Source organism: Lepidochelys kempii, chromosome 1 (genome assembly GCF_965140285.1).
Source record: "Lepidochelys kempii isolate rLepKem1 chromosome 1, rLepKem1.hap1, whole genome shotgun sequence".
NCBI lineage: Eukaryota > Metazoa > Chordata > Testudines > Cheloniidae > Lepidochelys > Lepidochelys kempii.
The window spans coordinates 296,179,655-296,468,012 of NC_136380.1; the positions used below are offsets into that span (position 1 = coordinate 296,179,655).

Sequence of the window (288,358 nt, forward strand, 5' to 3'; positions counted from 1 at the left end):
TAGTAGATACAGTGTATCCTCCTAGTTAGCAGAACAAAGTGCCAGATTTAGTATGATGGCTATATTTGGTTTCAAATCAACATGTTTTAATGGTTGTACCAACCAATGAGAATGAGCCTTTAAAGGAGGATCCTGGGAACTACAGGCCGGTCAGCCTCACCTCAGTCCCTGGAAAAATCATGGAGCATGTTCTCAAGGAATCAATTCTGAAGCACTTAGTCGAGAGGAAAGTGATCAGGAACAGTTAGCATGGATTCACCAAGGGAAAGTCATGCCTGACTAATCTAATTGCCTTCTATGATGAGATAACTGGTTCTGTGGATGAAGGGAAAGCAGTGGACGTGTTATTCCTCGACTTTAGCAAAGCTTTTGACACGGTCTCCCACAGTATTCTTGTCAGCAAGTTAAAGAAGTATGGGCTGGATGGATGCATTACAAGGTGGGTAGAAAGTTGGCTAGATTGTCGGGCTCAACGGGTAGTGATCAATGGCTCCATGTCTAGTTGGCAGCCGGTATCAAGTGGAGTGCCCCAAGGGTCGGTCCTGGGGCCGGTTTTGTTCAATATCTTCATAAATGATCTGGAGGATGGTGTGGATTGCACCCTCAGCAAGTTTGCGGATGACACTAAACTGGGAGGAGTGGTAGATACGCTGGAGGGTAGGGATAGGATACAGAGGGACCTAGACAAATTGGAGGATTAGGCCAAAAGAAATCTGATGAGGTTCAACAAGGACAAGTGCAGAGTCCTGCACTTAGGACAGAAGAATCCAATGCACTGCTACAGACTAGGGACCGAATGGCTAGGCAGCAGTTCTGCAGAGAAGGACCTAGGGGTGACAGTGGACGAGAAGCTGGATATGAGTCAACAGTGTGTCCTTGTTGCCAAGAAGGCCAATGGCATTTTGGGATGTATAAGTAGGGGCATTGCCAGCAGATCGAGGGACATGATTGTTCCCATCTATTCGACACTGGTGAGGCCTCATCTGGAGTACTGTGTCCAGTTTTGGGCCCCACACTAAAAGAAGGATGTGGATAAATTGGAGAGAGTCCAGCGAAGGGCAACAAAAATGATTAGGGGTCTGGAACACATGACTTATGAGGAGAGGCTGAGTGAACTGGGATTGTTTAGTCTACGGAAGAGAAGAATGAGGGGGAATTTGATAGCTGCTTTTAACTACCTGAAAGGTGGATCCAAAGAGGATGGATCTAGACTATTCTCAGTGATAGCAGATGACAGGACAAGGAGTAATGGTCTCAAGTTGCAGTGGGGGAGATTTAGGTTGGATATTAGGAAAAACTTTTTCACTAGGAGGGTGGTGAAACACTGGAATGCATTACCTATGGAGGCGGTGGAATCCCCTTCCTTAGAAGTTTTTAAAGTCAGGCTTGACAAAGCCCTGGCTGGGATGATTTAGTTGGGATTGGTCCTGCTCTGGGCAGGGGGTTGGACTAGATGGCCTCCAGAGGTCCCTTCCAACTCTGTTATTCTATGATTAGGAAAATAACTAAAGTACAAATGCAACATAAGATTCAAATCATTGACTTAAATCAAGGTTTGCTATTTGCAGCTTTAAATCATGATTAAAATCAGTGGCTTAAATAAATTGACCCTGACCCAAGAGGCACAATTTTAACAAATGTTTTAGGCAATTGTATTATAAATCTGCATGACTTCCTGAGTTTAGAAAAAAACTGGGCTTTGGAAATGGTTTCAGTCATGCTAGGAAATATCTGACAGCAACTTTCAGAAGAGGTCAGCAGTTTTGGGTGCCCAACTTGGGATTCTCTGTACCTGTTTATTTCAGAAGTGCTGAAGGCCCAGAGCTCCCATTTGAGTCAGGGGGCTGGAGGTGCTCAGCACTTCTGGAAATCAGGGTTTGTCTATGTGGTGAGTTAGTGCCTGGCAAGCCAGGATGGGAATCTACAGAGTGCAGCAGGATGATGCACCAATTGGCCATGTTGACTCTACTGCTGTGCACTAAAAGTTCCAGAGGTTGCTTTGATCTACTGGCATAGTAATAACTGTTTAAAATATTATACAAAATAAAATAACTTTGAATGTGGATGTTATGTTACTATTTTTGTTGTATTTTTAGTCTTTTATGTAACTACTTGTGAAATAGTACCGGAATGCTGAAGATGAAGATTTTTGGGTTCTCTACCTGTCGCTAAGAACAAAATAGAGTCTCGTAGTTAGTCATAGCATAGCCAAGGGTTATGATACTCCCGTTTGGGTCATCTGCAGGAACTAAATATAGGACCCCAGGATCAAAACGTACAAGCCTTCATCATTTGAGCTAAAGGACCAAGTTCTATAGCATGGAGAGGAGGCAGGAGCAGAAGAGGACAAAGACGTATATGGTGTTAATGTGGGTACACAAGCATATAATTTGGTGTATTTCTTCTTAAGGGCTGTGCGGCAAAGTGAATGAGAGTTCTATTTGTAGCTCTGCCAAAAGTAATCTTGCAGACACACTTACATTTCTTATTTGTAAACGGGTGAAGGATAGTTGCCTTTCATAAGTGGGGATGTAGGCCTTGGTTAATAATAAAGATTGTAAAATATGCAGAAACCCTAATTACAATCAGTAGTTGAACTGGCATGAGTGCTGATGGGTTCTGACTTTCCATGTTAGCCAGTAGTCCAGAAGAATATGTTATCTTGTAGATGAGCCTGACACTTTCCAGTCTGTAGAAATGCATAACAGACACTAGGCAGGTCTGCAATGCCACTGGCCTACTTAAGGATCTACAGGGTTTGGAATTCTCTGGAGCTAGTTCATTTCCTTCTGCACTGAGGGAGGAAGGGCTGAGGGAACAGCAAAGAAACTCTTGCGTTATTAGGATAAGTTGTTTTGCAATCTCTGTGGAAGGGAAAGATCTGGGCCCACCAAAGGACGACCCAGACTCCCATGATTTAGTAGTTATTACAACCATGATGACCACACTGTGTTATTAAAGTGCCACATTACCAGTAGTATTGGCTGCTGATGATCCTCCTCACTAAACGTGACTTGTTACTGTCAGAGGCAAGAACTGACTCAAACTGAAAAAGAAATGATCTGCTAATTCTTAGACTGAACCAAACTCTGCGTGGTTAGTGTAATGAGATATTGAAGAGCTGCTTCACTTGTGTGTCTTCAATGGGATTTCAGCCGCTCCTTGCATTTGTGATTTCCTCTCTTGCTTTTTTCCTCACCTCCCTGACAGTGTTCTTTTCTCCCACTGAACCTGGCTTCCTATCAACTTTCTCTCACTGCCTGCTTCCCCATTCTCTTCTCCTCACAGGGATACAGCTGCTGCTGTCTGGTTATTCTCTACAGAACTCTCCTCTCTAATCTGAAGATCACTCAAGTCAACAGAGAGTCTCCCATTGACATTGGTGGACTTTAGATTGGGTCCTAAATGTCCAAATCCAAACTCCATGGAACCTTCTGACCTAACACTTTATCCCATACCTTTTTACAAAGGGATAGTGCAGAAAGAGTCTACCAGCTGTTTACATACCAGAAGAGAGGAAAAGAATTATTCCGTGTGTTTTGTCGTACACTGATTGATTAGTGTATTTTTCTGAGACCAAAATGAAAACTGACGTTCTTCCTGTTTTTTCCCCCTAGTTAATATTGGTATATGTCAATCTGCCTGCCTAGCTTAGCTCAGTCTGTTTTGCACCATAATCTACTTTGGGAAGAGTGTGCCTGACTAATTTTTATGTGCTCTCCATAGCCGTTCTATGGCATATACAAGGATATTGAAACATTAGGCCATTATTCACTTAGCTTCAAGAGTGTGATGCTAGTTAGCAAATATACCTGGGATCTTCTTTTCAATTGTTTACTCTTAATTGACATCTTTCTTTAGGACACAGAAAGGAAAAATGAATACAAGTAAAATTCAGACACTGTACAAATACTCTTTCCTCATTGCTAGTAAGGAACCATTTCAAAATCATTATCCTGTGTAAGAACCTTGGGCAGACAACCTGCTGGACTTCTTCCAAGAAACACTGAGACATCCATCATAACACCAGAGTATAATTACTTTAATTATGTATTCCAATTAATCTGAAAACAGTCCAGACATTAAAAAAGTTCTCATCTGGCTATTTTTTATTGACACAATCTTCAGTACTGCCTATAGAATTGGATGTCCTCAATTTACCTGATTAAACAATAGGCTAATCAAGTCTTGCCTTTCTAGAAATACTTCCTGAGTATTGTAATTTGGAGGTGATGAACTCCATCTCTTGAGGTTTTCTTATCCATGTTGTCCTCAGTTATTTCTTTACCTGGCCACAGTACTGGTACACAGTGTCTAATGTCAATATTTTACACATATCTTTCTTTAGACACTGATTTCTGCCGGAAAGTGTCCTAAAATGGAAGAGACCTTTCTTATTCAAGTGTACAGTACCTTGTTATGAACCTGGATCCAATCCAAATCCATCTTTGGACACTTGCAAGACATGTGTAAGACCATACCCTTCTCACTAAATACGAACAATTCTCTTTAGGATGATGGGGTCACTGAAAATCAAGTTATCCTTCTCTGAAATTCCCTCCATGAGAGAGAGAATGTATTGTAGTCACATGCATGTTGAGCATTATTTCTGACCGTCTCGCTTCCAGGGTTCTCATTAATTTTGATTTTCTTCTTTATCTTAGATAAATCATTAAATATTATATGCATTATTTGTTTCCATCTCTCCCAAAGGAATTTTTCATCCAAATCAAGTTATACATATCTAGGTTCCTTTGGAAAAGGAAAAGAAGAGGCGGGAATCTTAAAATGCTTCAGGACATGGAAAACCAAGGGAGGACTTCCTTTACCATGCTTAATCAAATACTACTATGTAGCACGTTTAAACAAATATTCATTGGATTTCACAAGCAAGAATTTGAAAATTAATTGAATAGAATGTGTTCTATCATCTATTCCTAAAGGCTCATCCATTTTGCGACTAGAACTATGGACAGGCTATTACTAAATCTGAACCAGGGAGCTTAAAATACCTTTATGTATTGTGTAGATAATGAAAGAAAGCAGTGCGGCAGCTACTGCTTGTCCAAACCCAAGGGTCTTCCGAGAAGCCACGAAGTGGCCTTACCTTTCTCTGACTTCTCTTTCTGCATGCAGTGGGCAGCAGGATATATATTACAGATAAAAAAGAAATATAGACTATATGATTGTACCACATATTCAGAGATTCCAGTTGCCTGCTCCAGACTCCTGCTGCTTACTTGGTCTGGGTTAGGGTTAGGTGAATTTTCCCACCCTGAATTTTCAGAGGGCATTACCCAATTGCTCCCTTTTGAGTGCAGGGCAGGTAAGACCATTCCCCTACCTTGATCCCAAGGGTATTCTGGGAGCCAGGAATTCCATTCTGTTTACGATCTTATATCGTGTCCATTACTGTGGTGTCTGAGCAACTACTAGAGTTAAAAAGTTTATAATGTCAGTCAAATGAAGTTTCTTCTTCACCTTCCCCCTATGTGTGAATCAGGGTCAAATCAGTGAATTTTGCATTTGGACCAGAAAGTGGCATGGCTTGCAATCATTCTGGGCCAGATTATCTGCTTTGTCAAATTTATGTTCAATGCAGTAAAGAGGATTGATTAGAGAGAGAGAGTCATGGTGAACTGATCATCTGTCTGCTCCTTGTGCATATTACAGCAGCAGTCTGAACTATCCTCTCACCCCAAGAGTATGTCCTTCTACATCAGGAACACTAGCTGTGTAGTATGCTACAGTGTCCACATTATGGTCCTGATCTTGCAGTTTTGGTCTACGTGGGCAGACCCATGTCCCTCTGCAGAGATCCACTGAAGACTATGAAGTTCTGCCTGTGTGGATCAGTTTGCAGGGCCCTATAACTCTTCTGTGGATAGAGAGAGGACATAGTTCTCTGCTTCTATTAATTTTGCACCTTCACAAACACTAAAGTCATTTTGATTTTAATCCCTTCTTTCTACTGCATTCTCACTCATATCTTTGCTTGACCCCTCTCCCCTGATACCATGGTCTATTCCAGTGCTTAATTACTTTAACTGTTACACTTTTCCTTCCTTAGTTTTAGGCCATTACTCTTTGTTTTATCATTTTTTGGTAATGTGAATTATCCTCTTCCTTTGAAAGTATTTATACAACATGATCTTTTCTCCCCTGAGTCTTCTCGTTGGAAGTCTGTAGAATTTGAGCTCCTTCAGTCTAACTTCCTATTTTATACATCATTCACTAAATAATTATTTTTTGCTGTGTGTATATTCTTTAGCTTTTCAATGCCCTTCTTAAACTATGGGTCCATCCTGGGTGGGGCAGAGTAACTTTCCCAGCAACAGTATTCTATAACCCAGTGTCACTTTTATGATGTTAGCTTAAATTCAGTCATCCCTCTTGAACTCTCTCTACATATCTCCACATGAGGAGAAGGAGGAAGGAAAAGGGAGCATCCATTAACCCATCTGCCATTAGCTAACGTAAAGTTTATATCAAATACACAATTGATTATGGCCATCATGCACCACTCAGATCCTCAATAATGTATTAAAATTGAGAAATGTAAATGTATTATATCTAAGTCTTTTTGACTGACCCTTATCTCACCTACATTGGCTAACTCTGTTGATTTAGGGGGATTTATGCCAGATATGCAGTAGTGTGACACAGAATTAAGCCCTTTGTTTCATACATAAAACTATTCTTCCAAAGTGTCATTAGATAAAAAGCTGACCTCATGTGGTAAGGATACAGTGAAATTCTGAAAAAATCAGAAGCACTGATATCCCCCCATGTACTGGATTTTTCCCAACAGGGAAATTTGTAATAACTTTCAAAATGTCTTAATTGATAATGACAATATGGATACTCAGTTATTCTGTCTCTTTGATAAGTTTGGATGGATGAACTCTGGCCAGAAGATGAACAATAATTTCTGATGTACAAGTGTATTGACAGCAAGTGCTAAACTAATGCCTCTGCTGGGTATCCTGGGACATTGTGTCTTATCTATATTTATTTTTAGATCCTGATCCTGAAATCGGCTCCATGTGGACACTGCAGGATCAGAACTTCAGACTGTAAGCTCCACAGGGCAGGGACTGTGGTCATGTGTGCTGTGTGCACTGTTGAGCATATCACCTGCCCTTAACAAAATAAACTTTCAATATTAGGTATCTTTAGTTACCTTGCATCAGTCAGGACTTTTAAAATCCCTGTTGGTCCAAGTGCAATTTACCTAGGTAATCAAGAAGCAGCCAATTACATTGCCAAAAGGCATGGATAAAGCTTGTTTAAAATTTTTTTTATATATACATATACACACACTCAATGAGCAATATTAGGTATCTCTGGAAGAAAAGAAAACTGGAAGCAATTATTTTTCTAGTATCCTTGTTTATCTCGGGACATTTGTACTGCATTACCTTCTTTTTAATATAGTAAGTGATAATTACACCCCTTGGGTACATCTTGGTGGCTGCCTAAAACAGATCTAGAGTTGTTTTCTTATTACTATGAAAAAATATTTGAAATGAGAGGCTATATATTCTTAATATCAGGAGCACAAAAAGACATATGAAGAAACCTCCATCTTTTAAAAATGCTAAATGCCTCTGAGATATGCTAAATACTAAACATGATTGGCTCACCACACCAACTAACTAAGGAAACAATGTAGGATTTCAACAAGAGAATATTAAAAGTAGGTCAAGTTCTCATCATCAAAACCTCCCTGTTTTGTTACTTTTAGTTTTAGTTTTTTCATCTCTGCTTTTTAATCAACTTTATGCACTAGGAAATCTAGTACAGATGAGAAATACCGTGTTGAACACCCAAAAGGTCTATTCTCTGGCATAGAGGTACAAGCATTGTAAAATTTCTCACCATCGTGTTCAGTGACTTCAGTGGAGCCAGGATTTCACCCTAAGAGAATAACTTGTCTTCAGAAATTACTCTGATAAAAGCCCCTGCCAAATAAAATAATATAATTAAAATTGTTTCCTAGCAAAATCTGGTTACATATATGCTTATGGGGTAAAATGTACCTCTGTGTGGTTGGCCAGCAGTAGGCTGAGATGGCTGCTTACACCCTATTTTCAATGGTACTTAAGTGGTGCATAGGCCTTTTGCTGGCATCTGCACAGGGGTGAATTTCATCCAGTGTGAATGTGCCATTTTAAGTCTATCTTAAATTACAGGAGAGCAATAGCCAGCTTAAGTCTCTCTCTCTCTAGAAAAGTGAGAGAGTTTTGTTACTGAACAGCAACTGAAGCTTTCTTTACTTATTTGTCAGTCTATTTAAATCCAGACTTGGAGAAATAGACAGTGGTTTTTAACTAAAGATCAAGGCCCCATGGACTCTGTGGCACAATGTGACCAAACTCTGCAGCAGCCACTTCTTAATTCTATGGTGACATTAATTTATTCTATCACCTTGAAGCAGCCTTCACGCACTCCTCTCCAGCCCTTACCCCCCCCCCCCACTATGATTCATAGTTAAAAATACTTATTGACATAACATTGGTTGATTTTTCCACCACGATTAATTTTGAAGATGGGTTTTTCGTTATAGTGTCCCGGCAGTCCAGCTGCACTTCTCTGGCTTTGGTTCCCATGATATTGTTCAGGAGACCACCAGCCCCTCAGAGCCTCTTTCTCTCCCTATGCACCTGGGAAGAGGGAAGCTTGTAGCCACCTTCACCAGCCCAGCTCCCAGGCATTGGCTGCTGCATTGTTCTTTAGGCTATCTAGCTTGCCAGCCTACACGTGTGTCTCCCCAACTCCCTGGCCGCAAGCTGGATTCCAGCTCTTACTCCTCATTAAAATGGAGCAGTGCAGGGAGCATAGCTAAATGGAACAGGGCCAGGAGCATTCACGGTAATCCAGTTAACTCCCCCTGGTGGGGATAGCTGTAGAGTAAGAGGCAGCTGCAGATTTGTCCTAGCAGAAAATGAGCCCAAACATAACATGGCAGATGCAGGGTGACAGCAAAACTGGGAAATCCATGGCAGAAATGCTGAATTCTATGGCATCTTGGGAAAATATAGAATTGTTTAGTCCACGGGACCCTAACTGAGATGAACAGGTTGGTCACACCCCTCAGAACTGTTTTTCAGTCCCTCTGCAGACATGGGCATATAACATCACATTGGTTTACACTCTATTCATGTTGGAGGTTTCCTCTGCTACTATAAGGGCTAAAAACATAACCTTTTAAAAATTAAAAGTCTGATTCTGGTGCACAGTTCTGCAGCAAGGGGGAAGGTGGGGGACGATTCTTTGGCAAATTGCATGGCCCTGGACGTGTAGAAGTCTTGTGGCCCTGCACGTGATTCATTAGATTATGGAGTCAAGATTTCCGTGAGGTTGCTCTCACTCTTTAACAGGTTGCATACATCTCCAGCCTATCAGGGAAAAATCACCTTATGTGCGCAAACCTTGAGAATTCAAAGAATAATGCTAACTATATGCACACATAATATGATAATCCATTATCTGCTTGCCACATAATTCTATATTTTAGAAACTTACCCCATGAACACAGCTTTCAGAGTCTGAAAGCAAAGAAAAAGCAGATGCAGTGCAAAACGCAACCTACTGTTAAGTGAAGAAAAAAAATCAAATGTGAAAATAAACATGTATGCTCAGTGAGCTGATGAACACAATTTTTAAAAGTTGGCTGAAGAAAGTATGTGCTGTTGACTTCAGTACATGGACATATTGAAATGGGAGAGCTGAAATAAGTGCAAATGAGCAACTGTCTAAAAGTTAATTGCCCCTGTTTCTATCAGGACCGCCTCTAGGCACCAACAAAGCAAGCACATGCTTGGGGTGGCACAATTCCAGGGACAGCATTCCGGCCACTCTTTTTTTTTTTGCTTGGGCAGTTGTGCTCTCGGATCTTGGGGCGGCAAAAAACCTAGAGCCGGTCCTGGTTTCCATATAATTCAAAGTGATAACATTCACAATGGTTACCTCATCTTAGTAATAGTCCAGAAAAGAGGAAGAGTTCTGTGAAAAAATGATTTTGCCCTAAGTCTCTCAAAAAGCTTGGGGCCTCCATGCTCCCCTATTAGGGAAAAACAATAGGGGATTGGAAATGCCACTTGTTTGCATTCACCATTTCCATAAAGGAGGGAATTTGCCCCATGAAACAGCAGGGCACTTGGCCCCCTAACTCTGTGGATCTTAGAGGAGCTACCAGAAGGAAAGGTCTATTCACAAAGACAGGTTTCAGAGTAACAGCCGTGTTAGTCTGTATTCGCAAAAAGAAAAGGAGTACTTGTGGCACCTTAGAGACTAACCAATTTATTAGAGCATAAGCTTTCGTGAGCTACAGCTCACTTCATCAGATGCATATCGTGGAAACTGCAGCAGACTTTATATATACACAGAGAATATGAAACAATACCTCCTCCCACCCCACTGTCCTGCTGGTAATAGCTTATCTAAAGTGATCATCAGGTGGGCCATTTCCAGCACAAATCCAGGTTTTCTCACCCTCCACCCCCCCACACAAATTCACTCTCCTGCTGGTGATAGCCCATCCAAAGTGACAACTCTTTACACAATGTGCATGACAATCAAGTTGGGCTATTTCCTGCACAAATCCAGGTTTTCTCACATCCCCCCCACCCCCATACACACACAAACTCACTCTCCTGCTGGTAATAGCTCATCCAAACTGACCACTCTTCAAGTTTAAATCCAAGTTAAACCAGAACATCTGGGGGGGGGGAGGAAAAAACAAGGGGAAATAGGCTACCTTGCATAATGACTTAGCCACTCCCAGTCTCTATTTAAGCCTAAATTAATAGTATCCAATTTGCAAATGAATTCCAATTCAGCAGTTTCTCGCTGGAGTCTGGATTTGAAGTTTTTTTGTTTTAAGATAGCGACCTTCATGTCTGTGATTGCGTGACCAGAGAGATTGAAGTGTTCTCCGACTGGTTTATGAATGTTATAATTCTTGACATCTGATTTGTGTCCATTTATTCTTTTACGTAGAGACTGTCCAGTTTGACCAATGTACATGGCAGAGGGGCATTGCTGGCACATGATGGCATATATCACATTGGTGGATGTGCAGGTGAACGAGCCTCTGATAGTGTGGCTGATGTTATTAGGCCCTGTGATGGTGTCCCCTGAATAGATATGTGGGCACAATTGGCAACGGGCTTTGTTGCAAGGATAAGTTCCTGGGTTAGTGGTTCTGTTGTGTGGTATGTGGTTGTTGGTGAGTATTTGCTTCAGGTTGCGGGGCTGTCTGTAGGCAAGGACTGGCCTGTCTCCCAAGATTTGTGAGAGTGTTGGGTCATCCTTTAGGATAGGTTGTAGATCCTTAATAATGCGTTGGAGGGGTTTTAGTTGGGGGCTGAAGGTGACGGCTAGTGGCGTTCTGTTATTTTCTTTGTTAGGCCTGTCCTGTAGTAGGTAACTTCTGGGAACTCTTCTGGCTCTATCAATCTGTTTCTTTACTTCTGCAGGTGGGTATTGTAGTTGTAAGAAAGCTTGACAGAGATCTTGTAGGTGTTTGTCTCTGTCTGAGGGGTTGGAGCAAATGCGGTTGTATCGCAGAGCTTGGCTGTAGACGATGGATCGTGTGGTGTGGTCAGGGTGAAAGCTGGAGGCATGCAGGTAGGAATAGCGGTCAGTAGGTTTCCGGTATAGGGTGGTGTTTATGTGACCATTGTTTATTAGCATTCCTACCTGCATGCCTCCAGCTTTCACCCTGACCACACCACACGATCCATCGTCTACAGCCAAGCTCTGCGATACAACCGCATTTGCTCCAACCCCTCAGACAGAGACAAACACCTACAAGCAAATACTCACCAACAACCACATACCACACAACAGAACCACTAACCCAGGAACTTATCCTTGCAACAAAGCCCGTTGCCAACTGTGCCCACATATCTATTCAGGAGACACCATCACAGGGCCTAATAACATCAGCCACACTATCAGAGGCTCGTTCACCTGCACATCCACCAATGTGATATATGCCATCATGTGCCAGCAATGCCCCTCTGCCATGTACATTGGTCAAACTGGACAGTCTCTACGTAAAAGAATAAATGGACACAAATCAGATGTCAAGAATTATAACATTCATAAACCAGTTGGAGAACACTTCAATCTCTCTGGTCACGCAATCACAGACATGAAGGTCGCTATCTTAAAACAAAAAAACTTCAAATCCAGACTCCAGCGAGAAACTGCTGAATTGGAATTCATTTGCAAATTGGATACTATTAATTTAGGCTTAAATAGAGACTGGGAGTGGCTAAGTCATTATGCAAGGTAGCCTGTTTCCTCTTGTTTTTTCCTACCCCCCCCCCCCCCAGATGTTCTGGTTTAACTTGGATTTAAACTTGAAGAGTGGTCAGTTTGGATGAGCTATTACCAGCAGGAGGGTGAGTTTGTGTGTGTATGGGGGTGGGGGGGATGTGAGAGAACCTGGATTTGTGCAGGAAATAGCCCAACTTGATTGTCATGCACATTGTGTAAAGAGTTGTCACTTTGGATGGGCTATCACCAGCAGGAGAGTGAATTTGTGTGGGGGGGTGGAGGGTGAGAAAACCTGGATTTGTGCTGGAAATGGCCCACCTGATGATCACTTTAGATAAGCTATTACCAGCAGGACAGTGGGGTGGGAGGAGGTATTGTCTCATATTCTCTGTGTATATATAAAGTCTGCTGCAGTTTCCACGATATGCATCTGATGAAGTGAGCTGTAGCTCACGAAAGCTTATGCTCTAATAAATTGGTTAGTCTCTAAGGTGCCACAAGTACTCCTTTTCTATTCACAAAGAGGTTCCTTGCCTCTTCATAGCCACTTGCCTACCCCAGTACCTGTAATTGGTACACAGCTACCTGGCTCCCTGCCTCCTCTTGACAGTACGGTTCCTGCAAGCCATGCTGCGAGGGGCTCCTATACTGCCTGCTGTCCCCAGAGTCCTCTTGGAGTGTGTGGGTGGCAGTCTTAGTGAGTTGGAAGGTGAAGGGAAGGGAAGAAAAAGCTGGCACCTGATGACACCCACAGCCACAGGCCTGGATCAATATGAAGCTCCAACACAGGGACTACACAGGAACAGGAGAACATGGTGTTGAGTAGGCACTGTCCCATCTCTGTCCCTTGAGCTTGGATTCTGGGTTTGAGGTTGCCTCCTCTCACATATGTGGAGGAGCATCTGGGTCTTTTGGGCTTAACAGTGGAATTAGATCACAAAGAACACTGTGGAAATCAAATACCTGATAAAAATGCAAGTGAGATTAGCAGATTGTCTGAAAAGACAGCAAAATGACTTTCTAAGATTAATAGACTCTAAAAATGACAGTGAAAATAATCATATTTAGTCAAAAGCATATATCAAAATATGTTTTCTTTAGAAATCAATAGCAATTAATCTATAATCACAGTGACAGGATAAACTTAATAAAATCCAGAGCACCAAAAACATGGAAAGAGTAAAGTGTTAAAATTAGTCAAGCAAATACAGCACAAACATTAAGAACAAGATTAAAAAAAGATAAAATCATGAAGACAGTATGCAGGCAAGGGTTCAAACAAAGCATTTTCCCTAGTTCAAACCACATTTTGTGGGATATAATTTTGACCACAATCCAATTTTATGCATTTGGAAGAAAAACTTTGAGTGTTTTTTCTTTAAAGAAGAAGCACAGTGCCAGAAAGGAACCAGTTCTGACCAGGGCTCACTGGAGGGGCCTTAAGAAATATTAAGGTCATAAGGGCCTGTGTGTCTGGTTCACGTGTTGTATCCCATCTCACACCTACACTAGAAGATGTGTAGGACAGGTACCATCCTCTTGGAGTCAGTGTGACCTAGGGCACTGGACTGTCACTCAGGAGACTTGGGTTCTGTTCCCAGCTCTGCCATAGGATTATGTTGGATAAGTTACTTTCTCTCTGTGTGCCTCAGTTTCCTGATTTGTAAAATGGGAATAATGATGTTGACCTCCTTGGTAAAGTGCTTTGAGATCTATGGATGAAAAACACTGTGTAAGAATTAAGTTTTATTACTATTGTTTGTTACTTGTTTGCCCAGTGCTCCCCTAATTCTAAGTACTACCATAATAGAAATAAGAAACAACAATGGAAGGAACCTTGATAATCATCTTGTCAGACCTCCTGAATACCACAGGCCATAAGATTTCGCCATTGAGTTTGGTCAGCAGAGCATTAGACCTATTCTTCATTTTTGTCTTTGTTTTAATGGTCTTAAGAACAAAGGTCCTGTAAGTGGATGTTGGGAAATTATTTCTTAGCTCTGAAGATAGAACCCAATATGTAGCAGGCGACGTGAGTGAGAGTAGCATGTCACATTTCAAGCTGACCACCCTTCTCACTGTATTTGCCAGTGGGGATGTAGGTTTTGATTCACAGCAAGGAAGCTCCATGTAAACGTATCTCCCTTTCATTTCTTCTTTCTCCAGCTAGTCAGCCACAGTCTACCTGTTCCTTCTTTTTATTTCTCAGCACAACCAGGACCACTACAAAGCTTTGACCCTTCGGGCAGTAACTCCTCCAGTCATTTGAATCATAAGTGTAATGAGATCTGAGGCCTTCTCTACCCCCTTCTGGACCTCCTTGCTTAAAAAAAAATCCGCTCAGCCTGGGCTACCAATGAGACTTAGTTTTTGAGGCCTAGAAGGGACTGGAGGAGATCCAGACTAGTAGGGAGCCAGCAGTATGGTTAAGAAGGCTTGCCTGCTTTCCTCTAGTGCTGGGATGAGAGAAGAGCTGCTCAGTGCTACCCTAGAGCCCTAGGGCCTTTGCTTAAGCACTGTGACTAAGCAGTCCCCTTTTGTGTTTGTTTATAGTTTAAAGGTGCAGACAGCCAAATCTTGTATCTGTTTATTGTTAACTGTTTAAGCCTGACACTGAACTCATGGCACAGGCTGATCTGCTCCAGCCTGGGTGCCACAAGGGGCAGGGAGGCTATCCTTTTTCTTTAACAAAACAAAAATAAAATAAAATAAAATAAAAGCCCAACCAAAAACCTTAGCCTCCTCATTTCATAAAAACACAATTTTAAGTATAACTAACAGGAAAGAAGGAATTTTGCCACCACCGCTTTCCCCCTCCAATAAACGGACCTCTTCAGGGTTATAGCAGCTGACTAGGGTTGGCAACTGTCTAATCGCACAAACCCAAACACCCTTGCCCTGTCCCTTCCTTGTGGCCATGCCTCTGCCATGCCCATGCCATGTCCCTTCTCCGAGGCCCCGATCCCTGCTCACTCCATTCCCCCTCCCTTCATTGCTCATTCTCCCCCACCCTCACTCACTTTCACTGGGCTGGGGCAGGGGGTTGGGGTGCAGGAGGGGGTGCAGGCTCTGGGCTGGGGGATGGGGCCAAGGGGTTTGAAGTGTGGGAGGGGGCTCTGGGCTGAGCCTGGGGCAGAGGGTTGGAATGCAGGAGGGGGTGAGGGGTGTGGGCTCTGGGAGGGAGTTTAGGTGCAGGAGGGGGCTCAGGGCTGGGTTGGAGGGTTGGGGTGCGGGCTCCAGCTGGGCGCCGCTTATCTCAGGAGGCTCCCGGAAGTGACTGACATGTCTGACTCCTAGGTTCCTAGAGGTGGCCAGGTGGCTCTGTGCACTGCCACTGCCTGCAGGCATCACCCCCATAGCTCCCATTGGCCACAGTTCCTGGCCTATGGGAGCTGCGGAACCGGGGCTCAGGGCAGGCAGCACGCAGAGACCACCTGACCGACCCTGTGTCTAGGAGCTGGAGGGATCTGCCGGTCACTTCCAGGAGCCACGCAGAGCCAGGGCAGGTAGGGAGCCTGCCTTAGCCCCGCTGTGCCACCGATGGGACTTTTAGCGGTCTATTAAAATCTCCCAGATTGCTTTCAGTAGCCACCAGGAGACCGAGGCTGATTCCAGGAGACTCCCGGCCAATCTGGGAGGGTTGGCAACTCTACAGCTGACTGAAGTTATAACTGGAACAAAAGGAAGTGTCTGTCTGTGCAAAGGCAAAACCCTGGCTGGAGAAAAGCAGACAGATGCAGTCTGTAGCTATTCAGCAATTGGAATCCTGCTTGGTACTTTATAAAGCAAACACTTGCGCTTATCAGAATGATTGATCATTGGTTAAGGTGTGAGTATGGGTGTTTCTTTTTTCTGGAGGGACAATGGGAGGGAAGAAGATTGTTAATAAATGGCTTTGGGCCTATTTGAAAAGCCATCTCTCTGCTTTGGTGCCACAAATATGGTGAGCAAATGCACGTGAGCTGAAATCCCTTTGATTTAAGAGGGAAGGAACTGTTGCCAGGAAATTTTTCCACAACAGCCCCAAGATTTTAGAATACACTCTCCCACCCTAGTCTGCAACAGCCAAATCTCTCGACCTCCAGGGTAAACCACTAAGTCTCATAACTTCTCCCAGGCTTTTGGAAGATGAGTTGAGGTTTGGGATGAGAGTATTGTGGCCTCCTGTAACCAATCTCCCCAATATTTTTGGGTTGCATGTGGAGAGGAGACAGTTTTTTGGCAAAGGTGTGTTTTGTTCCTGATTTTGGAAGATCCTAAAAAACCTCGTTGCATCCAGAGAACATTTTCCTCAACCTTGAGTTTGAGCAGGATTCACATCTTGGCTCCTAGGTATCTCATCTTGGGTTATGGCTTGGGAGGATAAATTTTATACTTCCTTAGCCTTAGCCTATGAATTTACAGTCCAAAAAAGCTTTACCGTCTTTAGGTTTAACTTATTTTTTTGGAGCACATTAGTAAGGTAAATCAAGTTCTGCTTGTTCTCAGATATTGCTCTATCCTATTATCCTATAAAAACCCATTTTGTTTTAGATTAGTTTATCACCCTTTTCTTTAATTATTTTCAGATCTGGGTAAAAGGAGTAAGCCTTTGAGTAACAAGACAGACTATTTCTTATACTTGATACTTGCATTTCCTCCAGCAGTGATGTCATAATTTGGGAGGTTATTTAACTTTTCTCTGATTTAAATCTTTGACACCTTTGTTTTCTTTATGACAGGGAGATCCAGTACATTATGCTTTCTTAGCTACCCAAGTTTCTCCAATAATAGCTGTAGGTCTTCAGGATTGTCACCCATAAAGTTCAAAAGGAGAAAATTATGTAGATGCCTAAGGTTCCTTTCTGTCAATGCAGCTAGCATATGAAAAATAATCACATTCCCCGAAATCCCCTTGAACAAATTTTCCCAGCATCTTTTACACAGCATACTTTAAACAAACAGCCACATTATCGGTGCCAGAATGGTAAGAGTTCATTTGTGGGTGTTTGGGGCCAGATTCTCAGCTAATATAAGTTGACTTATTTTTCACTGACTTAAATTGTTCTTATGCATTCATACCATTTTTATTTAATGGAATTACAGAAGTGGCCTGGCTCCTAATCTGTTAATTCAGAGGACATTTCTATCTGTGCAAAAAATTTTACTTTGTATTAGGGATGGAAATATTTCTGGAATGCATCACCTTTGAATATTTAATCATTTTAATAATGAATACCAAATGCACCAATTTCCTTTCTCTTCCTTTTTTTGGAGAGTAATTATTTTTGCAGTTAGTTAAGCTTGGGAAGCACTCACCTTTCTTTATATTTTGAAAGATTGATGATACAAAGACTCAAAAGAAGAGGAAAAGATTACAAGGAATGGTTCTGTTTAGAGTAAGGTTAATGAGGTCAATTGTGCCTGCTATAGACATGTTTTAAAAGCCCTAGCTCAGGTCTAATCAAAGTTTAAAGACTACCAAGGAAGATGAGCACTTCTAACCAAGTGTCCATTGATTTTTACCTGAGTAATACAACTGTCAAAGAGGGTTAAAACCACCATGCACTTAGAAGTACAATGCTGGAAACAGTTGGCAAGAGCTAAAAGTGTAAGTGTAGAAAGGGTCACAGGATATGTTCAGTAGTGCAGTTTTTTTGACATGCTGTGAACTTCTCCATTTACATATTCCTAAGCAGGAGCTGGGCACATTCCAGTTCTTACGTTTCGGGGGCACAGAATTATAGAACCTTAATACCAGCAGTGGCACCAGAAATCCTATAGGTCACAGAGACTCGAGTGGTGTGAACAAGGTTCCATGTACCTCCTCCTAGAGCTGGACTGCCATGGAGAGCACACGCTGCGCCATGTAGAAGCATGAATGAGAAAGCACTACTGAGTGCACATCCCTAGTGCTATGGAAGCTGCCCTATCTCCAGTTCAATGTGAGCTGTGGCTAAAACACACAATCTAGCCAGAAATGAGTGCAGGTCTGTTGGCAGTGTGGCCAGCTCCTTACCTTTCCTATGGCAGAGTGGAGTAAGGTGTTCTGCCTTTGCAAATGGTTAACAATAGTGTTTTAATTCTGGTGACTCTTTGATTTGCTTCTCTGTGCTAAACTATAGTATCTACATTTTGGGGACGGGGAAGAGACCTGTATAGTCTATACCTCTCCTTTTACCAGCAGGAGAGTGGGTTTGTGTGTGTGTGTGGGGGTGTGTGTGAGAAAACCTGGATTTGTGCTGGAAATGGCCCACCTTGATTATCATACACATTGTAAGGAGAGTGATCACTTTACATAAGCTATTACCAGCAGGAGAGTGGAGTGGGGGGAGGTATTTTTTCATGCTTTGTGTGTATAAAAAGATCTACACTTTCCACAGCATGCATCCGATGAAGTGAGCTGTAGCTCATGAAAGCTTATGCTCAAATAAATTGGTTAGTCTCTAAGGTCCACAGGTACTCCTTTTCTTTTTACCTCTCCTTTGTAATTGTTCATAATCTTATCAGATAAATGGGAAACTCTCCAACCCAGAAACTGCTCTTTTACCATTTTCTGTTTGGTGTTACATCTACAACTTGGCATGCTCAGAGAAAATTCTCAAGAATTGATCCATGATCAGCATGTTAGAGAATTCTTCCAAGCTTTTATTTTCAGACTGTTAAATAAATAAATTAATTAAATGGAAATTCAATCTTGCATATTCAATCTTTTCCTTAAGGGTATCCACTTGAGAAAACGTGAATTCATGGAAACCCTGCTGTTAGATCTCTTAATTTACATTAAAGTAAATGTACATCCCATACTCTCAAAACTTTTTATTTCACTCTTTATTATTATGAACCTTTTGAATTTTGCCAGTCCACCAGAGAGATTACTCATTAGCCCTGAGGCCAGAAAAATACTCTTGATAATCTGTCTAAAGTACATGCCTCTATGTGATCCACAACTGACACTAAAGTTAACATGTGGTCTTTCTAGGTGGAAGACTCCTCTATTAGAGGAATGAGAGAGGTCTAACAGACCAAACATTTGTTGGAACATCTACTGTTATTCACAGGATCTCACTTCCCCCTTTGCCTGTCGAATCCTCAGTCACATGACTCATCTGTTCATGTCTTAAGTCTTGTCTACGCTACAGAGTTTTGTCAACACAAGTTATACTGACAATAAAAAAACGGTATAATTATATCACTTGTGCATGTTCACACAATGCTCCTTCTGTTGGCAGAGTGCATCCACAGCTGGTGTTCTAGCGTTGACAGAGAGAGCAGTGCACTGTGGGTAACTATCCCACTGTGCTACTTGCCGCCTTCTGCCACTGGAAGTTGTGGGAAGGCGGAATGGATCGCAGTGCATCATGAGTGCAGGCTCAATGTCCCATGATGCAGTTTTCTCCCATCCCATCATTCCATGGGCTTCTGACTGCACTTCATGACATGGTTCAATGGCCCCTATTTACTGTGTGCCTGCCATCTCTGTCTAAAAGGATAGCTCCTGAACTGCTCTCCACTTTTGTGGTCACTGTTATGACCATACTGCAGCTGGGCATGCAGTATATCATGAACTCCCAAACTGGACAGGAATCAGAGGTGCCTGAGCTGCTGTGTGCCATGGAAAGAAACAACACCATATTACTTTCGGCATTAATGGAGCAGCTGCTCATGGTGGATCATTGCTTTTGGGCTCAGAAAACAAGCCCGGAGTGGATGGATGGCACTGTTATGCAGATCTGGGATGACGAGCAGTGGCTGCAGAAAACCACCTCCCTGGACCTGAGTGTAGAGCTTGCCCTAGCGCTGCAGCCCAAGGACACCAAAATGAAAGCTGCCCTCTCTGTGGAGAAGTGTGTGGTGATCGCTGTGTGGAAGCTGGCGACTCCAGTCTGCTACTGGTCAGTTGTGAATCAGTTTGGAGTTGAGAAGTCCATCATTGCGGCTGCCTTAACGCAAATGTGCAGGTCGGGGAGTGGAGTCGGCGCCTATGGTGCAGGGCAGCAGAATTCAAACTGCTGACCACAGTGGTCAGGATGGGCATTGTGGGACACCTCCTGGAGGCCATTTACAGTGACATAACCAAGCACAGTGTCTACACTGAAACTTTGTCAATATAACTTTGCCGCAAAAAGCTCTATGCTTTTTGTCGAGGTGGTTTTATTTTGTCAGCAAAGCAGGAGAGTTCTGGTGGCGGAATGAATATTGTAGCATGTACACCTTCACTATTTTGTCAACGAAAGCTGGCTTTTGTCGACAATACTCTATATGGAAACATCATAGACTTAATTTTTGCCCATTGCACATTCTCTCTCCTACTGTAACTCCTAAAAATTGTCCCCTTTTAAATAAAGCCAGTGCACCATCAGAATTCCAATAGTCTTTCTTCCTTCAATCCAGGCTGAAGTTGCTATGGGTGGTTGACAGAACATGCCAGTACTACTGCTTGGGTCTTCTCCAGTGGCATAGCCAGGTGGAAAAACCAGGGGGAGCAGAGATAAAAAAATGTGACACCCCCTGGTACTCACCCGGCGGTGCTCCGGGTCTTCAGCAGCACTTTGGCGACGGCTCCTTCACTCGCTCCGGTCTTTGGCACTGCAGGACACCCCCACACACACGCTCTCCGCCACCACAATGCCGCTGGGTGAGTAAAAGTTTGAAATGCGCCAAGTAATTAAAAAGGCACCACTTCTGCTCGGTGTGGGAGTGGCTGCTGCCCCCCTCCTCCCCCCACCCCACCAGCTATGCTACTGGTCTTCTCTTGCTTCCTCAGAAGTCAGCCGGAGCAGCTTCTTTATGCACTGAATTCTTCTGAGCTTTTTTCACAAGAACTGTGGAGCATCACAAATGTTAGACTGTCAATGCATCCCATTACAGCAACCATACATTGGGAGATCTAGCCTGCTAGTGACTGGTCCATGTATTGTTTGATTAATTATTCTTATATTTGTGTAACAGCAGAAAACATTCTTTTTATAAAACAGACCAAATCAGTGAGTCAGGCTACCTCCATAAAGTGTATGGAATGTTCTGGTACATGTATATAGCAGCAACCTCAGCCATTTCTGGAAATAATATCACTTGGTCTCAAGCCAAAGGAATACACCACAAACATTTGGGCCTTAATATAGTTTTTTATTATATCATTTTGAAAAATTCAGCTAATACCGTCCTCAAAAGAGACCTGCTTCCTCAAAGGAAGGTCAATACCAGAATTAGCAAACAATAGTTAAGAAAATGGTACTGCAAAACTCCAATAGAAGAAATGCATGTGAGGCCAAATTCTGCCCCCACTATCATTAGTGGGGTTGTACCATGTGATAGGATGCCCAGAGGGCCAGGTCTGATTGTTAGTGCACCTGACCTCCACTCTCTGCCTCTGTTGCAAAGGGGAGTAGTGGTGCCTGGTTCCTGACTCCAGGCCACAGCATTTGTGCTGCCCCTGTATCTGGGCCTTAAGTGGGGAATGTTAGGGGGACCCAGGCCATCCCTCTCTCCACCAGATTGCAGCTCAGCTACTTCCTACCAATGTGCTCCTTCAGTTTGGGGTGTGGCCCACTGGCCCCTGTAGTCCAAACAGGCAATAGCTTCACAAAAAATTCAAATGAGCAGGGCCCTGCAGGTGGTGGTTGGAGAAGGCACTGCCTGGAGGGGCCTTATCCGCTCTGTGGTTCTCTCTCAGTCTCCCCCTTCTGTCTCGTTTCCTGGAGAAGGATTCTTCTCTCCTGCAGCCTGTCCCACAGCCTGTGCCTGGATTTCTCAGCTGCTGTCAGCAGGCTCCTCCAGCTGATAGGATTGCCAACCCTTCAGGATTGTCCTGAAATCTCCAGGAATTAGAGATTAATCTTTAATTAAAGATTATGTCTTGTGAGGAAACCTCCAAGAATACATCCAACCAAAATTGGCAACTCTACCAGCTGGGGTGTGCTTGGCAGGCTCGGAGGGGTGGGGCTACTTGGGCCCAGTGTGCGGTTTGTATACCCCATCACAGATGGCTGTAAATGATGTGCAATTTTTTCTGACATCTAAACGCCAGATTCTGCCACTCTCGCAGAGTAAGGTACTCCTAAATAAGGGTGGCAGAATATGACCTTTAGATGGGATTACACAGGAGTCATTTAGGACAGATTGGCTAATAAGTCTTTAGTATTTAGTCTGAGTATTTGAAGTTTGAATTTGACAGCAAGCTTTGATTTGACACAACCCTTTTGTGTCCTTATTCTGTAAACATTTGAATGCTTGAGATTTCCTAGTACAAACGCTTAGCAAAAAGTATTTTTTATGCTCTCATATTTTCCAGTTTTTGCATTATATGTTCATCATATTAAAAATCTGCAGTTCACACTTTGCTTTTACTTATATACATGATCCCATCAAGTACTGTAAGGGAGATCACTCTCTGAAGACACCACTCAGTGGTCAGGCAGGGCTTGCAAAGTTCTCTTCTTCCCTGGCGCCCCCTGTTGGCAGCCACTCTGGTCCTGCAGCGCTCTGCCCCTTCCATGACTCATCCTGCCAGCTGGATCACATGTTTTATGTCCATCCTTTTCAGGGTGTATAAAGGGTCCAGCACTGGGGCAGCACTCTGTTCTTCTTCTGGGTTGAGGTCTCAGGATCTTGACCCTTCTGTTCTCAGGACCGTCCCTCCTCTAGACTCCCCATATAAGCAGTACACTTCTGCCTCCAGCACCCACTAGAGATCGGTAGGGAAACCCAGGCCCACCCTCTCCACCAGATTCTGATCCAGGGCCCAGTGTAAACAACTAAGACCTGCACCCTAAAGCTCTACACTGCTCCCTCCTTCATGGACCTCTGAACATGGGCGTGTATCTGACACGGTTCAGCCCCATCCCCGTCGCCTGTCCATTTTGAGGCATGAGGGAGAACCTGGCACATGCCTAGCTGGAATGCACCACGTTACAGCCCCTATTCTGGCTCCTCCAGAGCATCCTGTTGAGGTTCTGGCTGCACTTTCCCCCACACCTTTTTGTATATGCACACCTAATCGGTGGCCCCACGAAATCGCGAGACCTCCTCTTCAAGCTCTTCCTGGCACTGGCCAACGTAGCCATCTACAACACCAGGAGGAGGATGCTGGATGGGGAGGTGCTCTGCAACTGTGGGGCTTATTTCTGTTTCTCCCTTGTCTCATGTATCCGGGCAGAGTTCCTTTTGGGTGGTGTCTGCTGGCTCCCTATACAGCTTTGACGAGCAGTGGGTGCTGGCTGGGGTTCTCTGCTCAGTGTCCCTCTTTTTGATCCCTAGTTTTGAACCTATGACCTCACTCCTGACCCTATTCCTTAGTTGTCCCCAGTCATCGGTTGAATCCCAGGCCCAGTGGTTCTTTCCACAAGGCTCGGGGGAGGGACCTTTAGATGTGGGTGGGTTTGTGCCCACCCGCCTCCTGGAATTTCAGGAAGGCCTCTCTGGATCATTTCCTACCACTCTCCACATTCCCAGTGGGTCAAGTACTTACATTAAATAACTGGAATCAAAGATAATATCTCAGACCTGAGAATCACAAATTTCTTCCCTCTGGGCTTAGCAACAGCCAAACCTCAGAGAGCAGGCACACAGGGTATAGATCAGTTCCCCTCCACTGTCTGCTGGCCTATTCTCATTTGACACTCCTCCTCCAAGTCATGCATGCTTTGCAGGGGTGGCAGGGTGGAGGTGCCTGGGCTCAGAGCAGCTGCTTAACTCCTTTGTTATTGATGGGGATTAAGAGTGGAGGTCACAGAAACCAAAAGCAATGCCATGTGATATACATAACTCACCAACACAGCACAAATTTGCAAATTGCTAATCTTAATGAACTCTTTGTGCACAATCTCCAGAGCAAGAATTAGTCACAGTAGAAATTGTCGAATAAGAGATATATCTGAGAATTTTGCAGTTTGTTTGAGGACAGTTCACAAAAGAAAAAAGTGAATAGTTATCTAATAAATTATTGATTGTGAATTATTGGCCCAATTCTAGTAAATAACACAGGGACAGAAGAATTACAGTCTTGTGACAGACCAGTGGTCCTGTCTAGTCTGTATCCTGTCCATGACGGTGGCTAGCACCTGATGCTTTAAAGGGCGGGTGCAACAATTCCTATTATTAATATTATGTAGTAATCTGCCCACAGTAGTATTTCTTAACCTCAGGCAGGTTATGATTGGCTTATGCCCTGCATCATGATACCAAAAATCTGAAAAGGTTTTTATTTGCCTCCTCCCCTACTATGACCCTATTCAACAAAAAGGCAGAATAAAAACTAACTTCTAGAATTCACTTATATATTGGTCTTTTTTTCCTTTTTTTTTTTCTTTTTTAAGTGAATCAAGGTATTGACTTGGCAGGCGCGGAGAATGAAGGCCTGTATTTAACCATATGACTGATAGAGCATAGGCAGTGGCAAAATAAACCTTCCCCTACTGTAGGGTGACCAGACAGCAAGTGTGAAAAATTGGGACAGGAGGTGGGGGGTAATAGGCACCTACATAAGACAAAGCCCCAAATATCGGGACTGTCCCTGTAAAATCTTGACATCTGGTCACCCTACCCTACTGCCATGCTGTATATTTTGAAGTAGTTCTTAAAGGACCAGCTCTGGGAGGGGCGGTTGGTTTGGCTTCCATGATCACTTTTTCTTTGGTAGCTCAACCTGTTATATCCTCTGAGATTCATCACCAAATGTCATGGTAGATTTTTGTGATATAGCTCCTGTTTACTACTAGCTGTATTGAGACCAACAATTAATTTCACATACAGGTTCTCTGCCAAACACATACAGGTTGCCAAGCATTAACAACTTTCAGTCACTACTGTGCAGATTCATTTTTTCCTTGCTATTTGAAAAACTTTAACAACTTTTTATTATGTATGCATGTGACCTTTTCTCCTGATATAATTCAATTCTCACATTAGTATTTCATGATAATAAGTCTATAAACTCCATGAATTCTCTGAAACAGGACTTGTCACCAGATGTTTTGAACATTCTGAACATATTTTTCTTAATGATCAGGGATTATCATGTGACTAGAGTACTTTATTTTGTGGGTTTATGGTTGTTTCTATTAAAAAAAATGTTTGAGAACTGGTTAGCTATTCAACTGCTAACATGAGTTGACACTGTAGACTGATGGACCATTACAAATAACTGTTTACAGAGAAGATTAATCAGACAAATGTGCTCACTAACCTAATCCTGATACTTTCCCATTTTATTGAGTGCCTGACCGTTTTCATTTTCACTGCAAAGTTAAGGAATTAGTTGTCTTGCTGTAAAATATATATATATATATATATATATATAAAACTTAAAGATATTCTTTACTGTTGAGAACCTATTTTAATGACTGCAAAAAAAAAAAAAAAACCCAAAAAAACAACACACACACGCAAACCCCATATAAATGAACAGAACATAGCTTGTACATTTCAGTGATTTCTTTTATTATGAATGACCTTGATGACTTTTCTTATTTTCTCTAGTCCTTCTTTCTGTTTTCTGTCTCCTTTGGATTTTTGTGCCTTGTTCTCCTATTCTTCTGTTCTTTGAGTACTTTCACTCTTCTTGGGCTGTTTCCTTACTTCTTAAAGATGCCTGATTTTGAATTCTTTCCGTTGGTGTTCTTTCTTGTGTCTCTTGTAGCCTCTTTCCTGTCTCAGTGCAACAACCTTAATTAATGAGTAGGTTTTCTTTAATAGATGAAGCACTCATGTCTTTGGAATGTACATAATCTCGCTTTAGAACATTCTGCTCATCCTGAGCTTTGTTTCCCAACTCACTAGGTAAAGGTGTATTTACTTTCAGCTATTTTGTACAGCTAATGTATTCTGCCAGTATTTCATACTGAGTAATACATGAATGGCGGGCCAAGCCATTTCTTTTGTTTTCCTAAAATTAGATAGGAATTCACATAACTTGTGATTCATTAATAAGAATGGGCTAGATTGATACATGTACACGCCTCCATTTACGTGGGTGGAGCAAGCAAGATTGGAGCATCTGGGGTGAGAGCATGGAAGAAGGGCAGAGGTGAGTCTGGTGCATGCTGTCCACTTTGGAATCTATGGAAATCCCCCTGTAACTACTGGAGAGGGCATGTTGGGGGAGAGGTAGAGGCACCGATATCTGCAGCATGTTCCCTGGACACCTGGTAGATATCGACTGACGGTGAAATCCTGGTGCTTTTGAGGTCACTGGGAGTTTTGCCATTGACTTTAATGGGACCAGGATTTCACCCCAAGAATTCCTTTCAGAAGTTAATGTTGTTAATGTAGAAGTAATATTAATCCCCCTTCTCCCCCAACCCTTCAATATCTTCATAAATGATCTGGAGGATGGTGTGGATTGCACTCTCAGCAAATTTGCGGATGATACTAAACTGGGAGGAGTGGTAGATATGCTGGAGGGGAGGGATAGGATACAGAGGGACCTAGACAAATTGGAGGATTGGTCCAAAAGAAATCTGATGAGGTTCAATAAGGATAAGTGCAGGGTCCTGCACTTAGGACGGAAGAACCCAATGCACCGCTACAGACTAGGGACCGAATGGCTAGGCAGCAGTTCTGCAGAAAAGGACCTAGGGGTGACAATGGACGAGAAGCTGGATATGAGTCAGCAGTGTGCCCTTGTTGCTAAGAAGGCCAATGGCATTTTGGGATGTATAAGTAGGGGCATAGCGAGCAGATCGAGGGATGTGATCATTCCCCTCTCTTCGACATTGATGAGGCCTCATCTGGAGTACTGTGTCCAGTTTTGGGCCCCACACTAAAAGAAGGATGTGGATAAATTGGAGAGAGTCCAGCGAAGGGCAACAAAAATTATTAGGAGTCTGGAACACATGACTTATGAGGAGAGGCTGAGGGAACTGGGATTGTTTAGTCTGCAGAAGAATGAGAGGGGATTTGATAGCTGCTTTCAACTACCTGAGAGGTGGTTCCAGAGAGGATGGTTCTAGACTATCCTCAGTGGTAGAAGAGGACAGGACAAGGAGTAATGGTCTCAAGTTGCAGTGAGGGAGGTTTAGGTTGGATATTAGGAAAAACTTTTTCACTAGGAGGGTGGTGAAACACTGGAATGCGTTACCTAGGGAGGTGGTAGAATCTCCTTCCTTAGAAGTTTTTAAGGTCAGGCTTGACAAAGCCCTGGCTGGGATGATTTAATTGGGGATTGGTCCTGCTTTGAGCAGGGGGTTGGACTAGATGACCTCCTGAGGTCCCTTCCAACCCTGATATTCTATGATTCTAACCCACCGCCACTCCCAACAGCTTCTGCAGCCATGATGGATTAAAACTATTCCTGCTAGGCCTTACTGCAAGGGGAGAGGGACAGGATTTGTCTACACCTCCCCCCACCCCCCTTTTAAAGAGCAATCTGTAATTCCTCAGTTCTGTTCCTGCTAAAAGCTCTCCCTAGCCAATATATTACAATAGAGTTAAAAACTGTGTCCAAATATTCTCATTAAAATGTTCCCATTTATAAGTTTCAAAAATTGGCAGGTATGGAAGTACTGTAAAAAGTCTCAAAGGGATGAAATTTCTGAAAGAGAGTTGGATTTAAGGTGAGAATTCATAAAAATGCCTTTAGTTAGGCATACCTGAAAAACTTACAGCTATCCATGACATACATTTATATTGATTTGATTTTTTTATTACGATTTTTTTTTTCATTGTGAAAACCTCTTTGAGCAAAGCATTAATCAGTTGTTTTTGGTTCTAGACAACTACTTGACTGTATTGAATCTATAGAATTCTTCATAATACAATGCACCTTATCACAGAAAACATTTAGATGTTAAACTGGTAATCAGTATTAAATGCCAAATACATATCTGAGATAAGACCCTCCAGACTGGGGTCTGTCACTACGGATATGCCTATCTCAGTGCTCAAAGGTACTTATTTGAGAGAAATGGACGGCAACTGCTGATGGACAGTTCTGTTCCCTGCTCTGTCACTGGCCTGCTGTGTAACTTTGGTCAAGTCATTTCATTTTACTGTGCCTCAGTTTCCCCCTCGATAAAATGGGAATAATGATATTTGCCTTTCTTTCTAAAGTACTTTGAGATCTAAGGATGAAAAGTGCTAGGTAACCCGGTTGCAAAGCTTTTCAGGTGAATAGAAAGGTTCTTGTTGACATCAGTGGAAGATATTGTAAGATATTGGGACAAATTAATGCTTTCTAAAGCAACTAAAGCTAGTGGAGTTACACCAATGATGAGTTAGGTCCCTTATTTGAGAGGCAGGTTAACTGAATTGGCGAAGATTTCCTATATGTTGCAGAGCACATGGGCAAAGGGGAACAGACCACTCACCCAGCATGAACAGACATCTATTACAGGCAGAGACAGATTTCTTATGAAGAGGGTTTGAAAAGATGGGGCAGTTTTGTTTAGAAAGGAGATGAATAAAAGGATATGAGAGGTATACAAAATAATTAGTGTTATAGAAAATGTTAAATCGGGCCCCCCTATCTGCACTTTTGCCTAATACAAAAACAAGCGGACATTAAATGAAATTGAAAGTGTGATACAGCGTGGCCAGAAGGCAGCAGGAGAGTGATATAGGAGAGATATGTAAGTCCCAGGATGAGGAGAAGCCTTATTCCCTGTAGAGAGAAGAAAGGTTTCTATAGATTATTTAAAAGCACCTGAAGCCAATTAGAGCACCTGAAGCCAGTTACCTGATAAAAACCACCTGCTTCAATCAGCCAGGGGAAGGAGTTGGAGCAGAGTGGTTTGGAGTTGGAGCAGGAGTGCAGTTTGGAGGAGTTGAAGTAGAGGAGAATTTGGAGAAGTGCCTTGGCTGGCTAGAAGACCAAGACCCTAGGCAAAGAGACACCTGGCTTGTGCAGAGAGAGAGAGAGAGGGCAGGAAGCCCCACAAGCTGAAGAACAGGAGAGGGAAGTAGTCCAGGGGAAGGAAGCACTAGTTCAAGTGGTTTACCACTATCCCTAGGGCCCGGGGCCCTCCCTCTCCACTACTCTTCTCTGGGTTACTAGTGGGACAGTAGATAAAGAAACTGTGCCTTGACTCCTCCCTCCCCGCCCCCAAGAAGAGGAAGTGCGGGACTCATCATAATCGTACCGGCAATTTGCCTCAAAAGGTAAAACACTGCATAATTAACTTATGGTACAGATTGACACAAACATCACTGAAGCTAAGAGTTTAGAAGGATTCAAACAAAGAGAACATCTTTGTATGGATAATGAGAATATCCACAACTACATTAGATAGGACTTTATGGCATGAGCTGACCGCTAGCTGACAGGTTAGGGAAAAAGAACCCGTGTGTAGATTATTCCATAACTGTCCATTAGTGTGTTTCTTGCTCCTTCCTCTAAAACATCTGGCACGGGTCAGAATGGGATACTGAAGTAGATAGACCACAATTCTAAACAGGCACAGCAGTTCCTGTGTACCTGGTTTTAACCAGGGTTTCTGAAACAATGCTGACTACAGTTATCTGCATTTGCAATAAAACTGTGTTCAGCACCAGTTCAGTTTCACCCATTGCTGACACCTGTTGTCAGGAACAGGTAATTGTCAGTGTAGCTAATGCTAGAGAAACTGAACTCTGCCTGGGAACTTAACTGAAGAGGAGTAAATTCATCCTTGGGATAAGCCCATTGACTTCAGTGAAGTTACACCAGAGATTAATTTGGCCTTAACCTGTTTTGCTGTAGTTTTGTCAGTGGACCTGCATCTGCTGGGAGCATTGCTGCTGCTTGGCTGTTCTCTCTGTCTTTGTTCAAAGCAATAACAGAAATTAGATGGGGGTCAGAGAAGGGTGACAAAAATTATCAGAGCCACGGGAAAACTCTCTGTGAAGAGAGATTGGAGAGATTGGGATTGTTTACTTTAGGAAGCAGATTAATAAGAGGGGACATGATAAAAGCACATAAAATAATGAATGGTCTAAAGCCGGGATTCTCAAACTTCATTGCACCACGACTCACTTCTCACAACCAAAATTACTAAATGACCCCAGGACAGGGGGTGCAAAGCTGAAGCCCGAGCCCCACCACCCCGGGGGTGGGTGTGTGTGGGGGGGTGGGGAGGTGTCAAAACTGAAGGCCAAGGGCTTCAGCCCCAGGCAGGGGGGCTTGTAACCTGAACCTGGCCCCCCCAGGGCTGAAGCTAAAGCCTGAGCCCCTTTACCCAGGGCTGAAATCCCTTGGGCTTCGGCCCTGGGCAGTGGGGCTTGGGTATGGCTTCAGCCCCAGGCCCCAGCAAGTCTAACACCAGCCCTGGTGACCCCATTAAAATGGAGTTGAGACCCACTTTCAGGTCCCAACCCCACAGTTTGAGAACCCCTGGCCATGCTTTTCAACCTGTGGTCCTCAGACCCATGGCGGGCCGCAGACTATGTCCATGATTTCCAAAGGGGTCCACACCTCCATTCGAAATTGTTTAGGGTTCCACAAATGAAAAAGGGTTGAAAACCAGTGAGCTTGGGAGCTTCCGTTCTCAGTATCTCGGGACAGAAGAACACAGACTTTCAATGAAATTAAAAGGTGGCAAATTCAAAACCAGTAAAGCCAGAAATACTTTTTCAAATAATACATAAACAGAGAAGGAACCTCATTGCCACAGGATGTCATTGAGGCGAAAATTTTAGCAAAAAGGGATTGGGTATTTATATGGCTAATGAGGCTATCCAGAGGGGTCGTAATTCTAACTAATTTTGGAAGAACTATTGACTTCATGCTTCAGGATTTAAAACAACTTACAACTATTGGAGATTAGGAGGAGACTAAATGTGGGGTCAGATTACCCCACAGCTGCCTAATGCAAGGTTTCTTGCACCCTCTTCTGGAGCACCAGGTTCTGGCCACTGTCAGTGAGAGCATACTGGACTAGTTGGACTGCAGGACTGATCCAGTCTGGCAATTCCTGTTATATATTTCTATTATAACTTAAAATATATTAGGAAAGAGTATCCTGAGTCTGAATCCACCCTCCATTTCTGTCCTGGCATGGAAGTAACTCACTTTGAAGTCACATCTTTTCTCATCACACAGAAGCAGGGACAATTTATTCACTTATCAGAGATTTATATAGTTGTGAAGGGTTCTTTCCCATGTTCCCTTTGAATTCCCTCCTCTTCCACAGACATCACAAGGGGCAGACCCATGGCAAAGGAGGTTGAGACTGGGCTTTATGGGAAACCATTAAATACATTCCTGCGTCAGTTAGAGGGGTTGGCTTGGCTAGACAATAACTGAGGTGGTCAGTGTCTCTATTGTGCTCCCAGACCTTGCTAGCTCAGGCCCAGATCTTTAAAGGCATTTAGGCGCCTAACTCCCAGTGGGAGTTAGCTACCTAAATACCATTCAAGATCTGGGCCTCAGGGGATTGGCTTATGTTCTGAGCTCTGCTGCTATTTTTTTTCATTCATTTTAACTTCTCTCCTTTCTTCCTTAGAGATTCTTTGTATTTTCAAAGTTTATTCATGTACAGGGATTTACACAGATAACTCCTGTTAGCAGACACTAATGGGAACTTTGCACTTAAATCCGTTGTGTGTTGAGGCGATTACATACCCTTTAGTCTTTCAACGCAAACTCTAATTTATGAGCATTCAACGGAGGAGTAAATACAAAACTAGCTAGTGCTCTGCCTTCTTGTGGTTATATATACTTCTTCAGTGAACTAAAAGTATGCAGTGTAGACACCCAGCTATATTAGGTAGACACCCAGCTATATTATGCTCATCAATCACTAAAGTAAGTGACTAGGTAGAGAGCCTTTACAAAGGTGAATCTGTTGTTAACATTAAAGATATAACCTATAGACCTTATAAAAAAGATATTAACAACCTTCTTCAGAAAAAGCATAGATTGCAGGTGTGCAAGCTGCTCCTTGTGTCATTAAAACGCAGTCTGTACTTTCAAGATCAGAAGATTCAGTTGCAAACATTCCCAGGGTATTTTTCAGACAGACTGTGCTCACGTCTGAATCTTGCAGTTTGCAGGTGTGTGAGCTCCCTGTGGACACTGTATACAGTTACTGCATCTTTAAGGCCTGGCACCTTCTGGACACAGTGCAAAAAGACTTGTTAGGTGGAGAAACAATGTGGATGGGATGAGGTAATATCTTTTATTGGACCATCTTCTGCTGGTGAGAGAGACAAGCTTTCAAGCTACACAGAGCTCTTCCTCAGGTCTGGGAAAGGTACTCAGAGCATCCCAGCTAAAGGCAAGGTGGAACAGATAGTTTAGCATAAGTAGTGAGCACATATTGTAAGGGACCATTCAAGGTAGAGTGGCCTGTTAACACCCCTGCAGGCAGGGCTGGCTCTAGGATTTTTGCTGCCCCAAGCAAAACATTTTTTGGCTGCCCCTGCTTTTTTTTTTGTGCCCCCCCCCCCCCCGGCTCTGCCCCTTCCCAACCCCTTCCCCAAATCCCCAGCCCCGCCTCCTCCTCCCCTGGCATGCCACATGTCCCCCCCCATTGCTTCCTGCAGCTCCCCCCCACACAACCACCTGCACTAGCTCACCTCCGCTCCGCCTCCTCCCCTGATCACGCCACCGCTCAACTTCTCCCCCCTCCCTCTCAGGCAAGGGAGAGGCAGCGCGTTCAGGGGAGCGGGCAGAGCAGAGGTGAGCGAGGGTGTGGGGGGGAGCGCAGGAAGTAATGGGGGGTAGAGGAACCGCTCCCCGCCCCATCTCAGCTCCGCTCCACCACCGCCGCCTCCTCTGAGTGCACCGCCGCTCGGCTTCTTCTCCCTCCCTCCCTCCCAGGCTTGCTGCGCAAAACAGCTGTTTTGCGCGTGCCAGTCCTAGGAGGGAGAAGCAGAGCGGCGGCGGCGCGCTCAGGGGAGCAGGCGGAGCGGAGGCGAGCTGCGGCAGCGGGGCACATCTCTAGGGGCGGCATGGCTGGCACCGGAACGCCGGCCCTAGAAACGTGCTGCCCCAAGCACCTGCTTGTTTTGCTGGTGCCTAGAGCCGGCCCTCGGTGCAGTCATAGGCAGTGATGAGCTGTCAAAATCTTAACAACCAGTTCCCTCCTCGCCCCCACCCCTCGGGACTCCGGCCCCATCCGCCCCCCTCCCCTGTCCCCTGACTGCCCCCAGAACCGGGCAGGAGGGTCTCGTGGGCCACCGTAGTGGGTGCCCACTGCGCCCCGCCCCTAAGAGCCAGAGGGACCTGCTGGGGGGCGAGATGGGGAGTCCTGGCAGTGCTTACCTGGGGCGGCTCCCAGGAAGCATCCGGCAGGTTCCTCTGGCTCCCAGAGCTGGGGTAGCATAGCTGGGGGGGAGCAGGGGGAGCAGCTGCCTCCCGCACCGATCACATCAAAAGTGGCGCCTTAGGCACCGACTCTCTGGGTGCTCCGGGGCTGGAGCCCCCACGGGGAAAATTTGGTGGGTCCAGAGCACCCACCAGCAGCTCCCCGCCCCGTGCCCGGCCCCAGCTCACCTTCGGTCCACCTCCGCCTCCTCCCCTGAACATGCCGCCCCGCTCTGCTTCTCCGTGCCCTCCCCTGGCTTCCCATGAACCAGCTATTAGCGTGGGAAGCTGGGGAGGGCTGAGAAGCAAGCGGCGGCTTCCCACTCAGGCCCAGGGAGGCGGAGGTGAGCTGCGGCCGGGAGCAGTTCCCCTGCACCCCCCCTCCCCCGGTTACCTGCTGCGGCACAGGCGGCCCTCCTCGCGCCCCCTGCCCCAGCTCACCTCCGCTCCACCTCCGCCTCCCTGGGCCTGAGTGTGAAGCCGCCACTTGGTTCTCAGCCCTCCCAGGCTTCCCGCGCAAACAGCTGATTCGCGGGAAGCCGGGGCAGGGGGGCGGAGAAGCAGAGCGGGGCGGCGCCTTCAGGGGAGGAGGCAGAGGCAGAGCGGAGATGAGCTGGGGCCGGGCGCAGGGTGGGGAGCTGCCAGTGGGTGCTCTGAACCCACCAAATTTTCCCCGTGGGTGCCTGGAGCACCCACGGTGGTGGCACCTAAGGCGCCACTTTTGGCTTGTTGTTAAATTTAGAAGCCCTTTTAGAACCAGTTGTCCCTCTCAGGACAACCAGTTCTAAAATGGCTTCTAAATTTAACAACCGGCTCCAGCTCACCACTGGTCATAGGACATAAAGAAGAGGCTGGTGGGTTACAGAATGTAAATTCCGTGTTAGGTGGAAACAGTTGCAACTGGAATTATTTGGAGACTTAAATGGGTCTGGATGCAGCTTGCAAACAGGGACTCTCTCACCATGTTAACTTGATTTTGTTTTTACTCTATTATCTTGTTGCTCTCCTGATCCAATTAGTCATTTTATTTCAAATGAATTGCACAATTGGTTGATTGGATATTGGGAGACATAACAGCCCTACTGCTTTATTTTAATTGACTAGATACTTTTAATTTATTATAGAAGTAACTATTTGGACTGTGACCCCCTCAAATGTTTGTGCACACACTTCATTTAAAGCAAGGGAGTCCTTCCACTAACTTCATGGTGGTGTTTATAGTATCTTAGTTTATGTATATTCCTGTATTTGTTTGAGAAGCTTAATATGAAATTTAAAGTTGGTGTGTGTGTGTGGTGTATAGGAGTAGTTAATAGAGTCAAATATTACACAATGTGTTTAACATTTTAAACAAAAATACTGGGTATATAGTTCCTATATACTAAAGTATGATGGCATTTCAGACTAATTTAAGGATGCAGAAGCCTATTTGTAGCACTATATTATGAAAATGTTAATTCTGTAAATTTAATGTGCAGCAATAAGGGAAAGATCATTTGTAAACAAAATGTAGTTTAATCAAATGCACAAAGTTGTTTCATGCAATAATTTTAATGCAAAGCTTCTAAAATGTACAGTGTGTTTGGAGCAACCATTCTAGCTAAGGATGCATAAGCCTTTCCACACTAACCTCCTGGTCTCATTTGCTTGTAAAACCATCTTACACGTTTACCCTAATGGGCTGAAATTTTCAGTGTTGGGCCTGTACCTGTATGAATATTTTTTTCTTGGAAGTTTAAGCAAAAATGGTTCAAATGCTTTTGAGTAGAAGGCTAATAGAAAAGATACAAAGTTATAACCATCCTCATACCTGCTGGAATTTTCCTAAATTGAAAGGATTCTGGGCTGATGTTAGAAAATGGATGCAAGAGTCACGTTAGAGATACACATGGCAAATTCCTCTTATACTGGGGTCACGGCATGCTCTACTCACCACTGGGTGGCACCTCCTCTGCATATTAGCTCTGCCTAGTTCAGCGCCCCCTTTCTTCTCTTCCACCATTGCTGCTCTTCCCGCTCATGGAGTCGTAGTATGGCTGCTTTGTGACTTAGCCCTCTGGCCAGGTCACCAGGGTTGGATTAATTCAGGGGCTTTAAGGCTGCAGCCCAGGGCCTTGGGCTAAGGGGGACCCTGCAAAATAAATCCATATACAATTCAGTGGGAAAAGAGCACACGCTCTGCAAGGGTTGCAGTGCAGCCGACAAGGGAAAACTTTCTAAAATTCTCCCACATGTTTCAACTGGCAGGGCTCATTGTAGCAGATATCTCACTGCTGAGGGTAAGCAGTAAAGCAAGGGTACATCTACTACATGCTTGTGGCTTCCACCCTGGTCCCTATGCTGCTCGCCAGTGTGCCGCTTTGGTCCCTGCACAAGTGATTGCGGAATGGCATGGGAAAGTTTCTTACAATGGGGGAAGGAACAAAACAGTTCTGCCAAGGAACCTTCAGCAGAGGATTACCAAATACCTCTAGGAAACTTTCCTAGAGATCTCTCTGGAGGATTTCCATGAGATCTCGGTGTGCATCAACACCTTGTTCCACTGTACTGATTAGCTACATAGGGAAATGTCCAGCTCACAGAAACACAGCCAGCCTTCTACATTTCTATACCCTGAACCCGCCTCAGCACTACACAAACCACAGCCACTTACCAGGCATCTGTCCTGTTTCTTATTCGCTGGAGAGCAACTGCTGAGACTGGCTAGACACCTCTGGAGTAGAGAACAGTTCCTGGCTGCCTGCCCCACCAGGTAACCCCACCGGGAGCGCCACACTATTGTCTAACTCTACCTCTTCATCAGTGACTTTGTCCTCTGGGTTAGGCCCTCTTTCCACTGCCTCCAGGCCCACTGAAGTATCCACGGGACTCTTGGCGGTAGAGGTGGGTCCACTGTGGTTATAGCTCCATATAGAACCGGCAGCTCCTTATAGAACCGGCAGGTCTTAGGTGCAGCACTGGAGCGATGGTTTGCCTCCCTCGCCTTATGGTACGTCTGCCTCAGCTCCTTTATCTTCACTCTGCACTGCAGTGTGTCCTGATCACAGCCCTTTTTGCACCAGCCTCGAGAAATCTGCTAGTAGGTATCAAAATTCCTACGGCTCAAGCGCAGCTGGGACTGCACAGCCTCTTCTCCCCGTATACTTAGCAGATCCAGCAGCTCCACAGTGGTCCAAACGGGAGAGAGTTTGCTGTGATAACCTGCCATGGTCACCTGGGAAGATGTGATGAGACCTCTCCACCCGGAGCAAACAGGAAACGGAATTTCAAAAATTTCCGGGGCCTCAAAGTGGGAGGAGCAGATGGTTGTTTACTGGCTGCAGGGCAATGGAGTTCAAATTGCTGACCAGAGCGATCACACTGGGCATTGTGGGACACCTCCTGAATCTCAATTAAAGCGATAAAATCGAGCATGGTGTCTACACTAGCAATTTTGTTGACAAAAATTTTGCGCAAAAAGCCTTATCTCTCTCATTGGGGTGGTTTTATTTTGTCGCCAAAACAGGGCCTTTTTGCTGCCAAAAGTCACATCGCAGTGTGTATGCATCCACTGTTTTGTCAACAAAAGCTGCCTTTTGTCGACAAAACTTTGTAGCCTAGACAAGGCCTAAGTCTGTAGTTTCAGAGTAGCAGCCGTGTTAGTCTGTATTCGCAAAAAGAAAAGGAGGACTTGTGGCACCCTAGAGACTAACCAATTTATTTGAGCATAAGCTTTTGTGAGCTACAGCTCACTTCATCGGATGCATTCAGTGGAAAATACAGTGAGGAGATTTATATACACAGAGAACATAAAAAAATTAGTGTTATCATACACACTGTAAGGAGAGTGATCACTTAAGGTGAGCTATTACCAGCAGGAGAGTGTGTGTGTGTGTGTGTTACAGTTTGTATGGTAACACCCATTGTTTCATGTTCTCTTTGTATATAAGTCTCCCCACTGTATTTTCCACTGAATGCATCCGATGAGGTGAGCTGTAGCTCACGAAAGCTTATGCTCAAATAAATTTGTTAGTCTCTAAGGTGCCACAAGTACTCCTTTTCTTTAAGTCTGTAGTATAGACCTGGCCCAAAATCAGAATCAGGGCTGCTGTTTTCCCATTTTGTTATCCTAGAAGGTGTTAATTGCTACCAGTATGCATATCTTTGAACTATAGGCAATCATAGAAATTGTTAAAGTTGATGAGCACACTAACTATCCCCCATTCAGGCTAGATGGAAGGAGCAATTAAGCTCCTTTTTCAGAGTAAGCTGAAACAATAGCATTCACTATCCAAGGCACAGGGCCATATGGGAAGGCTTAAGCAAGAACTAACTCATAGAAAATAAGAGAGTGGTTGCCCTGGGGACTGACTGCAAATACAGGGAGCGGGTCATGGATTGTTGGAGCTATGTGTGTCAGCAGGGGAAAGCAACCTGAAAGCCAAAAGAAAGCAGCAGAGAGAGAAGCAAACATGAGTGTGGCCCTGAGAGGAGCAGAGACAGAGCTCCTTGAGGCACAGGACTAGCTGGAGTGTGAGGTTTGGAAATTGTGAGCAAGGAAACTGTCAACTGGTGTTTGTGCCTTCTGTGTTTAGGGAAACAGAACTCTGTGTACATGCTTTGTAAATAAACAGGATTGTATCAAAAAATATAACTGATTCTCATAATCAATTTCTTCTCCTAATGGAAACTACCGACAAGGCCCTGAAGATTGGCTAACTGTTCAGAAGTGTCTCTTTGCCTTATGGACCTGGTCTTCCCATATGTATAGGAGTATTCATTACTTGCATAAGTAATCATTTGTAGTACTGCAATGGCCCTGACTCTACAAACATTTGTGCTTAACTTTAAACATGTGAGCAGTTCCATTGGCTACTAGAGTTGCCAACTTTCTAACTGCACAAAATGGAAAACTCCTGCCCTACCTCCTGCCCCGAGACCCCATCCCTACCATGCCCCTTCTCTGAAGCCCTGCCCCCACTCGCTCCATCCCCCCTCCCTCCATCACTTGCTCTTCTCCACCCTCACTCACTTTCATCGGGCTGGGGCAGGGGGTTGGGGTTTGAGGGCTTGGCTGGGGGTGCGGGCTCTGGGGTGAGGCCAGGGATGAGGGGTTTGGGGTGCGAGAGAGGGCTCCTGGCTGCGGCTTGGGTGCAGGGGGGGTATGGGCTGTGGGTGTGGGCTCTGGGTGGGGCAAGAAATCAGAGGTTCAGGGGTGCAGGAGAGGGCTCTGGGCTGGGGCAGGGAGTTGGGGTGTGAGGAGGGGTGTGGTCTCCGGTAGGGAATTTGGGAGTGGGAGGGTCTCCAGGCTGGGGCAGGTGGGTGGGATGTGGGAAGGGTTGCACTGTCCTGGCGGCACTTACCGCAGCTCCCAGGAAGTGGCTGCCAGGTCCCTGTGACCCCTAGGCACATGGGCTGCCAGGGAGGCTCCACGCGCCGCCCTTGTGCCTGCAGGTGCCACCTCCCACAGCTCCCAGTGGTCGTGGTTCCTGGCCAATGGGAGCTGCGGAGTCTGCACTTGGGGCAGGGGGCAGTGCGTGGAGCTGCCCCGGCCTCCTGCCGCGCCACTGCCTGGACTTTTAACGGCCTGGTTGGCAGCCACCAGGGTCCCTTTGCGACTGAGCATTCTGATCGAAAGCCGGGCGCCTGGCAACCCTATTAACTACTGTGTTTGTAGGATCAGGGCCTAAATTTGTAAAAGTGTCTAAAGGGCACATTTGACTTTGGATGGTCAAGAGCTGTTGTAAAATGTTCTATATAAGAAATATGTAGCATTTAAAACATTCCCACTGTGCATTTCTTCATTTAAAATTTAGCTAGCTAGTTTCCTGGCTGACTGATTTACTAATATTTATTTCCATCACTTTGCATTTGGAATCTGATTGCTAAATGAAAGAGGCACTCCCTCTACAGGACATTGTATAAAGTGAAAAACCTTTTTTTAGGAATAAGCATTCCTGTTTCTTATTGGCAGGAAATTTGTGTCACCATGGTATTACTGCAGGTAGTAGGAAGCTCAATATATTCTTTTAATATTACTACAGTTTTTACTGTTACTAAAGGAGTTTTAAATGTAATCCAGTACTTTAAAAAGACATGGTATTGAACAGAAAGATGTTTTGCTTCAAACTACTTTACACTTTCCTCATTTTGTTTGTAATTTTAAAAACTGAAATACAGTAACAAAAATGTCAGATGTATAATTACATATTACGAAATATTTTGCTCCATTTCAAAATTATTTTATTCACATTTTTAGAAAAATAGCAAAATGTATTTTCCATTGTACTTATTTGTAATTGCTGAAAATGTGCTCTCACCTTGGGTAGGTAACTAAGCTCACATCTATACAGCTGCCCTGCTGCGGCACATCTGGTGACAATGCTCTATGCCAGGGGTTCTCAAACCTCAGGAGGTCGCAAGGTTATTACATGGGGGGTTGCAAGCTGTCAGCCTGCACCCCGAAACCCTGTTTTGCCTCCAGCATTTATAATAATGTTAAACATTGAAAAAGTGTTTTTAATTTATAAGGGGGTGGAGGGTCACACTCATAGGTTTGCTGTGTGAAAGGGGTCACAATACAAGGGGTTTGAGACCCACCGCTCTGTGCTGATGGGAGAGAGCTCACCCATCGGCATAACAAAACCACCTCCGTGAGCGGCAGAAGCTGTGTCGCTATGACATAGCGCTGTGCACACAAGCGCTTATGTCAGTGTAACTTATGTCGCTCGCGGGGGTGGTTCATTCAGTGTAGTGTAGACGGTAGCCTAAGTCTAGTCCAATCTCTCCCATTCCAGCACCACAGAGAAATGACACAACTCGTAGCTCATGATCACATGATCAACACCCATTCTCTAGCAAGCCTCATATTGCAGTGAGCAATAGACAGATTAGCCAAGATGAGGCAAAGAAGCACTGAGGATTTGGGAGCCGTGAAGGGCGTCAAAGACGAAAACAGAAGAGTGTTAATGGAAGATGGCAAAATCATTAGAAGATAGCAGCAGTTTTATGAGAACTGCTCAATGAAAAGAATCCAAGGAAACTGTTGAGGGAAGTGTGCGCAGGCAACAACCTCACAATTTATTAGCATGGCGAGTTGTCAGGCAGCACTAAAGATGATGAAACATGGCAGAGGGATTGGGTGGTGTACCAACTGAGGCATTTAAGGCATTAGGACGTAAGGGAGTCATGGTGATGATGATGAACTTCTTCCACTTAATCTTGAATTGGAAAAATGCCCAACAAATGGAGGAAGAGCACATTGGTCCCTATTTTCAAAAGTAAAGGGGATGTTCAAGAATGCAGTAATTACAGACCTCTCAAGTTAATGAGTCACACGATGAATGAAATGGTTGGAAAGAATTATGGAGGAAAGATTTCATGAGGAACTGGAACCACAAGTAAATGACAATCAATTCAGGTTTATGCCAGAAAGGTCAATCATAAATGCAGTATTTGCAACCTGAATGGTGCAGAAGTACAGGGAGAAACACAAGGAATTGTGTTTGGTGTTTGTGGACTTGAAGGAGGCTTACCACAGAGTTCCTAGAGGATTGATATGATGATGTCTGTGGTCATGCAATCTGCTGGAGATGATCATATACATTTACAAGCGTAGCACAACAGTAGTGAGAAGCAACTGCAGCGACAATGAGCCATTCATTATGCAGGTAGGCCTATGTCAAAGATCAGTCTTAAACCCATTGCTATTTGTGATTCTAATGGACACAGGTGAATAGAGGAGAGACTTCATGCAGCATGCTTTTCACTGATGACATTATATTGTGTCATGAAAACTGGAAAAGGATATAGAACAATGGAGGGCTGCATTAGAAGAAAATGGTTTACAAATCAGTCTACATAATGGATGACATGTAATGCTTCTTTGAGAGGGACAATGAGAAGCCAGTAAATCTAGATGGTATAGAGTTAAAGTCTGTGCAACAATTCAAATATCTCAGTGTCAAACTATAATGGGGATGTGGATGTTAGGAGTGCATGAAGAGCACTTGATGCAAATGCATGGAGCTGATGGGAATTCTCTGTGTTAAGGATATGCCAAGTAAACTGAAGAACAAAGTGTATAAAACCACGATTAGGTCAATCCTGGCATATGGGTCAGAATTCTGGCCAGTGAGCTACAGAGAACAATAACTACATCAGAGTGCCAAAATGAGAATACTCAGGTGGACGCTAGGTAAAACAAAAGTTGATATGCTGTGCAGTAAAATAGTATAAGACATGATGCACGTAGCTCTTACCATGGAAAGCTGTGGAAGCATCAACTGAGAAGATTGGATCATGTGAAATGACGAGGCGTGGGATGTGTTGGTCAGAGAGTACAAGAGCTAGTAGTCATGGGACAAAGACCACAAGGAAGACCCAGAAAAAGATGGTTTGAGATGCTGCAGGAGGACATGAAGAAGGTCAGTGTCTGCTTGGAGATGAAGAATAAGAGCTGATGACCCCGACTAATGGGGCAAGGTGAAGGCAAAGAAGATTATATTGCAGTGATCTCTCTGTCTCCAATCTGGTCCATTCTAAATTCTTTGATTCCTTTATCCTCCCTCAGAAAATGAAGGATACCACTAGCAGCTAGAAGTTCCCCATCATTCTGGAGGTCCAGGAAGCAATCCAGAAGACAATAGCTAGCTAAGCTCTTGGAAATGCTGGTTTCCCAGTAGACTTCTCCTAACACCTATCCAAACACTTGCCTCTCTGTGTGTATATTCATCTGTGTATGTCAATAAAATCCTAAAAGGAAATGTTCTACTTCCCATCCTGCAAACTGCCCATATTTCATTACTGCTAAAACCCAGGTTAACATGCCAGTTACTGCCCACTGTCTTTGATAAATACCAACAGTAAAATATTGGCAAAAATATCTGCACAGAAACTGGAGAAAGTTCTCCCAACCATTAAACATACCAATCAGATGGGCTTCATTAAACCACCTACAACATTTTATAACCTGATCTTAATCTCTCAGGCCTCCATTGTACCTGTCTCTGTAGATACAGAGGCTTTTGACAGTCCCAGTCTACGCTCCCCCTCCATAGCGTTGGATTTGTCCCAAAAACCTCTATATGCAGAATAGCTTAACCTATGGATACTTACTTGTATTTTGGACTCAAGACAGCAGATGCCCAGACCCCATTCTTATTGGGTAGCTCTCTATTCACTGATCATGAAAAAGGAGATGGTGCTTTTTTCCAGCCTCATACTCAAAAATGGCTGAGCAGATTTTCCTCAGTCTTCCCAAAAGAGATAAAAACAAACACATGTCAACTCTTCACCTGACACCAACTATGGAAAATTCAGCCAAAAGGAGATGAAAACAGTCTTACAATGGAAACTCTTTTTGCACCTATAATAGTCAATCCAGTCACATATTTAGACAATGAATGGTCTCATGAACTGCATAATGTTAATTAGCTTTGTTTGAGTGAGGTTAATATGAGAAAAATCATATTTTTAAGATTATGGGGCTCTAGTCAAAATGTGTGAAGTCAAATTATGGAAAGTTGGAAGTCTATTAGGCTACACTGCATAGATTATGAACTTGTCCAAAAGTCAAAGTTTTATTATTACAGTAACTATTTTGGCTTAAGAAATGTATTAACTTTACATTTCATTTCTTTTGCAGTACCTATAGATAAAAATTATTTTATATTTAGTTATTGCCTTTCACATGTTTCTATGGGAGTAAATGTTTTTGCTTTTTTCTTTGACTTTTAAAAAGTAACCGTCATAGTTAAGAAATTACTGTTTTACTCTGAAAGTTGCTTTTTTACAGTGTGCTTGATATATAGTGGTAGCAGATTGAACTTGCTGCTGCTGCTGCTTTGAAGAGAATTACACACGGGCATTTTAAATGGTTTAAAAAAACTTCTTGGAAATGGCTGCCACAAAGTTAATTATGTGTTTAAATAGGAGGAACAGATTTCTGGAAACCGAAGAGTGCTTTTGAAAACCAAAAGTGGTGCAGAGATTCAGTCCTCAAGTGTAGGAAATTGTGATGTGGCAAATAAGTAAAGAATTTGGGTGCAAGGGTGGGAAGAAAATATCCATTTTATAAATGCATAAAGAGAACATCACTCTAAGGTACTAATTGTACTGTAATAACCGCACTTGGGCCTATGTCTTGAAGCGTACCCAAGTTATATTGATATTATGGTGTAATAAATGTCCTGCCTTGTGTTACTGCGTACTTGAAATATCTAACAGGCTTGTCATTGGTGGTGTTTTAGTTCTTAACATTTGAAGACCATGGGTGAGATCTTCAGTTAGGGCTTGTCTTCACTATGGGGAGATTGACGCCAGGGTAAGTCAACCTAAGCTATGATGACTCCAGCTACATTATTCACGTAGCTGGAGTAGCGTAACTTAGGTTGACTTACCCCGGTAGTGAAGACAAGCCCTTAGTGTAATTAGGCATGGCTATTTGTAAGTCAATTTAGCTCCCTTATACCTGCTGAGGATCTGCCCTGTGGTGTATTTAAATGATACAAGATTTATAATCGAAGGTAACATACAAATTTAAGAGACTTCCCAATATATTTTTGTTGGCTGCAGTGACTGTTTCTCTTTTTCATTATTACTGTATATACTTCACTTGGGCTTTGCCTCTTAATGTAGTTGGTCTCCCCAAACTGCTCACTTGAGCACATTCTACTGCAGAAAGAGACATCTGCTTTTGCATTTATTAATAATATGCTGTTGTATAAATGATTAATATAAGACACCACAGGCCTTGAGTTACGATGTGGTAATTCACACTTAGCTCTTAGACAACTCTCAGCCTCCAACCTTTTGATTCACAATGTACTAGGCATAATTTATTATGTACTAGTACATAATATTGTACAGTATTGAATTATACTGTAATTCACACTGTTTCTAATTGCTAAAATTTAGTGTCTGGCATGTACAGAACGGATCATACAGTTGATTAGAATGTGCAGATCAGATCTTGCACCCAAAGGCTACAGTTGAAGTAATTCTCCAGATTGGTTAATTTTGCAAAGTTTGAGATTACAACTGAAAGACAGAACAGTAAAGCAGAGTGTAAGGGCTCAATCCTTCAAGGTGCTAAGCACTCCGGACCTGATACAGCAAAGCCCTTAAACATGCACTTAACTTTGACCATGTTTAAAGTTAAGCACGTGCTCAAGTACTTGTTGGATTGGGGCCAGAGTGCTTCAGACCTTGCGGATCAAACTCAAAGGAAACCTACACAACACTTTCAAAAGATGAGTCTGGGAGCTTAAATTCATAACTTTGTTAGATGTTAAAAATCCCAGCCATAATAAAGACACTGGATTTATGGCTTATTACAACAATCTGTAACCCACTAACCCCCGTTTTTGTCCTATGACAACAGGGGTGTTGATGGGTCCCTTCACCTTGAATAGTCCCTTAGAATATGTGCTAACTACTTATACTTTTGCTATATCACTCATTCCATCTTGTATTTAGCTGTGATAACACTCTCCCTATCTTTCCCAGACCTGAAGAAGAGTTCTGTATAGCTCAAAAACGTGTATCTCTCACCAAAAGACATTGGTCCAATAAAATATATTACCTCACCCACCTTGTCGCTCAAACCCTAAGACACGGGTAAACACATGCAGGTTTCTTGAGTCTGTATTCATGGGGTCTGACTAACAGAGGGTCAGTAGGATAGGACTGTACAGCTTTTGAGGTCAAAGGTGTTATCCTTCTATTTACAACCATGGTGAAGGGTGAGAGAAAAGACCAGAAAAGACCATTCTGTGCAGAAAAGACCAAGCGCTTGCTCCTTCTAAATAGAGGAGATAATTACAGTTATGAACCAGCTATGTATATTGAAAATATCAATTGAAAATTGAAAAAAAAATACAACCAGAAAAATACTGCAGATTCCTAAAAAGGTAGGTCAGATTGATTGAGAATTAACTGGCCTTAGAACTCCATGTTTAAGAGCTATCACAATTTCCCTGAATGATCTAGTAAATTTCTTGTTTAAGATTTTTTTTACTCTTTGTCAATCAAATTATTGATTGTCACGTTTGATTGTTGTGAAAAGAAACCTTTACATCTCAGTTTGCCAGCTTGTCTACACAGCCAACGTTCAAGTAGTCACGGCTCCAGCGCTGGGAGAGAGCTCTCCCGGTGCTGTAATAAAACCACCTCTGCAAGGGGAACAGCGCTTCCAGTGCTGTAGCACGATCTACACTCCCACTTTATAGCGCTGAAACTTGCATTGCTCAGGGAGTTGTTTTTTCACACCCCTGAGCGAAAAAAATGTCAGTGTTGTAAGTAGTGGTGTAGACAAGGCCTTAGCTTGACACATAGCTGCATGCATTCTGTCCATGCCACACTGAGGCTCTTGAATCCTGCAGTGAACTGCTCTCTGGATGTGAACAGAAGAATCACCTTAAATTATTATGCATTCTCTGAACCAGAACTACAGAACATTTCTTTTTACAAATAACAATAAAACAGGGCAGAGGATCAGATGGTGAGATGCAAATCACATGGCCAAGTTCCACTTAATCAGCGTGACAATCACACTTATTTGTATAACATTGCCCTTAACAGAGGTTGTTCTCACACTGATCCTTAATAAAGAGGATAAACAGCTGATGAGAAGAACAGCCAGAGGAGATATTTCTAGTCTGCTATTGTTCTTCTACTTGGCCAGTCTCTTTGCGGCCTAAGGGTATAAATAGAGAGACTGTACAGGGGATTAACATACTTTCTTTCCAGCACTACTGATATGCCACAGTGATGACTCTATTGGCATTGTTTCATTTGAAAGGTTTATTTCACTCAGACTTTCAGAAATCCATCACAAAAGCAAAAACTCAAGAGTTCTGGGGCTCATTTTCTTCTTCCTTCCCCATGGGAATGAACTGGGCAAAGATTACCTGCTTGGTCACGGAAAGATCATTAAGGATCTAGCCACCCTGTGGGCATTGTGGCACTAGGTTTAGCCCTTAAGTCCTGTAAGTGCTCCTTAAAACAAACCAACAAAAGTTCTACCTCGCATTTCCTGCTTAGCTCTGCAGATGGAGAGGAAACCACAGTCAAGATGCGTATGAATATTATGGGCCCTTACAAGCTCCCGATGGATATGAATATGGCAGAACCACTTTCCAACATGCTGTGGGTGATAGGATCAATATAAGCTTCACTATAAATTGCCTAGTAAAAAAGATAGATGCATTTGCCCTTCCAATTAACCATGGAGCGCTGGGGGTGGAATAGAACAAATTCAGCACTCTTTCCCACATATTTCATCCTTGAAAGGAGATCTTGATTTGATACCCAAACAATTAAACAATGGTGGATGACAGAGCTTAGGGAATTCCTGATCTTAAAGAAACTACTTTTCAGCTCAGTTTCTCAGAATAGCCCATGCCAGGGCAAGACGGACAATTGACCTTATGGGCCCCCAACGCTCTCAGCTTTTTATCTGAATGAAGTCTCATATTCCCTAGAAAAGATGAGAATCCTTCCCATCAACAGAATCTGGCGTTATCTATCCATGAGGTAACAAGATGCAAGTGCTCTATTACTACTTTCTAGCAAAAAGAAAAGGAGTACTTGTGGCACCTTAGAGACTAACCAATTTATTTGAGCATAAGCTTTCGTGAGCTACAGCCTGAAACCTACTTTATAGCAATATCTGTGTGCTGATTGTCCCATTCAGGCTGCCATTGAGTTCCTGATCTGCAAAGACACACTCACGCATGCTTAATTTATGTAGATGGAACTACTTACTGCTTAAAGTTAAAGGGTTGTTTTGGTGAATGAGTGCCTATGGTATTTATGGCACAGTGTTGAAACCAAACATGATTTGTTTGAACTCCGCTCTGCAAACTGCAGTCACTGAGTTTTGCAGAACTCTTTGCTGCTTTTATATTCACTGAAATATCATAGGCACTTTTGGAAGAACAGTGGGAAAAATTGCAAATGGTTTCACTAGAAAAAGACAGTGACTTTCAGCGTGACTGGCATGTATAAAACTTGTGGACTCCTGTGTTGGGAAAATTATGTGTGGATAGCAAGTATAGCACTGATGTACTCCAGTCTGCTAAATTTAGAAATATTGACTAGATTTAGTGATTCTCTAATCACATTCCACCTTTGATAGTTTGCAAACTGTGACCAAATTTAAGTTTTAACTCTAACCTTAGATGTATAATTGAGGATAAATTATTAGACAACCTGGATTTAAAGGAGTCTTCTGAAGGGGTTGCTTGACATTCTTGGAAAATAAATTAATTCTTTGAGCCTCAGGACGGAAAATTTCTAACCCTGCCAATATCACAGGATCAAAGTAGTTTATTTACAGGGCACTCTGACCTTTCCTGTTGTAATACAGCTTAAGGTCAGGTAACAGGAATAAATGAAACCTCTGTGTACAGCAAGACCCTAAATTAGGGAATTCTGTATTCACTGAGCTGTGGGATTCATTTACATGGTTTAATTATAAATAAAAATGGAACAAAGAGGTAGTGTCAGCTTAGGTTGAATTATTATTTGTGTTGCAGTACTAGAAACCCCAGTCATGGATCAGGATCCCATAGTGCAAGGGGCTGTACAAACACAGAACAAAAAGACAGTCCCTGCCCCATAGAGTCCACAATCTAAGTATAAAATGAGACACCAAAGATGGATACAGCAGCCAGGAGGACCACAAGGAACCAATTGAATAAGCCAATAATGTTTTAAGAGCTTGGGTCCAGGTTTGAGGCTGAATCAAAGCCAGGGCTTGAGTTCAGCTTTGGTGGGGCTGAATGGCAGAAATATCACAAGAGCTTCTGGCATTGTGAGACTTCTGCCATCTTGGGTTTTGTGACAACAGCTGGTCTTATGAGATATTGGCTGCCCCTGAATTGGAAGTGCTAAATTGAGGCCCTTTCTGGTTTTGAATCAGACCTGGACCCAAAACTATGAAGTTCAGAGCTGAACATTCCCAGCTATTTTAGATTGAATTTGAGGTCTGCTTTTGGACATCTTTTCTTATAGAACACGACTAAGTATAACGTAAACTATAGTGTAAACTTTGGCGGATACTTATGAAGCGGTCTCGTGGACAGGAGAAGAGGAAAGTTGGAGACAACCTGTCGGATTCTTTACTTTAGCTAGATGATGGAAAGAGGAAAGGGATACCTTTAACTACTTTTAACAGTCCTTGAAAGAGAATGGTAGACAAGAACCACAGCTTCTCTGTAGATCAAACGACAGCTGGGACTATCCCACCTAGGTTATTCTAATTATTACCCCTCTCTAAAAATGTGGTTGATTTTTAATCTACTCCAAATTTTTCCTTCCTTGACAAGTTATCTTTGAGCTGATAGGAACATCTGGAAAAGGAAAGCTCTTATCCTGAGCCTGCTGCCTGCCAACTTGGAGGAAGGAAGGACCTGTAAGTGGCACATCACTTTTGAAAACTGAAGCCTCGGTGGTTAATGAATCCATCCATCTTCTCCAGTGACCAATCCCGGAGATGTTTTCAAATTGTAGGAATACCCTCAGCTCTGTCCTTTTTCACTTGCTATTATCTTGGCCTTTGTTTATTTGTATTACTGTAGCATGTCTGAACCCTAGCTATGGATCATGACTCCATTGTGCTAGGTGTTGTACAAACACAGAACAAAATGACAGTCTCTGACCCAAGAAACTTATTGACACACTTTACTTGTTAAAATACTTTAATTACAAAGTAAAAGACATTACACAGTGCCCAGCAGACTGTATGTGATAAATGCAGGACTTTTGTCTTAACCTCAGCTTCTGAGCTTTTTCTTCTCAGTGTGTTTTGTTGTGTGTCTGCCTTGTCATTAATGAGAATACATACATTGGTGTTATAAACATATACACAAATAAAATGAACAATACCATCCCCCAGCCCCAAAGCCCCCTTGCTTTTTGGTGAAATGTTCTAATTGTAATAGTTGCAGGCAGCCCACTCAGTGTAACTTCTTATCATGTTAGTAAGGTCTGTTTCTGTCTCTGCCTTTCAATTGTGAGTATTTTGGGATAAGGATCCAGTTTTTGTTTGACAATGACCTTAGTTGTTCAATGTCACATTTATGGATCTGAGCTAGAGTCTTATTTGTGATCTGCAGTAGCCCCTTCTTTTCCCCATCCTGCCCCCTGTCAGGAGGAGCTTATATTTAGAGGAGAATCTGGCCTATGGTGTGGGTATAAAGGTTAAGGCTAGGATTCTGACATGGAGGTCATGGTGTAAATGGTAACCGTGAATTTTAATGACGTCTGTGACCCCTGCAGCAGCTAAAGGGCTGGCTTCTACTCCACGCATTGCGATCTGGCCCACATGGTCACAGCACCACTCAGGTTTAGTATGTCCCTCCCTCTATATAATCCCAAATATACGTATAAAATGATGACAGGTTTCAGAGTAACAGCCGTGTTAGTCTGTATTCGCAAAAAGAAAAGGAGTACTTGTGGCACCTTAGAGACTAACCAATTTATTTGAGCAAGAGCTTTCGTGAGCTACAGCTCACTTCATCGGATGCATACCGTGGAAAATGCAGCAGACATTATATACACACAGAGATCATGAAACAATACCTCCTCCCACCCCACTGTCCTGCTGGTAATAGCTTATCTAAAGTCATCATCAAGTTGGGCCATTTCCAGCACAAATCCAGGTTTTCTCACCCCCTCACCCCCCTCCAAAAACCACACACACAAACTCACTCTCCTGCTGGTAATAGCTCATCCAAAGTGACAACTCTCTTCACAATGTGTATGATAATCAAGGTGGGCCATTTCCTGCACAAATCCAGGTTCTCTCACCCCCTCACCCCCCTCCAAAAACCACACACACAAACTCACTCTCCTGCTGGTAATAGCTCATCCAAAGTGACCACTCTCCCTACAATGTGCATGGTAATCAAGGTGGGCCATTTCCAGCACAAAACCAGGCTTTCTCACATCCCACACCTCCCCCGCTTTTTTTTTTCCCCCGGGGACACACACACACACACAAACTCACTCTCCTGCTGGCAATAGCTCATCCAAACTGACCACTCTCCAAGTTTAAATCCAAGTTTAACCAGAACGTCGGGGGGCGGGGGGAAGGAAAAAACAAGGGGAAATAGGCTACCTTGCATAATGACTTAGCCACTCCCAGTCTCTATTTAAGCCTAAATTAATAGTATCCAATTTGCAAATGAATTCCAATTCAGCAGTTTCTCGCTGGAGTCTGGATTTGAAGTTTTTTTGTTTTAAGATAGCGACCTTCATGTCTGTAATTGCGTGACCAGAGAGATTGAAGTGTTCGCCGACTGGTTTATGAATGTTATAATTCTTGACATCTGATTTGTGTCCATTTATTCTTTTACGTAGAGACTGTCCAGTTTGACCAATGTACATGGCAGAGGGGCATTGCTGGCACATGATGGCATATATCACATTGGTGGATGTGCAGGTGAACGAGCCTCTGATAGTGTGGCTGATGTTATTAGGCCCTGTGATGGTGTCCCCTGAATAGATATGTGGGCACAGTTGGCAACGGGCTTTGTTGCAAGGATAAGTTCCTGGGTTAGTGGTTCTGTTGTGTGGTATGTGGTTGTTGGTGAGTATTTGCTTCAGGTTGCGGGGCTGTCTGTAGGCAAGGACTGGCCTGTCTCCCAAGATTTGTGAGAGTGTTGGGTCATCCTTTAGGATAGGTTGTAGATCCTTAATAATGCGTTGGAGGGGTTTTAGTTGGGGGCTGAAGGTGACGGCTTGTGGCGTTCTGTTATCCCCGATAATGTCACGGCTAACCTGGTGGCTAAATTTTGTGACTTTGTCCTTACCCATAACTATTTTACATTTGCGGACAATGTATACCTTCAGATCAGTGACACTGCTATGGGTACCCGCATGTCCCCACAGTATGCTAACATTTTTATGGCTGATTTAGAACAACGCTTCCTCAGCTCTCGTCCCCTAAAGCCCCTACTCTACTTGCGCTATATTGATGACATCTTCATAATCTGGACCCATGGAAAAGAAGCCCTTGAGGAATTCCACCATGATTTCAACAACTTCCATCCCACCATCAACCTCAGCCTGGTCCAGTCCACACAAGAGATCCACTTCCTGGGCACTACAGTGCTAATAAACAGTGGTCACATAAACATCACCCTATACCGGAAACCTACTGATCGCTATTCCTACCTACATGCCTCCAGCTTTCACCCTGACCACACCACACGATCCATCGTCTACAGCCAAGCTCTGCGATACAACCGCATTTGCTCCAACCCCTCAGACAGAGACAAACACCTACAAGATCTCTGTCAAGCTTTCTTACAACTACAATACCCACCTGCAGAAGTGAAGAAACAGATAGAAGGGGGCCAGAAGAGTTCCTAGAAGTCACCTACTACAGGACAGGCCTAACAAAGAAAATAACAGAACGCCACTAGCCGTCACCTTCAGCCCCCAACTAAAACCCCTCCAACGCATTATTAAGGATCTACAACCTATCCTAAAGGATGACCCAACACTCTCACAAATTTTGGGAGACAGGCCAGTCCTTGCCTACAGACAGCCCCGCAACCTGAAGCAAATACTCACCAACAACCACATACCACACAACAGAACCACTAACCCAGGAACTTATCCTTGCAACAAAGCCCGTTGCCAACTGTGCCCACATATCTATTCAGGAGACACCATCACAGGGCCTAATAACATCAGCCACACTATCAGAGGCTCGTTCACCTGCACATCCACCAATGTGATATATGCCATCATGTGCCAGCAATGCCCCTCTGCCATTTACATTGGTCAAACTGGATAGTCTCTACGTAAAAGAATAAATGGACACAAATCAGATGTCAAGAATTATAACATTCATAAACCAGTCGGAGAACACTTCAATCTCTCTGGTCACACGATTACAGACATGAAAGTTGCGATATTACAACAAAAAAAAACTTCAAATCCAGACTCCAGCGAGAAACTGTTGAATTGGAATTCATTTGCAAATTGGATACTATTAATTTAGGCTTAAATAGAGACTGGGAGTGGCTAAGTCATTATGCAAGGTAGCCTATTTCCCCTTGTTTTTTCCTTCCCCCCCTCCCTCCAGACGTTCTGGTTAAACTTGGATTTAAACTTGGAGAGTGGTCAGTTTGGATGAGCTATTGCCAGCAGGAGAGTGAGTTTGTGTGTGTGTGTCGCCCAGAAAAAAAGGGGGGGGGGGTGAGAAAGCCTGGATTTGTGCTGGAAATGGCGCACATTGTAGGGAGAGTGGTCACTTTGGATGAGCTATTACCAGCAGGAGAGTGAGTTTGTGTGTGTGGTTTTTGGAGGGGGGTGAGAGAACCTGGATTTGTGCAGGAAATGGCCCACCTTGATTATCATGCACATTGTGAAGAGAGTTGTCACTTTGGATGGGCTAGCACCAGCAGGAGAGTGAGTTTGTGTGTGGGGGGGTGGAGGGTGAGAAAACCTGGATTTGTGCTGGAAATGGCCCAACTTGATGATCACTTTAGATAAGCTATTACCAGCAGGACAGTGGGGTGGGAGGAGGTATTGTTTCATGATCTCTGTGTGTATATAATGTCTGCTGCAGTTTCCATGGTATGCATCCGATGAAGTGAGCTGTAGCTCACGAAAGCTCATGCTCAAATAAATTGGTTAGTCTCTAAGGTGCCACAAGTACTCCTTTTCTTTTTCCGTATAAAATGATGGGGTCTAAATTAGCTGTTTCCATGCAAGAAAGAGCTCTTGGAGTCGTTGTGGATAGTTCTCTGAAAACATCTGCTCAGTGTGCAGCAGCAGTCAAAAAAGCTAACAGAATGTTGAGACTCATTAAGAAAGGGATAGATAATAAAACAGAAAATATCATACTGCCTCTATATAAATACATAATATGCCCACAGCTTGAATACTGCATGCAGGGGTGGTTGCCCCATCTCAAAAAAGATATATTGCAATTGGAAAAGGTTCAGAAAAGGGCAACAAAAATTATTAGGGGTATGGAACAGCTTCCGTATGAGGAGCAATTAATAAGATCAAGACGTTTCAGCTTGGAAAAGAGATGACTAAGAGGGGATATGATAGAGAGCCATAAAATCATGACGGATGTGGAGAAAGTAAATAAGGAAGTGTTTTTTACTCCTTCTCATAACACAAGAATGAGGGGTCACCAAATGAAATTAATAGGCAGCAGGTTTAAAACACACAAAAGGAAGTATTTTTTCACACAACAAACTGTCAACCTGTGGAACTCTTTTCCAGAGGATGTTGTGAAGGCCAAGACTATAATAGGTTTCAAAAAAGAACTAGATACAGTCATGGAGGATAGGTTCATCAATGGCTATTACCCAGGATGGGCAGGTGTCCCTAGCCTCTGTTTGCCAGAAGCTGGGAATGGGTGACAGGGGATGGATCACTTGCGGATTACCTGTTCTGTTCATTCCCTTGGGCACCTGGCACTGGCCACTGTCGGAAGATACGATACTGGAGGTAGATGGACCTTTGGGCTGACCCAGTAGGGCCGTTCTTATGTTCTTTTGAGATGGAAGGGCTGTAACCTAACACACAGGGTCACACTGCTCAGAGCAGAGAGCTGAGTCCAGCCCTGTGGGATAGGAGCTGCTATTGTGGGGTAGATGCACGATGGGCTTACTCCAGCCCTACTCCCGGGGCCTCTCTTCCTCACTGCGGTGGGCTTGCTCACTAGTCCCCCCTCCCCGCAAGCCTCTTCTCTACCCCAGGGTGCGCTCATTCTCCATCCCCAGGACCTCCCCTCCTCTCTGGGGTGGGCTTGCTTACCAGGACCCTTGGGGCTGCCTCTCCTTGCTGGAGTGGGCCCTTTCTTCTACAATACCCCTCCCCCTGGGCCATGACCTTTCCTGACCATGGGTTTTTCCCCCATACCTATGCCGTGAAATTGAGTACAAATTTGCATGACAGAATTGTAGCCTTAATAATAATGGATTACAAATAGTAGTGGGATAGATTTTTCAAAAGGGCAAAGTTGAATGTGCATTGAACTTTTGTTGGTGGAAGGGACAAGGTTTCGAGCTTGTAGCTCGTCTTCCTGTACTACTACTTCAGAGCTCTGTGTAGCTCGAAACTGTGTCCCTTCCACCAACAGAAGTTGGTCCAAGAAAAGATATTCCTTCACCCACCTTGCAAAAAGACAAGGAGGACTTGTGGCACCTTAGAGACTAACCAATTTATTTGAGCATAAGCTTGCGTGAGCTACAGCTCACTTCATCGGATGCTTGAGCTTATGCTCAAATAAATTGGTTAGTCTCTAAGGTGCCACTAGTACTCCTTTTCTTTTTGAGAATACAGACTAACATGACGGTTACTCTGAAACCTTCGCCCACCTTGTCTCTCTCATTTCCTGGGCTACAACACTGCAAACAAAAATAATTAAGGCTGAATTCGACCTTTAAGAAAACTTTGCACTCTCAGGCCCCATCACATAAAGTCAAGTCCCAAGACACAATTACAACATGGTTCCCATATATACCACAGATTGTACTTAACCTTTTTATCTGTTGAGTTATTTGTTTTAAGCAGGTTTCCTTACTCAGTTATGTTTAGCTGATTAACAATCCTCAGTGAGCTAGAAGGAGGTTTTAAGCACCTCTGCTTGCCAAAGGCAAGCTGAAAAACTAGTGAAGGCTTTGATTTAGTAGCAAAACCTGTTTTCATTACTCAGCTTGAAGTCCTGAGGACAACCCAAATTCCTGCAACACTGAGCTTTCAATAAGACACTGTTTACTCTACTGTGCTGTCAATAAGATGTTATTACTTTAATTGCAAGATAAGAAAGGATTTTCTAGTTGCTCCAATTAGGGATGGTGAATGTCTTATTCTTTTCCTTGCAGCTCACTGGGAACAAACTAGGGAAAGAGAGAAACACAAGGAAATTTGACGAAACTATTCTCTGGGTTTATGCCTTTCAATTAAAGTTTTTAAGATTTAAAGTTGCTTGAGGTCTCTTCATTTAAAAAAAAAATGTTCCTGGTGGAGAACAGTAGATAACATGAAACATGGTTTATGCTATAAGAGACTGTGTGTCTCTGTGTGTGTTTAAAATAAACCATTTAAAGCAAGACACATTTTTGTCAGTTAGGGAAAAAAAAGTCTCCTAGTTCCTCTGTCATTAAAGGAAAATGGCAGTGAGTAGTTATAGGGCCATAATCTGCCATTAATCCAGAAGCACGATCCTTTGAGATGAAGATCAGTGGCAGGATATGGCTTTTACATAGCTAACTAAGTAGTTACTAATTAACAACAACTATGGAAAGAATGTTCAGTTTAGTTCTTAAAAATACCTGCCACCAGGCTATGGCTCCATAACTGTGATTGGAGCTGCTCTCTCATCAGTGACCAGTGCCCCATTACTGATACTTCCCAGCAGCAATTCTTGTCTGATCTAGTTTGTGACACAACAGATGGAGCAGACTTTTAGAAGACGCAGTAAATAAAAATGTCAATCTCAGGACTTTCTCATACTTTCCAGTGCTGCTGAGCTACATTTCCTGTCACAGATTCCACCAGAAGGCTGTCAAAATGGCAACTTCCTGTTTGACTCTCACTTATTCCTTTTAAAACTACATTTAAGGCCCAGTTCTGCAAATTTGTAGCCCTGATGTAATTTTCCCATTCCTTTAAGTTGTGCACATGAATTATAGGTTTTGTCTACACCGAAAGTCTAATTTGGATTAAGATAGGGTGAATAGTTAAAGCACTCATATCCACACATGGAGTTATTTGGGAAGAGCTATTGCACTTTAAATTCACACCCTACTTTAATCTGAATTAATTTCCACGTGTAGACAAGTATTTGCAGCAGTGAAGGATCAGCAGCTAGAGTCTTAAAGATGGAGTAGGACTTGGTCAGCAGGTTAATCAAGTAAAACACACATATGGGAATGAAGCTATCTAAAACTTTCATTTATTAATTCAGTAAAAAGACCCATGGGAAATGGGACACATTGGGCATACTAACTGTGGGAGGAGACGGATTTCCCAGGTGGAAGAGGTAAAGATTTGCTCTGTCTCAGTGGCCAGAGACTCTCCCTCTTCCCTCCACTGCAAAAGGTGCTGTCTAACTGCTTCCAGCCCACAGACCCCCAAAGAATTAGCAAATCCCTGTACCATCCACTTGGGGATTAGTACATTTCCTACCGGTTGACTGCTGGGCTATAGATATTTGTCACTAACTTTCACTAGTGCTGCACAGGGGATGAACAGAAAAAAGCCCCCACAATGTTACAGTGGCATATTTGTAGATGACTCAGCATGATTCAGTTCAGTCTGGGCAGGGCAGGGCCAAACAGTCAAGCTGGTTTACAAAATGACTGGCTGAATGAGAGAGGTGTGTCTGCAACAAGAGACAGCGGTGAGGTAGGGCTAACCTGGATTGTGTACAGTGGAGGTAATACACTAGCTGGCTGTATGGCTGTGGATATAAACAGAGATTGTTTATTGACTCATGGTCGTTAGCCAAGAAGCAGGGAAATGACAGAGGAGGCTGATTAGTAAATGGATACTGTCAATAAAAACAACTTGTATTAAACAATTGTTATTAGTGGTGTAATTATTAAAATGGAACAGTTGCTGAATTTATTTTCTACCACTTACGCTGGTAGTTTGGATTTCATGCAGCTTGGACAATGGGAACAGATACCTCAATCTAAATGCATTTAATTAACATTTTCCATTAATATTGTGTTTTATAACATGCACACCCCCTCCCTGTGCGAATCCCTGCATGCCTTTCTTCACCATTTCAGGATCAAGCTGCTTCTTCTCATCTTCAAGGCCCCCCTTAACTTGACCCCTTCCAACTGGTCTGCTCGTTTCTTTTATTAATAGCCCCCTTACTCAAACACTCTGCCAACTATGCTAGTTTTGACTACCAATTGATCAGCTTCTTGCAGAACTGTCTCCATATCTTCCATGATGCCCCTGACACACCCTCACTGAACTTGAGCCGGGCCTACAAGCATCCCAACTCCCTCCCAATGACTCAATGTTACCTGAGTCAGGTAATCGACTTAAGAACACACTTTTATTTCAGTGAAGCTGTGCCCTTCAAGTCCCACCTCTGCTATAATGCTTAAAAGAAATCAGCCAATTAATAACGCTTATTTACGAGAATAGCAGCATTTTATTTATAATTTAAATTAAGCAAATGTGTTTATTTTGGTATCCTTTCCCCCTTAACTGACAATAGTTTTTTGGGATTATAAGCTCTTTGGTGAAGGGACAGGACTTATCACACTAGGTACCACAATAAAAATAATAATCTACAAAAACTAAATTTTGAGCCTAAATTACCTACCCAGCTTCCCACGGTACTGACTGGAGAGACACTCATAGCACGAATGTGATCCACACTGATCACAATTTGATTATGTTTGGAATTTGGGTTATATTTTAGAAATAGAGGACTGGGGATAAAAGATGTATTCAGAGTTGTTGTAGCCATGTTGGTCCCAGAATATTAGAGACACAAGATGCGTGAGGTAATATCTTTTATTGGAACAACTGAAACAGTAATCTTGAGACTGGGCAATTCAGAGAGCAGGTCGTAGTGATTAAACTAAGATGGGGGGGGGATTAATGAGGGACCCTTGATGAATATGCCTATGATGATAAATGATGATGAATGCCTATGAAGATAAATGGTTTTGCAGTACCTGCATGCACCAAGGGGCTCAGAGTGATGGAGGCAAGTCAAAGCAGTAACATCTTTATACTAAAGTTGTGAGTTCTGCAAAGGGGAAAACTGTCCTTGGGAAAAGGGCCTTGCCCAGTGGGGGTGCTACTATAAAACAAATTTTAATAAATTGAAAAACCACCCATGGCTGAATATAGTTTTTCAAAGGGCTGGGGAAAAAGTAGAGTTAAACATACAGTCTGAAGGAAGAATTCAAATCTCCAGCATGTTGCCAGACACTGGTGACTTGCACCTGGGTCTTGATAGCTGGGTGACTTGCAAGGAGTTGGCTGGGAATGACGGGGAGAGGGGGGCATCACAGCAAAATTCCAGCAGTGTGCCCCACTGTTTGGTGTGTTCAGCTAGCTCTTCACCAGATGTGAGTGGCAAGTCATGAACCACAACAGTGTGCAGTGCTGGTGCGGGGAGGATGGAGCTTGGACAAGAAGGCTGAAGCACCAAACCCTCACCCAACAGCACCCACTGCTTCTATCAGCATGCCACCCCTCACCCAGGAGCACCTCCCCCATTACTAACACATCCAGCAGCACCCATGCAAGTGTCTTTTCCCACCCAGTAGCACCCATCACAACTCCTCCCCATCCAACAATCCCTACCAACACCAAGCCAGTCAGATTTTTTCTGCGACTACATGTCTTGTAAGGCTCCTAATTTTGGGTGCTATCTCTTGGTCTTCCAAGTGGTTGGCTGGGCCTCCCATTGGGACAGGGTGCCCTCAATTGTCCCCAAAACTCTGCACTTTCACAGGGGTGACCATCTGCTCACTAGCCCTGCCTCCTCCCACAAAGCCACAGCCTGGATAGGCTTGGTGCTGCAGGCTTCAGCGGGATGGAGGCAAAACCCTTCACCAACAGCCTGGGAAGGGAGCAAGATTCTGGCTTCCAAACACATAACTGAGATGAGGAGCCTTCCTAGCTCCACCCACAATGCAGGAGAAAAAGTACTGCTGCCCCAGGGGACGCTGGAGAGTCGGATGAGTGCAGAGACACTCAAGGTAGACAGGGGGCACCAGGGAGAGGAAGGGAACACAAAAGGGGAGGGCTTGTCAAATTCAAGGAGGAGCCAGGAAGAGGGGGAAGGATGGGGGAGAGGATCGATTTGAGGGCATGGAGGTGGGCAAAGTGATTAATTTAATTGTGGTTAAATCTATAGCAATAAATCCATGTATAGCCATCAAATATGCAAATTAGGATGAAGTTGCATAAACTCTCCATATTCCCAGCCCTACATCCTTAACAGGCACCCAGTGACTCACCTGGGTGATTTTTGGCTGGCAAAATGTGTGGATTTTGGGGTTTTTTTGGCCCTCTAATAGCTGGCCAACTGAGGCTAATGCAGAGTGATCACTTTAGATAAGCTATTACCAACAAGAGAGTGTTTTTTTGGGGGGGCAGGGTGTTGGGGGGGGGGGAGAAAACCTGGATTTGTGCTGGAAATGGCCCACCTTGATTATCATACACATTGTAAGGAGAGTGATCACTTTACATAAGTTATTACCAGCAGGAGAGTGGGGTGGGGGGAGAGAAAACCTTTTGTAGTGATAATCACCCATTTTTTCATGGTTTGTGTGTATAAAAATGTCTTCTGTACTTTCCACAGTATGCATCCGATGAAGTGAGCTGTAGCTCTCGAAAGCTTATGCTCAAATAAATTGGTTAGTCTCTAAGGTGCCACAAGTACTCCTTTTCTTTTTGCAAATACAGACTAACACGGCTGTTACTCTGAAACCTGTAACTACAGAGACCTACACAAAATTCTTCTGGAACTGGAGGGAGCATCCTCTGCCATGAAGCAGCTGTGAGTTCTGTTCCCTGAGTGCCATGGCTCTGATTTAGCTGATGACCAGGGTGTATGTGTGTGACCCTGTATTGTTAGTGACTAAAACTACTGAATGGGGAAAATATAACAAGTCAGGTCGACTAAAAGCAAGAGTGGTGAGTTAATAAGTACAGTAATGGGTGTTGCTGAGAGCCTCAATCAATTCTTTGCTTCATTGTTGACTTGCAAAACGGAGTTGTATTTCAGAGATTAGTGTTGTTTTTTAGGGGCTAATCATATCAAAGCACACAATCAACAAATTAGAAAAATAAAAGGTGCCAGTTCTCATGCTGTTTCAGCTTGCAAATAAAATCCAATTTACAGAGCAGGCTCAGGAAGAATTCAATACTGTGCTATTACTTGGCTGTTGAGAAATGTTTCTTTCTTACTAGAGAAATATCCCCCAAATAAATTAAAGTTCACACAGGTTGTGTTGCTGCTGTTATACCAAGTCATGTCCTAATCACTGGGTACATGTACAGTGCCCGAGCATAATTGGGCCCTCAGTGTTCTAACTTTGTATGTCCATATGCGGAATGAATTTTGTTATGTGCACCAATATGGAGGTTATGTGGGGGCTGGGGCGAAGGGTTTGGTGCAGGGGGTGAGAGCTCTGGCTTGGGGTGCAGGCTCTGGGGTGAGGAAGGGGCCGATGGGTTCAGAGTGTGGGAGGAAGCTCAGGGTTGGGTGCAGGGGGTGAGGGCTCCAGCTAGGGGTGAAGAGTCTCTGGGGTGGGGCCAGGGATGAGGGGTTCAGGGTGCAAGAGGGGGCTCAGGGCTGTAGCAGAGGATGGGGTGAGGGCTCTGGGGTGGGGCCAGGGATGAGGGGTTTCGGGTGCAGGCTGCCCCGGGGCTGTGGTGGGGAGAGGGGACTCCCCGCAGCCCTCTCTCACCGCAGCAGGTCGGGGCCGGGGGAGAGGTGTCTCTCCCTGGCTGTGGCAGCTCCGGCTGGGCTGAGGGAGGGTCTCCTCTCCCCTGGCCACGGCAAGTCCAGGGCAGGTCCACACAGGGGCCAGTGGGGTGGGGTGCCTCTCCCCACCGTGGCAGGTCTGGACTGGGGCTGGTGGGGAGCGGCGCCCTGTCCCCCCCATGGCGGGTCCATGCTGGGGGAGAGGCATCTCTCCCTGCTGCAGCCCTAAGCCCCTGTGCAGGGCTGTCCTTACCCATACGCAAAGTACACAGCTGAGTAGGGCACCAGGAAACTTGGGGCACCAAATTTCCTGGTGCCCTGCGCAGCTGCGTGCTGCTCCAGCCCCTGCCCCACTTCTTCCCCAGGACTCCCACCCTTGCTCTGCCCCAGCCCCGCCCCGCCCCCACTCCACTCCTCCCCAAAGCCCCCGCCCAGCCCTGCCTCTTCCTGCCCCTGAGGAGTGCAGCAGGGTTGGGCCTGCACTCACCAGCGGCAGGAAGTGCAGGGACCCAGCCCCTAACGTGCCACCGGTGAATGCTGGGAGGTGGTTCCCCCCTGTTCCCCCAAGCCAGCCCCCGTCCCCCCGCGGAGGCCTGGGGCCAGCCTCCCCCACCCCACGGAGGCCTGCCCCCCCATGGGGGGGTGGGGGTGGGCTGAGTAGGGTCCCAGAATAGCTAGTGATTGCCCTGCCCCTATACCGGGCTTAATAGGCAGCTGCGTGGCTGCGAAGCTTACAGGGAACTTAGGCCCTGATCCTTGAGTGGGCTGTGTAGGTCTACGTAATACAAATAAATATTTGCTCTAAAGCCACCAAGCATGCTTTCTTTCCTGAGAGGAATTACAGTAGCCCCCCAGCCCCCTTTTACAAGACATGAAATGACAGAGCATTAAGCAAATTCCAGATCTGGTGTAAATTGGTGTAATGCCCATGGCAATCTCTAGGCCAAATTCTCCTGTGAGGTATATAGTGGAGTAAGCTACTCAGCTGGAGTTTGTTAGAAAATGGGTGCAACTGGTAAAACAGTTTAATTGTGCCAATCTGGTATGCAGTGGATATGCAAAATAAGAGTAATTCTCTTGAACAATGGCAAAAAGGGAAGGAGGTAGCAGGTAAACTACTAACAGTCAAAGCAACTAACAAGGGCTGCAAAATAACTTATTCTTGCTGATGCATATGAGCTGCACAAAGCGTGAGCCCTAGGCTCGACTGCCTTGTCTGCAACAGAATTTAAGCACATTAACACATTAGCTAACATTTAAAAATAGGTCCATTTTCCTAGCATAGACAAGGCCTAATATGATGCTACATCCTCTATACCCATAGCTTGTAAAATGCACTCAGCATTAGCTGAGGTTATGGCAGTGCAATTTTGTCATCGCAGCACCTGGCCTTGTGAGAGCAACAGTGTAGATGGGTTTCAGAGTAACAGCCGTGTTAGTCTGTATTCGCAAAAAGAAAAGGAGTACTTGTGGCACCTTAGAGACTAACCAATTTATTTGAGCACGAGCTTTCGTGAGCTACAGCTCACTTCATCGGATGCATACCGTGGAAACTGCAGCAGACATTATATACACACAGAGATCATGAAACAATACCTCCTCCCACCCACTGTCCTGCTGGTAATAGCTTATCTAAAGTGATCATCAAGTTGGGCCATTTCCAGCACAAATCCAGGTTTTCTCACCCTCCGCCCCCCCCCCCCCCAAACTCACTCTCCTGCTGGTAATAGCCCATCCAAAGTGACAACTCTCTTCACAATGTGTATGATAATCAAGGTGGGCCATTTCCTGCACAAATCCAGGTTCTCTCACCCCCTCACCCCCCTCCAAAACCACACACACAAACTCACTCTCCTGCTGGTAATAGCTTATCCAAAGTGACCACTCTCCCTACAATAAAAAGAAAAGGAGGACTTGTGGCACCTTAGAGACTAACCAATTTATTAGCGCATAAGCTTTCGTGAGCTACAGCTCACTTCCTCAGATGCATATCGTGGAAACTGCAGCAGGCTTTATATATACACAGAGAATATGAAACAATACCTATTCCCACCCCACTGTCCTGCTGGTAATAGCTTATCTAAAGTGATTTCCAGCACAAATCCAGGTTTTCTCACCCTCCACCCCCCCACACAAATTCACTCTCCTGCTGGTGATAGCCCATCCAAAGTGACAACTCTTTACACAATGTGCATGACAATCAAGCTGGGCTATTTCCTGCACAAATCCAGGTTCTCACATCCCCCCCACCCCCATACACACACAAACTCACTCTCCTGCTGGTAATAGCTAGCCTGCTGCAGTTTCCACGATATGCATCTGAGGAAGTGAGCTGTAGCTCACGAAAGCTTATGCTCTAATAAATTGGTTAGTCTCTAAGGTGCCACAAGTCCTCCTTTTCTTTTTGCGAATACAGACTAACACGGCTGTTACTCTGAAATCTCCCTACAATGTGCATGATAATCAAGGTGGGCCATTTCCAGCACAAATCCAGGTTTTCTCACCCCCCCACCGCCATACACACACAAACTCACTTTCCTGCTGGTAATAGCTCATCCAAAGTGACCACTCTCCCTACAATGTGCATGGTAATCAAGGTGAGCCATTTCCAGCACAAAACCAGGCTCTCTCACATCCCACACCTCCCCCGCTTTTTTTTTTTCCCCCGGGGACACACACACACACACAAACTCACTCTCCTGCTGGCAATAGCTCATCCAAACTGACCACTCTCCAAGTTTAAATCCAAGTTTAACCAGAACGTCTGGGGGGGGGGGGGGGGAGTAGGAAAAAACAAGGGGAAATAGGCTACCTTGCATAATGACTTAGCCACTCCCAGTCTCTATTTAAGCCTAAATTAATAGTATCCAATTTGCAAATGAATTCCAATTCAGCAGTTTCTCGCTGGAGTCTGGATTTGAAGTTTTTTTGTTTTAAGATAGCGACCTTCATGTCTGTAATTGCGTGACCAGAGAGATTGAAGTGTTCTCCGACTGGTTTATGAATGTTATAATTCTTGACATCTGATTTGTGTCCATTTATTCTTTTACGTAGAGACTGTCCAGTTTGACCAATGTAAATGGCAGAGGGGCATTGCTGGCACATGATGGCATATATCACATTGGTGGATGTGCAGGTGAACGAGCCTCTGATAGTGTGGCTGATGTTATGTTATGTTATGTTAGATGGGGTACTGCCATTTTTATGACTAGGTTGTCAGTCTGCTCAGTATAGGGCTAGACACCATGGTGGCAAAAACAGCTAAACTAGTGCTCTAGTGTTACAACCGCCATGGAGCTACACTGGTGTTTAAAAGCAGCTGTGTGGAAAACATAAAAAAGGCAAGTGCAGACAAAGTTTGTGTCTGAAATGGCCAGAGAATCTTTTATCCGACAAGCCTATCCATTCTCCTAGGCCTTTGAAGAGGTTATTGTTGGGCTACAGAGGCGTAAGAGAGTTAAGTGGCTTGAGGTCTGAATGGATGATAGGGAGAGGAAGAGTTCATGAGTACAGTAAGATCCGTAGATTGTTTCTAATTGTATGTACATGCCTAAGTCAAATAAATACCCCACTCCCATCCATAGGGGGCTATGGGAGTAACAAACAGTAATTCATGCTGATTGTGCAGTCCCAGATAAAGGATAAACGTGGATTAGCAAGAGCCCCAGGAAGGGACCCAAAGGCTGAATTATCTGGAAGTAGGGTGCCCGTTATAGACCTGATCCTGCTGGAATAAACTGAATCCCAGATCATTAAAGAGCTTAAATTGTTTTGAAAAAAAAAATAAGACAAAAAGAAAAAAGCTTAAATCATGAGTCTTTATGAGAGCATAATGATTTTACCCTCCATATCACAGCTCTGCTGTGGAAAAGGAGGAATTCCATCATCCAGAAAATTTAGAAAAGAAGCTGATAGTTCTCAATAGCAGTGGCACAACTTAATGGCAAGAACTTGAAAATGGGCAGTAATACGGAAAATAGACAATGATAATATTTTTATAATTTAACCATGGTACTTGGTGGCTGCTCTGTTGTTCTGCTTCTGAAAAAGAACAGCACAAATGAAGACACTGAATGCATTTTAAAATAAATTTTATTAAAATGATAAATATAAAGAAATATCTTAATGTTCAGAAATTAATAGCAAATGTTCTTAGCAAAAAATACAAAATATGTATTTTTATGCATCAAATCATATCAACTTCTGAAGAACCTTACAAATATTGGTATTGTTATGTAGTTTATAAAGTTGCTCAAATAGCCTATTAGAGAGACAAGGTGGGTGGATAATATCTTTTACTGAACCAACTTCTGTTGGTGAGAGAGACAAGCTTTTGAGCTTACACAGAGCTCTTTGCAGGTCTGACTTCACTGAATTTATACCAAAGATGATTTTGGCCCCACAGCGGATGATGATGTCACAGTTTGTGATCTGCAGCGTCAAAAGCGAAAAAGCTATTTATATTTTCAAGCAGATTCTAATTTTCCCTTTAAAAGGCTAGTGAAATATTCTCCGAGTAACCTAGTTTCTAAAGGAGTTACAAATACTGTTGTTTTTTTCCTCCTGATTGTTTCATTCTTATGCTTCAAAAGTTCTGAGAGGCCTAGTAATCCCATCTTTAGCAGGCAGAGATAAAGTCTATGTAAACTGAACAGAATGTTAAGTATTTTTTTATTTAAGATAATCTTTAAGGCACCATACTTATCACTATGTGTAATTCTGAATTTTGCGCATGTTATTCTGAAGGAGGAATAATTGCCAGATGTGGATTAAGGCTACTATGTTCAAGAGAATAATGCTAGATGACAGCAAAAGGAAGAGATAGTACATGCCCTTGGGTATACAGGGATGAGGTCCAGTGGATTGAATAGGTCACTGAGGACCAGGAGCTCCTGCATGTTAATCCCAGCTCTGCCACGGATCACTGTGTGACCATAGAAGAGGCACTTAACTGCTCTGTGCCTCAGTTTCCCCATCTATAAAATGGGTGATAAGTGTTGTGAGGTTATTTACATAGGCCAAATCACAGTCCCATCTCAGGCTGGTCTCTCCTCCATTCCCTCTGGATTTTGACCTTTTTCATTAGGTAAATATTTCCCCACCACCACTGTACTGTAAAAGAGTCTTTAAGGTTAACATGGATTTTTTTTGCATGATGATCATTGATGCGTGTGGTACTGGGAGTGGCTCAGGCTAGCTGCCCAACCTCCTGGGTAGCCTGAGCTACTGTGGCCACACTGCTCTTTTCAGTCTGCTAACCTGAGCAGAGCTAGCATGTGTCTGTTTACCCATGCTGGAAATCACACCTCCTGGCTACTGTGTTGACACATGCTATTTTGTGATGGATTGAATTGCGGTCCAACAGTAGGTCCAACCCTGCATTCCTCGCACACTGAAAACTACCACTGAAGCGAATGGAGTTTTGGTTGTGAAAGAAATACAAAAGTGAGCCCTCTGTGCATACTGATCTAATGTGTGACAAGAATTTAAATTCTCACTCCTGTTACAGGTAAGAAGCCTCCGAGAGCATACAGGTTCTACACAGAATGGGCAAAATGAACTATTTAATGTACATCAACTGGGTAAAGACACATGCCCTGATTCTCCTTTCACTCATACTGCTGTAAGAAGGCGGGGAATCACCACTTACCTTACGCAGGTATCAGTGAGAGGAGAATCAGGCTTACAGTGCTTCCTCTCATTGTGATTCAGGTCCATTCTTACCACGTTGATTGAAATATCTTGTTATCTGTATAATCCCCACTGCGCATTTCTTAGCTTGTATGGCACATAGTACGCTTATCATGGCAACAGCAATGGCTGAACATCCTAATGTTTAGTTCTTGTCATCTTTTCGTCTTCTGTCTCTTTCTGAGTTTGTCTTTTCCTCTGAGCTTAATTATATAGCTAGTGATTGAATTATCCAGTGACAGCCGCTTCAAGTGATCACAACTCATTCAATGGCAGCTGTGTTGTTTTTAATACAAATGATTTGGTTTCTGAGGGTTTGCGCAAATTGAACAGCAGATGAAATAACCAATTGCTGAATGAAGTGGAAGGTGCTGTGCTGCATTTCAGAATGAATCTGCCCCTTCTTATGAGACAGTCTAAAGAAAACTGTGTGACTTCTCTTTTCTGTCCGGCTACAACTATTAAAGACTTCATTTTACTTTTTCCAGTGCCCTACTGGGTCTCATGGTTTTGTATTTTCCAATCCTTGCCTTTATAGCCAATGATGTACAATGATGTTCCAGACATAGGCAAGAGTTACAAGAAACTATTTGCTAAAGGGAGTTAATCCCCAACTTTTGATTAGACATCAGTAATATTTTGATTAGCCATTAGTAACCAGTACTAAGCCAGTTAAGTACTGTCTGTGTGTAAAATTCTTAGTCATATTTAGTTCGGAAAGTGCCGTCTGCTTCTTTCCAGATTCTGTCAGCTATTTTCCCCATTTTTTTTTTCACAACTTTGAGATGATTCTCATGCAGGAGTGTCTGTGTTAAGTATTTCTCTCGTTTGATCTTGCTCTTCGTCTTTTGTGATACATCCGGAATTACGTACGAAACAATAAACTTCACACAGTATATGACATGCTAGGGAAGATGTAAATCAAGAATGTCAGTCACGCAGAACAGGCTATTATTATTACTAATTAGAAGCTGAAAGCCCATGCTGTCGCACAGGTGTAATTCACAATGTCATGCATGGTAAAAAAAAAAAAAAAAAAAAGCCAAAAATGACTGAGAACTTAAAAACTGGATGGTAACTGACCACAAATCCCATTGATGATTGAACCTGGTGATATTTTGAACAAAAAGAGCTCTTAACCATGCTTGTAGCTGTGTCCACTGCTGCACACTGACGCAACAGATATTCTAGGCTTCAGAGTGATGTTTGAGGTGATTGTGTGTACTGGTTGTGTGGGTGCTTGTGTTGATTTGTGTATGAGTTTTGTTCTGGGAGAGTTGTGTGGATCTGTGCGGGAAGCAAGTGAGGGGCATGTGCTGTAGTGAGGGGCTGTGTACATTTGGGGTTATTGTGTATGCTGGTTGTGTTGCTGTGTGGGTTGTTGATTTGTGTCTAGAGGGAGTGTGCTGGGAGAGTGGTGTTGATTTGTGTGGGTGGTGAATAAGCGTGTGTGCTGTGATGTGAGAATTGGGTCAAGTAATCCACCATCTGTGCAGTCTCCCTCATGCAACCAATGAAATTGTTGCATACAATTAGGAGCAGAATAAGGGTGGCGGATGGTTGAGTTATCTCTACTATCACAATGGTCGAGGCCTCTTGGCATGGCATAGATACATGCCTTACTGTGTTGTACACTGCACAGTTATAATTCGTAAAGTCAAATTGGCTGAGAACTTAAAAGCTGGATGGTAACAGACCACAAAACCAGTGGTGATTCACTCTGATAACATTCTGAACATAAAGAGCCCCCAAAGCACGCTTATAGCTGCTTCCGTCGCTTCATGATGATTGTACAGACATAATAAGCTACAGAGTGACTTTTTTGCAATCTTATTATATAGATGAAATGTTACATTAAGGTACATTTGTGTTTTATACCACAGTAGCTAAATGTCCCAACGAATACAGAAGTCTATAAGGAGCAATATCCTGGGACAGTGACTTCTCCTGTAGCCTTGGGAAACTTGTTACCTGATGACTTCCTTTCTGGGACTGACCTCTCCCCCCTTTTCCTCCCCATCTGACACATCTGGCTTGAGTCTCTCTCTTCCTGTAACTATTGGAGCTAGTGCCAACTTGTCCAGATGACTCCAGGACTTGGGTACATCTCCTCTGACCTCTTACCTGGACACTGACCCAACAACCATTGAAGTCAGTAGGAATCTTTCTATTGACTTCAGTGGGCCTTGAATCAGGCCCTTGAATTTTATACAGAAACATTTAACTAGTGTGCTCCTCCCACAATCCTACACTGCTTCATAACTCCCCAGATGCCTCCACAAAAGCCTCCACCTTTTCCCAGATGACTTCCACCATGCAGTACTTCCAAAGCTGTATGGAAACACAAATTTCTTACTAGTAGATTAAATAGAAATTTTGTAACAACACTGCTTTATTCCACTCTATATATGGATCCTGAGAAGGCCACCCAATAGACTTAGCTGGGGGATACTAGGAGGCGGGTCCATCCCAGAAAGGAAATTGTCATGTAATATGTTTTCCATTCTGGATCCTGCCCTGTTCCTGAGACATTTGGGATGTGATGGGCACAGGGCTGTCCCTAGCCATAGGCAGAATAGGCAGCCGCCTAGGGCACCACTCTGCTGGAAGTCCAGACAGATGGGAAGCAGTGGAGCATGTAAGAGCAGGGATGCTGGGTCCTAGAGAGAGCCAAATGCAGCACAGTCTGAGGGAGGGGATTGGCTGCTGGGGTCTCTGGGAAGGGGGCGGTATGGGTGGGGGAAGAAACTCACCTGTGAGTGTGACTCTCTCCCCTGGCATGAGGTGAGGCAGGCTTGGCGGCTGCAGTATCCTTTTTTGCCCCCCCCATAACGCCCATTCTTCTCTCCCCCCCTCCATGGAGCACCCCTCTCCCCCCCTCCTCCGGCAGGGCTGGGTGAGGGGAAGGGGCGGGCAGGGGGCTGACTGGCTGCGAAAGTGACAGTAACTCACTTCCTCGGCAGCCAGCCAGGATTGGAAGGGTCACACGCAGCTGGCTGGGACAGATAGCATGAGTGAAAAATCAGGATGGGGGTTGGGGTAGGGTGACCAGATGTCCCACTTTTATAGGGACAGTCCCAATTTTGGGGTCTTTTTCTTATATAGGCTCCTATTAGCCCCCTCCCCCTGTCCTGATTTTTCACACTTGCTTTCTGATCACCCTAGGTGGGGGGAATTTGTGCCTATATAAGACAAAGCCCCAACTGTTGGGACTGGCCCTATAAAATCAGGACATCTGGTTACCCTAGCTGGGAAGTCTGTCTCTCCCCGGGGCTGGCAGCTGCGCAGGGCAAGATGAGCTGCTGTGGCTCTGTGGGTGCACCATCACTGAGATCAGATGCTGTGTTAACTTCACCGTGGTCCATTGGGCTGGCAGTGGTGCCCATTGGCGTGTGATTGGACCTGAGGATTTGCTGCTGCTGTTGCTACTCTGCCCCCCAAGAGGTGGATCTTGGGGTACTGCAGTTTTCCACCTATCTCCTCCTCTACTGCAGCTGTTGGACCAGCAGGCTGGGGAGTGAGTGAGCCAAGCATGAAAGCAGTACTGTGTTGCCATTTTAGATTGTCATTTAACAACTTTGTTTGCCAAAAATGCTTGCTAACAATCCTGAATCCAATTTCAATATTTTAAATCAATATCTTAGCCAAAACCAGAAAATTAAGTTATTGACAATTATTTGTGACAAGTTTGGTTTGGGGCAGGGCGTGGGCCAGTTTTCATCAGAGAAACAAAAAATGTTGACTGGCTTTCCTATAGCCCTGTTACTGCTAAATAGAGCCCTCCAACAACTGCAATATGCTCCTCTCCTTACTGGTGTATAGAGTGACCATATGTTGTACTAAGATTCTCTTGCTTTTTTTCCCAGTGAGTCAGTATAGCTTTTGCCAGTCCAGAGGTTGGGCAGCCAATGTCTGATGTGTTCACAATGTTTTGTCCAACTTTCATAAAGTAAATACATGGTTAATATGAGTTAAAAAGGCCAGGGACACTTCCTTGTGAAGAATCTGTGCAGCAGATCATGATAGAGCTGTGAAAATATCAGTTTTTGATGGAACTTTAGAGGCAGTGATTTATCATGTATTTCTGGCAGCGCCCAAAATGTGCTACTATTGCTAACGTCTTTCCAAACAAAAACAAGGCACAATAGGACTTCTGTAACATTTCTGTGCTGCCTTGATCGAGATGAGATGATTCTGTGCTGACTTTATTTTGGTCACTCTGTGCTTTACCTGGGAGTAAAACTAGGGTTATATTTTGCCACTGTTTGGAAACCCAGCCTATTAAACTGGATAATGCCATTGATCTGTTTACAGTATAAGGTGGATATAGAGTTGTAACTAACATTAAGACTGATGCCCACTCTCAATTTAAAACTAAAAAGTGGCTTTGTAAAAATGACATGGGTTTCCAACTCTACTGTGTCTCAGTCAGGGTGGAGTGCTTTGTGAGGTGTCTTCACACGAGCTCAAGGTCACACACTCACAACTATCCTATATTAGTTATTTTAAATAATATTTCTGATAATCTGATAATTTAAACAGTTATTTCTTTAAAAAACACCCTTGTAAGTTATGTCATATTGAAAACAACTTTCCGGGTCACAAAAAAGAAAACGGAAAGATGAAATAGGATTAGCTGTACAAGCATGGAAGGATTCTATACTTAAGTTTGTATGTCATGAAAACAACAAAGTTGATGAAGATCATCAAGTAAGTGCCGAACAAAATATTTGTGTAGACGAAGCTCAAGAAACGCAACCACACACAGAACAATCATTTGAAACAGATGCAGACACAAAACAAGAAATTACAACAGTTGAAACTGTACTAGCATGGGATATAGATGACACTGGCATATGGCCACAATCTTTAAACAAAGAATTTTGTGCCATTATACTTGAGAAAGGCCCTGGGAGAATAAAAGGTCTTGAATATCCTAAAGACATTAGAGGTAGGAAATTCACAGAAAACAACTACTACAAAAGACTTTCTAATGGTGAAATTGTCAACAGATAGTAGCTTGTGTACTCTAAATGTAAGGATGCTGTATTTTGTTTCCCATGCAAGCTTTTCAATAGCTGCAATTTTAAGATAGCAACCATGGGTATTAATGATTGGAAAAATCTTAGTCACATATTACCGCAACATGAAATGGCACAACACCACATTGAAAGTATGCACAAATGGTGTGAGCTGAGTGTAAGGTTAAAAAATCAGACAACTCTTGATGCCCAAAATCAAAGATTGCTGGAGTAAGAGAAGCAACATTGGCGTTGTGTTTTGAACGTCTATTATCTATTGTTGAATATCTATCAACAAACAATCTTGCTTTTAGAGGAAGCATTGAGAAATTATTCCTGCCCAAAAATGGCAATTTTTTGGGCCTCGTACAACTGCTGGGAAAATTTGACACAGTGATGAGTGAACATCTCCAAAGAGTAACTGAAAATGAAATACAGGACCACTATTTGGGACCAAGAATTCAAAATGAACTGATCATGCTAATGAGTGATAAAGTGAGAGACAAAATTGTTTCATTGGTTACTTTGGCAAAATATTTTGCTGTAATTGTAGATTGCACTCCGGACATAAGTCATCAAGAACAAATGTCGTTAGTAGTGAGATTTGTCAACATTAGTGATTCAGCACAGATTACAGTTAAGGAATCATTGATCACATTTTTAGACAAAGAGGACACTACAGGTTTTGGACTTCTTCAAGCTCTCCTACATGAACTAAAATGAATGGGATTGTCCGTAATGAACATTAGATAACAAGGCTATGATAATGGTGCCAATATGAGAGGATGCATTTCTGGCGTGCAAGCTAGATTGCTGGCAGAAAATCCACAAGCCTTTTTTGTTCTGTGTGCATGCCACAGCCTTAATTTGATTTTGTGTGATATAGCCAAGTCTTCTGTAGAAGCTATTTCTTTTTTTTGGTTTGCTGCAATGCATTTACGTGCTCTTTTCAGCTTCCGCTCAATGATGGCAAATATTCAAAGCACATGTCAATGGTATTACCTTTAAGCCTCTATCTGAGACACGCTGGGAAAGCAGAGTAGAAAGTGCAAAAACGTTGAGATATCAATCTGAGGAAGTTTATGAAGCACTGGTTGCTATTTCGGAAGAAGCCAGAGATCCAAAAGCTAAAAGTGAAGCACAGTCATTCGCCTCTGAAATATCCAGCTTCAAGTTTCTAACGTCTGTCGTAATCTGGTATGACATTCTTGTTAAAATCTCAAGTGTAAGCAAAATAATGCAGAGTCCAATGATGCAGCTTGATTCAACACTTACCTTACTAAACAACACACAAGACTTTTTAGTGAAATACAGAGAAAATGGATTCAAAGAAGCACAGGTTACAGCAAGAGAGCTGTACACAGAGTACACAGGCACTCGGTGTAGAACCAAAATTTCCATGTCCAAACGTGACACGAGTTTCAAGGAAAAAACGGCAAGCGGAATATGAAAGCGCAGATGAGCCGTAGACAATCCAGAAAAGAAATCTGAGGTTGAGATTTTTAATGTTGTGATGGATAAAGCAATATCAGCCGTTGATGAAAGGTTTAATACCTTGTGAGCACACCATGAACAGTTTGGATTTTTGTAAGACATAACTAAATTCAGCGAAATAGGAAAACAAGAGCAGCAAATGACAAAGTGCAAGAACCTAGAGAGCCTCCTGAAGCACGGTGATAGGTTTGATTTAAATGGACTTGAACTGTACGAAGAACTGAGTACATTGTCATTAGTGTTGCCACATGCAAAATCGGTGATGTACATTGTACAGTTTATTCATATCAGCAAACTTGTTGACATATATCCTAATGTGTACATTGCCACTCGTATTCTACTGACAATTTCTGTAACAGTAGCATCAGGAGAACGGAGTTTCTCAAAACTAAAAGCTCATTAAAAACTATCTTCGTTCTACAATGGAACGATTGACTGGTCTTGCTATTCTTGCAATCGAACAAGACATCACTTTGTCTTTGTCATACGATGACATTATTACTGATTTTGTAGCCAAAAAAGCCAGAAAGATGGCTTTTAATTAAAAACAAATCCTTGTTTCAATACCTCTTCATAGAAATTTCCAATAAAATGTTGACAAATTAAAAAAATTATACTATTTGCATCATTCTGTCAATAAATTTCTATAGCGCTACTTCTTTAGTGCTAGTCCACCAGCATTACTGTGTTCTTAATTAAGTTAAACTGTTTTTAATAAAGTGCATGTGGCAAGTTTTCCAATACTGTAAGCTTATGTTTGTGTTGCTAAGAGCAAGTCAGGCATAGGGGCACCAGTTTCATAATCCTGCCTAGGGCACCATAAATCCTAAGGATGGCCCTGGATGGGCACTAAGGAAAATTAAAAGGGTGGGAGAGATAAGCAGAAAATAACATTAATTCTTCCCTAAACTTAATAATATCACACTATTTTGAAGCAACTGCTTGGAATACCTTCCTTTTGAAGGATGCCTCTGCAGAGGAATAAAGGCCAAACCTGTACTGTTTTACTGAAGTGTTGATGGATGACTAAGTGGTAGCTTTACAGATCTTCTTCCCTTTCTTCCCAGGATAGTACAATGGAGTTAAATGGACTCTGATCCCTTATTATTTAGTATTTGCATGGTGGCAGTACCTAGGAGTATCAACATGCAAGGCACGGTACATGCATAACAAAAGAACAGTCCCTTGCCTGTTTACAATATAAGTGTTTACAATATAAGTATATGATAAGTCAATGAGTGGATACAACAGACACGGAGCTGGTGTGCACAGAACAATGCAGGGGACAATTATGATTAGTGTAAGTAAGCAGTGGTCACTACACACCAGACACCTGGCAGTGGGCAAGTGTTTTGGCAGAGACACTGGTGAAAGGGCAGAAGGAGTGTGGCCAAATCCCAGAGCTGGAAGGACCAGTCTGCATTGCCTCCAATATTTGTACGAAGGGAGGCACAGCCCAACTCTCTTGCACTGTGGGAGAGGTCAGAGTCTAGAAGTCATTCTAGTCATTCGAGTCTCTGACTCAGAACCCCCATTTTAACAATTAAGATAATAATAATAATCCTTCCTTATCTGCTATATCAGACAGGGCATTATGTGGATTAATGTCTGTCTGTAAACTGCTTGGTAGATGAAACATACTCTATAAATTACTATTACTACTAATGTCTGCTCTGCCTATGCTTTTAGCTCCTTATCCACCAGATTTGCAGCTCGTGATTTTATTGCAAGTCTCATGATATTTAAGTCTTTCTTACTCACCGGACTCCAATAGCTGGGGATTTATGTTAGAATCTTTGCTTTTCCTCTTTTTTTTAAAAGACTAAGTTTCTAGCCCCCCATGATTACGAAGAAAAGCTTGGAAATGCAATACCTAAATGTTCAAAACCCACACGGAAAATAAAAGAACCTACAAAGTTAGCTTCACACTTGAGAACCATGCAGCTTCTCTGTTGCTCCTTTCCCAGCTAGAATTACAGATGCCCATATCTACAGTATAATGCTAATAAAAGCAGCTCTTTTGCCCCCAGTACAGGTTTAGCTCTGGGTTTGGGAATTTTGCTACACTTCATGTAATGGAGGATAATGTGGCTATATTGATTTTTACCCAACAGGGATCATTAAAAGACTAATATTTAACACTGATTATTTTTATGCAGGTAATTCTCTCTGTGTGTGGATGTATGCGTGCGTACTCACAAACACATACACAAGATGATCTAACAGCTATCTACATACATTTATTAGAGCAACGTTTTTTTCCAGATCTGATGTACAAAATTTCTCTGACAGTATTTTAAATTGCCAAACTAAGAAGTTGTTAAATACATAGGGTGAGATCTTCCACTAGTGTAAACTGGCATAGCTTCACTGATTTTAAATTAAGATATGCTGAGCTAAGGATCTGGCTCATAATATTCAACATTGTTCACAAAATAAAATGAATAACTTTGAGTGAAGAATATCATTAATTGCAAACTGAAGGGGTTTTTTTGTTGAGGGGAAGCCTAAAATTATATTTAAAAAATCAAGACTTAATGTACTGACCTCCATGACAATGATGAAAGACAACTTGGCTGCAATCACATGCCAGTAATATATGTTGTGTTCATACTGATATTGGTGCCCAGGAGGGTATCGGAAATCACGATATCTAAAGACAGTTTAGAAAAGCAAGAAATAATTTCAGCAACCTCTGCAGTAATGCACTATGGCCAGGGGATGGAGCAAAATCTGTCACATTTAACAGAGCCTGGAGTCATAAGCTGTATACAACTAAAATGATGGGTAAATTTTACATCTACAGAATAAGTTGAACGTAATGAAATACATTTTTTCTCCACTATACCAAAAATATGTTAAATCACCTTTATATTATTTTGAATAATGTATTATTAATTATTGGGGAAAATACAATGAATCAAAGATTTAGAAAACTCCATGTTGTTTTACTTTACCTTCTGACTGTTCTTGAGGTTAGCTGAGTCTTAATATTACTAAAGAGATTTTTAGAAACAAAATTAGGATATTTTCTTATGTTTTCCTTTCCAACGACGAGAATAATTATTTGACACTTGCCTGCATGTTGTTTGGTTGCCAAACCAAGGAAGTGGAACTGGTTTGCTTTCATTTTTGAAGTCTGATATATTGAAGACAGAAAGCGTATTGTTGATATACCCCTTCATGGTGTAACTGATGTGATCCCCATAGGGAGGGACTGAAAAGGACCAGTAATAAACCAAACGAGGAATCATGTCAGATGTAAAAGCAATTATCATTGCCTGTATTTTAGAAGAGGAAGACAAAAAGGGAGCAGTATTTAACTGGCAGCCTTAATATATACATAGCTTTTCCATGCACTTTAGATTTCAACAAATATGCATTACTGCACTAAAAATCAGAGAGTTTGCACTTTTCTATTCAGTGGTTCTCTCTGCAAATATATGTGCAATCATTCAGTGGCATAAAACAATCTCTCTGGGATACGCATTCTCTATAGTTTCTAAATTACATCTTTTGTGCGTGACGCCTTAAAAAAGTTGTGCGGTTAATGTTTTTTTTCTTACGGCCACTCTCACCAAATTAAACATATACTACTGTATGTTCCTCTTCAGTCCACATTTCCTATCGAGACCTGCTCACCACATATTTTAAACAACCACTGCCTTATGCATTTCAAGTAAAATGACACACACAAAGAAGCCTACCATTACAAATAAATTAAATTTCACAAGGAACATTTTAAAGATAATTCAAACTTTAAAAGCTACAGATCATTCACGTATAACCTCCAAAACATTCCTTAGGGGTCATACCCAGCCCGAATTCACTTCTGCAGCTGCTGGCTCGGGGATTCCAGTTGTCAGCAGATGTGGAAACTGCTCCTGATGCCAAGACAGTATTTCCCCTCTTGCTAGCAGCTGCTTAATACCAGTTCACATATTACATGGCCTCTTATTGCCATCCTGTTCCAAAGAGTATCCATACCCCACTCAGAGTGAGTGCCATAAACTGTATGTGGGAATGAGGCCTGAGGTTTTTTGCGGGGTGGTTAAAACAGTGACTCATGAAGACCTCCTGTTCTGGAAGAGTCATAGAGTCCAAGGCCAGAAGGGACCATTGTGATCATCTAGTCTGACTTCCTGTATAACACAGGCCATCCAACGTCTTCAAAATAATTCCTAGAGCAGCTGTTTTAGAAAAACACCCAATCTTGATTTAAAAACTGTCAGTGATGGAGAATCCACCATGACTCTTGGTGAATTGTTCAATGGTTAATTACCCTCACTGTCAAAAATTTACATTTTATTTCCAGTCTGAATTTGTCTAGCTTTAACTTCCAGCTATTGGATCATGTTATACTTTTCTCTGCCAGATTGAAGAGTCCATTATTAAATATGTGTTCCCAATGTGGAGATTTACAGATTGTGATCAAGTCACCCTTGACCTTTTCTTTGTTAAATAGATAGAGCTCCTTGAGTCTAATCATTTTAATGGCTCCTCTCTGAACCCTCTCCAATTTATCAACATCCTTCTTGTGTTGTGGACACTAAAACAGGACACAGTATTCCAGCAGCAGTCACACCAGTGCCGAACACAGAGATAAAATAATCTCTCTCCTCCTACTTGAGATTCCCCTGTTTATGCATTCCCGGATTGCATGAGCTCTTTTGGCCACAGCATCACATTGGGAGCTCACGTTCAGCTGATTATCCATCACGACCCCCAAGTCATTAGATAGGTTCATCCTGGCTAATCAGATGTTCTTCTTGGTTGCCCGATATTCAAAGGGCTGCACTATGAAGTGGGACCTCCTTTGTTAAAAACTGCAATTGAGGGACTAGACACAGGCCCAGTTTAACAACGGGGCACAATAGGCTTATGCCCAGTACTCCCAGTTCTGGCTGACATCTTGTGCTCCAGAATCTAAAAGCCAAAAAAAGTCTCTTGTCCTTATGGCAGTGAGTAAAACCTTGTCAATGTGAACAGAGTAGCTGATGCATTGATGGGGAAAGAGAGTGGGAGCCAACTGGGGAGACCAAAACCCAGAGTGGGAAATAAATAAAGAGGAAGCAAGAGTGAATGAATGAAAGCCATAGAAAGAGGGGTGGGATTGAGAGAGAGGGGGCAAAATTAGATATAGGGACAGAGGCAAGATTTAACAAAATCGATAAAGAGAGAGTGAGGAAAAATGGATAGAAAAGAGAAAAGGAACAGTGATTACATAAAGTGGAAAATGGAAGGAGAGAGCAGGCAATAAAGCAATGGAAAGAATAAGGGAAAATGTGTAACTTCGAAGTTGGTAAAACTGTATTCGATTCACATTCATGATAGCCTTTGTGTTTAGGGGTGACTTTCAGGGTAAGATTATATTTAATATACATAGTTCCTCACCTTTGGGGGAGGAGTGCCAAATATTCTTTGCCTAGGAGCAGCAGTGTACCTAAGGGAAGTCTTGATTTGAGGACATTTGTGAGGGATGCAAAACTCTATGTGTGGGGAGTGGGAGGGGGTGGGGGGGACAGACAGAAGACTGTGGAGATCTCTCTCATCTGTTGGGTAATACTTCACTCACCAAGTAGACCCACTGTAAAGAACTTGATGAGCAAGGTGGCAGGATCGAGAGTCAGACCCTGGTCCCAACTGGACAAAACTCCCATTGACTTCTGCGGTACCAGGATTTGGCTCTAAAAATCTGATTTCAACTTTTAGTGTGTTTTTGATACTTTTGAAGTTTAGCTGAGAAAACTCTCGTCCATTTGGCTGACAAGAGGGAAAGTGGAGATAGACTATGGGTAAGGAATCTTGTTTTTAAGTTTTTGAGGATACGTAACTACTTATGAAGGATTTTTGTAACATATTCTAGCATAAATTAAATGTAGGGGATGTCCTTTTTAAAACCATTTTCAAGAAACTCTATGAAACTCTACATTGTTTAAATTTACACTAAGATGAGTTGTTTTTATCATACAAATTCTTTCCAAAGGGTAACGTTAGAACAAAAATGCATATTAACAAGTTTTCTAATTGCGGAAGCGGGAACCTGACAGGTACATTACCCAGTTTGAAACTTAAGTAAAAGAACAAAAGTTTTAATTAAATATAATTTTATAATATTCATTAGAACATATAGTTTAGATATGGGCAGACCACAAATTAGCTAAAGGGAATCACAAGGTAAGGTTAAAAAACCCCAACCCTGTTCTCCCCTTGAAGCAAACCAATTTGATGCGTCTCCTAAGAACCAAAATATTTTGGGATATAGTATTTACATAGCTTAATGGCTCTTTTTTACTGAATTTTTTTTGCAAGGCCCCAGTTTTCACATAATCATAAATCTGAACTCAGTTTCACTTTTTCCCCTCCTGCAGAATGATCACCAGATGTGTTGCAAACTGCTACAAGGACAGAAACATGAAAACTAATTCTACTGTGTCATCTAAAAGGAAACTTTCCCTCCCTGAACTGTGGGCTGCTTTTTAGAGTATCACACTGGAAAAGTACAAACCAATAGTGTTCTCTATTTCCGAATCTACACTGAACACAGTTTTCCATTTATACCATAACAAATTAAAATCAGCCTTCAAATCAACAACAGATGCTCTGGCATGGTACAATAGCAGCTCTGCTGCTTGAACTGCAAGTCCCAAGACTGATAGCTTTACACAAAAAAGTTTCTTGTAGCCTTGCAGGTGCTGCAAAGGTAATATATGCAGTGGAAGAATATATGGTGCCTTAGGCTATAACAGCTAGACAGCAATAGCAAAACCAACAGTTGAGTGGAGAAGAGGAGATACAGATTCTGTATATTCAGGTTAATCGATCAGGTGGGAGGTAGAGATGATGAGGGAAAGTTCACATGTGTATATGTAGAAGCCTGTACCTCAAACAAAACAAAACAACACCAACAAAAAGCTTGTTCTAATATTTGGGCTACAGCACCATATCCTGATGCTTAGCAAACTTCCATCCAAAATGAATCTTGAGCCCCTTGAACTGTTAGAGACCCAGTGCAGCCCCAGCTAGAAAACCTGCAGGATCTTCTGCAGGCTGGCCAGGGATCCCAGATGCAGGATCAGGGAGTTGAACTGGAACTAGAGCATGGACAGGACCATCTGGTTGAGCACCTTCAGCCTCCCTTGATGGGAAAGGCACCAGAGTAGTCTCTGTAACTGGTCAGAGTTGGGATTGACCGAATTCTCCAGCAGGGAGGGATTGGTGGCACAAAGATGGATGCTCAGATAGAGCAGCGAACCTGTGCCCCACTGGATATCCCACAGTGCAAATGGGAGGAAGGTCACTTGCCACCTGTCCATGATCACTAGGCCAGAGCTCTTGACCCAGCTGACCTAAGTGGAGTAGGCTGCCAAACAGATGGTTTGGCAAGCCTCCACTTGCATTAGGTCTCCTGGAGGAGCATATTGTTGGCATATGCTGACTGCACCACCCACAAGTCCAGTTCTCAAAGAACCAACCCCTTCATCCTTTTACGGAGAAGATAGAGGAAGGGCTCAATAGCCATACTATAGAGCTGGCCAGACAGCAGGCAGCCCTGATGCACCCCTTGACTGAAAACGATGGGTTCAGTCAAGTCCCATTTGAGCTTGACGAGGCAATCCACAGAGATGTACAGCACCTGGAGAAAGCCCATGAAGGGGTCCTAAAGCCAAATGCCCACAGAGTGCCCATGAAATACCCATGATCCATCCTGGCTTGGGGGGCAGGGGTGAACCACCCCCCAGCACTCACCGTTGGCACGTGGGGCCGGGTCCCTGCACTTCCCGCCACCGGTGAGAGCAGGCCCAGCCCTGCTGCACTCCTCAGGGGTGAGAAGAGGCGGGGCTGGGGCAGAGCAGGGCAGGGGCAGGAAGAGGCGGGGCTGGGGTGCAGCAAATGCCTTCTCCTGGTCCAGGGACAGAAGGGTGAATGACAGACCATCCCGGCACATGAGATGGAGTAGGTCTTGGACCAGATAGACATTGTCGAAAATGGTCCGGCCTGGGATGGTGTAGAGCTGGTCAGGGTGGTGCATGTCTATCAGCATGGATCCCAGCTGCAACGAGATGACTTTCACTATGACCTTGTACTCCATGCTGAGGAGCAAGACTAGGCACCAGTGCCAAAGGTTGTAGAGATTCCCCTTCTTAGGCAGCAGAGCAAGCATGGCCCACTTGCTCAACAGCAGGAGCACCCTGCTCCCTAAGGACTTGGCCCAAACGGAGGTGAGGTCTGAGCTGAGGACATCCTAGAACATGCAGTAGAACTGCACGGTCAGCCTGTCCATGTCCGGAGATTTGTTGGTTGGCATCAGTCAGAAGGCTTCCGAGAACTCAGCCAGAGCGAGAAGCTGCTCTAGCCAGTCCTGGTTGCCTGTGCTGACTGTAGGGAGTCCATCCCACAGGGTCCTGCAGGCTTCAGCATAGGTTGGATCTTGAGTCCCTTGTGTTTCTTAAAACAACTCGGACTGCGAAAATTGCAGAAGAGCCACTCACTGTGATCCTACAGCCCTTACGTACTAATAATCTCACTGAAGTCAAAGAGAAATGTGTTGGTACTCAAGGACTATGGGATTGATTCCTAATTAGAGGGCTAAAGACAGAGTAAAGCTGCATTTTAAATTTACCTGTCTAGTGGTGATTACAAGTATTATACATTTAAGAGCTGCTGCTTGCCTTTTGAGGGAGAGTGTTTGCAGTTAGTCTGAGGTAGCAGGATTTGTCTTATGGGAAAATGGCAGACAAGTAAATAATCAATTGTGGGGGAGAATGCATCTTCAATTATCTAGAGTTCCTTGCACCGGAGAATGTGAGATAGCCTCCTCTTCTGAGTTGTGGAGGGAAAAGAGAGAGAGACAGACCAAAATTAGTTCTTTGGGTCAGTCTTCTATAGAACCTAAAACCAGAACACTCTAATAACTTCCTGGGCACTAAAAGGAATCCAAACATATTAAGGTATCTAAATATATAGTTAAATCACCAAAACAATCCTAACAATCTACAGACTGCATCTGACCTGTAAAGACACCATATAATAACAGTAAGGATTATGATGAAGACATTTTAGTGTTTGTGCTCCCAGAGTAGTTTAAACTAATTTTTAGAGATGCATTAGACTTTTCTTTCTTTCTTGATGTTTTTTTACAAGGCAGAGTTAAGGTCGTTTGGACTTCCTAACTGTGTGATAACATGTTTGGATTTCTTTTGGTGCATCAGGGTTATATGTGTTTTATTATTAGGTTTGTAGCAGTGTGACCCAAAAGAAATTACTAATATGTACTCAGAACCTTAACTGTAACTTAATAGAGCTATTTTTGTCTGGGAATTTTCCTGTTTTTTTTAATTGAAGTTATTATTTAAAACTTTGTACATGAACACTAAACAAGAAAGCCAAATATAAACTGGTGCCATGAAATATTTCTAATGATTTGAAGATATGTACTATCAACTTTGAATCATTTTTATGTTAACTTTTAGCTCCAGATTCACCAGTAAATTCTAGCCGCTTTACACCACTCTGGAGCAGCACAAATCAGCCAGACATTACTGGACATTTAAGCTGGATTTACAGTTGCTTTGTATCACCAGAGTAGCACAAAGCAACTTGAGGGTTTATCTCAATCTCTTGTCTTCCACATTCGCTTGTGAATCCCCTTTGCTCTAAATTGCCTTCTTGCCTGCACTTCCCTCTACAATCCTTTATGCATCTGCATACATACGCACAGGAGTAACAGTCATTTTTTGTTATTTGTCATAACTGAAAAATGTATCCGTCAGCAGAGGCTTACACAAAACCTTCTCCTTCCGAGAAGCTCGCCACGAATTGCCCTCTTTCCAAATGGCGGCCACGTCTGATTGTTCACTGAATAGTAGAGAAGCCAAGCTGCCCTCTGGGCAGATGATAGCATCATATGAAGTCAGAAGTGGCTATTTTTGCTAAGGACAGCCTGAGGCCTCAGTCCTACTGACAACAATGGAAGATGGTGGCCATTTTGAGAAGGACATTAACTGAAGACACTCTGTGACTCAGTCCTGCTGAGGGGGGAAAAGGCAACCATTTTGAAAGAGGGCAGTTGGTGGAAATTTCTGAAGGATAAGATTATATGTTAGTTTGTTCTCCAGCAGAAGCTCTTGTGTACTTCATAATTGCAAAAAAGACAATTACCTTTTTACCAGCATAGACTATGCATAAGATTTCAGTATGATTTAACTATATGGGAAGTTTGAAGAGTCTGCACTCTTGATTAATAAGACCTTTCGGGGGCAAAAAAAGATCTTAAACCAAGTACTAAATTTCGTAAAGGACTCATTTTTTAAATTAACTTTAACTCAGACTGATTAATAGATTTACTTGCAATTCTCAGAAAACTCATTTTACACTCAAAGGGTAAGTGCTGTAATTTTGCGGCTACATTGTATTTTTCATACCTAACAAAGCTGTTGAATCTCTGCTTTAAGTGCAAAACTACGTAGACGGGGAGGCACGACCGTAATAAATACAATAATAAATAAAGTTTAATTACAACCTAATTTCTTCAAAATCCATGCAGTTACCTGAAAATTCTCAGAAAATTCATTCTGTATTCAGTGAGTGCTGTAAGTTTAGGGAGGATACACTATATTCTTCATACATAATGGAAGGTTGGACCCAGAATTTTCTCAAGGATGTCACATCTTGAGAAGTGAAACTTCCTTTATTTAGGCCTAGGGTTTTTGAAAGCATGTAAATGACTTTAGAGCCAAAGTCTCATTTTCAAAAGAGATTTAGGATGCTAGATATTTAGGCTCCTAAATGCCTATGTCACTTTTAAAAATGGGACTTAAGATCTAAGTTCCCTATAAACTGTGTGGCCACAGGCTATCAAGGGCTGCGCAGGTGGGGTGAGGCACCTCTCTCCTGACCTCAGCCCTGAAGCTGCTGCTGCCAGGGAGATGCATCTCTCCCCCAATCCTGTCCCCGGGCTGCTGCAGTGAGAGAGGGCTGTGGGGGAGTCCTCTCTTCTCACCACAGTTCTGGGCAGCCTACACCCCAAACCCCTCATCCCCAGCCCTACCCTAGAGCCTTCACCCCCAGCAGGAGTCCTCACCACCCACAACCCAACCCTCTGCCCCAGCCCTGAGCTCCCTCCCACACTCCAAATCCCTTGACCCCACCCCCGCCACACATCACCTCCATATTGGAGTGCATAACAAAATTCATTCCGCACACGGATGTAAAAAATTAGAGGGAACATTGCTTAAGATCCTAAATTACTTAGGTGTTTTTGAAAATGTTACCTCTAGTCAGTCTGGCACAATACATATTAATATTTCACATCCTCACTTGACTAGAATATTTAGAGTATACCATTTTTTATAATTATCAGGTCATACTTACATTGGTCACCACTGCCAGAATTGCTATTCCTTGCATGATTGGCTGCCACGCTCCTATATCTTGTGCTTTCTGTGGCACCATGCGTCTGAACTGGGTTGTAATCTTCCAGGCGTCAACTCGTATTTCCAACAAATTATTAACAAGAGCCAGAAGAGGAGCCAGCGGGAATGATGCCACAAATAAAGTGACAAATCCAAACTGTATAACTGCCAATGAGAATGTGACGTACATTGGTGATGCCTTAATGCCGATGTGTATATATTTACCCAGACCGTGACAGAGACAGGAATGCATTTTTTAATGGTTAATCAGAGACTCTTTCTCTCTCTCAAATAGCAGACCTTGTGTGAACATATATGCAGAAATGTACAATAAGCCCCTGAAAGATAGAGAGGCCTACCAAAAATGAACAATAGCCTGTAAAAGTATGTGAGGTGCACACTAGCACAAAAAAGCCATAACTCATACATATGAACTATTCTGAATATTTAAATATCTGCTTCTTTTATATGACTTCTTACCTTTCATGCTTGTAAGTTTATTTATTAATCCAGTGCTATGCTGAAAAGCCTCAATTAAGAATCACATTATTAGTGTTTGTGTGCTGAAATAAGTATGATTACAATACTATTAAAGTATGGTTGGTTGCAAAGAAATTCAGGTTTTCTACAGCTTCCAAAAATAAAATCTTTAAAGTTGCTGTAAATCTACAGCAAACTGGTATAGGAATGTGATGCTGCAGTGCTGGAGTTGAAGATGACAGTCTTCTGGCCCCTGACCTGTGGATAGGGTAATAGATGAAGAGGCAACAGACCTAGTCATACAATCCCTAGCTATAGAAGCCATGTCGTCCTTGGTTGTAAACTGGATTGTCATTTATTTGATTTAAACTAACAAAAATTTCTACCTTTATCCATTTCGCACAAGCTTTAATCTCTATAACATGTTTATACTATCTATAAAATCATCAGATATTATTTATCTGAAGACTTTTTTAAAAAAATACACATTTGGGTCCTGAAAATATTTCATACGAATCAGAATTGCACAGCTGACTTACCCATTTCCAGATACTCATAAAACAATCCAAGTTTTCCAACGGGTTGCAGATGGTAGTCCTGTTCCCAGCGTGGAATAGTCTTTTCTGATCTAGCTGCTGAGCAACATCTTCCGATTAGATTCTTAACCCAGCTATCAGTCAGGAGAAAAGTGATGACTCACATTGTTAGTCTACCCTGCCAAAGGCTGAGCTATTGCAAAGTTCTTGCTCTGGTGCTATAGCCAAGTTTGAAAATTGGTTTTGACAATAACTGAACTACTGAAACTCCTTAATACAAACAATGCTATTTTTGATTCGCTCTTGTCCTGTACCTTTTGCAATCATTTACAGTAATGCAAAGTGGGTGTACAACACTACTATTCTGTCTGGTAGCATGTCACACCCACCTTGCACTGGTGTAAATGACTGCATCAGGTGAAAAGGCAACAGAGAACCAGGCCCAATATGTTTCTCAGACTGCACAGTTTTTAATCCCTCCTCCCCAAAAGCTCTTGGTCTGAAATACAAGCACCAGAATTTAGGAAAATTGATGCTGTAGTTATAACTATTTCTATCTGTTACCTTAGAATAAGGAGCAAGCAGCAGATGAGCTTTTAAGGAAGGGAAAAAACAAAAAGGTATCGTTTGCACATAAATGTCCTTCATAATAAAGGAAGAGAAAATTTCCATTTGTAATTAGAGAAATGAAAATGAGATACCAGCCAAATGCTTTTAAAGATTTGCATGAGGCATCGCGGTTTTACAAAAGGTGTGTTATTCCTTATATACAGGAAGAATTGCTTTTTCAATATTTGTCCAAATTTCCAATCAATCCAACTTCTAATGCATCCCTCACTGTGGTATCTTGGCTTAAAGTAGCCCTTAAATATATCCTGAAAAACAGATGCACTGAGACAATCTGAAACCATTTAATATCAAGTAAAATGTGACACTCTTCCTTTATACATTATACTTCCCCCTTTCTCATCTTACTTACAGTTTTTGGGCCCAATCATTGCAAACAGGAGTTCAATGAAAGCAAGGTTTTGGCCTTTTCTCTTTTCCTCCATTTCTAAGTCTCCTTTACCCATATTTGTGTTTTAGGTCACTCCCTATTTCCAACCCTCTTCTCCACATTTTCTTCCTGGTCGTCATCTCTTACACTTCCCTCCTGTCCACCAGCTACCTGTTTTCAAGGCCCAAAATTTACACTCCCTGATAAGCTTTTCAATATTCTGAGTGGTTTCAGAGTAGCAGCCGTGTTAGTCTGTATTCACAAAAAGAAAAGGAGTACTTGTGGCACCTTAGAGACTAACGAATTTATTTGAGCATAAGCTTTCATGAGCTACAGCTTTCATTTCCACTGAATGCATCTGATGAAGTGAGCTGTAGCTCACGAAAGCTTATGCTCAAATAAATTTGTTAGTCTCTAAGGTGCTACAAGTATTCCTTTTCTTTTTGCGAATATTCTGAGTGTTATCTTGTTTAAAACAGCTTTATTTGTCAGAGAGCATGCTCTCTGTCTCCTAATCTTTCTCCTTCATTGCCTTCAATCCATGTATTGTTGTAGCCAGTGTGTATTGCTTGTGTCTGATTTAGATTGCAAGATGTTTGAGTCTGGGATCATTTGTTTTCTGTATTTGTATAGTCCTGAGCATTCTATCAGTGCTCAATAAATAATAAAAGTCCCTGATGCATATCCAACTCACTGCATACTCCACTTGCTCCTCTGAATCACCATATGTAGACACATTTTAATCTTCACAATTCAATTTTTCTCATCGTAAAGCATCAGTAATGCCTATTACATTAAAAATGTCAGAATTGGGTGGATTAAAAATGTCAGAATTGGGTGGATTAAAAATGCCAGAATTGGGTGGATCTAGTTCTTTAAATGCAAGCAATACCAGGCCATGTTAAGAATTGATCAGGGAAGGAAGCACGAACCTAGGACTTGACTACTGGTTGCATACCGCGAGTGGTGATACATCGTGTGTGGTGATGGATAGGCATAAGTAATGGCAAAAAGAGATAACTGGCTAAACAAACTGGGACAATACTGGCATAAATAAAATCAACTAGCACAATGAGACTTTTTGGCTGTCAGCCTGATGCAGGAAAAACTGACACCTGTGGCAATTTTTTTAATCCACAGATGTACATACACAAAATCAGGCCTGTTGATTCTAAGGGACAGATTCTGCTTGTACTTGCAACAGCGTACCCTTGGAGTAACTCTCCTGAAGGCAGTGGAGTTACTCTGGTTTACACTAGTGTAAATGGGAACAGGATCTGACCCTAGTTTCTAGGACTCCCACCTCCAGTTTTCAAGATAATTGTTATTATTTACAGTTGTGCATACTTGATTGGTGAAGAAATGTCCTACGTTTCCATTACAACTCCATCAGATATGTATTTAAATGAGTTTTTGCTGGTTCCCTCTCTTTGCCACCTCCATTCGCTATACCTTTTCCAGCTTTCTGTACCTAGATCATTCCCTGTCTCCTGACAAGCGCAATACTATTTAACAACTTTGTGTAAGTTACACAGAAGACATACAGCCTCCAGTTTTACTGTATCATATACATTCAACATTACCCTTTGGGAGTGTCTGTCATATGAACAGAGCTGTGAATGTCAAAATACAACTACAAAAATATATTTAAAAACTAAAATAGCATTTTAAACACTTGTTTTGTGGAAAGTCTGACATAGAACAGTAAATACTAAATCGCAGTATGCCATTTAAAGCAATAATAAGGTGAAGATGGTCAAAGTAGCCTCCAGTTTTGGGCACTCAACTTCAGACATGTTGGGCCTGATTTTTGGAAGTGTTGAGCATCCACAACCTGAACTGAACTGAGTGGGAACTGGGGATCGATAGCATCTTTGAAGAATCAGGCCCAAGGCGTTTCAAGCTGGGCACCCAAAAATGGCATCCAAGTTGGAGACCATGGAAAATTTTGGTCTTGTTCTCCAGGTGCCTGAGCATATGCTGCTATTGAAATCTAAATGTCCACTTACTTCCAACAGGGGCAGGAGCAGGGCCTTTGCCATCAAATATTTGACCTTTTTATTTCATTAGGTCACTTTTAAAAAACATTAGGTACTTACGGAAGAAGCACTTCTTGAATGTTATTCCAAATTGCTTTACCTCCCATTATTATTGTTAGCTGTGTTGTAAGTTCAAGGAGACATCCGCCCGGATCACACTAAAGGTTGAGAGAGGTGTGAAAAATGCTGCATAACTCTTCAGGCAAGATTAAAGTGTTTAAATTAAAAAAATATACTAAAATTTTTAAAATTACATTATTTTAACCTTAAAAATAATCCAAGATGACAATTGAGACAAATCCCTTTGAAAAGGCCCAACAGACCAAATCTGACATTGCTATAAGTGGGCAGGATACCAGTGAAGCCAAAGGAACAATGGCCCAGATCATACAGCCTCTCTGTGTTGCACTGTCATTACGAGAAGATCACTCTAGGGGAGGGGGATCTGTGGATGGTGGAGTCTTGGTTCTGAGGATGTTATACCACCCCCCTCTCTGCTGCTGATATAGGTGGTGTTCATGGGAAAGTGAGTGTGGCTGGATCTTTGTTATGCCACAGTGGTCCCTTGTGGGTCAATGAAAACCTAAGTAACTTCAAGAAAACTTGAAGCTACTCTAAATTATGCTAAGGGGCTAGTCTAGCACACAGTTGTCCTGGATTTGGGGAACTGCAAAGGTTACCTTTGAACTCCCCTTCTGTTCTGTGCACTCCTTGGCAATAGCTGAAGAACTAGGCCTTGTCTACACTCGAAATGCTACAGCGGTTCTCCTGTTGGTGTAGGTAATCCGCTTTTCTGAGAGGCAGTAGCTAGGTTGATGGAAGAATTCTTCTGTTGATCTAGCACTGTCTACACTGGGTATTAGATCAGAATAATGACATTGCTCAGGGGTGTAGATTTTTCACACCCCTGAGCGCCGTAGCTGGAATTGACCTAACTTTTTAGTGTAGACCAGGCCCTAGGCTAATATCTTACATTGTTAATTAAGAAAAAAAGATAAACTATAGTGGATTCTTACCTCTTCATTTCTGTATTTTCCTAACCAATAAACTGGGTCTCCAGGGAATCTTACAAATTTACCCTTAAAGAATGCAATGTAGAAACATGAAGAATAATAGTTGACAAACTGGAATAAGAACATCTTCATGGTCAGACTGTTTTCATAATCAGTCTGCGTCCTTGGTAGTTCTGTAGTTTAAAAAAAACACACCAAAAAACAAAAAGGAAAAGAAAATTAATATTTGAACAGCTTTAGTGCCTCCGTCAAAAAATGTGCATGTGCCTTGCATGCTTGAATAGAATTTACAGCACAATTTAGATTGTTTAGGGTCCCTAATACATTGTAGCCATTATGTTAATTATAAGACACTTGTAAAGAGGAAATAATTTGTTCTTTGACACTAAAAGAAAAAGAGCAACACAATTCTCTATCGCTCTCATAGAAAGAAAATCCTCACAGACTCAACAAACAACAAACATAACACTTTGAACTGACAGAAATAAACCATATTAAAATACCACTACTTTACACAGGTAAAGTAGAATAGCTACTTTAATGTAGATGGCCTGGATGGAAAGAACAGTAATATTTGTGAATGGTTGTCTGTTTAATAACGAGAGGAAAGCATCTAGCATTGGACCAGTGACCATATTCCATTTATTTACAAAAAAGGGGCTGTTCTCTCCATAATGTTCTTAAATGTGTTATGCGGTACTGATCTTTTTTTATAAAGCCTGGGTATTATAGTAATCTTGCTTGTTTTGTCTATTTCACAAATACAAAGCTGTAAACAATTGATCTTTCATGCTGGCTATACAAGGATTTCTTAGGCGAGGAGTAAAATATATTTCGTTGATAAAAGTGAAAAGCTATATTTGAAAAATTCTAGAAGTCATTGCATGCTATAGAGGGAAAATTCTGAAATACTTGGTGTAGATATTAATTTACTGGGGTCCTTATTATAAGAATTATGTTGTTTTTTCTTATAGTTCCTAGCGAAAGCATAAACTTACCAAAGTCAGTAATCATGATTGCCACTTTTTCATAGATGATGTTCAAAATCATGATGATTATAAAACTGATGATTGAAGCAGTTACTGAAGTGGCTGCCTGGGGAGTCAGGTACTTCTGAATTGCTTCTGTTCCATTAATGTGCCGTGGCAGCTTTGCAGAAAACACAAGGAAAACAGAGAGTCTGTAGACGATGATGCCAATAACTGACGCAATGATCAAAAGAATCTGAAAATAGAGTACAATATATATAATAGTGTAAAATCATATGGCTTGGGAAAAACAGTGGTTTGAAATATATATTATGAAGGGCAAAGTGAAACTATTTAGACCCTCTTTCTCCCCATCCCATAATATGAGAGCAAGGGGATGCTCTGTGAAGATAAAGCACAGTAAATTTAGAGCCCATAAAAGAGAAGACTACTTTGTGTAGCATACAGTCAACCTGTGGAAAAAGAGATGGATAATTTTATGACCGATAATGTTTGTAGCTACGCAAGCTAAGATAAGGAGAAAGGTAATCAGATCTCATGCTTTGGGGCATATGATTGTCACTTCCTGGGGTTAGAAAAGAATCTTCTCTTCCCAACACCCCATGTACAGCATTGCACAATTGGCAGGATGCATTCTGGAGGAAAAACACTGTATATGAGCCAGGTATTATTGTTGTTGCGGATTGTGGCCAGAAAAAAGCAACTGCCCCTCAAGAGAAACAGGCACATTTTAATTAGGGCTGTCAATTGATCGCAGTTAACTCACGCGATTAACTAAAAAAAAAAAAAAATCACGATTAAAAAAATTAATTGTGATTAATCGCACTGTTAAACAATAGAATGCCAATTGAAATTTATTAAATATTTTTGGATGTTTTTCTACATTTTCAAATATAATCAATTTCAATAACAACACAGAATACAAAGTGTACAGTGTTCACTTTGTACTATTTTTGATTATCATTTTTACAGTGCAAATATTTGTAAACAAAAGAAATAGTATTTTTCAATTCACCTCATACAAGTACCATAGTACAATCTCTTTATCGTGAAAGCGCAACTCACAAACGTAGATTTTTTGGTTACATAACTGCGCTCAAAAACAAAACAATGTAAAACTTTACAGTCTACAAGTCCACTCAGTCCTACTTCTTGTTCAGCCAATCGTGAAAAGAAACAAGTTTGTTTACATTTATGGGAGATAATGCTGCCCACTTCTTAATTACAATGCACCTGAAAGTGAGAACAGGCATTCACATGGCACTGTTGTAGCCAGCATTGCAAGATACTTACATGCCAGATGTGCTAAAGATTCATATGTTTCTTCATGCTTTGGCCATTGTTCCAGAGGACATACTTCCATGCTGATGATGCTCGTTAAAAAAATAATGCATTAATTAAATTTGTGACTGAACTCCTTGGGGGAGAATTGTATGACTCCTGCTCTGTGTTTTACCTGCATTCTACCATATATATCATGTTATACCAGTCTCGGGTGATGACCCAGCATGTTGTTTGTTTTAAGAACATTTTCATTGCAGATTTGACAAAACGCAAAGAAGGTACCATTGTGAGATTTCTAAAGACAGCTACAGCACTCGACCCAAGGTTTAAGAATCTGAAGTGCCGTCCAAAATCTGAGAGGCACAAGGTGTGGAGTATGCTTTCAGAAGTCTTAAAAGAGCAACACTCTGATGCGGAAACTTCAGAACCCGAACAACCAAAAAAGAAAATCAACCTTCTGCTGGTGGCATCTGACTCAGATGTGAAAATGAACATGTGTTGGTCTGCATTGTTATGGATCATTATAAAGCAGAACCCATCATCAGCATGGACGCATGTCCTCTGGAATGATGGTTGAAGCATGAAGGGACATATGAATCTTTAGCGCATCTAGCATGTGAATATCTTGTGATGCCAGCTACAACAGTGCCATGCAAATGCCTGTTCTCACTTTCAAGTGACATTGTAAACAAGAAGTAGGCAGCATTATCTTCTGGAAATGGAAACAAACTTGTTTGTCTGATTGGACTTGTAGGCTCTAAATTTTACATTGTTTTATTTTTGAATGTAGGGTTTTTTGTACATAATTCGACATTTGTAAGTTCAACTTTCATGTTTAAGAGATTGGACTACAGTACTTTTATTAGATGAATTGAAAAATAATAATTTCTTTTGTTTTTACAGTGCAAATATTTGCAATCAAAAATAAATATAAAGTGAGCCCTGTACACTTTGTATTCTGTGTTGTAATTGAAATAAATATATTTGAAAATGTAGAAAACATCCAAAAATATTTAAATAAATGGTATTCTATTATTGTTTAACAGCGCGATTAATTTTTTTAATTGCTTGATAGTCCTAATTTTAATCAGTCATACCATCTGCATTGGTTGAAATAATACTTTCATGTTCAGTATTTTTTTCCCCCTTGTTTTTTGTCATATCTGCTTCTTTCCCCATTTTTATTTCTTGTTAGCTATCTAGTTTTTATTTAGATTGTAAGTTCTTCAAGGCAGCAAGTTTCTCTTCTTATATGTCTGTAAAGTGACGTTTATCCCCTGTCCCCCACACCACAGACATAATACCATAGTAATAAACCAAATCGCAATACATGTTATCAGATTCTCCCAGCATTCTGAACCCCAGCCAGCCAGTTAGTTAGTTATTTTCTTCACTGTGCTCCAGACATGAAAACCCAGAGCATAGCCTCTTCCATGCTGGCCAGCCAGCATTCTATACAGTCCCTGTGCTCCAGCTTCATTTCCTATCACTGGTGATGGTTTTCCGGCTACAGAATGTTGTACAGGCTCTGGGAGCATGCAATTATTAGAGCCTCAGCTTTTAGAGATGGCCTTTCTGGGCCTGCCCACCATGTTACATATTGTTTCATGGGTGGCTGGACTTCTTTCAATTTTTAGTTTTAATTAAAGTAGCAAGATTGGGAAAATCAAAGAGCTCCCAGCTTCGCTCTTTTAAGTGAAACGAAAAAGCTGAAAGAGGCCCATTCGTCCATGACATGCTATTGAACTGAATGGCTGGAACAACAATGAAAGAAACTGGGAAGGAGGGGGGGAAGTGCAACCAGATCTGTCCCCAAGGTAATCCATTGTTCCACCTACCAGCAAAACATGTATCTGAAAATGCTGATGGAGGAAACAGTGAACCACATTTTCAAACACAGTCCACAAGCTGTAGCCACAAAATATGCATAAGTATAAACTTATCTGCATGATTATCTGTTTTTCATATGCAAATGTATGTTTGGTGTATGCAGTTATGTGTTTGGGCATGTGTGCAGATGCTTTTTGGGGGCAACTTAAACATCCATATTTGAACATTCAGATCAGCCTGTCACTTTATTGGCTCATATATAGTTTAGTTTTTCATGAAGCTATTATTTGTCAAGAAAGGTACATTATATTAAAGAATAAGACCAACAGAATTTTACCCAGAAGAAGACTGCACTTATACAGAAGGTCATCCGTACACACTTTCCACAGGCAGTGTATGGCACGTGCTCTTCTTGCTGGAAAGAGAGTTGATTTAGAAGGGGATTAATCATACATCTGCTCTTCTTTTAAGTATATTTTTCATGTGACCTGTTAAGCACTTTGACATGTTTAGGGCACAAGAACGGGAATCAGAATCCTGGTTTCTATTCCCAGACCTGACATTTTTGCCATGTCCCCCTGGCAATTCATGTGGGCCGACGCGTTCCAAAAAAAAAAAAAAAAAGAGTCCACTGATTTTGGGTGTCAGTTTTTGAGTACCCAATTTGAGAAATGTGGGACCTGATTTTCAGAAGTGCTAAGCACCCACTGCTCAGATCAGTTGGATTAGTGGGTGCTCAGCACTTCTGAAAGTCAGGTCCCTATGTACCTAAGATTTGGCATCCAAAAACTGTCACCCAAAATTAGTGGACATTTTGAAAATGTAGACCTCAGCCTTTTGTCTCTCAGTTTACCTCCCTCTAAAATGGGGATGATGCCTACCTCACCCAGGTGTAATGGGGCTTCACTGATGTTTTAAAAAATCTTTGAGACCCTCAGATGAAAGGTCTATATAACGGCAAAAATATTATTTTTTAGCCAAAACTTCTCTATCTAAAAATGCCTTAAGAATTGTTTAGAATTATCATTGTGTAGTAAAGATAATGTAAGTTTTATAAGCTTATTAATAAAACCAGGTATTCTGTAGCACAAGATTATAATACAGAAGGGGCTACTTAGGGTAGATTTTTAACCATGTCAGTCTAGTTTTGGAACTTTTCAAGTCCCCTATTATAAACATTAATATAATATGGCTAGAACATGAAAGCAAAGCAAATGATCAGGTAAACGCTATAGTGATGCAATAACAAAAAATAATAAAAACCGGACAGCTGAGCTGAGTGAGCCGCTAAAGCCACTTGAAAATGTATTAAAAAAAAGAGCTCTAAACTAAGAGCCTCGTAAATGTGTATTGTGTTTCACTAGAATGAGAATTATCCCTGTCCAGGTGAACTCATTAATGTTATTAGCATCCATATATGCTTGGCCATAATACCTGTTTGTGCTTCTCTCATTCAAAGAAACCTGTGGATAACAAAGTCTGGAAACTGCATGAAATGCAACTTCTCTTCCTCCATTTTGTCTTGTTTTCCTGGCATGTCTCCAGGCTTCCAAGAACAAGGAACAATCAGTGAGTTGAGGGTTGCCAACCCTCCAGGATTGTTCTGGAGTACCCAGGAATTAAAGATTAACAGCTAATTAAAGATTATGTCATGTGATGCAACCGCCAGGAAATGTCCAACCAAAGTTGGCAACCCTATCAGTGACGACTGTGGGCTTCTCACAACAAAAATTATTCAATGCCAGGCTGTTACCTGAGATTAGAGGTACCATTTTGTGGCACCAGATCATTCTACTGCAGTCCCTCTGGCTGTTATGAAACTGCCCTTTAGTAATCACCCCCTCACTTGGTGTTATAGATTACAGAAAGGTTTCAGAGTAGCAGCCGTGTTAGTCTGTATTCGCAAAAAGAAAAGGAGTACTTGCGGCACCTTAAGAGACTAACCAATTTATTTGAGCATAAGCTTTCGTGAGCTACAGCTCACTTCATCGGATGCATTCAGTGGAAAATACAGTGGGGAGATTTATATACATAGAGAACATAGATTACAGAAAGTTGCCAGTCCCAAGGTTGCAGTAATTGGTACAACCAGCTGAAATGATAGATGTGATTTCTGTGAACCCCAGGCCTCACATTTTAGCCTGATACAGATTGGTGTACGCTAGGCCTGCAATTTATTAGATCAACATATTGGGTCAGATCCTCAGCTGCTGCAAACCGAGGTAGCTCCACTGACTTCAGTGGAGAAACGCAGATTTATATCAGTTGAAGATCTGGCCCATCACAAGGTCTTTGTTTGAATTTCTAGGTTTCACAGTTTGCAGTATGACCAATTCTAAAAACATTCCTTACCTGTGTGATTTCATTTGTTACTACATGAATGCATCGTGCTTCGTATTCTGGACGTACATGTTCTTCCTGCTCTAAAAATTCAACAGTGTCCCATTCATATTCCAGTTCAGCCTGCCGTCGCTTCCAAAACTCCAGAAACAAAGTAACTAACCAAAGGAAAAACAAACAGAGCTATACCACACGTACACCGGACAGCGTTGAACTCCTATGCTGTAATATGTGAACCGTTAATTTTTTAGATCACTTTTTGCAGACACAGAATATAACCTTTACTGGCTGGTGGGATGGTGCCAAGACTTTCTCAGGGAGAAAATAACTGGATCTGTTTCTTTACCTAATTACTGCTCTAATGATGTAGGTGTTTTTATGATATCAACCTGTGGATTCTTTATGCTAAAGAATGCATAAAAGTTTATTTTTCTTTTCTGAAAACGTATTGAATAGGAACAATTTGGATTTTATATTGCAGTATGGTTTTTCAAAGCAGATTGTTTGGTTAATTGAAGGAAAATAATTTTGGAGAGTTATAGATGTTTTTAAAATAAAACTTTAGCACATATAGGAAACTGCCATAGGGAAAAGACTAATGCCCATTTAATATACACTATAGAGTTAATGCCACACCTACTAAAAGTTTTCCAGACACAGTTACAGTCAAGTCACCAAAACCAAGCAAGAAATAAAAAGAAAAACTCTAAGGGTGAGTTTGGGAGAGGCCGTTGCACAAGCGCATTCTTGGAAGGAAGGCTCCTACCTTTACATGGCTTCACACGGGCCTCTCACACTGGCAGTCCCGACGCTCCCTGAACTCTAGGGAGCACAGAGACCACTCTTTACAAGCAAGAGGCCAAAAAAGGGGAAATGGTGCCCTGACCTTCTATATCAACCTGCAGAGCAAGGCCAGTGGACCAAAGAGGAGCAAGCTCCTCCATCCCTACATCTGGCCACTGGTCTGGTCCCCAGCATAATTTAGAGCACCTCATCAGTGCTCCAATTAGCACCAGCTGCAAAAGGCCCTCAAGGACTGTTCCAATAGCTGGGAAATATTGGAGTGCAAGGTTGTCCTGGCCTTACAGCATGCTGCCCCTCCCCCTGCCACAATCCCTGTGTGAGCAGCCAGGAAATGGGTGTGGCCCAAGAGAGGCTATGATGACTCTGTCACTGAGGGAGCTGCCTACACAGAGGGACTCCTCCAGGTGAGATAACTTTATAGCTATATTGTACCGCTCAGGCCTCAGAGCAGGGCAGGTTCTTCTGTCTGTATTTTAATTGCTCTTTTCTTTAATTTATTCTAAGACGGCATTTTCTACTGATTAAAACAAATGACTGGGAGTCTGGAGATCTGGGTTTTAATCCTGTCTGGCCTTGGGCATGTCACTTACTATAATTTAGTAGTCCATACCCACTTTACAGGGGGTATTGTGAGGCTTAATTAATTCATGTTTTGTAGTTATTTGAGTTCTCTGAAGGGAACATATTACAGAAGTACCGTTATTAATAAGTATATTAATGGTCGCAATGCAATCATAGGGTTAAAAATATATCATTCCTTAAATTATTTAAAGTATTACAATTCAATGAAAATTACAATTGAAATGGCATCAAGACTATGGCTCACTTGGATTCAGTACAATTGTGATGGACAATTCACCTCCTTATGTAGCGGGTTTATGATGAGAATACTAACATACCCTTGTCAGCATTATTGTAGGTATGCAGTTTAACTTTCCATTTATCATTTTTGGAACCATACTTCAAAACAGAAAATCACAATTTTTAATTAACAGACAAATTACAAGTAAGTTAACTATTGGGACAACAGAAAAAAGATCAAATTAACATCAAACTGTTCTAATCTTTGATTTAGGGAATTTCCTGCTGGTATCTTAAGCATAGTATACCTTTGAAAAGTTCTTAAAAGAATCAAATTTAACTTAATTATTTTATTGAAATAGTTACTTTAAAGCACTTTATATTAAGTTCATTATCAAAAGATCAAAGTACAACATGTTTTACAATAACAAGCATATTAACCTTTTCTTATCAAGCTGAGATATTGTTCTAAAATGTTACAGTAGTTGTCTTCTGTACACTACCCTTCAAGGAGCACCACTGATAACATAAAACTTACCTCTGTAACTTTGCTGACTAGCTTCCAAGTCAACATTACTTGTTAATCACCAACAAGTAATTACTCTAGTTAAGGGGCTACAGTTAAAGCCAATTAGCAACCTTGCTAATATGGACAATCTAAAGAGGCTTAATAAAGCGGGGAGGGACCCTCAGGCTCCTCCCTTGGCCATAGACAATGCTGCTACTACTAATTTACAGTCCCCGTCTCTCTGATGGGAGAGGAGGGGTGCGAGGAAAGATCCTGGCTGCTCCCCATCTCTCTGGTGGGAGGGGAGAACGGGGGAGACGTCTTGGACCTGGCTCCCCACTTCTCTGAGCCCCGGGCTGCCATCTCACGCTGCCTCCTCTACCACATCCATTTCCAGGCTTGCTCTGGAAGAAGAGATGGTGGGTTGGTGAGGACATGGGTGACACTGTGAAGCGGTGGGAGAGGGGAATGGGAAGGAACCCCATAAACATCTGCAAACCTCCAGGTAAGCAACTCATGCATAAAGCAGAGTCCCGTCAATGAAGAAATTGGGAAGTAGCACATACTGTGAACTCTGCTACTTGGCCAGTAACATGGGCCCCCTTGCTAAGAAAATTCTGGTTCTGCCTCTGCGGTCCAGTGAAACAAGACACTTTCTGGAAAAATAAGCTTTGACTTGTCCACTGAATCCAGTACAGAATAGAATCAGTCAGTGGGAACCCCCTGATTAAAGAGACACTTTCACTGCCACAAGATGTCCCTAGTGCTTGTAATTACTGCATGTTTTGCGTATCAATTACGTAAATGAAGAAGGAAAGAAATAATTACTAGAGTTTATAAAAAATGGCTCTATTTTTCCCATTGCCTTCCTCAGTCACGCAGCTGCTAGTAGGAATAGAGAGCTCCAAGATTCCTTGGAGAAAAACAGTTCCTTTGCCAGACATGTTTAAGCATGTGGCTCCTGCTGGTTTACCACTGGGCAATTCTAATCCCTTCTTCTTCCTTTTCTCCGAGTTTAAAAGGATGAAGCAAACACTGAAAAAAAAAAAAAACCCACCCCACTGTTCCTATCTGCCCCTGGAAGTTCTGAAATCAGTCTCCAAATGATGCTAAAAAGAGTTACTGTTATGCTTAATTTTTATGTGTGAATTCCCTTGTGTAATATTCCTGAACACTAGAAACTGAAATAGTTGTACATTTAGCTACACTTTTTGGCTTATGCCTTAGGTCTGCCCAAAATTAGACGACAAAACTGTAGACAGAAAGCAAAACCTTGAAATCGACTTACCCCATACTCCCATAAATACTGCAAATATTAGTGTTCCGAAGCTATCGAATATACACAGTTTCTGTAAAGAATTAAAATATAAACGATTTAGCCATAATGGGTCAGTAATTTTTCTACATGGGATAAGAACGCTGATAGAATGTTGCACATTTTGATTTTAGTTTTGAGCTTTTACATGGTTTAATCTTCACCTTTCCTCCTAGTATTCTTCCAATGTGCAAAATCAAGGAAATTAAATGCAGAAAACCTACATTAAACCTACGAGTCAAATATGCAGCAAAAGGGTATACAACTGCTGTAGTATCAATGTTCCACCACTCACTGTACTGGAAGAGGAGAGCCAGTACTTCAGTGTTAGGAATTTCAGTTGACATGACACACACACATTGTATTCTCTCTCTCTCTCACAAACACACACAGAGCAAATGAACAAATAATTCTGACAAACAAGAAGTGACACAAAAAACATTAACCTATTTAATAAGAAAATACTGCTTTGATATGGTAATTGTGGGGTTGCCTTCTGCCTTTTCCTTCCAACATTTCCCTTTTCACATGTTTCTCTCTTGTACCTTTTATATTGCTGTGCTGAAGAAACATTAATCTTGCACTGGAGGGAGAATAACACTGCTGCCACTTCACCCCATGGATGGTTTAAGAGAAAATACAAAGGCTACTGCAACTGAACTTAGAAGCCCATTTCTGCAGGATGTAAATGGCATGCTACCTTAGAGGATTCACAGGTAATAGTGAGGTTCCAGTATGTGCATTCCTGATCACACTGCGGGCACATTATGATGTTGCCACCGATGTTGGGATCACACACTTCTTGGCTAAAAATAAAATCAATCAATTACACAAGCACGAAACTCAGACTACCATTAATGCTTGTAGATGGTGTGATAACTCGGTGAAGTACGGAATAAGTTGCTAAGTGTGCTGCTTTCAGACAATGCGCCTCCTCCACTTCCACTCTTAGCCCTCAATAGACTGCAGATTAGATTATGAAGCATGGAAGGAATTATCTCCCATTACTCTTGGAGCTATTCTCTAAAAGGAATCAAGTTAAGAACAAAACAGAGATCTTAAAAAATCCTATTGTTCACATTTTCAGGATTTCAGGGTGACTCTTTTACCTGATTTATAATGGGCAAATCCACCCTATAATGTTCAATCTGAGCATGGTGGTAGGGGAGGTTCGAGGCGGAAAAGTGAGGAATTCTCTTCAGGCCAGGGAGTGGCTGCAGAGTCACTTGGAGTAGCTAAAATAGTCTGAAGTAGTTCTAGCTACAGAGGGTGAAAGAGGATCAGGGGATCTGCATAAGTGCAGATCCAGTAGCCCCTTTCCCACCAATGTGTCTCTTCAGGGTGTAAAGGGGGAGCAGAATTTCCCCTGTGCTGCTGTTCTGCCTATTCTCCTATAGAAAGGGGAGGGGGGGGAGTCCTGAGTTCCAAGCAGTGCCTTTTAGCAGGCCCTCCACCCATATGTGAATTTCACCTATGAGAAAGTTTTTGCTCTCCTATAGGGAGCAGCAAACATAAATGGGCATGCTATGGTAACCTGTGTTGAAGTTTTGATTTTTCACTGTTTTCTTTACATTTTTACATTATACTGTATGTGGATTCAAAAAGAATTGTCAAACTATAAAGAATGAAAAAAACAAAATCTTAAATACAAGTCATTGTAACATCTCATGTCTGTCTTACTTTTTTGCCCTGTATCTTTGCATCTTTAACTTCAGAAACAAGCCAGTTGCTATTCTTATTCTCTGTATTTGTTTCTCCATTAACTTGATTTTTGTTAGTGCAGGGATTGATCCACCACTCACTGAAGTCAATGGGAATCATTTCAATGACTGACTAAGTATCGGATCAGGTCCTTAGAGAGCCCTTTCCGTACATGGTAGCTTTAGTTTCCTAAAAGATATTATGATTTGATTCTGTTTCAGATGCCGTGCTGTATTCTTTATTTTCTCCCCACGATTTATTGTCATTTTCTTTCTCTGCTTTTTAATTTCCTTTTATGTCTTCTTTATTTTGAAGGCAGAAAACTGATTTATATTTTGGGATGCTCTTTTAATGTTTTCGTTGTTTTAATCATTTTGCTCATCTGCCCCTTTCATTCTATGTCCTTTTTATTTGACATGAATGTCTCTGTACATTCTGATTTGTAAAAGCCTTCGGGCCATAATGTGCCATCAGATTTATAGCACAACTCCCCACTGATTTCAATAGGGAATTCTGCTTAAAAGCTGATGGCATGATATGGCTCTTTGTTTGCTTACAGTATATGTCAGGAAGGAGAAGGAGGACAGAGAGTAGAGGAGGGAACATGCACAATGAGAAGGGAGGATGCAAGGGAAGTAGAAGAAATCGGGGGGGAGCGTCGGAGGATTTTCATGTCCCTTGGACTAGATGACCCACCAATGTTCTTGTAGCCCTGATATATGCTTGTCATTTCCTTTTCATAGTGTTCATTCAACAGTACCATGAACTTCAACCTGGGATCACTAACAAGGTTCCTTTTTTTTTAATGCCTAGAAAACTCCATGCTATTTGTGAGTATTCAGAACTGTGTCAATACGAAAATACATTTGAACTGTCCATCCGGTACCTCCATGTGCAGTTGTCCTTCGTTAGGTATCCATATAAAAAACAGGCAAGTCCTACTACTGCTGCCACGCTCAGCATTTGAGTGTAAAAACCAAGCCAAGCAAAATATATTCCAGTTTTCTCTCCATAATATTTCCTGTGAGGGGAAAAATACTCTTTGAAAATGCAAATAACTCCACATTTCTTTCTCAGACAACCGGCTATTCCAAATATTTAGGGCTAGACTCTATTTTCATATTTTTACAGTGTGTGACTCAGAGGTACAGCAGCTAACCATTTCTGTGAATTTGCATGATTTTTTATATTTGCATGCAATGCCGACTTCTCACTGAAGCTCACTTTTGATTGGTTATATAGGCATGTGCCTGTATCTTATAAAGTCAGAAACAGCATGCTCAAATGTGTGTGCAGATATGGGCAAACATATCAGCAATTAGAATTAAGACATGAATCTTCAATGTACCAAAACATGAAAATGTTATGTGAATTCCTCGGTCTTTCTGAATTGTACTGATCATATGCATACTCACCTGACAAGATCCAATGGCTGCAGTTTGTAAATACTTCGGGGGTGAGCCCATTCCTTGTAAAGAAGATACCGTTCATTAGGGCAGTTGGGGTCCTCTGACCGGTGATTGAATCTAGACTGCAAAAGAGAATGAATATGGAAACACTGTCTCATAAAATAACCACTTACAGTACCCAAACCGTACGGGCAGCTGAACCAGTTTACAGTGCCACTTCAGCCCCGCTGGCTGTGTGAAATCTGATCCCTGTGGAGCTACACTTGTGAGACTAGTATACAGGGTAATCTCTTAGCCCAAGTTCCATTGCAAATTACAAAAAAGGAGTTGGAAGTAAGCAAGCACTAACAGTACAGAGGCTTGTCATTAAGGACCTGATCTTGCAAATACTTATGCACATGCTTAATTTTAATTATGGGAGTCATCTCACTGAAAAAAATGGGGTTTAGTCATGTGCTTAAACATGCATGTAAGTATTTGCAGGCTTGGTGCCTAGGATTGGGAGAATAAATAGAAAAGGATCAGTTCTAATTAAAAATGAAACTTTAAGTACCCTTAACATACTATCACGTGCTTTCTTCAGGACAGTGATGTACCACAATGAAAGCTGAAAATTCTGGAGAATAAATGAAGGGCTTCCAGCATCTGTTTTAGATTCAAAAGAGGGTACAGAGGGAAATAACCCTTCATTTCCTTGCTAGGTTAGTTGTAAACGTATTTGGTGAAAATGTGGACTTGTATTAAGAATTTTTAATGGATTTTTCCATTCTCATTCTATAGTGCAACAAGAAAGGCGATGAGGAAGATCATTTGGCTTTCCCTCTTGGAGAGGAAAGTGATACATCCTGGGAGTTTCTGGCCATGGAGCATCATAGAAGATATAGACTGGCTGGGGAGCCTGGTGCACAGAGGCCAATAGGGACGTGAGGCAACTGAACTACATACAGCTCCCATCAGGCACCTCGGCAGCATTTCCAGATAAAAATACTTCAGTTTCTGGGTGTTTGGTTTTTGAAATAAAAATTGAAATCTTCTCTGAAAAGACACTTTTTGTGGAAAATTCTGTTGACTTGAAAAATCAGTATTCCTCTGAAAAAGAGTTTTGAAGGAAAATTTTCTTCCAGCCATTGTCTCCAAATAGGACAGTCAGTGAACAAATAAAATCAACGCCCATAGGCATTTTGCTATAGGAATCATGCATATGCCTTCAATCAGCATACAAATTTATTCCCAACTAAGATACCTGTTCCAAGCATTGGACTTACATCATGAAGAGGAAATGCTGCCTTGTAGATCCCAGAGTCCAGGAGTTTGTTAATACCAAACTTTTTCACATTGTCTCTTACTGCATATTCCACACGGGAAAGAATAAAATGAACCTGAAAAGTACAAAATGCCTTGAATCTCTTGCAATTTGTAAGTGAGGAATATAAACCATAACTTATGTCATCCCAGAATCATAGATGCTAAAGAGGGGCAAGTTCTTTGGGTGAAATTCACTGTACAAGGCCACTGCCCCCATTTAAGTCCCACTTAAACTCTATTTTGGGGCATAAGTGGAACCCAAGTTGGACAAAGGTTCGGAATTTCACCTCATTAGACTGTCCAGTCAGTTTCCTAGTGAATGTAGGATTGTTCTCTACAGTACATTTCTAATGTGTCAGGAGGGTTGTCTGTTATTGGTGATGGTGGTTGTGTTGCTCTGATTGACAAAGAGAAATAAACAAATGTCTTTGTGTGGGTTTAGAGACAGAAAAGAAATAAATCTTTATATTGACTTACAATTCTGCTTCTGGTTGCTGGGTTGAAGAAGATGTCTTTGTCTTGAATGTAAAAATCAGACAAACGGGCCTTTTCAAATGGGGCAGTGAAAAACTCTTGCTCTGGTTTGATGATATTTTCATCCACTCGGAAGAGTCTACTAAACCAGTTGAAAGCTGAATCTCGGGTTTTCAGGTCATTGGGCTTCAGCGGCAATTTGATGTGCATAACCTCGGCATATGTGCATAGCACTTCCCAAGGTGCGTGCACTTTTACAAAAATAAGCTTTTCATCTAAGACCTAAAGTGAAAGAATATTAAAAACGTATGCCCACAAAAAATGAAAGCAAAGAGCTCTTCATAATACTTTTAAAGTAACACAGATTTTCACAGGTTTCAGAGTAGCAGCCGTGTTAGTCTGTATCCGCAAAAGGAAAAGGAGTACTTGTGGCACCTTAGAGACTAATAAATTTATTTGAGCATAAGCTTTCATGAGCTACAACTCACTTCATTGGATGCATCCGATGCTCAAATAAATTTATTAGTCTCTAAGGTGCCACAAGACCTCCTTTTCTTTTTACAGATTTTCCCTTCTCTTTAAAACCCATAGAAAACCAATTCAGGGGTGTATTCTTTATCCATTTTAGTGAACATCTCATTAACTTCCGTAAAGGCACCGAAGGGAGATGAGAACTCTCTGGAGAGACTGGCATTTTAAAAAGATCACTAAATTGTTGCTTTAATGGTAACATCTTGCAAAATATTTTACAAAGCAATTTAAATTTTAGCACACATTACCTACATTACCTTTCTTAATGCTTATTTTTAGATCTAGTTCTCAGGAAGCTCACTATTTAAAAAGATTTTGAACCATTAGCATTGCAGGATTACCAAAACCAGCACAAATTTACAATGTACCATTTACAAGTAGCAATATATCCATGTTGGATTTTCTCCTAACAGTTCTTCTTGCACACTGAGGTGCATGCTATGGTCAGAGGGCCAAATCATGTGCTGGGATGCCACAAGTGGGGTTTCCACTGTAACTTTCTATTTAATCAAAAGCCTAAAGATGTGGATTTTGAGCCCCATTTGGGAGAAAGTGGCAGAGGGCCTCCTGTTCCGGAGCTCATTACGTTACAAAATAATCATAAAAATACTTTGTGCCAGATCCTGTGCTGCATCTGCTGGGAGCAACGGCAGCCCAGGAAGAAAGGAGGGGAAGATCCATCTTTGTGCTGCCTGGATTCTGGGATACTGCGGTGGCTAACATGGCCTCCAGTGTAAATGAGAACATCCCCAGTGGCTGCTTCATCTTGTAGCAGCCTATCCAGGGATGCCTACAGGCTGGAATGCAGCCCAGAATCTCCATAATGCTGAGTGCTACAGCTACTCCCACTATGCTGGGGCTTGCAAGGAACATTCGCCACTTATGTCAGATCTATGGCTGCTGTTTCATTAGGTGAATTCTCCCCAAGCTCTGGAGTCCCATTTACAATTCCTATATGCCACGAGGGCATGGGGCAGAACTGGTCCCTTAGAATTTTTATAGGGCTTCATGTTTTCAAAGTGCTGAACAAACTAACTATTTAATCTTCCCAACCCCTCTGTGAAGTAGGTGACTACTACCTCCATTTTGCAGAGAAAGAAACAGAGACAAAGCTTAAGTGACTTTGCTCAAGGCCACAGAGCAAGTCAGTGACAGATCCATGATTTCAGCACATAGATTCCTGGCTCCTAGACAAAGAATAGGGAAAGAGGCAGCAAGGGGAACCTCTTGTGACCCCAACATCCTGATCTCATAGAAATAAAGAGGGTGAAGAAGCTACAGTGCATTCATGGACTTATTTCCTTTTCCATATGGAGCCAAAGTCTGCTTTCAAACACAATAGTCTACACAAAGGAAAGGATACTCACCGATCTTGTTGCTTCAAGTTGCAAGCCATTGCTTATCAGATTAGACTCATATGCGCGCCTCTTCCTCTGTTAAAATCAATTGCAAGTAGTAAAATATCTTTGTTTGCTGATTTATGTCATTCATATAAAGTAGTGTACATAAAATAAAGGAACAGGATTGTCCAGCAAAAGTGAAGAATCACCCAGATGATGAGTTATTATCCTCAATATTTATATTATAATTGCTATGGCAGTCAGTGCACTATTAACCACTAGTCTTATACTTTTTTCTAAAAGCAATAACACTTTAAAATGCAGTTATGTGGCATACCTGCTCTCTTGGATTACTGAAGGCACTTGATCTTTAACCCATGTTTTACAATTACAGGTGGGCCGAGACACAAGTTCAGATCTTGATTTGTATCTAGCATTTTAGTCTGATGCATCACAGAGATGAGTCAGCCCCAAATTCTGGCTCTGTGAAAACGGTCATCAACATCGGCAATCTTCTCCTTTTCTCACCTAATTTAACCACTGAGGGAATGCCTCCCAGTAGCTTGTGCTACCCACCGGTAAATATTCTTCACCTCCAAAATCTTGCCATGTCAACCAATCCCCCCATTTCCCTGCCAATAGTCTGCAATTTTTTCCGTTTTTCACAATAAGGACATAGAATCATAATATGAGGTTATCTAAATCCTCACCAATCTCACAATCCATAAATGCAACATCCTACAATTAAAAATCTCGTGGTTGGAGTGGCTGTAGGGGTAGTGGTGTTGTCCAGCAGTCCTCAGTGTCCCTAGGTGGGGAGGGAGGGAGGCCTGGTTTCATAGCCTTTCCTCATGTAACAAAGGAGCTGGCAGATGGGGCAGCTACAGACCCCACGATGTGCAGAGTGACAGCAATTTGCAGAAGTCCATGAGAAATGTTAATTTCACTCACAGAGTGTCTCTCACTTGGCAATCTATCCAGAGGCTCAAAAATCTGTCTCTGATGCTCAGCTGTACACTCTGTGAAATTCCTCAGAACCCCACGAATGGAACAAAATAAGGAACTCACAAAGAGATTTGTATTTTTACTAGATATTTTAAAAGTTGATGTGAAGTAGACCAAATTAAAGCTACTTGAAGCCCACTATATAAACTCCTCTATGGGCAGTTTGTTCGTCTAATTATCACATATTCTAGGTGAAGATCCATGATTAGTCTTCTGGGTTATTAAGTGCAATAGATTGTTTTCACACCCCAGACCATATTCTTAGTTGTTTGTATTGTCCTGTGCTTAAGGACTTCCGATCTCAAAGCTTCTCAAACAAGAACCGCCTATATCCACCTACTCTGGCACTCTGCATCCAGCTGTAACCTCTGTACATAACATCCAGTCCTGCTCCAACAACCAATGGCAAAACTCTTATTGACTAAACTGGAAGCAGAATCAGAACCTTGATAGGAACATGGGAATTGGCATACTGGCTCAGATCCAAGATCCACCAGGTATCCTGTTTCTGACAGAAGTCAGTACCAGATACTTCAGAAGAAGGTCTAAGAACTCCACAGCGGGCTGATGTTGGATAATCTGCCTTCAATTTAGGTCTCATCCTAATCTCTAATAGTTAGAGATTGGTTTAAACCAGAGGTGGACAAACTACGGCCTGTGGGCCACATCCGGCCCCTGAGCTCCCGGCTGGGGAGGCTAGCCCCCGACCCCTCCCCCACTGCCCCCCTCCCCCACAGCCTCAGCCTGCCATGCCACCAGCACTTTGGCCCACCGCTCCTGCTGGGCAGCGGGGCTGTGAGCTCCTACTGCTCTGAGCAGCATGGTAAGGGGGCAGGGAGCGGGGGGATTGGGTAAGGGGCAGGGGATCCTGGGGGCAGTCAGGGGACAGGGAGCAAGGGGTGGTTGGATGTTCTGGGTGGGGGAAGTCAGGGGACAGGGAGCAGGGGGCGGTTGGATGGGCAGAGGTTCTGAGGTCAGGGGTTGGTGGGGTGGATAGGGGTTGGGGCAGTCATGGGACAGGGAGGGTTGGATAGGGGATGGGGTCCCAGGGGGTGCTTAGGGGCTGGGCTGTGGATAAGGTCGGGGCAGTCAGGGGACAGGGAGCAGGGGCGGTTGGATGGGTCGTGGGTTCTGAGGGGGGCAGTCAGAAGGCAGGAAGTGGGAGGGGGCGGCTATGGGGCGGGGGCCAGGCTGTTTGGGGAGGCACAGCCTTCCCTACCCGACCCTCCATACATTTTGTGATGCCGATCTGGCCCTCGGGCCAAAAAGTTTGTCCACCCCTGATTTAAACCCTGAGGTTTAAAATCTCTTACAAAATTTTTGTTAGCATTAACTATGATAAGTCTGGATATTCTTGACAGCCCTATAAATATCCAATCCCTTTTAAGAACTTATTCAATTCTTGGACTCAACAATTTCTTGTGGTAACACATTCTACAGTTTAATCCCACGTGTGAAAAAAAGTATTTCCTTTTATTGGTTTCGAATTTCCAACTTTTAAAAAATTTAATGGACTATTCATCCCTTTGTTTGTGTGTTATGAGACAAGGAGAACAATAGAACTATCTTCTTTATACTATTATTTTAATCTTTTTATGATGTCTCATCTTAGTCATATTTCTTCTTGATTCCTGCTGTCATTTGACTAATACATGAAGCACAAAGACAGAAAGTCTCTTTTTTTCTAGATAATGTAAATGTTGATACTGTGGTTATTTACATGTGTCTAATCCTTTTTTAAAAAAAATCTTGCTAGTCCATTTTCTTCAATAATGATAGCATGCAATGAGTTCCACAAGTTAATTTGGTCTTCAGAACATCAGAGGGAGATCTGTCAGTCACCAAGAGAACATGGGCTCATCAGGCTTAAGGCACCCCACTGGTAGTTGGGTGGGGGGAGAATAGAACAACCAACCCTCCAATCTCATTTTTGCCATCTTTCATGATTTTATTGGGCAGTTTTCTTAAAGCTGTTGCTTCTGGCATCAAGAGATTCTCTGCTTCGTTTTTTTCATTAAAAAAAGTCAGATTCTATTGCTCATAGTTGCAAGACTAAAGCTTGAAAATGTGAAGTGAGTGTACCGTAAAGGCTCAGAAACCTGAAGGCAAAGAAAAAAGAAACCCTATACAATAGAGTTTTTTCATATTAAATATATATATAAATTTTAAGCCAATCTCATGATTTCTGCAGGCCTAACTCATGATTTTTGAACACTTGGGATTGGTAACACTGCTGACTCCACCCTGACTGTCAATGATAATTTATAATAATTGTACTTGGAAAGAAACTAGTTCTGGACCCATCGCCCCATGGAGCTGCCCACTTATAATTCCTGATTTCTCTCCTGCCCCAGTAGGTGAGGCAAGAAAGTGGGAGCAGGATACGAGTAGGGTTGCCACATGAATAGAGACCTTATTTCCAGAAGTTCCTTACTACCCTCAGCCCTGCCAAACAAATCTCTCCACCAGACTGCAGAACAGGTGTGGTTGCCCTTCTCCCTTAACTTAATGGGCTCTTTCAACTTTCTTACTTCACTGCAAGATAGGTAATCTTGGCAAACAAACAGTTTATGTAGCTTGCTGCCTTTTGCAGACCCAAGCAATTGCATAAAATGGACCTCAAATATCATATTTGTTTGCAGTGTTTATTTTAATAACACAGATATTGTTCCCTTTCTTCAGGCATGACACATTCAAAAACAAAGGAAGAAGTAATGTTGGTTTTTTAAATTGTTCAAACCAATTTTCTGTTTGTCAGGTAGCTAAACTAAATTAGATGAATTGTATTTGATTAGCAGGAACAATTTAGAAAAAGACTGTTTACTTACGAAAACAAACCTCTCATATCCTGCTAATCTAGAGTTCTCTGTAAACTTTCTGTAGAAATTGCTGAACATCAAATATTTGCTGTAGGTTGTTTCTTTGTTGCCTGGATAAAGATTTTTTTAAAATTATTTTTATAAAGCACAGATTGTTTTATCTTCATTGGTGACCAAGATCAGAAACGATGGTTCTGATCCAACTCCCACTGAAGTCAATGAGAGTCTTTCAATGTAAATTGGACTGGGACTAAAACCACATTATCTGTTAATTTATTTTGAATTTACCTTTCTATTGCTGCCTCATTAGTTTTCAAATACAAGCTATTTAAGGATCCCAGCAGGAAAAAAAATGGCATATTGGAACACTTACTGAAACTCTAATGACTTGTAGATGAAAATAGTTCATGGGGACTAAACTGAGCACATCAATTGCGGGGATTTAAATTCATACTTCATGGGAGAAATTTTAATCTCAGACACACACAAAAATTAGCACACCCTCAGATAGTTATAAAATTTACTGGAAATGCACTCCACCCATTGGAGTTTGGCATCTAGTCCTAAATTGTTTTGATTTTCAACAGTGCTTGTAATGTTAGTTTCAGGTAAACTTCAAAGGGCTCAGAGTTCAAGTTCAGATGCTTATATGAAGCTTATCAACCCCTTCCGAGTCTGATAAATTTGTCTGGAAATCGTATGAGAACAGGCTTCCTTCATAGTATTTCAGCATTTCTGACTTTTGGTTTCGACTATACTGCAAAGACACAGAAGCACATGGGGATGCAGCTAGGGAAGGTGAATTGTGATGGGTCATTCACCCCACACTAGCCCTGTAGGAGTTAACATAGGCAAGAGAGGCCAATTAGCTCCTGAAGGTGGAGCTAGAACGCAATGAGGCTTAACTGGTGAAGAAGTTCAGCTGGGCACAAACAGGCATGGCTTCTATAAAGCCAGGGAGCTGGCAACAGAGACCTGGCCTACAGATATAGTCCTTGACACAAGGAGGAAGAGCAGGAGCCTGTATTAGCTAAGGTAGGAAGCAGTCCAGGGAACAGCAGTAAGGGCTTGGAGAATAAAGCGCAGAGCTGCTGGGTTTAGGGTACCTGGACTGGAAACTGGATTAGAGTGCAGGCCAGAGTTCCCCTAAAAGCCAGTTTCGGAATGGCATGGTAGGTGTGCAGCCCATTTAGGGACTGCCAGAGACAGTTAGGAAGGAGAGTGTTATTACCCTGGGGGACACCACGGTGACTTGGCCAGAGGGCTAAGCCATGAAGAGGAAAGCCCCCCCCTGCAATTTACCTAATCATGCTACTAATACATACAAAGTAACTAGAGCTGTTGATTAATCACAGTTAACTCACACGATTAACTCAAAATTAATTGTAATTAAAAAAACTAAATTGCGATTAATTGCAGTTTTAATTGCACTGTTAAACAACAGAAAACCAATTGAAATTTCTTTTGGATTTTTTCTACATTTCCAAATATATTGATTTCAATTACAACACAGAATACAAAAAGTGTACTGTACTGTACTTTATTATTTTTATTACAAATATTTGCACTGTAAAAATAAAAGAAATAGTATTTTTCAATTCACCTCATACAAGTACCATAGTGCAATCTCTTTATCGTGAAAGCGCAACTTACAAATGTAGATTTTTTTGTTACATAACTGCACTCAAAAACAAAACAATATAAAATTTTAGAGCCTACAAGTCCACTCAGTCCTACTTCTTGTTCAGCCAATTGCGGAGAGAAACAAGTTTGTTTACGTTTACGGGAGATAATGCTGCCCACTTCTTATTTACAGTGTCACCTGACAATGAGAACAGATGTTCGCATGGCACTTTTGTAGCTGACATTGCAAGGTATTTACGTGCCAGATATGCTAAACATTCATATGCCCTTTTATGCTTTGGCCACCATTCCAGAGGACATGCTTCCATGCTGATGACGACACTCGTTAAAAAAACAACACAATTAAATTTCTGACTGAACTCCTTGTGGGAGAATTGTATGTCTCCTGCTCTGTGCTTTACCTGCATTCTACCATATATATCATGTTATACCAGTCTCGAGTGATGACCCAGCATGTTGTTTGTTTTAAGAACATTTTCATTGCAGATTTGACAAAACGCAAAGAAGGCACCATTGTGAGATTTCTAAAGATAGCTATAGCACTCGACCCAAGGTTTAAGAATCTGAAGTGCCGTCCAAAATCTGAAAGGCACAAGGTGTGGAGCATGCTTTCAGAAGCCTTAAAAGAACAACACTCTGATGCAGAAACTTCAGAACCCAGACAACCAAAAAAGAAAATCAACCTTCTGCTGGTGGCATCTGACTCAGATGATGAAAATGAACATGTGTTGGTCTGCACTGCTATGGATCATTATAGAGCAGAACCCATCATCAGCATGTCCTCTGGAATGGTGGTTGAAGCATGAAGGGATATATGAATCTTTAGCGCATCTGGCATGTAAATATCTTTCAACACTGGCTACAATGGTGCCATGCGAATGCCTGTTCTCACTTTCAGGTGACGTTGTGAACAAGAAGCGGGCAGCATTATCTCCTGCAAATGTAAACAAACTTGTTTGTCCGAGCAATTGGCTGAACAAGAAGTAGGACTGATTGGACTTGTAGTCTCTAAAGTTTTACATTGTTTTATTTTTGAGTGCAGTTATTTTTTGTGTATAATTCTACATTTGTAAGTTCAACTTTCATGATTAAGAGACTGCATTACAGTACTTGTATTAAGTGAACTGAAAAAATACTATTTCATTTGTTTTTTGCAGTGCAAATATTTGCAATCAAACAAATATAAAGTGAGCACTGTACACTTTGTATTCTGTGTTGTAATTGAAATCAATGTATTTGAAAATGTAGAAAAATCCAAAAATATTTAAATAAATGGTATTCTATTACTGTTTAACAGCGTGATTAATGGTGCGATTATTTTTTTTAATTGCTTGACAGCCCTAAAATTAACATGGGTCAATTTCCGCCCTCAGTTATATTCATGAAATCCCATTAGAATTATTAGGGATGTGGAGCTACTGAGCTATCGCACTGCAAAGTGACTTTGGTGAAAATCCCTTGACCAGGCTGATTTTTTCCATTACAAATTCATTCTCTGATCATTCAGTTCTGCCATCTTCCTACCTAAACAACTGTCCTACAATGGGATGTAGGCAGTGTGGCCTACTGGGTGGAGAAGAATCAGAGGGTAGAACCAGAGGCGTGGTCAGAGGTCCAACCAATGGTTGGAGCCAGCAGTCATCACAGAACCAAGGTCAGAAGCCAAAGTCATGGTCAGGAAATTCTAAGACAATGGTTGGAACCCAGTAATCAGAAATTGTGAGCACGATAGGAATGAGGGCTAGAACTGTAGCAGGCATAGGTTAGAGCAAGGTACAGTACAGGAAGCAGGTCTGGCACAGCTGCAGGCATAGAGCAGCCACTGTGCAGCTCTTGCTTCAAGGCTTAAATGGTGAGGGTTTAATGATCTCTGCTGAGCTCAGTGGGGTGCTAGGTGATCATGCCTGGAGCCAGCTGAGTTCCTGACAGTACCTGTACTCCACCCCTTGAGAGCTCCTCCTAGGGTCCCCCAGCCCTGGCTTGTCAGAGTATCTTCAATGAAATTACTGCAGGAGACAGGGAGTATGAATGTTTTCTTTTGGTTTCCAAGACTGTACCTCTTCCAATCTATCTAGAGCAGGGGTTCTCAGGACAAATTTTTGGTGGCCTCAGAGAGTGCCCACCAACTTTTGCTGGTGACCGCTCTCATACTTTTTCCTAAAGTATTTAATTAGCTTTAGGAAAAACAAATAAATATGCCCATAGATACATCCAAATCATTGTAATTTTTTTACTGCTAGCTAGTACGTCTGCTGTGAAAAGCGATATTAACCAACATACAAATAGCACTTTTCACAGTAGACTTACTCACCCCGGCCAAGCCTGTGGACAAATTAAGCCCTGGATATCTGGAAGGGGAGTCAGCCAGGGGCTAGAGCCTGAAGCCCTGCAGCTGGAGGCCAGTGCCTGCTGCCACGCAGCCAGGGCCCAGGGCTGAAGCCCCAAGTCTGAGCCCCACCACCCCGGGAAGGTGGGGAATTCACCGACTGCCAGCTCCTCCAGTGTTGTGCCCCAGGTGTCGGCCCAACCCCCGTTGGCGGCCCCAGCAACCAACACCAAGGAAATACATCCAGGAGCAACAGGGAGGGGGAAGGGCCGCTACTTTTCCCTCCCCTCCTCTCCCCCCCGTGACGCTGTGGCCGCAAGAAAAGCCCCTGGTGGCCACATGTGGCCACAGTGGCTGCATTTGAGAAACACTGATCTAGAGCTTCCCCCTGACTCGCTGCGGGTCAAGGTACTTTGTATTCCTCCTATCCATGGACAATAACTGGTGCGAGGATGGAAGAAGGTCTACCCAGTTGGGCAAGGAGGTTGTTGATGAACCATTTGAGGAGACAAACCTGAAACATGGGGTGAATCTTTGAGGCATTCTGGGAGTTGAAGCTTGAAGGCCACTGGGTTTAAATCAGTGACCACTTCTGAATATATGGATCCTAACTCTCATTAATTTTAATGAGTCAATGAGCTAATTTCTGCCCTTATTTACATGTCACAAAATAGGGTTGTGTGGAGTGCAATTCATGCCAGAACTTGTCCTAGTAGATCTTATCCTTACCTATCAAGGGTGAAATCCTGTTTCAATTGAAGTCAATGGGAGTTTTTCTATTTTATTCCATGAAGCCACAATTTCACCCCAGAAGAATAGACCCCTTTGGATCTATTACTCTTCAATAAACCAGAGTTCTAAAGCTCTGTACACAATAAACACCTGGCTAACAGGTATATAAAGTTGCCAGGGGAGTCAAAGAAAGAGTAGTACAAACAAGAAAACTTTCAGTCTTTAAGCACCTTGAATTGCACAATGTGCTGTATATAAAGTTTGGCTTTTTTCAGTTTATTATTAATCAGGGACAGACAGTGAAGTATGCAGTATTTAAAGTTGATTGTAAATGACAACATTTCCTATTTTGGTTACTAGTAATAGTATTTCATCATAAAAGTACTAGTCAATTTGCCCCAAAAGAAAATATAAACAAATAAGCAATAGTGCCTGTAAAAGACAACATAAAAAGATTTGAGATTACTCCAAGGCAAATAAAATCTTTACACATAAAATATTTTCACATCTTTCTGGGAATTCTGATAGGCCAAAATGCTAATTCTGTCATTACATTTTCTATTTATTAGTATTTTCCACGGCTGCAAAACTGCACAACAAATAAATACACCATCTTCCCTTCCACCTCTTAGTTACAGAAACTTTTGTTTTATTCTCCACCCACCATTTTCAATTACTCTAACTCCCTTTATTTCTTTGCTTCTTCTCTCTCCTCTTCCTAATAGGAGGCTGCAGTAAGACCCAGAGAAAATCCAGTGCATTACTTGGAAGGAAACAGGAAGTTTTACATGTCTATACAGAATTTGCTTATGAAATGAAGTGGTGTCGAATTTGGTCTCAATACTCTCTGCAATTCTGTAACTGGAAATAGCATATTATATATAAAAATAATGGAAAATACACCCTCCACACTCCCTCAGATCATGTCATCATAAAATTATCAAAAAGTGGCTAGTCTCCACCTTGGCCACTTGTACCCACTATCCCCTCTTTTTGTGTCCTATGGACCCTGGTCCTGCAATTCATAATATGTAGGTGTACTACTGCATGCACAGAGCCCCACTGACTTCACCTGGGCTCCACAGAGGCACAGCAGTCTGTGCACACGCAACAAATGACAGGAAGGGGCCTTAGATTGTAAGCCCCTGGGGACACGGACTGCACCTTCTTTTATGGATGGAAAACACCTAGCAGAATACTGATAATCTTACTGGTCTGATAATTCAAGGGTTAATTTTATCTACATAATAAAATACTAATAATTTATTGCACATGTTTAATTTTCATCACTATTTGGACAAGACACTCATTTTAAAAAAATACATTTGGACTCTGACCAAAATGACAGACAAAAACATAAAAATGTAATTGATATGACAATGTTTCCAAAAGGGCAGCTGTTTGTTTTTAATTACCTCTCCACTTCATTTTGGTACTTGTGATCATGTGTAAAGCTACATCCACCCACTGTTGTACTCTATTAAACACCACTAATGACATTCCTTATGGCTGCCTCAGCAATGCCAACTGCAATACTGTGCAGTGAATATCAACCCATTTAGCTACATGGCTTTTTACTCCTACTCCTCCTTTTCCCTAAGGCAAGTCATTATTCATAAACCTGCTGCTTTTGGTATTGTGTTGTATCCTTGCCCGTTTCCAGCAGAGTCTCTTAGAACTCAAAGATTTAAGAGAGAAACATTGCTCAGAACAAGAGTGAAGTATGTGTTAAAATGCACCTTTCAAGTGTAGGTACGTCTACATAATCCTAAAAAAAGGGACAATATCAAGGAGTCCAGGACTAAAATGTGACCTACGATGCCTATGTGCTGTAATAGTATGGCTGGAAATGTTCTCTTGGTTCTAGATATCTTTATCAACAAAATCTGCAGTTGGGCATACTGAAGAAATTAAATAACCATGTTTGACCTTTCTCTGTAGCAGTTCAATAGCACTATTCCTACTGTGCACTAACAAGACATTGGTGTGAATAGGAAGCTGACATATTGCAGGGGATCATGGTGGAGGATCAGACTACTGGGGTGACATGGGAGAAGAAAGTATTAGGGGAATAGTATTGCTGGGGGAGGGACACAGAGAGAAGAGTACGGAAGGTATGGTGTTGCTGGAGTACATTTGTGTGTGTCTGAGAAACGGGTGTTCTGGAGCAGCAGGCTTGTGAAGTGGGAAAAATGGATGAAACAGATTAGAGCATAGGCTTTAAGGCAAAGTGGGAAGAGGGCCCTGCCTCCTGTCTCAATGACCCATTTATCTCCCTCCACATCTCAGGTTTATCCCTTTTGTATTCTGTCCTGATCCCTTTCTTATGTGCATACATTTAATGCTGAAAACTTTATCTATGTAAATGTTATACACCTTAAAATATGTTGAGGTTGGAGTTCATTGAAAAATAGGATGAATTTTTCATGAACATTTTCATGAAAAAATTATCCTTTTTTTCTTGTTGAAAACTTGGAATTTGAAACTTTTTGACCAGCTCTTGCTGGGGCAAAGGACTGTGAGGAGAGAGGATATAGGAAGTGACAATCTGCTCTCTCTCTCTTTGTGCCCCTGCCCTAGTCAAGATTATTCTTTTTAACATCCTATTTCTCCTTGGTGCAGAAAAGAGCGACAAGGATGATTAAAGGCCTGGAAAAACTCTCATATAAAGATTTAAAAGATTGGGGTTGTTTACATTGGAAAGAAAAAGAATAAGAGGGTCATTATATATGCATATAAAATAATAAATGATATCAAGAAGGCAGATCAGGAACTTCTGTTCTCCCTGTCTCATAACAGAAGAAGAAGTGAAAAATTTAAAAAGTGGGTAATTCAGAACTGATCAAAGGAAATACTTTTTCACACAATGTGTAATTTGACAGTAGGATTCAGTGCCATAGGAAGTCATTAAGGCCAAGAACTTGACAAGATGCCAGTAGGTATAATTGGGTATTTATACAGTTATGAAGAAAATCCAGAGTTGTCATCATTAATGATGACTAAAACTTTGGAAGGGCTATTAAACCTTGTGCTCCTGGGTTTAAGCCAGTCTCTAACTATTAGAGACCAAGATGAGACTTATATTTGGAGTACATTATTGAAAAACTGTTTACTGCAGGGTTCGTACACCTTTCTCTGAAGCAAGTAGCTCTGGCCACTGTCAGAGGCAGGATACTGGACTAGATGAACCTTGGATCTGATCCAGTCTGGCATTCCTGTTTCTATGTTCTTCCTCCCACCCACTCTTAACACCCATGTTTTCCCTATAACTCCCAGCAATGCCTTCTCTTTCCCATTCCTCTCCGTGGCCCCCACAACTGTTCTCCAAATTATCCCCTCCTCCATATCCCCCCAAATCCTGGTCCTTCAGAACTCCCCAGTTCTCTGCCAATCATTTACTACCCCTAGTGATCCTTAATATGTATCAAGTCAGTGATGACGCCCCAGAGCATTCCAGATGCTGATGCTTTCGTCACAGAAATCTAATCCTGTGAAGTGCACAAATGGACCTCCAGCTGCAAGCTTGGCCCCAAGCTCTGAGCCATCTGGGAGCTCAATCTTGGAGCTCACACTAATCCCAGAGTTTATGATAATCCCTCACATTCAAGGCCAGATCCTTGGCCCCACTTCTGGTTGCTTTCTGCTAAAGCTGTCCCTATGGGGGTGATGGGGATTTCCTTTGTGAAGGCATAGCCTTGAGCGGATTAATGGTGGGGCACGTCAGGCTAGCACCGAAGCTAGAGGAGCCAGCCTACAACAATAATGATTCCTTGATTGTTCTCTCAAGGGAAGTGGTCTGTGAATTAAAACTGCCCTATTCCTCACTGCCTAAAAACCAGTATTTATGAGTGAAAGTTGGAGTTCAGAAAACTTGCTGCTGCTGAGAACATGTGGGCTGAAAAATTATGAACCACAGGGAAAACACATGTAATTTTTGACCAAGCAACATATAAACATCTCTATTCCTACTCTTTCCAAATTCCCTGAAAGACAGATTGGTTACCCGAAACAAAAGTGAGAGAAGATAGAAATAGTGCTTAAAATACAAGTCTGGCTTCACCCTGAACTATGGAGTTGGGTGACATTTTTTGGCAAATAGTAAATTCACTGAAATATGCAGTTTTCAGGGGCACTGATACTACTTGCCAAACTGCATTTAGATAATAATTTCAGCCAAAAAAAAAAAAAAAAAAGAAAAAAATACTGAAAAAGTCAAAACATTTTGTAACATTTCATTTTGACCTTTCCTTTCAAAATGGTGTTTTGTTTTGAAATTTAGATAATTAAAAAAAAAAGGTGAAAACACCAAAAAAAAATGGCCCAAAACAAAATGAAAAACTGAAATAAAATTTAGTTTTGGGTCAAACATTTCGTTTGCAAAAAAAAAAAATCAATTTTTTTGGTTTTGTTTTGTTTTTTTGTTTAGTTTCGGATCAACCTGAAACAATTCCCCTCCTCTCTCCCCCAGCTTTCAGTTTGGCCTGAACTGAAAAAAATCAATTATTTTTTCCATGCTAATTATGACCAATGCCTTCATGAAACAGAAACTGAGAAACACCTTACCATTTGCTTTTTATTCACACTCTTCTTGCGATTCTCATTTTTGTTCTCATCTTCATACACCAAAACAAAGTCAATTCTTCGTTGGCCATCGTTAAAGAACAAGGAGTCAGGTTTTTGATCAAACTCTGCCTGTAAGGAGTGCAGAACATTTTAAATATGAAGATCTATACAAGCCAGTTCTTTTTGTTAGTTGACTATGTACAGAAGTTGAGGAGCAGAAACAAGTTACAGTAGCAACAAAACTCAGGATCATACTGTTCCCTTTTGTAAAGATACAAGTCTCTGTAAGACATAAGGACAGCAGAACTTCTACCTAATTTTCTCCTTCAAAAATTGCAGATTAACTCTTGCAAATATGGCAATGGAAGGAGCTTAGGTGACAGTATGATTACCAAGTTTCAGAGTAACAGCCGTGTTAGTCTGTATTCGCAAAAAGAAAAGGAGTACTTGTGGCACCTTAGAGACTAACCAATTTATTTGAGCATAAGCTTTCATGAGCTACAGCTCACTTCACCGGATGCATACTGTGATTACCAAATAAGGCATCCGTCAAGTAATTTACATACCATTGTGATATACTGTTACAGATCCTTGCTATAAAACATTTTGGTTCCTGCAGGGACTCTCACAGTAACTGACTTCCCATCTTTCCCAGAGACTTTTCCAGAAGTCTGAGCTTCTCAACAACTGAAAAATCCTTTCATGGCTCCATATACACTAATATCCATAAGAACCAGTGCCACGTGCACAACCCTGAACCAGAGGAGGACACGGCCATAGTGCAAATGCATTCACAAAATGTAACGCATCCCATGTGGATATACTTCTTATTTTTATTAGCAAAATCTCAGCAGGCACAGAACACTGTTAAACGCCACACATCCATCACTTTATAATATATGCCAAAATAAAAAAGATTAATATATCCATAAACCATCACCCAGTCCCTAGAGGAACATAGGATAGATTGTCATATCCACTAATAACATCTTAATGTGTTAATTCATGTGTATGACATTTTAGGCACAATTGATGATGGGTTTGATGGAGAAATTTGAATGCTGGAGTTACGTTTTTGCAGTTAGCTTGTGGGAATACTTGTGGGCATCACCATGTGTAATAATGCTTAAGGTTAAGATTTTGTCACGATTATTTTTAGTAAAAGTCACAGGCATGTCGTGGGCAATAAACAAAAATTCATGGAAGCCAGTGACCTGCCTGTAACTTTTACTAAAAACAACAGGGGAGGGAGGGGCTGAACGCTGGGGCTGGGACTGAAGCCCGAGCCCCGGAGAGGGGGACTGAGAGCTGTGGGGCTCCCGCCGCTGCGTGCAGCAGAAGCTGAAGAGGTCTCTTACAGTCACGGAATCCGTGATCTCCATGATGAAATCGTATCCTTAATAATGCTCATCCTCACATCCATTTTGTTAACAACTAAACCTTAATGTCATTAGAATTCCTACCCAGTTTGAAGAAGTGGGTGTCTGTGTGACTTCGGTTAAACTGGAAGGTGTTCGTGATACTGAGCCAGATCCTCAGCTGCTGTAAACTGATATAGCTCCACTGAAGTCAATGGAACTATGTTAACTTATTCCAGTTTGGGATCTGGCCCAAAGTTGTATGAGAGAAGATATGTATTCCTAAAAGCTTGCAAAACTGCTGAAAACAAGGACTTCTTTCCCTGCCTTTCCTATTTTGACCCTGATATGAAAGTAACGGCTTGTATGAGGCAAGGTAAGGTTATATTCTTTCTCTTTAAGCAAAATAAATCTCTAAACAACAAACAGGGGTACAAAGGTATGGCTTTACTCACTGTTGTTTGAATGGTAATGTTACCTATTATTACTAACGTGTTTAGATACAACTGTTATAAATTACTCCAGACTTCAAAGGTTTGGGATAATTAACGTTTAAAACTTCTTGACATCCAGCATCTTTAGATTATTGCCGTGACACAGAGTATCTATTTGAATCAAATCAATCAGCAGTTGTCATTTCTTAGAATTATAGGAGTTAGAGCTGAAGCAGACCTATTAGATCATCCTACTTGGCCATTCAAGGATTGTCTGCAACAGCTGTAGTTTTAAATATAAAATGCAGCACTGCTAGTGTTATCTCCAGACTATTTTAAATGTCTCGTAATTGGGCTTAGCTGCATGACGACTACATCCTAGCATGGAGTTAAAATATCAAATTACTGTAAAATAGTTATGTTTTGTTTTTTAATTAGCACCCTCTTTTCTACTGAAGCAGAACCTGATCATACTTTTGCAGCTTATTACGTTTCTTGGAACTAAAACAAAAAGTGGAGCGATGTTAGACACTGGATTTGTATTTTTATCATACTGATTCTACCTTGACAACTACACTATCATTTGCATTTTAAAAAACGAAACAATATGAATTTGGGAAAGACTAAAATGACTAAAATCAAGTCAGCAACCAGGTGTTCTAAATATAACAATCATACTAAAAAGAATTTACAACATCCCTGTTACTTATGGGACAAAGACAAATACTAAATGGGCCAACCTCTATGCTCATATTTACAGTGGACTCATGTATCTAAGTCTATAATAGAAAGGGGAAGATAGAAGTGACCCGTATATTTAGGTAGCCAAACGCTGTCCATTATAAAAAGATTCTTGCCATTTTTTTAAAGAGAAGTTCTAACACCTCTGTCGTTTGCAGAAGGCCTTACGAAAGCCCTCAGGTTAGAGAAGAGCCTTTTCTTTGTCCCATGAAATTCTGTTCAGGTTTTACTGAGATTTAAACTGTTGAAAATCACTATTTCCCTCTTCTCACTTGTGTTCCCCAGGAAAATTCTGGCAGTAGATCTGGGCGTTCACCCCCACCGAAGCAGCAGCAGACACTACACTGAAAATGCTATTGAGGTGAGCTGCTGTAGCCGCTGTTGCAGTGGGAGTGGGGGAAAAGGGAAGAAAGCCAGGTCAGACTTCTGCCAATCATTCCCCTCTTTCTCCCCCTTGGACCCAACACATGGCCCAGCAGACTATGCCCTCCCCTAGGCAAAAAGCTTTTTCAAACTGCTGGCTGGCTTGGTCCTGTAGCTCAAGTGGTCCATGTTGCAATGCTGAATGGACAGCATTCAGACTCTTACGATGATGAATAATGGGGGGGATTGTTACAGTTGCACATAACAGAATTTTTGTTTGTTTTAATAGGAAATTACATTAAAAATCCAATGTTAAAATAAAGTCATTTAGACTGCGAAATTAAGCTCTCAAAAGTTAGGAAATGCCGGATTTAAGGTTGCCCATGCCACCTTAATTTGGCCCCCTTATGCACATGCATTATGATGCAGACTTTAATTACATGATCACTAGGATCAGTTTTCCAGCAATGAAAACAGAGTAATTTCAGATTTTCAAAGCTGTATATTTTGGAAATTTCAGATAGGAATGATAGTGACACAAAAAATACATGTATCTACAAACATGAGCAATATGTAATCCTTTACAGCTGGGGGATGGGGACAGGAGACAGCTGTACAGAAGAGATGGGGGACAGATGCTGGACACTGAGAGCTAGGCCAGGCCAGCTATGTGCTGGGGTGAGCCAGATGTGCAGGTGAGAGGGACAGACCTTGGGCACTGACAGCCTACAGCCAGCTGTGTGGTGGGAAGAGCCAGCTGTGTGCAGGGGAGGGAAGCAGGGGAGAGGCACTGTAGACACTGCCGAGTAGGTGCAAGCGCTGTCCGCTCTGCAGCATGGCGAGGGAGCCCAGCGCCCAGTACCGGATTTACCATGGTACCATGGAGCCGGGCCCACGCTCCAAAGGGGCCGCGGCCAGCCCACTTTCTCCTTTGGGGAGAAGAAATTTGGGGGCAGAAGCTTAGTGCTGCTAGTTCCTGGGGCTCCTGCTGCAGCAGGGCAGGCTCCACCGGCAGCCAAGCTCCTCCCCTGCCTCTTCCCGCAGTGTGCTGTGTTCCCGCCCCTCCCCCTTGCCCTGCCGCCGAACAGCTGTTTGCCAGCGCGAGGGAGGGGGAAGAGTGGAGCTGCAGCACGCTTGCCACTCAGGAGAGGAGGTGGAGAAGAGGTGGTGGTGGTGGCGGTGGCGGCGGCACCTTGGGGAAGGGGGTGGAATCAGGGCATACCCCCTCCAGTCCCCTGCCGTGATCTGCTCAGGGCAGGAGCCTGGGAGCACCCCCACCCCTCTGCCCTGACTGCTGCACTCCCCCTCCGCACACACACCGCCAGCCCCCAGTCCTGACTCCTGCACCCCCTCCCACATTCCAACCTGCACCCCTCGCACCAAACGGGAGCTGCCCAGGTAAGCACTCCACACCCCAACCTCCTGCCCCAACCCTGAGCCCCCTCCTTCACCCAAGCTCCTGGCCAGACCTCCCCCAGCCTGCTCCTGCACCATAACTCCCTCCTAGACTCTGCACCCCCAGCCCTGTGCTCAGTGCACCCTCAGCTCAGTGCAGGGAGAGATGAAGAGAATGGGCTAGAACCAGGGAGAAGGTAGGTACCTGCTCTATGTCGGCAGAGGTGGGGGAGAGCCTGTTTACCCCCTCCCTAGCCCTGCTGCGCTTGCAGTTTACCCCCAGCCCCTCCCTTGCTCCAGGGACCAACCCTAGCTCCCATCCTGCTGTGCTTTTGCCCCTGGCCCCTGCCCACATAGGGCCTTGCTCCAGTCAGCAGGGACTAATCCTCCCCCCATGCCTCACTGTGCTCATCTTGCCCCTGGCCCCGCCTCGCTCCAGCTGGGGATCAATCCTTCCCCCCCCCGCTCCCCCTCCATGCCGCACTGTCAGGGTGGATAAAAATCAATGACTTTTTTTAAAAAAAATAAAAAATAGGCTTTTTCCCTCAAAAATCTGATTTAAATAAAAAAAAATCCCGATCTAAAGATAGTCTTAATTAAGATACATTATATCTCATTATGGAATAGGGATTATAAATTCTAATTCTATAGTCTGAGACAATATATTCATGTAATGTTTAAGAAAAGCTTTGTAAATGAGTTCTAATAGTTCATGGATTAGGGACCCAATCTTAGCGGGTTCCACAGGCTTCTGTATAGATTATTTAGGTTAATCTTTCTATCTACCCAATGGGACTCAGTGCTCAGTCTAGAACAGGGGTCGGCAACTTTTCAGAAGTGGTGAGCCGAGTCTTCATTTATTCACTCTAATTGAAGGTTTCGCATGCCAGTAATACATTTCAATGTTTTTAGAAGGTCTCTTTCTATAAGTCTATAATATAGAACTAAAGGATTGTATGTAAAGATAATAAGGTTTTTAAAATGTTTAAGAAGCTTCATTTAAAATTAAATTAAAATGCAGATCTTATCAGTTTAGTGTGATCCTTGCCCTTGCTTTTCCTTGCTGAGTTTTCCAATGTCTGGCACGTATTTGGATACTTTAAGCTGCACACAGACTTCTGAGTGATCAGCTGTTAACCGGCTTGGAGAGGGACAGAGGACAGATTTAATGTGTGAAAATACCTGCTCACACAGGTATGTGGATCCAAATGCTGAAAGCATTGCAAACACAATTTTCTTCAAACAGTAAAATTTCTTCGAACAGGGACATCCAGCAGGTCAGAATAGAAGCCATGATCTCTCTCGGCAGCTTCAAGTGCACTTCGCAGATCTCCAAACTTTGATGCCCACAATTCTGAACTTTTTAACTGAATGAGCTGCATTTCAAAATCTTCAACACCCATCTACTGAAATACAGACAATTCCAAGTTGCTTTCGTTGAACTTTTCAGGTTTAATTAGAAAAGAAAGCATTGGGCCAAATCACTGGAAATCTTGAAATCGGTCAGAAAATTCTGATCCCAGTTCTTGCATGTACATTCTAATCCAAATATCAAATGCAGTGCGCTGTTCCACGTGCCATGATAGTGATGTAAGCAGCAAATCAGGACTTAAAAATATCCCAGTACAGTGGCACTGGAACAGTTTTTAAGGTGAGGGTGCTGAGCTGTGTCCCCCTTGCCCCTGTCTGCACCCGTCACTGCCCCAGGCTGGGGCCAGTGGGCCACAGCTGGGGACAGCTGCAGAGCCCCAGGCCGGCAGCGGAGCCCCCGGGACCAGTGACCAGGACCTGGGCAGTGTGAGTGCCACTGAAAATCAGCTCATGTGCCGCTTTTGGCACGCGTGCCATAGGTTGCCTACCCCTGGTCTAGAAGATGGTCTCAAACGGTGGATTTGTATCTCCAGAGGTAACATGCTTGTTAACAGCAAAAATGTTTTTAAATAAATAAATAAATAAATATATAGAGAGGTTAGAAATAACAGACCTCAACTCTATTGTCCCTCTGCAAATTTGTGTACACAGAGTCAATCCCTTACCTCTCTCTAAAAGTGAAAAGTTTCAAAAAGTTCAATGGATAGAAGACTGTTGGGAGCGGAATAGATCTGGACAAGGAGAAGAAGTCTGGAGATAAATGTGAGAAGCGAGGAACATATGCTTTTTTGTTAAAATATTATGTTTGCTGTTGAAGAAAAAAAATGCAGAATACTAAACATTGTTCTTTCAGTTAAATAAAACAATTTAAATGTCTGTCTGGTGATGTTCTCCTCCTAATACAGCCTGGCAAGAAAATCCTCCAAATATTATTGATTAACCTGTTGAACTGGAGATAGTTCACCTCCCAATGACTTCATAAATATCCGCTTCAATTATCTTTGGTAAATGAAATAACCAAACAATCATTCATTTTCTGATATAGCTGTAAAACTCATCTGAAAATTTTTCAAAATAAATCACTCTGTTTAAAAATGTATAGTGTGTACCTTGTAAAAATGAAACCTACATCTATTTCTGAGTTGTGAAGAATATGTACTAAGGTTATAACAACCAACAAGAATGCACTTTTATGTAGAAATCCATGATTAAATTGAGTCTTCCTGACTAGTGATTTAAAACATGATTTAAATCAAATCCACCCTGCCCGCTGTGCTCTTGCCCCTGGCCCCTTCATTCCCCAGCGGGACCCACAAATATGTTTGGCACCAGGCCCACAAAAAGTTAATTCGGCCATTTTGGACCCCACCACCAAGTGCCCTGCCTGCCCAAGAGAAACTCCACAGAGGTTTTGCTAAGCCCAGGCCTGTGTAAGGAGGGGAGAAGTTGGCCACGAGTCTCAACAGCAGCCAGCCTCCAGCTTCTGGCCTGTACCCTGGGGATGAGTCAGGTGTCTCCGGCCAGAAAAATCGGGGGAGGGAGGAGGGCGACATGAGCCTGGATACCCTTTCCCCCCTCTGATCGGCGATTCCAGGATTGAAGAGTCATTTTGGAAAAAATAATGGCAACAGCAGCAATTTCCAGAAAACACCGGCCCTAACGATCACATACTTCTTTTTCCACAAGACCCATACCTCATTCAGTACGCAGGATAGACATATAAAGGGGCCAAATGAAGGCTGCATGGGCACCCTTAAATCTGTTATTTCCTAACTTTTGAGTGCTTGACTTTGCAACCTAATTTTCTTTTAATAATGTGGAGGTTTTTTTGAACATAACAGTATACAGACTATCATAATGGGGAGGGGCAAGAATGCTACAAGCCTGCAGAGGCTGGCCATTCCCCAGTGTCCTACATTTCAATAGCATGCATATATATATCACCTTTTATGTAGCTGAAAGATTAAGCAATTTCATTGCAACTTTGTGAGTCCAGGTCCACAAAGGGTTCACAGTTGTGAAAATATAACTGAAAGCCCATTTTTCAAATTTAATCCCACTGGGAAGCCTTTGTTTAATTTATGTTTTTAGCTACTGTAAATAGTGTCCAGTTTTCTCCACATTACACACTTTATAAAGCGTTAAACTAAAACAACAGATTAAACATGGGTATTTATCATTTTGTTATAAGATCAAAATTATGAAATACAAAGATCTATATTAATGTAATATTAAGTGCTGCAAAGTTAAAAAAATCGGGAAATGCAAACACTCAGGTTCCAATAGTCACACTAACTCAATTGTGTTGTACATCCCACATATTTTATTGGATAGCTTTTGTAACATACAGTAACAGATTAAGCAACACATTTAATTGAAAAAAGGAGGAAAATAGAAAATAGCATATCTGTGTAATGCAGCTAAATTAACAATTCTGTTGAAATCTTATTTTTTGTTGTTATTTCATCTATTCAGCCATAATGTTATATTATTATACTCTCTTACTTTTCATTTTCAGGTTTAAAACCGTTAAGATGACACTTAAAAATACTGTTATCAGGGATTAAATTCAGACAAAGCTCTGGTAAATATTTTCAACCCTCCACCCCCGAGTTTTTATACCATGTGAGTGGACGAGTGTGGGGGACTCCAGGAAATACTCTATAAGAATTTAAGCCCTGGCTATTATTAAATGAGTGGAACTGGGCTGCAAATTCAATGAGTTCGGCCTAAACATCAATAGCTTAATATAGCTCAAAGATTATAGACAGGCCCTTTGTATCTGACAGCCCTTTGGGAAGAAATAATCATGGGTCCAATTTTCAGAGCCTCAGCATAATCAGCTAATACATTTTAAGTAGTGATGCAGATATCACTCTTCCAGTCTGACATTACAATAATGCCCTAATACATAGCAGACTGATACTGATCAATACCGTTAAACAGTATGAAACAATACCTTTACCTGGTGAATAATTACATTTAGCACATATTACTTCATGTTTTGAAGACTCAAAGCACTATACAGTTCACTCCAATCAATCAATCAATCACCACAACACTCTTGTGAGATAGGTACCAGTTATCCTCATTTTATATATAAGGAATCCAAATGAGAGGTGACGGGCTAGACTGTGGGTAAATGTTTCAAATGCACCTAAGTAATTTAGGAACCTACATTCCATTTTCAAAAGTGATTTAGACACTTAACTCACTGAGGTGCTTTCGGAAATTGTACCCTGTAATAACAATTGCCCTGAATAAAGAGTGGTGTGTAGGAGCCCTAGGAGCCAGACAAAGCAACAAATTGTGACTCAGAGTCAGTGTCCTCTGCCCTTCTCTGGCTCTGTATTTAGTAAATTACTGCCCCTGTGAGCCTAACTAGCTACTATGGCAAGTGAATTATGGGGCACTTAGGCAGGGCTGCGCCCTCTCCCCATTTCTCTCCACTTCCTTCCCATCTACTTGCTAAGTGAGTGAGTATCAGGCGAGCAGCCCTTGCTCTTTCACTGTCAGGACAAAGCTGCAATCTGAACAGGGAAATAAAGGGGGAGTTTATCCTGAACAACCAAGCAAGGTCTGGGATAACTTGGCTGGCAGTGATGGTCCAAGGCCATGTGGCGAATGAGTGAGAACCTGTAGGGGAACTGAGGACATCCTGACTCTCGGTCCTGTGCTCTAGATCACCGTGCCTCTCTGGTGCAGAATGCTATTTGAATGTTTTGTCATACAAGTGTCATACATATGTGAAATCTAGCTGCACGAGATTTCTCCAGCAGAAGATGAAAGGATAACATTCTAGCAGTGAGCATTCTTCAGCAGTAGCTTACGCCTGTACTCCAATTTCATGGAAACAATGCCACATGGCATTAGCCAGAGTGAAATGTGTCTACATTTACACCGGTTTCTCAGGACACTCAAATGGTCCGTGGGTGGAGGCATGGAAGGTCAGTAAAAAGATGAGAATGAAGAAAAATGAGTGAACTAGTAAAAGCCAAGAATGTTGTTTATTTATCTTTTACTACACCATGAACAAGCACAATATTTTAAGAGAAGCTGATCTAAGTGACAAGACCCTCTGCAGGAATGACTTGTCCAGCTGGCATTTTTATGGCAGAAAACCCAAGCTCACACTATCTTTGAAATTACAGAGGACAACTTTCACAAGATTAATTGCTCTTCAGTAATTTACCATTGTAGTAAAAATGTGCCTGCCTTGGACATCAGGTTATATATACACTGGGCCTTATCTGCTGCTGATGTAAATCCCTATTAGGGTGACCAGATGTCCCAATATTAGGGGCTTTGTCTTATATAGGCAACTATGCTCCCCACACCCCTGCAAAAAAAGTATCCTGATTTTTCACACTGCCTATCTGGTCACCCTAATCCCTATAGCACTAGTGAAGTCAATAGGACTGTGTCATTTTACACCACCTGAGAGTCTGACCCATTGTTTTGCTTTATCTTTATATTATTTTTCCCTTACACATAGAATAACGTAACCATAACACCAAACCACAGAAGCTCCTTTGCACTAGCGTAGGCTGCTTTTTCATTGATATTCAAGTGCCAAGTTCACGATCCATATTACGACTCAGACAGTTCTATTAAAAATCAAAAGAACTATAATGCTTTGCTGAATTTCCTTTTGTTGCCAGATGCCATCAGCCTGACATGGAATTAAGTTCTGGTTCCCAGGTGTCAGAAGTTAGTCTGGAAACAAGTTACCCTTCTGTCATGCCCTGAGCTTAACTACTTAACTTGGGCAGCAGGAGAGAGACTCTGTCTGAAAGGAACTCAAAAAGACTGAAACAAAATAATGTCCATATGGCTTGGGACCTCTTCAGGCCAGAGATTTTCTTCATTGTGTGAATTAGACAGAGCCAAACACATTGTTGGCACTTGAAATAATAATCACTTAGGTCCCTAGTTCTGCCACTCTTGCATGGAGTAGTACTTTACTCTGGAATATTCCCAAAGGCTCCATTGTCCCTTGGCCTAAAAGTCGCAAAGCACACGAGAGGGGGCAGAACAGCAGGAGGGAAAGCAGCATTTTAGAAAGGCTGAAGGGATGCAGACTAAGAGTTGGGTAGACTGGACAGCAGCAAGTTGCTGTAAGGTTGGTCTACATGACGTGGCAACGTGCACTACAGGGATGTGATTTCTAAAGTACTCCAACATGTGCTCACTGACTGGCCTGTGTAAACCCTACTGGCTCACATTAAAAGGTCCCTGGCATGCATTAACATAGTGATGGGGAAAGGGCAGATTTTGGGAAAGATGTTGTAAGACTACAGAACTTACACTGCTAAAGTAGTACGAATCTTTCACAAGTCTGTGCTTGAACAAGTGACCTGTTGGGTGTTCAACCAGAGGCCTGTGCATGACAAAGCATTCACCATTTACTGGGAATGTTTTCTGAGATATGTTTTGTATCCCCCATGACAAGATGAATGCTGCAAGGGCTGTAAGTGGTGGTGCAGGTGTAACTTTGGTGTGGTGTTCTGTCCCATCTAGTGGCAGCGAGACCACTTAGAGCGAGTTAAATGAGTCTGCGCTACAGCCTTAGCCAAGAGCCAGTTGGCTTCTAGCTCATGCGGTAGAGGCTCATGCCCTAAGCTCCTGAGGCCCCAGGTTTGATCCTGCCAACGACTGGCGTCTGTTGGTGTTACACAGGAACAAGACAAAAGGGCAGGTGTTGGACCCAATGAGAATAGTGGTTTTATCCAGCAAGCAGAAAGGGCAACAAGAAAATCCAATGTTGCAGATGATGGAGTGAGCAGATGTCTTCATCCTGGAGGTAATGCCCCAGTTATAGCCTGGTACTGACTACAGTCCCAGTAAGCTTCTGTTGCCCAAGAACAACTGTTGGGCCAGAGCTTCAAAAAAGTAAATACAGCTAGTGGTGTAAGCAGGCAAACTGATGCCACAAAATAAAAATGCACAGACCAATAGAACAGACAAAAAGATAGTTAAATGCCCGGCAACAGTTCAGGGAACAGAAAGACTCTTGTGCTTTCCACTTCTTCATATTCCAAACAAAGCTAGGAGCTGCCCTCACCCATCAGAGCACTTTGTCCCTTTATGATGTCTCGCGTGCTTCGCTTTAATCCACAGTCACTCAGTGTCCTGGGCCCTTTAACAAAGGAAGCTGCGAGCCAGGACATTAGTGGGGCGTGGCCCTTTAAGGCAAAGAAGCTCTAAGAGTTGTAGTTCCCCCAGGTGGAGAAAATGAGCAGGAAAGCTCATGTGACGATATCAGGTGATAGACAGCTGACCGACAGTATAAAAGGCAATGAAGACTTTAAGAAGTAGAAAGCTATAGAAACAGTTTTGCAGCTCTCTAGGGAGAGATCAGACGAAGAGGGTGGCTCTCCACTAAGGAACTTGACCTCTGTGGTCTCCCTTACAGCCTCTTCTGGGCCATTATTGGAAGTGGCCCTAGGACACAGACAAGATAGTTGTGAGGAGAGGGTAGACAGCCCAAGGTGTCAGAGCTCCAGGGTTAAAGGGGCTAAAGGGAGGGTGTTGGGTTCTGCCTGTGATACCACTTGCCATAGTGGTGTGGAAACACCCTGTGTCAAAAGCGTAAAACTTGAAAAAGGGAAAAGAATTGTTCAAGTCCAGGAGGGCTGAAAAGACTCTTAAGCTGGAGAACGGTCAAGCAACTTAGTCAGAAAGCTCAGGAGGGCTGGCTAAGGACTGCTAGTTCCCTTTTGTGCTCAGAAGAGTGTTTTGTTTAGTTGGACTCTTATTTCATCCCTGGAAAGGGTAGACTTCTAGTGAGAGAATCAAAAATGCCAGCAGTGGCCTACCAGCCTGCAGCAGACTGTCAGGGATTTGTGACCAATGCTGGAGAGGTAAGCTACTTGCTTACATCTAGTAGCCTTCAGGTAGACCCAGCATAGCTTTCTGCTACATGTCAGGGGCTCAGACCAAGTGCAGAGAAACTCTGGGCTTCGGTGACAAGTGGGCAGAGCAGTGACTGAATACCATAGCCTGCAATGACAGAAGCTTTCTGAAAAGCCTGAAGACTGAGTATGCAGCTGGAGCCAGTGCACCAAGACAGTATGGGCAACCTGAGAGGTAGCTGCATTTCCAAGATTGTATCCTCTCCTATTCTTGGCTTTATACAGTTCAAGAATGCCAAGTTATGAGCACTCTACTTCCTCACTGCGCTCTCCAGAAGCCCTTGTGACATTGCACCCGATAACGCTTTATAGAAATATGCTTATGAATGTAAATATGACATAACTAGAATATGTTTTATGCTACAGATGCCATGTAACATATCTCTGCAAAGGTTATGATCTACTGAATATATTCATCCTATTTGTATGCATGTATCGTTTTTGTATTCGAAGTTATGAATATTGTCTGTGTACTTGTTTGATTTTAAGTAGCATCAGGGAAGCATTTGGTCAGCTTCCTGAGAAAAGACCATTCTCAGTAATTGCCCAATCAAGAAACACTTTAATCTGACAATAGACTTTGAAGGACGCCAATCCACACCTGAGCTTTCCTGAAAACATTCCTATAGAGAACTAAAGGAGTACTTGTGACACCTTAGAGACTAACAAACTTATTTGAGCATAAGCTTTCACGAGCTACAGCTCACTTCATTGGATGCATCCGATGAAGTGAGCTGTAGCTCATGAAAGCTTATGCTCAAATAAATTGGTTAGTCTCTAAGATGCCACAAGTACTCCTTTTCTTTTTGCGGATACAGACTAACACAGCTGCTACTCTGAAACCTGTAGAGAACTAAGCAATGACTTGCCAGGGGCCTCCAAAACTCCATCCTGTAGAGGTTTCAGAGTAACAGCCGTGTTAGTCTGTATTCGCAAAAAGAAAAGGAGTACTTGTGGCACCTTAGAGACTAACCAATTTATTTGAGCATGAGCTTTCGTGAGCTACAGCTCACTTCATAGAGGGGATTCTACACAGGGGGAGGGAGGGGTTTCCACCTACAAAAGAGAAACTATATAAAGCTCTGGGAGACCCCTCCATCTGGTCTTCAGCTGGCTCAAATCACTTTTTACTTATTAATTAACCCAGAGTATGTATTAATACCTGGAGGGGGGCAAACAGCTGTGCATACCTCTCTATCAGTGTTATAGAGGGCAAACAGTTTATGAGTTTACCCTGTGTAAGCTTTACACAGGGTAAAAAGGAATTATTTGCGGTTTAGACCCCATTGGGAGCTGGGTATCTGAGTGTTGGAGACAAGAACACTTCTTAAGCTGTTTTCAGTTAAGCCTGCAGCTTTTGGGGGACGTGGTTCAGACCTGGGTCTGTGTTTGTAGCAGGCTAACATGTCTGGCACAACCAGACAGGGCACTGAAGTCCCAAGCTGCCAGGGAAAACGGGCTCAGAGGTAGTCTTAGCACATCAAGTCAGTTCCCAAGGGGGTATCTGTGATCCATCCCGTCAGCCCTCTCTGGAAATCTCCATGTCTCTCTCTTCCCTCCCCCCCCATATATAAAATTAAAATATGGAACACACGGGGATTTTGTGAAGCTTCATTGTTTGCCAAGTGCTTTGTGATCATCTGATGAAATGTGCTAAAGGAATGTAAAATTATTTAGTATCACAGACTTAAAATAAGATATTGTGTTCTTATTTTCATATTGACCAATGCACACTGCAACTTGGCTGACATTAAGACCCAAAGTCCTTTATTTCTGGAATCTGCAAATTCATTTGTGTACCAGAGGAAAATGGGGTGTGTCACAAAGCAATAAAACTGTTACGCCGTTAACTGTTTTTCTTCTGACTCCTGCTGTGTAATAAAATGTAATGAAGTGCTAAAACAAAGGTATGTTTTTAGTTCTGTTTTTAGCAATGAGATTAGCAAGCATCAGTTAAAAGGAAAACTTTCCTATATGGTTTCAGTACCCCAACATGTAAAAGGAGACAGCTGCTTCCTTTCTATTTACTGAATGAAGCTCAGTACTAAAACTAAAGCTTTTGCACCAGTTAGAACAGAGAACTATACTGGGAGTCATTAGTACCCCCTTGACTTAAGAAAACTGATGGTAACTGCTGACATGTGATGAAGTCATTTGACTGTGCTGTGCTAACTTAGGTTAGATATCCAGCTGACTTCCTGTTATATTTTTCATTTAACTTTTGCAGCTGACACAAGAAATTTGTTAAGCTTTATGAAGAAGAGGCTAGAAGTCTTTACCTTTACATATGGCTGAAGCCAGCGCTCCCTTGAACGACCGGTTTTCAGCCCCCATATAAGGGAAGGGGTGGGGAAATTCATACTTTCAGGATCTTTGGGTGCCCTCTAAGGCTACATCTGCACTCCACTCCACTGATGGCAGCGTGTAGGGTATGTGTAGCAAGATGTGGAAAGCAGGATGCATCCACACTGTGGCGTGTAGCTACACACGTTGGTTAAAGACTCTGGCGGGGGGCAGGCAGCTGGAGCCTTTCCCCCCTACCAGAATCTTTCCCTACGATGGAGAAAGACTCCAGCAGCAGGACACTACACTGCTAAAAGCAGCAGTGTAGACGGGGAAGCACTGTTTGGGCAGGGAGAGAGCTGTACAGGGTATGTACTCGGGTACATATGTACACCCTTCAGGCATGTCTTTACTTGCCTAAGCCATGCCTCACAGTTTACACTGCTATTTATACTGGTCTAGGAGAGCTACCCACGTATATACTCTACACGCTGCCGAAAGCGGCACGTAGTGTAGACGTACCCTCAGGCTGAAAGGTATGATCTGAATGGATACGCTAATACACTAGTTAGAGTTTTGGGGATGATTCCTCCCATGAAATTGTTGAACTTAACTCTCTTACAGATTGCAACCTTGACAAATTGGAGAATTGGTCTGAATTCAAAGAGATGAAATTCAATAAAGCCAGTGCAAAGTACTTTGCTTAGTAAGGAAATTTCAGACACACAGCTACAAAATGGAGAATAACTGGGTAGGTAGTAGTAGTGCAGAAAAGGTTCTAGGGGATAGAGTGGATCACAAATTGCATATGAGTTGACAGTGTGATGCAGCTGTGAAAAAGGCGAATACCATTCTGGGGTGTATTAACAGGAGTGTCGTATGTAAAACATGGGAGATGATAATCTCATTCTACTTGGCTTTGGTGAGGCCTGAGCTGGAGTAGTGTTCAATTCTGGGTACCCAGAGGCACGTGCAAAGGAGGGGCAAGCAATCAGAGCAGGCACAGAACTCCTCCAGGGCCAAAGGAGAAGTGGGGAGAGCCAGCTCCACTGGCCCGGGGCCATGGTAGGAAGATCCAACTCCTCCAGCTATGGGGGGCACAGAAAGCAGCCAAATTTTTATTCCTGTGCATGTTCCTGTGGGCACCGCACCTTAGGAAAGATGTGGACAAACTGAAGACAGTCCAGAGGAGAGCAACAAAAATGATAAAAGCTTTAGAAAACCTGATGGATCAGGAAAGGTTAAAAAAAACGAGGAATATTTAGTCTTGAGAAGAAAAGACTGAGGGGGGTCCTGATAACAAGCTTCAAAAATGTTAAGGGCTGTTATAATGAGGACAGCGATCAATTGTTCTCTGTGTACACTGAAGGTAGGACGAGAAGTAATGGACTTAATCTGCAGCAAGGGAGATTTACATTAGATATTAGGAATAACTTTGTAACTATATAAGCGTAGTTAAACACTGGAATAGGCTTTCAAGGGAGGCTGTGGAATCCAAGTCACGGAAGGTTTTAAAAAACAGGTTAGACAAACACCTATCAGGATGGTTTAGATTTACTTGGTCCTGCCACATCACAAGGGGCTGGACTTGAAAACTTCTTGAGGTTCCTTCCAGTCCTATGTTTCTATGAGTCTATATTATGGCTACTGTTACATCCAAAACAAAAAGAAAAGGAGGACTTGTGGCACCTTAGAGACTAACCAATTTATTTGAGCATAAGCTTTTGTGAGCTACAGCTCACTTCATTGGATGCATTCAGTGGAAAATACAGTGGGGAGATTTATATACATAGAGAACATGAAACAATGGGTGTTACCACACACACTGTAACGAGAGTGATCAGGTAAGGTGAGCTATTGAGGAACGAGGGGGGGGGGAGGATAAACATGGGGAAATAGTTTTACTTTGTGTAATGACACATCCACTCCCAGTCTTTACTCAAGCCTAAGTTAATTATATCCAGTTCGAACTACATTAAAGACCATTAAGGTTACAAAGTCAAGCACTCGAGTTGGAAAATACTTCAATTAAGACTGCCTGTGCAACCTCCATTTGGCCTCTCTGAGTGTATGCATTATGATAGGCTTTACTTCCATGACCAATTACTATTCCCCCGTCTGGCCCCAGGCTTTATTTACTGCATACCATCCAAATTGTGTACTGAACATATTATTATTTTCCTCCTGTGTGTTTCTATGGTATCTGGGTACTTCACGAACATTAATGAATTTATCTTCACAATTCAGCTCTGAGATAAAGTGGCATTATCTCCATTTTATAGACTGGGATGGGTGCTTGGGAATGAGGCACACCGAGATCAAGCCAAAATGGAAATGTGTCTACTAATTTTGGGTGCCCAACTTGAGATACCAGGGGACTCATTTTTTTCAGAGTACTTAACATTTTTTACAGCCCTTTATTTGTTCAAAGCATAGCTCGAATCTACTTCACTTGCAGTTGTGAATGCTCAGTACTTCTGCAAATCTGGCCCTTGTCTTTTCTGGTACACCCTTAAGATAGGGAACACATCAGTAGTGGTCACCTTTGAAAAGCCTCGTTTAAGTGACTTTCCCTGCATCACACAGAAACTCTGTGGCAGAGGCAGGGGCAGAATCCAGTTCTCCAAGGCAGCATTCTGGTTCCTTGACCATAAGACCATCCTTTCCCTTCTTCAAGCCCCTTGCCTCATTCACTACACACCTTCCAGTTTTCCTAAACAGTGGAGGAGGAGTCCTACACATAATAGGCTCTGTCTCTATACAACCTTGATTCATTCCTAGAGTGCTGTCCAACCTTTGTATTGAAGAGGGTAGGGGTCTTGTGGAAAGAAATCGTGTAGGATCATGTAATTAGACTTTATCATAATGTATATGCAAGACACAGATAGCCTTATTTCTGGCATTTTCTAACTTGAGTGTTTGACTTTGCAATCTTAAACATTTTTTAATAAAGAGTTTTTGGATGTCACTTCCCTTTTTTTAAAAAAAAATAGGAGAAAAGGAAGCATATTGACCCGCAACTTGGGTCATCATCAGAGCTTGGACTTTTACATCCACAGCACAGACTTCTACCACTTGAGCTACCAGAGCAAGGGTGGGCAACAATTTTCACAGGGGGCCACTCCATGAATTTTGGAAAGTTATCATGGGCATTTCTACTATATTAATGGAGGGTGTGTGGGGTCTGGGAAGGAGTTTGGGTGCCAAAGGGAGCTCCAGGCTGGTGCAGAGTGTTGGTGTGCAGGAGAGGGTGAGCGGTGTGGGCTCTGGGAGGGAGTGTGGTGCAGGAGGGGGCTCTGGGCTGGGGCAGGGGATTGGGGTGCAGCAGGGGGTGCAGAGTCTGGGAGGGAGTTTGGGTGCAGCAGGGGGTTATGACCTGGGGCAGGGGATTGGGGTGCAGGAGGGGGTGCGAGGTGCAGGCTCTGGCTGGGAGGTACTTACCATGCTGCTCCCGGAAGCGGCTGCAACCGGCTGCTGCTGGAACGTCTCTGCATGCCCCTTGGGGGGAGGGAGGCAGTGGGTCTCCGTGCGCTGCCTGCATCCGCAAGCATCACCCCCACAGCTCCCATTGGCCGGTTTCCAGCCAATGGGAGCTCTGAGGATGGAACTGGGGGTGGGGGCAGCACACAGAGCTGCTTCTCGCTTCCGGGAACGGCGTGGGGCCACAGCACGCAGGCAGCCTGCCTGAGCGCCCCGCTGCACCGCCAGAGTCATGGCAGGCTGGACAGAAATGATAGGCTGGATCTGGCCCATGGGTTGTATTTTGCCCACCCCTGTACTAAAGTAACTGGTAGCAATAGTAGGCTGTTATCCTCTGTGGGCCATCCACTAGAATGGCATGACCCACACACTTTGCTAGTGGAATCCACAGCTTAAAAAGGAAAGCATTAAGCAACTTAACTATGGGCAGCTACTAGCTTCCCCTATGATTACTTACTACATTTATTTCTTGAACTGATTCCTGTGTTACTGAGGACGAAGTCAAGAATCCTCACGTGTTCTAGACCTAGTTGTTGCAAGAAGTAATCCTTTAAGTTGTCTTAAAAAATTGCTCCTCTGCACTTTGTCATGTTATAACATTTGACCAACATATGTATGTTGCTTAAAGCGATAGGCTCCTTGTTAACACCTAAATAGAACAGTACTAAACATGCTCAGTAGAGTAATGAAGCACACAAATTACAGATATCCTAGAAATTAAGGGGGTATGTTTTCAAACCAGTTAGAGGCCTGACCTCCATATTTCTGTGTGTAATCTGGAGATCACAGTTTGCACTCTAAAGTAAAGTGTCGGTGCAAAGCGGAGTAGCTGCAACTCCGACTTACACGAATCAGTGGCCACAGTCTAGTTAGAGATGCAGCTATTCAGACTCATGCATGAATCTGAGCTGCAGGCACTTAACTGCACCTGCAAAAGGAAAGCTACTCTTCTGGAAGCCTACCCTTAAATTGTACAAAACACTTTAATTTCGTTGGAAATCTAAAGGTAAACTTAAAGTGAAAGAGTACTCACCCACTCTGAAGCATGAAGCTTTTGCTGATCTGGCACTGTTCCATAGCTGGGAACAATGGTCTGTTCCACTTCTTCCAAGACTAAAAAAAGAAGTAAACAGAAGTGTAACATTGTAGTGCATCTGTTTGTAGCTTTTAAACAAGTGGCTTGACGGCGAAGTGCTTTACTGCACTTCACATTTTCAGGATTTACTTAGTTTTGTCCTTCCACACTTTCAAATACAGTCAAGCTTGGTTAATCAACATACATTTATACAGTTGGGGTGATTCTCGACTCCTTTAGACTGATTTTGTCTACGGAGTTACACTAGCAAAACAGAATAAAGAATAACACCCTTAATTTTTATTTGGAGAAGACTTTCTATTAGCACCTCACTGTTCATGGTGGAAGAAAGGTTATCATTAAGGTCTAGATTCTACCACCTTTACTCACACGCTAAATAGTACCTTACTCTGCAAGGAGCCCTGTTCACATAATATAACTGAAAAGCCAATGGGGTATTTGCCAACTGAGGTACTATTCAAGGCTTGTCTATGTGACAGATTTTAGGGGCGGAGGGTTGGGCAGAGATCTAGCTGTACCAATGCAAAACTCTTATTGTAGATATGTTGCATCGGGATAAGAAGCTTTCACCAGAGCAACATATCTACACAAGAGAGTTTGTAATGGTGCAGCTACACTGTTGCAAAAAATCCCAGTGTCAACATTATCTCATGATGAGTCAGGGTGCCAGGATCTGGCTCCACGTGTACCAAGCATAGATACGCCCTGGCTGAGGCTGACTGTACTTGTTACGCAATAAGTTGCCAGTGCGAGAGAATTCCTTATTTCAGGTCAAGTGTGGTATAGACAGTGACACTGCAACATTTACTCATGCCATTGTGTGAATGACTTCCATGTAACCTGAAGGGATAACTTCCTAACTATCACAAGCACAATAATATTAATGTACTACCCTAAACAATATCTTCCTTGCTTCTCTAGAATGGCATCCTGCAAAAAGAATCTACGTCCTGGATCCAGCAAAGTAAGACTTCTCTTCTAAAATGACAATATAAAAATCAAGATGATTTAATGAAAGACACCACTCTGCATCTCTCAACACCATAATCTAATATCAACCATCTATCAGTTGCCTACAGGCGGGAAAATTGGCTGCCAATTCAAGTACTCGGTGAATTATAAGATAATTATCAACCCCAAGAAATGTATTAGAGGCTAATTATCAGAATATTAATGAAAGGTGAATCATTGTGAGCCATCAGGATCATGATCTTCCCTCAGCTTTTTGATATGAATTTCACATTATTCTCTTTTCGGGTTCTGAAAAAAAAAGCATTAAACACACACATTTGAGGTTAGAGAAGAATGGGTGAGGGGAGAAGATTACTATTCTCTCCCCCCTGTGGGCAAGCTACTTTAGCTCTTTTTGCTATTTTTCATGCCCTACATGCCTTAAAAATGGAAGAGATGGCCTTCACTGTGGAAAGGTTACTGGGGCACTGGCATACAAGTGCTGAGTGGTGAGTCTGGGCCCCAGCATTAACACTCACCAATTGTAGTAAGCAACTTGACTAGATGGTGTTTTTAGAAGGCTATTTAAACAGGTATCAGATAAACAGGTGAGACTCACCAACCTCACTAGTACCTAAACTACATTATATATGTCCAGATCCTCAGAAGGTGTAAATAGGTGTTACTCTGTTGACTGTGCTGACTTACACCAGCTACAGATGTGGCCCTACAGTGCTTGCTGATCCAAGATGTAAAAAGACTTTGAATAGTGTACCACAAAGGAGTATCCTTAAAGCTATTGCTACAGCTCAGGAGAATAATGTTTATGGTTCCAAAATGGCACATTGTTAAAGCCCCTAGTTGCTTATAGTTTGGTTGGACTTTGTAGTAGATGTTCAGCCATCAGTTTCCAGAGCTATAGCGTGGTGATGGTATTTAGTCAAGGGAGTAAAGCAAAAACAACTCCATGAATTTTCCGTCAGCATAAGCTTCAGAAACATTTGAATCATAACCTGAATGTTGGCCCAGCTGGATAATCAGACTTGGTCAGCTCTCAAAATAACCGTTTCTGAAGCTGATGGGGGAATTACAGAAAATCTTAAAAGCTGGCCAGTACAGGCAAACATAAAACAGGAAGGAGCCCAGAAGTCCAGTTGAAATAACAGACACATTCTAAATCCTATTACGGGTAATCAGATAACAATGATACAATTCAGCATTTCCTGCATGGTTACCACATATGCACATCATTATTCTTTTTGTAATGGCTCAATCCAAACCAGTGTGAGAAAATGGAAATTACATAGTGCCTATGTAAGGCTAGTAGTGTTTATCACTTTTTATACTCCTAAACACGGGTGCTGCACAGACTTAAAGACCTCTGCATGTTCTATCTCTGTCCGTGGCATATGTCTGAAATCCTGTGGAGGAGAGAGGGTTATTGCCAGTACTGCAAAAGGGGTAGGGACTAGATGGAGAGCAGGTATTTTGTACAGTCATCCACTCAAAAATTTGCATTCCATTATACTGAGCAAGCAGATGTGCAAAGTGAAAAGCACGTGACAAGAAAATTTGCTCCAGCCGCTGAACTGAAGTAATAAGAACCATGTGTTAAAAGTGGGCTTGGTGCGAGGCACTCGTTATGTGTAATTGCACAGCACACCTCAGTGCTATCTAGAAATCACTTCAGCCACAATTGGAGAGAGACGAAAGTGTGACATTCATGGTGGAAAGGCTCACACTTATACTTGCTCACAAGTAGTAATAGTCTGGGACTCATCAGCAATAACCATCAGAAGCAGCATAGAATATCACTGTACAAATACATATATTTTACACACCTTTTGTTGGAACATTGTCCCGTACAATGCCTGGGCCAGCGGTAGGCCACATGCAAAGGGGACCCGACCACTCCCACCAGCTGGGACGCTGGCCCATAATCCCTCTTACTTCAATTTGAACAAGCATTTTATTGCTGACCCAAACCCCAATATCAGAGTATCCATACTACTGTTTCACTGTGTACTTAATGGCATCACCCCTTCAGGCATGCAAGTTCACTGCACCTAGCCTTTAGTAAAACAACATGTTTACCTTTTTTTTTTTTTTTTTTTTTTACTTCAGTAGCATACCAACCACAGTTCATGCTTAGGTTAGAGTCTGTCAGATACAACTGTATGTAATGTTGCTTGCTCAGCTAACTAAGGCTTTGTCTATGCTAGGACTTTTGTCAGTCAGGGGTGTGAAAAAATACACCCCAACTGACAAAAGTTTCACCAACAAAAGCACTGGTGTGGCGAGCATTATGTCGGTGGGAGACGCTCTCTCTCTCGCCGACATCGCGCCTAATAAGCAGCGGTAGCTGTTTCATTATGCCTTTACAGAGTAGCTACACAGGAGACCTTACAATAGCGCAGCTGCAGTGATACTGTTGTGCCGCTGTAAGGTCCATAGTGTAGACCAGTGGCAGGCAACGTGTGGCCCGTGGGCCATATGCGGCCCATCAGGGTAATCCGCTGGCGGGCCACGAGACAGTTTGTTTACACTGACCGTCTGCAGGCACGGCCATCTGCAGTTCCCAGTGGCCGCAGCTCGCTGTTGCCATTGGGAGTTGCGGGCTGCCGTGCCTGCAGACGGTCAGCGTAAACAAACTGTCTTGCAGCCTGCCAGCAGATTACCCTGACGGACCGCATACGGCCCGCAGGCAGCAGGTTGCCCACCACTGGTGTAGACAAAGTCATAGTCTCAGAAAGGGAACACAAGAAATCGGATAGGTTTGTCTGCTCTGTGACTCTGCTTGACCTACAAGTTAAAGACCAGGGGTCAGATTCTGTGCTGCATCTCTTGAAATATGCAACTCAGAAGGCGCTCTTCAAGAAGAGTGGGGGGCAGAAGTCCCTTTATGGCACCTTTGTGTTGACAACATTCTGGGATGCTGGGGGGTGGGGAGGGGTGCGGAGGGAACAACTTCCAGCGTAAGGTAGAGCAGAGCCAGGAGTTGCTCTAACTCACAGTCTCCCCACAGTTGTCTATAGGTTACTCTGAAGCCAAGATTAGCCACATTGCAGAGTGCACTGACCATATCCCTGTCCCTGTCCTTGACATGTCCTTACATCAGTATAAGCCACTTATGAGGCTCTTTTACAGCCAATATACTGCTGTGGACAGGCTGTGGAAGGGGTCAGAATTTGGCCTCAGCACTGCATCAGGAGACCTGGGTTCTGTTGTTGGCTCTGGCACAGATTTGCTATGTAATCCTAGGGAAGTTTCACAGCCTTAGTTTTCCCATCTGTAAAATTTGGATATTTGCCTGCCTCAGAGGCATAATGAGGCTGGATTTACTAAGGTATGTAAAATGCCTTGAGAGCTTGTCACAGAGTAGCTGGCCCTTTTTAGGGAAAATGGGGCCTCTGCTCCCAAGTGACAAGATCAGTTCACCTCCCCAGGTGGGTAATGAATGAGGTAATGTGATTAACTCAGGCCAGGTGTCAGGATGGAAGGCAGGAAGGGACAGATTTCTGGGTAGTCTGTGAAGAAGGGAGTTTGAGTGGGAGCCTAACACTCCAGCTAGGAGGGCTGGGCCTGGGAATTCCAGGCAGGACAGAAACCTGAAGAATTGCAGCTGGCTGGAGAAAGCAGCTGTAGGTGAGCGCTGCTGTAAATAAACTGAACTGAACACAGTTTTGGGAAGAGGACCTGGGGCTCCTGATTTAAGGAGTGTGAGGAACTTGAGTGAAAACCAGAAGGTGGAGCAGAGAGAAGGAAGTGGATTTTGTTGTTGTTGTTTTTTTTAAAAAAGTTCACGTAGACTCAAAGTAGGCCCCTGGCAGAGGACTTATGTCTCATGCCTTTGGGACTGTGTGGTGTTGTTTGAACGTTGATAAAGGCAAACTGAGGCAGGGTGCTAGCAGGGCCACCCTGGACTCATGAAGGAGTGACTAGGTGGTGGCTGACACTGTTACAGAGCCTGAGATGAAAGGGACTATGGAAGTGTAAAATATTACTGCAATACAAAGTGTGTCATTTTATCATTTGGCTGCTTTTGTGTTGCAGTTTCACTGAAAACTAAAAATTTCTATTATGCAGCAGCTAGTTGATATAACTGTAAGCCGTTTATCTGCTTTTGTAGTCTCTTTGCTACATTTTTCAATCAAATAATTCAGTTTTACTTAGTATTACACTATTTCCATATTATGATGGAGGATGTGTGAAATCTCTGTGTATATATAAAGTCTGCTGCAGTTTCCATGATATGCATCTGATGAAGTGAGCTGTAGCTCACGAAAGCTTATGCTCTAATAAATTGGTTAGTCTCTAAGGTGCCACAAGTACTCCTTTTCTTTTTGCGAATACAGACTAACACGGCTGTTACTCTGAAACCTGAAATCTCATTGAATCTGATGGGTATAATAACCATCCTTCACTCAGGATAAATGAAAGAAGTGGTTGGAGTAATGTAATTGAAACAACAGTAGCCATCACCTGAAACACAGGCCAAATGCAAGGCTGGTCGAAGGGGTTTTGCTAGGTATCATTTGATGGAGGTGTGCGTTGGTGAGCAGAAAGCAGATTGAAGGATCTTGGCTTATTTAGCCTAATGAAACAAAGGCTGAAGGGAGCTTTGATTGCTCTCTATAAACATGATAGAAGGATAAACAGCAGGAGGGAGAGGAGTTATTTAAATTAAGGGTCAATGTTGGCACAAGACCAAATAGGTATAAACTGGCCATCAACAAGTTTAGGCTTGAAATTAGATGATGGTTTCTAACCTTCAGGGGAGAAAAGTTCTGGAACATCCTTGCCAGGGGAGTAGTGGGAGCAGAAAACCTAACTTGTTTCAAGACTGAGCTTGAGAAGTTTATGTAGGGGATGGTATGATGAGACTGCCTATATTAGCATATGGCCCATCCATGACTGCTATTAGCAAATATCTCCAATGGCTGGAGATGGGACGCTACATGGGGAGGACTCTTGAGTTACTACAGAGAATTCTTTCCCAGGTGTCTGGCTAGTGGGTCTCACCCACATGCTCAGGATCTAAATTGATCAACACATTTGGGTGGAAAGGAATTTTCCCCCAGGTCAAACTGGGAGAGACCCTGGGTTTTTTTTTTTTGCATTCCTCTGCAGTGTGGGGTACAAGTCATTAACTAGCTGGTTTGAACTAGAACAAACAGTAAATTCTCTATAACAAAGTTTTTATATCAAGATTTGAGGACTCTAGTAACTCAGCCAGAGGTTATGGACCTATTACAGGAGTGGATGAGTGAGGTTCTGTGGCCTGCGATGTACAGGAGCTCAGACTAGATGATCATGATGGTCCCTTCTGGCCTTACACTCTGAATCTTGGGAGAAAGCGGAGAAGTTTTTGGGGAGAGGGCTAACTGGAAAGAGGCTTGCAACAGAGAGCAAATAAACTGCCACCTGTTTGATTCTTACTGAGTTTGGGGAAACAGGATTTTGTACACATTCTTTGTAAATAAAGAGGATTGTACGAAAGAAATACCTGAGTCATCAATTTCTCCTTTTAACAGAAACAATCAGCATGACTGTATATTGACTAATTGCTTGGGCGAAAAGAGGAATGATTATTCAGGCTTCTAAATTATAGCAGGGTGACAGCTCTTCTATACAAGACCAGCTTTCTGTTTAAAACTCGGTTGTTCTAAGTGTTCTAAAATCCATACAGTTGTTCAGACTGGCTTGAATTTTGGTGTGCCTCAGGGGGGCGTGAGGAGTAAAACAGCTTTTTCTTAAAGTTGACACATTCTGGCAATTTGTGTGGAGGTGTGTGGTTCTTCCCCCACCTCCCAGCCTTCACAGATGGAGATCAAACTAAGGCTCATTGCACCAGGGTCTCAAATGCTTGATGGTTACCCCCAACAGAGTGCATGGCACCCACCAGCCCTTTGAGGAAATCAAATTAAAATGTTATTTGAAAAAGTTTGCTTCTCCATTTAGGCACCCTGAGGCCTCAGCATCAATTCACACATCAGATGCACTACACTGAGCATACATTGAAAGAGAGGCTATTTGGAAAATAACTCAGCAACCACAAGATGTGTAAAAAGAAAAGGAGTACTTGAGGCACCTTAGAGACTAACCAATTTATTTGAGCATGAGCTTTGTGTGTGGCTCTGAGGGTGTGTGTGTGGCTCTGAGGGTATTTTATGGGCTTAGAATTCAAGCACTGCAAGTTCAAATCTGGCTCAGAGCAGAAATCTGAAGGGATGGGAAAGGCATATTGTCTTTACCAAAGGGGGATTTTTATTTTGGTGAAATGTCATCTCAGTACAGAAGAATATTCAGAAGGCACTGAAATAAATAACGTATATAAATTAATATAATATATTAAAATGAAGTATGCTACACAAATGCTTTCTGGAAGTGGAGGGTGATTAGCGATAGAAGAATATGCAGGGAGATAGGTTGAGGGAATCACATGATGGGGAGAAGATGGGGATTAGACAGAGTGACAGGGGGACTGAGGGAGACTAGGCCAGGGTGCCTGTAAGCCCCACATTCACGTTCGGGGGCGGGGGGCACCCAATCTCCAGGGGTGTGACGGAGGCAAGGTTGCCCAGTAATAGCTAATGCCCTTCCAAAACATTGAGTTCAGCAAAACTCAAATATCTGAAAACCAGGAAATACAAAATTACGCTAAATGCCCACACAACTTTAACTCTGCCCTCTTTGAGCAATGCCCCAATACACCCATCAATCTCTTTTTCTCTGTCTTTTCACTACAATGGGTAGGTGTTATTTACACTTGTGCTCCTAGGCTCAAACACTGAGCCTACTTCCCTGGCAAAATACCACTCTGGTAAAATTTAACAACCATTTTATACCCCCTTCAGACTTGCACAAAGGATACCGCCTAAACTTATACTTCCCCTACCCATCATAGAATCCACAGATTGCTGTCATATTCCACTATACTACTGACAGCAACCCTGTCAAGGAGACCCCAGTGCCCTGTTACTGACACAGCCTACACAATTCTGTATTGAAATGATGTAGACTGGAACCTCAAGGTGCACATGCACTAGTGATAACATGACGGGGTGGTGGTGCTCAGACCCAGATCTCCTCAGATCACAGCTCTTCCAAACTGCTCCAGCTTATCCTTCCACTATTCAGTACAGCTACAACTAACACAGTGAATGCAGCTGGAAAGCATGCAGATAATTCCCAGGGGTGATTCCCAGCTTCAGGGGTGTAGTTAAGGTTGTGCGGGCATTTACCTTAACTCTGCATTTCCTGGTTTCCAGATGTTTCAGTTTTGTGGCACTCAGCAGTCTGGAAGGGCATGAGCTATCACTGGGATAGTGATAAGTTACCTCTGAGTTACTGAGGTTTTTTGCCATTCAATTATCTAGAGAAGCCAAACCAATCAGAACAGAACTACTCCAAGCACCAAGCTCTCTCTGCACAATACTGATCACGTGCAATCTTAAAAACGGAGTTTTTCGTTTCAACCCTGTCAGACACCCCAAAGGACAAAAACTCAGCCACGGCAATGAGTAAGACACCTACTGTGTAATCACTAATGTAATGCCAGTCTGCCCGTACTTTCAATTCCCCAACGTCCTCAAACATTGTTACCTTGCCATAAATGTCATCTCTCACTTTCCTCAGAGTACCGGTAAATGAGAGCATTGACTGGCTGTCACAGCAGGTATTTTTAAACACAGTCCAAATCCTTCACTCACAGGGGAAAAAAAAAAAAAAAGAAATGGAACACTGCACCCTCATGGGGTAAAATCCACTCCTGAGCAAAGGGTCAATACAAAGCCTATATGCCAGTCAGCGCCTGCTGAGCCTTTCAGTGGGATATGCCTGTTGTACAGGCTTTATACTTGTGCCCTCTGCACATGGGAAGATTTACAGACAATTATTTAGGGGAATTCACTGGCTGACTGAATAAAAACGTGATCATTCATTTTGAGTCAACTGGGTAACACCCCATTAGGTTTTGGAGGAAAACAGAGGTGTTTACTAACCTAATAGAAATGTCACAAATTAAAAAATCCATAAACATTTACAGTAAGTAAAATACAGTAAGTTTTTAATGTGAATTTAAATATTCCCCTGCAGTGTTTAGTCTAACCGCTGCAGCCCAGTGCTACTTCATGAGAAGCAGTACATGAAATGGATTAGTCTTGTTTAATCGTCCAAATTGAATGAAATAACAAAATAAAATAAAGGCGTCAACAGATCTAGATTTGCAGCTACTGAATGGAGTCAGGTGGTCCTGGTTCTGTTCTGTTCATCTGGCATAAGCTGCAGTGTCTAAATGTAGCAGAATCCTAGGGCTTTCTTTCAGGATGCTCCTTACTAAGGAGTGCTAATTGTGTGACTTTGAGTTCCCTAAAAGAGGGTCTGATGCTCCTCATGCTGGTACCCGATCAGAACAAGTGGAAGAGTTTCCATCAAGGAAAGCAAATGGGCCTACCTCTAGGAACAGGTCACCGACATACAAAGAAGCAAAGAGCTTTCTGAAACTGCCCCTTGCTCACAAGGCCACATCTCACAGGCACTGTTCTAGGAGCTCTGGGAAGGAATAAAGAATACAGGGATACAATCTGGCTCCTGAAATGAAGTCCATTCTGAAGCGGGTTGTCTAAAAATCATACCTCCCTTCAGAAGACCGTGGGATGGCTATGAGTGGTCTCTCCCAGATTCTGATGAAACCAAAGGTCCACAGATGAATTACTTTGACCCGGTTTTGTTGAAGGGATAGGCCTAATAGTCATAGAATCATAGAATATCCGGGTTGGAAGGGACCTCAGGAGGTCATCTAGTCCAACCCCCTGCTCAAAGCAGGACCAATCCTTGCCCAAGCCAAGCTGAGGGGTGGGGCTTTGCACACTTCCTCCCTGAAGCCTGGGCTTAGGTCCGTATCTCTGTGAGAGGGATCTGTCTGCTTGGGAGTCTCAGCTGTTTTTGCGCCCGGGGGGGGGGGGGGGGGATAGAAGAAAAGGAGGAGGAGGAGGAGGCGGCGGCGGCGGCCCTCCCCCGTGACTTTTAGCCAGTAGTTAGGATACTCACCTGGGATGTGGGAGACCCCTGATTCCAATTAGGAGGAGGAGGGAGAAAAATTGTTTTCCTTAACCTCTGAGGATAGGACAAGAAGCTAGGAGGCATCTCCTAGGAAAAGATGGCTATCCGCAGATCATACATGAGGAATTGAAAATTGTTGTTTCTATCACAGAAGAGGTGATGTGACTATCTGTCAGTACATATCTACTGGAGTCTAGCTTCCTTAAAGTCTACGGAGCACATGTAGTGTTTGGGGAGAGATTGGTGCACTGACTGAAATAGGCTTTATGCATCTGCTCACTCTAAAGAGGAGAGCCTAGACTAGGTCTGAAGTCCCCTGATTTTTTGGTCAGTAGAAAAATATTAATTAAAGCCTAGAACCTTGTTCTGGCATTTTAGAAGGTAAACATGGCTTGCTGCTTTAAGCTAGGATCTCAAGCACACTTGAAGACTGGAGGTGAGAAAGGCTAAATCTGAAGATGTAACTGTCCTGGACTACTGAAGAAATTCCCACTGAAATAATGGGGGTTTCCCTAAATGTGGGAGGATTTCCCGTTTCCAAGTACCAGTACCTAACCGAGGAAGGCTGAAGATGCAATTAAAAAAAAAAAAAAAAAAAAAAGCTGTGCACCATAGGGCCATGGAGGCAATTGAGCTGCACGAGAGCAAAGGATGATCTGAACATATGCTGATATAAGGTAACGTGACAGGGTGTACCAATCCTGCATTGGGGAGGCGAGGGTTAAAGAATTGTTCTGGGCCCAGGAGGCCACACACCCTTCCCTCTGCTGGACATGCTCCCAGTAGAGGGAGCATTTAAAAGGAAGCGACTCAGATCAGTCTGGGCTGAATGTGGAGGAGAGCAGTGGGGTGCAGCAGCCTCCTGATGGGAAGTTGCCAAGCCTCCATGCCACCGGGGCCGAGCCTCATAGCGAAGCCACTGGAAGAGTGGAGGCTGATGACTCACCAGGGCCAGTGGGAAAGACACTAGATACATATTGGAGGGGCATACAAGAGACTCCCACATCCAGCTCATGATGACCCCAGAACGACTGGAACAAGGGTAGGAAGTGACCCCAAAGCACCCTCCCTGGGTATCAGGCCCTGAGCCCTGTACGAGGGCTGCTGTTGCAAAGGGCCCTGGGTCGGAACCTGCTGGAGTAGGGTGGACCCAGGTTCCCCTATCCCCGCTTGCCAGTTGGTGACTCTACCCCTGAACTATAGCCACTGTGTGGAGCGACACTACCTTGAGCTATAACAGATAGAGAAATCGACCCTTAGACTCTCACCATTAGGCGTCACATCTTGGGAACACTGCCACTAGGCAGTTCTGCCAGCCCGGACCACATGTTGGATCATATTAAAGAAGTTCTGTATTAAAATCACAAATGAGTTTGATTCCCCATAGTTTAAATTCCAGGGTATTACGAATTAAGAGGTCTCTTGGTTTTTGGTACTGTTTCTCTCCCTGTGTGTGTGAAACTTGCAAGCTGCTAATTGTGTTAGTACATTCTAAGACAGAATCTGTTCTCAAAGCAATTCAGAGAGAGAGACTCAAAGCAATACTCTAACAACAGAAACAGCACCCAGAGACTCCCCGCCCTTTTGTTGTATTAACCATTGTGATTAAAATAGAGATAGAGGATGTATGTGGATGGATGCTTGGTGTGGATAATAACTGAATGATCAGGGAGGTGCCAGCCTAAGAATCCAGTGTCCATCGGCTGAAGAAGGCGTCAAGTGGAAATAACCAGAGGACCCCCCCGGAGGGCAGACTGGAATCCACCCAACAGCCTCAAGAATGGGAGAACCAAAGAACAAGATAACATCTAGCAGCACGGAACCATCAGGAATGTGCTATCTGCTGATTGATTCAGCAACAGCATGATGAAGCAATTCCCATAGACTGGCACAGGAAGAAATTCCTATAAAAATAGACTCTAAAAAGTGAGAACTTTGGGGTCTGATTCTGCAAACCAACTTCCAGGAGTATCAGATGAGCATCTGACAAGGCCCTGCTCCCTCCTCGTGTCCAGGCCACCTGGCCAGTGACTTGGCATGAGCAACTCTAAGGCTGATAACTATGATAACAACTTTGCAGAACCTGTATGTGTGTGAATGAATGTGTGAATAAATATGAGATTGAATGGAATGTTATAGCTATAACTAACTGCTTACTACGATTCTTTCTATATTCACAATAAATGTGGTATTTTGCCTTTTTCCCTTTAATAAGATTCTGCTGGTTTTTATTTTATTGGTGCAACACACACAGCCAACTCCAACAGGTAGGAACTGGAGCATTTGCTTCCAAGGCTTCAACATTTGCTTCAAAGTTACAGGATGGGGTGAAGGGGATGACAACCTAAGGAAGAGTTCCAGAGTACACACACTTTTCCCAGTCCCGGGTGAAACTCTGAATTCAAAGCCACCAAAAACTACTCCTCAGTTCAGGAGATAAGATACTCTAACTTACTGTCTGTTTTTGGGACTGGGTAGATGTGGGGGAAATATACTGAAGTAGTGAAGTACGATCATTACCTTTCAAGAGAAGGCAAAAATACAAAAAACCTGAGGAAGAAGGGTGGGTTGGAAATATTAACACCAGAAATAAGGGAGTCTTCTTTCCTCCTTGTTAGGTAGACATGTCGCACTATTTGTCAGAATCTTCTCAGTTGTTAGATACTGTCTGGGTAACAAGAACAGTTGTTCTCTGGGATAAACTATTTTCAGAACTTACCTGTGAGCCCGGACATTATGATCAAAGATTATAAAGGGACCTTATGTATGTTCCTTTATCAGAAGCTTACATTATTTGCTTTATTACACTTGTGCAGGTCTTAGCTTAAAAATACATGCTACTAAAAACCTGTGCTCCGTTTTATATAGGGGCATGTATTTGAAAAGGAAATTGATTTTTTTTCTTTCTAATGGGCTCTCTTATGTATGCAGTATTTATAGTTAACAAGGTCTTATTTTTTAATATTAAAACTTAGTTCTCTCCTTATAGTCACTTACAGCTCCTTATAAGGGCGAGTTAGAAACAGATAGCAATTAGTAACGCAGCAATGGCTTTTAAACTATTGGTAAATTACATTGTTAGCATAGTCACAAATCACATGTGTGTAGGTATTGTTAAACCAAAGACTAATCTAATAAATGTTTATTTTAGTTTCAGAATATGCAACCCATATGTAGTCACACACACCCACACACACCTCAATCTTAAAGGAAGTGCAATGGCTGTCTTGGAAGATTCTTCTTTTTTGTTTGGAAGACTTATTTTTAACGGTTTTTTTTCCCCCTTACAGCTGTACAAACAGAGCACTGAGAACAGATGATTAGAAATCCAAAACTAAAATATCTGCTAAGACTAGCCATAAAGACAAAGACAGTTCTGTGTTGGGAATATAAATACGAAGAACATCAGTATAAAGCCCTGCTGCCTGAAACTGGTCCGAGCCAAGGTAACTCTTAAGAAAACTCGCTGATTGTTAGAAAGTGACAGATGAGGGAAATGATTATGCTAACTGCACTGCTTATACATTAAAAAGGCATGAGACTGGAATGTTTAGGGATTCAGTAACCAATTATTGCTCAATTCGTGTGTCCAAACCTTGATTTGAAAGTTGGCCACCTGCCCAACGGCTGGGAAAGGCTCTTAACTGCCCGTTTGTAGGCAATGCTGACTCATCAGAAAAACAAAAGGGCCTGACTCTGTTTCCACTGAAGTCCATGACAAAACTCCCATTTATTTCAATGGGAGCTGGATTGGGCCCAATGTTAGTTTATATAATGGACCATGGGCCAGAGTCCGATTAGTTCCAATGCTATAAATCCAGAGTAACGGCAGTGAAACCCAAATGCTGATGCCAGATCTTCACTGGGGTAATTCAGACCAGAATTGAAACTCCAGAGTAAATTCTACTGATTTATACACCACGCACTCTCAATGGGGTGCACAAGGAATAAATTAAAGCAGAAATTGATTCATTAGTTTGGCAATGGTAAAGACCCATTTTAGAGGCCAACCAGTTATCCCTCCTACAACGTGGTTAAGAATTATTACAAGTTTCATCTATCACTAAGGCCAAATCTAGATGAGGAAAACAGCTTGTTTCAAGATCTGTTTAACACTATTTAAAGCCTGTTACAAATAACAATGCAAGTAATGTTTAACAAGATGTTATCTGGTGTGGTCAAACCTAGGGCTTAATAGAATTAACTGATTTGGAAATTCAAAATCCTTCCTGTTGACATAGGCCTGCCTTGTTCCTTGAGAGCAGCGCATTGAGAGAAGACCCTCCACACATGGATCTCCCTTCATCTGTGTGTGGGGTCAACAGTCTCTGTGCCATAGTCCTCTAGTCTCCACCGAGAGCCTCTGCAGGGCTGGGGATATGGACTGGAGGAGGGTAGCATAGTAGCCATGTTACCTGACTCCTTTCCCCTGAATACCAGACTGAGTCTGCCGATATGCAACCCAGTCTTCTCTTCTCCAAATCACGCTCTACATCATGGAGACCACCTCCATTTTTAAAGGTGATATCTGAGGTAGTGGGGATGTCCTGGCCAGGCTGCCAGGAAGCTGGGGGATTAAGGATGTGAAGAAAGGTGCCCAGAGCTAGTACAGAGGGCTGTGAGCTTCCGGGCTAGTGGAGTCATGAAATTTGGAAGTTGAATCAAGCACCAATGTGTGATTTCCACCCCCAAGAATAAATTTCCTAAGGGGAAGACGTCTTCTAGTCTGACCTCGTGGGGAAGGGCTTTCATTTCTCCCATTCAACTACCTGGGGAGGAATGGGAGGCATGATTTACACGGCAAGCACAACAACACAGGGTGAAATCCAGAATCCGTTCAAGTTGATAGCAAAACTTCCATTGACTTAACTGGGCCAGGCTTTCAACCTACAGTGCTAGATTTGATAGCGATTGGGTTACTATGTTGTACCAATAAAATAAAAACCAGCAGGATCTTATTAAAGGGAAAAAGGCAAAATACCACATTTATTGTGAATACAGAAAGAATCATAGTAAGCAGTTAGTTATAGTTATAACATTCCATTCAGTCTCAAATTTATTCTCACATTCATTCATACAAACATACACACACACACACACACACACACAGGTTCTGCAAGGTTGTTATCATAGTTACCAGCCTTAGAGTTGCTCATGCCAAGCCACTGGCCAGGTGGCCTGGACATGAGGAGGGAGCAGGGCCTTGTCAGATGCTCATCTGATGCTCCTGGAAGTTGGTTTGCAGAATCAGACCCCAAAGTTCTCACTTTTTAGAGTCTATTTTTATAGGAATTTCTTCCTATGCCAGTCTATGGGAATTGCTTCATCATGCTGTTGCTGAATCAATCAGCAGATAGCACATTCCTGACGGCTCCAAGATATTATCTTGTTCTTTGGTTCTCCCATTCTTGAGGCTGTTGGGTGGATTCCAGTCTGCCCTCCGGGTGGGGTCCTCTGGTTATTTCCACTTGACACCTTCTTCAGCCGATGGACACTGGATTCTTAGGCTGGCACCTCCCTGATCATTCAGTTATTATCCACACCAAGCATCCATCCACATACATCCTCTATCTCTATTTTAATCACAATGGTTAATACAACAAAAGGGTGGGGAGTCTCTGGGTGCTGTTTCTGTTGTTAGAGTATTGCTTTGAGTCTCTCTCTGTGTGAATTGCTTTGAGAACAGACTCTGTCTTAGAATGTACTAACACAGTTAGCAGCTTGCAAGTTTCACACAGAGAGGGAGAGAAACAGTACCAAAAACCAAGAGACCTCTTAATTAGTAATACCCTGGAATTTAAACTCTGGGGAATCAAACTCATTTGTGATTTTAATACAGAACTTCTTTAATATGATCCAACATAATCCCCCTTTTGACACTAAGATTTATAATCGTCAGTGTCACTTTCTATCTAGCCTATTCAAGAGAAAGTACTGTGAGGCAATTTGAGTTTGTGATTCCAATTCATGCCACATACATGATCCTGGTGATGTATCTTTACTACAAGGTTCTGGGGCAACAGGCAAGGTGAGGCACACCCACTTTTGAGGAGTCCATTCGGTACAACCTCTAGTGTCCAATAGCTTCCCTCCCTCCCCAGCCCACTGGCTCAAGGTCCAGGGTAGCCAAAAGGATCCCATGTGTAATATGGGGAGTGGGTTAACCTTCAATACCTTTGCCTCCAGGGACTGTTGGTGTGCAATTTTGACAACAATTTCTCCCATTAATAAGTCTGCTTTACAATAGTGGAAACATATTGCATCCATTCATATTGATAAGTGTCAACAATGATCTCTTTCTTTTTTAACAAATGCATCAAACCCTTAATATTTCCCAATATGACCCAGAACATTTTGTGTTCCAAAGTAGCTAGTGCAAGTATCTGCATTTCAGTGCATCCCATAGCTATGGCTGTGTAGTTTCCTATTTCTAATATTTTTTTTTCTTATGGATAAGCCATGTGGTAGTATTAAGCCATTACTAAAGATTCCATTGGCCTTTTAGGTTACCCAGACCAATTTGGACCAAGTCTACATTGGCATGTACTTGTTTTTGTATCAGGCTGTCCTGTAGCTGGGACAGAAAGCTTAATTTATTTTTAAGTTCCTGCAGGTCTTCAGTATTTTTTTTTTTAAACACACAACAGTGCTAGCAACAAGACAAAACACAAGACAAAACATAGAACACAGAACACAATTTCTATTGTGACAGTAGATTCATGGTATTGGGTTGCTTTTCAGCTGGCATCAGCTTTTCCTGATTTTCTGAAAGACAAAAAGAACATGTTTCTACCCCTTTTGGGGTGGCAGATTATTGCTTAAAATATTTCTTTTACAAATACCCATATTTCTTTTACAAATACCCTTGCTGATTGCAGGCAAAACAGAGAAATTGCCCCCATATTTTCCTGTTTTTGTTCTATAGGCAGGCCAGGTTTCAATGGCTTTTATCTTTTAAGGGTTATGGGGAAATTATCCCACTGTTTAGTCATTAAATCCCTGAGTTTTCCTTCTTATACAGCAGACCAAGTTTATAATGTTTTTCCTGCTGTGTTAAGCTTTAAGTTTTATTTACAGGTAATAACTGAGAAGCATCATTACCATACGACCTTAAAGGATTTTTCCAAAAATCATACACACTATACGTTGTTACAGGGATACTTATTATCATTATTATCCCATGCCTTTTATTTAGACAATTTGTTTGCTGACCAGGTATGTCCTTTATCTGCAGCTCCTTTGTGCTGCTAGTTCTTTCCTTCCTTTATCATTTAGGTCATTTGCATTTTCACCGAAACTTCCTGCTTTTGGATTTAAAGCCATCAGCAGCTCAGAGACTCTATCTTAAAAGGGACACAATCAACTTTCACCAGAGTTTTGATTACTTTTAACTTCTGCTTCCAAAACACACAGCAATCTGAAAAAGAAAACCCAACCTATTGTGGCTCCCTTTGGAGCCCTAATAGCATTTTAATTAAGTAGCATGGTATGTTTGCATTTCTTTTGCCCCTTCTACAATATACCCTGCACATGTTCTGGGGCAAATGCACATTCCTTCCATAGTTTAACTTCTATAACATTATCCAGATCCATTTTTACATAAGGTGTCACTATTTCTTTTTTTGCTTACAGAGTTTTCATGTACCTTTATCAAAGTGACAGTCTGATTACTCAGTGTTTCTAACATTGCTCCCTTTTGTTTTGTGCACCTCACCCCTGCTGTTGCTTCAGAGAGGCACTGTCTTTTTTAATTTTTTTTTTTTACTACAACTCTCATCTGCTATTTTGTTACAAAAACAAACAAACAAAAAACAAACAAAAAGAATCCAAAAAAATTTTTTTTTTATATTCTCCTGATTTTGACTGCCCTGCTGCAGCCACAACTTAAAAACATTTTAAATTTTGTAAAGCATTGAGTTACCTTTTAAGGGTTAAATGCCAAATCCCAAAGCCAAACAACACTAATTACCTGTGTCTAGCAAAAAGGTCTGTCAGTTTTGCAACTTTGAATTAAAGAGTCAAATGGATTTTTAGTGGCATTATTTAAAAAAAAAAACAAAACTAACTGGTCCTTAGAACTTTACATATTTACACACACACAGACAGATACATACACATTTTCTTTTCCTTAACATCCCTTCCACACTGCTCTGTTTTTTACATCTTACATTCCCTTTATACATTTGAGGCAGTTAAGTTCCAGTAGAACCCTCTTATGTTCTTTTAGCAAATTTGACTAAATTGTCCAGTCAAATGATTTTAATCAGATAGTTTATTTTTGCCTGGCTAATTTACAGACATTCCTTTGGAAAAGGGCCCATTTTTCTTTCAGAATGGCTGCAAAGAAACCAAGAATGCTCTAACACTTTTCCTTTTTAACATTTTCGGTTAAAAGTTGTTTGGGTGAAATACAAAGTTTAACTGCTTAATTCCCTCCAGCCTCTGCAGAGTTAACTTTTTTTTTTTTTTTTTACTCTCTTTTCTCTTTGTAATTATGCCTGGGGGTGCCGTACATAGGACCTTCTCCCCCTTTACCTGCCTCCCTCCAGCCTCTGCAGAGTTAACTTTTTCACTCTTTTTGTATTCCTGGAGTGCCTCTTTCACTATTTTCAGCTGGCTTTGGATATTTGTAGCCAGCACCTTCCAATTGTCTGCTCCCTTTTCCATTTGTGCCTTTTCCTCTTTACATGAAGACAAGCGGAGGGAAGAATCCTTACATGCCTCCCACAACAACCAAATTGCTGCTGCATCTCTTTTGGCAGCACTAGAAGGTTTGTATATGAGGATATACTGAGCCAATCTATCCTCTAGGTCCGAAATAGTGCAGACATCAGCTAGGCCTTGTTTAGTCCAAGGACTGTGCCCAAATTTTTGAAGGATTTGTTTAAAAGGTGTAATTTCTTTAACAAAAGGTGAGGTTGGAGTTCCTTCTGACTCCATTCCTCCCTCTAGTACTGGCTTACCCTGTTTTCTTTTAAACATCTTAACATGGATATTTCAATCTCTTTGTCACTGCTGGTATTACTTAGCAAGTGACACAGCCTAGATTCTGAAATCATAGCTTAATCTATGCGTTTTTCCCCTGCTACCTTCCCGGAGGCCAGCAGGTCCCCTGCTACCTTCCCAGAGGCCAGCAGGTCCAGTTAACCTATTTCTCCCTGCTACCTTCTCGGAGGCCAGCAGGTCTGGTTAACCTGTTTCTCCCTGCTACCTTCTCGGAGGCCAGCAGGTCTAGTTTAATCTGTTTTCCCTGCTACCTTCTCGGAGGCCAGCAGGTCCCCTGCTACCTTCTCGGAGGCCAGCAGGTCTAGTTTAATCTGTTTTCCCTACTACCTTCTCGGAGGCCAGCAGGTCCCCTGCTACCTTCTCGGAGGCCAGCAGGTCTGGTTTAATCTGTTTTTCCTGCTACCTTCTCGGAGGCCAGCAGGTCCCCTGCTACCTTCTCGGAGGCCAGCAGGTCCCCTGCTACCTTCTCGGAGGCCAGCAGGTCTGGTTTAATCTGTTTTCCCTACTACCTTCTCGGAGGCCAGCAGGTCCCCTGCTACCTTCTCGGAGGCCAGCAGGTCTGGTTTAATCTGTTTTTCCTGCTACCTTCTCGGAGGCCAGCAGGTCCCCTGCTACCTTCTCGGAGGCCAGCAGGTCTGGTTTAATCTGTTTTCCCTACTACCTTCTCGGAGGCCAGCAGGTCCCCTGCTACCTTCTCGGAGGCCAGCAGGTCTGGTTTAATCTGTTTTTCCTGCTACCTTCTCGGAGGCCAGCAGGTCCCCTGCTACCTTCTCAGAGGCCAGCAGGTCTGGTTAACCTAATAGAAATGCCTAGCTCACTAGAGCTGGCGGTGTGCACACCAATATTTACAATAACTGAGGTTTTTTACCAATATTCCCCCTTTCGCAATTCTCCACCAAAATGTTGTACCAATAAAATAAAAACCAGCAGGATCTTATTAAAGGGAAAAAGGCAAAATACCACATTTATTGTGAATACAGAAAGAATCATAGTAAGCAGTTAGTTATAGTTATAACATTCCATTCAGTCTCAAATTTATTCTCACATTCATTCATACAAACATACACACACACACACACACACACACAGGTTCTGCAAGGTTGTTATCATAGTTACCAGCCTTAGAGTTGCTCATGCCAAGCCACTGGCCAGGTGGCCTGGACATGAGGAGGGAGCAGGGCCTTGTCAGATGCTCATCTGATGCTCCTGGAAGTTGGTTTGCAGAATCAGACCCCAAAGTTCTCACTTTTTAGAGTCTATTTTTATAGGAATTTCTTCCTATGCCAGTCTATGGGAATTGCTTCATCATGCTGTTGCTGAATCAATCAGCAGATAGCACATTCCTGACGGCTCCAAGATATTATCTTGTTCTTTGGTTCTCCCATTCTTGAGGCTGTTGGGTGGATTCCAGTCTGCCCTCCGGGTGGGGTCCTCTGGTTATTTCCACTTGACACCTTCTTCAGCCGATGGACACTGGATTCTTAGGCTGGCACCTCCCTGATCATTCAGTTATTATCCACACCAAGCATCCATCCACATACATCCTCTATCTCTATTTTAATCACAATGGTTAATACAACAAAAGGGTGGGGAGTCTCTGGGTGCTGTTTCTGTTGTTAGAGTATTGCTTTGAGTCTCTCTCTGTGTGAATTGCTTTGAGAACAGACTCTGTCTTAGAATGTACTAACACAGTTAGCAGCTTGCAAGTTTCACACAGAGAGGGAGAGAAACAGTACCAAAAACCAAGAGACCTCTTAATTAGTAATACCCTGGAATTTAAACTCTGGGGAATCAAACTCATTTGTGATTTTAATACAGAACTTCTTTAATATGATCCAACAACTAGACTTCCATATAGGTGGTGCATGTACTAATGCCTGACACTTTCCATTATAGGACCCTCTTTTCAGTTGTTAATAACTTGTCCACAATTAAGCTAGTCAGGCTCAAATGTTTCATACTGGGTGCCTGCCTCACACTGATTTTGTATTTATTTATTTATATATATAAAGTTGCAGCTGTAATAGTCCAACCATTTCTGAAAACAAGACTAAGAAGAATGTGGGGTTTTTTGCCCATTTAAAAAAAAAAATACAGCTGTTTTATTGAGAAGCTCTAGAGTCCCCAGCTCTGGGGCAAAAGCTTGAAATTTGGCAGGAGGGTTCCCTTTGTGCCAGATTTACCCTCTTGCAGTCCCCATGAAAGTTCACCAAAGTTAAGAGCTTTCCAAAAAAAAAATCTCAATTCACACATGTTCAGTAGAGTGGCAGCTACATGTTCCACCCTAGACTTAGCAGGCCTTTCCCTGCAATTGCTCCTCCTTTCTGCCAGGGTCTGCTGTGGCACAGGAACTGAGAGCAGAGAGACTGGCTGAGGGAATATGGGAGAAAAAGAGCAGCCTGATTTCAAAGCAGAGGAATAAAGGCGGTGGGGGGAGGTTGTAGGAGCCATTGGGGGTGGGGAGAAGCAGAGGGAAATGGGTTTAGGGAGATAATAAAGCCATTGGAGGGTGCGGGATGTGAGTATCTAAGTGCATGATAGGCAGAGGCGCGGGACAAGGGACAAACTAGGGGCAGAAAGATCTGTAACCACTACAGCACTCTGTGTTTCAGAATCTGGAATAGAACCCAGAGTCCTAAATTCTCCACACTCCTCTTCTGTCCACAAATATTTGTGAAACCCACTGCTAAAGTCTGTCTCATCCCCTTCTAGTGACTGGTCCATTTAGAGGATAGCCTATTACTGCTACCAGTTACTCCATTAGTTCAAGTGGTATATGTATGTGCTGTTGGGGGTCAGTATAGATCCATGTGATAGAATTTCTGTTTTATTTTGCTTTTTAAATAGAACATTAAACCTACATTCAAAGACCATTAAGTTGTCAAAATCAAATACGAGTTATGAAATAGCAGACTTGAGGCTGCCTGTGAAACCTTAATTCAGCCCCTTATGCATTATGAAACTATCTTATTTTGTTCCACTGGAACCATGCCTCACTCAGTGCACAGGCCTATTTGGTCCCTATGTATGTGATGGATCACTGATGGGGATTCACCTAGTAAACCAGAAGGGCCTTCCCCTCTTCAGAGATAAAGGAGCAGGAAATAACCCAACAACACAGGGTTCAATTAATTCCAGGGGACAACAAATGAAAAAAACATGAATAGGAATGAGGGTCAGAGGGTCACAATCAGAATTCCAGAAAGTGACACTTAGCAGAGAACTCCAGACAGCACCCACTGCTCCTTGAAAGAGCCCAGGGATCTAGGGGATGGAACTCTGTACACAGGCATGAGCAGACAAGTGCACAAAATTACGCCCCATAATCACTGCTGCAAGGAACACTCTCTCCCATCCCCATCTACCCCCTCTTCCTTGATTTATGTATGGCCAACTTGGACAATGTGAGGAGGAGGTTGACAAGGAGGCCTCGGAACGTATGGAAAGTGCATAAATAAAAAGGTGTGGGGAAAACCGCAGCCAAAAACACAGGAGATGGAAAAGGGGAGGCACTGAAGTCTGCTCACATGGGAGGTTCAAAGCAGCCCAACACCAACCTCTGGAGGGATTGGGGAGATGGTTAGCAGGTACCACTATGCTGCAGGACTCACTTGAGGAAAGCTACTGAGGCAGGAGACAGAGCAGCCTTTGTCTCCGGGAGCACATGGTGGGGGACTCACAGGATGGACAATCCCATACATGGGGCGAGTGTACCGGGGTTCATCCACTCCCACTGACCATTGTCCAGGAGGTCTCCAACTTTGGCAACACCAGCCAGGACCAACCTCTGGTGCATCGAGGAGACCTCTACCAGCTGAGCCACAAGATGTGGACTGTGGAATAGAGGTTCAGTGAGCAAGTCCTCAGCCATGCAATGCACCTGGCTGTGGAGACCAATGTTCAGGTCCTGAGGAGGTCCTGATAAAAAAAACACAAAACAGCATCTCAGAGAAACTGAAGACCACCTCTCAGATGGAGCTAAAACAGCTGCTGGTCATATCAGAGCCCTCGGATGTTCCAGAGGACTACAAGCACTAAACAGAAATCTCTGCAGGGCCTGAAGATGGAAAGTATAGAGCAGACTGCAAAAGCAAACCAGGCCCTGCACTTCCTCTTCCAGAGGGAGGCTCAGAAGACCTGCAGACAGTGCTTCCCTGGCCTAAAAAACTCCAGGGCTTCCCTCTGGAGTTGGCCAGGGTACCTAGGGGTGGACTCAGGTTGTTGAACCGGTACTAGAGCATTGACAGGACCAGTTGGTTAATAACCAGTGCCCTCCACCAAAGGAAAGACAATGTGGTGGAGGCTCAGGTTCTTGCACCCTATAGGGAGAGCAACTATAGGGGAGACCTGTCCCCCCCAGAGAGAAGGGCACTCCTGGGGCGAAGCTGTAAAAGCTGAAAGGGAAAGGAAGGGGGATTACAAGGGAGCCTGTCTTCCCAAGTGAAAGGGCAGAGCAGGGCCAAAAAAGGGGAATAAGGGTGGGGACGGACAAACAAACAGACCAAACAATCACAACGGGGAAGGGAGATCCTCAGACAAAAACCTCACCAAAATGAACAAAGGGAAAGGGCACCAAAATGGAGGGCAGGCCACACTACAAGCTGGAACTGGGAAAACAACAACACTGACAAAAAGCTGCTGCTACTAGGAGACTCCAGGCAGCAGAGGGGGAGGCCAGCTGCAGCAACAGTCGCAGTCAAGACAATCTCCCACCACTGCTGCCTGGAAGAGTCGTATGAGCAGAGCAGCCACACACCCTCCTCCAGCTCCAGCAGCTGGAGTGGCAGCAATAGCAGCTCCACACAACAAGGAAGTGCGCAGGATGCACCTGCTTTGGGAACGAAGCTGGGCTGGGTAGTGAAAGAGGCCGTTGTTTGTAGGGCCCTGCCTCATTTGTGCCAGAAGCTGGAAAGTGTGTACCTATTGTGGTTACCAGGAGACAGCGGGCCTAAGTCTGCCCAAAGCTTTCAACAAAGGGGGAGAAGCCCCTGAACCTAGGCCACAAGTAAATACTGGGGACAACAAATGAAAAAAACAGGAACAGGAGTGAGGTCAAAGGTTGAAAAATCAGGGATCTGGAGGGGGACACCAAGCAGAGAACCCCCGACAGCACCTGCTGCTCCTCAAAGGCATCTGAAGAGTCAGTGGACACTGCCTGGAAAGTATGATGTTGTTGGGGACACTGGGGCATGGCCACTAGGTAACTCGAGGGGATGGAAGACCACGAGTGTCGATGAAGCCCCCTCGCACTAGGCCCAGGTGTCCTTGGCCCCCCCTCCTGCCTGGAGGCACTCGCAGCAGCTCTGCGTACTTGGCCCAAGTGTCCTTGGCCCCCCCGCCTGGAGGCACACACAGCAGTTATGCTGAGAATCTGCAACAGTATGTTGCAGAGTCAGACTGCCTGAAACTAAGCAAGGCCAAACAGGGGAGATATGGAAGAACAATGCTGAATAAAGCAGCTTTATGTATAGTTTAACAAATGATACAAGGGAACTAGCTGGGAACTGGATTGGCTGGCTATATGGATACTTGGGGCAGCTTGCTATTGGACAAGTATGCTGGAAAAAAGGATGTATAAAAGCCTGTGTAACTTCCTGCTCTGTTGTGCAGGATTTGAGATTTTATTCTCCCTGTACCTTTTCGCAGCTGCAAATAAACTTTTCTGCTTCTCCACCCCGTTGTGATTATTGGGTGCAGCACACCGGGTAACGAACCAACTCAAGCTGTTGTTCAGCCTCTCGGCACTGGGTGCCGGCAACATTGTGAATGAGGCAGGGGATTAAAGGAAGAGAAAGGATGGTTTTACGGTTAGGACAGTTTGAATGCTGCCGTGGAGAACTCATTCTAGCCCTGCCTGTGCCAGAATTGCTATGTGCTAGGCAAGTCACTTAAATAACATTTGTCCCAGGTGGCTATTAATTGTGATTCTCGTTTTCTAGATATTCAGAGTGAGACACTTGAGGCCAGATTTGCAGAAGCGCTGAGGACTCGCAACTGAAGTTTGTTCAAAGCACTGCTCTAATAAAATAATAAAAAAAAATTATGTACTCTGAGAAATCAGGCCCTAGGTGTCAAGTCAGACAACCAAAAGCACTAGACATGATAATTTTTGCCTAAACCTCGGTCTCTCAGTTCCCCAGCTGTGAAATGGGGATGATGATGCCATCTGATTTCACAGGGGTATTACAAAGTTACATTCACCCTTTGGGAATCCCTCAGGTACTAGAGAAAGAAAGGACTGTTAAAAAAAAAATCCTTGAGGAAACAACTATTCAGTGCAGGATTTGGATAATGGGTGTTAAATAAAGTAGGTGGAGGACATATTTTTTGAGGGTAAAAAACACCATACTAACTACTAATTTATTGAATGAGGCAGCAGACCTGTAGGGAAAAAAACAGTATGATTACATAGTTAAAGACTGTATCATAATGTATGTGCACAAAGAAGGCTGAATTAAGATAGCACAGACTAACTTAACTCTGGCACTTCCTAACTTCTGTGTGCTTGACTTTGCAACTCTAATATTTGGATGTAATGTATGACTGTGTCAGCTGTTGCCAATAAGGAACCAATGGGAGCTATATTAAACTGATATCTGCATTTGAGCTTACACATGTTTAAAGGCTTGTGTCTGATCCAATAATAGATATTACCTCACCCACCTCGCATCTTTAAATAGGGGGAAAAGATTATTGCTGGCTACACACAATGTAATTAAACAGTAAGTTACAAACAAACAAAAATTGAAACATTTTAGAGGTGCCCCTGACCAGAAGTGATGTAGCAGTAATTATTCCTGAGGGAGGGGAAACTTTGTTAAGACTCTAGAATTACACCTAGTCAAGCAATTTGGTTAGTGGAATACATGTAGAAGCTATAAAATACACTCCTTACTGTTTGTTCATCTTAAAGTGTAGGTATTACGAGATAAGTGACTGACACTACTCTTTAGCAATTCGCATATCAGCTTTGCTAAGTTTTCAAAGTCAGTACAAAGAGTCTAATTAAATGGAAATTTAACTTAATTCCAGAAAGCCAAGCTGTATTTTTGGCTTTGCACAGTCACTATTAATAAAAGGTTTTGGATCCTGTTGACAATTCATGAAACTCAATGACTACAGCTTGTTCCTAGCTATGTTTTGATAACTTAATGCAAAACAGCTGTAGCTTTGAAGACAGTGCATGTAAGCTGCCTTTTGGTAGCCTTTTGGTAGGAGGAGGCAAGGAAGGACCAACAGGAAAGATATACTTGTGCTCACAGCCTTCCATTAGTGTTCAACCAAGAATAACAGTAACGGTAATTTATTTTTGCCTACAGCCAGAGTGCTGGGTGCACTGTACAACAGAACAAAAAGAAACCAAGACATAACATACAAAAACAAATTTGGAAAATGTGAATAAAACAATCAATACAGGGCCAAGAGTGATCAGACAAAATCCCACCCTGAAGGAGTGGGGGGGTAAGGGAAGTCGAATGATAAGTGGCAGGCCTTTTATAAAGTGGGGATGGACCAAGGCAATGGATGTCACTGGGGAAAGAATTTTACACCACCTTCTGCCTGATCGTCTCATGACCTTAGTCAATGGTGGAAACCATAAACTTTGGGTGATGTGTGAGTGCAATGATCAGTCAATAATCTGCTAAATGAGCAAGCCTGAAATACAGCCAGGGCCAACAATGTTACAGGCTTTAAAAGTCAATACTGCCAATTTAGTTTACAGGTAGCTAATATACAGAATGGAAAACAAGAGTAACATAACAGTCACCTCAGATCAGCGAACAACTGTGCTGCTGCAAGAGATGCCAAAACCCTTCTGAGAGCCATGAAGTGCGGAGATTACACCAAATAAGTCTTATGGTCACAAGGCCAAATGTGCTGTTGCAAGGTCTGCACAGTATAAATAAAGACATGACTGACAAGTTATGCAACTAAAGAAAATTCCAGGACACATCACATGTGGCCTTCCGTGGAAAGGCTATCAGGTTTTACCCTGCCCATCTCAGTGCTCTTTTCTTTGCTGTATGTGAACAATGCTCTTTGTGAACAGATTTAGAGGAGTGAGCTTCCTCTATGGACAACCTCTACCCAACAGCAAAACTATGGTTTTCTCAGGGTTGAGGACATAGCTGCAATGCATCCAGCTGGCAACATTCATTTTTCCAGTGCAAAATCTCAATTTACAGGGTACACAGCCCCAGAGGTACGTACAGAGCTGAATCATTGCAGGCCTTGCATATCTACAGAGTTAGCAAGAACTCACCATCTGCAACTGTACAACAGTCTCACACAACAGAATGAGCACAGGGACGGCTTCCTCCTTCCTGCCCCTGCTCCTTGAAGCTGGAGAAGGGTGGGGCAGAGGCAGGGACAGGATCATGCCTTCCAACCCCACCGCATAGATTAAGGCTGGTACACTAGGAGGAGCAATATGCTCCATCCAAATGGGTGAGCACATTGCACTTCATGCTCAAGGAACAGTACTGGCACAGACTATATCCCTAGTGCTCCTCCTGGGGACAGTGCAGGATCTCAAGGACTCTATGTACAGATGTGATCCAAGTGCCACACTCTAGCCCACAGCTGTGTACAACACTGATGATACTCTACCACAGGGATACTCAGTCTGAGGTCCAGGAACCACAAGTGGCACTTTAATGTGGCTCTTGTGGCTCTTTGCAGAACTATGTGATTTAATTAATAACTAATCTAAGTTATTAACCAATCAGGATGCTTTTACTATGTTATTAACAACTTGGAGTTGATAAAATAACACTTCATCAGTCATTTATAAACTAAATATTTTCCATCATACTGTTTAAATATGACTATATAGTACAGTAACTCCTCACTTAAAGTCGTCCCGGTTAACGTTTTTTATTGTTACGTTGCTGATCAATTAGGGAACATGCTTGTTTAAAGTTGTGCAATGCTCCCTTACAATGTCGTTTGGCAGCCGCCTGCTTTGTCCACCGCTTGCAGGAAGAGCAGCCCGTGGAGGCTAGCTGGTGCGAGCATGAAACCAGGGTGGACCGGCAGCCCACATCAGCTCCCCGCTTCCCTAAGTTCCCTGTATGGCAGATGCCCAGCAGGCTATCAATTGCTGGCAGTTCAGCTGTCCTTCCCCCCCACTGCCATGCGCTGTTCCTGCCCTCCGCCTTGGAGCTGCTCCCCGGAGCCTCCTTCTTGCTGTGTGTGTGTGTTGGGGGGGGGGGGGGTGGAGCAAGAGAAGGGGAAGAGGAGGGCTAATGTCAGGGTGTCCCTCCTCCCCCCTGCATCCCGCTTACCCCATATCTCCATAGAGCGGGGCGGACGGGACGACGGAGGGGGGACACAACAGGGCTCAGGATGGAGGGAGCTTCCTGGAAGCAGCCTCTGTCTCAACTTGCTGATCTACTTAACAAGGCAGTGTACTTAGAGTGGGGTCAGCATACTTAAAGGGCCAATGCGCATCTCTCACACACACACAGAGAGAGAGAGAGAGAGTGAGTGTGAGAGTGTGTGTGTCATGCTGTCTCCCCTCTCTCCCTCCATTCGTGCTGTCTTGTAGAGCAAGAGGCTACATTAACAACAATGGGTAAACCCTTGAGGGCTCAGCTGATTGCTAGTTCATCATTTAGCCATAAGGCACTCCCTGGGAAATATCCCACCCTCTGACTTCACAATCATCATCGCTGTGTACCAGTATTAAATTGTTTGTTTAAAACTTATACTGTGTGTGTGTATACATATATATAATATAGTCTTTTGTCTGGTGAAAAATATTTCCCTGGAACCTACCCCTCCCGCCATTTACATTAATTCTTATGGGGAAATTGGATTCGCTTAACATCGTTTCGCTTAAAGTCGCATTTTTCAGGAACATAACTACAGCGTTAAGCGAGGAGTTACTGTACTATAGTTAAGGCTAAGATTTTGTTGCACATATTTTTAGTAAAAGTCACGGACAGGTCACGAGCAATAAAGAAAAATTAATGGAAGCCTGTGATCTATCCGTAACTTTTAATAAAAATATGCACAACAAAATGGGGAGTTGCGTGGTCCCCACAGCACCTTGGGGGCCCCGGCTCAGAGCTGTGGGGTCCCCCACCACACATGGCTTGGAGCTCTGGGGTATCCCTGCTGCTTGCAGCAGCTCCAAGCTCTGGAGCACTCGTGGCAGCCAGGAGTTCTGGGGCACCCCCTCTACTCACAGTGGCTCTGAGCTCCTGGGCACCCCCTGACGCCCATGGTGGCTCTGAGCTCTGGGGCACCCTTGCTGATCACTGTGACTGGGAGCTTAGGGCCCCTGCAATTCTCAGCCACCACAGGAGGTGGGGAGACCCTGCAGCTCCCGTGGACTCAAGTCACAGAGGTCTCTGAAAGTCACGGATTCCATAACTTCCGTGACAAAAATCATAGCTTTAACTATAGTAAACGAAACAATGAATTAGACTACTGTGTCTCTTTTGGGTAATGTTGATCGCTAATTTGGCTCCTGAACCACTGAGGCTTTAGGTATCACAGCTCTAACGCATGCTTAGAAACCCTCTCAAAAGGCTTCTTTTGTACACTAAACACACATGCACGTTTCATATTCCATAGTGATGAGATGGCTGACTTCTGTCTTCTAGGGCTGGAACCAGTAAGGCAGTTTTAGACACATCAAAGCACATAGGAAATACAGTAAAAAGGTGCAATTTATAGACTCCAGCAGTAACTTTACCCTCCCACAGGATTGGGCGGGAAGATGATCAGAAGGCAATATAAGACCTAATGTAAAAAGGACATGAGTAAATGCGAGTCTGTAGCTGATTAAAATATTTATAACATGAAAATGTGGAAAATTCATGTTTTGAGAGTTTCTTGGGGGGGGTGAAGAGTGTGTGGAAAGGGTAGCCAGAATCACACGCTGACTCTTGGTAGCGGAAAAAAAATCTGGCCTTTGACTCTGCATGCCACTCAGCCCTAAGAAAGCCAAAAGAGGTAGGGAGGATAGAAATCCTTTAGGTTGCAAAGTTAGGATGGACCAAATTAAATCACAGTGCCGTACTATGAAAACAAACAAACAAAATACAAAATGAGACAAGCCAGCTTTGCTCTGGATTCAATTTTACTTTGACTGAAAATAAGATACATATTGTGGGTGTTATGAAACTATTAGTTAATAGTATAAAATCAACGATCTGAAATATGTTGGGTTTGATCTTTTCATCAAGTGTTAGGGAGATGTTCAAATAACTATGTCCCTGAGAAAGCAAAAATGCTTTTCTTTCCAAAGTTATTACTGTTTCTATTATAATCCATTCATTAAAAACTGTGGAAGTGGGTAGGTTGTTAAAAACCACACTTTCCAGCTCCAGGCTCTACAGAATTGTTTCTCATCTAAGTAAGACGGTCTTTTATTTACACATATTACTACAAGTTTCAGCTAAAGAAATACTGATAAAACATCAGGGGCAGAAAACCAGCTGAAATTCCTGATATTGGTCATATCACACCATTAGATATTTTCAAGCAGAACACCAAAAAGTGAGGTCAATGCATACTATTGCATTTTGGGGGAGAAAAAAAAATCAACTAGCTGAAGGGCGTGACGCTGACTCAGATATTTTTAATAACAGAAGAGGTTATTATAATCATCCAGTCTGACTTCCTGTGTACCATGTTATAGAATCTCACTTGGTAATTCCTGCATCAAGCCCAACAACTTATAGTTGAATGAGAACATCTCTCTTATTTCCAAATTTGTAACACATGGATTGCAGCTTGGTTACAGACTGATTTCAAGAGAGAGTTCTGATTAAACTGATAGCAAAATAGGGCCCAGTAAATTAATCTAACAAATATTTTGCTTACTTCTTTCAAAAGCAAGGAGTTTGCAAACAAAAAGCATGACTTGAAAAAAATGTGTTCGGAAGCCTGTGCAAAGCCACACAAGTAGAGCCCTAACAATTTCATTACATTCTGGTCAATTTCACAGCCATAGGATTTGGAAATTAGTCAGTTTCACATTTTCATATGGCTCATGGGATTGCGACCCTCACTTCTGCACTTTCTTCAGAGCTGGGCTCTGAAGGTAGCAGCCCTGGAGCTTCCTGCAGTTGCAGGAGGTTCCTGAAGGCGGAGCCGGGTCTGATCTCCCCCCTGCTGCTGGGAGCTCCTAGCTACTAGTCCTGGCCAGGCTGGGGAGGGACAGGACCTGCTCTTCCCCGTGCACCACTGCTCTCGAGGAGCTGGGGGGAGATCAGACCCCCCTCTGGGTATGTCCCCCTGCTGCAGGGCACTCCCAGTGGCACGGGGCAGATCAGTCCTACTTCCACCTCCGGCAACCTCCTGTGGCTGCAGCCAGGAGAAGTACCTGGAGGTGGGTCTGATCCCCCCCGAGAGCAGTTGTGTAGGGGAAGAGCAAGTCCCATCCCTCCCGAGCCTGGAGGGAACTAGCGGCTGGGGGAATGGCAGGAGCCCCCGGCTGGGTCACCCCCAGCCCACCTCCACCCCTTCCTCCCAACAGCTAGATTTCACAAGGGTGTGTTGGGGGGTCTGATTTGACAGTCAGTGACCTGTTTTTCACAGCTGTGAATTTGGTAGGGCCATACACATAAGCCCTGAGAAAGCAGCATGGCAGCCAGACGTACAACAAATGTCCTTTTTCTCTTAGTTTGACTATGATTAGATTTATAAACAAAACCTTTTGAGCCAATATATTTGGGGTTCTGTCTAAATTTCCAATGTAAACTTCATTTTGAGGAATTTCTTCATTCAAACATTGGGCTGAAAGTTGTCTTAAATTCTTAAAACCAACTGAGTAGGGAAGGAAATAGACTTCTAGGATGGAGGCTGGCACAACTGATTAAGAGAGCTTTAAACTAGGAATTTGGGGGAGATGGTTGGGAGATGTCCAGGTAATCTCCACGCCAGAATTTAGCATAGAGTGGAAAGAAAATGAAGTAAGAGTGGATACAGCTGTAGGTAGGAGGAAGGGCAGTGTAGATACAAGTCTAATAGGTTATACTGGTAGTAAAATAACCGTGCCTAATAGGGTACAGAATGTGAGTGAGGCCAAACAGCAAAAATTAAGATGTTTGTACACTAATGCAAGGAGCCTAGGTAACAAAATGGAGGAACTAGAGTTACTGGTGCAGGAAGTGAAACCAGATATTATAGGTATAACAGAGACCTGGTGGAATAGTAGTCATGACTGGGCTACAGGTATTGAAGGGTATGTGCTGTTTAGGAAAGACCGAAATAAAGGTAAAGGTGGTGGAGTAGCATTGTATATCAATGATGAGATAGAATGTAAAGAAATAAGAAGCGATGAAATGGATATGACTGAGTCTGTCTGGGCAACAATTAAATTGGGGAAGAAAACTATTAGAGCCTCCCCTGGGATAGTGCTTGGGGTGTGCTATAGACCGCCGGGATCTAATTTGGATATGGATAGAGCCCTTTTTAATGTTTTTAATAAAGTAAATACTAATGGAAACTGTGTGATCATGGGAGACTTTAACTTCCCAGATATAGACTGGAGGACGAGTGCTAGTAATAATAATAGGGCTCAGATTTTCCTAGATGCGATAGCTGATGGATTCCTTCAGCAAGTAGTTGCTGAACCGACTAGAGGGGATGCCATTTTAGATTTGGTCTTGGTGAGTAATGAGGACCTCATAGAGGAAATGGTTGTAGGGGATAATCTTGGCTCAAGTGATCATGAGCTAATTCAGTTCAAACTGAATGGAAGGATTAACAAAAATAAATCTGCAACTAGGGTTTTTGATTTCAAAAGGGCTGACTTTCAAAAATTAAGGAAATTAGTTAAGGAAGTGGATTGGACTGAAGAATTTATGGGTTTAAAGGTAGAGGAGGCCTGGGATTATTTTAAATTAAAGCTGCAGAAGCTATCGGAAGCCTGCATCCCAAGAAAGGGGAAAAAATTCATAGGCAGGAGTTGTAGACCAAGCTGGATGAGCAAGCATCTTAGAGAGGTAATTAAGAAAAAGCAGAAAGCATATAGGGAGTGGAAGAAGGGAGGGATCAGTAAGGAAAGCTACCTTATTGAGGTCAGAATATGTAGGGATAAAGTGAGACAGGCTAAAAGTCAAGTAGAGTTGGACCTTGCAAAGGGAATTAAAACCAATAGTAAAAGGTTCTATAGTCATATAAATAGGAAGAAAACAAAGAAAGAAGAAGTGGGACCGCTAAAAACTGAGGATGGAGTGGAGGTCAAGGATAATCTAGGCATGGCCCAATATCTAAACAAATACTTTGCCTCAGTCTTTAATAAGACTAAAGAGGATCTTAGGGATAATGGTAGCATGATAAATGGGAATGAGGATATGGAGGTAGACATCACCATATCTGAGGTAGAAGCGAAACTCAAACAGCTTAATGGGACTAAATCGGGGGGCCCAGATAATCTTCATCCAAGAATATTAAAAGAATTGGCACAAGAAATTGCAAGCCCATTAGCAAGAATTTTTAATGAATCTGTAAACTCAGGGGTTGTACCGTATGATTGGAGAATTGCTAACATAGTTCCTATTTTTAAGAAAGGGAAAAAAAGTGATCCAAGTAATTATAGGCCTGTTAGTTTGACATCTGTAGTATGCAAGGTCTTGGAAAAAATTTAAGGAGAAGGTAGTTAAGGACACTGAAGTCAATGGTAAATGGGACAAAATACAACATGGTTTTACAAAAGGTAGATCGTGCCAAACCAACCTGATCGCCTTCTTTGAGAGAGTAACAGATTTTTTTAGATAAAGGAAACGCAGTGGATCTAATTTACTTAGATTTTAGTAAGGCGTTTGATACTGTGCCACATGGGGAATTATTAGTTAAATTGGATAAGATGGGCATCAGTAGGAAAATTGAAAGGTGGATAGGGAATTGGTTAAAGGGGAGACTACAACGGGTCCTACTGAAAGGTGAACTGTCAAGTTGGAAGGAGGTTACCAGTGGAGTTCCTCAAGGATCAGTTTTGGGACCAATCTTATTTAATCTTTTTATTACTGACCTGGGCACAAAAAGTGGGAGTGTGCTAATAAAGTTTGCAGATGATACAAAGCTGGGAGGTATTGCTAATTTAGAGAAGGACAGGGATACCCTACAGGAGGATCTGGATGACCTTGTAAACTGGAGTAATAGGAATAGGATGAAATTTAATAGAGAGAAGTGTAAGGTCATGCATTTAGGGATTAATAACAAGAATTTTAGTTATAAGCTAGGGACGCATCAACTAGAAGTAACGGAGGAGGAAAAGGACCTTGGAGTATTGGTTGATCATAGGATGACTATGAGCTGCCAATGTGATATGGCTGTGAAAAAAGCTAATGTCGTCTTGGGATGCATCAGGAGAGGTATTTCCAGTAGGGATAAGGAGGTTTTAGTACCGTTATATAAGGCACTGGTGAGACCTCACCTGGAATACTGTGTGCAGTTCTGGTCTCCCATGTTTAAGAAGGATGAATTCAAACTGGAACAGGTACAGAGAAGGGCTACTAGGATGATCCGAGGAATGGAAAACTTGTCTTATGAAAGGAGACTCAGGGAGCTTGGCTTGTTTAGCCTAACTAAAAGAAGGTTGAGGGGAGATATGATTGCTCTCTATAAATATATCAGAGGGATAAATACCAGAGAGGGAGAGGAATTATTTAAACTCAGTACCAATGTGGACACAAGAACAAATGGATATAAACTGGCCACTAGGAAATTTAGATTAGAAATTAGACGAAGGTTTCTAACCATCAGAGGAGTGAAGTTTTGGAATAGCCTTCCGAGGGAAGTAGTGGGGGCAAAAGATCTATCTTGCTTTAAGATTAAACTCGATAAGTTTATGGAGGAGATGGTATGATGGGATAACATGGTTTTGGTAATTAAATATTCATGGTAAATAGGCCCAATGGCCTGTGATGGGTTTTTAGATGGGGTAAGATCCAAGTTACCCGGGAAAGAATTTTCTGTAGTATCTGGCTGATGAATCTTGCCCATATGCTCAGGGTTTAGCTGATCGCCATATTTGGGGTCGGGAAGGAATTTTCCTCCAGGGCAGATTGGAAGGCCCTGGAGGTTTTTCGCCTTCCTCTGTAGCATGGGGCACGGGTCACTTGCTGGAGGATTCTCTGCTCCTTGAGGTCTTCAAACTACAATTTGAGGACTTCAATAGCACAGATATAGGTGTGAGGTCTTTTTTAGGAGTGGTGGGTGAAATTCTGTGGCCTGCATTGTGCAGGAGGTCAGACTAGATGATCATAATGGTCCCTTCTGACCTAAATATCTATGAATCTATGAATCTATGAGGTAGTATTTGATATTGTTATAGTTTCATATTATGCACTTTCACTGTCTTTTCATTAGAGTGGTTAAAGTATTTTAGTTTCTTGTCCCATTATCTCTTTTTGTACAACTGGAAGGTTCTTCCTTGCCCATACCCAGGAGAGTGTCTCTCAACCTTTCCAGACTACTGTATCCCTTTCAGGAGTCTGATTTGTCTTGCATATGCCCAAATTTCACCTCACTTAAAAACGACTTGCTTCAAAATCAGACATTAAAAATACAAAAGGGTCCCACCACATTATTACTGAAAAATTACTTACGTTCTCATTTTACCATATAATAAATCAACTGGAATATAAATATTGTACTTACATTTCAGTGTACTGTATATAGAGCAGTATAAACAAGTCATTGTATGAAATTTTAGGTTCTACTTACTTCACTTGTGCTTTTTATGTAGTCTGTTGTAAAACTAGGCAAATATCTAGATGAGCTGATGTAACCCCTGGAAGACCTCTGAGTACCCTGAGGGTACATGCACCCCTGTTTGAGAACCACTGCCCAGGAGCACAGTTGGGGGTGAGGGGAGTGAGTAAGGAGCTTGGGCAAAACTGTTGGTCAGAATAATGCACTGACCACTCCTTAATTACTGCCTCAGGAAAAGCTAACAACAGACCTCGAGCCTATTGTCCCTCTGCAAATTTGTGTACACAGTCAACCCCTTACCTCTCTCTAAAAGTGCAAAGTTTCAAAAAGTTCAATGAACAGAAGATTGTTGGGGGTAGAATAGATCTGGACAAGGAGAAGAAGTCTGGAGATAAATGTGAGAAGGGAGGGACAGGCAGTAGAAACAAAAGTGAAACTGTTTGAGCAGCATATTCCAGAAGTCTTGAGGTCTTTCTGAGGGTAGCCTTAGTTGATTTGAGATCTACCATGCCATTCTCTCACTAGCAGGGAAACCTATAATGGCAGCAGGCCGTAAAAGAGACCCAGTTTGGGAATACTTTAATGAGGTTCCTCTACCTGTGGGTAAGACAGGCATGCTTGCAAAATGCAAACAGTGCAACAAAGAAATGCAAGGCCTGGTTGCCCGAATGAAACAACATCATGAGAAGTATTCCTTTTCAGGAAGAAGCTGCACTGAAGATGATGAAAGGAACATGTCTGAACATGCAGGATCTTCAGGTTGGTAAACTTTTTTATTTCATACTTCCTTTCTTAAGGACTGCCTGTCTTCCTTCTGGACTACTCTTCAATTCTCATGTTTGAGCAAAAAAATATAGTTGTTACTCTATGGTACTATCATTTTAGATGCAGTTGTGATAAAACTATAAATAGCTGAAATAGGCAGATCTTCCTTTTACAATTTCACCTTGAAAGTAGTACTGAGTGTCAGTGAATGCAATGAGTAATACTAAATGAGCAGTATGGTAATAATAATTAAATAACTGCCTTGACTTATTTTGTTTAGGAGAAGCCATTCTCAACATACAGGATTCTGAAGACTATCCACCTTCAAGATCACCATCATTTTCTATAGTTTCAGAGTTATCTGCCAATGATAGTGTTTCAGTTACATCATATAGGTCACATAGCCACAGTATATCACGTGTAGCACTAAGAAAAAAAAATCTCCATCATCCAGAAACAACCACAGATAAGCTTGTGATTAGAAACAGCAGATTACAAAAAAAGGTAATTGATGAAAAAATTGCCCAGTTTGTTTATGCAACAACCTCTCCTTTCTGTATGATTGAGAACCCCACACTTCATTAACATGGTTCAGTCATTAAGATCAGGATACAGTCCACCCAACAGAGCAGATGTCACAGGCAAATTGCTGGATAAAGTGTATGAAAGAGAAATTGAGCAGTGTGCAAAAGGTCTAGAGGGTAAAATTGTTAACCTGAGTCTTGATGGGTGGAGCAATGTCCACAATGATCCTGTTGTATGTGCTTGTGTGACAACAGAAGAAGGGGATGTCTTCCCTACAGAAACAATTGACACATCAGGAAATGCACACACAGCAGAATACTTACAAGAAGTAGCAGTAAAAGCTATAACAAGCTGTGAAAAAAAAAATTCACATGTGTAATACGCAGCTTGGTCACAGACAATGCTGCAAATGTATCCAAGATGAGAAGAAATTTAGAAGAGAGTCCCAAGCTAATAACATATGGTTGCAGTGCTCATTTCGTGCACCTTCTAGCCAAAGACTTCAGTGTTCCAGAAAATAAAGGGTAATGTTGTTGAAATTGCAAAAATACTTCTGTAACAACCACTTTGCAGCAGCTGCTCTGAAAAAAGTGGGAGGAACCATGCTAATTCTCCCACAAGATGTGCGATGGAACGCAGTAGTGGACTCTTTTGAGCACTATATCAAGAACTGGCCTAATCCAATGACAGTTTGTGAACAAAACTGTGAAAAAATAGATGGCACTGTCACAGCCAAAGTTCTCAACATTGGGCTTAAGAGAAATGTTGAACACATGCTGAGTACCCTGAAGCCTATTTCTTGTAGCCTCGAACAAAATGCAGGAAAATAGCTGTTTTATTACTGACGCTGTTGAAATTTGGAAGGAACCAAGTGAGATCTTAAAAAGAGAAATATGCAAAGACAGAGTTAAATTACAAGCATTAAAAAAAAAAAAAATGAATGGGACAAGTACTATCTCCAGCTCATTTTCTAGCAAATATTCTCAATACTTGGTATTAGGGTCAAACCTTAACTGCTGAAGAAGAGGAGTTGGCTATGACATGAGCATCCAGCAATCATCCCTCCATAATGCCAACTATAATAAAGTTCAGAGCTAAGGGTGAACTAGTCAAGAAATATATGTTTGCTGATGTTTTAAAGAAAGTCACATCAGTGAACGGATGGGAGTCACTTAAGCACTTGGATTCAGAGATTGTTGAAGTGATAATCTCACTTTTAACAGCAGTAGCTTCTTCTACTGGTGTAGAAAGAAAATACTTTAGACTAATTCATTCTAAATTGAGAAATCGTTTGGGATCTGAAAAAGCAGGAAAGCTTGTTTTTCTTTTCCGGATTATGAACAAACAGGAAAATGAAGGTTAAGACAACTGAGTTAGCTGCCGAAGCCAATATTTTAAGTTTCTCATGTTGACCTGGCTGACAGTTGGGTTTTTTTGTTGTTTTTTTTTTAAATTCATTAAACTATTTTACTTAAAAACAATTTTAACAAAAACAAACCTGATTTTAAAAAACTTGAATGTTTAACTAAATTCAAAAAATCATATGCTTGTTTTATTAAATTATATGTTTGCTGTTGAAGAAAAAAATCCAGAATCCATAACGTTGTTGTTTTAGTTAAATAAAACAATTTAAATATCTGACTGGTGATGTTCTCCTCCTAATACAGCCTAGCAAGAAAATCCTCCAAATATTAATGATTAACCTGTTGAATTGGAGATAGTTCACCTCCCAGTGACTTCATAAACATCTGCTTCAATTACCTTTGGTAAATGAAATAACAAACAATCATTTATTTTCTGATATAGCTGTAAAACTAATCTGAAAAGTTTTCAAAATAAATCACGTTAAAAATTTATAGTGTGTACCTTGTAAAAATGAAACCTACATCTATCTCTGAGTTGTGAAGAATATGGATTAAGGTTATACCAACCAACAAAAATGCACTTTTATGTAGAAATCCATGATTAAATTGAGTCTTCCTGACTAGTTATTTAAATCAAATCCACCCTGCCCAAAACATAATTTAACTCTTTCTCCGTTCAAAGAAAGCAGCCATAATTCTAGAAACTTTGAGGGAGACCAGGGCACAATTGACAGGTCCACGTGATACCATCATTAACAATCTCTTTGAATGGGACCTGCGTGTAGATACAGTCAACTTCGGACTATGTCGCATATCTTTGACGAGTGCCCGCTGACTTACTTCGATGGCAGGCTACCGGCTCTTCATCTGACTGATGATGATGCTATTAAATGGCTGGGCAGACTGTGCATTCTCAGAGATTAACAATGATACTTTTGTCCATTCCTAAATCTCAAATAGCTTATGCTTTGGAAGATAAGCCATGGAAGAGAGTACTATGAACAACATTCATGGTAGCTGGTCCAGTAAACATACACATGAATACATTTACTCATGCAGTTAGTTCTGTTTCCAGGATTGATTGTATCAGTAAGTGAAGTTATTTATAGCTAAGTGTTTGTGTAATAAGCTTGTAAAATGTGTAGTGTGTCCTTCTGTAGTGGCAAGTACACAGAAGATAACAGCCAGCTGCTACTGCCAGTTAGTGGAATTACTCCTTTAGATCAAGCCTTAAAGGTCTGGATTTTGGTCTGAAGACCCTAGATTCAAACCCTACTGACAATCCTGTAAGCATAACAACGCCTACCCTGGATCGTGCCCCATATGAGGGGAGCAAGCAATATTTCTAGACATTAATGAACAACAAGATATTAGAAACAATGTGCAACTCATGTTAAATTACATAGGTTGTGATTGCTTTTTCCAATGTGCTTTTCTGGGAAATTTCTAAGGTGATGTTAGTTATTGAGATCTGAAATAGCCTAGCACAAAAAATCACAACAATTCTGTTTTGAGGGTTGCAAAGGAAACAAGTAAACAGCAGCAAGAACCGTTTGTCATTTGGTGTGTATATGTACTATAGCCTGTCTATCGTAATCAAGAGGATGCCCAGAACCTTGCCTAATTAAAAAACAGATATATTGTATGTGTCACTATTGTCACAACTTCTAGAGGGGCTGCAAAAATGGTTAGCCTTTCGGTGAAGTGTTTGGCAAGCTGCTTCCTCCAAGTGTTATCTGCCCCAGAGCCGAACAGCACCATTTCCAAACGCACCTGAGTTATGGCAGCTCAGGGAGCTATTCTTGAACCCGTGTCTAAGTGTGCGTCACCAATGCCAAATCTCCAGGCACCTGTGAAACTAGATTTTAATGAGAACCGAAATGATCAGCCAAATTGTAATTGCAAATGACTGCTTGGTTGGACTTTGATGCCTATGAGATATCTAATTAGAAAATTGTAGTCTGAAATATATTTATAAAATTATACCCATCTTTCTTAAATCATCAGGTCTCGAGGAAGGCAGATATTTGAATTCTGTACTCAGTTTCTTGGAATATTTGTTTGAAAATATATCTTGTTCTTTTATGCACATTGCATATTTAGGGCTCACGGTTTGTTCCTGCCAAATCTTATGAATGTCTGTCTGTCTGTGTGAGAGAATGTTTGCAAATTTGGTCCCAAAGTTAAGAAAACTTCACATTTTTTCCCCTCTAATTAGACAATATTTTCCTGTTTTTTCCAATTTTTAAGAGAGTCTTCTGGTTTTTTTTCCCCCTACCAGCTAACGTATGCCTAGTAGCCAGCTTTTTTACTTAAAATCTTGTACTTGAGTGAATAACTTGCTCTTTTCTCAAAACCCAATAAGAGTAAGAAAACCTCTGATGTTCTGTTTGACTAGGCCACACTATCCCTGAAACACATTTCCCTTATCATGTTAGTAGCATTAAGGAATTGTTTAAAAAAAATTAAGCTGTGACTCCACCAGGTCATATTTTAAATAAGAGTAAAACAAACATATTACATCTTAAGTCTTTCCAAACGGAGGAGATTTTTTTTTTTTTTTTTTAAAGTGCAGCCCCTCTTTTTATATACCAAAAGGCCCATATGTGCAGCATCTTTTTATAGACTAGAGTTCTTTTGGGGGGTACAGTGAAAGGGATTTTATTCAGATTAACTGTCTCTCAATAAAGTACACAGAATATTATAGTACAGTATGGAGATGAAAGACTTAATGAAGAGAACAGGAGTACTTGTGGCACCTTAGAGACTAACAAATTTATTAGGACATAAGCTTTCGTGGGCTACAGCCCACTTCATCGGATGCATAGAATGGAACATATCGTAAGAAGATTATACACACACACACACACATAGAGAGAAGGGGGAAGTTGCCATACAAACTGTAAGAGACTAATTAATTAAGATGAGCTATTATCAGCAGGAGGAAAAAAAACTTTTGTAGTGATAATCAAGATGGCCCATTTAGACAGTTGACAAGAAGGTGTGAGGATACTTAACATAGGGGAATAGATTCAATATGTGTAATGACCCAGCCACTCCCAGTCTCTATTCAAACCCAAGTTAATGGTATCTAGTTTGCATATTAATTCAAGCTCAGCAGTTTCTCATTGGAGTCTGTTTTTGAAGCTTTTCTGTTGCAAAATTGCCACCCTTAAATCTTTTACCAAGTGGCCAGAGAAGTGTTCTCCTACTGGTTTTTGAATGTTATGATTCCTGATGTCAGATTTGTGTCTTTATTTATTCTTTTGCATAGAGACTGTCAGGTTTGGCCAATGTACATGGCAGAAGGACATTGCTGGCACATGATGGCATACATCACATTGGTAGATGTGCAGGGGAACAAGCCCCTGATGGCGTGGCTAATGTGATTAGGTCCTATGATGCTGTGACTTGAATAAATGTGAACAGAGTTGGCATCAGGCTTTGTTGCAAGAATAGGTTCCTGGGTTAGTGTTTTTGTTGTAATGCAACAAAATGTTGTTTGTTTTGTTGGAATGCATCCGATGAAGTGAGCTGTAGCTCACGAAAGCTTATGCTCAAATAAATTGGTTAGTCTTTAAGGTGCCACTAGTACTCTTAGTCTCTAAGGTGCCACAGACTAACACGGCTGCTACTCTGAAACCTGTCATTATGCAAGGCACTGCATTTAGCTGTATAGAGTGGAAATCTATCAACTTCATGAAAAAACTCATACAGATACAGACAGACATCTTCCTTTCCAAATGCAAACAGATGGACATCGTACCAAAAGGACTGAAGGTAAAAAATCCATTACAATCTACATACCATACAGACTATGCTGAAAGCTTGTGTCACACGCTCTCAAAGAAACTGCGGAACCACCTGATCAACATCCTCTACAGCAAACAGGGATAGATTAAGAATGAGCTCTCAAAACTAGATACTCTCATAAAAAACAACCTTCCACATAAACTTCCTCGTGGCTGGACTTTACAAAAACTAGACAAGCCATTTACAACACACACTTTGCTTCTCTACAAAAGAAAAAGGACACTAAACTATCTAAACTACTACTTACCACAAAAGGCCACAGCAATGGTTCCCTTAACCCACCCAGCAATATTGTCAATCTATCCAACTATACTCTTAGCCCAGCAGAAGAATCTGTCCTATCTCGAGGCCTGTCCTTCTGCCCCTCCACCCCCATGAACATGATACAGTTCTGTGGTGACCTAGAATCCTATTTTTCATGTCTCCGACTCAAGGAATATTTCCAACACACCTCTGAACAACATACTAATCCACAGAGACCTTCCTACCAACACTACAAAAAGAAGGATTCTAGATGGACTCCTCCTGAAGGTCGAAACAACAGACTGGACTTCTACATAGAGTGCTTCCGCCGACATGCACGGGCTGAAACTGTGGAAAAGCAGCATCACTTGACCCATAACCTCAGCCGTGCAGAACACAATGCCATCCACAGCCTCAGAAACAACTCTGACATCATAATCAAAAAGACTGAAAAAAGAGGTGCTGTCGTCATCATGAATAGGTCGGAATACGAACAAGAGGCTGCTAGGCAGCTCTCCAACACCACTTTCTACAAGCCATTACCCTCTGATCCCACTGAGGGTTACCAAAAGAAACTACAGCATTTGTTCAAAAAACTCCCTGAAAAAGCACAAGAACAAATCCTCACAGACACACCCCTGGAACTCCGACCTGGGGCATTCTATCTGCTACCCAAGATCCATAACCTGGAAATCCTGGACGCCCCATCATCTCAGGCATTGGCACCCTGACAGCAGGACTGGCTGGCTATGTAGACTCCCTCCTCAGGCCCTACGCTACCAGCACTCCCAGCTATCTTCGAGACACCACTGACTTCCTGAGGAAATTACAATCCATCAGTGATCTTCCTGAAAACACCATCCTCGCCACTATGGATGTAGAAGCCCTCTACACCAACATTCCACACAAAGATGGACTACAAGCCATCAGGAATAGTATCCCCGATAATGTCATGGCAAACCTGGTGACTGAACTTTGTGACTTTGTCCTCGCCCATAACTATTTCACATTTGGGGACAATGTATACCTTCAAATCAGCAGCACTGCTATGGGTACCCGCATGGCCCCACAGTATGCCAACATTTTTATGGCTGACTTAGAACAACGCTTCCTCAGCTCTCGACCCCTAATGCCCCTACTCTACTTGCGCTATATTGATGACACCTTCATCATTTGGACCATTTGGAAAAGAAGACCTTGAGGAATTCCACCATGATTTCAACAATTTCCATCCCACCATCAACCTCAGCCTGGACCAGTCTACACAAGAGATCCACTTCCTGGACACTACGGTGCTAATAAATGATGGTCACATAAACACCACCCTATACCGGAAACCTACTGACCGCTATTCCTACCTACATGCCTCCAGCTTTCACCCTGACCACACCACACGATCCATCGTCTACAGCCAAGCTCTGCAATACAACCGCATTTGCTCCAACCCCTCAGACAGAGACAAACACCTACAAGATCTCTATCAAGCATTCTTACAACTACAATATCCACCCGCAGAAGTGAAGAAACAAACTGACACAGCCAGAAGAGTACCCAGAAGTCACCTACTACAGGACAGGCCCAACAAAGATAACAACAGAACGCCACTAGCCATCACCTTCAGCCCCCAACTAAAACCTCTCCAACGCATCATCAAGGATCTACAACCTATCCTGAAGGATGACCCATCACTCTCACAAATCTTGGGCATACAGACAGCCCCCCAACCTAAAGCAAATACTCACCAGCAACCACACACCAGAACCACTAACCCAGGAACCTATCCTTGCAACAAAGCCCGTTGCCAACTGTGTCCGCATATCTATTCAGGGGACACCATCATAGGGCCTAATCACATCAGCCACACTATCAGAGGCTCTTTCACCTGCACATCTACCAATGTGATATATGCCGTCATATGCCAGCAATGCCCCTCTGCCATGTACATTGGTCAAACTGGACAGTCTCTACGTAAAAGAATAAATGGACACAAATCAGATGTCAAGAATTATAACATTCATAAACCAGTCGGAGAACACTTCAATCTCTCTGGTCACTCGATTACAGACCTAAAGGTCGCAATATTATAACAAAAAGACTTCAAAAATAGAGTCCAACGAGAGACTGCTGAATTGGAATTAATTTGCAAACTGGATACAATTAACTTAGGCTTGAATAGAGACTGGGAGTGGATGTGTCATTACGCAAAGTAAAACTATTTTCCCATGTTTATTTCCCCACCCGCACCCCCACCGTTCCTCAGAGGTTCCTGTTAACTGCTGGAAATGGCCCACCTTAGAATCATAGAATATCAGGGTTGGAAGGGACCTCAGGAGGTCATCTAGTCCAACCCCCTTGTTCAAAGCAGGACCAATCCCCCAATTTTTGCCCCAGATCCCTAACCAGCCCCCTCAAGGATTGAACTCACAACCCTGGGTTTAGCAGGCCAATGCTAAACTGAGCTATCCCATATATCATTATATCACTTGATTATCACTACAAAAGGTTTTCTTCCCCCCTCCCCCCCGCTGGTAATAGCTCATCTTAAGTGATCACTCTCCTTACAGTGTGTATGATAACACTAATTTTTTTATGTTCTCTGTGTATATAAATCTCCTCACTGTATTTTCCACTGAATGCATCCGATGAAGTGAGCTGTAGCTCACGAAAGCTTATGCTCAAATAAATTGGTTAGTCTCTAAGGTGCCACTAGTACTCCTTTTCTTTTTGTTGTGTGGTTGCTGGAGAGTATTTGCTTCAGGTTGGGGGGCTATCTGTAAGCGAGGACTGGTCTGTCTCCCAAGATCTGTGAGAGTGAGGGATGAAGTATCTTTAAGGGATTGGTTCTGCAAACCTGGTAACAAGTAGTCCTTACTCACATGAGCAGTCCTATTCCTTTTGATGTCAATGGGACTACTCGTATGACTAAGGTTTGGGGAATCAGACCCTCAGTTAGATTTATTCTTTGACCTGATCCTTATTCACACACACCTTTAAGAATTCTGCCAATTATTCCACTTAAAAAGCCACAGAGAGACACAGAAACAGATCATAATTTTAGTCCTATCATGTTAATAAACTAGTAAAACTCTAGGAATATTACAGCACTCTAACTGTCTTGATTGCTTGGTTAAATGTCATTATCCCCCATCTTCACAAGTAAACCTAGAGCAATTCATATTTCTTGCAAATAATTTATGCTATGACTATAGTCTTCTTATTCTTGAATTATCCACAGACATAACAAGTGATTTTTATTTTGTATTACAAACATGACTGTAATTAGCTCGCTAGAAGTACCTGTATTCACTATGCACACTGCAGTATCCCCTAAGTCACATGGTATTGTTTCTGTTCCCTGACTAGATGATGTAACTATTACAAGGGGCAAGAGTCATTCTTGGCCCATGAATTACCCATGAGCAAGTTGCCACTTTTATGAATTCATTCACTATGTGTAATTATTTGTGCCATCTACAGAGAGCTGTGACAGCACTTCTGCTGCTGCTCTTTATCCACATTAGCATTTGAAATACTTTTGCATTCCGTGAACACTCTTGGGAACAACAAAACACCCAAGTGCTTAGGAGTACCTGAATGGCGGATTGGGAGTTTGTTCTGAATTAAGTGCTGTATTATGTAAATATTTAATGTCCCATGGTGAACTACATTTTAAAAAAATCCTGAAGAACTTGATTGACCAGATTAACATGGCAAAGGGAGAAAATCTCTCCACACAAAATTGAAAGGAACAGAAAGTGTAAAAGAAAAACATACCCCACAACTGGTGGCAGTCACTACAAACCTTGGCTTTTCAGTTATTTAAAAAAAAAAAAAAAAGAATAGTAATTAATGGTTTAGATGGAAAGTATTTAATGTAAATGCTAAATGGAGGGGTTTGTTCTTATTCAGCCTTCTTACAATATTTTGAAAGTGAGCTGCAATTTCAACCACATGAGGCATGAAATCAATTAAAGAACGTTTATGCTTCAGCACACTTGTAACTACACCGTTTAAAATTGTCAATTTACGCTTTAATACATTTTTGTTAATTTCCCAATCTGGATGTGTAATAACTAAAGATATGAACACACAGCATAAGCGTGTCTCTCTAAACCATTTAGTCTTCCTAGATTTTCCTGATAAAAGGCCAGTTTAACTGGTTTGAATTTTACCCCTGTACAAACATGACACGCAAACTTAACTAATAGATCTACTACTGCAGACAAAACCACTAGCCTCTGGCCTTTTCATGACCCCCTTCTGATTAAATAGTATTATGCACTTTAATAGTTTAATTGCTGCACAAAGACTTTAGTGGAGCAAATAGGACATTTATATCAATAAGGTTTAGAACTGACAGCATTATAAAGGAGAAACTTTACACAAGCTGCGTTCTCCACTGTTGGACACAGTATTGCTGTAGGTACAGACAAGGGATACAATCATAGTTCCTGATCCACATGTGGGCGGTACTCCATCTACAGAGTATGGAGGAGGGCAGCTTCCTCTACAGCACCATTTCTGCTATTACCTTGGATTCTGCGGAGTAGGGACTGTTCCATGAGCCCTGGAATGAAATCCTGGTGTTACTGATGTTAATGGGAGTTTTGTAATTGACTTGAGTGAGGCCAAGATTTCACTCCTGAACGCCACAAGGGGAGCAGGGAGGCACATTGTTCTCTCCACCAGCTGTGCAGTGCTCAGCACTGAAAGAAAGCACAGCTCTACTATCTTAGCAAGCGGAAATGTATTTCAGTTCATATAATTCTCCAAGAAAATGCCAATATACCTATCCTGGACTGGAGCAGAATCTCACGAAAGCTCATGCTCAAATAAATTGGTTAGTCTCTAAGGTGCCACAAGTACTCCTTTTCTTTATGGAAATGAGAGATGCTTGAGTTAAAGCATGAACCCAATGAAGGATTCTACAGGCAAATATTTGTTTTACCTAGGACTTGTCTACACGGAGAAGCACTGCACACTGCAAGGATGTGATTTCTAACCATGCCCATAACATTGCACATTAATTGACCCATATAGACCCTACCGGTGCACGCTAAAGGTTCCCTAGCACACTTTAACATAGTACTGTTTGAAACAGCATTACATTAAAGCTCACTAGGGAACCTTTAGTGCGCATCAGCAGGGTCTACACAAACCAATTAATGCGCAACATGTCCGTGTGCTTTAGAAATCACCTCCAGCAGGGTCCATTACCCTGCTGTTTAGACAAGCCCTTAAATTAACTGACAAACAAAAACTATATTTAGTGACTTATGTTTGCAGGAGGACACAACCCACCCACACAAATCTTTAAAAGTACGACCATAAAAAGCTGGGAGAACAGACTCCTTTCTGCCTTCATAAGGCTTACAACTCTGTCAATAAAACACTCCAGTGTGTCATTTCCATCTCCAACAGACACCCAAAAGCAACACGAACCCCAGCTCCATCAAACTTGCACTCTAATGCAAAACCTTAACAGTGACCTCATATGTATATTAGTTCTATCAACAGATCAGAATACTGATTGTCACACACAACATTCACTGAGACAAGTTCTTTCAGTTCTACACGGCTGCATGCTGAATTTGGATATCAAACCTGGCAGAATACGACTGTAGGTACAAGTGATCTCAGGGGCATTACCATAGGAACTGTTTCTTATTTTAGGTCTATTAAATGCTTGTGGGTCAAGAATCTGTTTAATAGTACAAAAACTGTAGACCAACACTTCATAGTTGTTACAAAGGACGATGCCAAAGACACATAGTGAAGCAATGACTACAGCACAGAAAATGAAGTTCTGTTTTTCATTACTTTAGGTTACAAAGCTCAGCAATTGCACTGAGCCTCCCACAATTCTTCTCTTCTGACTCTTGCACTCTCAATATAAAAACAACAAACAAACCCTCCATGCTTCCTAGTTATGTTCACATGCTATTAAATTCATGTCTTGTTAAAACGAACACCTGCAGAGTCTTTATAGTCTTAGTCTTAATGTCTTCTACACTGTTTAGAAAATGTTTTTTCTTATATCAAGTACAGCATGCTTAGTTTCTCTAGCGTACACTTAACTATTTCACAGTGGAACAGACAACCCTTTTCCTGACCTGCTCCTGCTAGGCCAGGCTTGTTTCATGGTGCTCCTCCTCTCTCCCCCCCCCCCCCCCCCCCGTCTTCTCTCCCATTGAATACAGACAGGTTTCAGAGTAGCAGCCGTGTTCGTCTGTATCCGTAAAAAGAAAAGGAGTACTTGTGGCACCTTAAAGACTAACAAATTTATTAGAGCATAAGCTTTCGTGAGCTACAGCGCACTCTCACGAAAGCTTATGCTCTAATAAATTTGTTAGTCTCTAAGGTGCGACAAGTACTCCTTTTCTTTTTATTGAATACAGAGTAAGTCATCTCAAACTGCCAAATCCAAACAACCAAATAAAATTCTTCCAGCTGTCTGTGCAAAGAGGAAAAATGGGAAATCAGTGCAAGGCCAGTTGCATTTGCTGTTGGCAAATGCTCTTACACACAGCTCAATGGTTAGTTCTTGTTTTTTAAAATGTGGTATTAGAAACCTCAGGGTTGGGGTTAGTTACCCTCTGGAGTTTGGCACATCTGTAGTTGCAAACCAGACCATTTGAATCCACAGCATCCAATACATCATTTTCTATGAAATTACAAGGCCTGGGTGCCAAGAAATGTTAGGATGAAGTGGTTTAAAGGATGTACTTTAAGATGTACGATGTACTTTAACAAGAATGGTGTCCTTAAAAAGAAAAAAATTATTTTGTCATTAACATACCTGACCTTTCCATGCCTATATTAATAAACCTTCTTCATAACCTGTATCTGTTGCTTTTAAAAGATCCATTGGTGTTTGGTCAACCTCTTATCATAATCTGTGCATAGATTTTGTTCAAATTCCAAAAATGGTCACCACACATTATAAAATCTACTTGATCCTGATATAAGGCTGTCATTTTTCTATTAAATGGGCTTCCCGTACTTTATTTCTCCACGTCACTGACGTTAGGGGATCTGTCCTTGTCCAAAAACAAGCTAATCTCACATCAGGTAATTGTCTTATCAGTGGGTCCTTCCTCAAATCAATAATCTCTAAAGTAATAGAGCCACTTTGGATTCTGTGGGTAGCCGAACTTCAGATGTCTTGAAAGTTCTATTTGTTATTTTCCTCCAAAAGACTATTGCCTTAAGGCGTTCCCATCATAATGCAGGAAGGTCCCTATTCTTCCACATCCTTTTCAGTACTTATGACTAGAGCTCAGCAAATAATGGGGTATTTTGGTTCAAGAACCAAATCGAAAAATCCAAAAGAAAATCCAGTTCGATTCAAACCAAATCAATTGGCGGGGGGGGGGGGGGGGAGAGGGACGACACTCTGGTTTTGATTTGGCTGTTTTTCACCCTTTGTGGGGGTTTTTTAAAATAGGCTAAATTTGAAATAAAAATATTGGTTTGATTAAAAAAATTGAAACATTTAGTTTCAACTCCCTCTCTCCTCCCAACCAAAACTATTAGACAAATTCAATCCAAATTTGGCCAAAAGTTTTTGGCTCTGAAAAATGCATTTTTTTATGAAAAACCATTTGTCTATGTAACAGAGTGTCTTGCCTCTTAAAAGGCTGGAGGGCCTGTGGCTAGCCAACTCTGATAACTAATGAGGCACTACTGGGAAAGATCAAGTGACTTAGTGATAAAGAGAAGTGGGAGGAAGTTCAGGAGATGACAGGTTTCAGAGTAGCAGCCATGTTAGTCTGTATCCGCAAAAAGAAAAGGAGTACTTGGGGCACCTTAGAGACTAACAAATTTATTTGAGCATAACCTTTTGTGAGCTACAGCTCACTTCATGGGATGCATCCGATGAAGTGAGCTGTAGCTCACGAAAGGTTATGCTCAAATAAATTTGTTAGTCTCTAAGGTGCCCCAAGTACTCCTTTTCTTTTTTCAGGAGATGAGAGGCTCCTACAGGAAAGACCCTGACATCAGGAGAGTTTGGAGTCCAGTGAGTGGGAGGCTCCTGGGGGAAACTCTGCCTGGCTTTGCACTGGGAGGCCAGAGCCGGAAAGCTGAGCTCTAGTTAGGAAGAGCTGGGAAGGCTGGCTGAGAGAACAGAGCGGGACAGAAAAGAACTCCGGTTATGATATAAGATGCCAGAGCTAAACAAGAACACATGTTCATATATTGTGGTTATTTTGGGAAACTGAGGATTGTTTTGAACTGTTACTGTTATTAAACCAGTACCAGGCAGGGGTGGTATTAACCCAGAGGGAAGCCATTATGCCATTCTAAAAGGGCTGTGAAGGGGGGAAAACAGAGGCAGGATGCTGCAGAGTGACCTTTGGGCACAAGAGAGCACTCAGGAGGCAGCGGCCAAGTTACAGTCAAGTTTTGCCCAGCTCTATTAATAACTCTTTAAATACATTTTATATGAAATAAGGTACCATTCATAAAGGCTAATAATTTTTCTTAATGGTTACATAACTAGATGAGTCCTTCCTCCAGATATTTTCCCCAATCATAAAACTGGAGGGGACCTCGGGAGGTCATCTAGTCCAGTCTCCTGCACTCTTGGCAGGACTAAGTATTATCTTGACCCTCTCTGACAGGTGTTTATCTAACCTTCTGTGATAAATGAAGGGGGTAGGGACACAGAACAACTATGCCGTGAGAAACTTGGGGCCAGGTTTGAAAAATCATCGGTATCATATCTAGAAACTACTCATTTGAAATCCCAGATAGGTAAGTAGATCAGGAAATGTCTAGGAAGATGTGATTAGGTTTCTCTTTTTATGGCTTGTGGATTCTTCTGGGCTAACCCCAAATGCTTTTGTTTTGCTTGTAACCTTTAAGCTGGACCTCAAGAATGTTATTCTTGATGCTTAATCTTTGTAAGTGTTTTTTTGTTTTTGTTTTTTTTAAATCTAGCAGTAGCCTGAGTTTCCAGATGTATTTTCTCTCTTTATTTTTAATAAAATTTACCTTTTTTAAAAACAGGATTGGATGTGTGTGTCCTAAGAGGTTTGTGCACATGTTGTTTAATTAGCTGGTAGCAACAGCTGATTTCCTTTGTTTTCTTTCTCAGCTCTCCCCTGGGGGAGAGGGGGCAGGGAGGTGATGAAAGGGCTTGAGGGTACCCCACAGGAAGGATTCCCAAGTGCGCCTTCCTGGGTCCTCAAAGGGGTTTTGCACTTGGGTGGTGGCAACATCTACCCATCCAAGGTCAGAGAAAAGCTGTAACCTTGGGAGTTTAGTACAAGCCTGGAGTGGCCAGTATTAATTTTTAGAATCCTTGCGGGCCCCCACCTTCTGCACTCGAAGTGGCAGAGTGGGGAAATCAGCCTTTACACCTGCTCTTAAAAATCTCCAACGATGGAGATTCCACAACCTCTGTAGGCAATTTATTCCAGTGCTTAACCACCCTGACAGCTGGGAAGTTTTTCCTAATGTCCAACCTAAACTGTCCTTACTGCAACCCAAGCCCATTGCTTCTTGTCCTGGCCTCAGAGGTTAAGGAGAACAATTTTTCTCCCTCCTCCGTGTATCAACATTTTATGTACTTGAAAACTGTTATGTCTCTTCTCCAGACTGAACAAACCCTATTTTTTCCCAATCTTCCCTCATAAAGGTTTTCTAGACCTTTAACCATTTTTGTTGCATCTTTCCTGAAATGTGGCTCCCAAAACTGGACACAATACTCCAGGGTGATTTATTTCAGATCCTTTCCTCATTTTTCTATAAAGGTATTCTTATATTCTAGATACCTCAGTAACAATTTGTTATACCTATGTTTCTTAACATTTTGACGTTGGTGACCCCTTATTCAAAGTGAAAAACGTTCACAGCCCTTATATTTACTATAAAAAATACTAAAGAGTATCAATGATAGGTCTGTATAATTTCTGTATGTTTTTGCAAGAGGTTGACAGAGACTACTAGACTTTCAGAGGCAAGAGGGTGCAGGGAGCGGGGGAGTTAGTTTTTCTTTGTTTCAGATTGTACTAAAATTTCCAATACCTCGCAACCCCCTTTATTGCCTTTTCCCATCCCCTTCTGGTTCATGACCCACTGGTTTAGAAACACTGTTATACGATATGGAGATCAGGTCCTTTGAGGTGGCCTTTTTGGAGTTAGGAATTTTATCCTTGTTAACAGTCTTCTGAAATCTGGACTTTCTTCATGGGTTTTGATACAATGCTTTAGTTGCAAAATAGCTAATGCTAGTGTATCAATACACAGCATAAGTTCTTTGATGTTAATTTCCATAATTGAATCATTACGGAATATTTGGCCAATGGTTGTATAGCTTTGCACCTCAGACATGATATATTGTATTAAACAGGCCTGGTTGTTTTTAACTGCCTATTATGGTAAGTTTTCTTTATGAATCAGAGCTGAGAAAAGCTTGGTTATTTTACTTCAGTTCTGTTTTAGCTAGGATGACCAGATGTCCCGATTTTATAGGGACAGTCCTGATAATCAGGGCTTTTTCTCATATAGACACCTATTATTCCCCATCTTCTGTCCCAATTTTTCACATTTGCTATCTGGCCACCTTAGTTTTAGCCAGTTAGGTGCTTGGGGCAAATAGTGAAACTGGAAACTTTTTTTTGTGAATAATAATGACAGAAAAAACTCTACCACCTCTGGCATATTCAGCAGCAAATTCTGAGAGATGTTTTGTCTTTAAAAAAACCCTCGTGGATTGTGTTAAATAAGTTAAACTTTTAAGGAAGCCATTGTGATATACATATTTAATAAATATCACAGGCACATAAGAAAACATAAAATAATTGCTGGTAGAGTTAGCAAATAACACAAACTAGTTAAATGGTAAATGACAGATCAGTTCTAAAGAGTGATCTGGATTGCATGGGCTCATTTGAACAGAATGCATTTTAATACTGCTGAATACAAAGTGATATACACAGGACCCAGTAAAATAACTTCACTTACAAGATCAGGGAGTGTATTTTGGAGAGCCAGGGCTTAGGGGGTTATGGTGTATATCAGCTGACCATGAGCTCCGACATAGTGGCTAAGAGAACAAATGCTATTCTTCGATATTTAAGGTGGTGTTATTTTAAGACCATTACTGGAATCCAGTATTCAGTTTTGGTGTCCGTACTTCAAAAAGGATGTCAATGAATAGGAGAAAGTTCAGAAAAGAGCTACAAGAATGATTTTGAGGTCCGGAACATCTCTCTTAAGAGTGGGAAAAACTTAAGAAACTTGATCTAATGAATTTTTCCAAGAGATGGTTAAGAGATGACTCATCATTGTCTGTAAGTGTACATGAAGAGATGATATTTAATAGAGGGCTCTGATCTGGCAGTCAAACAACAAGATTCAATTATTGGAAGCTGAAGCTAGACAAAGTCAGACTGGAAATGTGGTGTAAATGTTTAACAATGAGGGTTACAATTGAAATAATTTATCTAGAGAAATGGTGGATTTTCCATCACTTAAAGTCTTTAAATTAAGACTTGAGATATGCTATAGATCAAAGAAAGATATGGGCTAGATGTAGAAGTTGCCTGGTGAAATTCTATGGCATGTGTCATTCAGGTGATCGGACTAGATGATTATAATGGTCCCTTTCTGGCCTTAACATCTATGAATATGTGAAAGGTTTTTTTATTTCAATAGATTTTTATAGAATACAAATTCTTTAAACCCCTGGTACTGATCAGTACACTAAAGAGGGTACAGAACTGCCAAAATCCTTCCCACTCTTTCACTTATTTAAGTTGGAGAATCTTAAAGAATCTCACTCAACATTTTACTATCTCGTAGTAGTGTTTTCCCAGAGGACCAACACTCCATGAAACTAGGACTAATAGCATCTAATTACTGACATATATATGAGTGACTAATATTAAAACACTGCCAAGATCAGACAAGCATTCCAAATCCATCATAGACTCAATGGTTCTCACAAGGTGCACTGCAGTCCCCGAGTCCCTTGGAAGCATTCACTTGTAGGGTCCAGCCCCTTTTCTTCTGTATAACATTAAACGTATAACATAAAGCCTTGTATTAACTGGGTTAACTATTTCATGGCTACTAACCCCTGTTATTCATCCTAAGGTTTTATTCCGCTGTCCCTTTCCATAATATCCGAGGGCCTTCCATGAGACATAGGCTGGGAATAGTGAAGTCCTTAATGGATTTCATAGAATATACTCTATTTAGGGTAGGGATTATTTTTTGTTTGGTGATTTTTGGATTTGTTTAGTTTGTTTTTCTTGGGTTTTTTTGCAGATAGAGGGGTGTTGGTGGTATTTACAACAGAGGGAAGGTCATTCTGCTGGAAAGGTGGAAAGGCTTTGTCATTCAGAAAGAAGGTCTTGCAAATTCCTAAAGTTTGCCAGACTCTAGATTCCTTTTTGTTTCTTAAATGTTCCGACATCCTCCAGAGATTGTAAATTACAGTTACTGCAAAACAATATTTATGTTCTAGTTACAAATGTATATTCCCATCTACATGTGTTTTAGAAGATTTGTGGGAAAATAAAAACTATTTAAAAAAAAAGTGAGGTAGCATTCATGTGTGGGAGTTCGGGCATGATCACATTCTATTCTATTTTGTTGCTGGGATGCTGTGTAGTAAGTGAAAGTAAAATGGGGACAGAGTAAGATGGTAGAAGGAAGAGGGGAAGAAGAGATGCATGTAAACCAAAGTCTAAGATGTGTAGAAGGAGAAGCAGGCAGAGAACATGAGCAATAATTAACAATTTACAGGGATATTTACAGGGATGATCGTTGTTCTGTGTTTGTACAGTACCTAGCACAACAGGGTCCTCCTAGTTGATGACTAGGGCTCCTAGGTACTACGCTATTACAATAATAAATAAAAACTGCACTCCAAAATTTCTGAATTCCCACCATATTTGTCTGTGTATGGGCAAGAAATTCCACTTAACACAAATATATTTTAAAAAAATGAAATCCAACTGTCTGTCCGTCTTCATATGCTAGAGAGGCAGTGAACATGGGGACCAGAAACTCATGAATTCTAAATCCACCTCTTCCACTTTACTATGTGGCACTGGGTGAGACCTTCATTTCTCTTTTCCTTAGTTTCCCCATCTGCAGATCAGAGATAGTACTTACCCACCTGAGAGATTCTCACATGAAAGATGCTAGATAAATGCAAAGTATGCAAGTTAAATCTAAAACTAACCTAAGAATTTGTGTTTTTCAGATTCAGTCCCTGTCAACAAGTTTCTCTCAATCTTTTGACAAAGTTTGTAGAAAAACTGCCTGTGGAAACAGCAACAGAACTATTGTCATACTGAATGGTTCTGGCATTATCTCCAGAATCTTGCTCTCCCAAATACTGAAAGAGTACCAAAGCTGCAATATAAAAAGTATGAAAGCAATTCCTGTAGCTGCAGTGAAAAAAAAGGATTTTTCTTCTATTTGATTTCTTTTTTGGTGGTTGTCACTGCTTTGTGCCAGCCAGTCACTTCATTTAGTATTCCAGCATGAGCCTAGTATAACAATAAATAGCAGAGCAGAGCAAGTTGCATACTAACCCTTCTATGCATATGCTCAGCCTAATATGTTTTGGCTGAACAGCAAACCAAATTGCCCTGCTGATCCATCTCCAATTATTCTGCAACAGACATTCAGCCTGTAGTGCGCTTCAAAATGAAGGCTGAGATGTACCTTAATTAATTTTTAGTTAGATTACTAAACAGAGAAACAACTGAAGAATAACAGAAGTGACAGGAGTGGCGCAGAACAGACAATGTTTTGTACTGTAGGGATTCATATCCAATATGTAAATCCCAGAGGGAAAATATCTCCACATGAAAATAAAACTGAAAATGATGTAGCCTTTGTTAAAAGACCAGATGCATTAGGTCACTGAGTCTAATACCAGCACCAGCACCTAGTGCAGAGTAGACCAATTTGAAATATTCCACCAACTGTGTGGCTTGCAGTAAACTATAGCAGAAAGTTAGTTATAGTTTGGTAGGTCAGGAAATCTCCTGACAATTGACATATTCTTTTACTGATTGGAGAATTTGGCACATACATATATGATTTATCTTTCTACAGTATCATTCAGGCCCAAGTAGTGGCGTGCATTACAGAACATCATAGCGTGTACACAATATTTTATGTAAGTAAATTATTTAGAAAACAATTTATTGTGCTCTAAATGTACTTACTTATGTAGGGTATTGTGAGATTTTGAATAGCAAAAGAAGAAGAATGAGAATGGGTGGGAAATAGGAAGCATTGAGTAGTCTGAGAAAATAATTAGTGCACCCTCTGGGGAGGGCAGAATTAAAAGCAAAGGTAATGAGGTAAAGAATCACTATAATTATTCTTCTGTATTTGTACGACAGTAGCATCCAGATGGTCAGTTATGATAGGAGCTCCACTGTGCTGGATGCTGAACAAAACATAAAAAGAAGTTAGGATCTACAGGGGATCTTGAAGGAGAGAAATGTGCTGGATTCAGAAATGGGGAGGAAGCCGCTGAAGATTGGTGATGAATTTAAGAGGCAGCACCATTAAGGACATCTGTTCAGGATGGAGTAGGGAGAACTAACTAGAAACAGTGGCTTAAGAGCTACGAAAAATTTAAGACAGACAAACAACTGGGTCAAATATGAAATCTTTTTTAAAAAAGAAGAGGTATAGTACCTGGCAGGCATTAGCAGAAAGAGATACGGATTGGTTCACCTGTACGGTGCAAAGCAGCATCCTGCAAAAGATGTTTCAGTGGTCATAGCAGCACATTTTCAAGACCAGATAGATGAGAGGTTAGTGTACAGGTTAATAAACCTAGGTTCTCAAAGAGGGGGCAACTGTTTGATTTGAGTCGGCAGGAGATGAGATGTTGGAGTTTTGGCCAATAATGCTTTCCTTATCAATTGGATATCAGTTTTGGCTAGGACGAACCTAAGGTTGTTTTGGCAGATTTGGGAGTTGATGAGATTGAGGCAGGCAGACAGGCTGAACAGTGAATTGAGTGTATCTGCAGAGAAAGGATACCCAAACTAAAATTCAGAAAAGAAAATCAGTAGGGAGAGAAAGAGGGGCTAATGAGCGACTAGTAAAAGGCATTGTCATGAAGACGACCTATTTATTGCCAAACACACACAAGTACACCTAGAATAGAGCAAAACTAAAAACAAACTGCCTGAGACTGCAGCAAACTACCCCAGGCAAGTGACAAGGATGCTGTGCTGAATGGCTCTTCCATTTGTGAAAATTGCCTTTTACATTTCCTCTAGGGAGAACACAGAAATTTAGGAAATCCCCACACATACATACAAACCAATTTAGATGCAATATGTGGTCTGGCACTAGCAAAAGAACACAACATTTTGCAGAGCTGTCCATAGTAAATCATTCAAGATGGTTTCTAGAGAGAAAATTGTTTTTGGAATTTTAGCTCCTGCAGTAACCACACTTCAATTCCCATTCCACCACTTACGCCCAGTATCTAGAAGCTTCAGAAACAAACCGATGTCACAAATATAACTCTCCCTTTGCAAACAATTTGCCTCTAAAATATAGAGATGTCCATGCACTGCAAAAATATCCTTCCAACTTGCTATAAGCCCAACCAGAGGGCTAGACCCTGCAGTCCTTACTCAGCCAAAACTCCCACTGACTCAATGGGAGTATTGCATGACTACAAATTTCAAGAGAAGGCCCGTTTAATACTAATATATATCAGGGGCTGCTTTTTTGGTAAATGCACGTGCACACTTGTGTGATAAGGCTGGAGGCAAACATGTGAACTGCTAACTTCTCTGACTAGCAGTTTATTATCCCCGATAATGTCACGGCTAACCTGGTGGCTGAACTTTGTGACTTTGTCCTTACCCATAACTATTTTACATTTGGGGACAATCAGATCAGCGGCACTGCTATGGGTACCCGCATGGCCCCACAGTATGCCAACGTTTTTATGGCTGACTTAGAACAACGCTTCCTCAGCTCTCATCCCCTAAAGCCCCTACTCTACTTGCGCTATATTGATGACATCTTCATCATTTGGACCCATAGAAAAGAAGCCCCTGAGGAATTCCACCATGATTTCAACAATTTCCATCGCACCATCAACCTCAGCCTGGTCCAGTCCACACAAGAGATCCACTTCCTGGACACTACAGTGCTAATAAATGATGGTCACATAAACACCACCCTATACCGGAAAACTACTGACCGCTATTCCTACCTACATGCCTCCAGCTTTCACCCTGACCACACCACACGATCCATCGTCTACAGCCAAGCTCTGCGATACAACCGCATTTGCTCCAACCCCTCAGACAGAGACAAACACCTACAAGATCTCTATCAAGCATTCTTACAACTACAATACCCACCCGCAGAAGTGAAGAAACAGATTGATAGAGCCAGAAGAGTTCCCAGAAGTCACCTACTACAGGACAGGCCTAACAAAGAAAATAACAGAACGCCACTAGCCGTCACCTTCAGCCCCCAACTAAAACCCCTCCAATACATTATTAAGGATCTACAACCTATCCTGAAGGATGACCCAACACTCTCACAAATCTTGGGAGACAGGCCAGTCCTTGCCTACAGACAGCCCCCCAACCTGAAGCAAATACTCACCGGCAACCACATACCGCACAACAGAACCACTAACCCAGGAACCTATCCTTGCAACAAAGCCCGTTGCCAACTGTGTCCACATATCTATTCAGGGGACACCATCATAGGGCCTAACAACATCAGCCACACTATCAGAGGCTCGTTCACCTGCACATCCACCAATGTGATATATGCCATCATATGCCAGCAATGCCCCTCTGCCATGTACATTGGTCAAACTGGACAGTCTCTGCGTAAAAGAATAAATGGACACAAATCAGATGTCAAGAATTATAACATTCATAAACCAGTCGGAGAACACTTCAATCTCTCTGGTCACATGATTACAGACATGAAAGTTGCGATATTACAACAAAAAAAACTTCAAATCCAGACTCCAGCGAGAAACTGTTGAATTGGAATTCATTTGCAAATTGGATACAATTAACTTAGGCTTGAATAGAGACTGGGAGTGGCTAAGTCATTAGGCAAGGTAACCTATTTCCCCTTGTTTTTTCCTACCCCCCACCCAGACATTCTTGTTAAATCCTGGATTTGTGCTGGAAATGGCCCACCTTGATTATCATACACATTGTAAGGAGAGTGGTCACTTTAGATAAGCTATTACCAGCAGGAGAGTGGGGTGGGGGGAGATATTTTTCATGCTTTGTGTGTATAAAAAGATCTTCTACACTTTCCACAGTATGCATCAAATGAAGTGAGCTGTAGCTCACGAAAGCTTATGCTCAAATAAATTGGTTAGTCTCTAAGGTGCCACAAGTACTCTTTTTCTTTTTGCGAATACGACTAACACGGCTGTTACTCTGAAATATTTCATGGTAAACATCCTCTCCATAAAAAACAAGGAGTCCTTGTGGCACCTTAGAAAATAAAATTTGAGCATAAGCTTTCGTAGCTCTACAGTTCCTGTAAAAAACCTCAGACATGTGACCTGAATATTCATGTATTAACAGAGCATGCACTTTACAAGACTGCATAACAGTTTCAGCAGAACTCTGTGATGGAATTTCTCTGTGTAACAACTTATGAGATCACCCCTGCCCACTTTGTAGTTAAATTTCCAAAATATCTTTGTTGTTCCAAACTGGTGTATCCTGCAAGTACGTAACCCATGATAGCTGGCTTTGGGAGCTGAACCCAGCCCAGATCCAGAGCTGATATACATCCCTGAACAGAAAACAATTGAGTTGTTCTCTGAGGGACAGAATGGAAAGCAAAAGTCATGAAGTGATTATAAAATTCCAGTGCTGATCCACCCATTCATGGGGGGGAGTGGAGTAAAACTGTGTTACTTTGGGTCACACCAAGTGGAAAACTAGTTTTGCATTCTTCCCTTTAGTATTATGCACATACTCCCTAAGGGCCGGATTCAAAGTCCATTGAAGTCAGTGGAAAAATTCCCACTGATTTCAATGAACTTTGGATCAGGGCCAAAATCTGTGCAGTTTTGTACTGAACTCATAATAAACCCCAAGAAGCTAGTAACATGCTTTAGTTTTAGTGGCACTTCACAAGAGTGAGTGTTTACAGACAACTATGCCTTCATGAGTATCAAACAGTGCTAGTATCTTCATTTTTGCTATTTTCTACAAATACAAAAATCCAATCCCAATGTTCTGAAAATATCAACACTGTTTAATTGGCATTAGAACTACTCATTAGCTTTTGAATATTAGTAAACAGAAATCCTATTTATGTTAAAACTTAACATATAGAAATCTGCTTACTCTCCCTTTGATGAATCCAGGATAATATCTGATACCCAATCTCTTCCATTGGCATGTACCACTGACAAAGATAACACATGTCAGCGGGCTGCATTTTGTTTTTTTAAATCAACTTATGTAGAAACAAGAGGCTTCTGGATGCCATGGGTATTATCATCCAAAAACATAGGACCATATCCTCAGCTGGTGTAAATCAATGTATCGCCATGGAAGCGAATGAAACCACATCAGTTTACACCAGCAGAAGATCTAGTCCATTATGTATGTAGTCTGGAAGGGAGATACTCTGACAGAATTCACTCCAATATTAAATACAGAAGTAATGGCTCTGAGGAGTTGCTGTTGGTACAGAAACTAGTATATAATCCTAATGGACATAACATTCTCCAGTCATTTAACTATTGGGAGTATACATGTTCCAGTGAAAAGTCATTCTCCGTTGGGCCAGTCTTCTCCCTGCTTTGCTCATTGCTTCCCCACCCCCTTAAGGCACTTAAGCCTGGCAAGGCAAGTGAGCAATCTGCTTTCTCAGAACAGGTATGCCAATAGCATGGGCCAGATCAGCTTCAGGGGATCCTGTGTGTGTCATGGAAACTGAATTCTTTTCATTATCTAAAGGTACTGGGCCAATCTCACCCCCACCTTCCTCCAAAACAGGCTCTATGATCTGGGATCCTAGCTACATCCTCATGGTTACTGTAAAGTGCTTCCCCTGTGACATCAAACTGAGTTCCTTTTTCTCTTCAAAAACAGGCCAGTTTATGGGTAAAATTTTCTATATATTTATGCACACTAAAGTAGCTCAATATTGTCTTTCACATGAAAGGAGGAAAGATTTTCAGGCTAACTGTGGAAGACAACCCATTTCTACATGCATCACTTGTGCTGACAAATTCACAGCATTTTCTATCTCACCATTATCTGGAGAAGTCCCAGACCTTGCACTTGAAACTTGCAGAACAAAAGCAGATCATAAAACTAAACTCTGCAATTCACTCACAACTGCACATGTAAACCAGGTATCTTTCTGCCTCTCACCCACATTCACACGCTCACTGCAGGGGCAGCTTCATTCATTCCAGTAAAATCTCGGGGCCGCATTTTCAAACGTGGGCGTCTAAATATAAGCACATGAACTCCAGCCTCAGGCATCTCTTTGGCCTCAGCTCTTCAAGCAGTTCAGAGCCAAAAAGAACCGCCAAGGGGTTTAGCTTTCCACGTGAACTGAAAGAGCACGCTGCGAGAGAAACCTTCTCAGGTGCGCAGCAGGGCTGGCAAACGGAGAGTTTCAATAAGCGAAATCAAAAATCCCCACGTGCGACTGAAGCCCTCACACAGTACGATCCTCGCCCCTCCTCCTCCCCAGAAGGAGAGTCGAAACCACTCTCCTAAAATTAATCCCAAGTAAGGGGCGCTTCCTCCCTTCCTGAGGTGTGGGGTCGGGGCTATCACACCCTCTCCACCGCGACCCCCTCCACGTGTCAGCACTTAGCTCCAGGACTCCCCCTTCTATTTCTAAGGTGCCGGCTCTTCATCTCGCTCCCAGCCAGCCGTGATCAAACTCTTACTTACCAACCTCCCCATCCTCTTCCTCCTCCTCCTCCTCCTCCACTTCCAGCAGCACGTCCTGGTTCTCCACTGTCATCCTCCCGCAAGTTTTGTCCCCCCTCCCTCCTTTGTGCCGACTCGGCCTCGCACACAAGTTCGCCCCCTTCCCTGGAGCGGGGTCTGGCGCGACGCCGAGCCCTGCCCGGCAGCTGCCCCGAGCTCCGCCGGCGAAGTCCCGGCCGCGCAGCAGCGAGCTCGGGGCGGGGCGGGGCGGGGCGGACGCCTGGGGAGGCTAGACTCGTACAGAGCCAAGTGCGGGCAGGGCTGCAACCTCCACCCTCCTCGCGAGCGTCACTCAAGGGCGGGGGGGGGGGGGGAGAGACGGGGCTCTCGTTGCCCTGACAGACAGGCCAGCAGAAGGGGAAGGAGTGACGAGCCCATCCTCCCCTTTCTGTGCAACGCCCAGAGAGCCAGAGTTTGACACCTTCTCCCTTCCCACCCCTGCCAAAGCAGAGACGCCTCCCAGCTTCCAGAGCCCGAGCACTGACTCCGACCGCCGCAGGGCACGTGTTTCTAGGCGCCCAGGGTTTATCCCACCGCTGGCTGAGGGGGAAGGGAAGGTCTGGGTTGTGAGCCCAGCCGCAGGCAGCAGAGAAGTTAACCTGTGCCCGCACGGGATCAGCCCGCACAGGATCAGCCCGCTCTTCCTTCCTGAGGTGGATGTTTACGGGTTGTTTTCAAAGTGGTAGCCAGGACAACGGCCATGGGGTGCTTACAGTTTCAGGCCCTGCTTTGGGAAAGTAAGAGCAAAGGTGGCCAGTTTCTAAGTAGTTGCTAATTGCGACCCGCCACATACATGCCCACCCTCCAACCATTACCACTGTACTAAAGACTGGGGTGGTTTTTTTTTTTAACTAGATTGTGGCCTATGCTGAAATTGATCAGATTCCCATTAGGTATGAGCTTTCCTGAGCTACAGCTCACTTCATCCCATGCATACTGTGGAAAGTTTAGAAGATCTTACTATATATACACACATGCTTTGTGTGTATACAGTAAGATCTTCTACACTTTCCACAGTATGCATCTGCTGAAGCGAGCTATAGCTCACGAAAGCTTATGCTCAAATAAATTGGTTAGTCTCTAAGGTGCCACAAGTACTCCTTTTCTTTTTGCGAATACAGACTAACACAGCTGTTACTCTGAAACCTGTCATTAGGTATAAGTATTCCTTATGTCTATTAGAGAAGCAAACAGAGGTCCAAGTCAGAATCCAGGTCCTGTTGTGCTAGGTGCTGTACCACTGAAGACCAAGTCCTCCCCCCCCAAAAGAAAGATTATGGGGCTTGTCTTCACTGCCTTGTTAGCTCAAGCCAGAACTGAGGTTTTGCTCCTAACTCAACTCCTGTTGACACACAAATCTCTGGCTTTAGTGCTTTAAACTTGAGCTAACTGGCCACTATGTCAGGATATGTGTGCTGAAGGTCCAGTGCTGCTGATGCTGAAACTAGTAAATGCTGCAGGGGTGCAAAAGCTCAAGTTACAACAACCCATCTGCTAATCCAGTCACTCTGGCTATGGCGGCTTTGAAGTGTGGTCATTCTAAGTACTTGACTACATGGAGACAGTGTGTGGCAAGTGAGTACAAAGTTTTACCAGCACAGCTGTGTTGGCTAGGAGTGTGAAAACAAACACACCCAAAGCCAACATAACTATGCTGCCAAAAGCTCTAGTGGAGGGTTTCTCAACTGTGGGTTGGGACCCAAAATTGGATCACCTGAATGTTTCAAAGGGTCATGTGGCAGCTCTTGTCCCATGGCCCTGGCTGGGCTGACCTCCCTGCTCCAGGCACTGCCACCTCCAGGGGCCCAGGGCCACTCTGGTTTGGCCCCACAGTCATGACGAGGAGAGCCCAGGTAGGCCAAATCTGAGTGAGTGGCACTGCAACCCCCATGAGTAGGGCCCTACCAAAATTCATGGTCCATTTTGGTTAATTTCATGGTCATAGGATTAAAAATTGTAAATCTGATAATTAAATAGCTGAAATCATGAAATTTCATAATGTTGTAATTTTAGGGATTCTGACCAAAAAGGAGTGTGGGGGGGGGGGAGAAGGGGTCGCAAGGTTACTGTGGGGGGGGGGGTTGTGGTACTGCTACCCCTACTTCTGCTCTGTTGCTGGGGGTAGTGCTGCCTTCAGAGCTGGGCAGTGGGAGAGCTGTGGCTGCTGGCTGGGAGCCCTGCTCCAAAGGCAGAGCTGGCAGCAGCAGTGCAGAAGCAAGCATGGCATTGCCAGTTACTGCTGCGCTGCTGCTGCTGGGGCGCTGCCTTCAGAGCTTGGCACCTGGCCAACAGCCACCGCTCTCCAGCCACCCAGCTCTCAAGGCAGTGCAGAAGTAAGGGTGGCAGTACTGTGACCTCCCCTAAAATAACCTTGCAACCTCCATGCAACTCCCTTTTGGGTCAGAACCCCCCATTTAAGAAACACTAGTCTGCCCTGTGAAATATATAGTATAGGGTAAAAGCACATGAGACCAGATTTCATGGGGGGAGACCAGATTTCATGGTCCGTGAAGCATTTTTCATGGCTGTGAATTTGGTAGGACCCTACCCATGAGCTGGGTCACAATTCCACTCACACAAATTTGGTCCAGTCAGGGGAAACCTGAGTGGCACTGTAACCACAGAGGTTGCAATTCCCAGAGTGGAGAACCAAGCCCAGCCCGCCCCACAGCACAGGAGCTGCCACTGGATTGTGTACTGGGCAGGACCCAACCTGAACCACCCTAGGGCAGGGCTGTAACCAGGGTGGGGTAAGTGGGGCAGCTGTCCAGAGCACAAAAGCCACATGGGTGGCTTGGTCAGTGACACCAGGCAGTGTGGGCCACCCAGCCTGTCTGGGGTGGGGAGGAGGAGGAGTACAACCAAAAAAATCTGGAAGGGCACCTCCCCCACACCCCGTTGCCTTCGGTAGGGGGCACAAATATGCTTGCTCATCCTGGACACTAAAATGCCTAATTATGGCTCTGTCCCAGGGCCTCCACCCCAGACTATTTACTGGTCAGGATGGGCCATAAACCTTTACAAATGGGTCCTGAGCCCAAAAAGGTTGAGAACCACTGCCCTATTGTATACAGGGTTACACCAGGAAAAGGGTCCTTTTGCCAATATATAGTTTATGTTGTTCAAGAAAGTGGTTTAACTATACCAGCAAAATACTATAACTCCTTTTGTCCATATAACCTGCACCACCACTAGGGGGCTATTGATGTAGCTATGCTGGCAAAGCACTTGTAGTGTAGGTAAGCCCTTATACATTGAGAAACTTGAGTACTAACTCAAGCCAACGGGTACAATGAAGACAACCCCTGTATAGAAGTAACATGTTTCTTTAGCTCTTGGATCATTATCTCTGTGTAACTTGTAAGCTGCCTGCTGCAGTCAGACTTGCTGAAGTCACTGACTTGGGGAAGGATGCTCCCTTGGTTTAGATGAATTTGAAGGCAGTTTAAAGCTGGGACCCTGGCAATGTAAAAAAATACACCTTATTTTACTAATAGTATCCTAGATTATGAAAAGAGAAAGGAGTATAAAAATCAATTTACTTGCCACTATGCATTTCCACTTGTAAGTTTTGTTTTTGCTTGTAGCCACTTTCATACCATTTGTGCTGCTGTGATTAGATTTCAACCACTGCAAGGAACTTTCATTTGCTTAAATCCAACTGTTTCATTATGGAATTTGTTTCTATTCTTTTTTAAATTGGGGAAACACTTCTATTGTTCTTAGGTTTGTTAAAGCTGTTTTGTTTAACAAAATTAAGCTTTGGGCCAAATGTAAGTGGATAGTGTCCTTTACAAAAAAGTATTGTAACAAGTTTATAACCACCTTAAATTCCAGTTGTCACAGATCTGTATACTACTGTCACGCCTATCTCCATGTCAACAGGAGAGAGAGAGATCAGATTTTCTTATTCCAAAAGCAAAAGCCACAAATGCTAGAGTTTAAGGAGAGTCTCAGTTTCATGTTTGTAGTATAGGGTCTATGACCGTCAGTTCTAATTCTCTTCACTAAAGTGCAGTGCTACACATTAGCAAGTTCATTGCAGTATCTCACTCTTGAGATAAAATTGTGTGTTTGATTGAACCATCTCACTAATTTTTCTAAAATTTCAATTTATATTGTCTAAGCTGGCAAGCCCTGATCTGTTTATTTAACAAAACTAGACTAATTTGTGGGGCTAATATAATGAGGTAAGGATACAAGTGGTACAAAAAAACTAAATATTCTTAGCAGGAGCCATTGCAAAGATTTTAAAAATTGATTAATGATTTTGGATGCCTCCATTTTTGTTGAGCATCCAATCTTTTGATAATCAGGTAGGGTGCCTTTAAATTGTCTCAGATTGGGCATCCAAAAATGGAGGTAAGGGAAAAAAATTTAAAAAATTGCTGCACACTGAAAATGCTGGCCCTATGTAAGGAAGGCCAGCAGGTATAAAAAAGGAAACCTATGCAAGAGATGTGTTGTATTAGTTTAGATAGAATAAGTGGGTCAAAGTTGTTATTACCCAATCCCAGCAATATTAAACAGAATTAAGCAAGATTTGAGGTTTGATACACAGAGCCCTCAGTCTGCTTAGTACCATGACAAACAGCATTACAAATCCTTTCAATTGGTTATTAAAGATGAACACAAGGGAAAAGTTACTTTACATTTCAAATGCTTTATTTAATAAAGCTTTCAACATTTTTTATTCCTACTCCTAGCTGGAGAGAATTGGAGAAAGTCTGGTGTTTCAAGAGCCCTTGGATCTGGTAGTTTGAGATTTGATTCACAGTCAATGCAGAAGCAGCGCTGAATTAAGGGGGTATTCTGTCAGTGAGGGTGGGGAGGTTACCCCAAATGTTATTTCATTAAAAGTCTGTTTTAGCAACTTAACCTTCAATTTAAAACAAACTTCATTTTTATGACTTCTGCTTTTCCTCAAGAAAAATCTTTTAATTAAACCTTCAGAATTACCAGTCACAGAAACTATAAACCCCATTATAAAAGAAAAAATGAAACTAAGCATTAGTTAAGATTTCAAAAATTAGTAACTTAAAACAATTTTTAACCCTCTTTAAGGCAAAGCTTTAACTGTTTGTTCTGCATGCTTATTTCAACAAGCTCAAGACTTAAGAATTTTAAAACAAACCTTGTTTTAAAATTCTAACTTTGAAAACAATTGCTTGTTTGATAAGCTACAAGATTCGGAGTATAATTAAACCTTTAAGCCCCATGTTGGGCTGCCAAAAATGTATTAATTTAGACAGAATAAATGGGCCAAAGTGTTCACATAACCCAGTCACTGTCTAACATTAAACAGTTAGAAACAAGGTTCAGTGTTTACAGGTATACACGAGACCTCGGCTTGCTTAGTATCATGGCAAAACAGCTGTTAAAAATCCTATTGCCTTTTATTAAAGATACAGAAAAGGAAAAACAGTTAAAGCATTTGAACTGTAGAGTATTAAGTAAGGCTTTCATTTTAACTACATTTTTTCCCCCCTTTCCCTTAGCTGGAGAAAGTTTTGGAGGGAAACCCCTGCCCTTGTTCAGCAGTCTCCTTGATGGTATCAAGGATGGTAATAACTGGCCTTATGGGGAAAAAGGAAAAATTTGTTGAGATGGGCTGGAGCTGTCAGTGCTGCTGTTATGTCCAAACCAGTTAAATCTCCAGTGGTTTCTGGCACTGGCAGGGATGTCATCTGGATCCCTCTCTGACCTGATTTGGTCAGGACATCCCTCAGGATTAGGAGGAAGAAGGCCTGGGGTTCCAGAAGATGACTGGGGATAGTAGCCATGAAGTGAAATTCTCCTGTAGGCTTCATCTGTTTCCCCTCTTGCCTTTATTTAAGAGACCTGTGACAGGTATACCAGGTCCTCTGAGGCCCCCTGCTGGAGGTCTTGTGGTCCTACCTCACCCCAGAAAAGGAGCAGTGAAGATGGGTCCTCCAGGTAGGCCGAGAGACGCTGCATGGAGGCAGCTAATTAGAATGCACCAGGCCCAGTTACAAGGAGCTGCAGGACCTGAGCAGCTCAGTGGCTGGCTGGGACCAAAAGTGTGAAGGACTAAAAGACTGTAAAACTCCACAGGCAAAGAGATGGGCAAAACCCTGCTTAAGCAGGGATGGGGCTGGGAAGCTGTCCAGGTGCTCAGGCCTGGAAAAGAGAACCCTGATTAAAAAGGGGGTGGAGACTGTTAAAAGTTCTCCGGGCAAAGAGGCCTGAGCAAAGACCCTGTGAAATCAGGACAGACTGAGAAACTCTCCAGGCAAGGTGGCCTGGGAGAGGCCCTGCTCAAACTGGAAACAGGCAGAGAACCCAGGAAGAGGAAGGGGCTCTGTGGTAAGTGGCCTGGCCCCAGGGAATAGTAGCAGCAACCATTACAGGAAGCAGCATGTGGCTGCTATTTCTAGGGTGCCTGGGTTGGGACCTGGTGTAATGGGTGAGTGTGGGTCCCCTCCCTCAGCCACTGAGGAAGTGGTCTAAGCTCAGAGAAGGGGACAAGTTTTGTTTAGAAGCCCAAGCACAGGGCTGTATGATGGGACGGAAGACCCTGCAAGATGGCCAACCATTTGTTGAACTTTGTTACCCCATGGTAGGGGACTGAAGTTAAGGAGTGACCTGGCTGGAGATCTGAGATGCCAAAGAACTGCTAAAGGTGAAGAGTCTCCAGGGAGAAAGCCCTGGTGGGACATTTCTATAACAGGGCAGGGACAGACTTAAAGCTAGCCCAAAAGGGGCTGAAAACTGAGCCCAGAGAAAGGGCTGCAAATACAGACAAGGGCACAATTATAGTCCTTGTTGGACCTGTGTCACCCTGGAAAGGGTTCATCTATGTGTCTTTAACCTGTGATTTAGCTGGAGGGCTGAGCCACTGAAGACCTGCCTGATGAGGCCAACAACCAACAGGGTGCCAGAAAAGGAAGAGTGCAAGTTTGCACCTGGCCAACATGAGGCGCGTGTCCCCGCCACAGACTCCCAAAGGGAATGGTAGGTGGAATAGCTGCCATTCCTTCACTATTTTGTCCAATAGTTAGGTCTAATATCGGACAGTGAACTTGATTAATTTCCACTTCAACATCTTGTTTTTACCAAGCATGCGTTTAACATGGCCTATTGATATGATCTAAGACTCTTGTTTAGACTAATTCAATCTGTCTCATTTTTGTATTTTTCCTATCAACATTATAGGTTAGGGGTTCTCAAATTTCATTGCACCTTGACCCTTTTCTGACAACAAAGTTACTACATGACCCCAGGGGAGGGCTGGAGCGGGAGCCCTGCCACTCCGGGTCAGGGGAAGAGGACTACAGCCCTAGCCCCGCTGTCCTGAGTGAGGCTGGAGCTTGGGCTTCAGCCCTGGGCCCAGCAAGTCTAATGCTGGCCTGGCAACCCCATTAAAAATGGGGTTGTGACCCACTTTGGGGTCTCAACCCACAGTTTGAGACCTGCTGTGGTCAGTTGACATCTTATGAACTTGCACATACATTTCACAATTAATCTCACAATTAGAGCAAATTTGTAGGCCCAATGATTACAACAGAGGAATAAAGAATAGTCACGGTATGCTTCTCTGCACACATCTTCCAACTGTGCAGAAGTGTGTTAAAGTGGACTGAAAAGCGTGGGGGGAGAATCATCTGTGAAATGCAGGTTTGGTAAAATAGTTCTTAAAGTGCACCCCTCAGTGACCCAGCTCAACTAACCTTTTTTTCCAGATCTGTGACCTCTTGAAATACCAGTACCCCACACAGTTTAAGGACTGGGAGAAGTGTCTTTAAAATGGGAGAAGCTATGCCACACAGCACTCCCACATAGGGGCGTGGATCCATTCACATCTGCTGGTCCATGGGGAGACCAGAAAGGAGTGAGAGGTGAAAGATCTGGCTGAGTGATGGTGGGGATGAAGGAAAAGGACTGTGCTTAATAAGGAATAAGAGCTAGTGGTAGTGAGGATGGAGGGAAACAGGTTAGCAGAGATGGATATTGTGGGTTAGGTCAAAGCAACCTGGTGGCAAGAGTGGAAAGACCACCGCTTTGAACCACAACCTTCTTTTCTGCATCTGTGCATGAAGTTTTTCAGAGTACAGCCTGTTGCAGCTTAACTTCATCCTTTGCTTTGCAGATCAGGTAAGCATCACAGGCAGACTGGCCTAAGATGCTTATAGTCCGCTAGCCTTTCTGTTAAGCTTTTAATTTGAGCAAAGAGAGGCCATTTGTCACAGAGGCCTCTTCTGCTTCCCCAGAGGATATGTCTACACTGCATCTGGGAGCAAACCTCCCAGCCCAGGTCCACAAACATGTGTTAGCCACGGTAATGCTTGCATGCTAAAAATAGTTGTGTAGATACTGAACTGAGGTTGGCTAAGCAGGCAAGAGGGGAGGTGGCTTGACTCACTGTCAAAACAGGTTTCAGAGTGGTAGTCATGTTGATCTGTATCAGCAAAAAGAAGAATGAGGAGTACTAGTGGCACCTAAGAGACTAACCCAGGAACCTATCCTTGCAACAAACCCTGTTGCCAACTCTGTCCACATATCTATTCAAGGGACATCATAGGACTTAACCAAATCAGCCACACCATCAGGTGCTTGTTCACCTGCTCATCTACAATGGGATATGCCATCATGTGCCAGCAATGCCCCTCTGCCATGTACATTGGCCAAACTGGATAGTCTCTACACAAGAATAAATGGACACAGACGTCAAGAATTAGAACATTCAAAAACCAGTCAGAAAACACTTCAGTCTCCCTGGACACTCAGTAACAGACTTCAAAGTGGCAATTCAACAAAAAGCCTTCAAAAACAGACTCCAATGAGAAACTGCAGAACTGGAATTAATTTGCAAACTGGACACCATCAAATTAGGCCTGAAGAAAGACTGAGTTGGATGGGTCACTACAAAAGCGAGTTTCCCCATACTAGTTTCCCCCTACTGTTAGTCACTTTGTCAGCTGTTTGAAATAGGCCATCCTGATTACATTGGCCTCATTTCCACTACAAAAGTGATTTTTTCCCCCACCTTCGTATTCCAATAGCTCACTTCCACTTTAATTAAATTATTTTGTTAGCACTGACCCCTCCCCCCCCAACTTAAGGCAACTCCCATCTTTTCATGTACTGTGTATATATACCTGCCTACTGTATTTTCCACTCCATGCATCTGATGAAGTGGGTTTTAGCCCACAAAAGCTTATGCCCAAATAAATTTGGTAGTCTTTAAGGTGCCAAAAGTACTCATTGTTTTTGAGGATACAGACGAACATGGCTACCACTCTGAAATATATCTATAGATGCTCTTGGCCGTGAATCAAAAGCCCAGCAGGATGATTGATACTTGTGAAATTATTAAAAAGGTAGCAAATGGGTGCGGGGGGGGGGGAGAGAAATAAAACAGCACCACCCAGTTGCAATCCCTTTGTCAAATAGGGAACAGAAAACCTGTTAAATCAAATTTGGTTTTGTAAACCCTGGGCCAACAATTAGATTTTTACAAAAATCAGATACTGTGATGAGGATGAAGTGTTTAAAAATACCCTTTTCCTAACTCTGAGCAGGGCTGCTTTCAATTCTTTTTTGTAAAGAAAGCAATACAAATCTGTTAACATTCCTGGCAAAGGAAACAGCAATGCAATGGAACTAAGTAGAACTAGTGGAAGAATATAGGGCAATTGCTGATGTGAGTAAGAGGTTGCAGGACAAGGCCCATTTCCACTCCCAACCCCCCTCCCCCCAAGATTACATGGTTACATTTTTCTTTTTTGCAAACTCTTCCATGTAAGTCAGTTGTGGGGAAAGATCATATGACCACTGGAGCATTTGTCAGTTACTATATTTACAGCTGCAAAACAATGTTATAATTCCCTGATCACAGATGCTCAAATGCTTTTTAAATCCCATTTTTGGACTGAAATGGTTTGATTTCTGCTTAAAAATTTAAGCAAAATCCTTTCTACCAATTTAAAGAAGAGTGGGGAAAATGCACTTTTCCCCTTAAAAAAAAACAAAAAACAAACAAGAGTTTGCAACAGCCAAGATTTGAAAAATGCTGTCCCAGAAATCTTATCTGAGGAGTAGCAGTATATCTAGATACTTAGATAGCCCTTATCACCACTGTAACTGAACACCTCATGTTACCCCTATGAGGTAAAGAAATATTATTCCCATTTTACAGATGGGTATACTGAGGCCAGGGTAGATTAAGTGCAAACTTGGCAGGATTAGGGTTTCTAGCAAATGCTGCTAAAAGTAAATTTCACCATACATATACAAACCAATGAAACTATTTCTATTTGTGATGGAGTTGGGACTCACCACCACAGCGCTTCCTGCTGGCACACCTGGGAATTATCTCTGTCCTTTGCAGGGCACCCTCTGTCAGTGGTGTCCCATCCATCATTTGCTCTGATGCTTTGGGGACCCGCATTGGTCTCCGCTTGGCAGCATCCTTTTCAGGACACTGCCCTCCAGCAGTGCCCACTGCTCCAGTCTCACCACCTTCCAGGGGGTTTGGTATTATCAGCAGTCTTCAGCCTACACCAACTCTAGCCTCAAAGTTTAGCCCCTTTGTCACAGGGGCCAGCCACAGCCTGTATCAGGCCACGCTCATCCTCAGCCAGGTGTAGTACAAGGGGGAAGGAGGGGACCCAGGCCTACCCACTACTCTGGGTCCTAACCCAGGGACCCTCTAGCAGCAGCCTCTCTACCCTCCTTTTCTCCCCTCATCTGTCCATCCTCCCTGGGTCACTTCCCCTCTAACCCCTTTGCACCTTCTAGGCCCTTCTGGTCAGGGCCCACCATCTGACAGGTATCAGGCTGGAGCTCACCTCCGCTACCCCAAATCTAGCCTGCCCCCTGGTCTCCTTAGCTCAGGAGACAGACCTTCCCTTCTGAAGGTCTGAGAGAGACTCCTGCCTCTCTCCTGGACAGCCTTTATATAGGGCCTAGCCTGGCCCTGATTGGTTGCCCTCTGCTTGGCACTGATTGGCTCCCCCACAGGCCCTCTCTGAATGGCTGCCGTTCCGCACAGCGGCTCTGGCCTGTTGTAGCCCAATGTTGCCTGGGGTTGGGGCACCACCCCACCACACTACTGATTATCAAAATTTACAGATTGGCAAGTTAAGAAAAATACCGCTTGAGAGCTTAGTTTGATTTAAGAATATTTACTTTGTATACTTCAGTATGTGATGTTGACAAACTTTGTGTTAATGGTTATAAAGCTTCAACTTTTTGAATCTCAGTGTGTACTGTAATTAATTCTGACCCTCTATAATTTTCTGCAACTGTTAAAATTTAAATGGATTAAAAAAATCTTAAACCCCATAACTTTTTGCAATTTTGAAAATATAAATAAAAATAAACATTGGTATCTGAAATTATACAAAAATAAAATTGAATTCTGCCAAGCCTAACTAAGTGACTTGCAAAAGGCACACAGGAAGTCTGTAACTGAGTTGGGCATTGCACTCATGTCTCCTGAGGCCAAGTCCCATGCCACTACCACATTCTTCTCCATCGTAGCTCTCAGTTGGAGGAAATTAGCTCTGACTTGACAAAGCTATGACTATCTGAAAACCGCATGCTAGCCATCTAATGTAAACTCAATGGGAGTGAAATTCATGCTGGCACAGAAGGCCACTGAAGCCCTACATTGGGGCTCTGCAGCAAGGTGACTACCACATACATTTTGTTATACAAATTGGAATAGTGCAGGCATTATACTGGTGTCTGTTAGCATCTGTAGGTGCTACAGAAAACTAGAGGCCAAATATCCTTGACCTTACAAGGATCACCTCCCTTGTGTTGGCAGACTGCTACAAAGTGACCTTGGAGCAGCATATGAATATTCCCCAAGTAATATCCTATTAGTTTTACTACCAGACTGTTCACTAACTCATGTCCATTGCCTACATCCCTGTAACTAATTTTCAGTTACTTGTTGGACTGTTGAACAGTGTACCTTCAAAGAATACAGTAATACTTAATGTGCTGTGATTGCCATCAAAACCTTGATTATTATTGCAGCAGGATTTTCAGTATTTGTGGTAAATGAATTCTAAATTCATGAATGCTGCAAATACTGTGGGAAAGCATCTGTAATTGGCTGTAGCTAAAGGATACCAATCTAGATTAACACTTGATCTACTCTAGTGAGGCAAGTCTTGAGATAAACTGGTCAGGTTGCAAGGGGCTCAGATAATGTTTATGAAGCCATATCAATAGTTACATAGTTGGAAGTTTGGACATGTTACATACCACAGCTGAAAGCCTGTCTCCACTGGAGTCAAAGAAGCTTTTGCTGTTGACGTCATAGGACCTGGATTTCACACAAGGTATTAATGGCTGACAGCACTTCTAAGCTAGGAGATGAGCAAGAAGCCATCAGTGGGACAGATTCTACTCTTAAAACCAGCTCCCATTTCCTTCATTGGACTTTGGATCAGGCCCTTAGTTACACCAGTGTAAATTGGGTGAAACTCCACTAAAACCAATGGATTTAATCAGGATTTACACTGGTATAAATGAGATCAGAATTTTGTCCAAAATATTTAGATGACCCTTTTGCCCCTGATTCTCCTCACTTGTCCCTGTCAGACTTTCACAGGTCATCTTCGGTCCAACCCACACAGACATTCACATCCTGGACTTGGTCTTTGGATTACATGTCAATACAGAAGATATCTAAACCCAGCTACTGTCTTGGACGTCTCATTCAGGTACTGGTCAGAGCTCTCCCAGGTCCCATCCTACAAGAAAGACCAGTGTTCCTGATTCTGCCATGAACTATCAAATTCCAGAGCACACTAAAGTACAGCAGCACTTCATGTAAAGGACAGAATTGAGGATCTGCTGAATCATTACCATAGTACGCTGGCTCCCAAATGGCTCTTCTCTGTCTATCATCCCAACAGAACTCCTTGGTTTCCTGACACCCTGCGTCAGATGCAGAAAGAGGGACAGAAACGTGAGTGCCAATTATATAAAACTACAGAGGCTGCCAAGTCCCTCCCAAAAGAACTAACAAGAGTTGTAAAGTAGTTAATTTTACCTGACTGCTTACCTTCCACAGCAGAATCCAGCATCAAGTAAAGAACTGTCATTCCACTGAACAGAAAAATATACATGCATTTTGGAAGGCTTCTCATCAAGCATGGATCCATTATGTCTTCACTAGCCAATAAACAATCCACCTGCATTCCCAGAGTTCAGTGCATTCACTCTTCAAGGAGCACTGGACATTCTGAAGGAAACTTGACCTCTGAATCTGACTGCTACCCTTCCTGGTTGATGAGAGAGTCATGAGCAACTGGTGCCACTCATGACTGAAACAGCGAATGCCTCATTTGGGAAAGGAATCTTCCCTTCCCCCTTCAAACATGTAATATCTCACCAACACTGAAGAAACCCACTCTAGGAAGATTGGATCTAGCTCACTGTTGCCCAGTATCAGCCTTCCGTTCCTTAGCAAGTTCATAGAGAAGCTAGCCAAAAGTCCAACTACACAGTCATCTAATCAAAGCAATATCCTAGACCCAACATGATATGACTTCAGGCATGGACATGGTATGAAAATGGCTTTGGTGGCACTGATGGATGATCTCCTGCTGTCAATAGATGGAGGGCAGACATCTGTCCTTATCCATTCTTTCTGGACCTCTTGTCAATATTCAGCACTGTCAAACATGAGATACTATCTCTCCTGAGAGAGGTTGCAGGGGTTCAGGGGAATATGTTTAAAATGGCTTAAGTCCTTCGTGGAGGGATGCGCCCAAAGAATAATGATGGGGGAAACTGCACTTCCACCTCTAGACTTGTGGAGTCTTACCAGGATCAATTCTCTCTCTCTGAACCTGGTTAACATCTGACCAGTTCACCTAGTGCTACACGTAGATGACATTGAAACAAGTGCCAGCCATACATAGATGATACAGAACTCCACATACTATACCACTACCACCAAGATGGCCCAGTGCTTGAACAAGATCTGCTCATGGATGAAGAACAGCTTGTTGATGCTGAGCCAAAGCAAGACAGAGGTGATGCTGGTATGAAAAAAGAAAGCACTCAGAGTTTGCAGCCAATATGCAGCTTCCTTTGGTTGAAGGCACACACCCACAATTGGTTAAATTTAGTCTTTAGTTTGAGTGCTTTTGGATTCCTTGCTGGTACTAAACTCAATATAGAGCAATGTATAAGAGTACTGTTGTCTACATCTCCAGTTGGCAAAGAGACTTCATCCCATCCTGGCAGGTGATAAACTAGCCTCAGCTATACATGTCTGTCACCTCCTGTCTGGACAACAATGCAATATTGCTGGGTTCTGAGCCAGCAACCAGTAAAGTCCAAATAATACAGAATGTGGCAGTACATCTCCTCAGTAACATGGGCTACCATGAGGACATCAAACCTGCTCACTACACTGGCTTTTCATATAATATTGAGATTAATTACATTAAGAATATAGAATTAAGTTCAGCATCTCAGTCTTTATCATGAAGACACTGAATTTAGCCTAAGCCCAGGTTTTTTAAAAGGTCCCCAGAAGCTCTGGAACAAGGAATGTGGTCTGTAACTCCCCTTCTCAAGCATAATGGAACTCTCCACCAAAATGTAAAGTTTGTCTATGCAGGATACTTAGGTTCTCAGCTTCTGTGCTCAGTTTCTGTGTGTAGGTTTTTTATATTGTCCTCGCCACCATAGAGAAATAGCTTCTTCAATGAGCTCTGTATGTATAGATCAATCCACTTGCATGGAGCAATATTAAAGTAATAGAGTCCACCCACATGGAACTCATTGCAGGACTGGGGATTTAGGCACCTACATATCTTTTAAATTATGGGTCTTTGTGTTCCCTCTTCTTTGCATTCTTATAAAGAGAAATGGAGATCACTTTAAAACCAGCTGAAGTGTGTTCGCACCTTTTTTCCTCAGTTACCCATGCAGATGCCATAGCACGGCAAGAATGGAGCCCACTCAGCTCACTGCTGCTGTTGTGAGCATTGTAAACACCTCACGCATTATCCTGCAGAATGTGCAGAACCTGGCTAGGAGCTGCTAGCACGAGGACTATTGTGAGGAGGACACAGACGTTCCTGAAAGTACGGGATGTGGCAATTGGGACATCACGGCGGCAGTGGGGCAGGTTGATACAGTGGAATGCCAATTCTGGGCCCAGCAAACAAGCACAGACTGGTGGGACCGCATAGTGTTGCAGGTATGGGATGATTCTCAGTGGCTGTGAAACTTTCGCATGTGTAAGGCCACTTTCCTGGAAATTTGTGAGTTGCTTTCCCCTGCCCTGAAGCGCAGGAATACCAAGATGAGAGCTGCCCTTACAGTTGAGAAGCAAGTGGCGATAGCCCTGTGGAAGCTTGCAATGCCTGACTACTACCGGTCAGTCAGGAATCAATTTGGAGTGGGCAAATCTACTGTGGGGGCTGCTGGGATCCAAGTAGCCAATGCAATCACTGACCTTCTGCTAACAAGGGTAGTGACTCTGGGAAATGTGCAGGTCATAGTGGATGGCTTTGCTGCAATGGGGTTCCCTAACTGTGGTGGGGCAATAGATGGAATGCATATCCCTATCTTGGTAACAGACCACCTTGCCAACCAGTACGTAAACTGCAAGGGGTACTTCTCAATGGTGCTGCAAGCACTGGTGGATCACAAGGGACATTTCACCAACATCAACATGGGATGGCCGGGAAAGGGGCATGACGCTCGCATCTTTAGGAACTCCGGGCTGTTCAAGCAGCTGCAAGAAGGGACTTACTTCCCAGACCAGAAAATTACCACTGGGGATGTTGAAATGCAATAGTTATTCTTGGGGACCCAGCCTTCTCCTATGGCTCATGAAGCCGTACACAGGCAGCCTGGACAGTAGTAAGGAGCAGTTCAACTATAGGCTAAGCAAGTGCAGAATGGTGGTAGAATGTGCATTTGGACATTTAAAAGCTCACTGGCGCTGTTTGCTGACTAGGTTAGACTTCAGTGCCACCAATATTCCCATTGTTATTGCTGCTTGCTGTGTGCTCATAATATCTGTGAGAGTAAGGGGGAGACTTTTATGGTGGGGTGGGAGGTTGAGGCAAATGGCCTGGCAACCGATTTTGAACAGCCAGACACCAGGGCAATTAGAAGAGCACAGTTAGGTGCGCTGTGCATCAGAAAGGCTTTGAAAACCAGTTTCATGGCTGGCCAGGCTACAGTATGACAGGTGTGTGTGTTTCTCCTTGATGCAAAGTCACCCCCTTTGTTGATTTTAATTCCCTGTAAGCCAACCACCCTCCCCCGTTCAATCACAGCTGTCAAAGGAAATAAAGTCACTATTGTTCTGAAACCATGCATTCTTTCTTTATTAATTGAAAAAAAGTGAGATAACTGACAAGGTAGCCTAGGTGGGGTGGGGGGAAGAGGGAAGAACAAGGCCACGTTGCTTATTGTAGCCACACTACAAATCAAAACTGTTTGAATGATAGCCTTCTGTTGCTTGGAGTGGAGTGGCTGGGTGCCCAGAGCCTCCCCCTGCGTTCTTGGGCGTCTTGGTGAGGAGGATATGAACTTGGGGAGGAGGGCAGGCGGTTGTACAGTGGATGCAGCAGTAGTCTGGGTTCTTGTTGCCTTTCCTGCAGCTACACCAGATGCCTGCGCATGTCCATGTGCTCCCCCATTAGCCTCAGCATCGCCTTCTGCCTCCTCTCATCGTGCTCACTTAATGCTTTCCTGGCCTCTGTCACTGTATACCTCCATGCATTCAGCTGTGTCTATCAGTGCGGGAGGACTGCATGAGCTCAGAAAACATGTCATTGCGGGTGCGGTTTTTTTCACCTTCTAATCTGTAATAACCTCAGGGATGGAGATGATGGGGGAGCATAGAAACATTTGCACCTGCAGGGGGATAAAAAGGGAGAGTAGAATTTTAGAAGATACATTTCTGAGAACAAAAGGGAGACTCTTTCACAGTGAATCAGGCAATTCACAGCAGACAGCACATGTGCTTTAGGTACAAGGTCACATTTTGCCTTTTATATTGAGCGCCTGCCGGTATGGTGACACATTACACATGGCTGGACAACAGAATTCGGTTTCCAGGCAGCCCTGGTAAGCCAAAGGGTACATGGGGTTGGCTTCTTATGCCTTCATAACATGTGGGAATGGTTTCAGACTGCAGTGCCCTCCTTTTCCATAACAAGCAATGCCCGTTGGGTTTGCCATTTAAAAGGAGGGGCTGCGGTTTTCGAGTGGATGTGCAGCATACCCCTCCTCCACCCACCCCACCGCGCTGCTATTCTCTGGGATGATCCCTTCACCCCTCCCTGCACCGCGTGGCTATTCTCAGGGATGATCCCTTTTAGCCAAGCGCAAACAGCCCAGCATGAACTGGGTCCTTTTACTGTTCCCTTACAAAAATTCCCCTACTTCAACCAGGTGACCATGAATGATATCACTCTCCTGAGGCTAACACAGAAAGATGTAGATGGAATGTTACTTGAATGCGACCAAAACCCAGGACCATTCGCTGCCATGCTTTGTGCTGCAATGATTCCAGACTACTTGCTACTGGCTTGACATGGTAAAGTGTCCTACCATGGAGGACAAGATAAGGCAACCCTCCCCAGAAATCTTCTGCAAAGGCTTTCAGAGTACCTCCAAGAGAGCTTCATGCAGATGTCCCTGGAGAATTCCTGATCCATCCCCAGACACGTTAACAGACTTTTCCAGTAGCTGTACTGGCCGTGAATGCATCCCTATTCTTCAGGGCAAATCAAACATTAAACACAATTCCTTTTAAACCCTGTAGTGTAGTTACAAATGTGCACTCACCAGAGGTGCCTTCTCTGGCTTCCGGGTCTGAGAACCCGCCTTGGGAGGGTATTGGCTCCAGGGTGATGAAAAGGTCCTGGCTGCCGGGGAGAACAGATTCTCCTCTTGCCTGCTGCGCATTCTCCTCCTCCTCCTCTTTCTCATCCACAAAATCCTCCCCTCTGTTATGTGAGACTCTCCCCTTTGCAGGTGTCCACGGACCGTGGTGGGGTAGTGGTAGGGTACCTCCCTAGAATTGCATGCAGCTCATCATAGAAGTGGCATGTATGGGACTCTGACCCAGAGTGACCGTTTCCCTCCTTTGTCTTTTGGTAGGCTTGCCTGAGCTCCTTAATTTTTATGCAGCACTGCTGTGTGCCCCTGTTGTAGCCTCTCTCCAACATGCCCTGTGCAATTTTGGCATATATATTGGCATTTCTTCTTTTTGATCAGAGTTCAGCCTGCACAGATTCTTCTTCCCATACAGCGATCAGATCCAGTGTCTCCCGTTTGGTCCATGCTGGAGCTCGTTTGCAATTCTGGGATTGCATGGTCACCTGTGCTGCTGAGCTCGCCATGCTGACCAAACAGGAAATGAAATTCAAAATTTCTCAGGGCTTTTCCTTGTGTACCTGGCCAGTGCATCAGAGTTGAAAGTGCTGTCCAGAGCAGTCACATTGGAGCACTCTGGGATAGCTCCCGGAGGCCAATACTGTCGAATTGCGTCTGCACTACCCCAAATTCGACCCAGCAAGGTCGATTTTAAGGCTACTCCCCTCACCAGGGAGGAGTACAGCAGTCAATTTTAGGAGCCCTTTAGTGTCTACTGAACGGAGTTGGTTGTGTAAATGCATTGAATCTATCTACCGCGGCTAAATTTGACCTAACCTCGTAGTGTAGACCAGGGCTAAGAGACTGAATAGAGTTCACTTCCTGACATCAGGTGCTTTTGTCTGGTTCACTGATAGGCAAAGGGATGGGGCACTAAAGGAAATTACAATTACTATCTTAAAAAACAAACCATAAACCCGTCCATACCACTATTTTCTTTCACTTTAGTCTTATTTCCTATTCTATTTAAGACTTACTCTTGCACACAATTTTCAGTCTGTGATAACAGCTTCAGACTTTTGCCCTCTATTGAAGGTAATTGGTAATAACAATTACCAATAAAAAGTGAGTTACAATATATAAATAGAGGGTATAAATTGATTTTAGATTAGTGGTGTGTGTAATTCACGTAGGAAACCTCATGAGCACTGCCAAATCTTCTATTGGCTGTAACCTTTTCTAATTCATATTTATGGTTTTGATACTCAACCGTTCTTTGCAAAAGGTGCAGAAGTTGGTCCTTTGTACAGTGTCTCCTCAAAGGCCTTCGTCTTTTTTTCTTTCAACAGAAAGGAAACAGCTTACTGTTATTTCCGGATCAGTCTTTTTATAGTCTCAACACCACTGCAATTCTGACAGTCTTCTCATTGGTTCAGCACAGCCTGTGATCTGGCTCTTATTAACCTAAATCAGGATTACTCTGCTAATAGCTGGATATTTGGCCTCTGGTCCTGTGTTTCTCCAGTCATCAGCTCTCTGCAGACTGGGGAGACCACATGATTCTTTGTGAGGAAAATCTGACAGCCTGTCCTTTATGCTGGTAAAAGACTTAAAGGACATCTGTGTGCACACATCTTCTTCTGTTCTGTTAAGGGGGAGAGGCCCCATGCCTTGTGAGCTCTCAAACACCCTCCTCCTCACTGCCAGAGAGGAGCAGGGCAAAGATTCCTTCCCCATCTTCACTGGTCAGCAGTTCTAGCTGGGTGAGGAGCATGCTGTACTGTCTTCAAGGGCTGTGGAGGGGCCATGCTTCTGTCCACTGGCTGAGGGCACCAGGAGAAATTCTGGCAGACTTTGCCAGAATGCCTACTGGGAACTCCGACCCTGTGTAGCTCCTCTGCCATCCTTGGTGGGAGCTTGGGGAAAATCTATCCCTTGCTTAATAATTGTACCATTCTGTGAAAAATTCAAGCTATAGGAGCAGTAAGTTATTTACTAGTATGAAGCATTAAAAATATTTAGTAGGCTTCTTAACTTCAACCTATTAATCAGTTTTAAACTGTCTATTTTCTCTCCTAGGGACACTTTTGGGCCTTTTTCTATTCTAGCTAGTTTATAGAAATCGTATTCTATTGGTTTGACAAGATTTGTCACCCATGGCGTAGCAGATCCAGGGAGGGGGACACACAAAGTGTATCAGTTTCAGAAAGATGGAAATAATATATTTTTAGTTGGATTCTCTGCCCTATGTTTGACACTTACTAATATTTTTAAGTCTGGGAGTTTTGAATGTTAGTTGCTATAGTTTGTCACTTCAGTCTAACAGTATTACACTCAAGCAGCACTTTTCACCAAGGAATCCCATGTTTCTTGTGCCTTGGATCCTACTTTGTTACTGTTCCCTCCTTTGGCTGTTTGCCAGTGAAATCACCTAGGAAACCCAAGAACTGGTTACCATGGCAACTTACATGAGCATATGTTCCCTTCCATGGCAAGTGTATCAACATGAAGAAATCCATGGGAGTTTGCCTGAGTAAGGTCTGCAGGATGGGGGCGGAGGGAGAGGAGGAGGGCAGGATCTAGTCCTTAGCGTAACTTAGGGTATGTACGTAGCCGTGAGCGGTGTGACTGCAGCATGTGTAGACATACTTGAGCTAGTCTGACCCGCAATAGTCGTGAAGCAGCAGCACAGGCTAGTTGCTTGAGTGCATGCTAAGGATCCTGGATGAGTTTGTATAGCTTCTGTCGCTGCCACTTCACTGCTATTGTTACTTGAGCTAATTGGATCAAAGCTAGTTTGGGTATGTTTACGTGTGCTGCAATCACCTGTGATGGCAGTGTAGATATACCCTTACTCCATGGTGCATTCGCTGGCATTTCAGAAAGTGTAAGCAAGGGCAGAATGTGGCCCTTTGTGAATATGCTTGGAGTTGAACTTGAAATTACACCTTATAAGTAACATGGGTTTGAGTGTCTAGAAACCAAGAGATCCAGAATGAGCCAAAAGAAATAAAATGGAGTCTTGTTCTCCTTCAAGCTCAGATGCATGAGACTCCACACAAGAAACAAAAACATTTGAATGCATCCACCTGAACTGTGAGGTGAAGGATACAAACAACCTAGGTTCAAAGACAGACCATCCCACTGAAGACCCGTTGACTTCCTTAGGAAGCAATAGAACGTCTGCTCAGCATGGTGCTAGAAACCTCTGGTTCAATCTTCCCGGTGACCTCAACATCCGTGCCAGAGACACCCTAGCATCTGATCTCATCTCCTGCCTAGAACCTATATGTTACTCACAGGCCATCTGCAGGTGCACACTTAACCTAACCTGCTTAAGAATGGACACTGGGGATGTAGAAAAGGTTCTTAGATGAGGCAATAGATGAAGAGGCTTCTTTGTCATCCGTTGGCTTTGAAGATTGGACAGACTGTGTCATGCTTTTAAGTGAGGTCAAGAGGTTCCCTTTTCTGAAGTGATTGATACTGCATTCTGTGCCAGGCCGTCAGAACATCTGGGATGCCTTTTACCATGTTGCTATTGCCATCAGCAAAATTGTTTCTGCTGAAAGCACATGAGGGTTGTAAGTAACTGCAGCTTGATTGAAGCATTAACTTCTCCAATGATCAATTTTGTGCAAACCCTGTGGAGTCTTTGACACAGGACTTTTATTGTTAACAAGTAAGAAAAATCGCCTGAATTTTCATCGTCGCTTAAGTTTACTCCATAAACAACTACCTGACATAGCTAGTTTTTTGCTGCTTCATCAGCACTTTCAGTATGATTTTAATTATGAAAGTAAGGGGCTATCCTGAGCAAATAATCTGGAAATCTGATAGTATAGCTTTACTCATGCACAGTGTGGTACCCAGTGAAAAGTTGAACCCATCTCTGAATTCCAAGAGATGAACAAGTACTTACAAATCTCTCATTCATTTTCATTGCCCTCTTTTATTTATTTAATTTATTTATTTTTATTTAAACAAATGTACTATGTTAGCCCTGGATGTGAGCTATTCCAGCACAGGATAATACTTGACCTGACTCACTAGCATCGGTTAGTTTGCTTGTTTTGTGAAATGATTCATTTTATGGTGACTTATCCCCATACTGTTTGCAAGATCAGCATCCCATAACCTCTCTTTCCACTTTGACTAAACCTGAATAATGCTAATGTTCTTAAAATGCCATTTTCAAGCTATTGTATACTGGGTGGGGAACTCCTCTTGGTCATTTAGCAGTGAAGAACTCTCCTTGGTCCCAGCCTACTCTTCTAGTGCTATCAGCATTTTGTGCTTCCCTGTTTGCCAGTCTATGTAATATTATACTGAAAAATGACATCAAAGGAATGTTAATAGGCTGTAAAGTCAAGCACTCAAAAGTTAGGAAATGCCAGAATTAAGGTTGTCCATGCTTTGTACATACCAATTATTTTAGTCTTTAATCATATGGTCACATATTATTTTTTTCCACAGAACCCCTGCATCATTCAATATATAAGATGAACAGTGGGCTGGGGGTGAATCAGGGTTGTATAGTGAAAGAGAAAGTTGTTTGGAGGATCCTCGCAAAAGTTACAAGGACTGTAGTGAATGAGGCAGGTGATAGGCTAAGAAAAGTTGGTCTCATGATTTAAAGGCAGTTGAAGACCGGCTTCGACAATCGTATTCTATCTTTGCCTCTGCCACAGAGTTCCTGTGTGATGCTGGTCAAGTTACTTAAACCAAACTCTTCACATGTGGTCACTAATGTGCCTCATTTTCTGGGTGCCTGATTGAGACCCTGGGGTCTGATTTGCACAAGTGCTGAGCACTCACTGCTGTAACTGAAGTCAATGGAAGCTGTGCTTTGAACATAGAATTCTAAGTACTCTGGATAAAATCAGGCCCTAGCTGTCTTAACTTGGGCACCTAAAATTAGTGGGCACATTAAACATTTACCATGCCTCTATTCCTCATCAGTAAAATGGGAACATTACCATCCCCCACCTCACAGGGTTGTTTTGAAGATAATTTCATTAATATTTGTGGAGCACTCTGGTACTATAATGAGGAAATTAATAGTTCTGTATTCAGCACTCCATTTGTACAGTGCTCAGTAAACAAGGCCTGGGGTCACACTTTGAATAATGAGGATAAAACAAAATTTTGAATGGCTGCTCATTCCTTTGTTGTGCTCTGAATGAGGTAGTGGTCCTGTAGAAAAAATAATATAACAACCTAATCATATAATTAAAAGCTGTTTCACAATTTGGCCCTTTTGTGGTTATGCATTAAGGTTACATAGTCAGTCTTAACTTTGGCACTTCCTAACCTTTGAGCACTTGACTTTGCAACCTTAATGTTCTTTTAGTGTAGTTTTTGTGTGTGTAATACAATTTAGTCTAGCTTGTACATACAATATCTACTATATTTGAAATCTGTTGTAAAATATATATTAATTTAATAGGTTTCTCTAATATTGTATTTTGTTTGAGTATAGATCTTATATTTCCATTGAAATACCACTGAATTTAAGGGATCAGTTCTTTTATTTTCAGCCACTGATTATGAATGCTTTGCTTTACTCCTAATCCAGCAGCTTCTGAATTTAGGGGCAGATCCCCTGGGCTGCAAGAAGGTACTTGGTGGTCCTGGGGAAGTTATACAAATCAATCCTCAGATACTGCAGCGACATGGGGACATAGCAGTATTAACTTTCTTGCTATGTTCCGCAGTTGCCAGTCAGAGCTAACTGTGACTCAGCAGATCCACACACATTTCTGGGATACAATTAACTTAGGCTTGAATAAAGACTGGGAGTGGATGGGTCATTACACAAAGTAAAACTATTTCCCCATGTTTATTCCCCCCTTCCCCCCACTGTTCCTCACACGTTCTTGTCAACTGCTGGAAATGGTTCACCTTGATGATCACTACAAAAGGTCCCCCCCCCGCCCCGCCCTTCTCCTGCTGGTAATAGCTCACCTTACCTGATCACGCTCATTACAGTGTGTATGGTAACACCCATTGTTTCATATTCTCTATGTATATAAATCTCCCCACTGTATTTTCCACCGCATGCATCCGATGAAGTGAGCTGTAGCTCACGAAAGCTTATGCTCAAATAAATTGGTTAGTCTCTAAAGTGCCACAAGTCCTCCTTTTCTTTTTGCGGATATAGACTAACACGGCTGCTACTCTGAAACATTTCAGGGCTGACTGCTCTTGATAAGAGTCATGTAGCTCAGGATCAAGCTTTAGAAAAGAAATGCCTTTACATTCTAGACAATTACACAAGCAAATAGCAAGATAGCTCAGTGGTTTGAGCTTTGGCCTGCTAAACCCAGCGTTGTGAGTTCAATCCTTGTAGGGAGCCATTTAGGGATCTGGGGCAAAAATTGGAGATTGGTCCTGCTTTGTGCAGGGGGTTGGACTAGATGACCTCCTGAGGTCCCTTCCAACCGTGATATTCTATGATTCTAGATGCCTTGGCCCTAATCCATCCATTCAGTTTGCCATACAAAGCAATGTCCTCCCAAACCCCACACATTCTTTTGACCATTTTATGCCAAGTTAAAGTTGTTTTTGGTTTTTGTTCATTTTTTCTGGGTGGTGCAAGATTTTAGCAACTGTACTATTGCAACAATGTTTAACTTATAGAAACTATTGCAACAATGTTTAAGGTATATACTCCTGCACATAAAACAGTGCAAAACCCATATCAGGGCAGAACCCCGCACTCCTCTACACAGCCGAAATGGAGAAGCAGAACTCTGGTGCCACCAAGTGGTAAATTCTGAATTATACCAGGAGATATCATAAGTTTCCCTTACGGAATGCTTTGGACCCAAGAAGTGGGACTCTTAGTGCTTCTGTCACTAATACTACCTGAAATGTCTTTGCCTTTCAGTAACGTGATACAGCATTTTGTTTTTATTTTATATTTCTGTTGTTGAAGAGGGAGAATATTTCCTAATTTTTTAGCCTGGAGTTTCTCATCATTGCATCTGATTAGTAGGAAAAGGAACTTCCCATTAGCTTTCTGTAGGAAGCACAGACCTTGCTAATGGTCAATCCCAGAGTCAGGTCTGCAATTATTTCATGCTGAAACCTGGCTTAAATGAAGGCTGTGGTAGGTTGAAGCATTTAATGTGTGTGATGCTGGGGGTTAGGGTGAAATCTCTTTGTAGCTCCTTCAGGATAAATGTAAGACTCAGTTATGCTCCTTTATGGAATGAGATAGCCGAAACAACACAGGATAAATGTAAGACTCAGTTATGCTCCTTTATGGAATGAGATAGCTGAAACAACAGGAGCCACTGCCCAAACACAGGCCATGTACAAGATACCCAGCACAAGCACTGGGAGCATGGCCCTCAGAAAAAGGCAAGTGAGAGCTTTTTGGGTAGAATGACAGGTTTCAGAGTAACAGCCGTGTTAGTCTGTATTCACAAAAAGAAAAGGAGTACTTGTGGTACCTTAGAGACTAACCAATTTATTTGAGCATGAGCTTTCGTGAGCTACAGCTCACTTCATCGGATGCATACATAAGGGGTCACCACTATTCAACAGTCCTGATTGTACCCGGGGAATGTCAATAGAATGCCAGTAGAATGCTGGCTGGAAAGAGACTTGGGACTGTGGTCAAAGAAACTGTCTCCTGCTGTTTTGTTTCCTACTGTGTGCAGGGAAACAGGACTTTGTACATCCTCTGTAAATAGGATTGCATCAAATGAAATACCAGACTCCATCAAATGTCTCAACCTAACAGAAACAACCTGCAAGACCCTGAATATTGGCTAACTCATCTGGACAAATGGAGTAACAAGTGATATTCTCCAGGATACTGCCTCATTCCAAAATCCACTCCACTTGGCTTCTGTGTGGAGGGAAGACTCTGGAAGTCAGTTCTGGTTAGAGGTGTATCCTACACAACTCACAACTGAAGCCATTTCAGCTGTTTAAAAACTTCTTAAATGAGGCCCAATATATAATAATAAATTAGGTGTGGAGTAACTTACTTTTCATTTATGATATAAACAAGCAGCATCTGACCTGGAATAACAGTCTCTATCCCCTTTTTTTCATGTGAAGCCAATAGAAAACTGATTGTCAACATGTGGCTTTGTTAGCACAAATATAAAACTAAGTTGGACCTTTAAAGCACTGCCCCATAATATGGGGTTGTTGAAGCCCATGGCCAAGCAGAAGCTGTGGGTACAATATTGCCTGAGGGAGGCACAATTCATCTCTGGAGCAGCCTCTCCCACAACCATTTTAGAGGATGCACCAGGTGCATCCTCTATATGTAGGGGCAGTTATGGTGGCCAGCGTGGAGGAAGTCCACCCTCCTGTGCCTTTTGGGGAGACCATTGTTGCTGTCAGTGCTAGCCTTGAGCAATCCTTGTACTCCTTGAGTGTGAGGAGCAGGATTGTGTCAGGCTCTGCAGGGGGCTGGAGGAGGCAGAAGTGGCATAAATGTAGTCGTTACTGTACTATTGAGGAGGATCTTTCATCGGAGTCCTGGAGACTTCTTTCCTCTAGCAGATCATGGGAAGGGGGGGATTGTGACATTCCCCAGGGTACAATCAGGACTGTTGAATAATGGTGACCCCTTAACTCTCTAGCTTGGGTGCCTTTTACACTGCTTTGCTGCCAGAACAGCCACTCCTGGTCTGCTCATGCAGTCTTCAGCATGTAAATTCACTTGCAGCTAAATACAGGAGAACTCTCACCAGTCACTCATTAATTACATACAGGGTGACTCCCACCAATTGTTAGTACCAGACTGTCCCCCAGAAATGCAGATCTTGTACTGCATAGTATCCTCCTGGACAGTACAAGCTCATAATAAGTCCATCATTTCATCAAAGGAAAATGATAATGTACCAACCTTGTTATCCTAAATGGAGTTTCCCACACACTTTAATCCAAACACACTGGTTAATTTATGATTACAAGTGGTAGTGCATAAATGCATTATACATAAAAGTCAGGATTGGTTACAAAAGAAATAAGAGTAATATGCAAGCTAATACCTAACTTAACAAGCTAAATGAACTTAAAAGCAAAGGTTTTGTTGTCTCCCCATACACTTGTAAATTTCACAGGCTGGGTCTCCTTCCAGCCTGGGACCACTCCCCTCTTAGTTCAGTTCTTTGTGAATTGTTGTTGTCATGAACAGAGAGATGGGAGGAGGAGAGGTGAAATCAAGTCCTCCCCCTTTATAACTCAATTTATTGCGCTAGAAATGTCCTTGTTGAATCATGGTGACACGTAGTCCGTTGCAGATGTGAGGCTTGAAACATTGCTGTGATGCAATGTAAATTTCTTATTCACAACCTCCTGTTGCTGGAGAATTGCTGCTTACATAACTGATAGCCCACTTAACTTTTATTGATACACTGGCACCCCCAGACAGGTATCTTTGTCTCTGAAAAAGTGATATGGACCTGCCTCTCTAACTCTGGAACATGTTATACAGTAGCAATTTATAACTTTGCATATAATGTTGATACGCATACTTTACTAAGACAATAATGCTCAGCAGATTATGAATTTTCAAATGATACCTCTCAAGGCACACTTTGTACAAAATTTGTCATAATCTTGTAAAAGTGGTGACCATAATAGTATAGACCATTATAGGAGTGGGCTGATCTTTCCTCTCCATGACTGACTGACTTGTAAAACAGAGCTAGACAGATAATATATCTTTTCTTCAGACAAGGAGAATAGTCACTATAGCTTTTGTGCCTGTGGCATCACCTGTGGAGGACCTTTTGACTGGATCAGCCAAGGCTTGAAGTGGGTCAGTAAACCACAGTGCAGAAAAGGAGTAAAAGGCCTTCCAGGGCTCTGTGCAAGGAAAAGGAGAGATGTGGGATAAGGAGTCCACAAGAGAGGCTGTGCACTGAAGGCTCAGCAGAAGTGAAAATAAGACGGAAGCTCAAGCCTGGAAGCAGCAACTAACTCCTGTTTATTTGCTTTCGGCATTTGTTAGGCTGATCCTTATGGGGCTAGTTAATCCTCTAGTTAGTTTTGAAACTTTCTGTAGTTATACTCATTTAAAAAACTAGTGAAGATTCAAGTCCTACTTATTATTTAAACATGTTTGTTTGTATCTGGACTTTGGGAAGAGGGTGATGGCACCAAAATGGTAGAAATAGAAAACAAAGCAAAATTATAATTTTCTAAACACATGCTTTCATTAAGAATGAATTTCCAGATGGTTCTGGCTGTTTTAGTTGCAGATAATGGTACAAAGCACTCAACAATTCAAAAGAGATTCACTATCTCTTGTGAATAGGAGGAAAAACAAATTAGTAGACGAAATATCCCCAGAATAAATAATAACATTAGAGAAGGGGGTAGGGGGGAGTCCATTCTTCTGCCAGCTTCTAATAAAGTTAGAAAATAATTGATTGTTTTAATAAGAGTGAATCATGATCTGTGGAATTTGTCCATCCCCAACTAGAATACTGCTTTTGGAAATCACTTGCATATTTAACCACTTGCAAACACCACTTGCATATTTAAATAATTACGGCCCATGCCAGCCCCTGTGAGGGTTATTGGCGCCTAAGGGATTGGAAATTCAAAATTTGCTCCCTCTCCCCATCCAGAGTGGGGGGAGGGGTCCATCTTCAGCCCACCAAAGTAGCAGATCTACTGAGATCTACATGGATCTTGCCGGAGTTCACTGGACGCCAGAATAATCTGGGCCCACTGGCACTGTGACTGCTGGCATTTAGGAGCCAAAATGCTGATGTCTCCATATTTTGCTGCCCTCCAACCTCCCCACTTAGAGAGGAATTCACTGTATAGCAGAGGAGCTGATGTAAGTTAACACTGATAGGGTCAGAATTAACATACCATGTTTTGCAGATCCCTGTGTGTTTGGGGGATGGGGTGGAGAAATGATGTCTTACCTTTATAGGTATTACTAAGGACTGCCAATTTGTCCACCCTCCCTCTCCCCAACCCAGAGTACCTGTAGAGGGCCTTCCATGGAATTGTGAGTAATATTGACTAGTTATCATTGGGACCTATAAAACACCCTAATCATTACTAGCTGTAAACCCATTTATTCCATAACGTTAATTTTTTTTTTAAATGAGCTGTTACTAGAAAGACTAAGCAGATGTTGTTTTAATTACTGTAGGAAAGTATGGCTACTATGTGTTTATTATTTTAAACTCCTTTAAAATTCGCAGAGATACTAATTCCGCATACTTATGTGGCCACTTTTAATCTCAGGGCACTAAATAAGTTCCCCAAGTGAATGACAGACTCATGAATTCTCAACATTAAACAAAGCTATACAAAAACTAGTGTTTTTGTTTTTTTTAAAACAAAATACTAGTGTTTTTCTATAAAACTTGATCTGTGCTCCCAGGGAAAGATAGACTGGATGGTGCAGGGGATTGGATATTATATAAACCAAAGGGGGAAAAGGGGCTCCTTAACTTTTTGGGCAGAATTTTGCTTTTGTAAGTGTACATCTATCAGAGCAGCAGGTTAAGGGACAGATCCTCAGCTGGTGTGTATTGTCATAGTTCCGTTGACTTCAATGGTGCTATGTCAGTGCCGTATACATGGTGCTGAGGCTCTAACCCCATATATAGACATAAGTAACTGACTAGGTTCCATTACTCTGAACAGTGTCCCAATGTAAATACAGTTTTTTATTGAGGAGGTTAACAATTAATTGTCATAATCACATAAGTAGAAATATATAATTATATGGGCACTTCCTACTTCCCTGATCCTATTTGGGAAGAGTCATGGTGAAGATGGAACGATTACTTTTCATTGCTGTAATTAACAAAATGTGGCAGCATGTTAGTGCAACACTCACTCGTGCATGCCTAATGTGGGCGTGAATCATAGAATCATAGAATCATAGAATATCAGGGTTGGAAGGGACCCCAGAAGGTCATCTAGTCCAACCCCCTGCTCGAAGCAGGACCAATTCCCAGTTAAATCATCCCAGCCAGGGCTTTGTCAAGCCTGACCTTAAAAACCTCTAAGGAAGGAGATTCTACCACCTCCCTAGGTAACGCATTCCAGTGTTTCACCACCCTCTTAGTGAAAAAGTTTTTCCTAATATCCAATCTAAACCTCCCCCACTGCAACTTGAGACCATTACTCCTCATTCTGTCATCTGCTACCATTGAGAACAGTCTAGAGCCATCCTCTTTGGAACCCCCTTTCAGGTAATTGAAAGCAGCTATCAAATCCCCCCTCATTCTTCTCTTCTGCAGGCTAAACAATCCCAGCTCCCTCAGCCTCTCCTCATAAGTCATGTGTTCCAGACCCCTAATCATTTTTGTTGCCCTTCGCTGGACTCTCTCCAATTTATCCACATCCTTCTTGAAGTGTGGGGCCCAAAACTGGACGCAGTACTCCAGATGAGGCCTCACCAATGTCGAATAGAGGGGAACGATCACGTCCCTCGATCTGCTCGCTATGCCCCTACTTATACATCCCAAAATGCCATTGGCCTTCTTGGCAACAAGGGCGCACTGCTGACTCATATCCAGCTTCTCGTCCACTGTCACCCCTAGGTCCTTTTCCGCAGAACTGCTGCCTAGCCATTCGGTCCCTAGTCTGTAGCTGTGCATAGGGTTCTTCCGTCCTAAGTGCAGGACCCTGCACTTATCCTTATTGAACCTCATCAGATTTCTTTTGGCCCAATCCTCCAATTTGTCTAGGTCCTTCTGTATCCTATCCCTCCCCTCCAGCGTATCTACCACTCCTCCCAGTTTAGTATCATCCGCAAATTTGCTGAGAGTGCAATCCACACCATCCTCCAGATCATTTATGAAGATATTGAACAAAACCGGCCCCAGGACCGACCCTTGGGGCACTCCACTTGATACCGGCTGCCAACTAGACATGGAGCCATTGATCACTAACCGTTGAGCCCGACAATCTAGCCAGCTTTCTACCCACCTTATAGTGCATTCATCCAGCCCATACTTCCTTAACTTGCTGACAAGAATACTGTGAGAGACCGTGTCAAAAGCTTTGCTAAAGTCAAGAAACAATACATCCACTGCTTTCCCTTCATCCACAGAACCAGTAATCTCATCATAAAAGGCGATTAGATTAGTCAGGCAAGACCTTCCCTTGGTGAATCTATGCTGGCTGTTCCTGATCACTTTCCTTTCATGCAAGTGCTTCAGGATTGATTCTTTGAGGACCTGCTCCATGATTTTTCCAGGGACTGAGGTGAGGCTGACTGGCCTGTAGTTCCCAGGATCCTCCTTCTTCCCTTTTTTAAAGATTGGCACTACATCCAGTCATCCGGGACTTCCCCGGTTCGCCACGAGTTTTCAAAGATAATGGCCAATGGCTCTGCAATCACAGCCGCCAATTCCTTCAGCACTCTCAGATGCAACTCGTCCGGCCCCATGGACTTGTGCACGTCCAGCTTTTCTAAATAGTCCCTAACCACCTCTATCTCCACAGAGGGCTGGCCATCTCTTCCCCATTTTGTGATGCCCAGCGCAGCAGTCTGGGAGCTGACCTTGTTAGTGAAAACAGAGGCAAAAAAAGCATTGAGTACATTAGCTTTTTCCACATCCTCTGTCACTAGGTTGCCTCCCTCATTCAGGAGGAGGAGCTTTAATTTACACTATTGAAGTAAGGTCCCTCAAAGACTTTTTGTCATTGGAGAATCACGGGTAGTAGAGCCTCATTCCACCACTATTCTCCTTCCCTGTCGTGTCTCTTCCCTGACCGTGTTGCAATATTGTGTTACAATTGTGTCACTTACTCAGGAGAACACAGGCTCCAGAAATTTATCCCTAAAAGAAGGTCCTAGGAGAGAGTCAGCCATATGGTGGAGTAGTCAGACCTTTTCCTGTCATCTATACTCCAGATAGATCCAGGGTTATTCTGCTGACTCATCTGGCAGCCAGAGCAAGTACATCTCATTAGCTCCAGATCAGGTGAATTAGAGACTGAGAGTTTGAGGATGAGCTCTTGGGCAGCTCAAGTGAACAGTCACTTAACTAATGTAACTTTTAGCCATAATTTAGAAACAGCCCTAGGGTAGCTCATTAGTTCTTTCCCATTGCTATTTATGTCCTCAGTAGCTTTGTGAAAAGCTCCAAGATTGTTTACAGATATTTGTGGAGCAGAAGTCAAACCAATGTAGTGAAATACAGAACATGTCATACAAAGTGGCCTTGTGGTGGCAGCAGTGTCTCAGTTTGCAATCTGACCCAAAAACTGTGGCAAAGAGGGAGCGATTACTAACTATTCTCTGCAACTGACAAAGATGTGGCAGCATTTATCTGAGCAAAACCAGGATTCCCTAGTTTTTGTAGTAAAACTCATAGCATTTTGATCACCTTAATTAAATGTCCCAGGCCATATTTCCTTTCTCCTTTAAGATATATTTTTAGTTACATTTTTAAGACAACCAGAAACCTTTCGTGGCAGGATGCCCTATAAATAAAATGCATTGTGCATTTATTACCATTATGATGATGATGATCAAGAAGTTATTTTGACCACACATAGTATAAGAGTGAAAATGTTTTGTATGAATTATACCTCAGCCTCAGATTTTAGGATGTATTGAATTTTTTTCCCCCTATGCCTAAGATACCTTAGTAAACAAAGTCTAACTCCTCATCCTGAAGTTGGAATGAATGATGATAACCTACTATCTATTCCCCTGTAAAGGATTAATACACATGATGACAGACAAATGCTGGGCCCAATTCTGCCTTCAATTACTCTTGTGCAGCCTCCTTGATTTCAGGGTCAAATGCATGATCTTTCAGAGGAAGAGGAAACCCCCACCTGCAGAAATGAACTTGAAATATTGTGAAATTAGGTTTGGCAGCCTTGCTGCCATGATGCTGTGTTGCAATATTGTGTTACAATTGTGTCACTTACTCAGGAGAACACAGGCTCCAGAAATTTATCCCTAAAAGAAGGTCCTAGGAGAGAGTCAGCCATATGGTGGAGTAGTCAGACCTTTTCCTGTCATCTATACTCCAGATAGATCCAGGGTTATTCTGCTGACTCATCTGGCAGCCAGAGCAAGTACATCTCATTAGCTCCAGATCAGGTGAATTAGAGACTGAGAGTTTGAGGATGAGCTCTTGGGCAGCTCATCACAGCAACCTAATCCTCCACTTGGCCCCCTGGTACAGGGAGGAGCTTTAATTTACACTGTTGAAGTAAGGTCCCTCAAGGACTTTTTGTCATTGGAGAATCAGGGGTAGTAGAGCCTCATTCCACCACTATTCTCCTTCCCTGTCATGTCTCTTCCCTGACCCTGTTCAAGAACAAAAGACATGGAAGCTGCCTCTGTCAGCTTTATGCCAGTGGAGATTTCCCTATACAGTACTCTTGAGGGGATTCTGCACCAAAAAAATTAAAATTATGTGCACAATATTTTAAAATTATTCAAATTTTATTTGTCAAATAAATGTGGAGGCTCAAGCATGGCACTGGGGAGCACAGGCCACTCACTGGCTGCATGGAGGTGGGAAATCACTGTGCAGCTCCCTGTCCCAGGACATGAACTCAGCAGTGAGGCTGCACCCAACCCTGACCTGCCCCAGAAACACCCTAGTACCCTGCTCCTCTGTGTGGGCAGGCAGGCTCAGCAAGGCAGGATCCAAGTGTGCAGGGCTTAATGTGGGGGGATCCAGGTATGGATTGAGAGGGTCCTGTGGGGGCAATCTGGGTATGGGCGGCTCAGTGGGGAATCCAGATGCTTGGGGGATCTGGATGCACAGGGGCTTGATGCGGGGGTTCTGGGTGCAACAGTCATGGGACTCTACAGGGAGGTCCAGGTGAAGATGGTTGGGGCTCTGTGCGGGGCGGGGGGGATCTGGGTGTGGGGGGAATAGAGCTTGGCATGGGGCACATGGTGTGGGGGACTCAGTGGTGGGGGAGTGGGGTGGGGATACAGGTGCAAATGGCTTGTCAGAGTGATCCAGGTGCAAAGGGAGTTCTAAGTGCAGGGGGAGAATGAGGCTCAGCAGGAGGGTCTGGGTATGAGGGGGTCTGGATGTATGGGGGTTGGGCAGATGGGGGAGCAGTTCCCTGTACAGGGATCCCTCCCCCTGCAGCTGAGGAGCAATGGGCGCAGGAAGTGGGGTAGGGGAGGAGTTTGCAGAGCTTCCTGCAGCCGGGGGAGAAATCTGGGGGTGAGTCTGACCCAGCACCGGATGCCATGCAGGGGAATAGGAAGCCCTGTCCTCCCCAGCCCAGCTGGGACTAGCAACTGAGCCTGGCACAGGGTGGGAGCCACCAGCTGGGTCTTCCCCAGTCCTACCTTTTGATCCACAGTGATTTACCTCACTGCTGACTGCCCTGGGCACCCAAAACATACTGCTGGGGAGGGTCGCATGACCGCTCTTGTGACTTCCCTTTGCTTCCATGTCAGAAAGTCATTTTTCTGCAGGAAGCAAAGAAATCTGTGGGGGACATGAATTCTGCGCATGCGCAGTGGTGCAGAATTCCCCTGGTAGTAATACCGGTGGCATTTCGCAGGGACAATGTCATGTCTGGGGAGTCTAAGCTAAAATGGTACTAGGAGCTGATATAAGAAGACTTGTAGGGGGACATACAACCTCCCCACCCCCCAGAAACAGGCAGCTAAGGAGGGAACTTGGACTAAGATTTGGGGGTTTTGGTCTTAAATTAGGAATAAGAGACAACCCCACAAATGGGAATCAGGTTTTTTTTACATGAATTGGGTGTGCATGCGCACAGAGTTAAGAGTGGAGTTAGGACTCCAGCCATTCATACCATTCTTTTTTTCCCCTTTCAGGCTCTTTCTGCAACAGTTATTTGTTTGGAGAAAACAGTCCAAAATGGAGATTATCTTTTGGTAGAATTATCCCCATCCCCACCAAACATACAGTGGGATGAGTTATGCTAATTAGTGGGTGGAGCTTGATCCCTTGGATGCAGATACCACACTACTGATGGTCTAAGCCTCGGTAAGCACTTGAAAACCTCATTTTGTAACAGAACTACACAAGCTTGGTATGTTGCAGTAAAATATTTCAATGCAGAAGGGTTGTTTACCATCCTCTCTTCTCTGCCCCCAGTCATACCAGGAGGTCTGATATCCTGGTCTCCACTGTGACAGTCTGGCACTTAGTCTGACACACTGTACTGTGCAGATCCATGTGTAAATAAAATAAAACTCAAACAGGGATGTAGCCATTATATCGCAGAAATGTAGATGTTTGCTTTTTGCATGTGAGGAAAAAAATGGTTCTCAGAATTATACTATAACACTAAAGACTCAGAACCTCAGTGGGGCTCTCCTCTGAATTTATAAAACTGAGACAATAACCAAAGGTTAGTTGTTCTATTCAGATTCTAGAAATCAAAGGCCCTTTTACATATAAGGGATCAGATGGGAAAATGTGGAATGTGCAGTTGTATATCTGGAACAGAAGATCCATGTTGCTTATACTCTTGGTGGAAAGGCTTGGATAGTTGCTTAGGAAAGATGTTCTGGTATCGTTAAAAAAGTTCGTTTCCTCGTTTGAAGGCTGTTACTAATATTGCATTTGCTGGGGTCTGTCATTGCAAAGGAGTTTCACAGGGCAAAAGGCTTTACTATTGTCAGCTGCGTCACGTAAGAGTTTGTCATATATTAGCTGACAAACTACAATGACATTGTTAATAGATTAATTATTAATCTAAGTAATTAACACCAGAACATACTTTACATTCTATCTCTCTTCTGCACAGGCAGGGTTTTGGGGACATCTGGCCTTTGCACCCCCTCTTCCTCTCCCAGCATCAGCATGGGTGGAGCCTTACCAACCTCCGTCACCTTGGTAATATCAGGTTTGGACTCTGAGCTGTTGAGTAGAGCTGGGAATTTGATGGTGGGTATGGGAAAGACTGGGAAGGTGATCTAACGGACACAACTGATTATTGAGACAAATCATCACAATGTGGACGCAAGAGGACATCAAGGACAAATAACCAAAGAATGCAGTATAGTGTTCCAGAGAGTTTATATAATAAGACAGACTCTGCTCTTACTTATGTTGCTGTAAATCCTGAGTAACTCCCAGAGTAAACTGGAAGTAATTCGGATTTACAGCAATACAAGTGAGAGCAGCGTCTGGCCCCCTGAATGTACGCTTTTTTTTTTTTTTTTTTTTATTATAAAGCTTAAGTGATGACTCATGAGTTTCACTTATAAGCTGTGTTAGGGACAATTGAAAAAGGATATTAACTGGGAGAATTCTGATTTATCACTCCATATATTGTGAGTGTTGGTAGGATGTTTGATTTTTAATGGGCCAATTCTTGAGAGGCCCTGGATAACTGAACATGAACAGGTAACTGTCACAGTGTCTGCAATGGCTCACGAGCATGAGTGCCTCCCTCAGGGTAGACTGTCAAAAACATGGCAGACACCCATCAACTCAGTAACAAATGTGAGCTCCTGGATCACACTAACAGTTTTACCATGGAGTCACAGACAAAACCCTTAGCCTATCTTGGCACCCACTCAAGCTGGATTTAGAGATGAATGGTCAATTACATTAAAAATCACAAAATATTCCCATGGCTTTCAGTCCCAAGAGACCAGTCACTTACTTCAGATCAATTGGTATCTTAGATCTCACACCAAAGACCAAGCCTGAAGCCAATTATGTAATAAACTAAATAATAAGGTTTATTAGCAAGGAAAAAGAATAAAAACTCTTATTTACAGGTTCAAGCAAGCATATAACACAAAGGAGTTCCAATCTAAACCCTACGAGTGACAGAACTGTAGTGATCTGTCAATTCAAACTGTCTTTCAGGGCAACCCCAGGGATAACCCTGGTGATCTCTTGCTTCTGTTTAGAGTCTCTAGCCCGGTGATGAGATGACATGAAGATTTTTCATCTCTCTTGACAACTATTTTTATTTCCCTCGTCCAGCATTCAAACCAATGGGATGAGGTGGCCTTCCACAAGTATTTCTCCATGGGTGGATGGGGGCATTTAACAAAGCTTTTGTCTTATAATGACCCACTTAATTTTTGATAGTCCTCCTGGATGGGCAGGGAGGGGTAGGAATGATTCCTGTGACTGGGTTCACAAGTTCAGAGCAAACATTTCAAAGTGATAACGCAAAATTTACATATTTCATTATAGCATGCAATACAGACATTACAAGTAAGATTAATGCATGCAGCAACTTACAAGCATTTCATAGAGTCTAAAGACTCAACACATTCTGATGAGACTAATACCTATTTTGAACAAAACTAATGTATAGATGAGCTGGTTTGGTTTCCAGCTGTGAGTTTGTCCATTCTTAGCTAATACCTATGGCCTTGGCCAGAGCTGGCACGTGGTTTACCAGCATCACAGTAACATTTTCCAAAATGCCTAGGTCCCATTTCAAAAGTGACACAGGCATTTAGCCTCATTGAAAAACCAATGGAATTTAGGCTCCTCAGTTGTAAATACCTGTTGCTTTTGAAACTGGGACTTAAATTCCTAAATCACTGAAGCAAATTTGAAAATTCTGCTGTGACTTCTACTGAATGTCAGTGGAATTTAGGCTCTAAATCACACAGGCATTCTGTAAATTTTTACCCCAAATTTTTACCCCAAATCAGAGGCTTTATTACCACTGACTTCCGTGGAGTTACACAGGTGGAGCTGAGATCAGCAGGGCCGGCTCCAGCTTTTTTGCTGTCCCAAGCAACGAAGAAAAAAAACAAAAAAAACCCCACACCTGATTGAGCTGCCGCCGAAGTGCCGCTGAAGACGTGCCGCCCCAATAACGCACAGAGTGCTGCCCCTTTCTATTGGCCACCCCAGGCACCTGCTTCCTTCGCTGGTGCCTGAAGCGGGCCCTGGAGATCAGAATCCAGTTCTGTAGCCACACGAATGGCATTTCTTTTTCTTTATAATGTCAAAATAATATTTAATGTTGTAAACTGAATTAACTTTTAAAAATATTAGATTGACCAGACCTTTACTTTTGTATTCCAAACACCTTACCTCACACTTGTGCTGGGGCTTCCTTCAAAACAGCTTCATCCACCCATCATTGAGTAGTTTTTAACTTTCATTCTTAATTAAAATGCAAATTGGAAAGTGTTTAACAATCCCCGTCAATTATTAAAATGCGAAAACAGGTCTATGAGACACAAAAAAAGAAAAAGGCTTCCTACGAAAAGAAAAATTATTGCCATGTTTGCAAGTTTCACTAGTAACTCACCAGAGACTACACCGCTTTTTCCTACTTCTTTTAAAATGTTTGTAACAAGCCAAACTGGGGAAAACTGTAAAACCTCCTTCATTTTTTAAAAATAAAAATGAAATGAAATGTTGTATGATTTCAAGTGAAAAGGTAAGCAGCTTCCTCTCCACTGTCATTGCGGGAGAGGGCTGAGGAAAGGTTTATATATCTACAAATGTAGTTCTGCTGGTGACCTGCGATGTTGCTCTCCATGTCTGCAGCACTCCTTGTTATGAAGACTGCCAATTTTATCTCATTAGAGAGCTCTATTTTATCAGCTCAGATTGTAACGTTTGTTAAATCTGAATCAAGAGGACTCAGATCTCATATTGGTTCATAGTTTAGCACAAGCTCGCAGGTCAATGGGAATCTTACACAAGAAGGAACTGCGGGATTGAGCACGAGTGAGCACATCTGATTCTTCTGTTTTCTATAATCCGGCAAAAATGCTCTCATGAACAGATTCAGTAATACTAGAATCTCTTTCCAAAATAATGGTTTTTCTTCTCATATGCAAATTTTGTGTTACTTTGTATTACTGGAACATTACAGAAGTTTCCTATATATGAGATTTTTCAAGGTCTTAAAATAATGAGTTGTTCGTGGTCAGATATGACATTTAGCACATACTGATATATCATTCAGTGTGTGTAGATTCTGGTTGTTATAATGGAAGGATGCATTGCAAAGTTATTTCATACATGGGGTATTTTCAAAGTCCTGCAGTGATGACATTGATGTAGTGCTACTACTCTGTTATAATCTTTGTATATTATTTAAGTGTAACAAATACTTCATTCATTGCCTGCCCTAAACTTTGCATTTGGTGACATTCTTGCTGCTGTGTTAATATCGGGTCTATTAAGCTGGACCTCATGGTCCATTACCCTTTCTTTAGGCCTGACCCCAAGAAGTTTATGGGTCTTGAGCACAGTGTGAAAAAGCAAAGGGTTTCACTCTCACCCAAGGAGCTCATTAGGACTTTATAGAAACACAGAAAATACCCCCACAGTACCAACATTTGCACTGAGGGATACTCACCAGACAAACAGCCTGGTGTCAGGAGGTGTTCATTGTTCTCTTTTTCCAGTCCTGCACACCAATTTAGCAAGCTAACTAAAGGGAGTGCTCATTTGTAATCCAGCATTTCATCCTTTGTGGTAGAGATTCATTTACCAGCATCCCTTAGCTTTGCTTCCTGAAATTCCAGTTTCATTTAGAGCAACTTTTAAATTAACTGACTTGCTGAGGACAGGACTACGCTGCCAATTGTTAACACAGGATTTGGTAACTGTGTGTGTTTGTTCCAAAGGCAATAAAACAATAATTCAGAGCCTATTTTTAACAGACTTTTCTGCAGAGCATTTATAGAGTAAGGGCCATATTCTGTTGTTTACTTACCTTCAGTGGTACCGTACTGCTCCTTGACTTCAATGGGACTACTTGAGGAGCCAGTCACTACTAAAGGGGAGTAGGGATCCCAGAATCTGGCCCTGAATATGGTGAGAAGATAGAACTGTTCTTCTACCATTAATAAAACGGGCTTCTTCCTTCTTGGTCCATGTTCCATCATCTCTCTGTCTCTTTAAAATATCAACATCTTCGATACATTCAGTGTCTGTCATTTTTTAGTATACAGCAAAAGTCACTGTAGGTTTTCATTCACTATAAAATGCCTCCATCTCTAAGGTACTGAGTGCTCTCTGCTGAGGGCACTCAGCCCCATGCAGGGTTGGCACTCAACTCATAACAGTGTAGCCAATGCCTAAGTATATTTTGAATTGTGCTTTGATATTTAAGGCACCAAATAAAGCTCTGGTTTTTAATCAATTACAATATTTTCTTTGAAAGGTTGAGCTCATTGACCTGTAGAAGCAGCTATTTGCAGGTCCTGTTTTATTTTTACAATTGCCACTCTCTAAGAAGCACAGTCACAACAAATTTGCAAACCCAAGTGGTCTCACTTTTACCAGTCAAGTATTAAGTGTTTTGTGTGTGTGTTTGTGGGAAACAAGAAAATGTAAAGATAATTTTGCCTTTAATATTTCAACACAGAGCATCCCTCCCAAATAAAATCCTACTTACCTGGGGTATGGGTTTTTATCAAACTCATGCAGCAAGACTGTGATTTAAGAAAATAAAAATGGCCATAGATGTTTATGGGACTGCATTTTAACTTCCCAGACTCAGTGAAAAGCGAAATTAGGGAAGTTTTATTTTGTGTACAAATCAAATCTAGATGGGGTATTTGTCATACCTTTTTATCTTGACATGTATAATATATGGCAAGCATTTGTTATTCTGTTTAATATATCTACAACACATATCAAAAATTGAATTACACCAAATGGCCTGAGAGAAAAATAGCTTTATTAGTCCAATTGAAATTATTTTTTTTACTTCATTAACATGCACTATGAATTTGTTTGGCCCAATTAGCAGAGTAATCATACAAAATAAACAAACAAACACAAAAGCTAGAACCAGAATATGCTACAGGAATGTCAAATCCCTGCAATTACACTGAGATGGAATTGTATCAACCAGAGAGCAGGGATGTTGTACTCTAACTGACATACACATTGACATTTATTTCTCGGTCTATGCTCTCAGACTGACTGAGTGGAGCCAATTTGTATAATGACTGTATAATTTATCCTCAATAACTATATGATACACAAACTCCTGCGCACTATCCAGCTGGGAGCCATAATAAACCAGAGTACTGGGATTTGTATAACCAACTGTGAGGTTAATTTTTAGTAACTATACCATGATTCTACAATTCTCTCTCTTTTGATATATTGCAGCTCTCAGATTTCCTATCCACCTGCCCATGCAAACATGGTCACCTCAGCTTCTAATTCTCACCCTGTCTTTCCATCTAACTCCAGATATTAAATATAAATTTTAAAGGAATCACACTTAGTGGGAGAGAGGGGCTTTCTTCAAAGGGCAAATAGGAGTGAGAGAAGATACTGAGAAGGCCACTCTTAGATAGAGTGGTGGAGTAAGGACGAGGCCAAAGGTTGACCTGGCCAAGTCTACTCTAGCTTCATGGATGGAGAATTCTCATGGTAATAGCCAAGTACAGTTTTATAGTAGCTAAGAGGAACACGGGGCTGAAAGGGCAGTGCACACAGTTCAGTATAATAATAATTTGAGCGTGCTTTCTTGATTTGGCAATAACTGTATCTTGGGCTAATTAAGTCCTTGACCTTTGACCTTCAGATGTATTTAATCTGAGATGTTGCCATTCCCCTGTAAACACGAAGCACCCTCAATTTATCACTTTAATAACGTGGGACTTTCTCTTTGTTCATTTAGGTACAGTGTCAACAAACATTTTTATAAATTGTACTTCCAGCTGCTGTTCCTCTTAAAGACTGAAAGCCAAGTAGTTAATCTAACAGAATCCACTAAAAGTTATTGTTCCTTTAACAGTAGAATTATCCAACTTGATGGCTTGTTAGATAAAACCTAGCATAAAAACATTAGTAGGTTGTTGATTGTTTTAAAGTCTTGTGTTTGAAGTTATGTGAATGCTTGAACATGAAGGTGTGGTGTACTGGTTCTGGACACTTTCAATGCACTGTACTTTGGGTAAAATGATTAGTCTATGTTTGTTGTGAGGGCCCGCTTCTCACCTGTTGTGGCTTTTAAGTAGGGTGTGGAGTGGAGCTGTACTTGCTCAGCAGGAACACTGGGTGGCAGTCTCCCTGAATTCCTTAGCATAAAAAGGGACTGCAGCTGCTGCTAAACCCCTATAGGGTTGTTCTCTTTGTATATAAAATCTCCCCATTGTATTTTCCACTGCATGCATCCGATGAAGTGAGCTGTAGCTCATGAAAGCTTGTGCTCAAATAAATTTGTTAGTCTCTAAGGTGCCACAAGTAGTCCTTTGCTTCCTATAGGGGATGCAGTGTACTTTTCTCTCCATAGGCTAACCAACTCTATAGCTTGTTTGGAGTAGCTAGCAGCATAGGTGCCAACTCCCTGGGTGCTCTGGGGCTGGAGCACCCACGGTAAAAAAATAGTGGGTGCTCAGCACCCACCAGCAGCCCCCACATCATTGCCTCCCCATCCCTTCCAGAGCCTTCTGCTCGCCGGCAGCCCTGTCAATCAGCACCCCCCTTGCCTCCCCCCACTGCGGATCAGCTATTTAAATGCATGCAGGAGGCGCTGGGGGGAGGAGCCAGGGCAGGGTGTGCTCGAGGAAGGGGGCAGGAAGAGGTGGGGCAGGGGTGCAAGCTTGGGGGAAAGGGTAGAGTGGGGGCAGGGCTTAGGGTGGAGTGGTGTTGAGCACTCCCTAGGAAAGGACAAAGTCAGCACCTGTGGCTAGCTGCTGGCCTGACACTCCCTGAACACAATGACTGACATTTTGCTTAGCCTTTGCACCTGGCTGAGGGTCCTTGTGCCCCTTCCTTGTGCACACTTGGGCAAGGCACAATCTATCCCTGGGTCAGCAAGATAAATCATATAAGGGAAAGGAGCTCACCAAGGTGAAGCAATGCAAGAGAACATCAGAATGAAATCCTGGCCCTATTGAAGTCAATGGCAAAAACTCACATTAACTTCAATGGGGCCAGAGTTTCACCTCAGAAATATAGGGGCAGTGAATGGTAAAAATGGAGGTGCGAAAAACAAGTCTGAAAATTAATGCAAATTGCCAATAGATATAATATACAAGAATAAAATTGTACAAATAAGATGGGGCCCTGACTGCCAGGTTTGAAGGTCCATGCTGTACTGTAGGACTTCACGTGTTGTTTCACATTTAATTTCTTGAAAGAGAAATGTTTTAAAATATCATCCTTGGGACATCTAGAACAATGCACCCATCATTGAGTAATACTCATGAGGACTGTCATTTTCTATCTGTACCGTGCCTAGCACAATGGGGCTCTGACCTGGCTAACCTATAGGTGTTACCAGGATGTAAATGTTAAATAGTAATTATAATAAAGAAACTAAGATATGTTTTAAGAGAAATATGAGCCTGCAAGGGCCGCAAAGGTTAACTGTAGGTAGAACAACTATTGTGCATAACACTAGACATTGAAAAGAACCAATACAACAGAATAGACATTGAATAGAACCAGCATAACCAGAAAAATATAGCAAGTGATCAAAGAAAAATAAGATCTAAGGTCTAAAAGGCATAATGATATAAAACTACTAAGATCCAGGCTAGAATGTAATATTTAAAAGGGGAAAATGTAAGGAAAAGATTTTAATAAGGTCAGAAAGAGAGGTTGCTGCATAAGATGTGAATGGAAAGACAAGTACATTTTATGAGGAGCAAGAGGCTGGTGAGAGAAATTTAAGGTTCTCCTGTGAAGAAAGGGTGGATGGTGCAGGGATGGTGAATAACTTCTTCACATCAATGTTTGCCAAGCAGAGATGTAAAAATATGCTACTATACAGATAAATGTTTGGCAGCTGGGGAAGAAAACAAAACTAAAAGGAATCTGGAAATGAGTCAAACCAGAATAAGTTAAGTTTAAAAGTAAACAATAATAAAATGGACCACCTGGAAACAGATGAGGCTGCAGCAGTGGATAATCTGTACCTTGTAACTGTCAAAGTGAAGTAACTGTAATGGTGATCTTTAACTCCATACTATATAGTAGCTGGAGAGAAGCTAACGTGATCCATTCATGCCTGCCTCAGAGGTAACAACCAGACAACTAAATACATATAAACCTGTACTAATAGAGCCGGTCAAAATCAGAATTTCTGTTCTGTGGGAAATTCTGACATTTTGAAATTTTCTTTGATCTCAAACTGGAACAAAAAAAGTCAAAACTTCCCGTTAAATGAAATTTCTGGAAACCTTTGCAAATATTGAAATGACCTTATCAAAGCACTTGTTTTTGATAAAATTGAATATGATATAATAGTTGAAATAAAGTCAAAATGAAGTGCTTTGACCTTATTGAAATGTAACATTCTGATAATTTTTCAATTAAAATTTTGACTAAATTGATAAGTTCCTGCAAAACAGTCAATTGCAGGTTCAAGTCTTAAATAAACAAGACAGACTGACAAACAGCAATAGATAAACACCCATTCAATCAAAATATCAAAACATTCATTGTCACATTTTTTAAAATTAATCCCCCCCCTCCAATCTTTCACCATAACACAATACTATTCTATATAGCCTCTACATCCCTACAGGATAAGAAATCTCATCAGACTTAAAATATTTAAGGAGCTCAACCTCAGGAATCTGACTGAAAGAAAGTTGTCTCAGAAAAGTGTTCTTAAGGTTTTAAGACACATAAAAGTCACCAAAAAGATGGGTAAAGCATTGAGGTGATACATTGATTAACCAACCAGTTTTGTAGATTTTTTTTAAAAAACAAACCAGTTATTTGTATTCAAATGTCAAAATGGCTAACACCCAAAGTTAACAGGCAGAGAGTGGCCTTTAGCTTTCACCTTTGCCTTAGTAAAGGCTGTGAAACAGTGTTCATTTACACCGGCAAGCCTGAAAAGCACTAATGTTCATACAGGCTGAAAGTGCATTCATATTCTTTATATATAATTTAAACATACATATTCTGGTGATTATGACATAACAAAGGTAGATAGGGACTATGTTAATACCCCATAGGGAACTTTTTGTGTGCACCAGCAAGGTCCATGCAGCCTTGTTAGTGCACAACACATTGATGTGCATTAGAATTTCTCCCCACCTGGTGTGGACTAAAAGGCACCATGTAGACAAGACGTCAGATTACTTGCCCACTCAAAGGGATTAAAAACTTTAGGCTGTGAGAATTTAGGTCTGGGCACTCAGGAGTAAGTGGGGCTATTTGCTCACTTAGTTCTTCCCTGGAGTAGGTGAGAGTGGTAGAAATGAGATGAAGTCTTGCTTGCCCCCTTTTCCCTCCCATCCCACCTGCTTGCCAAAGTAGCTGCGGGGAGCAATTAGTTCACAGCTGGTATAGGCCAGCAGTGAATTACTGCTCTCTGGGAGCAAGGATAAAACAAGGATTGTGCTGGGTAACACACATCAGTGGTATGTCTGAGTATGTTTATGCAGCAATCACAGGGTGATATTGTAGCTTGAATAGGACATACCTGAGTTACCTTTAATCTACTTAGCTTGGGTCCCAGAACAGTGAAGCTGCAGCACCAAGGGCTTCAGCACAGGCTTTACAAGCCCACCTGGAAGCCTGGGTAATTACTGACAGGCTAGTCCATGCTAAGCATGAACTACTGTGGTGTCGCTACTCCACTAGCCAAGCTAGATTAAAGCAATCTTGCATATGACTATTAGAATCGCAATTGCACTTCATGATTGCAATATAATTACAATGCCTCCCAGGGCTAATCCTGGAGTGCTACAATTTATGTGCCACCTCTTGCTTAGGTTTGTGCCTAAAGTCACAATCTAGCCCCAAAAGGCTTTTAAGGGAAAGATTCTTGGTTGAAAGTCTCTCACAGGGTATGAAATGTCCTTAATGGGGAAAAAAAGTGGGTATAGGTGGTAGCTCTCAGGTTCTGTTGTTTTAAGTTCAGTGCTGTTTCTTTCTAAAACTAAACAAGATAAATGCACACAAAAAGGGAAAGAGAAATGAAAGGCAAAAGACAGGAACGTGCAACTTCAGTCTCTGAGGCTTGCAATTACTGGAAGACCATAAACACAGCAGATGACCCATTTAGCCACTCCTAGACCCTGGGTTTACTTCTCAGGCTCAGGAAGATATTTGGCTAGGCTGCCCTGGTTTTCCTTTGGCTAGAGTATGGCAAACAAAGTTTATTACAAAGATCTGGTTGCTTGGCAATCATTTTAGTAGAAGACATGATATATCTTGAGTTTAGTAAAGCTTTTGATACAGCCCCACATAACACTGTCATAAGGAAACTACGGAACTGTGGTCTAGATGAAATTACTACAAGGTGGATGCATAACTGGTTGAAAAACTCTACTCAGAGAGCAGTTATCAATGGTTCACTGTCAAACAGGGAGGACATATCTAGTGGGGTCTGTCCTGGGTCCAGTACTAGTCAATATTTTCGTTAATGACTTTGATAATGAAATGGAGAGTATGCTTATAAAATTTGCGGATGACTCCAAATTGGGAAGAGTTGCAAGCACTTTGGAGAACAGTCTTAGATGATCTTGATAAATTGGAGAGTTGGTCTGAAATCAACAAGATGAAATTCAGTAAAGACAAGTGCAAAGTTCTGTACTTAGGGAGGAAAAATCAAAGCACAAATACAAAATGGAAAGTAATGGGCTGGGTAGTAGCACAGCAAAAAAGGCTCTGTGATTTATAGTGGATTCCAAATTGAATATGAGCCAGCAATGAGGTGCAATTGCAAAAAAGGCTATTATTTTTCTGGGGTGTAGTAACAGGAGTGACTTATATAAAGCATAGGAGGTAATTGTTCCATTATATTCAGCACTGGTGAGGACTCAGCTGGAATATTGTGTCCAATTTTGGGCACCACATTAAGAAAGAATCCAGAGGAGGGGCAGCAAAAGTTGTAAAAGATTTAGAAAACCTGACCTGTTAAGAAAACTTAGCATGTTTAGTCTCCGAGAAAAGAAGACTGAGGGGGGACCTGATAATAGTCTTCAAACATGTTAAGGGCTGTTATAAAGAGAACAGTGATCAATTGTTCTCTATGTCCACTAAAAATAGAACAAGAAGTAATAGGCTTAGGCTGCAGCAAGAGAGATGTAGATTAGATATTAGGAAAAACTTTCCAACTATAGGGTAGGTAAGCTCTGGAACAGGTTACTAAGGGAGATTGTGGAATCCCCATCATTGGAGGTATTAAAGAACAGGTTAGACAAACACCTGTCTGGGAATATGGTAGGTTTACTTTGTCCTGCCTCAGCACAAGGGTCTGGACTAGATGAGCTCATAAGGTCCCTTCCAGCCCTACTTTTCTATGATTTTTAACTTGCCAAATTGACCACGGCAATGTGTTAAAGTTAGATTTGTCCTGCTTGCCTAACTAGGATTATTATTAGACAGAAGGCAAAAAGAGAGGAGAGAAAGAGGGGGGAAGAAATAATGTGAGGGTGGAAATTGACATGATAGGGGATGGAATAGTGGTGGACAAATGATGATGCCAGTGCTGATCATTATGGTGAGGATGTGGCTATTCAAAGCTCCCTGCCATGTTCAGTAAATCACCAAATGCGCCACCTAAAATAAATGCCCTAAAGGGTGGCAGACTAGTTGCATAAACATTGTCCAATTAAAGCACATTCTGATAGGCTACATGAGGAAATTTCCTCTCATCTTGACAATTCTGCTTTGTTGGTAGAACAGTTTTGCAGAGTTTTGCCAGATATCTTGAAAATCCCAGATTAATATCTTTTTTCATCCAGACAAGCTCAGAGCACACTGTTTATTGGAGTTCATTCCATGTTTTTTTTTCCAATGACAATTCTGTTTAACATATTTATAGATTAAAATAACATCCTGCCACATTTCACCTATGCTGGACAATTTAATTTTTGGGTTAAAATGTTTGGGTTCAGCACAACACTGTTTCCTCCCAACCCTGCTTTCAGCGAAGATTGAAATATTCTGCCATATGGAGGACCCCAGTTACAACATTATTAAAACTTGGTTCTGTCCCGTAGTGTAGATTAGACTGAAGTATATCGAGCCCTGCTCCTGAATCATGGTATGTCCTTCAACTGTTTAGCAAGGTTTAGGACTTGAGTTAAAATAGGGTTTGCAAGACCAAACCATGGGTTAACTACATCAGGGGACAACACATTGTAACTGGGTCCCGAAACACAATGGGTGAAATCCTGGTTCCACTCAAGTCCATGGCAGAACTCCCATTGTGGACAAAGAGGCCAGGATTTCACCTCACAGGATTTACAATGTAGTTGGGATTTGACTTCATTGCTTTGAAGCATTATCAGTAAAACTCAACTACTTTGTTAAAATAAACTAATAAAGTATCTGATTTTTATAAGTCATGTTTGTTCACACAGGGCCTGATCCAAAGCCCATTGAAGTCAGTGGAAAAACTTCTGTTGGTTCCAGTGGATATTGGATTTAACCCTTTCTTTGCAAATTCCTGTATTTAACTAGTTTTACTTTTATAATCTGCAATGGTCTTCCATTCATTACACCAAGTAACTGAGGTTCTGCTGTGCTGTGCCATACTTCTCTCCATTATTTTGCATTCTTTTATCTGCAGGAGAGTTTCAAAAGAGAATAATTTTGAGCTGGTTCAGTATTTTCCCTGTTAACCTCAATCTAAATCTAAAATCTTTAGATTTTATTTCTGGGGGAATGCTTGTGCTCAGTGATTTGTTTTACCTTTTTAAAATCTAAATGCTCTTCTGTCTGAAATTGTCTTTCTACCTAGAAGCAAAAGAAATCCTGGGTTCCTGTAAGGATTAAGTCAGGAAGCAGTTTTTAACAACAAATTGAATCGTTTACATAAGGAAGTGTTGCTTTTATAAGTGATGGGAAACTTCAAATTTGATTACAAGCAACCTTTGGCTTCCTATCTGTTCAACAATAGGCCATGTTGTTAAGGGCAATTTCCATGCACAGCATGTGGGTCCCATTTTTTCATCCTTAGACATGGTTGTTTACTGTTCAGAACTGTTTATGCATTTTAATCAGGCTTATTCAGCAGCCCTTAATAAATCACTACTAAGTGAATGTACCAAAACAAGAACTATTATGCAGTTTTTGTTGCCCTTATGCAGTATACACTGCCCTCAGTTTCCAGTGGATATGAAAATAAAAAGCAGAAGGGTAAAGGAGTCAAAAGAATAATTATTAGACATATGATTTTAATGCCTCTTTCTGAACAATCATTTCCAGCTACTTCTGTTAAGGACAGGAGCCTGACTTTAAATTCAATCCAGGCAAGAATGACTTAACAATTGGAACCTGCCTTCAGCTCATGGCACTGAAAGTATTTTTGATGAGATGAAGCTGACAGGCCAGTTCCTGTCTGGCAGATGATCTCTTGAGACAAGGCTGTATTTGTATAGATAAATGCTTAAACATTCAGGTATCTTGGTGTCTGGAGACAATTTGAGAGGAATATTATTGGTAAGACATTGGTTTGCAGAAGTAAATATGTTTTTTCTGTCATTCATTTTAGTAGCAAGCAGGACAATAACTGCCTTCTACTATCTGGCAAATATGCAGTACAAGAGAAACAGTTTAATCAATGCAACAGGGTTTCTGTGATAGCTAAAGTTAATTAAATGTAAAGCACATCCAAAAATAGTGTTATTTAATTGTAAATAAGCTATAAATGAGCAATTAGCTTTGAAAAGTTTCCCCCCATTTTTAATGCCAAAGTTCTTACTGTGAAAAATAGGGGATTTTAAATATATTTTGAACGTGTGCAGAAAATATCTGAAGCTAATCCTACATGGGGCATTATGTCATTAAAACAATTGTTCGTGCAAAATAAAACAAATGGAGTTTGGAAAAAATGTGCAGATTTGCCCAGAAAGTGGGAGTTGAATTGCAAAACATCCTTTCAGGGTTGTTCAGTAGTATCTAATCCTGTTCCCTTTACTCTAATGGTTGGTCCCACTGAAACCAATGGGATGAATTTAGATAATCTGTATTTGATCCCTCTGATCTTCATTTTCAGAAAAACTGTTGTCTTCTTAAAGGCATTACCTGGTCAGTTCTGTGTTTATGGAAATAATAGCCTTGTACAGGTGGCAGGTGTTATGCAAGATCCCCAACCTGTTCTACTGTTAGGACTGGAACTTTATAAAAAAATTTTTTCGCTGCTCATGGAATATTTGTACTTGTTTCTTAAGAAGCAAGACATATGCAGTCTCTGCCTCAAGTCCTTTGCTTGTTTGCCATGAAAATGAAAAGCAGCTTTGTGAGGGGGGAAAAACTGCTCTATGTAGCAAAACAACTCTGGACTCAAAATTGTGAGATTTCCTTTGGGAAATTATAAGACCCAGTCTTGCAAAGCCGAACTCACATGAGTAGTCCCATTGACTCAAATAGTGTTCAAATGCCTCAATAAGCATGGTATAAACTAGCTAGCTAGGTAAGATACGTTTGGGTCTTTCATATGTGCCAGAGAAAAATATGACTATTTTCTACTGGACCAAAAAGATGGCCCTGAATTGTGCAGGCACAGTGATCAGTTACTAATGTTACCCTAGCAATTGGACTATTCTCTATATTCACTATACTCACTTTGAAAATGTATCCCAGTTTGTCTGCTGGCAGTAACTAGGGTGACCAGATGTCCCGATTTTATAGGGACAGTCCCGATTTTTAGGTCTTTTTCTTATATAGGCTCCTATTACCCCCACCCCATCCCGATTTTTTGCATTTGCTGTCTGGTCACCCTAGGAGTAACAGACAAACCTTGTGCTGGGTCAAATGAGTGGATTATTATGAAAAAATTGTGCAGACTTCATCTTTCACATACAAAATATACAAAGAGAAAATAGTTCATTTTGTTCATCTCAACTCTCACTGTCCTGTTTGCTCTGATCTTTGCCAACTAGCACCTGCTATTCTGGTAATGGACTTCTCTAGAGAAAAAATGCCAACATGCTAAATTAGAGACAAAGTGGGTGAGGTACTATGTATTATTGGACCAACTTCTGTTGGTGAAAGAGAAAAACTTCTGAGCTCCACAGAGATCTTCATCAGGGCTTGGAAAGGTAATCATACAGCATGCTAAATTGTATGATAGTTTTGTGGTACAGAGAAATTGTCACTAAGGGCCCAATCCTGCAGTTTTTTACTCAGGGTTTCAGTGAGAATTTTGTCTGAGGAAGGGTTGCACCATTGGGCACTAAAGACTGGGATGAGATCCGACTCTCAAAGTTTTGTTTCCTTTGGCAAATTGGAAGTCAAAAAATAAAGAGTTATCTGCCTTTGCCACTCTCCTACACTATTCTTCCCAAGTAGTAGCACCTGCCACCTCCAAACCCATAGCCATTTGGGACCTAATCAAAATTTGAACTTGGATCTCTAAAGCTGAAATGCAAATCCAGTAACCCACCTACAGTATCTCCCTAGCATTACATTACTAAATTTAACAGAAATTAATTAAGTAGGTCAAATAAAGCAAGCTAATGTTCTCCTTCTTTCCCCACAGATGGACTTTGATTCTGTGCTATTTTGGGAAACAATTATTTCCAACATTTAAAGGTGTTTTAAAAAATAAATTAGTCATGACTGTTTCAAAGAAAGTGTGAAGACTTTATCTGCTCTGAGAAGCAGCCATGCACATACAAATTATGAAAGACGTACAGTGGGAAGATAAAGTATGGAGCATGCATATACTTAACACAAGATGTAATTTTTCTAATAAGTTTCCTCTGAAAAGTTAAGCACTTGTGGAGAACTTGCTTCATATTAAAAATCCATGGGTTACATTTGGAATCCTACATATCCCACTCTATATCTCTACCTTTATTGGCAACAATCCTATTATCATTACTCAGGAAAATTTTCAAGTTCCTTCAGTGGGAATTTTGCCTGATGACATGCAACATAGGCTGAGAAAATGTAAATAGAAATTGTCTACCTTGCTCTATTGATCTGGATACTTTGGTCCAATCAGAGAGGGTCCTAGTTATTTGTGAACAGTGCAATAGCCCACAGAGCCCTCTTGTCTACTGAACCTTGAGTGTGGCTAAAGCTCAGGAAATGGTAGCTGGGGCGATAAAATAGATCATCTTGGAAACAGGAAGAAGATGGAATGAGCAAGAGCACTGGAGAGAAGCAGTAGAATGAGCTTCCTGGTGGGAGACGGGGACTGGAGACATTGGTGATTCTAACACTTCCTCCACACTATTTGAATCTGGCACAGGTTATTATAAGTATGTTTAATAATTCATATAAGGCTAAAAATACAGCAAAAGATACGTTCCTCTAGAAAATTGCCCTGCTCTGACTACAAGAACACATGCTACATGTACTTCATCCAATTAGTCCAATACCTAAAATACCTTCACTAAAACAATCACACACCCTTCCAACAGCTTCACTTTCCTCAGGGTGAAAAGGTAAACAGTACTAGCTTCTTGAAATACATGAGACACTGAAAACCTTCAGGAAATGTTTTCTTATAACATCAGCAGACTAGTGGGAAAAACAACACACCTCTATGTTGGCAGTAATTCATACTGGTGTATATTAGCCTATACTGAAGGCTGTCACATAAATGTTCCTATTTTTGACTCTGCTGACATGAAATGCAGTTACTATCGGGAATGTAACTCATCTTTGGGAACATGCTATATGTTTCAAATACTGTCTACTGAGCTCTTTATATTATAGTTGGAACAGCAGATCTTGCCACAATATAGTTAAAATTAGAATGCAACTTCCATATATAACCTCCTTTTCAGTTGCTCATATTATTCTGATGTAAAATCCTTTTGGACTGAAATTTTCCATATATGGTTTCTGCCCAGAGGTGAATCTTTTTAAAAGATTCAGCAACATCCATGTTGCTACAGTTCCGTGTGTGTTAAAATCACACAATAAACTTGTTTCATGTTTCAGTAAGAAATATTGTGCATATATAATACATCACCAGGGAACCAATTTTTTTTCAAACTTGGATTCTTTTTGTTGTTTACAATTTGTTGAGATCGAAGGAACAAGCCAAGTTTGAAGGACATTGATTCCATCATTTGAAATTAAGAACACTGGAAGCTTATCATGGGATTGCAGTAGGAGTTCCTGTTAAGTATATTTGTTCAGGTGGAATCTGATACTTTTGGAGGCTTCCATCCCCAGTTTTGGAGGCTTCCATCCCCCATTTCCTGTCCAGTTTTTCTGTTCATCCCAAAGTGGGTATGCTCCCTGGGGTGATGTGAAATGCTTCAGCTAAATCTAACCTTTCAAGGGCTTGACAAACCTGGCAAATCTTATACAGATTTCAACATATCAGGGCTGTAAAACCCAGGCAGGAAATAGGAACTGAAGGAAGAAGAGGGGCATAAATCAAGAACAACTCTCTAGAAATTATGTTGCCTACAAGAATCAGTACAGGGCATTGAGAGCCCAGACTTCTTGAATTATATTCACATTTGCCACTGACTGAGATGAATAAAAGTTTGGGCGTATAGATATCACTTTACAAACATTAATTGGGTAGGTCTGACAACATCTCTATAAAACAGATAAATAATAATATCCTCATTTTACAGTTAGGGAAACTGAGACTAAAAGATCTGCCAAAGATAATACAGCAACTCAGTGTTAGAACCAGTATTAGAACTCAGGTCTCCTGATTACTAAACATGTGATTAATCCACTACATAACAATGCCTCACTGACAAGCTGTTGAATTTTCTTGTACCTCACCTTTCAACAGCTGTAAAATTGGACTGATGCTACTTTGTTATCTAGCCCGCCAGGGTAGCGACTCCATGACTTCTTTGCTTAATGGAAAGCTGGAATTCACTTTGTTCTCATACACTGATTTAGGGTACGTCTACATAGCAAAAGCCTGAGTTAACCTGAATCCAGCTAGTGCAGGTAACAATAGCAGCAGGCTTCAGTGCAGGTAGCGCAAGCCTGACACTGATCCTGTGTATGTATTCTACTCACTCTGAAGCCCATGCTGTGCTAACTTTTCACCTCTGTGCACACATGTAGATCAGTTGTCAGATCACTGACCCTATGGTCCTGATTTTCAGCAAGGTCTCAAGCCAGCGTTCAGTACTGCAGGCCCAATTTGAGGCTCACAAATCAAATATCTGAAATAAACCCTGGGAATAGATTAAAAAATCATTTTCCAAGTTGTTCACAAAATCCTGTTAACAGGTTATAAATATATAATAGTGGCAAGTGCCATTACAGAGAAGGCTCCATACTGATTTCCATTTTAATTCCTGGTTTCAGAGGAACAGCCGTGTTAGTCTGTATTCACAAAAAGAAAAGGAGTACTTGTGGCACCTTAGTACTTGTGGCACTCCTTTTCTTTTTGTGAATACAGACTAACACGGCTGTTCCTCTGAAACCTGTCATTATGCAAGGCACTGCATTTAGCCGTATGGAGTGGAAATCTATTAGTCTCTAAGGTGCCACAAGTACTCCTTTTCTTTTTGTGAATACAGACTAACACGGCTGTTCCTCTGAAACCTGTCATTATGCAAGGCACTGCATTTAGCCGTATGGAGTGGAAATCTATTAGTCTCTAAGGTGCCACAAGTACTCCTTTTCTTTTTATTTTAATTCCTGTTTTTACTCTTTCGTAAATTTCTGCTAGTCTCACTTTTCATGCTTATATTTTTCAGGCTTGGTATTTTTGGTACATTTGTGCGGAAGTTTGAGCAAAAACATGGCAGAAATGTGTATATAATAGAAAAACACAGTATTATATAAAATAAATAGTTGCAGCCTATTGCAGCAAGGGAGGTTTAGGTTGGGCATTAGGAAAAACTTCCTAACTGTCAGGGTGGTTAAGCACTGGAACAAATTGCCTAGGGTGGTTGTGGAATCTCCATCATTGGAGATTTTTAAGAGCAGGTTAGACAAACACCTGTCAGGAATGGTCTAGAAAATACTTAGTCCCGTGATGAGTGCAGGGGACGGGACTAGATGACCTATTGAGGTCCCTTCCAGTTCAATGATGCTATGCTTTTTTAATAGCTATACAGTTGAAAGGGTTGAGATTTGAAAGCTGGAATTTCATAGGGACATAGCTCTCTATAAGGATCCATGCACAACCTTGTTTCAGAGTAATTGGTTTTGATTTGACCAAATCATGAAAATTTAATAATTCCCTACTGAGCATGTATAATATTTTTATTAAGCTTGTTAAATTACATCAAAGGCACAATTAATTTGTCTGTGCAGTGGGTTATATCGTCAGAATGACTCCAAACTGTCCAGGGGAAACCAAAGTTTTGGCAAATAAGATACACTCCTGTGTATGGATAAGCTTCTGAGAAGTTCCTAAGCACTGCAGAGTGAGGAGCATTGAATTGAAGCATACAGGTAAATTACTGACCAGATCCTAAAGTCTTCAGTAACAGGTGTGTAGTTTCAATCCTGAGGACTTAATGAGCCATTGAAGCATCCAGGTAAGTGAAAAGTTCCTAGGCTCCGCAGAGGCAGAGCTCCTCAAGGCCTTTGGATAGAGACTCTGCAGCAGTGATGCATGAAGATAAACTCCTGACCAAATGCTAAATTCCTCCAGTTCAGGAGATTAGCTTTGATGCTGGTCTGCCAAGTACCTATGCTAATGCTGCTATGTTCACTCTATTATACTTCATCTGTAGTATACTGTGTAAGGGTACATCTTCACTGCAGCGTTAGCCTAGGTGAGCTGCATCTGGGTTAGTCTAGTTTGGGTGTGAGTAGCCACACTGCATAACCGTACCTGAGTTACTGTGTCCTTATTTCTGCTACACTTTGCCATGTATGTTGCTAGAACATCTGGGGATCCCATGACTCTTTGTGCTACTGTATGCTGAACTCTGGCAACTTCCTATTGGGGGAAAAGCTGCAACAGCGGGGAACTGCCAGAGCTCTGGCAGCAGGGAGGCAGTGGAACACTATACTGCTAAAAGTTGCTGTCTAGACGCGGGAGGCTTGGGCATGTAGTGTGCCCTGTTGGGTATCTACTTTACGGTTCTGGCATATCTCTCCTAAGCAGTGCCTCATTATCTACACTGCACTTTGTACACATGCTAGCTAGGCATGCACTGTTTGTACTCTATGTGCCACTATAAGTGTAAACATAGCCTATGATTCTTTCCCGGTAATTGTGGGGAGAACTTCTTTGTCCTTCTAGATGTGGGGGGAATTATGTGAATGCATTGGATGACTACTAGCAACTAAATGACTTAGCCCCATCCTCACTGCAAAGCGAGTGTGTTACCAGCCCAACTGAAAATGAAACCTAAGCTCTAATCCATGTGCACAACCATGCCCACTACCCTGTGTTGAAAGCACCACCCAACCTCAGATGAGAGATTTTTGTGTGTGGATGGGAGGTGGGGTTAGAGGCAATGCCTGAGTAAGAGCCCAGACTAACTGCAGTTTAGACATACATTAAGTATGGCATTATTTGTGTTTTTTAAAATAAATTACTCTTGCAGACTTTGTCTAGTACTCTCAGAGCAGTGTACTGCGAGAGGATACAAATACTCTTGAGGCTATAGTTAAATGCTACGATATCTTACTTGAGAAACAATATGTGATCATGTTATAAACAACTGTACTATAATGCATATGTATAAGGCATTTTTGTGAAAGAATCTCCACCATAAGTACCAAGATGTTCTGATATAATTTGATAGGAAATATGTATTACTGGTTTGGCTGGTATATGTGAGGCTTACTTGCAGGAAAGAAGACACATATTTCTGCAGGTGAGACAGTGCTATACCCTATCAGGAATCCTTGATGGTTAAGAGAAAATATAGGGGTAATAAAATGTAATGCAAATAATCCATTAAAACTCTGAGTCTGGGTAGGATAGTCATTAGTGTTTCTAGGCACAAGGAGCATTAGAAAGTCCCCATTACCTCATCTCTGTCTTTCTGTTATCTCTCTCTTTCATCTGTCTATCCCCCCACTTTTGGCTCTACTAAATGACACATCAGTTTGAGAACCTGAGTCTGCCAAAGGGGAGTGTTATGTGGTGGCAGAAAGCTCCCATCACAGGTTCCAATGGGAACTAGGTCAGTGTATCTGTGGGCTAGATGTAGAGAGCATTTAAATTATTTAATGTTTATGAAATTATGATTTTTGGTGGTGACATTTTATCCACAACTCTTGGAGATTTACATTGGAGAAAACTGTGTAGGTAAGATGCTGCGGCTTGCACTTGGACTGGATGAGGTAGGCCTACTCCCTGATTTGCTGGTGATGTCATATTTTATTCATGAGTATTTTTTATGAATGTATTCAGAGACATATTAGGTGATTTCTAAAAGAATCTTCCCAAGTGCTGAATTGTGTGTGTTTAGAGACTTTCAAAGTATCAGCGCCTTAATGGGAGTTTGAACTATGGAAGAAAGGGCAGAATAAATCTTTCAGTGTGAACAGATTCATGAGGGTTAGTTGGTAAGGCAGCTAGCTACTTGTCTTGCTCAACACCAAGTGCTCTCCTGGGAAGACTTTTTAAAATGGTAAAAATAAGTCTGTGTCTATTATTATTTATATTCTAATAGCATCTAGAGCAGTGGTTCTTAACCTTTACTGCAGCCTGCACCCCTTTGGTTCTCAAAATATGTTCTTGCACCCCTTATCAAAAATCAAAATATGTTCTCACATCCCTTATCAAAAATCATTGAAGTAGGTCAGTTCTTTAAACCTAGATATATTTTTTGTTTATATATTACAGTAATTGTTAAAAAAAATATAATGTTAATAAATAGATAGGCTTGATTAAACAAAATAGTTGTACTTACGTGCCTGTGCTTAATTTGCGTTTTCGATGATTTACCTTCTAAAAAAATCTGGCATGTCTTGCACCCCCAGAAAGGGCATCTCGCACCCCCAGGGGGTGCATGCACCCCAGGTTAAGAACCACTGATCTAGAGCCTCCCCTCCACATAAGATCAAGTTAGGTTCCATTGAAGTCAATGGCAAAACTCCCCCTTGACTTCAGTAGGGCCAGGCTCTTACCTGAAGCGCCCCAGGACACATAAGGAGCCTTCGGGAGAGCTAGGAAATGAACATGCTTCTTGTGAGTCCTAAGCCAGTGCTTTAACAATGAGGCCATCCTTCTCACCTACCTGAAGATATAGATGAGTCCACTATTGGGGTGAATATTGTTATTTGGTGTGGTAATGCCTGGAGACCCCAGTCAGGAATCATGGTCCAATTATTGTTGAAACACCTATTAAAAGACAGTCCTTATCTGGAGGAGCTTACAAGGAAGGACTATAATAGGAGAGATATTTTGCTGTTGCTTGAAGTAAGAGAGTTCATATGAGTTTGGTGATCCCCTTCATTCCACTTTATTAATCTTGGTAACAGATTGCTTTTTGGCTCTCTTTATGTCTTTTAACTAAGAAATTATTGTAGGATTGTTGCCAAGTTTTCTTTTATATACCTCAAACAATGGAATCAGACAAATTCAGTCCTTGTACCAAAATATTTTCATAACCCTAGAAAGCATCTTCAGATTGCTGAGGATTATTACTAATGTAGTGTTGATTTTATTAGGTTTATTGATACAAATGTTTAAAAAATAAACTAGTTGTACCAAGCAAATATAAATGCCCAGAAGGAGAGAACCAATATACCTTAGTTTGTGAGATCATGAGATCAAAGCAAGCTCACTTCTTTGTTCCTTATAGATCATCCATTTCTCAACTAGTAACAGAGGCATCTTTCCATAATGATACAAACAGCAGTGGCCCAATGCCCATCTCAGCTACAGAGGTGGACACCAGGAGTAGTTCCCTTGGAGGTACTCTGGATTAAGTGAGGTGAAGATTTGGCCCAGGTTTTAAAATGTCAAGACACTGAGGATGGGAAGTGATTACATCTACTGGCTCTTGATATAAAACAGTGAAATTCCCCTCATGTTCTTGTAAAAACAAGCTAGCCCGAGAGCTAGGGCGAGTATGACCCGTGCCCTGTAGCTCCCCCAGCCTTTGCTCCATAACGTGCTTGAGCCAGTTTCGGAACCCGATTGGTGTTGCCTGGACTTTGACACGTCGCTGCCCACGCCCCGCGGGACCATTTCCCCCAAGCCGGGAGCGCTGCTGCCGCCACTCCCAGAGGAGGGCCTGAGGGGCGGCAGCGGGAGTTGAGCTCTCGGGTGAAGCCCCAAGCAGTTCGGCGCGGCGCGGCGGGCTCTGCCTGGGGTGGGCGCGGCCGGGGTTGCCCTGCGCGCTCGTGCCAGCGGCCCCGCTCCCGCCCCGCGCGAAGGCCCGTGGAGGGGCTGGACGGGGACCCCCTCGCTTCCCCCCTCCCCGCCCCGGGGGCTCGGGCAGCCCTTTATTGTGGGCCGCGTCCCTCCTGCCGCCGCGCCGCTGACACACCTTCCCGCCCCTGCTCTGCTCCACCTGCCCCCGCCTCCTCAGAGCGGCCCCCGGCCCATGCCGGCCCCCGGCCCCGGCTCCTCAGCCCAGGGGCCGCGCGGCGGCCGGATCGGGCCCCGGGTGCCGGGCGAGGCGCGGCCGGCGCAGCCCCGCGATGCTGCCCATCGCCCTGGGCTGGGGCGTCGCGGGCTCCTCGGCGCTGCTCGACCTACCGGCGCCGCCGGGCTCCGGCAACCTGGGCAAAAGTTTCCTGATCGAGAACTTGCTGCGGGCGGCCCCGCCGAGCCTCGCCCGGCCCCTCCCCGGCCCGCTCACGCTGTGCCCGGCGGCGGAACCAGCCAGCCCCGCGGGGGGCCCCGGGCCGGCCCGATGGGCTTGTCCCCGCCTTCACCTCTCCGCCGTGGCCAGCGGCGGGCCGCCAGCGCGGGCCCCGGACAGAGCCGGCATCTTCCCTCCTGCAGCCACAGGTGAGCGCGCTCCCCTCGCCCCGCCCGGCCCCCGACAGCGCCGGCAAAACTTCCGCTTGGGAGCTCGCCCCGCAGCGCCAGGGCCCCGGGCAGCGGGGCGGATTCCCTGCCGGGCGGAGTCATTCATCGGTTCGAGACACCGCTCGACTCCGGCCCGCTCCAGAGCCTGAAAGCCTGGCTCTGCCGCAGCCCGTGGGGCTGGGATGTCCCCGCGGGTGTTTCGCCCTTTCATTGCCCGCCCCTTCCCCGCGCATAATACGCTTTGCTTTTTAATGTTTTTAAATTGCTCAGTTCAAGCCCCCCACCCTTGTGCCCGGCTGTGTAATTGCCCAGCCTTGTCTTCCATTTAACTGCTGATGTTGATGACTGGTGATTTACTTGAAACACCTTGAGAGAAGGGTTTGCGGAGTGTGGTTGGCCAGTTCCGAAGTACTGGTAAATAAAGTGATACAGTTCAAAGAAGTGCAACTGCATTTTAAAAAGCAATTTTTTGCACCATTTGGAAAATCAATAATGGATTGCAGTAAATTTTCCCCCTCCTTCCCTTAGAAATTTCTAAATAAATAGTATTCCTTGTGCAGAGTCCTGTTGCCTGAGTAAAAGTAATTGTAGTTTCTGCCCCCAAATTACTATCAATATGGATTATATAGAGGGGGTGATAGATATTCAAGTATTGTTTATAAAAATTATGCTTCCCCCAAAAAACTACTGTCTTAGCCACTCGGGTTCTATATCAGTGAAGTTATTTTAAATATTTTTTCTTCTATTAATATTTTTAGTGTTTTCAAACACCTCTGGGGAAATCAGGATTGATGCTACGAAAATTGAGAACTATTCATTTGGCTGCTTCTGCTCCCACTGAAATCTCAATGGGAGTTTGGATATTGATTTCATTGCAGCACTGACTACCAGGATGGATTAAAAACAGAGCCTTGAGTCCGAAGTAAAAGGTTGAATCTGCTGTTCTATGACCTAATATACAACTGTAAAGGGTTTTAAATCTTCTTAAGGAAAATTTCCCTCTGTGCAAGACCGAAGTGTTCTTTAAATCAGTTCTGAATGGCGGGGTTATGAAAGAAAGTCTGTTGTGGTCTTTCTCTTTGTTCAAGAGGGTAGTACAGAATGACCAGTAAACATTAATCTGTCATATTTGACCCATTTCCTCATATAACATCTGATTAAAACAAGGTTACTGTCCTGTATGCCTGTGGATTAATAACCACAGCAAAATGTTTAACAATTTTTGACACTGTAATTAGGACTTTAAATCTTCCTTAGTCCTTGATCTTTCAGTGCTGCTAAATGATCACAATCTGAAATGATATCAGAGGCTTATCCATGAACAAACACATGATAGACCAGAAATCCTTCTGAGTTTAGGAAATACAAGAAAGATCAGATTCTTAGGTAATGATAAGTCTGGATACTAATGTCCTTGGACACTCCCAAAATCCTGTGGACCTTAATAGGTACAACAAAGGATGCAAGATTGGGCCTTTTGTAGCAAAAAGAAATTGAATTGAGACATAGCTACAATTTTCTTGAAGTACTAGAGGCAAAATTCACCACAAAAACTTTATTAGAAGTTTGCAAAATATGTCTAATACTATAGTCACTTGTATGTTAAAATAAAAGTCATGGCTTTATTAGACTATAGAGATACTGAAAGATTTGTCACTTAAACTGGTAATGCTATTTGGCAGTAATCTGAACCGCACAAAGTTTTGCTGTACTATTTGGCAATCACAGTTTTTTATTTATTAGGCCCAGGTTTAACTGCCCTGCAAGTCTGAACCATACAAAGCTTTTCCAGACAAATTATGCTTCTTTAATGTGTTACTTGTCATGTACATTTTGTTGTAAGAAATTTAAAAAAATAGGTTTGAGGAATAGATACCTTGTCTAGTTATGGAAGTGTTCAAAACTGGATTAGAAATTAATTCATTAAAACTGGATAATGAATTAAATGTATATCAATTAAAATTCCCACTAGAACATACCTACTTATTCTAGACCAATATAATATTTTCAAAGTCTTGGATTATATTTAAATAGAAAAAAATACGTATTTAAAATCAAAGTAAACAAACAAACAAAAATATTACTTGGAGTACAACCTTAAACTACCACTGCAAAAGGTGTGTATTAAAACCAAAAATGAAAACATGGTATATTCTTTTTAAATGCTCCAAATTATTTTTTATTTTATTTTAAATGAAATCCTGCAAGTAGCTCCTACTTGTAGTTCCATTGACTTCAATGAGTCTACTCAAAGAAATTAGCAGGATTGGGCTAGGTAGGTGCATGTTTTAAATTTTCAAATAATCAAAACATTAAAAACTATTTTAACTTACTTTATACTAACTCAGTTAAAAGCAGTTGAGGAAATGGGAAAGGATGCACATTTCACCCAATTTTGAGTAAATGTTGTTTATATTAAAAAAAATAAAAGAATTTATTTATTTCAAAAATGCCAGTGAAGAAGGCAGATTCCCCAAAGATCATCTCATCACTATTCCTAGTTACTAGAAACTAGGTGGAAGTTACTGTGTGCCCAAACTTGCAAATACTTGCATGATTAGTTCTTAGTCTAGCCAGCAGGCCATTGGGATATGAGTTCTGGATACTCAGTTGAGTAAAGAGTTGCAGGGTCAGACTCTCCAAGTGGCAATGGACCTGATCCGAGTTTCTCTTGAGCTCAAAGTTTCCATTGACTTCATTAGGAACCTTGGGTTGAAGGATCAGTCCCTTATTACTTGAAACAAGAAATGCTGGGTCCAATCCTTCCTTATTTACTCAGGCAAAATTCCCAGTAAAGTTTTATAAAAGCCATAAACATTATATGGACAGATTCTGATCTCAGTTACCAGTGTAAATGCAGAAGCTGTTGCCTTGTAGGGGGTGCCCTGAACATTAATGATTGAAAATTAGTTCAGAAACTGGCCTTTACTGCTGGATTCTACAGCCCATATTCAAGCAAGGAGTCTTTTCTCATTATACTAATCCAAATGGAACTACTCACTTGATTAAGGGCTATATTTGTGAGTAAAGGTGCCAGGATTGGGCCCTCATGTTATTTTTCTTGTTTGCAACAGTAAGAAGGACAAGACTTTCGTCAGAGTAAGGATGGTAGGACTGGGGCAAAATAAAGGTGTTTTAACTAGACGATTTATACTATTCTTTTTGACTTGATTCTTAGGTGGTATCTAGGGATACTTACTTCTTTCCATTTAAAAAGCTATATGCTTGGGTAATGTCACAATGTTTATTATAAGAATTTTCTTCCCATAGTAAATGTGCATGGAAGCGTTACTATATATATCCCAGTAGGATACTTCTCAGAGGTCAAAATTTTCAAAGTGACCACTGATTTTATGTTTTTGGATATGCAATGCGAGGCTGCTTCAAAAGGGCCTGATTTTCTGAAAGTGCTGGGCATCTATCCACCCTATGAAAATCAGACCCCTTTAGGTTGTCTCAAGTTCAGCACTCAAAACCAGTTGGTACTGATGAAAATCTTGGCCCAAGTCTTAACTAAAATGAATGATCATGACAAAGCAAATTGAGCTCTTCTAGCTTTATGTATACTTTGAGCTAGTTACTGTAGCAGAATTTCTTAGCATTCAGTTGTATTTAAAAGGAAAAAAAGTATACTTTTCAATGAAGGGGAACTGAAATGTGTCATAAATATTGTATTCATCCTGTATTGCTTATGTGTCCAAAACTTCCAGTGAGGTTAATGGGAGTATCAGGGGAGCAAGGAATGCACAATCAGTCTGGGAACTGAAAATCTGAATGAACTGAACCTTTGCTACAGTTCTGAAAATAACAAGAATCCACAACTTCTGTAAAAAAAAAAAATTAACAAATGGGCTTGATTTATAAAATCTTTTAACACCATGTAAGAACCCAAATCCTAATTTCTGTTTGAACCTTAAAACTCCCATCAATGCCTGCAAGGGACGCAGGATGACACCCTTTATCTGTGACATCTGGCCATGGCAACATCTGATTGCATTAGAGCTCGGTCATTGCCTGCCTCAGCCATTGTGACTCTCTGTCAGCGGTGCTTTATCGTGTGCCTTTTCATTCCTGTTGTGAGTTACAAAGGGTCTACATTTATAATTCCATATTTTTAGCCCCATGTGTACTTTAATAATAGTGCCAAAATGTCCCCAGTGAAAAGCTGGATGACGAACAGTCATCCACAAAGCATTATGCTATGAGATATGTCACACAATGAACAGTGTTCAAAGAGACATCCCTTTGCTGGCTATGAGGCTATTGAAGGGGTTAAAATCAATACTTTCCTTTGCTATATTGATTATTTAGTTGTACAACCGAGTTATAGAATTTTAAGCTTATTTTAAATTATTTTGGTTTTTAATTATTACCACCATGTGCAAATAGTAAACTGTATAAAAGTTAAACCATACAGGCAAACACAATGGGATCCTCAACTGGTGTAAATTGGTTGTAGCTCCATTGATTTAAATGGAGTTATGTCAATTTATACCAGCTGATGATCTCTTGCTCCACAACTAGTAAAGAAAAAATATTTTAACTGTTGCATCTGACTGCTTAAACACCTATGGACATTAATTCTGGAATTACAGGCTTAATTAGCCTGTGGAACTCATTACCACATGATATAGTTGTGACCTTGTAGTTAGTAGGATTAAAAAAAGGTTTAGACATTTATATTAATAACAAGAGTATCTCGAGTTATCACAGTAAATATTAAAATAATAAAGAGGGATTTTTGAGGCATATAAACGTTTATTTGTCAGGGCATAAGCCAGCCATTAACTACTGGGAGTTATGAGGGAAGGTTCCCTGGAGGTAGGTTATCCTATAACCACCTACTGCTGGGTTTCTTACACCTTATTCTGGAACATCAGAGGATAGAATTTGTTCTAATTTGTATACTATGGGCTTGATCCTTATGCTCCACTGCTTTGTGTAGCCATTACACCTGTATAAAATGCTACCCTTTTGAGCCGGTTAAAATTGACGTCCACTTTACACTCACAAGTCTAAATGACAGCACAAAATGCAAGGCAGTGAAGAATCATACCATCTCTTTTAAATGCTGAATTACTGCAGTGCGTGCTACATGGGGCTATACCAGGGATGAGCAAACTACGGTCCGGGGGACCGCATCCGGCCCTTCAGATGTTTTAATCCGGCCCTAGAGCTCCAGCCGGGGAGCAGAGTTGGGGACTTGCCCCACTCTGTGCATGCTGGGCTCTGCGCAGCCCCTGGAAGTAGGGGCAGCCAGGGGACTCTACACACTGCCCCCACAGCTCCCATTGGCTGGCCACTGCGGCCAATGGGAGCTGCAGGGGTGGGGCCTGCGGATGGGGCAGCATGCAGAGCCTCCTGGCTGCACCTCCACATAGGAGCCAGAGGGGGGACATGCCGCTGCTTCTGGGAGCTGCTTGAGGTAAACACCCAGCCGGAGCCTGCACCCCTGACGTCCTCCTGCGCCCCAACCCTCTGCCCCAGCCCTGATTCCCCTACTGCCCTCCGAACCCCTCGGTCCCAGCCCGGAGTACCCTCTTGCACCCCCAACCCCTCATCCCCATCCCAGAACTCCCACCCCCAACCTAAGCCCTCACTCCCTCCCAACCCCGAATTTCATGAACATTCATGGCCTGCCATACAATTTCCATACCCAGATGTGGCCCTCGGGCTAAAAAGTTTGCCCAGGCCTGGGCTATACCATCTAACCATTACAAATTACAGCTGTTGTAGAATCCGGTGGCATGCTTATTCGGCAGTGTTTTACCCAGTGGAGCACTTTATAGCTATGTGCTATCCGTTACTATGGGGGTGAAGTTTAAGATCCTGGTTCTTCTGATCAGCCTAACAGTCCTGCTTTAAATGGGAGGGGGCTGGTAAGAGCAGGTGTTCCTTGGCTCCGGAATTTGCTTCTGCCTCTAGTCCACCAGCGTCTGTGTGTGGTTCCCTTTAGATTACTGCAGCACTCATTTGTTTTCCCAAGCATTTTTTGGAGTGAGAGAGTCACTTTAGAGGCTGATGGGTTGTAGTTTGTTTGGGGGCTGGGAAGGCTTTTATGAGGTCTCTTTGGCAGGTTTTCTTATGGCCTGATTTCCAGAAGGGCCAAGTGACCACAGCTCATATTGATTTCAGTGAACATTGCAGTTGCTCAACAGTTGTGAAAATCAGTCACTATAAAGCTGTGTACTTCTCAAGTAATCTGCACAGTGCAATATGACAGCAAATCCATTGGAGCCAATGAATTTTCACTAGGGTAAATGTAACCAAAATCGGGCCCTTTGCATTTACATTTTGTAATGTGCCTAGAGTAATGATAAGCACACCTGATATATATTGCAAGGAAATAAATAAAATACAACAGTGGACATGCTTGCATTACAAACTTTGCTGGTATACTGAACACATTGATTTTTTGCTTAAAGTAAAATATATACATGTATATACACAGAACATGTGTAAGTATAAAATAAATCAGACACATACTAACACAAATCTAGCTAAAATACTTACAGGATTCTATTATCATAGTATCTGAGTACCTCAGTCTTTAATGCAGTTATCTTCACAACACCCTTATAAGATAGGGAAGTGCCAGCACCACCGTTTCACAGATGGAGAACTGAGGCACAGAGACAGTGACTTGCTCAAGGTCATATAGCAAGCTTGTGGCAAATTGACATTTCACTCCTTCTAGAATCTAACAATTGGTAAATACGTTTTATTGAAATTAAATGATTTTTCAGCCCATACCCATTTTTTATGACTTACACTAATAAAGGCATTATTAATTATTTCTTCCAAACTGGCTGACAATCCGAATGTGTCCTCAGGTGACATGTAGCTCTGTAGCTTTCATTGAAATTAAAAGAAGAAAAGAATCAATTGCTTTTAACTATCAGAACTCTCTAGATTCTCACTAGGTAATGTAGACTCCCTGTTTTAAGAGTTAGGGACTCTCACAGTATTGCAATCATGATTCTCTCTGGAAATGCAAAGGATTCTGTGGTGACTAGGTACATATAAAATTAATTTGCACATGATTCAGGACCTCTTCTTGCTCCCTTCGCAGTTGGTGGGCCAGTTCTTAGGCGCAGGTCTTTAGGTACCCAGCATAATGCAGTAGAGTGGGTGCAAAGGTCGCTTTATGCTGGGGCTGCCAGGCTAGCCTAATTATGCTGTTTAGCTACAGCCCCCAGGGCCCATTGCAGCAGAGATCATCAGATCATAGGGATGGTCTGATCATGCCCCTTTCCCCACAGCCATGTCTTCTGCTTTGTAGTCTGAGGAAACGATTGGCATTGGACCTGGTCCTTTAAGCAGGGTTTAAGCACTGCTGGAGGAGCACAAAGCAGCATTAGCGGGCCCAAGGATCTGGGTCTGTAGGAGAAAAAACAGGTTCTTAGGGGGAAACGATGGAGTTAGTCATTTCACTAAATTTAGTGAAATCAGTTATTGTAACATGGATTTTATATTGCACAATGCGATGCTTCTGAAACAGGAACCTCAGGGCATATGCTTATGTTTATGAAGAAACTGAAGAATGAAAAGGGAAAAAATTTACTCTGATCATACAAGTTACTGAAATTCCTGAGTGCAAAATGATGGCTATATCATGCCATGATTCTTTGTGTGAAAAACTCCCATTGATTTCAGTGGGGGTTATGTGCATGCGTTGCTTGCCGAATGTGGCCCTCAGAAAATTTTCCTTGGAGAACTCAGCTCTGCAAGCTAACGATTGCTTTAACAGCCTTAAGGCTGAAAACATATTTCAGTATATTAGACACCAGGAGGCTTTTTAAACATCAGACACTTATTTCTTAGGAGAGTGGGTTTTAAATAGGAAAGGGCCTGATTCTGAAGTCCTTACTCCCACGATTCTCTCGTCAGCAGGATGCCTATTTCTGTATATTACCAAATTATGTTGGTCTATCTAGGTTATTATACAACATTTACAGTGTTGCCAGATCTCACTATTTTATTATGACTCTTGTGATATTTGGTGTCTTTTCTAAAGCCCCAGGTCTCAAAGTCATGAGATTATGATGAGAATCTCAGTTTTCATTTTAACAAGTGTAAATACTAGCCCTTGTGGTTGCAGTGAAAAGCTTGCAAATGTGAACCTTAAAGGCTTAAAAACAGAAGGCAAATAAAATGAATCCAATATTTATTAATTTTAAAATCTCATGATTTTTAAGCCTAATTGGCAAGTTTTGACCAAGAGAGACCCAGGACTAGAATAACAGGTCCATTTCAGTTTCACATGGTAAGAATCCTTTACTTTCATTTGTAGCCCAAGGCAGAATTTTAAATAAGGTCTGCAGCAGCAAAAGGCAAGTTCTCTAATCAATTGTACCACATAACCCCAATTTCACTGGGGTTCAGGGAATTCTTTTTAAACAAAGACGTTTTATGAAGAATACAAGGAAAATCTGTCAGTCCATTTATGGCTGAATTCTGTTGTTTTGCCTCTTACGGTGTCCTTAGTAGTTACACAGAGAAGGATATTCTTTTGATGTTGTACATGGGGTGTGTGTGTGAGAGAGAGAGAGAGAGAGAGAGGGTGGGTGGGTGGGTGGGGAGTGGGCAGGAGGAAGATTCCCACTGAGAACTCTAGTGTCACAATAAGACAATAGATAAGCAGCAGGGAGCCCTGACACAGCCATACATAGGCAGCATGTGGGAGAAAAACTAGGGCAGGATGGGCCTGGTGACAAAGCCAATGGATCCACCACTATGTAGATCCCCCTTTCTTCTGCTTAGGCTGTGTAAAAGGAATTGCCAACATTGCATTTCAAAAATAAGGGACTGTTTTCTTAGTACTGCAACCCCACCCTTCCTCATGATATTATTTAATTTAATTTAATTTTTTTTATTTTATCATTGATTACAGCTTCTCTAATGGACATGATTGGTCCCTAGTGTGCTAGAAGTGGTTGCTGAGACTGTTTGGTTTTGTGGCATGGTTTAGGCAATGAGTCTATATGCTCTACTATTGCTTTGCAGTCTACATGTGGTGTTAAGATTTGCAGAGTGCCTAATATCGTCACAGAAGTGATTCTAGTTCCCATATGTGAAATCCATGCCAGCTATGCCATTGACCAAAGTCTGCCCACATGGCATGCTTCCAGTGCACCCTTCTTGCCATGTAGATGGTCTCCAAGATAAAGGATACATAGAGAAATATGCATAAACCCCTAAAGTGATAAGGAGCGTACAGAAAAGAAAGAGTCTCAGCTGTTGTCACCTAATCTTAGGTGTATCTTTAACATCTGTCTGATTTTTGTGGCTGCAAGGGAAAGATCATCTTGCTACTTGCATATTTCAACCCCTTTTGGGTGACGCATCTTGTTTTGTTTTTTTTTACAGTGTCTGTCTGGCTAATTTTTGAAAGCCCTACTGAAAACTAATAACATAAAAATGAAAACACAATTATTTCCATTAACTTTCTATGCAGGATTTTAAAATACTTTTTTTGGTGTTTTTTTTTAAGGAGTTGCAAAATACTTTCGATGGTATTTGCTCACATTTTTAAATAGATCTACTTCTGCCACACATGCACTGCTTTTATGTTTGCTGTCTGAACATCAAGTTTTATTGACATGAATGTTCATGGAAAGAAAGGCATGTGTGAATATTCACAGAAACCCAAATTTAAATTTGCAACAGTAAATGCATCAGAAGAGCTTTACTCCTGCAGGAATTCTGCACCACTGCACAATGCAGAATTTTGCAGAAAATAATGTTGTGCATGCAGAATTTCCTTTCCCGCACAGAAATGGGCTTCAATGCTGCTGACTGCCACTGCAGCCGCTGGACCTGGCAGAGCCCAGCTGACACATAGAAGACACTGCTGTGGGGAGCGGGAGGAAGCTAGAGGGTTCCTGGCAGCTGCAGTTCCCCACACACCCTGACGGAAGGAGACGGTGGCATACAGGAAATTCCACACATGCCTGGGACCCAGCATCAAGCTGTTTCTCCCTCTGCATCCCTGAGCTCTGAAGGGCAAAGGGGGGCTGGTGTCTGGGCTGGGGGGGCATGGCTGAGCTCTGGAGGGAGAGGAGGTGGTTGTCTGGGCTGGGTGGGCCCTGCGGCTGGGCTCTGAGGGAAGGGGGTGCAGGTATCTGGACAAGGGTGTGCCCCGTGGCTGAGCTCCAGAGGGGGTGTGGGTATCTGAACTAGCGAGGCCCTGCAGCTGGGTTCTTGGGGGGAGGGGGCAGAGAAATACGAACTGCATTGTCTTAAACTTTCTTCTCCTGGGAGAATTTGTGTGTGTGTGTCTGTATTGTCACAGACATACTTGCTGACAGGTATTTTGAAATAAATTACCAAAATAATTGAAACTGATGTGATTATGTAGTGTTATTTTGATAAATAAAATTCACAGAATTTTTCAGTATTTTAAAATATTATGCGCTGAATTTTTTGTTGGCACAGAATTTTTAATTTTTAGATGCAGAATTCCCCCAGGATTGGACCTTGCACAATACACTAGCTAAGTACATGTGATTGTGACTCCCTCTGGTGGCAGATCTCAGCAACTCTGCAATCTGTTACTGTCTCACAGACAGGAATTTCATCTTTAGGTCAAGTGGTGAAAGCTTGTGCTTTTGGTGCTGAAAAAGTCTTAGGATTGATCCCCTCTGTGACCATGGTGTGGGCAGCTCTGGTTCCTTAGACTTGAACATTCATCCAATTTGTGAACAGAAACAACACCATGTGACTTATTTGGCCAATCACAACTAACCAATGCCCCTGGGCTATCCACTATTGTATATTTGCAGAGAACTGTTCATGATTATTCTAAGGGGTTAAATTTTGTTTATTGAAAATGTGTTTTAATTATTCTGAAGAATGAATAAATGTGAGGAAATCACATTTTTTTTAGTATCTACTCCATGGCCAGAAAAGGAGGCTAAATTTGTCAGATGAATTATTTGTTCAGGTCTAATATTTTGGAAAGGTATATTTTCAAACACGTTTACCTGGGTCTTCAATCACGCAGAAAGGAGAGCCTCAGTGCTGCAGTTGAAAAAAAATAGGGTTCCACATAGGTGCATGTGAATTGTAGAATATACAGCGAATTTTAGAATTAGGGCCTAGAATACTTCCTAACATGTTTCAAAGTGATAGAGTTTTAAAAAAAAATACCCCACCCCCGAAGCCCCTTGAAAACAAGTCACTTTAGAATTTCATAATGATTTAATCTAAACTCATTTCATGTGAACTGTACTTAGGAAGTTGACTATGGAAAGGACTGTGTTTTGGGACCTCTATCTGCATTATAGACATGAGTTTCTAGTGTGCCAGAATTTTCAGTTTTAGAACTATTTTGTTTTCAGATTTGGAAAGCATTTTAGGCTGTCAGTGTCTGAGATAATATCTAAGTATTACCCTTTGCTGAATGCTAGAGTTCAGTTGACGTGTACAAGTATACTACAGTATACTTAATTGCTTAGTGTTTGTAAAATGCTTTGGGTTTCTAAAGTTGAATATAAATAAGCATTATTAATTATATTTTGTATTCACCATCCTGTTATAGTATAACAAGAATCTATCATTGTTTCAAATACTAACTCCTGGGAGATTTAGGACCAGGTACTGTCACTTTCAAGAAAAAGGCACATAAAATAATTTTTGAGCTCTTTCATATGTAAGCAGGACAGTGGAATTTATTCCTTATTCTGATTTTTGAGTTTCATGATCTGTGTGACCAAATCTGCAAACCGTACACCTGTGTACAGTGCTGCTTAGTCCCACACATTGTCCCATTTAATTCTATGGGAATGCTAGGGGGAGTGAGGAGTAGACCCAGGAGTAAGGATTTGCAGGATTGGCCCAAGATTAATGTTTAATTCACATATGGGTCTGTACATAAGCAGTTTTATGGCTACCATGTGCTTAATTCTGGCTATTAAAAAACCCCAGGTTTCCTAGCAGCCAACCGGCATTGCAGCCGTTTTTGGCCTTATGTAAGGACTAAAAAATGTTTGGTTGAAATTGCTTGACCAACAAATAGCAATTGAGTTACCATTTCATATATGAGAAGGAAATAAAATGTATATAATATTTGCCCCATCCTTATATCCAATATTTGTTTTACATGATACCTACCGTTACAATCATGCTGTATAAAATTCAGGAATAAATGAACCTGACCAATATGTATTGCATCATTTTTGCGCAGACAGTTTCCATTCTGTTATGCTGTTTCACACATGGTACTTGAAAAAAGTTTAATAAAATAAAACTATTTACTATATCTGTCATACATAAAAAAAAATGTACTTGTCTGAATCAAGATAAACCATCCATGTTTCTACGGACCCCCAGTCCTGCTGGGGAGTGCTACACATCTACATAATGGACCTGAGCCTGAGTTGATGCAAATCTGGGTAGTTCCCACACATTGATTTCAATGGAACTACACTGATGTACACCTCCTGAAAATCTGACCCAGTGTCTCTAAGAATTTGCATGTAGATCTCATAGCTGAAAGATTTAAAGATGTTTAATGACCATTGGCTATACATCTAAAGAAACTCGGGACCATTGTTTATCCCACAAGGTCTGGAATAGATTAATCTAAAAAAACAGCCCCAGAAGCCACCTGTTTCAGAGATATGTGGAAGGATGTCATCTGCATCTTATTTCTGGGTGCATCATCACAAATACAACAGAGAGGCAGTTTTGGGGCCTGATCAAAAGACGACTGAAGTCAAAAGAAAGATTCCCACTGACTTTGTTGGACTTGAGAGCAGGTCTTTAGAGATCTTTGCATTTTGCATGATGGCAGAATCCCAGTGGATTCAGGTACTGTCTGCAGCTTTCATGCAACTGCATAGATTATTTCAGGTTTTATAAGGCTGGATTGTGTTTTAGTTTCTGATGCTGCTCCCATTGAAGTCAATGGGAATTTTAACATTTACTTCAATAGACATAAAAGGACATAGACATAAAAGGAGCAGGCCTTTTATGTTTACAAGTCATGTATAGAAGCATAAAGGTTTAGTGAATGGAGAGAACTCTGTATGCAGGAATATGCTACCCACGCCTCTGAAGTGATGGTATATTCAATTGTGATATATCCAGGTGACAAGAGTATAATATTGCAAGGGCATTCTGGGCACAATGTTCTCAAGAAGTTATTTAAAAAATTGGAGGGAATTCAGAGGTGAGCAACAAAAAAGATCAGGGGACAGGAGGGAATGATTTATAAAGATAAAAACATTAAATAGATATAGGGTGGCCTAAGGTGGGGAGGGCATAACAGCCCACAGATTAAATATTTGAATGATTTAAACATCAAGAAAGTGTGGTGCCTGGGGTAAAGTGAAGACTAATAGGCTGTGATTCAGAAATAGATAATTCAGGCTGACTGGCAGATTTTGCTGTTAGAGAGTATTCCCTATTTGACTGTAGAATAGTCTCCCAAGGAAAGCAGTGAAATCCCCTCACTTGGGACTGTGAAAACTACAGTGGACAAAACATTAGCAAATGTACTGGAAGGAATAGGCCTGCATTTTCAGGGAGATGGACAAGATGATCTAATAGGTCTTTTCCATCTCAGTCTTCTGTGATTCTGAAATTAGTGCCAAATCCTGCCCACCTTACTTGCCCCAGTAGTTCTATTGGTGCCCTATACTGTAAGGTCATTGTGATGCCAATGGGACTATTTGGATAAGTAACGTGGGCAAGTTTTGACTTTATATTTTTTATGTCCTTTAAACTGCCTACCATAATTGTTTCTGATGGTAAACCGTTCTATGTTTGATGATCCTGTCTGTTTGTAAATGCCTCCAAAGCATATTCCGAAGGTTTGGACAACCAGCTTGCAATCAGTTACGTTAGTGTATTTATTTATATTGCACCTGGAATTCCACAGTGCTGATGAACAGTTGCAGCTACAAAAGAATGATTATCCTTGTTGCTGTATAATCAAAAGAGAATACATTTACAATAAGGGTTGTCATCTGTTAAGATAAATTTAATGTAAAGGCCAAGATTTAAATAATAACTTCTTAAAGTTAGGCTTTTAAGACCATATTTGATTACAATGGGAGGTGTGCAGCACGTCTGAAAATCAAGCTACTTGTGAAGGTGTGTGAATATGGACTCAAGAGCCTAATTTTGAGTGCTCATTTTTAAAATCATGCCAAAAAATTTTTAAAAATTATATTAAATGAGGTATATTGATGGATCAAAATGAGTGCATTTGTCTATCTTTAGTTCTGGTTATTGACTGGTTCTGTATAGAAAAAAGAGTGTTGTTCAAAGTCTTTTTAAAATAAGCAGTTTATTACAAAATATTTTTTATTCAGATGTGACACTGGAGATTTAGACAGATTACAACACAAAGAGGATTTCCCTCCCCCCCCCCCCACAATAAGTCAGGCAACTGATGCAGTGGCTACATTGCATATCAAACTTTGAAAATATATTATTTTTTCACCTATAGCATGTCTGCCTTCAACTTGGAGGAAAAAAAGACGAAAACCACATTTTAATAGTTCATTGGTGTGGCAAAAATGTGAATATAATCAAGAGTATGTTTTAGAAAAAAATTATCCAAATGGAAATGTCGTATAGAATTTACTACAGAATATGATCTTTTCCATTGTGCTTTTTTTTTTTTTTTTTTTTTTGACATTCTGTAGAAGTTAACACAGAATTCTGTAGGCCGGTTTAAAAACCGCTATAGAAATGTCCAATTCTCTGAGCCCAGTTCTGCAGCTATTAGTTGTATTTAATAGAATCTTTCTCTGCATGTTCTTACAAATAAATGGGACTGTTTGTGTAGTGAGGTACTATTTAACAGAAGAATGGAAGAATCAGGCCTTGTAGTTTTAGAATAATTTCTATAGAACTTAGTTGGTTTATCCCTATTACATTTTACAGGCATTTTCATAGAGACATGTTTATTGATTTCCTTACTCCGTGTGAGTAAAAGTAAAAAAAAACTGACCTATAAATAAGATACTCATTCTCAGGCAGTGCCTGTCAGTTCTGTTTTGTTTTTTTTTAAAGGTATCCCTCCCCAGTACATTTTACCTAGCAAGGTTGTATAAAATAACTTTTAGATGGATTTACAGTAGTTATGAATTTTGGCCAATGTCTTCAGATATATTAGTTAAGATGTATGGCACTAAAACAAATAAATATTGGATCCTCGGAATTGTAGTCTTGCGATAAATGTACTGTGATGGTTCAATATGTCATAATTGTAGCAATAAATGAGTTAAAACTAGCCTTGATTAAGTTACTTAAAGATTATTTGGCTGATTGTCCTTTGTATAAAAAAATCTCTGCTTAAGAAAAGGAAGCAGGGTTTGTGAGGCAAGGACTTCAAATGCTGACTTTTTGAAAATTGTTGTTGTGAATATCACTTAAGATTAATGGATAATCAATTAGATCTATGCTTTATTTGCAGTTCTTTCCAAACATTTTTTTCTTCGAGCCCCACCATTCTACTCAGCATGCTGCGGTGGGTCCTGTCAGCACCCTGTATCCCCCACTGCTTTTCCAAGTAAGTTTTTATGCTTCATCAGTAATGCTTGAGTTATTCTGTAAACCAAAGCAGCAGGATTTAATGTGTTCTGGAAAACTAATTGGTGATGCAATGGCAGCAGCTAATTCCTCAGTAAAATCACAGCAATCCTATTCAGAAGGTTTCCAAAGATTTATTAAACTTAAGTACACTGAGCAATTGTGAGAGATTTCTAATGGCATTGAGACATCCAGACAGCTAACTGAGGAACGCTCCTTGTTTTCAGTTTGCTTTTAAGAGTCAATAACTCTTTTTAAAATCTGTATCAATATGCATTTGCAAACAGGAAAAGAAAAGAATGGAAAGATCATAAAATGGACACTGCATATTAATGTCTGCTTGGCATAAATTATGACTCAGGAAATGTTAACTTGATTTAAAAAATCCTCAAAACCCAGCCATTCTGTTCATAGCAGACAAACACCTGTATTCATTTAATTTTGTTTTAGATTATAATGTTAAAACTGGAAGACATGTGGAAGATGATTTGGTTCCAGTATTATACACTTGGGATGAAAGCTTTGTTTTATATTACCACTTAATCAGAGTCTAAATTTACCCTTGATTTTTGAGGTTTGTGCATCATATAAGATTATTTATTAAAGAGTTTTGATGTTTATGACTAAGGAAGACAAGCAGAGGATACACTTTAGTTCCTCAGAATTGAGTAAAAAGCACAGAACTGTGTGTCAGTCCGAATGGAAATAGCAATTTCTGCTTTCTGGAACATATATTTTTTTATCACAGTTGAATTCAAACCACTGCTGACTATGTGTATGTGTTTTATGAATGTTTCCGAAGGGCAGTTGCTAAGTCGAATGATTCCTGACAAGTGAGGCAGCAAATGCTGGCAGTTTAATGAGCTGCAAGTTTCTGAGCACCTCTTTAGGGAGTTGACACTTTCCCACAGAGCGTTTTACATGGCCCCAGCTCCATCACAATGGTTGACAGCACCATGACCAATCACCACTTTCACTTTACTCATCCACACGCGACCTCACCACAATTTTTCACTGTGCAGATGAACTTTAGGAACCATTTCACATTGAAAAGGCCTGGGCAAGGGTCAGTTGCCCTTTTGTATGGTCATAAAGCAATGCTCTATGTGCCAGTCTTTTCTCCTGTCTCACATTCCAAGAGAATTTCTGGACAGCATTTAAAGCACTTGACTGAAAAATAAAGCAGTGAATGAAACTGACTTTTATAGACTCATTCTAGCTCATCTTCCCATATAACCCTGTCTACCTGAAAAGGGATTTAGTGGATGAGCTGAGTGTATACAGGGACTTGCTGAATACATAGGGCCCATTATCAACTGTGGGGATTGTTTATTAACCAGGACTGATACACTACTATTTTGGAAGTGACCTATTAATTGTCCATTTAACTAGAATGTATTGAATTCAAATGAAAAAATTGAAACCATGACTAAAGCTTTTACTTGCTCCTTCAAGGTGGTCTCTGCCATGAAGGCAAATTAAGATTGTTCCACAGATTAAGAAGACATTTATCACCATATATTAGGATACGAAGGAAAGACTTAAAAAAAAACAAAAAAACAAAAAACCCCATGCCAAACATTTGGTACCATATTAGCATTTATGTCAACACAGTATTAAACCTTTCAGTGTCTGTTCAACAGGACAGACTGCAGACTTGCTTCGCTTAACTCATTTTGACATAACTGTTGTGCTGTGTGTGTAAGCTCATGCCTCCAAGTATCAGAAAAGTAGACAATGTACACTCAGTGGATTTCACTTGTACGATTAGCGTATTCACTCCATCCACAAGATCAGAGGTTGGCTTTTATGTGTACAGTTTTGGTGTATTTTATATTGTTTAATATAGAGCAGTTAAAACAAAATTCCTAGACCACCTTCTTATCAGAACGTTCACCTCCCCAAAAATGTTAGCTTTAAAATTTGACCAAGTGGCTGGCTCCATTGTTCACTAGTGCTTGTCTGTGGTTCTGCTCACTGTTAGTTTTTGTTTAGCTGGGCATTTATACTACATCCATTACTGTGGTATACAAAGTCAGAGAGGTTTCTCCCCAAACTGGGTGGGTTCTTCCCTACTATATAATTCTAATATTGGTATTAAAACAGTCACCTACCTGCTTCCTGGGTGCATGAACTCAGTTTTCTAGTGGCCGCTTCTTAGCTGAGTGACTGCCGGTCAATAATCAAGGAAAGAAAATTGTAAAGGGGTCACATAATCTGACACCCTGTTTTTGGCTGACAGTTCCATTTTGGAGCTCAGCAAGGGAGGTGAGGTGAGGACCAGCCTTGCTGGCTAAGAAATTATTTTCTTCCTCCCCTGTGGCAATTGTGAGGATGAGAGGAGATATCTCTTCCACTTGTTTCAATGGAGGCTGTATGGACTGGTCAGGAACTACCACTCCAGCTATTTTTTAAACTGCAGCCCAGACTTAACTCTTTCCCTCTTACTGCAGCCATGTATTCTTGCCCCCAAGAAGCTCTCAGCAGCAGAATGGGGTTTTAGAGGGTTCTATGCACTGTGTTGAAATTTTCCATGAATAGGTTGGCCCTCTTCAGAAGTCTCAGATATGGTTTTCTGGGGCTTTTGTGCCATAGTCAGCATATTTGAGTCTGAACAGAATCCTATTATGTCGTATTACATAAATAAACATAACAAAAGTATCCAGTAAACTCTGATGTTTGTGTCTGAGTGGTTTGAAATATCAGTTTTAAAGTTGATATGTGGCTGTTCCAAGCTGTAACTTCATATATACTAACATTTAATTTTAAAACCACTCAGATATACATCACAAAAATATCTAATAAACTGTGATATATACAATGGGGACATATTCAGACTCTATTCAGACTAAACTGTATGCATGCATGCATGCACGCATATCTGTCTACAAAAACACACACATACATCTATATATATAATGTTTTAAAGTTAAAGATTAGTACACCCCCAATTAGTGGTTAGTGAAAGCTGCAGCTGAATTTGACTAGCATTTCAATGGGGACATGTTTTTTTAAAAAAAAATTTCACTGGAATTTTTAAAAAAATTGTCAGAAGGGATTCATTTTCATTAATCGTTTTGTCAAATAATTTAGTTTTTGTTGGAAAATTTCAAAACTTGAAATTATTTTGATCATCTCTACATAGGATTTTTTCACTGAATTCAATGGGAGAATGATCAGGACACTATACTAAGAAGGCAATCATTCTGAAGCTTCTGTGAGAGAGAAGGTTATATCTGAGATGTTTGGATTGTACGTTTGTGTTCTAAAACTAATGTGCTTTCAAAACAAAACCATCTCTATGACTTCTGGCCCACAGAAAGTCCACAGGTGTTTAAGGCTATGTGGATGTGGAAACTCCTTCTTGCTCAAAGAAGGCGCTTTTCTGTAGGTAATGGTTATGGAGTATGTTTGTCCTTGCCCAAAAGCCACATATAATATTTGGGTTCAGCACATATTTAGTGGGCCTCTGGTACCTCCCGCAAGCCCTGCTCTCTGGAATTTGGTGCTATTGGAGGTGCACTGTCAGGACACTCCTAGCGAGCAGCTGCTTTGTGGATTCCCATGGAAAATGGATCCTTCTTTGGAGGTGGGGGAAAGGGCACATAAAGCCTAGAGCTGTATCACTTTTTCATCATCTTTCTGGGGCTGGTGGAGGGATGATGTGAGTGCCCCTGCTCCATGAGTTGGATGTGCAGAAGGTCCCCTCAGAGTACAGATCAAAGGAGTGTGACTGGGCCCAAAATAAACTGCCATACTAGAGCTTGCTGAAAGGTGTTAAAGGATTAGAAATGAGACTGAATGGAATAAATTCAAGTACTCCAAAAAGCTTTTAATAAACTATCTATAGTTTCCATAATAATCAAGATGCGAATGGCCAATGATTTTCTATGGAAAAGTCTACTACGAAAGCCTTGTCATTACATTATATATATATATAGCATAGCTTACTTAGCCCCATTCTTATCTCATTATGCATTTTATACTGGGGCAGAATGAGCACCCATGAAAAACTCACTGCAGTTTGCTCACCCTGATCATATTGTGTAAGGAAAAAAGTAGATCTTTCTCCCTGATCATTTCTGGATTTCACAATAAAAAGAGCTCTACATTCAACCTCCTACATAGACTCATCTGGTTATGCTTTTTATCACTCCAAAGAACAGAATCTTGGCCATCTATAACACATCTAGATCCCAGTGTTACTGAAGTTGATGAGAGCCACATTGCTGCATCCAGTCTAGAATCTGACCCTTATTGAACATGACTGAATCATCGTGACACATGTGTAACACCAACAACTCAAAAGTGAGACTCCAGTCTGATAGTGGTGTAAAACATAGTGCTTAATATTCCTCTGATATGTTATACATAGTGTAACACTATCTTCCATTTCCTCTAGGACAGGAAAGCGTTCTGCCTCTGTTGACCCAGGACTCCAACTCCAAAGCCCGGAGAGGTATTTTAAGAAGAGCTGTCTTTTCTGAAGACCAGAGAAGAGCTTTGGAGAAGATGTTTCAGAAACAGAAGTATATCAGCAAAACAGACAGAAAGAAACTCGCCATTAACCTGGGTCTGAAAGAGACACAGGTATGGAGGATTGGGAGATATTGTACCACACTTAGCACAATGGGAAGTCGGTCCATGACTTAGGGCTCCTAGGTGCTACTGTTTCACAAGTAATAAATAATAATAATTCACAGCTTTCTGTCTTTGAAAGAAAAATCTTCAAAATAGCTTTGCTGGAGAGGGGTGGGGATATAAACAGCCCAGGACCAGTCCTATAGTCCTTACTTAGGCAAAAGTCTCAGTGAAGCCAATGGTAGTTTTACCTGCGTAAAGAATGAATAAAAGAGAGTCCCCATCCTGTACTGCTCTGGATTCAGAAGTTGATATCCCCATTTCCATACAAAGGTGGAGGAAAGTCCCCTTTGAACACTAGCATCCCCTAGCCCCATTGCCCTAACTGATGGCCATTTTTGGGCCCTACATGCACAAAGCTCCACAAGGATCTGGGAGCAGGGCACTGTCTTCTGTTCTGCTTCTAGGTGTCTGCATAGAAATCCAGGCTCAGAGCTCTTTTAGTTTTCTCTGTTTTTGCACCTGTTACTGAGCAGCCACCAGGGAGCAATGCTAATGGCAGCACAACTGCTACTGGACTCATGCCATTTAGGGAGATGGGACAGTGGAGGCAGCAACCTTCCCTGTAGAGCTGATCCTTGCTCCAGGCAGAGGGAGACCTATGGGGCTGAGAGAAGCATTAGAATGAAAATTCTATGAGGTGACCTTACTGGAGGTTCCCAGCTCTCCTACTTGGCCACCTTCCAGGGGTTTTTCCATATGAGAGTATTATGTGTTCCAGAATAGGACTTCAGGATTTGGCCCAGTGTTTAATAGCACTACAGTGTTACTCTTGTCATACACATGTAGTTGGATCATACCCAGAGGCGCCGATGAGGTTTGGGACCCCAGTGTATTGGGGTGTCTGCAAATGTAGCTAAAGTGATAGTACCTGCCCTGGAGAGCTCGCAGTCTAAAAGACACACAAACGAAAGGTGGGGACAGGAATAGAACACACAAGAAAATAAGCTTGGCACAATTTCGTTAGTTACATGGGGAGGGAGAGGGGAAGTGGCAGGAATGGGGGAGTGAGAGAGAGAAAGGGAATAAGAAGAGGAACAGTCCCAACACATCACCTGCCTTGCCATAGTCAGCAAGCAGGGTTTTGAAGGCATCTTGGGAGAGATGAGTCTTAAGGATGAATTCAAAGGAGGCTAAGATAGTGGCTGTACACTTTTAGAATGAGCTTTTCCCATGCATAAGGGGCATAAGTTAAAGCTTGAGGGAGAAGATAACTCATAGGTAAAGGCTGGGAATGGTGGTGGAGCACTGTACATTACTGTAATTTTTTACTTGAACATTTCAGCCATAAAAAATAAAGAATGCACAGACTGAGACCCTTTCCAGTCTATTAGCTGAAGCAGAGTAGTAATCACCAGAGGACAAACTGTTTCTTTTCATGTTGACAGTGTACAATCATGCTTTGCAGTGAGCTTTCTAAAATCCTCACAGTGCGTATTCACATACTAGAATAACGAGGAGTCCTTGTGGCACCTTAGAGACTACACATTTATTTGGGCATAAACTTTCATGGCTACCACTCTGAAACCTATTCAAATACTGTATGTTGCAGGTATTTCCCTCCTACATTCTTTTGCCTTTTGGATATTCAGTTGAGCCCAGGGGAATAGGAAATGGACTTAGAGGGAGGTACTACTCATACTAAAAGAAAAACAATTTAATAAAAATAATGGTCCATCATTCCTCTCTAGGTTTTTCCTATATAAAACACAGGAGAGACTGTGAGTGTCAATCTGTAGTTGTACCCTTTGGGGGCAGGATTTGCCATCTAAGGACTGGGAAGAGGATTTTGTCCCAAAACCCACAGGAGAGCCACATGGATCCTAGGAGATCCCTGGAGCCTACAGTGCCACCACTCTGCCTTCTGGCCTGCAGCCCACTGTCAATAGCCATGTTGTTCTTGCAGCTATGCCATGCTCAGCTGCTCCGGTGGGTGTAAGAGCCACAGCTCCTGTAGCCATGCTGTGGAAAGTTGTCGTCTCCTTGGCCACTACCTGCCCTCTTTCCAGACTGCTGAGCCAAATCCTCACCTCATCTATGCTGGTGGAAGTAGAGGGGAGTGTTTGGTCTGACTGTTAATAATAACGGGCTGGATCCTCAGCTGGTGTTATTTGGCATAGCTTTGCTGATTTCACTGGAGCTATGTTGAACTTGACTTCAGTCAGGCCCAGAGAGAAGTGTGTAAAATTGAAGGGATTTCAAGAAAAAAGGGATTAAGGTAAAATTATTTTAAGAAAACAATAATAACCTCCAATTAACTTGGGAACAGGTGAAAATTTGGTTTCAGAACCGAAGGATGAAATGGCGAAACTCCAAAGAAAAAGAAGTGCTTTCAAACAGGTGCCTCCAAGAAGAGGGTCTTCAAGAGAACTACCTCTCAGGATCCACTCTGAATTTTACTTCCCCATGTCCTTCTATATGGGAAGTGTCTCAACAGCAGGCAAGTCCGAGATGGAGGGAGAATTCTCCAGAACCTTCAGAAAGACTGAATAATAAAAATAGCGCACAGCCACCTCAAGGAGAAGACTCATTTCAGGGCACATTGTATTTGTACCCTGAACAAGACACTGGAGACCAGGCAGTTACATTATCAGTATAAAGGAATGACTGAGGTCTGCAAATGATCAAAGAACATAGACTTTAAATGGGTGGTCTTTTAAAACTAACAGTGTTTGAACGTTGTAAAGCTAACTAGTTTATACCTCATCACTTACTAAAATCTAACACCATTAAAATGACAAACAATTAATGCTGCAAGAAATATTCTTTAATATTCAATCTTCTCTCATGTCTTTTCTGGTCTTATACGGAACTTATAAGTGAATTAGGAAGGGATGGTAAGTAAAATTAAGCGAAGAGTATGAAACTGACATTTTGCTTTGATTTACATACTGTGCTGTATATACATCTTCATTAAAACAAACTGATACCATACTTTTTCTCTCTTATTGTAGTCAGACTCATTAAGCTCTTTTTGCCCATAGGATAGACAAAAAATCCTTTCTCTAAAGCTCATAAATTTTTTTACATTTTTTTTAATTGCTTACAGCGTGTGACATTCACAAGAGGTTTATATTGAAAACATCTAAGTATTTTTATTGGTATTTCTCCATCTTTCCTCATTTATATCGGTATCCAGTTGTGTATACAGTACAGTGCAACAACTCAGACGAGTTATCCTAATGAAATAATTGAATATTTTAAAAAAATCTCATTGTTTACATCACTTTAATTTGGACACAAGCTGGGAAATGCCAGGAAATGCAATTTACTGAGTCAAGTCTTTTCTCCTGGGGATGAAAAATACAATGTCCTTAGCTTTAGTGGCCTTTGTCAGATTGTCAGTAAAGTCTCTTGTTTTGTGTGTTGCATTTTAAAATTGGTGATAGCTCAAGGGAAAATTAGAACCCACATGGAATTGACAGCAGTACTATAATTGTTCAAACTGACACTCTTGCTCTATATAAAAAAAAAAAAATTGACAGCTAACATGCTGTACCAGACTTATTCCTGACAATTTAAGCTGGTTCCAGTGGGTTTGCATTTGTTCCTAAATACAATACAGTATTTTATATATATGACTGGCTTGAAATGGTAGTATTAAAATAGCTTTACTTGAAATGATTTGCTTGCTTCATCCACTCTAAGGAAATCACTTTATTGGATTTAAGAATCAATTATTGTTCAGTTGAGAAACTTTTTAGCTCCAAAAAAGAGGAATGTGTTTTCTTATTGCAATTTTTGTGAATGTGTTTGTTGAGGAGAATGGTTAGAGATATTTTATGTCAGATGTAATACCTGTTTGGAGAAATTTAGGACATAAAAGGGCAGAGCTGCTTGACTCCCTTCATAGATTTTTAAGGCCAAAGGGGATCATTATGATCATATAGTCTGACCTTCTGCACAACACACTATAGAATTTCACCTGGTAATTACTGCTTGGACACCTAAACTTGTGGTTGAACTAGAGCATGGATTTTTGACATTCAATCTAGATTTAAAGGTTTTCCCTAGGTGATCATGCATTACATCACAAATAATACAATATAATACTAAACAATGAAATATTTTCAACAATTTTAGATACGTGTGTGTGTGTGTGAATATAAGAAAACTTTAGATTGTGCATATGCATTATGATATGTCTGTTTATACAAAGAGGCAGAGTTAAAGTTATGTATTGATCTTTAACTTCTGCATTTCCTGACTTTTGAGTGCTTAATTGTGCAGTCTTAATGTTATGCAAATGTAGTTTTTAACCAGGTTTTTTAAAGGAAATATGAAAGCAAAGAAAAGTAATAAGTCCTCTGTTCTTTAAATAACAAGCACTAGTTGGTAAAAACCACCAGGTTCCTGTCATTGATATTAGTTAGCTGCACATAGGGAACCTGAGTCAGTAAACCATCTCTCATATGGGTAGTTGAGTCATTTGAGATTAAATTCTCTCCTGTATTGAGGTAGTTAATGCAGGGCCTATGCACCATGTAAATCCTTCATAGGCCCTATTTGAATGGATGGCTTATTCATAGGGGTGAATTTCATCCCATTGAAATCACAGGGATTAGTCACATGTATAAGAACTATATTGGGTCCGTGTAGAGTTAACTGGTACTAGTTGGCTAAAGGTCAATTCAGATAGTGTGTCTTTATGTTTCTGGCTAAGTATTCATTTCTATACACTTACATCCAGGGCTGCCAACTCTACATGCTTTGGTTCATAACTTGCAGGTCTTCAGTGCCTCATACCAGGGATATAGCTATAGAATCTGATCGGCTGCCTTCCCCACTCCCCTGCCTCTTGGGGAAGAGTAACCAATCACACCTAGGCTATGCATTGAGGGACTGACCACATGGACTAGGCAGAGTTTCCACACACCCCCTTCCCCTAAAGGACCAGAAGTGTTCAACCCACAAGCTGAATGAAACTGCTCCTCTCATATCTACAGCTCTGGGAGCCAGAGACTCCAAGCTGCCCCTGGACTTGGTGAGAAGGGAGGAAGAGACTCTGATGAGTTGCCGCTCAAGATAGGGTACAAGGGTATCTAGTCACTGCAACACCTAACCCTTAGGTACCTAGTTGCCTAGTGGAATTCATAGCCCTGAGTTAGGTGCCCGGTTCCCCATTTAATGCATGTGGAGAATTAGGTGCCTAAGAAAGGAGTCTCAGAAGCCAACAAGCTAAGTGGGAGCTACATAAGCCAGCTGGGAGTGAAATGCAAAGGAAAGGGATAGGACTTGGGGCCAAATCCCATTGATTTCAGCATTAGGAGCCTGATTCATGGGCCAGAGGGAGGCACCTATCTCTGCTTGGGATTCTCAGCCATGAACCTAACCACTGGGTTATTCTGACATTTGTGCCTATGTCTCTTGTCTCTATGTCTGGCAGGGCCTGAGCCTATAAGGGTATGTTTAGACTGCATACAAAAAAACCTCAAAACCTATGGCAGTAAGTCTCAGAGCCTGGGTTAACTGATTTGAACTTTTGGGACTTGTGTATTGAGTCTAAAAATAACAGACATTCCCGCTTGGGCTGGAGCCCAGGGGCTGAGACCCATCTTCTTTGCTGGGTTAAAGAGCCTGGACTCCAGCCCAAGAGGGAAGATCTACACTACCATTTTTAGCTGTGAAGTGCAGGCCCATATCAGTTGACCTGGGCTCTAAGACTTATTGCTGCAGAGGTTTTTTGCAGTGTAGATATCCCCTCAGTGTGCTCAGAGCACAATTAAAGGCTCAGGCTGGAGCATGTCTAGTTTGAGAATCCTAATAGTTTGGTGCTGCTGGGGCTCTGTCTTGTGCCATGGCTCCGAGCAACTTGCTAGCTGTGGGGTAGGTGTTAGGACTTAGGTGGCTTTGTGCGTGCCCACCAGAGGAAACATATGCACCTTCAGGGTTAGATAGCAGCAACTGAAAGAGGCAGTTAATCACTTCAGTACCTTTGAGGATCTGGCCATAAAATACTCTAGGTGTGCAACAAGACTTCCAAAAACCAAAGGGAAAAGTTTCAACGTGTTGGTTTTAAATGTTCTCTACAATGTCAGTCTAACTTTCTACAGTCCCCCGGAAACAGTGTGTGAATTTTGGACCATAACTAAAGTGGTCTGAGTCCCTAACACCAAAATAAAGTTAAACCTGCAACACATACAACCTTGATCCCTCTTATTTTATGTATTTAAAGTGGAAATTTTCCTTCAACCTGCACTGTGAAATTTCAGCAAAGAAGCACCACTCATCATGAATGTTGTAAATATCACAAGGCATTTACTTTGCTGTTCTCTCCTGAAATGTCATACTTTAGCGATCGATTAAATAGTATACGTGACAGGTTTCAGAGTAACAGCCGTGTTAGTCTGTATTCGCAAAAAGAAAAGAAAAGGAGTACTTGTGGCACCTTAGAGACTAACCAATTTATTAGAGCATAAGCTTTCGTGAGCTACAGCTCACTTCCTCAGATGCATATCGGGGAAACTGCAGCAGGCTTTATATATACACAGAGAATATGAAACAATACCTCCTCCCACCCCACTAAACGTGCATTTTCTTTAAATAATTTATAAACATCAGTTATGCCAGAACAAAGGAGAACAGAAATGGGGGATACAAATTTCCTGCTGCATCTCTACCTGCACCCACCTAATTCACTCTCAGCCCTGCCAACTCATCCTGTCCCCATTCTAGCTCAAAACCTTCCCAGCCTCTCTCCACTTCCTGCTCATAGACATTCTGCACACACCTGACCCCTCCGATTCCTACCAAACCTCTTCATAAATCTAAACCACTTCCTGAACTCTGTAACTTCCCCTACCAAGGCTCAGAATACCCCTGCCACGCAACCCCCCCAGGTCACAAAACCCAACCCCAGCCCAGAACCCTTTCCCTCCCTAGCTGGCACCCACCAGCATCGCTCAGCTCAGAACCCCTTGACTAGCCCACAGTCACCACCTTGCCTTCCCCTATTTCATGCTGGACCTGGAGATGCAGGAGCAGAGATAGGAAGAAAAAACTGTGGCTGCTGGGTGCATGTGCAGGGAACCCTGTAGGCTGTCTCTGTGAGGATGTAGAGTGTTTGCTCTGCACCTTCTAGTGTTGCCACCTGGCCAGATTTTCTTAGGACCATCCCTTTTTTGAGGTAGCCATCCTGGGATATCTGTAAGGGTGCTTAGTACATAGCCAGGTGTCCAGTTTTATGGCCTCAAGGTCATCCATATCCTGGTTTTTTGTATCTCAGTGGTGGGAATCCTATCTCTTCTCCTTGCAGGCCCTGTGCTGCAGGGACTTGAGGGGCTCTATGCTGCGGCATTCATGTGCAAAGAGCCCGGTATTCTGCCTCTGTGGAACTGAAGGAAATCAGCCCCACAGATTCCCTGTTCTGTGCCTCCTCCTTCTTCTGCCTGCAGTATTTGTGCTGCAGGGCCCAGAGCCCCCCCCAGGGCAGCCAGTCCTTACAGCCTCGAGGGCCTGGAACGGTTTCACCCCCTGAAGGAGTCCCTTAGTGACAGCAAGTG

At 42.2% G+C, this 288,358-nt stretch overlaps 2 protein-coding genes across 5 annotated transcripts; one reads left to right on the top strand and one right to left on the bottom strand.

Annotated features, from left to right (window-relative positions):
* Positions 1-35,103: 35,103 nt before the first annotated feature.
* ANO6 (anoctamin 6) lies at positions 35,104-201,340 on the bottom strand. Of its 4 annotated transcripts, none has more exons than XM_073327998.2 (20): positions 201,099-201,340; positions 138,704-138,783; positions 119,332-119,460; positions 106,270-106,335; positions 104,375-104,653; positions 103,858-103,971; positions 102,599-102,714; positions 102,070-102,204; positions 100,183-100,288; positions 99,456-99,516; positions 96,067-96,212; positions 94,052-94,129; positions 90,610-90,835; positions 89,615-89,784; positions 88,659-88,756; positions 85,566-85,696; positions 84,506-84,711; positions 76,211-76,413; positions 75,680-75,785; positions 35,104-35,624 (listed from the first exon to the last, which is right to left on the bottom strand). In XM_073327998.2, exons 1-20 carry the CDS (start codon positions 201,169-201,171, stop codon positions 35,613-35,615), a joined length of 2,535 nt encoding a protein of 844 aa, XP_073184099.1. In that variant the 5' UTR covers positions 201,172-201,340; the 3' UTR covers positions 35,104-35,612. The 4 variants fall into 4 exon arrangements, with proteins under 4 accessions (XP_073184099.1, XP_073184098.1, XP_073184097.1 ...); XM_073327997.2 differs by lacking the exon at positions 35,104-35,624 and adding an exon at positions 55,194-55,350; XM_073327996.2 differs by lacking the exon at positions 35,104-35,624 and adding an exon at positions 65,116-67,522 and having other exon boundaries at positions 90,610-90,760.
* Positions 201,341-260,335: 58,995 nt separating this feature from the next.
* On the top strand, positions 260,336-283,917 carry DBX2 (developing brain homeobox 2). Its single transcript, XM_073331509.2, has 4 exons — positions 260,336-260,648; positions 276,100-276,195; positions 280,618-280,805; positions 283,126-283,917. Exons 1-4 carry the CDS (start codon positions 260,336-260,338, stop codon positions 283,453-283,455), a joined length of 927 nt encoding a protein of 308 aa, XP_073187610.1. The 3' UTR covers positions 283,456-283,917.
* Positions 283,918-288,358: the final 4,441 nt, after the last annotated feature.

Bases quoted from the DNA above. Each gene is read 5' to 3' on its own strand.
- ANO6 (XM_073327995.2), bottom strand. From the start codon at position 201,171: ATGACAGTGGAGAACCAGGACGTGCTGCTGGAAGTGGAGGAGGAGGAG. The intron at 84,712-85,565 runs GTAAGTCAGCTG...TCTCATTGGCAG, and splicing joins TTATGAGTATCTGGAAATGG to TTATACAGTTTGGATTTGTC. The intron at 75,786-76,210 runs GCAAGTGTCAAA...AACTGTCTTTAG, and splicing joins GGCAACCAAACAACATGCAG to ATATCGTGATTTCCGATACC.
- DBX2 (XM_073331509.2), top strand. From the start codon at position 260,336: ATGCTGCCCATCGCCCTGGGCTGGGGCGTCGCGGGCTCCTCGGCGCTG. The intron at 260,649-276,099 runs GTGAGCGCGCTC...CTTTATTTGCAG, and splicing joins CTTCCCTCCTGCAGCCACAG to TTCTTTCCAAACATTTTTTT. The intron at 280,806-283,125 runs GTATGGAGGATT...ACTTGGGAACAG, and splicing joins TGGGTCTGAAAGAGACACAG to GTGAAAATTTGGTTTCAGAA.